Source organism: Phytophthora cinnamomi (genome assembly GCF_018691715.1).
Source record: "Phytophthora cinnamomi strain GKB4 chromosome Unknown Contig28, whole genome shotgun sequence".
Lineage (NCBI taxonomy): Eukaryota > Oomycota > Peronosporomycetes > Peronosporales > Peronosporaceae > Phytophthora > Phytophthora cinnamomi.
The window spans coordinates 604514-852038 of NW_027150961.1; the positions used below are offsets into that span (position 1 = coordinate 604514).

At 55.3% G+C, this 247525-nt stretch overlaps 66 protein-coding genes across 68 annotated transcripts; 38 read left to right on the forward strand and 28 right to left on the reverse strand.

The window, feature by feature from the left end:
* Window positions 1–45421: 45421 nt before the first annotated feature.
* IUM83_14551 (n-alpha-acetyltransferase 40) lies at window positions 45422–46111 on the forward strand (the record flags this gene model as incomplete). The annotated part of the gene is made up of 1 exon (XM_067939306.1): window positions 45422–46111. The coding sequence occupies one exon, from the start codon at window positions 45422–45424 to the stop codon at window positions 46109–46111; it is 690 nt and encodes a 229-aa protein (XP_067793561.1).
* A 1658-nt stretch (window positions 46112–47769) lies between these two features.
* On the reverse strand, window positions 47770–49488 carry IUM83_14552 (LMBR1-like membrane protein; the record flags this gene model as incomplete). The annotated part of the gene is made up of 3 exons (XM_067939307.1): window positions 47770–48637; window positions 48801–49282; window positions 49354–49488. The coding sequence occupies 3 exons, from the start codon at window positions 49486–49488 to the stop codon at window positions 47770–47772; spliced, it is 1485 nt and encodes a 494-aa protein (XP_067793477.1).
* A 3743-nt stretch (window positions 49489–53231) lies between these two features.
* IUM83_14553 (WRKY transcription factor 19) lies at window positions 53232–54664 on the forward strand (the record flags this gene model as incomplete). Its single annotated transcript, XM_067939308.1, has 3 exons — window positions 53232–53897; window positions 54004–54245; window positions 54325–54664. 3 exons carry the CDS (start codon window positions 53232–53234, stop codon window positions 54662–54664), a joined length of 1248 nt encoding a protein of 415 aa, XP_067793562.1.
* A 906-nt stretch (window positions 54665–55570) lies between these two features.
* IUM83_14554 (formin-homology 2 domain-containing protein) lies at window positions 55571–57906 on the reverse strand (the record flags this gene model as incomplete). The annotated part of the gene is made up of 5 exons (XM_067939309.1): window positions 55571–56323; window positions 56386–56457; window positions 56625–56936; window positions 57029–57319; window positions 57388–57906. The coding sequence occupies 5 exons, from the start codon at window positions 57904–57906 to the stop codon at window positions 55571–55573; spliced, it is 1947 nt and encodes a 648-aa protein (XP_067793588.1).
* Window positions 57907–58102: 196 nt separating this feature from the next.
* On the reverse strand, window positions 58103–58807 carry IUM83_14555 (formin-homology 2 domain-containing protein; the record flags this gene model as incomplete). The annotated part of the gene is made up of 1 exon (XM_067939310.1): window positions 58103–58807. The coding sequence occupies one exon, from the start codon at window positions 58805–58807 to the stop codon at window positions 58103–58105; it is 705 nt and encodes a 234-aa protein (XP_067793478.1).
* A 1717-nt stretch (window positions 58808–60524) lies between these two features.
* Window positions 60525–62112, reverse strand: IUM83_14556 (uncharacterized protein; the record flags this gene model as incomplete). Its single annotated transcript, XM_067939311.1, has 6 exons — window positions 60525–60606; window positions 60718–60800; window positions 60878–61027; window positions 61200–61371; window positions 61455–61634; window positions 61745–62112. 6 exons carry the CDS (start codon window positions 62110–62112, stop codon window positions 60525–60527), a joined length of 1035 nt encoding a protein of 344 aa, XP_067793565.1.
* Window positions 62113–96474: 34362 nt separating this feature from the next.
* IUM83_14557 lies at window positions 96475–97749 on the forward strand (the record flags this gene model as incomplete). 2 transcript variants are annotated; one of them, XM_067939312.1, is made up of 1 exon in its annotated part: window positions 96475–97749. In XM_067939312.1, the coding sequence occupies one exon, from the start codon at window positions 96475–96477 to the stop codon at window positions 97747–97749; it is 1275 nt and encodes a 424-aa protein (XP_067793564.1). The 2 variants fall into 2 exon arrangements, with proteins under 2 accessions (XP_067793564.1, XP_067793563.1); XM_067939313.1 differs by having other exon boundaries at window positions 96520–97749.
* Window positions 97750–100105: 2356 nt separating this feature from the next.
* On the reverse strand, window positions 100106–100780 carry IUM83_14558 (thioredoxin-like protein; the record flags this gene model as incomplete). Its single annotated transcript, XM_067939314.1, has 1 exon — window positions 100106–100780. The coding sequence occupies one exon, from the start codon at window positions 100778–100780 to the stop codon at window positions 100106–100108; it is 675 nt and encodes a 224-aa protein (XP_067793596.1).
* Window positions 100781–101004: 224 nt separating this feature from the next.
* Window positions 101005–101772, forward strand: IUM83_14559 (Ribosomal protein L15; the record flags this gene model as incomplete). The annotated part of the gene is made up of 1 exon (XM_067939315.1): window positions 101005–101772. The coding sequence occupies one exon, from the start codon at window positions 101005–101007 to the stop codon at window positions 101770–101772; it is 768 nt and encodes a 255-aa protein (XP_067793560.1).
* Window positions 101773–101937: 165 nt separating this feature from the next.
* On the reverse strand, window positions 101938–103018 carry IUM83_14560 (putative 3-ketodihydrosphingosine reductase; the record flags this gene model as incomplete). The annotated part of the gene is made up of 2 exons (XM_067939316.1): window positions 101938–102903; window positions 102971–103018. The coding sequence occupies 2 exons, from the start codon at window positions 103016–103018 to the stop codon at window positions 101938–101940; spliced, it is 1014 nt and encodes a 337-aa protein (XP_067793635.1).
* Window positions 103019–103260: 242 nt separating this feature from the next.
* IUM83_14561 (uncharacterized protein) lies at window positions 103261–103900 on the forward strand (the record flags this gene model as incomplete). Its single annotated transcript, XM_067939317.1, has 3 exons — window positions 103261–103500; window positions 103565–103738; window positions 103817–103900. 3 exons carry the CDS (start codon window positions 103261–103263, stop codon window positions 103898–103900), a joined length of 498 nt encoding a protein of 165 aa, XP_067793636.1.
* Window positions 103901–104113: 213 nt separating this feature from the next.
* Window positions 104114–104422, forward strand: IUM83_14562 (uncharacterized protein; the record flags this gene model as incomplete). Its single annotated transcript, XM_067939318.1, has 1 exon — window positions 104114–104422. One exon carries the CDS (start codon window positions 104114–104116, stop codon window positions 104420–104422), a length of 309 nt encoding a protein of 102 aa, XP_067793637.1.
* Window positions 104423–104848: 426 nt separating this feature from the next.
* On the forward strand, window positions 104849–105585 carry IUM83_14563 (uncharacterized protein; the record flags this gene model as incomplete). Its single annotated transcript, XM_067939319.1, has 3 exons — window positions 104849–105028; window positions 105094–105378; window positions 105457–105585. 3 exons carry the CDS (start codon window positions 104849–104851, stop codon window positions 105583–105585), a joined length of 594 nt encoding a protein of 197 aa, XP_067793638.1.
* A 35-nt stretch (window positions 105586–105620) lies between these two features.
* On the reverse strand, window positions 105621–106245 carry IUM83_14564 (uncharacterized protein; the record flags this gene model as incomplete). The annotated part of the gene is made up of 2 exons (XM_067939320.1): window positions 105621–105712; window positions 105786–106245. The coding sequence occupies 2 exons, from the start codon at window positions 106243–106245 to the stop codon at window positions 105621–105623; spliced, it is 552 nt and encodes a 183-aa protein (XP_067793501.1).
* Window positions 106246–106404: 159 nt separating this feature from the next.
* On the reverse strand, window positions 106405–107346 carry IUM83_14565 (putative PAP2-like protein; the record flags this gene model as incomplete). The annotated part of the gene is made up of 1 exon (XM_067939321.1): window positions 106405–107346. One exon carries the CDS (start codon window positions 107344–107346, stop codon window positions 106405–106407), a length of 942 nt encoding a protein of 313 aa, XP_067793632.1.
* Window positions 107347–109047: 1701 nt separating this feature from the next.
* Window positions 109048–109510, reverse strand: IUM83_14566 (ars binding protein 1; the record flags this gene model as incomplete). Its single annotated transcript, XM_067939322.1, has 2 exons — window positions 109048–109356; window positions 109436–109510. The coding sequence occupies 2 exons, from the start codon at window positions 109508–109510 to the stop codon at window positions 109048–109050; spliced, it is 384 nt and encodes a 127-aa protein (XP_067793633.1).
* Window positions 109511–111920: 2410 nt separating this feature from the next.
* Window positions 111921–112802, reverse strand: IUM83_14567 (putative PAP2-like protein; the record flags this gene model as incomplete). The annotated part of the gene is made up of 1 exon (XM_067939323.1): window positions 111921–112802. One exon carries the CDS (start codon window positions 112800–112802, stop codon window positions 111921–111923), a length of 882 nt encoding a protein of 293 aa, XP_067793634.1.
* A 431-nt stretch (window positions 112803–113233) lies between these two features.
* Window positions 113234–113656, forward strand: IUM83_14568 (nek protein kinase; the record flags this gene model as incomplete). The annotated part of the gene is made up of 3 exons (XM_067939324.1): window positions 113234–113308; window positions 113397–113471; window positions 113564–113656. 3 exons carry the CDS (start codon window positions 113234–113236, stop codon window positions 113654–113656), a joined length of 243 nt encoding a protein of 80 aa, XP_067793639.1.
* A 643-nt stretch (window positions 113657–114299) lies between these two features.
* IUM83_14569 (NEK protein kinase) lies at window positions 114300–115330 on the forward strand (the record flags this gene model as incomplete). The annotated part of the gene is made up of 2 exons (XM_067939325.1): window positions 114300–114605; window positions 114683–115330. The coding sequence occupies 2 exons, from the start codon at window positions 114300–114302 to the stop codon at window positions 115328–115330; spliced, it is 954 nt and encodes a 317-aa protein (XP_067793640.1).
* A 737-nt stretch (window positions 115331–116067) lies between these two features.
* On the forward strand, window positions 116068–116517 carry IUM83_14570 (nek protein kinase; the record flags this gene model as incomplete). Its single annotated transcript, XM_067939326.1, has 2 exons — window positions 116068–116428; window positions 116513–116517. 2 exons carry the CDS (start codon window positions 116068–116070, stop codon window positions 116515–116517), a joined length of 366 nt encoding a protein of 121 aa, XP_067793557.1.
* Window positions 116518–116674: 157 nt separating this feature from the next.
* Window positions 116675–118204, reverse strand: IUM83_14571 (Mannose-6-phosphate isomerase, class I; the record flags this gene model as incomplete). Its single annotated transcript, XM_067939327.1, has 5 exons — window positions 116675–117399; window positions 117472–117551; window positions 117627–117902; window positions 117977–118032; window positions 118127–118204. The coding sequence occupies 5 exons, from the start codon at window positions 118202–118204 to the stop codon at window positions 116675–116677; spliced, it is 1215 nt and encodes a 404-aa protein (XP_067793556.1).
* Window positions 118205–118568: 364 nt separating this feature from the next.
* On the forward strand, window positions 118569–119084 carry IUM83_14572 (putative MYND Zn-finger protein/hormone receptor interactor; the record flags this gene model as incomplete). The annotated part of the gene is made up of 2 exons (XM_067939328.1): window positions 118569–118883; window positions 118977–119084. The coding sequence occupies 2 exons, from the start codon at window positions 118569–118571 to the stop codon at window positions 119082–119084; spliced, it is 423 nt and encodes a 140-aa protein (XP_067793555.1).
* Window positions 119085–119597: 513 nt separating this feature from the next.
* Window positions 119598–120425, forward strand: IUM83_14573 (ATP-dependent Clp endopeptidase, proteolytic subunit ClpP; the record flags this gene model as incomplete). Its single annotated transcript, XM_067939329.1, has 3 exons — window positions 119598–120023; window positions 120102–120190; window positions 120263–120425. The coding sequence occupies 3 exons, from the start codon at window positions 119598–119600 to the stop codon at window positions 120423–120425; spliced, it is 678 nt and encodes a 225-aa protein (XP_067793554.1).
* A 371-nt stretch (window positions 120426–120796) lies between these two features.
* Window positions 120797–121278, reverse strand: IUM83_14574 (uncharacterized protein; the record flags this gene model as incomplete). The annotated part of the gene is made up of 2 exons (XM_067939330.1): window positions 120797–120877; window positions 120958–121278. The coding sequence occupies 2 exons, from the start codon at window positions 121276–121278 to the stop codon at window positions 120797–120799; spliced, it is 402 nt and encodes a 133-aa protein (XP_067793553.1).
* A 179-nt stretch (window positions 121279–121457) lies between these two features.
* On the forward strand, window positions 121458–121871 carry IUM83_14575 (Complex 1 LYR protein; the record flags this gene model as incomplete). Its single annotated transcript, XM_067939331.1, has 1 exon — window positions 121458–121871. One exon carries the CDS (start codon window positions 121458–121460, stop codon window positions 121869–121871), a length of 414 nt encoding a protein of 137 aa, XP_067793552.1.
* A 219-nt stretch (window positions 121872–122090) lies between these two features.
* On the reverse strand, window positions 122091–122670 carry IUM83_14576 (signal peptidase I; the record flags this gene model as incomplete). Its single annotated transcript, XM_067939332.1, has 3 exons — window positions 122091–122096; window positions 122163–122333; window positions 122413–122670. 3 exons carry the CDS (start codon window positions 122668–122670, stop codon window positions 122091–122093), a joined length of 435 nt encoding a protein of 144 aa, XP_067793551.1.
* A 728-nt stretch (window positions 122671–123398) lies between these two features.
* Window positions 123399–124183, reverse strand: IUM83_14577 (uncharacterized protein; the record flags this gene model as incomplete). The annotated part of the gene is made up of 2 exons (XM_067939333.1): window positions 123399–123408; window positions 123483–124183. 2 exons carry the CDS (start codon window positions 124181–124183, stop codon window positions 123399–123401), a joined length of 711 nt encoding a protein of 236 aa, XP_067793550.1.
* Window positions 124184–124445: 262 nt separating this feature from the next.
* On the reverse strand, window positions 124446–125420 carry IUM83_14578 (Membrane protein; the record flags this gene model as incomplete). The annotated part of the gene is made up of 1 exon (XM_067939334.1): window positions 124446–125420. The coding sequence occupies one exon, from the start codon at window positions 125418–125420 to the stop codon at window positions 124446–124448; it is 975 nt and encodes a 324-aa protein (XP_067793559.1).
* Window positions 125421–126427: 1007 nt separating this feature from the next.
* Window positions 126428–127090, reverse strand: IUM83_14579 (signal peptidase I; the record flags this gene model as incomplete). The annotated part of the gene is made up of 2 exons (XM_067939335.1): window positions 126428–126496; window positions 126593–127090. 2 exons carry the CDS (start codon window positions 127088–127090, stop codon window positions 126428–126430), a joined length of 567 nt encoding a protein of 188 aa, XP_067793558.1.
* Window positions 127091–127239: 149 nt separating this feature from the next.
* IUM83_14580 (ELMO domain-containing protein 3) lies at window positions 127240–130758 on the forward strand (the record flags this gene model as incomplete). Its single annotated transcript, XM_067939336.1, has 8 exons — window positions 127240–127279; window positions 127354–127401; window positions 127481–127525; window positions 127586–127648; window positions 127729–127806; window positions 127881–129053; window positions 129147–130417; window positions 130495–130758. 8 exons carry the CDS (start codon window positions 127240–127242, stop codon window positions 130756–130758), a joined length of 2982 nt encoding a protein of 993 aa, XP_067793579.1.
* Window positions 130759–130890: 132 nt separating this feature from the next.
* On the reverse strand, window positions 130891–137245 carry IUM83_14581 (Targeting complex (TRAPP) subunit; the record flags this gene model as incomplete). The annotated part of the gene is made up of 10 exons (XM_067939337.1): window positions 130891–130904; window positions 131024–131076; window positions 131155–131225; window positions 131308–131436; window positions 131504–131611; window positions 131678–132055; window positions 132114–132185; window positions 132247–132368; window positions 132751–134611; window positions 135893–137245. 10 exons carry the CDS (start codon window positions 137243–137245, stop codon window positions 130891–130893), a joined length of 4161 nt encoding a protein of 1386 aa, XP_067793484.1.
* Window positions 137246–137534: 289 nt separating this feature from the next.
* Window positions 137535–139487, forward strand: IUM83_14582 (DEAD/DEAH box RNA helicase; the record flags this gene model as incomplete). Its single annotated transcript, XM_067939338.1, has 1 exon — window positions 137535–139487. One exon carries the CDS (start codon window positions 137535–137537, stop codon window positions 139485–139487), a length of 1953 nt encoding a protein of 650 aa, XP_067793480.1.
* A 204-nt stretch (window positions 139488–139691) lies between these two features.
* Window positions 139692–140378, forward strand: IUM83_14583 (adp-ribosylation factor 6; the record flags this gene model as incomplete). The annotated part of the gene is made up of 3 exons (XM_067939339.1): window positions 139692–139889; window positions 139966–140025; window positions 140085–140378. The coding sequence occupies 3 exons, from the start codon at window positions 139692–139694 to the stop codon at window positions 140376–140378; spliced, it is 552 nt and encodes a 183-aa protein (XP_067793578.1).
* Window positions 140379–140672: 294 nt separating this feature from the next.
* IUM83_14584 (Soluble calcium-activated nucleotidase) lies at window positions 140673–142064 on the reverse strand (the record flags this gene model as incomplete). The annotated part of the gene is made up of 1 exon (XM_067939340.1): window positions 140673–142064. The coding sequence occupies one exon, from the start codon at window positions 142062–142064 to the stop codon at window positions 140673–140675; it is 1392 nt and encodes a 463-aa protein (XP_067793485.1).
* A 218-nt stretch (window positions 142065–142282) lies between these two features.
* Window positions 142283–142604, forward strand: IUM83_14585 (ribosomal protein; the record flags this gene model as incomplete). Its single annotated transcript, XM_067939341.1, has 2 exons — window positions 142283–142406; window positions 142477–142604. The coding sequence occupies 2 exons, from the start codon at window positions 142283–142285 to the stop codon at window positions 142602–142604; spliced, it is 252 nt and encodes an 83-aa protein (XP_067793486.1).
* Window positions 142605–142916: 312 nt separating this feature from the next.
* Window positions 142917–144198, forward strand: IUM83_14586 (ribosomal protein; the record flags this gene model as incomplete). The annotated part of the gene is made up of 5 exons (XM_067939342.1): window positions 142917–142994; window positions 143063–143104; window positions 143170–143259; window positions 143368–143961; window positions 144040–144198. The coding sequence occupies 5 exons, from the start codon at window positions 142917–142919 to the stop codon at window positions 144196–144198; spliced, it is 963 nt and encodes a 320-aa protein (XP_067793481.1).
* Window positions 144199–144397: 199 nt separating this feature from the next.
* Window positions 144398–144929, forward strand: IUM83_14587 (ribosomal protein; the record flags this gene model as incomplete). Its single annotated transcript, XM_067939343.1, has 2 exons — window positions 144398–144490; window positions 144594–144929. The coding sequence occupies 2 exons, from the start codon at window positions 144398–144400 to the stop codon at window positions 144927–144929; spliced, it is 429 nt and encodes a 142-aa protein (XP_067793482.1).
* Window positions 144930–145249: 320 nt separating this feature from the next.
* Window positions 145250–145949, reverse strand: IUM83_14588 (Tail-anchored protein insertion receptor WRB; the record flags this gene model as incomplete). The annotated part of the gene is made up of 3 exons (XM_067939344.1): window positions 145250–145429; window positions 145534–145595; window positions 145673–145949. 3 exons carry the CDS (start codon window positions 145947–145949, stop codon window positions 145250–145252), a joined length of 519 nt encoding a protein of 172 aa, XP_067793479.1.
* Window positions 145950–146064: 115 nt separating this feature from the next.
* IUM83_14589 (Tubulin-specific chaperone B) lies at window positions 146065–146955 on the forward strand (the record flags this gene model as incomplete). The annotated part of the gene is made up of 2 exons (XM_067939345.1): window positions 146065–146476; window positions 146549–146955. The coding sequence occupies 2 exons, from the start codon at window positions 146065–146067 to the stop codon at window positions 146953–146955; spliced, it is 819 nt and encodes a 272-aa protein (XP_067793607.1).
* A 292-nt stretch (window positions 146956–147247) lies between these two features.
* On the reverse strand, window positions 147248–147490 carry IUM83_14590 (30S ribosomal protein S17; the record flags this gene model as incomplete). Its single annotated transcript, XM_067939346.1, has 1 exon — window positions 147248–147490. The coding sequence occupies one exon, from the start codon at window positions 147488–147490 to the stop codon at window positions 147248–147250; it is 243 nt and encodes an 80-aa protein (XP_067793572.1).
* Window positions 147491–147714: 224 nt separating this feature from the next.
* On the forward strand, window positions 147715–148581 carry IUM83_14591 (HSP20-like chaperone; the record flags this gene model as incomplete). Its single annotated transcript, XM_067939347.1, has 3 exons — window positions 147715–148145; window positions 148219–148273; window positions 148345–148581. The coding sequence occupies 3 exons, from the start codon at window positions 147715–147717 to the stop codon at window positions 148579–148581; spliced, it is 723 nt and encodes a 240-aa protein (XP_067793571.1).
* Window positions 148582–148773: 192 nt separating this feature from the next.
* On the reverse strand, window positions 148774–150042 carry IUM83_14592 (WD repeat-containing protein 54; the record flags this gene model as incomplete). 2 transcript variants are annotated; one of them, XM_067939348.1, is made up of 5 exons in its annotated part: window positions 148774–149363; window positions 149431–149493; window positions 149575–149647; window positions 149743–149880; window positions 149947–150042. In XM_067939348.1, 5 exons carry the CDS (start codon window positions 150040–150042, stop codon window positions 148774–148776), a joined length of 960 nt encoding a protein of 319 aa, XP_067793574.1. The 2 variants fall into 2 exon arrangements, with proteins under 2 accessions (XP_067793574.1, XP_067793575.1); XM_067939349.1 differs by lacking the exon at window positions 149575–149647 and having other exon boundaries at window positions 149431–149473; window positions 149719–149880.
* A 183-nt stretch (window positions 150043–150225) lies between these two features.
* Window positions 150226–151630, reverse strand: IUM83_14593 (uncharacterized protein; the record flags this gene model as incomplete). The annotated part of the gene is made up of 4 exons (XM_067939350.1): window positions 150226–150705; window positions 150773–151206; window positions 151298–151373; window positions 151451–151630. The coding sequence occupies 4 exons, from the start codon at window positions 151628–151630 to the stop codon at window positions 150226–150228; spliced, it is 1170 nt and encodes a 389-aa protein (XP_067793573.1).
* Window positions 151631–151810: 180 nt separating this feature from the next.
* IUM83_14594 (Hsp90 co-chaperone CNS1 (contains TPR repeats)) lies at window positions 151811–153067 on the forward strand (the record flags this gene model as incomplete). The annotated part of the gene is made up of 1 exon (XM_067939351.1): window positions 151811–153067. The coding sequence occupies one exon, from the start codon at window positions 151811–151813 to the stop codon at window positions 153065–153067; it is 1257 nt and encodes a 418-aa protein (XP_067793567.1).
* A 141-nt stretch (window positions 153068–153208) lies between these two features.
* IUM83_14595 (putative small nuclear ribonucleoprotein F) lies at window positions 153209–153656 on the forward strand (the record flags this gene model as incomplete). Its single annotated transcript, XM_067939352.1, has 2 exons — window positions 153209–153211; window positions 153363–153656. 2 exons carry the CDS (start codon window positions 153209–153211, stop codon window positions 153654–153656), a joined length of 297 nt encoding a protein of 98 aa, XP_067793566.1.
* A 374-nt stretch (window positions 153657–154030) lies between these two features.
* IUM83_14596 (uncharacterized protein) lies at window positions 154031–156036 on the reverse strand (the record flags this gene model as incomplete). Its single annotated transcript, XM_067939353.1, has 4 exons — window positions 154031–154194; window positions 155173–155449; window positions 155532–155569; window positions 155652–156036. 4 exons carry the CDS (start codon window positions 156034–156036, stop codon window positions 154031–154033), a joined length of 864 nt encoding a protein of 287 aa, XP_067793570.1.
* Window positions 156037–168304: 12268 nt separating this feature from the next.
* IUM83_14597 (uncharacterized protein) lies at window positions 168305–177049 on the forward strand (the record flags this gene model as incomplete). Its single annotated transcript, XM_067939354.1, has 2 exons — window positions 168305–168907; window positions 176558–177049. 2 exons carry the CDS (start codon window positions 168305–168307, stop codon window positions 177047–177049), a joined length of 1095 nt encoding a protein of 364 aa, XP_067793569.1.
* A 162-nt stretch (window positions 177050–177211) lies between these two features.
* On the forward strand, window positions 177212–178621 carry IUM83_14598 (uncharacterized protein; the record flags this gene model as incomplete). The annotated part of the gene is made up of 1 exon (XM_067939355.1): window positions 177212–178621. The coding sequence occupies one exon, from the start codon at window positions 177212–177214 to the stop codon at window positions 178619–178621; it is 1410 nt and encodes a 469-aa protein (XP_067793577.1).
* Window positions 178622–179180: 559 nt separating this feature from the next.
* Window positions 179181–179432, forward strand: IUM83_14599 (uncharacterized protein; the record flags this gene model as incomplete). The annotated part of the gene is made up of 1 exon (XM_067939356.1): window positions 179181–179432. The coding sequence occupies one exon, from the start codon at window positions 179181–179183 to the stop codon at window positions 179430–179432; it is 252 nt and encodes an 83-aa protein (XP_067793576.1).
* A 70-nt stretch (window positions 179433–179502) lies between these two features.
* On the reverse strand, window positions 179503–180976 carry IUM83_14600 (Copia protein; the record flags this gene model as incomplete). The annotated part of the gene is made up of 3 exons (XM_067939357.1): window positions 179503–179555; window positions 179630–180096; window positions 180168–180976. The coding sequence occupies 3 exons, from the start codon at window positions 180974–180976 to the stop codon at window positions 179503–179505; spliced, it is 1329 nt and encodes a 442-aa protein (XP_067793491.1).
* A 442-nt stretch (window positions 180977–181418) lies between these two features.
* IUM83_14601 (Integrase catalytic core protein) lies at window positions 181419–182156 on the forward strand (the record flags this gene model as incomplete). The annotated part of the gene is made up of 1 exon (XM_067939358.1): window positions 181419–182156. The coding sequence occupies one exon, from the start codon at window positions 181419–181421 to the stop codon at window positions 182154–182156; it is 738 nt and encodes a 245-aa protein (XP_067793487.1).
* A 330-nt stretch (window positions 182157–182486) lies between these two features.
* IUM83_14602 (retrovirus-related pol polyprotein) lies at window positions 182487–182807 on the forward strand (the record flags this gene model as incomplete). The annotated part of the gene is made up of 1 exon (XM_067939359.1): window positions 182487–182807. One exon carries the CDS (start codon window positions 182487–182489, stop codon window positions 182805–182807), a length of 321 nt encoding a protein of 106 aa, XP_067793489.1.
* Window positions 182808–182824: 17 nt separating this feature from the next.
* IUM83_14603 (Copia protein) lies at window positions 182825–183828 on the forward strand (the record flags this gene model as incomplete). Its single annotated transcript, XM_067939360.1, has 2 exons — window positions 182825–183271; window positions 183346–183828. The coding sequence occupies 2 exons, from the start codon at window positions 182825–182827 to the stop codon at window positions 183826–183828; spliced, it is 930 nt and encodes a 309-aa protein (XP_067793488.1).
* A 65-nt stretch (window positions 183829–183893) lies between these two features.
* On the forward strand, window positions 183894–184397 carry IUM83_14604 (putative integrase; the record flags this gene model as incomplete). The annotated part of the gene is made up of 1 exon (XM_067939361.1): window positions 183894–184397. The coding sequence occupies one exon, from the start codon at window positions 183894–183896 to the stop codon at window positions 184395–184397; it is 504 nt and encodes a 167-aa protein (XP_067793490.1).
* A 327-nt stretch (window positions 184398–184724) lies between these two features.
* On the forward strand, window positions 184725–186067 carry IUM83_14605 (Copia protein; the record flags this gene model as incomplete). The annotated part of the gene is made up of 2 exons (XM_067939362.1): window positions 184725–185533; window positions 185605–186067. The coding sequence occupies 2 exons, from the start codon at window positions 184725–184727 to the stop codon at window positions 186065–186067; spliced, it is 1272 nt and encodes a 423-aa protein (XP_067793589.1).
* A 65-nt stretch (window positions 186068–186132) lies between these two features.
* On the forward strand, window positions 186133–186633 carry IUM83_14606 (putative integrase; the record flags this gene model as incomplete). Its single annotated transcript, XM_067939363.1, has 1 exon — window positions 186133–186633. The coding sequence occupies one exon, from the start codon at window positions 186133–186135 to the stop codon at window positions 186631–186633; it is 501 nt and encodes a 166-aa protein (XP_067793492.1).
* A 355-nt stretch (window positions 186634–186988) lies between these two features.
* IUM83_14607 (Copia protein) lies at window positions 186989–188331 on the forward strand (the record flags this gene model as incomplete). The annotated part of the gene is made up of 2 exons (XM_067939364.1): window positions 186989–187797; window positions 187869–188331. 2 exons carry the CDS (start codon window positions 186989–186991, stop codon window positions 188329–188331), a joined length of 1272 nt encoding a protein of 423 aa, XP_067793500.1.
* A 65-nt stretch (window positions 188332–188396) lies between these two features.
* IUM83_14608 (putative integrase) lies at window positions 188397–188900 on the forward strand (the record flags this gene model as incomplete). The annotated part of the gene is made up of 1 exon (XM_067939365.1): window positions 188397–188900. One exon carries the CDS (start codon window positions 188397–188399, stop codon window positions 188898–188900), a length of 504 nt encoding a protein of 167 aa, XP_067793497.1.
* Window positions 188901–191602: 2702 nt separating this feature from the next.
* On the forward strand, window positions 191603–194194 carry IUM83_14609 (reverse transcriptase; the record flags this gene model as incomplete). The annotated part of the gene is made up of 1 exon (XM_067939366.1): window positions 191603–194194. The coding sequence occupies one exon, from the start codon at window positions 191603–191605 to the stop codon at window positions 194192–194194; it is 2592 nt and encodes an 863-aa protein (XP_067793618.1).
* Window positions 194195–194944: 750 nt separating this feature from the next.
* IUM83_14610 (uncharacterized protein) lies at window positions 194945–195394 on the reverse strand (the record flags this gene model as incomplete). The annotated part of the gene is made up of 1 exon (XM_067939367.1): window positions 194945–195394. The coding sequence occupies one exon, from the start codon at window positions 195392–195394 to the stop codon at window positions 194945–194947; it is 450 nt and encodes a 149-aa protein (XP_067793585.1).
* A 2261-nt stretch (window positions 195395–197655) lies between these two features.
* On the reverse strand, window positions 197656–200738 carry IUM83_14611 (Eukaryotic/viral aspartic protease; the record flags this gene model as incomplete). The annotated part of the gene is made up of 2 exons (XM_067939368.1): window positions 197656–197973; window positions 199782–200738. 2 exons carry the CDS (start codon window positions 200736–200738, stop codon window positions 197656–197658), a joined length of 1275 nt encoding a protein of 424 aa, XP_067793586.1.
* A 24090-nt stretch (window positions 200739–224828) lies between these two features.
* On the forward strand, window positions 224829–227429 carry IUM83_14612 (gag-pol polyprotein; the record flags this gene model as incomplete). The annotated part of the gene is made up of 1 exon (XM_067939369.1): window positions 224829–227429. One exon carries the CDS (start codon window positions 224829–224831, stop codon window positions 227427–227429), a length of 2601 nt encoding a protein of 866 aa, XP_067793583.1.
* A 327-nt stretch (window positions 227430–227756) lies between these two features.
* IUM83_14613 (Copia protein) lies at window positions 227757–230460 on the forward strand (the record flags this gene model as incomplete). Its single annotated transcript, XM_067939370.1, has 2 exons — window positions 227757–229905; window positions 230051–230460. 2 exons carry the CDS (start codon window positions 227757–227759, stop codon window positions 230458–230460), a joined length of 2559 nt encoding a protein of 852 aa, XP_067793584.1.
* Window positions 230461–230799: 339 nt separating this feature from the next.
* On the forward strand, window positions 230800–232544 carry IUM83_14614 (Copia proteinlike; the record flags this gene model as incomplete). The annotated part of the gene is made up of 3 exons (XM_067939371.1): window positions 230800–231050; window positions 231384–232006; window positions 232072–232544. The coding sequence occupies 3 exons, from the start codon at window positions 230800–230802 to the stop codon at window positions 232542–232544; spliced, it is 1347 nt and encodes a 448-aa protein (XP_067793587.1).
* A 1345-nt stretch (window positions 232545–233889) lies between these two features.
* Window positions 233890–235288, reverse strand: IUM83_14615 (Retrovirus-related Pol polyprotein from transposon TNT 1-94; the record flags this gene model as incomplete). The annotated part of the gene is made up of 3 exons (XM_067939372.1): window positions 233890–234773; window positions 234829–234991; window positions 235064–235288. 3 exons carry the CDS (start codon window positions 235286–235288, stop codon window positions 233890–233892), a joined length of 1272 nt encoding a protein of 423 aa, XP_067793499.1.
* Window positions 235289–236195: 907 nt separating this feature from the next.
* On the reverse strand, window positions 236196–236555 carry IUM83_14616 (Copia proteinlike; the record flags this gene model as incomplete). The annotated part of the gene is made up of 1 exon (XM_067939373.1): window positions 236196–236555. The coding sequence occupies one exon, from the start codon at window positions 236553–236555 to the stop codon at window positions 236196–236198; it is 360 nt and encodes a 119-aa protein (XP_067793498.1).
* Window positions 236556–247525: the final 10970 nt, after the last annotated feature.

The following is a 247525-nucleotide window of genomic DNA, read 5'->3' on the forward strand; positions in this document are numbered from 1 at the left end:
ATCGTGGCGAGGCGGCGCACGGCGGGTTTTATTTCCTGTACGGCGCGTACTACCGACTACTCTGGCGGGCTGCTACTGTTGGGGAGGTTTTGCTGCCCGTCGATCCTGTCAGCCTGTCGTCCTCCCGCTGTTCATTACGTGCATGCGTGGGGGCTTTGGTGGGACCCACCTTGATTCCTTCCTGGGTCCCGTGTAAGACTCTACCTCCTCGGTTTGGTGGGATCGCGCTCGGCGTTTTGGCGCTGACTTGGCGTAGGCCTGTTGTGCGCGGGGCAAATGGCTGAGAGCCTCGCGTCTATGTGTTTGTGTGTTGACGCCGCTTTCATGAGCAAGCGGTCTGCGTGCTTGTGTCGGCTGGGCTTGAGTCACCTCTATAAATTGATATCACGAAATTGTGAATAATAGGATGTAGAGAACGAACCAGAGTTTCGCAACAGAACGAGTGGACGCAGATGTAAACGGCGGAAGGTGTGCGTGCTGTGTGTGCGTGGGAGTGTGTGGGTGGTTGTTTTGGGTAGTAAACGCGACATGTGTTTTGTTTGAGGCTAGGTTAGCGGCCTAGTGGTCTAGTGGTATGATTCTCGCTTTGGGTGCGAGAGGTCCCGGTTTCGATCACCGGCTGGGCCCGTGTTTTGCATCGGACCACCCAAAGCCAGGTCAACCGCGCCCATCGTGGCGAGTATATGCACGGCGGGTTTTATTTCCTGTACGGCGCGTACTACCGACTACTCTGGCGGGCTGCTACTGTTGGGGAGGTTTTGCTGCCCGTCGATCCTGTCAGCCTGTCGTCCTCCCGCTGTTCATTACGTGCATGCGTGGGGCTTTGGTGGGACCCACCTTGATTCCTTCCTGGGTCCCGTGTAAGACTCTACCTCCTCGGTTTGGTGGGATCGCGCTCGGCGTTTTGGCGCTGACTTGGCGTAGGCCTGTTGTGCGCGGGGCAAATGGCTGAGAGCCTCGCGTCTATGTGTTTGTGTGTTGACGCCGCTTTCATGAGCAAGCGGTCTGCGTGCTTGTGTCGGCTGGGCTTGAGTCACCTCTATAAATTGATATCACGAAATTGTGAATAATAGGATGTAGAGAACGAACCAGAGTTTCGCAACAGAACGAGTGGACGCAGATGTAAACGGCGGAAGGTGTGTGCGTGCTGTGTGTGCGTGGGAGTGTGTGGGTGGTTGTTTTGGGTAGTAAACGCGACATGTGTTTTGTTTGAGGCTAGGTTAGCGGCCTAGTGGTCTAGTGGTATGATTCTCGCTTTGGGTGCGAGAGGTCCCGGTTTCGATCACCGGCTGGGCCCGTGTTTTGCATCGGACCACCCAAAGCCAGGTCAACCGCGCCCATCGTGGCGAGGGCGCACGGCGGGTTTTATTTCCTGTACGGCGCGTACTACCGACTACTCTGGCGGGCTGCTACTGTTGGGGAGGTTTTGCTGCCCGTCGATCCTGTCAGCCTGTCGTCCTCCCGCTGTTCATTACGTGCATGCGTGGGGGCTTTGGTGGGACCCACCTTGATTCCTTCCTGGGTCCCGTGTAAGACTCTACCTCCTCGGTTTGGTGGGATCGCGCTCGGCGTTTTGGCGCTGACTTGGCGTAGGCCTGTTGTGCGCGGGGCAAATGGCTGAGAGCCTCGCGTCTATGTGTTTGTGTGTTGACGCCGCTTTCATGAGCAAGCGGTCTGCGTGCTTGTGTCGGCTGGGCTTGAGTCACCTCTATAAATTGATATCACGAAATTGTGAATAATAGGATGTAGAGAACGAACCAGAGTTTCGCAACAGAACGAGTGGACGCAGATGTAAACGGCGGAAGGTGTGTGCGTGCTGTGTGTGCGTGGGAGTGTGTGGGTGGTTGTTTTGGGTAGTAAACGCGACATGTGTTTTGTTTGAGGCTAGGTTAGCGGCCTAGTGGTCTAGTGGTATGATTCTCGCTTTGGGTGCGAGAGGTCCCGGTTTCGATCACCGGCTGGGCCCGTGTTTTGCATCGGACCACCCAAAGCCAGGTCAACCGCGCCCATCGTGGCGAGGCGGCGCACGGCGGGTTTTATTTCCTGTACGGCGCGTACTACCGACTACTCTGGCGGGCTGCTACTGTTGGGGAGGTTTTGCTGCCCGTCGATCCTGTCAGCCTGTCGTCCTCCCGCTGTTCATTACGTGCATGCGTGGGGCTTTGGTGGGACCCACCTTGATTCCTTCCTGGGTCCCGTGTAAGACTCTACCTCCTCGGTTTGGTGGGATCGCGCTCGGCGTTTTGGCGCTGACTTGGCGTAGGCCTGTTGTGCGCGGGGCAAATGGCTGAGAGCCTCGCGTCTATGTGTTTGTGTGTTGACGCCGCTTTCATGAGCAAGCGGTCTGCGTGCTTGTGTCGGCTGGGCTTGAGTCACCTCTATAAATTGATATCACGAAATTGTGAATAATAGGATGTAGAGAACGAACCAGAGTTTCGCAACAGAACGAGTGGACGCAGATGTAAACGGCGGAAGGTGTGTGCGTGCTGTGTGTGCGTGGGAGTGTGTGGGTGGTTGTTTTGGGTAGTAAACGCGACATGTGTTTTGTTTGAGGCTAGGTTAGCGGCCTAGTGGTCTAGTGGTATGATTCTCGCTTTGGGTGCGAGAGGTCCCGGTTTCGATCACCGGCTGGGCCCGTGTTTTGCATCGGACCACCCAAAGCCAGGTCAACCGCGCCCATCGTGGCGAGGCGGCGCACGGCGGGTTTTATTTCCTGTACGGCGCGTACTACCGACTACTCTGGCGGGCTGCTACTGTTGGGGAGGTTTTGCTGCCCGTCGATCCTGTCAGCCTGTCGTCCTCCCGCTGTTCATTACGTGCATGCGTGGGGCTTTGGTGGGACCCACCTTGATTCCTTCCTGGGTCCCGTGTAAGACTCTACCTCCTCGGTTTGGTGGGATCGCGCTCGGCGTTTTGGCGCTGACTTGGCGTAGGCCTGTTGTGCGCGGGGCAAATGGCTGAGAGCCTCGCGTCTATGTGTTTGTGTGTTGACGCCGCTTTCATGAGCAAGCGGTCTGCGTGCTTGTGTCGGCTGGGCTTGAGTCACCTCTATAAATTGATATCACGAAATTGTGAATAATAGGATGTAGAGAACGAACCAGAGTTTCGCAACAGAACGAGTGGACGCAGATGTAAACGGCGGAAGGTGTGTGCGTGCTGTGTGTGCGTGGGAGTGTGTGGGTGGTTGTTTTGGGTAGTAAACGCGACATGTGTTTTGTTTGAGGCTAGGTTAGCGGCCTAGTGGTCTAGTGGTATGATTCTCGCTTTGGGTGCGAGAGGTCCCGGTTTCGATCACCGGCTGGGCCCGTGTTTTGCATCGGACCACCCAAAGCCAGGTCAACCGCGCCCATCGTGGCGAGGCGGCGCACGGCGGGTTTTATTTCCTGTACGGCGCGTACTACCGACTACTCTGGCGGGCTGCTACTGTTGGGGAGGTTTTGCTGCCCGTCGATCCTGTCAGCCTGTCGTCCTCCCGCTGTTCATTACGTGCATGCGTGGGGGCTTTGGTGGGACCCACCTTGATTCCTTCCTGGGTCCCGTGTAAGACTCTACCTCCTCGGTTTGGTGGGATCGCGCTCGGCGTTTTGGCGCTGACTTGGCGTAGGCCTGTTGTGCGCGGGGCAAATGGCTGAGAGCCTCGCGTCTATGTGTTTGTGTGTTGACGCCGCTTTCATGAGCAAGCGGTCTGCGTGCTTGTGTCGGCTGGGCTTGAGTCACCTCTATAAATTGATATCACGAAATTGTGAATAATAGGATGTAGAGAACGAACCAGAGTTTCGCAACAGAACGAGTGGACGCAGATGTAAACGGCGGAAGGTGTGTGCGTGCTGTGTGTGCGTGGGAGTGTGTGGGTGGTTGTTTTGGGTAGTAAACGCGACATGTGTTTTGTTTGAGGCTAGGTTAGCGGCCTAGTGGTCTAGTGGTATGATTCTCGCTTTGGGTGCGAGAGGTCCCGGTTTCGATCACCGGCTGGGCCCGTGTTTTGCATCGGACCACCCAAAGCCAGGTCAACCGCGCCCATCGTGGCGAGGCGGCGCACGGCGGGTTTTATTTCCTGTACGGCGCGTACTACCGACTACTCTGGCGGGCTGCTACTGTTGGGGAGGTTTTGCTGCCCGTCGATCCTGTCAGCCTGTCGTCCTCCCGCTGTTCATTACGTGCATGCGTGGGGGCTTTGGTGGGACCCACCTTGATTCCTTCCTGGGTCCCGTGTAAGACTCTACCTCCTCGGTTTGGTGGGATCGCGCTCGGCGTTTTGGCGCTGACTTGGCGTAGGCCTTGTTAAAGGGTGATGCGTGCGCGTGGCTTCACACTTGGCGCGCCATTGTGTGTGCGTGCGTGTGCGTGTGCGTGCGTGTGCGTGCGTGTGTGTGTGCGCGTGTGCGAGGCTTTGTGGCGGCGTCCAATGCTCAAGATGAGACGCGCAGGCTGCGTGTGCATGAGGACGAGCGCGTGGGAGCGCGTCTGGATGTTCAAGCTGCGTGGATGCGCGGGTGGGTGCATAGTATTTGCATATGTAGGAGTAGGGTGTCCATGACTTTGCACAAGTCTGTATTGCTTAGTGGGTTAGTACCGGGTCTTTGACTCAAAGGTCGTGGGTTCGATTCCCACAGATGTTTGCTTTTCTTTTTGCCAACAAGAGAGCATAGTAGGCAGGCTAGAAGCTAAAACTCACTCAATCAATCTTACTTTTGGTTTTGCAATCTCGGCCCGAAGCCGTCTTTAACTGTTTCAAGCTCTACAGCTCGTAGTCCAACTTCCTTTTGGTTATGAGCCCAAATACCGACACCAAGTTCAAAGTCGAGCCTTTCGACGGCTCGAACTACTCGCTGTGGAGCTACAAGATGAAGATGTACCTGATGTCCAAGGGATTGTGGGATGCGGTCAGCGGAGAAGCCGGGGTGGCCTCGGCGAAGGAGCAGCAAGCGCACGCGGCGATTGTGCTCAACCTCAACGACTCGCAGTTGATGCACGTGGTGACGTCCAAGACTGCGAAGGAAGCGTGGGACACATTGAAAACGTTCCACAAGACTCAAGACATGGCGAACCGACTGTGGCTCAAGGAGAAGTTCTCGGCGTTCAAGTTTACAGCATCCTCCGTCAGCGATCACGTAACGGAGTTAGAGAAGCTCGTGATGGATATGAAGAACGCGGGGTGTGAACCGAGCGAAGAAGACGTCTGTGCGACGATGTTGCGGAGTCTACCATCGAGCTACGAGAGCCTGGTTCAAGCATTTCGCATGTCAGTGAGCGATTTCAAGCTTGCAGACCTCGTGAGCAAGCTGATTGCGGAAGAGGTGCGTCAAAAGGACTCGACGCGCGTCGAAGAGGCGACCGCGCTTCTTGCCGGTAAGGGCAATGGAAAGCAGCAACAGAAGAAGAAGAACACACGCGGGGGACGCAAGAAGGGATTCTCCGGAGCGTGTTTCAACTGTGGCAAGATGGGCCATTACGCGAGGGATTGCCGTTCTAGGGCAAGTCCCGATGATAGTATCCAAGACCAGTCAAACGTTGCGTTTAACGCGACCGACGCTTTGCGAGCGAGAGCTGGGTGATGGATAGTGGTGCTTCGGCACACATGTGCAAGACACGCGACGCCTTTCACGAGTACTCGGCTATAAAGACTGCGCGCAGCATATTGAGCGCAAAGAACAGTGCGAACTTGACGATTCTCGGCTTTGGAACAGTTGTTTTGCGTGTCTGGACTGGAAGTTCGTGGATAAACGCGCGGCTGGAAAACACGTTGCATGTTGAAGACTTAAACAAGAACCTGTTCTCTCTGACGGCTGCAACAGCACGCGGTATGACCGTGACTATGGACAGCGAGCGGTGCGTTGTGAAACGCGGCAGCCAAGTTGTGGCGACGGGTAGGAAGCAAGGCAAGCTGATGTACCTCAACACTGATGGTGGTGAGGAGTGTCATGTGGCTGAAAACGACGTTGGTCTGTGGCATCGGCGACTCGGTCACGTGTCTTTCAGCACGTTGAACTCCATGGTTAAGGACGGAAAACTCAGTGGTGCGCAAGTTGCACCTGGAACCGTGTGTGGTGTATGCGCGACTGCGAAACAAGCACGCAAGCCATTCAGTTCAACCGAGAAGGAGCTCGAAGCCAGGAGAGTGCACGCAATGACACCACCGTGTGCTCTGATGTGTTGGGGCCTGTCACCCCGCATCCAAGTCGGGCTACAAGTATATTGTGAGCTTTATTTTGATGAAAAGCCGTTTTGTGACGATCTATCCACTGCGCAAGAAGAGCGAAGTGTGTGAGGCGTTCAAGAAATTTCTCAAAGAGGCAGAAACAAGCGCGGGCATCAAGGTTAAGGTGTTACGCAGTGATAATGGTGGTGAGTATTGCAACGCAGCAATGGAGACTCTTTGCGACGACAAGATGGTCAAGCAGGAGTTTACGGTACCATACAACCCGCAGCAAAACGGTATGGCAGAGCGAATGAACCGTACTCTGGTCGAAATGACACGCTGCATGCTGAAAGAGAGCGGGATTGTCAAGTCGTACTGGTGTGAGGCTATGATGACTGCAGCAGACATTCGGAACGTGTTGCCTAACACTTCAAACCCACACTCAAGTCCGTTCCAACTGGTTTACAAAAGGGAGCCACGTCTGGAGCACATGCGCGTTTTTGGGACCGAGTGCTATGCCCATGTGACCAAGCAAAAACGCAAAAAGCTGGATGACTCGGGTATCAAGTGCGTTTTCCTCGGCTACGCCAAACAGCACAAAGCATATCGACTGCTGGACCCAACAAACGGATCAATCGTGATTTCAAGGAGTGTGACGTTTGCTGAAGCCCCACTCGCTACGGCGCGTAAGGAAGGCAGCCAGGAGGTGATCGATATCATCGGCAACGACGAAGAAGAGGAGCGCACGGAAGAACCCAGCGTTGAGGAAGGTTTCCGCACGCCCCCAACTCACCCACGCCGGGAACCTGATAACCACAGCGGGCCGACTGACTCTGTGCCGACGCGTGGCTCTAGCACTCCGGGGAGAGATGGCGAAGAGGAGTGGATGGTGCGTCCGGCACGCAAAAGGCGTGGAGTTGTGCGCTACCAGGACGAGTACCCCGGGACTCGACGTGGTGAGTTCAACTTGGACGATTTTGAGGGTGAGTTCGATTCCCTCTACTGTCTACTTACTGAAGACGACGACGGCGAGCGTGCTGTTTCATACGACGAAGTTATGCGCAGCAAGTACAAGGACGAGTGGCTGCGTGCCATGGAAAGCGAGATGAAGTCGCTTGAGGATCACCGCACCTGGACTTTGGTGGATATGCCATCAGACAAAAAGGCAATCGGGTGCAAGTGGGTTTTCCGCATCAAGCGAGACCCGAGCGGGAAAATTATCAAGTTCAAGGCTCGTTTGGTGGCAAAGGGCTTCACACAACGCCCAGGAGTTGACTACACGGAGACGTTCGCTCCTGTAGCACGCAAGGAGTCCATCAACATGGTTGTGGCAATTGCTGCAGAGGAAGACATGGAGGCTGAAAACGTGGATGTTGACACCGCGTTTCTATACGGTGACGTGGACGAGGAACTCTATATGGACCAGCCAGATGGTTTCGAGGACCAAAGCAACCCGACTAAGAAGTGTTTGCTGATGCAAGCACTTTACGGCACGAAGCAAGCGGCGCGTCAATGGAACAGCAAGCTGAATAAGCACTTGGAAAGCCAAGGCTTTTGTCGATCGGCGGCGGATCCGTGTGTGTACGTTCGGCGTTCTGGCTCAAAGTTCAGCATTATTGTCGTCTATGTGGACGACCTCATGATCTTCAGCAAGACGAAAGCAGATATTACTGGGATCAAGGAGGCGCTGAAGCGTGAGTTCAGCATTAAGGAGCTCGGTGAGCTAAAGTACTGTCTCGGCATCGAGATCCACCGCGACCGTGAGAGCAAGGTCATTATCATGAACCAACGAGCGTATATTCAGCGACTCGCAGAAAAGTTCGGTGTAGAAAACTGCAAGGCAGTGCACACACCAGCGGATAGCAACTCGAAACTGGTGAAACCCTCGGAGAACGAAGTTTTCGCGCCTAAGTACCCGTACCGCGAGTTGGTGGGGGCTTTAATGTACCTCGCAACTTGCACCCGTCCGGACATTGCTCAAGCTGTGGGTGAAGTGGCCAAGTTTTGCGAGTACTACAACAAGTCTCATTGGGTGGCCGCAAAAAGGATTTTAAAGTATTTGAAGACGACTCAAGACTTGGGGCTTGTGTTCAACGGCCGGACCAAGGGAGAGTTGTTCGGCTACGCGGATGCGAACTGGGCAGGCGATCTGGACACTCGGCGCTCGACTACAGGCTACGTGTTTTTCCTGAATGGGAGTGCGATTTCGTGGAAGTCGAAGCGGCAACCGACAGTGGCAACATCGAGCACGGAGGCAGAGTATATGGCCTTATACAATGCCACCCAAGAGGCAGTATGGCTGCGTCAGCTACTAAAGGACGTGGGGGCTGAGTGTGTGGGTGCTACTACAATATTCCAGGACAACCAAGGATGCATTGCGCTGGCCAAGAACCCAGCTTACCACTCACGTACGAAGCACATCCACCTGAAGTATCACTTCTTGCGCGAGAAGGTGGAAGACAAGATCATCGTGCTTGAGTACAAGCCGACAGACGAGATGGTCGCGGACGGGTTTACCAAGGCGCTGGCACGACCCAAGCACCGCCAGTTTATCGTTGGACTCGGCATGGACGACTAAGACGCCAGGCACAGCGCATCAAGGGAGAGTGTTAAAGGGTGATGCGTGCGCGTGGCTTCACACTTGGCGCGCCATTGTGTGTGCGTGCGTGTGTGTGTGCGCGTGTGCGAGGCTTTGTGGCGGCGTCCAATGCTCAAGATGAGACGCGCAGGCTGCGTGTGCATGAGGACGAGCGCGTGGGAGCGCGTCTGGATGTTCAAGCTGCGTGGATGCGCGGGTGGGTGCATAGTATTTGCATATGTAGGAGTAGGGTGTCCATGACTTTGCACAAGTCTGTATTGCTTAGTGGGTTAGTACCGGGTCTTTGACTCAAAGGTCGTGGGTTCGATTCCCACAGATGTTTGCTTTTCTTTTTGCCAACAAGAGAGCATAGTAGGCAGGCTAGAAGCTAAAACTCACTCAATCAATCTTACTTTTGGTTTTGCAATCTCGGCCCGAAGCCGTCTTTAACTGTTTCAAGCTCTACAGCTCGTAGTCCAACTTCCTTTTGGCCTGTTGTGCGCGGGGCAAATGGCTGAGAGCCTCGCGTCTATGTGTTTGTGTGTTGACGCCGCTTTCATGAGCAAGCGGTCTGCGTGCTTGTGTCGGCTGGGCTTGAGTCACCTCTATAAATTGATATCATGAAATTGTCAATAATAGGATGTAGAGAACGAACCAGAGTTTCGCAACAGAAGGAGTGGACGCAGATGTAAACAGCGGAAGGTGTGTGCGTGCTGTGTGTGCGTGGGAGTGTGTGGGTGGTTGTTTTGGGTAGTAAACGCGACATGTGTTTTGTTTGAGGCTAGGTTAGCGGCCTAGTGGTCTAGTGGTATGATTCTCGCTGTGGGTGTGATAGCAGCGTTGTCGGATTATTGATTTTTGGTTTATGATGGTTTCACAAAAAGCTGTTATAAAATCGGGTGGAAAAACGTGGACAACCACAATAACTTGGTCGTAGTTGATCGGTTAGTGGGGCGCGAAATTACGATTGCGATCGTTCAGAGAGGCTGAAAAACGCACAACATTTGGTTGAAGGTGAGCGGCAGCGGCCAATGCGCGAATCGAAACGATGTGGCTGCCCCATGCGATTAAAGATATGCGCTGTTTCTTAGTCGTCCGTGGATGGCCCTTGGAAAGTTGTACACGCAAACAATAACAGCGAAGTACACAACCACCCGGAGGTTGAAGATGTTCGTGTACACGCGGCTCACAGGCAACGTGCAGCTACCAGTATGTCGACGACCCATCAAAGTATGGGAGAATGATTGTTAGTCAGACAACAGCGGGCATTCCAGTTGCCAAGATACAAGCATCTATCCTCAACAGCACACCAAATTCTCTGGTGACATCAGAAACATGAAAATGAAGGCCAGAAGACAGGCTATGGCAACTCAGACGCCATTAGAGGCACTTTTCACCCTCTTGGAGCACCATAACTTTTTCTTTCGCTATGAGGTTAATCCAGACGTAAATAAGCTATTATACTTGTTGTGGGCTCATCCGGCTACAATACGTCTGTACAAGATGCATTGTGACGCATTGATCATGGATGCTACGTTCAAGACGAACAAGTACGACCTCCCCCTGGCGGGATCATCGCCATGACAGGAATGAACACCGCTCTGCCCGTTGCCCAGTGTTCAACGGGATAGCGATTTCACGTGGTTTCTGGAGCGGTCCCGAGAGTTGATGGATGAAAAAACAATCTAACTCCCATCTGTAAATTTCACCGACCGAGAGTTGGTAGTGATGAACACTGTTTTTCCTACTGTCCCTTCGCTGATATGTAGGTGGCATCTGAATCAGAACGTGTTGGCCAAGGTTAGGAGTGTTCTCGGCCAGGCCCAAGTCAAAAATCCTCTTCCAGGTCAAGGTAAGTGAGAGAATACCTGGTAGACCGAGGTCTTTATGACGTATTTTTACAGGGCCATAGAGTCAACCACCGAATACAAGTATGAATTGCAGTGTGTAATTTTGAAGGACCTCTTGCCAGGTTTAGCTGCCTACTTGGAGGCACATTGGTGGAAGTACAAGAGAAAAATCGTCCGGTGTTGGACAAACAAGTACACACATTTTGCGTATCGTGATACGTCAGCAGTGGAGGTTACACATACCCAGTGTAAACGATGGTTACAGGACAGCAATGGTGACTTGTACTGTTCTCAACCGCCCTTTGCCGTGGTGGCTTTCGTCTGCAAACACCGTGAGTTTTCGTGTAGCTCGCGACGTGACGATTCTTCAATACCTCTATCAGAAGGACCGCTACACTCAAGTGGGTCGGATTATCACCGTTTGGGCTCTACGCGCTACAGATGAGCTCTGGAAAGCGGCTATTCGAATGTTGACTAGATCTATCCCATTCCGTGCATGCACAGGTGTATTCAGAACAGTGAATAGAAGACCCTGCATGAACCAGTTTCAATCATCCGGCCCAGCGGACGATTGAAGCTCCTGACGACAATGTTTGACCCTCACTGGTGGATATATCGTGACAGGATGGAGATATGACATCCTCGCATCTTAGAACCCGCTAGGTTTCGTACAAATCATACCAAGGTCGCTCTCACCGAGCTAACCGTGGCGTGAGTGACACAGCTCGTGATCCTACATTTGCCGAAAGAATTGATCGAAACTACCCTGCATCGGACCCACTGTATATCCAAGGAAGATACAGTGGTGTTCTCACCAGTCCTCAGCTGGATCCAATACACAGGGAACCAACCGGCAGTTCAAGTCAGGATATGATAATTCTACAGGATGATCGAGCTGTGATCCCGACTAGACTCTCAATCGCCAAGGGCCACACCACCGGAGATCAATCCGATCGTCCACCAGCATCGCCAATTCCAACAGCCTTGCCATCAACCATATATTCCGCCTCGCTATTGAGGGTACGCAGGTAAACATCCATTCTAGAGGCTCCCAGACACAGCCTTAATTTGAGTAATACCCTGATTTGGTAATGGGAGTGTTCGATTTATTATGCACAGCCATGAAGTGCTTATCTTGGATTCTTGAATTATGTTACCGAATCCTTGAATTCAGTTACTGAATCCATGATTTCTCATACCTGATCCACGAATTACCGTACCTGGTCCATGAAATCTCATGTTGAATATATAATTATCCATGAATTATGGTGGGTGATCCATGAGTTTACGTACCGGATCCATGAAATCTCAAGACGGATCCATGAATTTTGTTGCATGATGCATGAGTTCTAGTTCTAGGTTCATTAGTAATTGCACGTGATCTAAAAATTGTATTATCCATGAGTTTTGATACGAATCGCCGAGTCATGAGGTGTGTCCATGAAATGAACAACTTCAATTCGAGAATAGCCACAGTTTTCGATGAATCTTGGTATCCACATCCGTAAGCGACGAATTACAATGTCTGTACGATAGTCCCGTCATGTATCCATAAATTACTTTATTTATCTATGAGTCATCTATGTAGGTCTATGATTTGGTTCTGGTATCCATGACTTAATCAACAGTATCAATGTTTGTCAGAATCTATCTATGAGTTTACCAAAGAGGATATCTAAATTTCAAAATGAATACATGAGTTTATCAAAGAGGATACGTGAATGAGTTCATCAATTTAAGTGTTTTTAAAGGTGGATATAGAAATTACTATTTGTATCTTTAAATTTGGTATCCTGGATCCAATGTTATCTGTATACATACCTCTAGTGAATCAAATATTCTGGTATTTACGATTCCCATAGAACGGTACACATTTCTAAATTAGGGCGTTTGAATAAAAACAAACTATTACTGAAATTGTATAGTTGATGATCACTGTGCTTTTCATTACGCGAATTGGCCTGAAGCATCAAAGCCATCTACATCTCAGCCATGTCATGCGTCGCCACCACGGCCTCCGCACTTGTGCACATTGTACGTGTTTTTCTTGCCGAAGTGGCGCTGGCACTTCTTGCAGAACGCCCCCTTGTCATTGTTCGCCTTGCGTTTTCTAGCGATGGCCGCCTTGTTGGGGTTGGAGTCGCAGTAGCGCTCATGGTTAGAGAGGAGTCTCATCGCGTGAAACAAAAGCGGCAGCGGTAAAACCCCCACGCCACACGCTCCACAGTGCTGTCATGCATTACATTATCCACATCGCAGAGTGCCTCGGAGTCGAACGTCGCGCGACTCTGTACGGAGATCGGCATGCAGAAGGTCACTGCGGAAAATGAGAAGATCCCCCTCATGTCAATGAGGTAGGCGTCGGAGCGAATGGCGCACCGGTTGAACGCCTCCAGGACCGTGATGACCTTTGGTCCGTCCGTTAGAGCGATCAACACCGACGCCTGTACCCGTTCGTGGGCCTCGATCGCCGATTCCGTCTCTGTCGAAGCGAAGTCGCGGTGTAGGCGCTGGGGTGGACAGCCAGGTGAAAGCTCGATGGCCCCCCACTTCGTCGCCACTGACCAGGAATGATGCAGCCTCGACGCGAATTCGATCATGCGCTCGTGCGCCATGCAAAACACGAGGGCGCTTGCGTTGATGTTGTCGGTCAGGTTGAGGGGGGGGGCTTGATGGCGATGATTGCTCCCAGTTTCGCGGAACCACTTGGACTCTGACAGGCCGTCCACTGCGCGTAGCGCTGTACTAACCTCATCTTGATTTAGGTAGCACTTAACGACGTGATAACCGTCGTTCCAAATCCCGCTGATTATGGTAACCACGGCGGGGGTGGGGGACGTGGCGTTGGAGTTCATGGTCGTAGCCAGTGGCTTGCGTGCGAGGGGACGGCTTGAATGAGATCCACACGGGGGATCATGAATGGCGGTCGTCCGCCATTAGTACCAAAATTAAAATTGAGCACTGAGCTACCCATTTTGCTACGTTAGCTAGCATCATCTGCTTACCCAAATTGCCCCTCTGTATCGAGGGCCCTCCTTAGCGATTCCCCAAACACTCCTTTCACAGGAGCCTGTGGACGGCGAGCTTTGTTGTGAGGTGCGATATGACTGCACACTGTGCGACGCCACGCCTCCGCACGCAACGGAAGTCGGGCACGCGGCGAAGCCGACGATTGGCCATCTGTCAAACGATGAACGTAAGTAGTTCATCAACCTGAACATCGACTGCGGAAACAACCGCACACGACACGTGTGTAGCCACTGCTGTAACGGGGTTACACATACAAGTGGCTGCAAGCCACTTGTGAATTTAACAGGTAGGTTATCTGTTAAACGTTTTGGATACTTCCTCACATTGGTGTAAGACACACCAATGGATACATTGAAGTGGACCACCACAAGTGAGTGGTCCACACATACCCAAAGATCCTATTGGTAGAAAGCAGCATCTTTCTACCAATCAGAGTCATGCATATTAGCGGGGCTCTGACAGCCAGCCGCTGTCAACCCTTTCATAGATGATAAACAGTTTTAGCAGATTTCAGAGGAAGATCAATTTACAAGCAATACAGTTCTCATTTTACCTTAAACTAGCTGCTTGGAGTCTTGTCTAAGTTAACTTATATTTGTGTATTCAAATATAATTAACCTAAGTAATTACTAAGTACTTACGCTTCCTCATACACGTTGCGCAACGTGTAAGCTAAAGTAGTGAGTCAAGTTAGACCCACTACACCTGGTAGCACTTTGTAGTCCGTCCAACGACCGACTGCTTGACGTTCGTACGCGGTGTACGAACGCGGAGCCGAGAACCACATGAGCACGGAGGTGCCCATGGAGAGCTTCAACACGCCTGCAACGCATGTTGCACGCGCTGACTGCCCCCACCTGTCTGACCCAGAGTGGGAAGCCCTCCAACGACTGTCAATAGTCATTGGAGAAGCGGCGATAGCTACAATGCTGCGTACGCTATCGCCGACGGAGCAACATGGTGTTGCTCTGGGGTTCATCATGAGGAGCAGCGTGACGCTGCTTCCATTAGTGACGGCGTCGTCAGGGACGACACCGCGTGCTCAATCATTAAAATTGAGCGTGAGCAATTACGTGGGAAGAGAGGGCGAGCCTCTCCTCCGGTGGCTTGTCGAGCTCGACACAGCCATAGCGGCTCGACGCATCGTCGACCCGCTGTCGAAGGTCGCGTTCGCCATGTCCTGCCTTGGCGGACGCGCAAGGAGTTGGGCGTATGGACGCCGACTCTCCGATCCTACGTGCTTCAGCACGTACGAAGTGTTCAAAGAGGAGCTCAAACAAGCGTTTGAGCCCCCGCAAAACGAGTTCCGGTCGAGGGCGGAGTTCCTCGACCTTCAGCAGGGTAAGCATGACGTCCATGCTTACGCGCAGCGCGCACGATATTTGGTATCAAATATCGTGACTAACCCGATTGACGAGGCGACCAAGGTCGTCACGTTCATGAAGGGGCTTAGAGATGGGCCTGTGAAGACCTATCTCTTCCGAGAGTACCCGGGTACTCTCGAAGCTGCGATTACTCTTGCCATACAAGAAGAGTTTAGCCTGCGGCAGGCTAAACTGCATGTGAACGTGCCGAGGCCGCAACCGCGCCCGGTAGCGAGGCCGGGAGGTCCAGAACCAATGGACCTCTCGAATGCAACAACTGCTGGTTACCAGCAGCAGGGAGGCAGTGTGAGATGCTTCCGTTGCGGAAGGATCGGTCACTCTGCACGGGAGTGCACAGCCCCCATGCCCCCTGGAGGTGGCCGTCGTGGCGATGCTAGGCATCGCCGCGGACCAACAAAAAACGCGAACATCCAGTAGGCGCGGGGCGCCCTACTGGTAATGCAGTCGCGCGTGCCGACATCGGGCACGCGACACTGAGGACTGCAGCCCCCAGTGAGACCAGCTCTCACTGCAAGAAACAAGATGACAGGCCGAACCTAGTCATCTTGAAGGTTTACTCGAAGAGAGCGAGTGACTCTCTTCGAGCTTTGGTAAATTCAGGCGCGTCGAACAACTTTGTTCGACTACGAAGCCTGTCGAGACTTGACTTCGAGGAGGTAGATACACCTCGAAGTCTTCTGGAGGTACGACTGGCAACATGTGCCATCGTGAAGACTGAGAAGCGCGTCGTGAACGTGCGCTTCTCGTACAAACAACGAGTGTTTGTCGAACACTTTATCGTCCTGGACCTGGACGATAAGTTCGACGTAGTAATGGGCATGCCGTGGCTTGCACGGCATGATCCGGTAATAGACTGGAAGAAGCGCACGCTCGTGCGCTTCGGACGCGACAGCGGAACAGAGAGCGATGGCCCTGTTACCGCAGCGCGCGCACCAATAGGTGCGCGCGGCTCACCAGTCGAGACAGCGCTTTATGCTGCTGTCCCGGAGTGCCCAAGAAGTGCGCGAGGGCGCGCACAAGTGAGACCCACGTCGGCAATGCTGCCGACGTCGGAAGAAAAAGATGTGTTGGTTCCGGGAACCAACACCCACGTTCAAGCGTGTAAGGGACAGTCCCTGACCCGAAGCGGTCAGGTCGACAACGACGCGTCGGCTCCGGGAGCCGACGCACCCTCGGTCATGAGGGGCTCCGCCAATGAATGGCGTCGAGGTGACGAAGGCGTGTCAACTCCGGGAGTTGACGCTGCAAACAGTGCGGACGGTTGCAAACGTACCGCACTGACGCAATTTGCATACTGTCGAGCAGCCGGGCTGCACGACGAAGCGCTATGCGATCAAGCCGGGCTTGATATCGCGCGCCCACAGACAGGGTCTGCCGGCGAAGGGACACATTACCGTGCAGCCGGGCTGCACGAAGGAAAATGCGGTCAAGCCGGGCTTGATACCGCGCGCCCGCGGACAGGGTCCGCCGGCGAACAACTGTCCACGGCCGGGCCTGGACCAGAAGAACAACTGTGCGGAGCCGGACTCCGCACAACAAGAAGACGGCGCAAGCAAAAAACGCTGCGCAAGTCTCGGTCCGGGACCGAGACGCAACAAGAGCAGTCTGCTGGGCAGACTGCGGCGGTGACGCCGAATGTCAAGACGCTAAGCGTCTTGACGCGCACCGATACTGGATTCCAGTATCGCGAGATGGAACTCGCTAGTCCTCCGACGACGGCGTCGGAGTTGACTTCGCTTCCAGCCATGAGTTGGAAGCGCTTCACACGCGACTTGCACGATGGACGCATCGAGCAGGTCTGTGTTCTTTCGAACAGGGAAAGAACGGAGAGCGAGAGCGAAGAACTGAGGCAGCTCTTCATGGGAAGTACCACTGAGAGTGAAGACACGCTCAGTGCGAAGACGAAGCGAGAGCGCTTCGAGGAACAAGGTTGGGACTCGCTGAAGTCGAGTCCCTATTACGAATTGTTGAGGGAGTACAAAGACGTACTCCCGGAAGACATTCCTGCGGAACTTCCGCAGGATAAGGGCATTCAGCACGAGATTGATCTCGTGCCGGGCACGAAGTACTGTGTCACGCGGCAGTGGCCACTGCCGCGAGAGCAAGTGAAAGCGATCGACGACTTCTTTGAAAGTCGTCGTAAAGCAGGACAAGTGCGGGAATCAAAGTCCCCGCACAGCGCTCCGACGTTCTGTGTCAAGAAGCCACAGGGCGGATGGCGCATCGTTCATGCCTACAACAAGCTGAACGATGCGACGGTACCGGCGCAGACGCCGATACCGCGAAAAGATGTTATCATCGATTCGATGGCCGGGAGCACCGTTTACAGTGCTCTCGACTTGCGAGATGGATTTTATCAAATCCTAATGCGTGAGAGCGATATCCCTCTCACGGCAGTGAGCACGCCAAGCGGCATGCTCTGGGAGTGGCTGGTAATGCCGCAGGGGCTCACGAACGCCCCTGCGACTTTCAACAGGTGCGTGACGCACTTGTTGCGCTCGGTGCGCGACTTCGCACCGAGCTACTTCGATGATGTATTCATCCACAGCCGGGCTGTGGACGGAAGATTGACGTAGAGATGCACAGGGTGCATCTCCGGAAGCTACTTGAGCTTATGAGAACACATAAGCTCTACGCGAACCTGAATAAGTGTATCTTCGGGGCGAGCGAGATACCCGTCCTCGGGTGTCTCGTAGGGAAAAATGGTGTTCGCCCTGACCCGGAAAAGGTCAGAGTGATCAATGAATGGCCAACGCCTTCAAGTGTCAAGGAACTGAGACAGTTCCTTGGCTTGGCCACGTACTTGTGCAAGTACGTGGAGGACTATGCGGGCAAGATCCACCCGCTGTCACAGCTTCTTAAGAAAGAAGCTGTGTGGAATTGGACACCCGATTGCCAAAAGCAGAGTTTCGATGCAGTCAAGCGGGGCTTGACTGAGGCGCCGATCTTGGCAGTGGCTGACCAAGATCGCCCATTTCACGTAGTGTGTGACGCATCCGATTTCGCGATCGGATGCGCGTTAATGCAGCACGATCACGAGGGCCGTAATCGTGTCGTCTACTACCAATCGCGTCAGCTGAAGCCAGCTGAGCGCAACTATCCGGTGCATGGCAAGGAACTCCTTGCCATGAAGTATGCACTCGCAAAGTTCCGAGTGTACTTGCTTGGGAGTAGACCATTTGTGGTCTACACCGACCATGCTTCACTGCGTACCGCAGTGAAGTCGCCACACATTTCACAAAGAATGGCGAGATGGCTCTCATTCTTTGCGGAGTATAACTTCCGGGTCGAATACAAACCCGGAAGATTGAACGTGGTGGCCGACGCGTTATCACGTCGGCCGGACTATGCAGAAGCTGTTGACGTCAATGCCATTGACGCCATGCGATCGAGCAAACCCACATCATCTCTGTTGGATGATGTGAAGGCCGCGTACGCGCACGACGCGGACGCGAAGCTCTTGCTGGCCTATGGCACAGCGCCTTCTGACAAGTCCCGTCAGAAGCTGCCCAAGCACCTTCGAGCGCGTGCACACCGCTTTCGTGTGCACGACGGACTACTGCTATACAATGCAGTCGACGACAACGCGGATCGCGTTGTCGTGCCAAATGACCATGACCTGCGACTCAGGATCATGTACGAGTATCACGATGCCCCGACTGCGGGACATCTCGGACGTGAGAAGACTTACGTCCTTCTCACGCGCGACTTCTACTGGCACCACCAGTATAAGTGGGTGCGCAAGTACATCCGTGCTTGCGAGGTATGTCAACGCGTAAAGCCTGCGCCGTTTGCGCAGGCTCCATTACAATCACTACCGACTCCGTCGGAGTGTTGGAAGTCCATGTCATTGGACTTCATCTTTGGTCTTCCCCCGGACAGCGGAGGGAATACCGGTGTTGTGGTCTTCGTCGACCGTTTCAGCAAGATGGTACATCTTGCTGCGGTGCCGGCAGAGGCGACCGCGAAGCAGACGGCCCGTCTGTTCGTCGACATGGTGTTCAAACACCATGGCATGCCGACCGACATCGTGTCGGACAGAGACCCGCGCTTCACAGCGCACCTGTGGCAAGAAGTGTTTACACTTCTTGGGAGCCAGCTTTCCATGTCGACTGCGGATCATCCGCAGACGGACGGTCAAACCGAGCGCGTGAATCGCGTGCTCGTCGATATGTTGAAGAGCTACGCTCACTCGTTCCAATACTGGAGCGAGTGCTTATCGATGGCAGAGTTTGCCATCAACAACTCAGTGCATGCCTCGACCGGGCATACACCGTTTTGTGTGAATGCCATGCGGCATCCACGCCTACCGAGTTTACTCGGAGTGATGGCTCCCACTTTAAGTGGGGGAGGATCTACGACTGCAATACAGCAGCCGCAGAAAACCGCTGACACTTGCACAGTGTCATCTGCAACAATGGACAAACCACATGAGTATGCGCAGGGCACAGACTCCCCCAACAACAAGGCCAACGACCACGGGTCTGCGCAGGGCGCAGACACCGCAAAGAACCACGCAGAGGCCGGGCCTCTAGCGGAGAGCGAGCTGAATGACTTCAGCTCGGATGCAATCAGTTTCATCACCAAAAGACAAGCCGTGATTCGGTTTGTCCAAGACACAATAGCAGCTTCTGTTGATTAACAGAAGCTGAACGCAGACAATGCGGGCAGAGGCAACACAAATGAATTTAAAGTTGGTTCATTAGTTTTGTTAGCTACACAAAACCTGCCTAGACATGCAGTTTCGGATTTCGGAGCAAGCAAGCTTGCTCCGCGCTTCATCGGGCCGTTCACTGTGTTGGCACGGCACGGCAACGCATACACGCTAGACATACCGTCTAGCATGCGCCTCCATCCGACCTTTTACGTCGGACGGCTGAAGCCATACCTGCAGCACGAGCCATCTAGCTCTGCTGACCCGAAGTCTCGGCAGGAGCCGAGGCAGAAGCGGAGGACCTGGCCTCGGCGACGAGCAGCCTCCCCTCCAGCGCGCGGACGCGCTGGAGCAACCCCTTCATCTGGGTCCCCAGCTCGGCCTGGATATTCGAGGCGGTCTGCGAGACCGCCGCGACTTGGGCCTTCTGGTTCGCCAGCTCCTGTTTCAGGGCGGCGAACTCAGCGCTCCTGCAGACGCTCCACGGCGGTCACCCGGTCGTGGAGAGGCGCATACTGATCAGCCCGGGGCTGATCATACCCGGGGCGTGTTCCCACCCCCGCCACCGCCGATCCGTGACGCCCGCGGCTCAACCCGCTGGATTGTTGAGCGGATTGTTGACCATAGTATCCCGAAAACGAACCCTCAAGGGGCTCGTTTTCGTATTCGTTGGAGAGGATTTCCTCCCCATCGAGATACATGGGAGCCGCGGAACGTCTTGCTGGAGGACGTTCCGGAAATGGTGAGGGCGTACGAAGAGCAGTACGCGCTGGCGCAGCGGAGTAACACGAGCGCTGCGATCATCGCTAGCGCCCGAACCCTCACGTGCTAAGAACTTAGCACGGAGCTCTTTGAGACTCTCGGGCACACGGAACGACGTGTACCCGTTCAGGTCGCGGTCGCTCAAGCGGACCGCGCCTGAAGCACTTCGTGCACTGAAAGCCCTCGGGCACAGCGCACGGCACATTTGCCTCCTCAGCAGCAACATGAAGTTGCTCCAGCTTTCCACGCTTCGAGTACGTCTCGAAGCGATCACGCGCTTGCTTAATCCGATCACGGTAAGCACTCGGCCTCTTGTTGAAGTTTTCAACAAAGGCGTTCCAGCTTTGACAAAGTGCCTGTCATTCGGGCACTTTGCTGCGAGAAGAGGTCTTCTTGCTTTGAAACCATCGGAGCTCATGAAAGAGTCCGATGTAGTAATCGCGCCTTTGATGCGTTTCCGCATCAAAGTGCAGCTCGGCAGCCACAGCGTCATCTTTGATGGCGCTGCATACGTACAGCGGCACCTCATTCGGAGGTACCGAGTTCCCATACCGGTCCGCGATCTCGGACGCGGACGGCATCCATGGATCGCGCGCTGCAGATGCAGCGCGCGGAGAGCCTTGAGCTTTGACATCACGCGCTGCAGCAGCAGCGCGCGGAGTACTGAGAGCCCCAGCGGAAGCGAGTGGGGTATCGCTCTCAGTACGCGAACGCTTCGAACTCGAAGCGTCCGATTCGTCCCCTTCACGCGGGCGAACGTTCTTGGCGTGAGGGTCGAGCGATTCGCTCGACACTGAGTCTTTACGCTTGGAGGGCGAGTCCTCCTCGCCCTCCATATCTTCATCGTCGTCGTCGAAGTCGACGACGTCGCCGTACTTCGCCTTCTGGCGTTCGAAGTAGTCGTCGATGGAGAGATGACTCCCACCGACTTTGTGGACTTCTTCTGAGGCGCGCTCATCGTTGAATGAGCGCGGATTTCTTCTCCAAACGCGGAGAATTGACGAGTGGTCAATTCCGAAGATTGACGTGCGGAGACCCCGCGCGTCTAACCTTAAGGGGGGATGGTGTAACGGGGTTACACGCACAAGTGGCTGCAAGCCACTTGTGAATTTAACAAATAGGTTATCTGTTAAAAGGTTTGGATGCTTCCTCACCTTGGTGTAAGACACACCAATGGATACATTAAAGTGGACCACCACAAGTGAGTGGTCCACACATACCCAAAGATCCTATTGGTAGAAAGCAGCATCTTTCTACCAATCAGAGTCATGCATATTAGCGGGGCTCTGACAGCCAGCCGCTGCCAACCCTTTCATAGATGATAAACAGTTTTTAGCAGATTTCAGAGGAAGATCAATTTACAAGCAATACAGTTCTCATTTTACCTTAAACTAGCTACTTGGAGTCTTGTCTAAGTTAACTTATATTTGTGTATTCAAATATAATTAACCTAAGTAATTACTAAGTACTTACGCTTCCTCATACACGTTGCGCAACGTGTAAGCTAAAGTAGTGAGTCAAGTTAGACCCACTACAACTGCGATCAAGCTTACATGGCATCTGAGCAGAGCGACGGATCATCAGAGCCTAAGCGCATCAAGGGAGGGTAGAAATTTTCCAAAGTCACCTCAAGCGATGCAACGTCTACCTAGCCAACATTCGTGATGCTGTTTGAAAAGGGAGAAGCTCGTGTCTACCTCGAGATCGCAGATGACAATTGAAGATTCCTTTGTTGTGTCCTCACAGAATGACGCGCGCAATGCCTTTGTCCGCGTTCTTCTTGAATCTAGGCCGTCATAAACCTTCCAGGTAGTTTTTTTGAGCGGCCATCTACTTGCCACCTGCTGGATATAGCACATCAATGAAATCGATGTAGCTCCTATGCCAAAGCGGAAGCCGCTGGGCGGGCATATTTGGGCGGGTGTGTTTTGGCTTGTGATGGTCAAAGTTGCTCTAATTTGCGGTAGTGTCTAGCTAAAACAGGAGGGTGGGTGATATTTTGCTCTGACGGCTGGCAAAATATTGCCAAGGAGCATATGTTTGACCGTGCTTAAGCTCGTTTCCATGCATCGACAACTTACTGCTACTTTTGCTAACTTTTGAGACTGGATCACGTCATGATGGGCTCACGATTGTAGCGCAAATGGAGGGTGCGATGACAAAAGTCCGCTGAGCCGACTCCGACACCAGATCCGCATCCATTTCCAAACTACAACGACATGCGATTTACACAGGAGAAAGCACTCCCACCTTTGCGCGGTCTGAGAATTTCAGGGACGTCTGGTGCACAGTTGAGCCAGGTACGACAACTCGAACTCTGAATTCGTGAGTGCGATACTAACGTGGATGTTCTTGCTGTCGTCTATTCGACAGTATGGCACTTCGCAACCACAGGACTGTTTCAACGTCGAGATGAAGCGGAAACATACTGAGGCTTTGAGAGTTATGCGACCGGAACCGACATACCACGCTGTGACGATCTCCAAAGACCGTCGCGGCGAGCGTCTTGTGTCCCACTACCACACGATGCACGTCTCAGCGCTAGCACCAGACGGTGGTGGAGGTGTCGGGCGTGATGCAGGGGTCGGAGGCGAGCAGCGATCGGTCGTGGGGACGCAGGGCGTGAGTTTGCATATGAAGAGGCTGGCGCGTCAGCAGCAGCTTGGTGTCGTTGTTGCGCTCGTGCTTCTGCTGCTTCGATGTCGGCAGCGTAATTATCTCTGACAACTTGGGCAGCGGCTTCAAGCTGGGTGTCGCCGGGAGCAACCGACGCGGACATCACGGAGGCAAGTATCGCACCAGGGGCTCATAAGAACTAGATGCGAAGCAACAAAGTTGTGTCAGCTCTGGTAACCCTTCCGGTACTAAAGCTTGATAAGGAAGCATGTGGCATTTTTCACGTGCTTGATAACCAAGTATGTGAAAATGTTCATAAACCGCCAAATTGGTCCACAGTGCACAGCGCTTGGGGTTCCAACTGTAGAAAGAAAGTAGAAAGAAAGTTCGATGTATCCACTACGGTTCAGGGCCAGTACACACGTTCGATGATTTTTACTGGTGAGAGCTCATTCGAGAATCGGCCACCTGAAGGAAGAATACCGCCCCGCCGTGTGACGAGAAAAGAGGCAGAGGCGTTCCTGCGGCATTTGGAAGGAAGATAAAGTACTGAGCAGGAGCGTCTCGCCCGCGAGCATCGCGAGTATATTGAAGGCACCAGGGACTATGACGCCAATTTTGGCGGCGACGATGAAACCGCTATCGCGCCGCTGGCATCGCAGCCCCCCCCCCCCCCCCCCCCGCGCGCCTCTGTCAGGCGATCCCGAGCGACAGTTTATGCTCGCAATACGTCGACATCAAGCTACCAGAAGAAAGGAGCTCTATCTGAATTCTAAAATACGCTAGCGAAGACGCCACAGCTGTTAGTTAAAGCGCCAGTGGCAGCCCTCGATGCTGAGGAACTGGAGGATAAAGTTGCAGCAGCTGAGTCGGAGGCGGACGACGAAGATGATGGCTACGTCGATGAAGAAGAGGACATTCCGGACAACGACATTGAGTACGAGAAAACGACCACACCACCCGCTGCGCCCCGGAGCAAACCGTCTACGAGGAAAGAAAGCTAAGATTTTAATGCGAATTGCTGCTGCGTTTGAAGTCTTAATAACCTGTCCCCGTTGCGTCAGCGAAAAGCGCAAATAGCAGTGCTACCGCTCGAGATAGGTTGAGGTTAACGGGATTTGGAAGCGACGGTAGCGGAAGTGCAAGGTGTGGACTATCCGCAAAGCTGTCAGCACCGAGCGTCAGGTAACACGCTTTTACTGTCCGAAGTACAGCAAAGGCTCCAAGCGGAATTTGCATCACGGTTGATATCAAGCATGTAAACGATTGACCCATGCTCGATATCATGCTATTCTGTATTTGTGTGGTAGGGAGCGTAGCGACCAGTATCCAAACAACAACTTGACTTGCTTTGCAATCTGGCACCAGCTTTGGCGAAACGGGAGCGAGCGACCGCAGCCCCGCTGTGGTCGTGGCCACCAAATGAGAGCTCCTGGGGGAGAAGCTGTCAAGTGCTGGCGAAGCCGACGCCGTAGACGAAGAGAGGCGACAGTACCCCAACAAAATAAAGGAGCCACCTACTACCGATGGAGACGCGCAGGCGGGCGAGGATGGTGTGGCTGCCAATGAAGGCGACGAAGCTCATAGGTAGTCGTTAGGCAGGCTCTAAGTGACAACAATGTACCGCACTGAAAAATGAAAAAAGAAACGAGTACCGTGTATTAGACTCATAGTAACGTGGGTAAATCCTCAATAGTAACGGGTTATAACGTACTTGGTATAAAACTCAGATTCCTACTGTATACAAGTTGAAGTGCGTAGGCGAGCGTCGTGTTACCCCCCCCCCCCTCCCCCCACTCTTAATCGTTGTATTTAACAACATTAGTGGCACACGCCAATTTCGGACCGTTTCTAACATTTTGTATATACTACCTGTTAAAGACATTGAAAATGCACGCGGTTAGGTACCACATTTGCAGCAAACGAACACTTTTCTTTCATAGACCAAACACGATTTTCAAAACCAAGACACAAAACAAATCAGTGACGATTGCTCATTCGTGACCAGATTGTTGGGTGCGAGCTGTCCACTCCTTCAGTTACCCCCCCTTACACACACCACGGAATGGCTGCGCGGCGCGAAACTCGTCGAGACCACAACGCATTCATATCGCGACTCGAGGGCAAGATTGCTGAACGCGGAGCACCGCGCATACCTGAGTGGTGAGCGGGACACGGACGCTGATTTCGGTACGAGCTCGGAGACCGCGGAAGCTCCGACACCACCAGCCCCCGCCAACCTTCATCACTTCGCCCGCGCGCCATTCCTGCCCCGCCACGGGGGAAGGAAGCTAGCTGCTTGGCTAAGGCTAGACGACTCATGGGGACCCGTTTAGCCACAGAGGCTGAAGAATACAACACGGCGTCGGGCGTGAAGTAGATAAGCAAGCGTCAAGAGGCGGCGAGTCTGCGAGAGGAAAAGATCGCAAAGGAGGCGAGAGCGATAGAGCGAGCTGCGGCTGCAGCTGAAGCGTGCTCCCGAACGAAAGAGAAGCATCGTGAAAGCGTGGCAGCGGAGGAAGAGCGTGGGAGTGGAGCTCGGCAATCCGCTTTATCACAGCTTCAGCAGAACAAGGCGGATGCATCAAAAGCGACAGCTAAGCGTAAGGCTATGGAGAAGCTGAGTGTGGAAGGTAAGAAAAAGCAGAAGACGAGCCCCCGTGTTGCAGAGCGTGAGTATGAGAGTGCTGCATCTTCCGTCGAAGTTGTCCGGTACGGAATCCTCCTCGTGATGTATATACAACATGTACTGATTATCTTATGTTGTATACTACGTGCTGATATTTTTCAGGGAGCTGTCAGCAAGAGAATCCTCTGACGCTGATGAAACCTCACCAAATCCACCACCGCTGACTGCCAGGTATGTATATGAAAGCAGGGTGTATATACCACAGCTTTATTTGTGTTATTGTTGTATACTAACTCATTCTACGTGGACGTTTGTAGGTGACTTTCTGTGGATACAGTGGACAGCGAAGTGAACGTGGAAGCCGGAGACCCCAGTGATGCTGCTCCAACCTCTCCGCTCGGACAGGGAGCGCTGAGTTCTGATGTAGTAGGCGACGCCAAGTCAGATAAGTGGTACACTGAAGTGGTAATTGCGGATTTGGATTGTGGAAAAGTTGTCGAAGACTCCGTCGAGTTACCAGCACCAACCCACCACACTGCCAACGATATTACAGCGATGCATTGGACAACAATGCGCTTCTTCAGCGCGAAAAGAATCAAGCCAAGCGGCATCCTGCATTGAATCCGCTCAAGACACTGGATCAAGACCAAATGATCCCCCAACACCATGATCTCGTGCACCAAGAACTCCACTGACAAAGAATAACGGTTTAACAGGCTGAGTGGTGGCATCCCGGATTGTGGCATACTGAATTACTAAGTGTCGCGCCGAATCGAGTTAACCCCCGGATGACCACACTGAATGGAGTCGAGTGATGACCCAACCAATACAAGCTACCCGTAATTATATTGTGGAGCCTGTCCCCAGTCTGAATGGGGCCAAAGCTCACCTGTCGACACTGAATAAGCCGCACGTCGGATGCCAGAGGCCAGTTCGACGGCGAAGGATCGATGTACCCAGATACCGCTGTCATCAAGGGATGAGTGATGCCGTGAAGAAGGCCGACGTCAACAAGTCGAAGTATAGTCAAGTCAAGTCAAACATACTGAAAGCTTTATTAACGGTCAACAGAGTGATAGAAGATAGCTACAACTGCCCGGAATATTGCCCGGGGGCCCAAAATGACGGCCGTTTGAGGCATCCCCGACGTTGCGAGCGTTGGGTGAGTGGCTTCTTCATTTTTTCAAGCCGAAGCGGGCAAGGACTGGGGTATCGCACCCTAGAATGATCTGCTGTGGCTTCATTTCCAAATTGCCACGTCCATTTCATATTTCCCTACTGTTGATTCAGGTGATTGTTAGCGGTTACCCCTGGGACTGAATTGATTTACTGCAGTGTGATAGGACTGTATTTTGTATTGTCTTATATTTCCCTTACTCAGTAAGGATGGTGCGCGAACGCTGAGTGCGCATCCAGTGCTGACTAGTGTGCTGGGTGAAGACTCGATTGTTGACCGGCGTATAGACCTCTACTCAAGGGTCTCAAAGAATAAGTGGTGGCTGGATATTGATTGACGTTTAGCTTGGCATTGTATGTGTTTATTCTGAGTTACGGTCTGACTGTGACTCCTACCTTTCAGTCTGATCATTACTCCATTCAGTGCAGTTCGGAACAACTTACATTTCTGTATACTCAATTGCGTATTACTAACAACTTCAGGTGGCAGATCCGGTCCCCCAAAGATAAACGTACCGACAGGGGTTGACACAAGGATACACGCCAATACTGGATCCTCGATCCAGTAGTCCTGTTTCGTTCCAGCTCCAAGTCATTCCGTGTATTGGTGACTGGATCGTGGCGACAGATACCAAAGGTACTCCGTACCTGGGAAAAGGGTTTTGTTCTTCTCTCCAAATCCACGGCATTTCGCACTATACACCTGGACGATAAAAGATGTTCACTCGCCTCACCTCACGAACAGTGGACTCCTGAGGGGGTGCGCTGTTTTTAGTGTGTGGCTAAGTTATGCATGTTGTATTTTGACGCGTGCGATATTTGCTAATGTTGTTTATACTGCATGCTAGGATTGAGATCTTTTATTGATTCGTTTGACAATTGTTGGCCAATCGACGTATCTCGCGACGCCCGATCGAATGGTGGTCGCCATTTTAAGGCGACCAAGAATTGACGGAGCTGTCAAAAATAACGCCTCACAAGGGTACAAGGATGATGGCGTATATTGCGTTTTCAATGGGGTTCTAGTCGTTGATTAAGCGTGGTTAGTACTGAGTTTGCTTGCCCGTATCCTTTAGAATAGTGGCACACTGATGCGGCATTGAGTTGAGCAGTGGGTCGAGGTACGGCTGGTCGATTTTGTCCCATGCTGCTAGTACTTCACGAGTTAATTCCTCCATGCTCTGGTACTGCTTGCCCTCCGTTGTAAACGAGTCTAGCTAGCTCCCCCATATATTCTTAATGGGGTTTAAATCTGGTGACAGCGCTGGCCACGGTACAACAGCAAAATCTTGATCATCTCACCACGCATTGGTGTATTTTGACACGTGGATCGATTGCTGGAGGAAGCAAGCGTGGGTGTGCTTCGCCTTCACAAACGGCAATAAATACTGCTCTAGTGTCTCCACGTGCTTGACGCTGTATTGCGTACTTCAAAGGATAGACAGCTTCGACTTACCCTCTCATTTGAAAACGCACCCCATACCATGACTGACTCTGTCGGCTGGAATAGAGCTGTTCATCGGTGCGGAAGTCATGCCAATGGTATCGACATCCATCTGGACCATCCAGATTGAAGTTCTTTTCGTCAATGAAGTCTACAACCTGCCATGTTTCCGTCCATCTAGCCCGAGGAAAAGCCCATTCCACATGTGCAATCTTTTGGAGGTGTTTCAACGCCGGTAACTTCTTTCGTTTCTTGTGCTTCAGTGCAGTCATGTCATGGGGGATTCCGCGAACCCGGCACGCCTTAATAGGTAGTGTATATCGCTAGTGAACTGCGACGAGCTAAATTTCTCAGAATGAGCGGCTTGCAGAAGACGGCGGGTATCTTTAACCGATAGTTTGGACGATCTTCCTTGGAGCTTTGTGGTGTTGTAGGCCCCTGTTATTTTCAGACACTGATACACACCAGTCTTGGAACACCCAAGACGCTGTGCTATCGAATCCAGGCTCATGTCGCTGTCTCGAAAAGCTCGGATCTGACCTTGCTCGAGTTACGAGAAGATTGGGCGTCTTAGGATCGCGCTAGGCCTTTGAAGAAATCGTAACTCCGCTTCACAGACGTACTACTCGCGTAACACATACAAACCGAAGCAGCAATGTTAAATAACGCCTAGAACCCCATTAAAAACGCAATATATGCCTTCGTCCTTATGCGTTTTGCCACCCTGGCGAGGCATTATTTTTGACAGCGCATCAATTCTTGGTCGATGTCAAAATGGCGACCACCATTCGATCGGGCGTCGCGAGGTACGCCGATTGGCCAATTGTCAACCGAATTGGGGCATTTTACAGCTTGAAATATTCGAAAATATACATTTCGTATATTTTTATCAGCACTGTAAGGCTGGAAGAATATTAAACCGGTATTTGCGGGTCTGTTTCGATATCAGGTCGGGTATGTGTATCTGGTTGGTTTGGGGCTGGTCAGGTAGACCCGCACCAGACCTGAAAAGTAGAACGCTGAGTAATATAGTGTATAGACTATTTAGACGATTAATATTTCTTGACAGTACTCTGGATGATATCACAAGGTAACAAGTGGTCATTTTCGCAATACATTATAATAGGTAAGCGTCGTAGTTGCCTTTCGTGGCAAGTATCCCGACTGGGTTTTGGAGCCGCAACTTCTGCCCTAACTCGTGGTTTGCATGCATTGAAAGACCAAGAATGAAGAACATACTGCAAGTGCGATGACCGACGTAGTCGTTGGCTAGCTAGCCGTCACCAATTAATGTGGATGGGCCGTATACGGTGGAGCTTAACAATCTAGAAAACAGTGATCGTACATTCAAACATGAGCGACGTCCAATAACGCTGCCCCTACACGACAACCGTACACCGGGAAGGCTACGCCTATACGAAGACGTACTGTTCGGGTCGCAAGACATCATTTCGCTGCAGCTACTATCGCAGTACCAAGCGCAAGGCCCGTGCCGACGTCATGGCAGATGGCACCTACCAGAATGACATTCTCCACACTTGTGGTAAAACAACCAACGCGAATACGGCGGAAGACAGCCTCGTTGACACTATTGAAGACGTCGTCGACAACATGAAGGCTGAGGGGGATGAGCTCGCTTTGAAGAACGTTATGTTGGTGCCAAGCAATATTTGAGAGTTGGTGAGAGAGGAATTCACCACGTCGAAGGTGATCCGCAGCCTCAACCGTGAGCAAGTTACACGCAACCTCCAGTTTGGCTCCATCTACGGGCGTGTCAGTGTACCGCCGATCTCAATGACCAAGGACGGTGATTAGCATTCTTCCAGTTCCGCTACACGTATGTGGGCAGTGGCGAAGTCCAGCAAATACTTGGTTGGTGACACCCTGCGTTGATCCGACTAGTGTCCTATAACCAGACGGTCATCTACACTGATGAAACATTCCACTGCTTGCCTAGTCTTTTTTACCAGTGCATGATCGTGATGGTTCACGATCGTGGCTTCAAGTGTTTCGTGCCCTCTACTAATGAATAAGAGCGAGTGGACGTATTGGCTTAGGCTCCACTGTGTTCAATCTACGACGAGGATTACCGTGGACGTGGGCACCATCTCGTGCGACTTCGAGCGTGGCCTCATCAATGCGACTTAGAGATCAGTGCTTAAGCCGACATCGTGGGGTGTCTGGTTCATTTCAAGCAAGCCGCTCGACGCAAGATAAGCAAGCTTCAGATTCCGAACAGATATCCGGCATGATGCAGCGCGGTATTCTCTACGCGGTGACCGTGCTCCCTCACGACTATATCGATCCCCGCGGGATCGACTTCGTCATCGCCAAGCTCAAGCAGCATCTTGGCGAGAAAGAAGTCAAACACTCAGCGTCGAAATGGGTCGGCATCTGGTCGTAATTTCGCAAGACGTGTCTCGAGATGTTTCCTCCACATTGTGGAACATTCACGGCCTTCGGTGCGCGGTGGTCAACCGCACTAACCATCACCTCGAGAGGTACAACCGTGAGATAAACGGTGCGTTCCCGATTCCCAACCCCAATCTTCCTACCATCATTGATACCTGCATCTCGCTATGTTGCCCTACTGGAAGACACTGCGCGTAAGCGTGCTCGCGCGCCTCCTCACGGAACGTACACCGTGCCCAAAGCGTTCGTGGTGTAGACACTACGTGTATAGCCAGGGCGACTTTCTCTTTGCTCTTCTCGCATTTCTCCTCTTTCCTTTCTAGATTTTCTTCTTTTACCAGTTTCCAGTTTTTTTTGCTTTTATTTTTTTGATGCGCCTCGACGGCGAGTACAACAATAAAGCCCTCATTCAATCTTCACATATATGCAAGCTTATCAAAACCCATTACGTATTGTGAAGATAGAGATGGCCTCATGTTATGTTCGGTTAGTCGATACTAGCTACAGTCGCTTACGCCTCGTTGTCCCTTGGCATGCAAGGTAGGACCTTGTTCTTATGCATGCGGTATCCTCCTGCAGTAAACACGCTCTCACACCTGGGGCACTTGCGGTCAGGTTCCTTGGTTCGGTTTCGGCGGTCATGAACACGAACCCAAGCTCATTCGCGGTCTTGGAGTTGCCATTGTAGTAGAAACGGTGTTGGAAAATAGTTTCAGAGTTGACATCGATGTAATCGAAAAATTTCTCATTCCAGTTCTTATTCTGCAGCAATATCTGGGACAAACTCCACTCCGGCAATCGTAACGTAGCAGTGCAGCCTGTAGTTCAGGCATTCATAGCTCACATCGCAATGAATAAGATCTTCACGAAACAGAACACACACGACAGGGTAAAAATCCACCAACAAAGCCCTCGACGACGGGTCCACATTCGTAAGCCAGCTGTCCAAAACCTTCAGAGACGTTCCTGACTCAAACGCAACAATCAAGCTGCACGGAATAGTCTACGGGTATTTCTCCATCACTTTTGCAATCGTGTGTCGCGTGTAGGCTTGATGCGGAGCTTGCTCGCGTCCATTTGACAACGATTTCATAAACGAGTAGACAGTCGGTACGAAGTTCTTTTCCTGGGAGCGGACCAAGTAGCTAAGCTGCTGGTGTAGAATTTTCATGGCGTCTGAAAACGATTTCGGGTCCCTTGGAACGCGAGACTGCGATAGAAGTTCATCTCCATCGTTACCACCAACTTTCTTTGAAGACGAACGTAGTTGCGAGCCTTTGCTTCCTAGTAACGCAGCTACAGTCCCAATAGAAAACTTGGGGCGAAAGCGTTGCCACCCGTGTGATGGACGTGCATGGTACTCGCTTGTCGTCTTGGGGGACGTTCCTAAAATGCAGAGATGCAGCCCAAAATGGTCTGGGGTGTGGCTCAAACAGACGGTAATAATCCAGCGTAGTAGTTGGCCCGTAGTAGTTCTATTAATACAGCTGTTCTCAACTGGATATATTAGTACAGTAGTTAAACGAGTGCTGGTTACGGTTTCCCAGGCTGCTAATGGCTATTTGGTGGGTCTGGGTCTGGGGCGGGCACTGTAGTATATTCGTGGGTTTGGTGCTGGTAGAGTTGACCAGGAACCGTATCAGGCCCGCAGTAGACCTGTTTAAAAGCTAACCGGTAGGTCTGCAACAAAAGTTACAATATCCGTTAGTATAGCTGCTGTTGTAGTATGACAATAGTACCTGCGAGGCCGACCTTCTCGTGTTGGATGGGGCATTAACCATTGTTAAGGTGACAGGATACCCAGCTCCCCGTCCCGTCAATTCGCTTCGCGGTCAATCTAACACTGACTTCGCTAAGCAAACTGCGGCAAGTATAGCTCCGTTAAGCTATTCGTTTTCCTTTGACTCGCTGTTCAGTAACCAGCTGCATCCTATTTTTTGGATGGCATTTTTCTCTCAGGTACGGCCATTCGATTTCGATGCGGCTGGGTGTGAATTATGAGTTCTGTTATGCGATAACAGGGAGTTGGTGCACTCATATTAGGTAGCCAATTTGGCAAATGTGAGGCTGGAGGCGGCTTAGTGTTCAAGTACCGTAGAAGGTGGGCAGGGTAAAAGGGAGAGAACGTAGACGAATGCAGGATAACACGGAGAGAGATTTTATTGGCAAAACACTAGTACCTTCCATTTTCCGGAGGTGGGGAGTATATTGGCCCCCTCCAACGACCCAGGAACGCTAAGTTGCGTAAGTAAAAGGCACTAGAGCCCCGGATAGCTTGGCCGGGCTGTACACTTCTCTGCACTACTGAATATCCCACCACAGGGAAACGGCCAACCAAGAAAATGACTCAAGGAACATCAGAACACATCCAATGGACAACACCCAGTAGATCGCGTATATGACCTAAACCTTAACGACTACTACATAAGCATAGCCTCTCCTATGTGCCGTCCACACCAGATCCGAAGATCAAGCCAGATATCTTCCCGAGTCGCCTCGGAAGAGTATAGCCTCCCACACCGACAGGTACAGACAACGACGAGAAAAACCGCCACAAGTGATATTACTTCACACGACATAGTAGGGCGCAACAATCAAATACGACTAAATACGATGATCAGATTGGCCAAGACCAATTTTATGTAACGTGTTAGGCTATTGTTTTGGAACAGAAAATAGTTTGTTTTGCAAAACCGAAGCAGTGTATTGTCGTTAACCTTCAACTACTGGGTAACTTGGAATGGCCTTTTCAAAGCTAGAGGCTACACACTCAGTGGTAATAATCCCCCACGCTCTAATGGTGCACTTAATAGAAATCAAGCGCTTTTCGCTTGGAGGAATCTTGCCTTAGCGAAAGTGGGTAAGCCACAGTGCGCGCAGTGTCTTTTTTAGCGGCCCCATGACACCAACGTCAAGGAGCTGACAAACCACCGCGCTTGCTAGCAGGGAGCGCGCACACTGTGGCCTTTGTCCCCCTAGCGATAACCTTCTAGCCCTCTTCCAACACATGGCAGTGACAAAAGGGGAGTTGATTTCGAACTTCAAAAGCTCTTTAGCATAAATCTCCCACACTCTACTATCCATCCTGCACACAGCACACGTGGCCTTGACCTTGTGGGTACGTGGGAAGCCCCGTCGTTTCAATAGACCTCCCGGGGACGCCTTTAGGATGAAGAGGATGGAGCACTAGTTTCCTACCAACATAAATAAACGTCAGTTAGAATAACTATAAAACCATATTTGGCAAAAAAAGGAAGAAATTGACAGTTGGACAGTGGCTCTGAAGGACAAGCGTCACATGTGATTCTGACGACCTCAAGAGGGTGCTCGATGTCACTAGGACAATATTCACTCCTTTGCTTGATGTCGCTAGGACAAGATTGCTCTTGAGCATCGTTGAAGTCAGGTAGACCGACTGCGCAATGCCTCCTGCACACATGAAAGGAGCCTGTCTAGCTAGCGTATGACTTTTTCGACGACTCTTATATATCTCACTTTGCGATTTGCACTCTTCTCACCAAGCACTTCTTCGCTTCACCCAACTGGTTAACAGCCGCAACCGCTCCATGTCGACTCGTCGCACCAACCGTAATCAAGGCGCTTCAGGAGCAGCTGGAACCGTTTTTGCTGTTCCCGCCGCGACGCCGTTGCCGTCAGTGGCAGCCCAAGATGCCCTTGCTGCGCAGATCCCAATTTAGCAGACTGCCATGCCTGCAACAACTAGTGGTGCACTCGAGCCTGACGATGAGCCGAACCCCGCGACGACTGTAGCGAGAGAAAGTGATGGCGACGCTGGAAAGCGAGCTGAGAAGGTTGACCTGGAAAACGTGAAAACGGAGCAATTTTCCGGTGTCATTTCCCCGGGCGCTTACGACACAGGTGTCCGTGAATGGTGGGAACAACTTGCCGACCAGCTTGAAGACGCTCAAGTTCTTGCTGGACAGGAATGATCTGACAGCATCAAGAAATCAGCGCTGTTTTTCTGAGAGATTCAGCACGCCGCTGGCTCAATACCTACCGTAATGGACACCCTAACGCGACTTTCGACGCATCAGGTGACGCTCTAGTTGCCAAGTTTCACCCGACACTAACCGACCAAGTGATTACGGCCAGGATCTACTCGGAGGGGAAGCTCGCGTCGGAAACGTATCAAGAGTATGCGGACCGACTGTTACAGATGGCTGACGGGATCACAGGAGGAGTGGACAACATGGCCAACGTGAATCACGCTTTTGGCACGTTCCTTCGCCTGGCGTGGCCCCAACGGAAGGATATCGTTCAAGCTCACGTTCGAGGGAAACAAGGGTCACCAACCGACTTGATGAGCGAAGCAATCCAGTTTCTGAGTGAATTTTCACAGTCTGACGGCCTGGATGACTACAAGCGACGCAAGATAGCAGGCGGGTCGAGAGCTCAGCGAGTGGACGCCAAGCCAAAGGCGATCAAAACAGCTGGACCTAAGCTAAATGCGCCTGCCACCAAAGCTAACTCGGCTATAATTGAGAGGAACCGGAAGCCCACGAAGGTCCCTAGGCGCGGTGCTATCGTCTGCTATATCTGCGGAGAAGTGGGGCACACGGCTAAGTACCACCGACAGCAGCTCGGTGATACAAAGGACGGAACTGATGGAGAAAAAGCTCAAGGAAACGCAGTCAAGGCGGAGGAGTCCCGCGGACGATTCAGCTTGAAGCTTGGGCGTCAGGTGCGGTCCGATTCTTGTGGACTCGGGCGCGTCACACCACCTGACAGGCCACCAAAAAGGTTTTGAAGTGACTGACGACAAGGTGACTCTAGCCATCCGTGTAGCTGACGGCAGAGCGGCCGTCACGCAAGCAAAAGGTAGACTGCATATTCAGGCGCTCGTTCAGGATGCTGCGGGACGAGAGGTCGAGAGAGATTTTGTCGTCGACAACGTGTATTTGGTGCCAGAACTACCGCATACTCTGCTCTCTATATCAGCGCTTTGGCGCAACGGACATGCAGTGAACATCGGACCATCATGCTTCACCATCACGACTAGATCTCGACGAGGGACAGGGTGCATTGCGCGTTTGGATAGTAGCGTGTATTCAACGGCGACTGCATGGGGCAACGATACTGCCCAGGACGTGGCAAGCGGACTATCAGCTGCGGCTTTAGGGAAGACCTTGGAGGTGTGGCATCGTCGTCTTGGACACGTGAACTACGACACACTAAACAAATGGCGAGGGGTGGCTCGGTTCGGGGGCTACGGATTGCTCCTGGGGTCATGCCTGCAATGTGCACAGTGTGCGCCCTCACTAAGTCGACTCGACAGCCCGTATCACGCGTGAGGTCAAGTCCCGACGAAGTCGCTGATGGGATTTGTCATGTGGACTTGACAGGCCCGATTGCCACTTCAGTAAATGGATACAGGTACTTCATGGTGGTGGTTTGGCGTGATTTCGTGCAAACATATCCGCTAAAGCGCAAAAATGAAGCCGCTGCAACGATCAAGCGATTCCTAACATGGTCGAGAGGCAAGCGGAAGTATCGGCTACATCGATTAAGTTCTACGTACTGACGGCGGAACAGAATTTCCGAACAAGGCCTCCAGGAAACTTGCTCGAGATAACGGCATCCTGATGCAACACACGACCCCATACAAGTCGTTCCAAAATGGTGTAGCTGAGCGCAGCATCCGAACGGTGACAGAGACTGCTGCAGCAATGCTCGTAGACTCAGGTTTACCGCATAGACTGTGGGAATATTCTCTTCAGCACGCCACCTTTATCCGAAACAGGATTCCTCGGCGCGGCGCTGAAATTACTCCATTTGAGCGCATATTTGGGCAACGACCAGACGTGAGCAACATACCAATCTTTGGACAGGCGGTGGTGGCTCGCGTGCCAGATCAACTTCGCCGCTAGAAAAAAAGATTTTCAACACCAGAGGACAATTTGGTGCATTCATCGGCTGTGCAGAAGATATAAAGGGGTTTTATGTGTACACAAAGCGCTCAAATCGCTCGATTTTTACTGCCCGAGATGTGACGGTGGTGGACAGAATGCTGTTCGAAGTGGATCCAGACGCTCAGGATGATGATGAACATGGCGACGACGGAGAAGATGAACCAAATAGCGACCCAGATCGGGATCAGGAGGGACGTGAAGGTGCTTTCCCGTCAGAACTGGCCGCTGTACGACGATCACAGCGCATAACTCGGCGTACATTAACTTAGGCACATGCATTTGCAGTATTGGGGGATGTCACCAAAGAACCATTAAGCCTCGCTGAGGCTAAGCGATCACCACAATGGATACAACGGAAAGAATCTATTGACGACGAAGTCAAATCGTTGTTCGCTAACGGGACTTTCAAATGGGTAGACCCTCCAGCAGGCGCACGAGTCCTCGATCACACTCTGCAGTTCCGGTTGGAACAGGTGGCGATGGGAAGCTGGAACACTTTAAAGATCGATCATGTGCTCGCGGTGACAGACAAATCTGGATCGTACACTTCATCGAAACTTACGCGCCCGTGGCAGGCCTCGTCACAGTCCGAATTTTTCTCGTGATTGTCGTGCGGTACAAGATACACATGCGCCAAGGAGACGTACCCGCCGCGTACGTGAAAGCAGATCTTCTCGAAGAAATTTACATGAAACCTGTACTAGGGTACGCAAAAGCAGGCGACGAAGACAAGGTAGGGCCCTTCGCAAAGCCTTGTACGGCTTGCGACAAGCTGACCGCGAGTGAAACCGAAAACTCAATGCTTTCCTGATTGAGTACGGCTTGACGCCAACTAAAGGTGACCTTTGTCTGTATTTTGCGTACGTGGACGGCTCTCTTTTGCTTGTGTGCATATACGTGGACGACCTACTCGTGGCGCACAAGCACGAAGAGCAGTGCCTGCGGGTCATGGTAGCTCTTAGCCAGCGGTGCCAAGTCAAGGACATGGACACGCCTGATCAATTTCTCGGGATGAAGGTGGACCGTGCCGCAGACGACTTGATTCTTCTGAGCCAGACTGCGTACATGGATGAAATGCTACATAGGTTCGCAATGGATGAAACGCGACCATCACACCTGCCCATGGTTGCCAACCATATACAAGGCTGAACTTCACTGATGGAGGGCCACAGATGACGAACGGTCAATGATGACTAAAGTGCCGTATCGGCGAGTAGTGGGCGCTCTATTTTATTTGGCTAGAGTATCGAGGCCTGACATCATGTTTTCAGCCGGACAGTTGACAAGACACACAGCTACTCCGCGAAAAGTAGCGTGAGATGCAGTGAAGTACCTGCTGAGGTACTTAGGTGCCACGAAGAATTTGCGGTTGAAGTTCCAGCCGACCAGCGAGGATATCGTGTCACCACGGACGCCGACTGGACAAATGATCGCGTGGACCGAAAGAGCGTGTCTGGTTACTTGTTTGGGTGTCCCGTGGCCTGGATGAACAAGAAGCAGACCATCGTGTCCAGATCAAGCACGGCGGCAGACGTGTCTGCAGACGTCGGAACCGAAGAAGCCCTCATGGTCCAAATGATAGCAAACGAGGTTCTGCAGATGAAGCTTCCTCTCCGACTGACCATGGATAGCCAACCTGCCATGCAACGACTGCCGCGTAATGGTCTGAGCGAGACCCAGAAAACTATCGACGTGAAATATAACGCGGTCGAGGACTTGATCCACAAGGGCAAACTGACGGTCGAGCATATCCCAACGGGACACATGCCAGCCGATCTTCTCGCCAAGGCTCTCGTGTGGACTCAGTTTCAGCGGAAACGAAGCCTCTGTGGGCTGGTAGAAGCCGTCAACTAGGCTGCAAAACACCATGCACCGCTTGTGTGTGTGTGTGGGGGGGGGGAGTTGGACAGTGGCTCTGAAGGACAAGCGTCGCATGTGATTCTGACGACATCGGGAGGATGCTCGATGTCGCTAGGACAATAATCACTCCTTTGCTTGATGTCGCTAGGACAAGATTGCTCTTGAGCATCGTTGAAGTCAGGTAGACCGACTGCGCAATGCCTCCTGCACACATGTAAGGAGCCTGTCTAGCTAGCGTATTACTTTTTCGACGACTCGCATTAATCTCACTTTGCGACTTGCACTCTTCTCAACAAGGACTTCGCTTCGCTCAGCTTTGACGTACCACCCGTTCATACAGTCATCACCGCTGTTAGTCTCGCTGAATGCTTCTCCATATACTTGACTTTGGCAGATCCCCTTCGACCACGTTCCGCCAAGATGTACACTTGGGTGGAGTGTCGAAATAAATTGCCGTTTCGTCGACATTGTAGATAGCGGACAGGTCGTGGCTGTGCTCGTACTCTTTCCAAAACCTAATCGCGGATTTCACGTGAGTTTCTTGCAGATCCGCAGCCGTTTTTTTCGTGTGTTGAGCTACTTGCACAGTAAAACCATCGCTGATAAGAACAAAGCAGTTAGTAAAACAATTAGTAACCCATGACAACAATATCAGTTTAGCACCGCCAAAAACATCTTACCGTTTGGAGAAGCGCTGGAGCAAACGCATGATAGCATTATCAGCAGAGACAATACTTTTCTTGCCAGCAACAGAGCTATTAAACCAATGTCTGTGGTTCCTCTTGATATACTCAAACATCATAGTAGTAAAATAATGTTGGTTAGTAATACGCGTACATGATACAAGCAAGATACAGTAAGCAACGAACCTCTTCGTCGCGCCTCATGTCGTTCATGAAGGTGACGAGCTCGTTTGCGAACGGGATCATCTCCTTCCGACTTTGTCCTTTCAACGTCTTGCTTGTATGATACCCCTTAAAGGCGGAAATGGCGTGGGATTGAACCTCCCACCCCCGTACGGTGCGCCGAGGATAGCCGAGGTGGTCAGCCGCGCCGTCGACGTCGAGGTCCGGTGCTAGCTAGAGGGCATAGCGCTTCTCTTGGATCATATAAGTGCGTTGTTTGGTTGACTTGTTGGCCGTGAGCATGGAGCTGCGGTTCCAAACGAAAAGTGAGTGCGGCAATAGCGCGGCAGCCTTCGCGCAGTTGGCGCCAAAGTTGTTGATTGCAAACCAGTCAATAAGATTGTACTACGATTGGATAATACTTTTGAAATATTGACAGCCGATTGGATATTATATTTTGACTTGGTAATGTTTAGTATATATTTTAAAGCGTGTGATTACATTGGTTTTCTTTTAGTAACGGGGTTTATCCGTCGTTGTCTGTACACAAGGCAAACAAGATCTTTAGGCTTTTCACTGCAAGGCGAGGAGCGTGGTCATGGCGGTGAGCGAGTACACGCGCGGTAACGGCACGCGTGGCGCCTGGGAAATGGTCGCTGCGCAAGTCCAGTCGCTTCGTGAAGCATCTCGTGGAGCAGACTCTCGTGCTCGAGTGGAGCTGCCCCCCCCCCCCCCGTGTAGGCTACGACAACAGCACCGGAGACTGTAACAAGACAGCTAACAGGGTTGAAGCTTCTATCGAAGCCTTTACGATCGTCTATCGGCGTACCAGTCAGTCATGAGCTTACGGCCTGAACATATTTGGCCGTAATTGATCCTGGGAGAGAATTGGGCGTCGAACGTCGTGATCACCCTAGTTCCAGCAGGGACGGGAGCGTGGAGGAAGGTCAAGCACCTCGGTCTAATTGCCACAGTACGGTTATACCATTCTCGAAACAGCGTACAAGGTGAGTTTGCTACAGTTGGAACATATTTAACAAAATATTTAACCTTCCCCGTATAGGTGTGAATTGGTTTTGAGTTGCTGCAGAAAACATCTTCGTAGAAGTAGCAGTATACTCTGTGCCGACAGCCGTCGACATCAAGCGCACGCACCGAACGCGATTTACTGCATCATCAACCTGAGATTTGTAGTGCGCGCAGGAATGTCAACATCCGTTGGTAGCATGCACTACATAGAACGGGAATGGGAAAACGTTCGATCGAGCAATGCTGCAATGAGATTGTTACGGACGGCTACTCCTGCAAATATATATAATTAATGCTCGATTTCTGAGTAATGAACACTAGGTCGCGAACCATTGAAGGGGTAAGAGAGCAACGCTTTGCAGTCAAGATGTTTCCACTCGTAGAGAAAGCACGCTCCGAAGGAACACTTGTTGCGATAGCCCCCAGCCACTTCATTGCGAGGTGACCCAAATTAGAGTATTTGGAACCGTTTTTACACGCCACCACAGGAAAGGGTCATCCTTGCTTCTCACGTTCTTGATATCGCTTAGATAGAGGGTGAGCTCATTTGAAATGCACTTTCCAATTTTGGTTCCGGTTGGGGGATCTCATCGGGCCCGAACATGTGATCAACCATGAATGTGCGCGCTTCTAGCAATGCTTGCACTGGCGTTTGACTGCTACTAGCACCACGGCTACTTTCACTACGAGATGGATCGAATTCGTTGGCCAATTCCCACACTGTCGCGACAAGTGCACCACATGCGCTCTGTTTGTATGCGAGGCTCAAGTGTGACATGCGCTTCCCTACCCGAGGATCCAATTAGACGATCCACATCAAATCACTGCGTTTTAGACCCGCGAAGCGAATGTCAAATAGTTTAAGGATAATTTTGCGGCACTCGTTCATCATAACGGATGTTTCATCAACGTATTCTTCCTCACCCGCCGCCGCTCTGAGTGGACAAACAAGTTGGCTCATACCAAATGCTTTCTAATGCCAGAAGTGCTGGAAGGACCGACAGTAGTGTCGGATACTTCTGACCGCCTAGAGCTTCGGTTGCGACAGTAATTGGAGATAGTAGGTCCGTAAAACACTTTACAGACAACGACGCAGAAATCCGATCGACATAAAAATCCGGCATTGTACAGTGGTACTCATCTGATCTGATAGTAAAGCAAAATATATTATTATCCAATCAAATGTCACAGCAACGAGATATTGGGCCAATCGCTAGCAAAAAATAACGACTGGTTGGGACCCAAAATCACACTGCATGCCCGCTAAATCTACACACTATTCTGCGTCATGAGGCGCATCGAGCGGAGCTACTCCATTAAGAAGAAGCGCGAGGCGCTGGCAGTGATTGACCAAGTCGGCAAAAAGGATGCCTCACGTAGCCTAAATATCGCCCGTGGCACCCTCCACGACTGGACTAAACAAGCCGAAGCGATTCGTGGCTGTACGGGTAACGCTACGTCGAAGACGCTAAAAGGTCAGGGGCACAAGGAAATATTTCCTTGCGTCTCTGAGGTTTTGACGTACATGAAGGACGTGCGGCGGCTTGAGCAAGTACGTCAACAATGATGTTAATTGCTACGGACTGTATATTTTAAAGGTTAAGTCTATTATGCAGGTTCTGTCTACCGCTGGAATCATAGCGTTCATGTGGAAGATTCAGCCGGAGTGGATGACCTCCTACTTGAATGAGAAGGAGACGGGTACGCTCGCGCTCGAGCGCATGGTCCAGTGACTTGCTAATCGGTAATATACTATGATATTTGTTATATTGTTCTGTGTATTGATGTATTTAAATTTGTCTTGTAATTTATGGTTTGACAGCAACGGATACTCGTTACAGAAGCCCCAATTTGCTAAACAAAATCGTACGAGGAGCTTGAAGAAACATGTGCTGAATTTGCTCTCTCGTTTTGGGCAAAATACGAGGCCTTCGGAGGCGGCGGTGTGCTCAACGTGGACGAAACGGCGATTCTATTCGACATGCCGCCGATAAAGTCGTGGGCTGGCAAAGGAAGGAGAGATTCGGCGCGTATTTTGGGCGCTAACAAACACGCAGGCCGTATGACGGCAGTTTTGACCGTGCGGGATGACGGTAAGTTTTCTCTATCTGTTATCATATATGCTATTGTGTATTAATGTTGTATATTCACTGTTAATTTGTACTGTTAGGAATAAAGTTGCCAATTCTCTTCATTATCCGTGGAGTTCCCGGTGGACGGCTCGAACAGGGCGAGCTCGAAGAATACCCAGAGGGACACACCGTTCAAGAAAAAGATTGGATAGACAGCTCCGTGTGGAGATTCTATGTAGAAAAACTATTAAAGTTTGAAATAGATGCACCCGCTGTCCTTCTTCTTGACAACTTTGAATGCCACGTCTCGGAAGAAGGACAGCGGATCGTGGCTGAGGAAGCCAACGCTACGGTGGTCCCATTACCACCCAATAGCACCGCACTGTGTCAGCCGCTTGATGTGGGGGGCAATGGGGCCTCTAAAATCAGCGATTAGAAACAGTAGTAGTAGATGCACTGGCGGTACTGCTAGAGAAAAGCGTATTCGTGCGATTAACTCAACTATGCTGCATGGGAGTCTATTACAGCAAGAACTGTAATCCGTAGCTTCGAAAAGGCTATTCCGAGGTATCCGGAAGTAACCATTTGAAATTGAATACCTTTTCTTGAAATTCATATGCATTTATGAACGGTCTTTGTACAATTGACCCACGTTTTGACCAATGACATTTCCAGCCGGATTTTTTTGTCGGACACAGTGTTCGTCTATTACTATGGAGGATGGCATTAAGTGATGCCGGATTTCAGCGTCGTTGTCTGTATTAGCCCGAGGAGTCTGGTCGTCGCAGCTTCGCTGACATGTCCTTAAACTAAACGCGGCCCTCGGGGGATTTCAAATATGCAAAGAAGCTGATGAAGCTTTGCTCAAGAACGATGAGCCACTACAGCATATCCCAGCAGCTATTCCATCTCGTCGGAGGGTCCACTCGTAAACAAAGTGCCTCGCTTGGCGAAACACGTCGCAATTTCACTTGAAACGCGACGAGCTGATTCTGTCCCTTAGGCGACTTCCTAAAGCAGACTGCCAACGTTTCAAAACGCTGAACAACATCTCTGGAACAGCGTTCAGGTCATTACGCTCGAGACTAAAAATGGTTTCGTCGAGAATACATGTCCATTTCATCGACAGCGAGATCGCGAACACTCTCCATATTCAAGCGATCTTCTTCAGAGAGCAGTTCGTCTTTGTCGTACTCTTTTATGAGTTCGCTCTCCCTCCCATGCTGGTTTTGCCGGCGCCTTATCATTTTCTTTGTCTTAATCATCGCTCCAGCAACTACGAGATGGAGAGAGTGTGCGATGCGTGCCATATTGCTCACCCGCATTCTGGAAGCTGCATTGACCATGTTTGACCCATCACCCCTTAGCTGTTTAGAGTAATAGGACTTGAGCAGATTCCATTCACCCATGATCAGATTCAACGCAGTGGCGATAACAACCCGTCATGAATCCCAGGGAGTTCACAAACCTCCAGTGTCCAATTCTTGGCCTCAAACGTGTCGGTTACGTAGTGAATAGTGAGAGATAGAGGTAGCATCGGCCGTCCCCTCCAGTCCAAATATCGCTTGTCAGCGAGTAATAGACGAAATACTGTTCAATGTTGTCTTGTGAAAATACACCGCAAGAGCAATGATGTCGTTTCGGAGCTGCGTGCGCTTGGGGATAACCAAGTGCACGCGCTCTAAGTCACGCGTGATGAAGTCAGCAAACTCCACAAAGCGTTCATCTTCTACTATAATAATCGGGTGAAAGTGAAGAGAAATCCACCTGGCAATTAATCAGTTGATCTGCTGCGTTTCCTTTGTAGTGCGGATAGGAATCGTTTTATCGGGTTCCGCTGCATCCGTTAGGGTGTAGGCCAGACGACGTACAACGCGCTGCATTTTTAGGCAGAGTGTTCCTTCGTTAGATCGGCGTGATGACACGTGCTCCGCCATATAATGTTTTCCGACACGAACGTTCTGGATAGCCTTGCACAACAAGTAGATCACCTTGCCTCCATGATCGTTCGTGAGATCACCGCCCACGACGTACCAGAGCACGTCCTTCGGAATCAAACGCGCAAATGCCAAATCTCCTTTCGCTTTTGCCTGTTCACGGCGTATAGCCGCAAGTCAGTTTCACGCTTCACTTGTGCCTCTAACGCTTGGATGTCAACTGAGCGCGCGCGCGGGTCAGAAGATCACCATGTGCAATCTGCACACCGAGCATCGTGTTACTCCCGAGACTGTGAAGAACTGCTGGGTCCATTTGGGCATCATACCGCGATCGAACTCGGCACCTTCGATGTGTGTCATTCTTTGCCAGTAAACGAGTAATTCAGTACATTTGCATCTTTATCCACTACTTTGCAAGCTTTGCTACCTCGCAGTTTCTATCGGTCCCACCTTTCCAGATTTGCCGGGGAAGACTGTAGCTTCGAAGCCGAGCGGCTAAGACCGCGTCTAAATAGGGGTATCCAATTATAAATAAGGAAGCGACCGAAATAAATAAGGGTTTCAGTCTTTTAAATAAGGCACTAAATCAGCCGATTTACTCCAGCATCCCCCCCCCCCCCCCCCCTGCTCGTTGCGGATGTACTTAGTAGGGGGATTAATCGTTGTGCTCGCTTGATCGGCGATAGCTGGCAAGTTGAGTTTTTTTGGGCCTCTGCTCGTGAGCGCCGCTCGGAGCGCGCTCTGCTCTATTTTAACTGATCCTGGTCCAGAAATTTATTTTTATCCAATAAGTAATGCTATGCGTCGAGCAGGGGATTGGCGCTCCCCTGTCGAATCGAATTCATTGGGAGCGCTCAAATCCCGACAAGCGCGCTCGCAGGCTTTCTTCTGCTCGTGGGATGCTTGGATTTACTATCCGATAAGACATCGCGAGTGCTTTTCACAATATTCTTTTTTCAATTGCAATTATTTTCATCAGACAACATGTAAAGGTCAAAAACACATTTAACTTTTAACGTTTAAAAACACAGTCTTCACGTTTTAGAAATAACGGCACCTAGCATTTTAGCCACATGCCCAAGAAGTCGAAGGGTAAGAAGTCCAAGCAGACGAAGCAGCAGACCGCTGCCTCATCGGTGCCTGCCCATGCTCCGGACCACCCAGCTCTGGTCGCCGCCAACGCCGTCGCAGACGTGATGGTCGACTTCCAGGCTTTCGCGCGCTACGCTCGCAACGGGGCCGATGTTTCCATCCGAGGCTCCCAAGCCATAGACCTGTCGGAGTCCACGCGAGAAGGCGTCGTCGCTCTCTTCGAAAGCAACATGAAGGCGTTGTACCAGGCTTCGGACTGGGGGTACGACCCGGTCGCTAAGCGCAAAGAGCTGTTCGAGGACGAAGCACGCTACCTCTTCGTGCACGACGAAAGCGTGGCCTCCACAGCTTCCGCGCCACTCGTGGGCTTCGCGCACTTCCGCTTCGTAGAGGATGACGGGGCTCTTGTGCTGTACCTGTACGAGGTCCAATTGGCCTCGACGACGCAACGCCACGGACTCGGCAAGTTTCTCATGCAGCTGTTGCTGCTGGTGGCGAGGAAGCACGGCATGGAGCTCATGGTGCTCACGGTGTTCAAGAGCAATACTGGTGCTATGAAGTTCTATAGAGAGCGGTTGGGCTTTGAGATCGACGAGACCTCGCCTAGTGCGTGCGGAGACAACTCACAGGACTACGAAATTCTCAGCAAAAGTGTCGAACCAACCAAGTAAAGATGGAAGGCAAGAATAGCAGGGAGCCAACATCGACGCGGAGCAGCTTGGGCTCGTATAAATAACCTGGAACAATCGAGATGCCAGCTGCTGCATCAAGCGCAGCATTTTCAAGTATATCACTTCTCTGACTACATCTTGAAATGGGCTCTCCTCGACGCAGCAGCACGGATTACCGTCTCGCAACGTTAGGCCCGCAGCTTCTTCTAAAGAAAAACATATTCCAAGGTCTGGTGATTCCAGCGCCTCCTCTCCAACAGCAGCAAAATGTTCATGCTCTCGTATCGGAAGCTTTGGCGAAGCAACCTCGGCTACGGAAGTTCCAGGAGTTTCCTCGAGCGTCTCGTATTCGCGTAGCAGCAACCACAGACTGCAGCCCAAGCGGCGTAGACATCGTTGAGGAGTGCGACGACAATACATTAATAGGAGTTGGAGAGCGATTGCTGTATCTGCTGCAGCGTTGGCAAGTGACGAATGTGGTGGTGGTGGTAGCACACCACGACTCCAGCCTCAGTGGGCGGCTGCTGGGCGGCGCTGAGCTTTACAAGCTCTCAACTGAAGCTGCGAAACTGGTTCTGGAACAACACTATCTGGATTCTGTAGCCGAAGCTGCCAAATTCTCAGCGGAAGTTGTTGCAGCTGAAGAAGCTGCTTCGTCAACGACGGAAAAGATTCAAGAGCGACTGCAGCAAGTCATTCCGGCAACGTGCGTTATGTCTACTGCCACGGTCCCAAGTTGGCCAAAACACCACCAACCCACAAGCGATGGTGGAGGTCGTAAGGGTGTCAAGCAAGGCCGCATCAACCACTTTCGCCATCGGGAGATTACCGCCGCAGCACGAAACCAAGAAGCGGAACAAGCCGAAGAGATCGCAAATGAAGGTATTACCAATGTACTCAGTGCAAAGAGTACTGGAAGTTTGGAGTGGCTGGGTATTTCGCGCGAGGAGTGGCGAAAGTTGCGCAGTATTCGAGTGCCTGTCCGAGAGCTCCACTATCTCTTCATGTGTTTGGTAGTGCTTTTGGAACCTCCTATCGAGCAGCGTGATGCAAGAAAAAGCAAACCGACGCCGAAGCAACTAGAACAGTTTGTGCCGTCCGATTTTTCGTGGGCTCACTGTCGCCAAGTGTTACACAAGTCGTCGGAGTGGAGCCACCGGCTGCGTGCTGTGCGTGGCAATTCGCTAGCTCCTTCTCAAGCTACAGCTTTGCGAGCAATATTCCAGGAGCCTACCTTCACTGAAAGCGCTTTCGTCCGAATTGCAGCGGGTGCAGGCACCAAGATTTTCGTTTGGCTCCAGAAACTTCTCGACGAGTACGATGAGAGAGATCTCGGTCTCCTTCGCATTGACGTAGTAGCATCCGATTCCGCAATTCAAGCAGCAGCAGCGCCAACTCCTCTCGATATGAAAGAAGAAAAGGAGGAGAATCACCACACGTTGATCAGGTGCAAGCCGAGGGACAAACTTCACCGGTCCTCCGAGCACTTCAAAACGTGGCCAAAAGTCCAAGGTCTCCGAATCACAAGTCCCTAAAGATCGTTGATCCTGGTCGTCTGTTTGGACGCAACCACGCAACTGAATAAAATGTTCTTGCTTTCAAATGCTTACGAGCTTACTTTGTCGGTGTAAATGCAAGTGAAAAGATCCACCGGTAGCCTACACCGAGTTGGCTGCAGCTGTTTCACGAACCTGGCGCTCGATTCTCTTACGGATACCGTCAACGGGGGAGGCACGGTCTCGAGGTTTCGCCATCAGAATGCCTGCTGTGATAAAGCTGATAATGATGATAGCATAGATAAAGATGTTGTAGTCCCAGATCGTGCGCATGCCTTTCAAGTAGTGGATCTGAACACCCAGAAGCGTCCGCAAAGCCGTCAGGCGGTCGTAGTCTGCGAAAGCTTGGTCACAGAACTGCACCGACGGAATTGCACAAAGCAGCACCAAACCGAGGTTGAATACAAGCGAGTTCATGTACGTCGCGTGCAGCTTCATGGGGTGCAACGCAATGCAGAAGCATCGCATGCCAAACTTGAAACAGCCCTTGACCGCACAAGCAAGCAGGTAGGAGCTGAAGATGCCGACAGAGATCGTGCCGAAAAGCGGGAACCAGCGATCGAACCACATGAAGTAGGTGTTGAGGAACGGGAGTAGCGGCGTGTTGGGCAGCATATAGAGGGCGATGTGGAAGAACCACATGCAGCTAATGATGCTCGCAATGCAGCCCATTAACAGCTTGAAAATCGGCTTCAATGGATTGAAGTTCCGATATTCCTCGTGACAAAGCTTGAGGTCAACGACATCGCCTTCGAGCAAGTAGACCGACTGCTTGAACTTGTTGAGCGTCACAAAGTCCAGCCGTCGCTGCTTCTTGCGTTCCCAGGAGCTCTGTCCGTGGCCAGGGCGGTCCATACCCTGCTTGATCGACCGACCGATTTCTAGAAGCTCCGTTGAACGGCGCTGAAGAATCAGCTTCTGAATCGCATACACGTCGGCACTAATAAACTTCGGGCGGTGGAAGAAAGCGCTGTTGAAGTATTACAAAAGCATCGTCAGTAAATAGGTATGCGCATGAAGTCTGACAGCGGGACGCCTTACAGAATCAAGTCAAGGGCAGCGCGACAAGGCCGATACCGCAGAAAATCGAGAAGCCAAACCATCCAACAAAGCTCGTGAGACCCGTAACGTACACCGGTAGCGAGACGTCCACAGTAAGAGTAATGTGCTGCACTGTAACATTGCTTGCTGCAGTCACGACTGCAGAGGACAACGTCGTGCCGTCGACGTAAGCTTGAAAACCCGCAGTGGCAGACCTCGAATTCACCTCCAGCGCGCGCATAGGCACGCTGCTTTTGGCGCTTGTGATGTAGAGTACAGTGATCAACGCCGCGGCAACGATCACGGTGCCGAGTTCCATCTTGATCGCCTCGCCCCATTGACTCTTCTTCGGGTTGTCCTCACCGTCATCGGCCTCGTAGTAGTAAATCGCGAACGGCAGCAGCACCACCAGAAAGATCACGATGGACAAGAACACCATCAGCCAAAGCAGATCCATATTGATGTTGCCGCAGGCTGTGTTCCAGCCTTCAGCGCAGCCGACGGCTGTCGAGTTGTTGGCCACATCCAGCGGCAACAGCAGCACCGTCGCCTCTGCGAAGAATAGCCCGAAGACCTGCGAGTGAAACAAACGCTCAGCCCTGTGCACTACGACCAATATGAGTAAGAAAACAGACGCTGACGTACCACGAGCGCTTTCGGAAAGTAGGCGGTGTTCTTGTCGTCGTCGTGCTGGAAGTAGACGAGGATGTAGACGTTGCAGATGAGCAGCGCCACCACGATGATGACCACCACCGCCACCAGGAACAGATCCACTCCCATGGCGGCTACAGCGACGACAGATGCCCTGTTGCAAGCCCGCCACTCTTTGCTCCAGTGTTTGACTACGTTGCCTTTCTCCTCGACACTTGCAGGCTGCAAACCACAGCAGCGTAACGGACAGCTGAAGAAGGCGAAACGGACGAGCCCGAGTGCATTTATAAACCAAACAGTTCTGCTCCAGCTGCACAGTGGTGCAATTTATGCTACAGTTCTTCCTGCGAGTGCGCTGAGCCTACAAATGGACTACTACACTAACAATGGTTGGGACCGTGGGCCTCAGAAGGTTCTTTTGACGCATTGCGACGGCGGTCGTAACCCCGCCACTCATGCAGTAATTGGACATAGTGTTGTGATCATCACCGGCTCCACCACGACGAGTTTCTACGTGCAGCAAGTGCGCAGACTATCTACGGCCAAAAGTGGCTTGCTCTCGAGCGAGGCAAAAAGCTGAATGACCTGGGCTCTTCTTGTCCAACCACCTGGCGGTGTGGTGAACACATAATGGTGTGTCCAACACAAAACGGTGTGAAGTACACAACATGCGACGGACCGATTCGGTACACTGTACCCCTGTGAGTAATGTCGCTCGGAGACCACTTGGATGCTTGTCAGTCAGTCTCCAGCCACGTTGCTCTCGACTGCTACCATGACGGCTCCGTGCTCGCTGGAGCACCGAGCAGTTCACCCATACGCCAGCAGCGAGCGGCGAGAGCCGGCATGACCAGCCCTGCTGGTGGGCGCCGCACCTCTGATAAAAAATTTTCTCGTCGCCGAAGTTTGACGCGAGGTGGAGGAAGGATCACCTCGGACCCCAGCTGGAAATGCAGACGGCGGGACGAAGCCTCACTGCGGCTTCACTGCAGCTTCATACAGTATTCGTCGGCTGAGCCCAGACCTGATCGGTTGGCTTCAACTGATCCGAGGGCGCTGCAAGTTGCAACGGTTGACGCGCAGCCCATCAAAAGGCAGAAGGGTGCAAGTAATTGAACACACGACCGCCTTCCCGGGACTTTCACGCCGAAATGGGCTGCAGCTCCTCGCGTGGTGATTACGAGGAACCTTTCATGGTGAGAACGGCTCGCGCCGGATACTTGAGCTCAAGTATTTGGCGCAAGCTTTGTCAGTGATGGCAGCGCTCCGGCTTCGGTGACCGACAGATGCCTAAGCGCAGCGACGACGTCGCTGGCAGGCACGCTTTCCGTCTGCACGCTTGCTCGGGTGTTCGCGCGCAGATTTGCCTTCCACCGCTCGATCGAACCGCTACCGCTTGAAGACCCGAAGGGATCTCACAGCTTGGTCGCCTGACTGTTGCATGGGGCCCTGCCGAAGCTCTCCTCTGGCTCGGCTCTCGCTGCAGACGCCTGCATCGGGTGGTGGCGCTGTCGCCGAGCTTGAAGGCGCTGACAACAGCAGGTCCGTGCGTGTGTGAGGCGCCATTTTACGCAAGACTCACCTTCGTTCGGTGTGGCCGAGCCGGCTGGCTGGCAGTCAGCCAGTCCGTTCTCGGCGCCAGGCCGTCGTCGCGTTGAGAAAGCGATGACGTGAGACTTGTGCTCGATTTACATCTGCGTGCTCCCCGACCAGGGCTGGGTTCACAGCGATACATGTACACCGGGGTGAGCGTGTGTACAGTACCCGTCTCGGTGGAAGGCAAGATCGGAATCCCGATTCGGGTCGCGCGGGCGGTGCTGTTCGAAAGCGCAGGCTCGACGACGGCAGCAATTTGCACCATGAGCGCTCACGATTTGTACATGTACTGTAACATGCCCAACAAACCAGCGACCTTGCAGTTCCCGCTTTCATGTGTAATGTGTGCTCGGCGAGCGAAAACTTTCGCGCCGCGGTAACAACAGCCCCGCTTCTCGCGACCCTCTTGAGTCAAGAGTCTTGACGCATGGTGTACATGTATCCTGCACGTGACAGCGCGAGGCCTTCGTTTAGAAAAAAAAAAAAACATTGTTTTCGTGACGCCTGGTGTGCAGTTTATCGTGAGAAGGAGTTGGATTCGGTCAGACTCAAAAGTCCAGCTTTTGTCAGTTAGGCATTCCCCGAAATCAGCGTCAGCTATAGCGACAAGGATGACCACATAAATGACACGTTGCTGGTTGTTGCTGGCGCAGCGAGCTGAGAGCGACTACACGGCGAGAGGTCGAGGTGCCGCCCATCGGGCTGCGGCCGAGCGAGCAAGGGTGGCTACAGAACATCCGATGATCCCCACGGGCGTCAACAGAATGAACACCGCAAATCGTGCGTGCCCTCGAAGTTGCGGCGAGTAGAGAGAGAATTCGCGTTGTAATGGCCAGCGACACGCTGGAAGGGCGCTGCCCTTCGAGGAAGTCGTTCCCGTGTTGTTGTTGATACTTTGATAGTCGCTCCGAGAGCACCATCATGCGGCCGCAGCATGGTGCGCGATTCCACGACCGCGACGCTAATTCTTGAAGTCAAGGAGAATGAAATCGAGCTGGGCAGCCACGCCCCTCTGCAAGCAGCGCGTGCGATACTCGCCTCACCGCGGCGCCGGGAGCCACGAGCTCCATCGAGACATGCCTCGCAGGAGCGTCTCGGCCTGCAGGCGGTGACGACTCGCTGCGACAAAAGACATGAACGGCATTTTGGTGGATAAGGGCAGTCGGCGAAGCAGGTGCATGTCTAAGTGGCGGCACTGACAAGGCCGCCGGAAAACCAACGAGTGGATCGAGCAAGCGACCGCATTGCAGTACAGTAGCGCAGCTGTAGTACAGTAAGCCTAGCTCCCTCGTCACGGGAGCGCGCAGCTCGGCAATTGCATTTCATAGCGACAGCATTGCGTTGAATGCGCGCGCCCCCGAGGACGCATCTCCAACGCAGCGTTGTCAGCAACGGCGCGGCTTGAGCCTCGCTGATGGGAGGCCGCTTGTCAAGGCGCTGCTGCCATAGCTCATGACGCCGCGCTGGCGGGTGAGTATCCGCGCGCAGACAGCGGCACGGCTCTCGCCTGCCATGTTGGTCGCGTGTAGCGGGAGAGCGGACCTTGGTGTTGTGTGTGTCCCGGGTGGACGTCAACAGCTGCCGGGGTCGCCTCCACCAGATGCCGCGGCGCGAGTTCCCGGGCCGAGGTGACTTGGTGTTTGTATGCTGCTGACTACTTGCGGCGAGTCAGTTCGGGTTAGAGGAAGTCGGACCACACCCCATCCTCCCTCGAGCGAGCTCGCCCGGTCACGACAGCACCAACGAGGGGCGTGCGCCGCGCAGGCATCCGTCGCCAGCGGCTGGCGCGTTGTCTGCTGGCAGCGCGGCGGCGGTGGCCGTAACCTTGCGGAGCCCTGGGCACGGCGGCCCGCTCTCACTCTTCTATTTGCGCCGGCCCCGAGCGAAGCACCTCGCTGCTCGGATCAGCCAGACTCCCCCGCCGATCCCAAAGCGCGTTCTTGCCTTTCCAAGGCTCGCCGTCGGCCGCTCTCACTGCCCTCCCTCCGATCCTCGGCTCGACAATCGCTTGCATTCGATTTCGAAGCAAAGCGAATCTCGTGCATCCGCTCCACATCCCGAGGAGCGTCGCCCCATCCGAGCGCGCGCTCTCCTGGTTCTGGGCCACGAGACCTGTTCAAGCCGTGCAGCAGCAGGGCCGCGCCGTTAGCTACGGCGCTCAGCGAGTGAATCCAGCCGCCCAGGTCGACGACGCCCCGAGACGAGCGAGCGCCTCAGTTGAGAAATCGAGCCGCGCAGGACAATCAAAGGAAAGAGCCTTGCCGACCGCCACCAGAATGTCCATTGAGAGCGTGCAAGACAGCGAGACCGGCCAGCAGCGGCCGGGCAGCAGCAGCGGCATGGCCCACAAGACCGTGCGCACGCTGCAGCCGCCCGTCGCCATGGCGGCGCCGCACAGCCAGTACTCGGACATGCTGCTCGGAGACATGGGCATGATGGGCTGCGACGTCGACGCCTGGTCGCGCCCGCAGCAGCACCAGCAGCAGTATGCCCCACAGCCGCAGCAGTACGGCTTCGCCTGCCCCCCGGCGGTGCTCACGCGCCACACCTCCATGCCCGTGGCCATGCCGCGGCAGCAAATGGCTCCCGTCCACTTCCAGCAGCAGCAGCAGCCGGCAACGTCCTTCGCCATGGGCATGCCCCCGACGCTTTCACGGCATCACAGCCACGGATACGTGTCGGTCATGCAGCAGCAACAGCAGGGATTCCAGACCTCCATGAACGTGCCCATGCCGCCGCGCCAGGTGCACGTGAACGAGATGCAGCACCTCCTGGAGATCAGCATGGGCCAGCAGCAGCCCCTGCAGTACCAGCCCCAGCAGCGCATGATGAAGCCGGAGCCTATTACCTCCTCTGCTATGAACGTCGAGCCGATTGCCTTTACCCCCGCCGACAACAACACCAAGATGCCCATGGACGACTTGGACCCGCTCGCATACGCCGTGTTCGGAAACGCCCCAAGCCGGCGCTCCCGGGCATGCCTCAGGACATTCAGCAGATTGAGTCCGCCTTTGACTCCTGGACCGCCTGCTCCCCGAGATCGAGCAGGAGATGCTGTTCCGTTCGCCTGAGCTGGACCAGTTCGCCCATGCCACGGTGGCCGCCAACATGAAGCCTACGACCAAGTCTCCCAAGAGCATGGCCACTTGCAAGGTTGCTGGCTGCGAGCGCCGCGTGCGCTCCAAGGGCTTTTGCAAGACCCACGGCGGTGGCCGCAAGTGCAGCATCGAGGGCTGCAAGAAGTCCAGCCAGAACGGCGACTTCTGCATCGGTCACGGTGGCGGCAAGAAGTGCAAGGAAGAGGGCTGCGCCAAGGCGGCTCAGTCGCACGGCTTGTGCAAGGCTCACGGCGGCGGTGCTCGCTGCAAGTTCCCCAACTGCAACAAAGCTCGCAGGAGGCGGTCTCTGCCGTGCTCACGGTGGCGGCAAGCGCTGCCAGGCTGCTGGGTGCCCCAAGGGCGCCCAGCGCGGCAACTTCTGCGCCACGCACGGCGGCTTCCGCAACTGCAAGATCGAGGGCTGCGTGCGCACGGACCGTGGTGGAGGTTTCTGTGAGGTGCACCGTCGTGGTCGCCTCTGTAAGATTGAGGGCTGCAAGAAGCTGTCCCGCAACCAGGGCATGTGCACCATGCACATTCGCGAGGAGAAGCAGGACATCAACCCCAGCGCCTCTGTGAAGGCTGAGCCCGCCGCTGCTCTCGCTGTCTGAAGGTCGTGATGGTCTTTAGCTCTCCCATTTCCAAGTCGACTCGCTCAAACTCCGTTCTTCTCTCTCTCAACAACCGCGCGAACGCCATCCCTCATTCAAAGGAAGATGAGGAGGGGAAGGATCTGGACAAGGAGTCGATGTCGGACAACTCGAGCCGCCGTCTATCGCTCGGGTGTATGTGTTCTATGTCTCTAGCTCGTATTCATCGGCGTCGTGCCATCCAGTCTAGTCTACGTGAACAGCTCTGTATCTGTGAAGTCAAGTATTTAAGTCGTACGATGGATCAATGAAGCAAATGTATGAAGCTCATGCCGTTGTTTGCAGTGGCTTGCCATCGACTTGCTCTACTATCATGCAGCACCGCGATAAGCTTCTCCGCCCAAAGTTGACGCGGACGCTCCACGTAGCCAGCGGCATGACTCTCTATCCCCTTACGTGCCTGTGCGGTGTTGATGACAGGCGGCCAGGTCAACGATGTCGTGGCTGGGATTCCCAGTGGGAACGGCGCAGCGAGCGTTGAGATGACCACGCGGATTTGTGGTCATCGTGATGTTGGAAAGCCTGTCGACCGCTTCAAGCATCGTCGCCAGAGCTCTCCCACGTTGCCAAAGAAGCGCTCGAGCGCACTGTCCTACCCGGCTGTTGTTGTGTGACCAAGGTGGCTTGGCTGCGATCAAAATGCCTGCCGATCACGATCCTGCGCTGCAACTTGCAGCCTGCAAGCAAGAGAGCCTCGCCAGCCGATATCCGATAGTGCTGGAATAGAGCATGACGTCAATCGCACAAAGTGTCTGGGCACAAAGTCTCATATCATAATACTTGCATTTGGTTTGTGTGATAATGATTGGTGTCTGACGACGGTATTTACATTGCTCGACGGAGATGACGGCACGCGACTCGAACAGCTTAGGGTGAGTCTCCAGACAGGACGGCACTGGTCTTGGGCGACATCGACGCCGTGGACGAGACCTCGTCCATATCGTCGTCTTGCGGGATCTCCAGATGAAGCACCCGCGCGTGGTGGATCTGACGCAGCGGCTGAGGGTGGTCGATCTGCGGCGGCATCGCGGTCCGGTGCGGGTGCGCGGCCTTGCCATGGTTACGATGGCCATGCTGGCCCTGCGGCAGCTTGGCGCCGTGGTGCATCTTGCCGTGAGGCGCCTTGGGCTCCTGCTTGGGTTCCACCGCCTTGACCGGGTTTTTGGCCGGCGAGAACTTCGAGTACAGACCGATCATCTCCTTCTTCATCTTGGCCTGGTACTTACTGTGCTCGCGCTGGTACTCGGTCGTAAAGTTGGCAATATGCGTAAGCAGCACGTCTAGCTCCTCCTCGGTGTCCTCTTCCTCGAAGTACTCCAGGAAGTGTGCCTTCGCTGCGTTCAGCTTACCCAGCAGTTCTTCAAGAGCGTACAGCTCCGTTTTCACGTCTTTGCAGAACTTCATCAATGTGATGTTGTACGTCATCATGGCCTCATTGTCAACATCGCGTGCGGTATCCGGCGGGATTGAGGCCTCGGCCTCGCGCAAAAGCTTCTGCAAACCAGCCTCCAGTCCATTCTTCTCTGACGCGAGAGAAGCGTACGCCACCTTGCTGCACTTGGAAATGAGGTCGATGTCATTGTAGAAGTGAGCGAGGTGGGGCACGTCGCGCTCGATCGACTGCACCACATACTGCAAAAGGTGATGCCACCCACAAATGCCTTGGTTTGCGAAAACTTGACAAGGGAACCCAGCGAGAAGGCGTCGACGCCTTGCTGTTCGTCGTCGCCGCCGAAGTTGAGCAGATTGCCGATCTGCAAAATATAAATAAATAGTTGGCGTAGTTCTGCGCTAGAGCACACCTGGTACACACCTCGGGTCACAGGTCCAACGACTCGCGCAGCTCGTGCACACGCGAGGGAAACTCCTGTTTGAATACTAGACATCCAAGTTTCTCGTGGAAGCGAGGCACGCTGCGCACTTCCATCAGAAACTGTTCGGCAGTGCCGATTGTCGCCATGTCGCCGTTGAAGGCGTTGATGGCCTCCATCTCCTTACGGTCAGGCCACATGTCCATGAGGGACCGCACTTGAGACGGCGAAAGCACGGACGGGTTCATCGCCAGAATCTCGCGCTTCAGCTCCGGGAACGTCAGCTTCACGCGCGCCAGAGTAATGGCGATGTTTTGCGACTTCTTCATATCGATGAGCTGGACCATCGCCTTCTTCTTCTTGGCGACGGCGGCATCATCCGACTTCGCGGAGGCATTGCGCTTCTTGCTCTCTGTAAGATCCTTCACAAACAACTTCTCTAGCATCGCGCGACTCTCCTCCGAAATCTGGACCGCCTCCTTCGCCTCTTCCACGGCGTCCCCACCCCACAGACTATCGCGACGCGTCCTGTGCCTCTTTCCTCCCAGTGCAGCTTCTTGCGGATAGAGTCCTTGCGTTTCAGCGTCTTCTTTGGCTCCTGGGCAGGGGTCGCGGCCTGACGAGGTCCATTCAGCTCTGCTGGATCGAGTCCAGCCATCCGCATCTTTTGCTCAACAGCACCGCGCGGCAAGCCCATACGAAGCATCTGGAAGTACTTGTGGTATTTCTTGCGGTGAGCAGCTCTCTCCTCCTCGGTGATTTCGGATGCAGCTGCAGGCTTCGGCTCCGGCCTCTTGGGCGGTCCCTGCAACCAGGCCGGATCCACACCGTCCATGCGCATCTTGTGCTCCACCACGGCTGGGGCAAACCCACCTTCACCATTTGCAAGTACTTGCCGTGCTTAGCCTCGTACTCCTTCAGCTGCGCCTGGTACGCCGCCTCGGCTTCTTCGTCGAGAGCGGGTGCTGGCGCCTCGGGCAGGGGCTTGTTCGGGTCCATGTCCAGGACGGCCGGATCCACGTTCTCACTCTGCATCTTGTGCTTCACAACGGGGGGAGGAAGACCCACCTTCAGCATCTTGAAGTACTTCTGGTACGTCGGGTGGTCCTTCAGCGGGGTCTGATCCTTCTCGGCGTTGTTGCCATCCGCTGCTGGGGCAGGTGGCTGAGACGCGACATCAGCTGTTGCTGCTACAGGTGTCTGCGGGGCCGCTTGGCGCTGCTTCAACATCGCAGCCAAAGGATGCGCGGCCCCGCTCGATTCCTCCTGTGCAGCCGCCGGTGGAGGTGACGGCGCAGTTCTCCTCGCAAGCATAGCCTCCAACGGATTGACCGTCTTGGGCGTCTCCGTGCTCGGTGACTCCGGCGGCGGGGACGACCGTTTTGCCAGCATTGCCTCGAGTGCGTTCGTCTTTTCACCGGGGCCTCCGTCGGGCTGCTCGTTTCCGTTGGCGGGGCAGCTCGCTTCGCAAGCATCTCGGCCAGCATGTTACTTCTGCCCATGGCAGGGCTCTTTGGAGGGGTTGTCGTACGCTGTTCTCAGGGGTGCTCCGAGGGTTCTCTGGGGCCTTGACCCTGGTGTTTCCTCTTCATCGGAATCCTCGGCGGCTTGGTTCGGAGGGGAGCACGCGGTTGGCGAGCATGTCCGCTACACTAGCGTGTCTGTCCACACCCGCAGGCATATGTCGCTGCGAGAGCATCTCGAGCAGGCCCCGCCGAAAAGTCCTCGCTGTTGTTTCTGGAGCGCGCGGGGAGGAGTACATGGAGTCCAGGTCGTCATTCTCGTCTTCGATCCGCACGTCGGCCATGATGTCGAACGAGTCGTATCTCCTCCGCTCCTTCTTCCGCCTCTGCGGGGTCCTGTCGACGGGCTCGTCGTCCTGCTGCTCCTCGGCCTGCTGCCTCGCCAGCAGGTCCTCCAGCGCGCTCTGTAATCGTCCGCGGCCTCTTACTGCGCCGCGCATGTCCTCCTGCTGCTGGTTGTCCTCGGAGGACGTGGACGACGTCGCGGACGAGCCTCGGCTCTCCGCGGCGGTCCTGGACACGAGTTCCCGGACGTCGATGGCTTTGTCGTCGTTCTGCGCGGCCTTCTCGTCCTCGGTGGCGCTGTCGCTATCGCTGTTCCTATCGGATGTTTGGTCGTCGCCATTGGCGCCGCTGTCGGGGCCGAGCGAGCTGGTTGTATGTCGGAAGAAGTCCTGGACCTTTTGCCGGTCATTCCAATGTGCGTGCGGCTGTGTTGGTGCGGTCTGTGGCTGGCCGAAGGGCGTGCGCTGGAAGGTGCCCACGGGCAAGCCAAACTGTAGGCCTCGGCACGCGCCGAGCGGCCGCGCACCAGCTGCGGCAGCTGGGCATTGGCCGCAGCGCCGGTGCCGGCGGCGGCAGCAGCCGAGCCGACGCCGCCCCGCTTGTCGGCGGCGTTGTGTGTCATGAGCATGGAGATGAAGGACGGCGCCATTTTCGCAAAAGCAAGCGGCCGAGAACGCCTGAGAGACTGCGGAGGGGCCGCGGCGCAGAGTCGAGTCGAGCCGAGCCCGCGCGAGACTAGTCTGCAAATCAAGCGGCCAGACGACGGGAGCAATTTTGCAGCGCCTCGTGCAGACAAGACGTTGGCTTTTGCCGAGTGGGCCTGGATAATCCTGAGGCCGAGCTCGGCGGTGAGGTGCGTTTCTACGTGTGTATGTTGCAGGGTGCTACTCTTTGAAGGGCAGCTGTGGTGATGGGCGCTCCTGGAGCGCGCGAATAAGTGCGCGTCCCACTCCGCTGGGGATGCCATCTCGCAGGTTCGCATGCACCGCAAAGTGTATGCTGAGACACTGCCGATGACGATCGGCTAGCGCGGGTATCGGATAAGCCATTGCGCACTTCTTGCAGTGCGCGCCCGCGTCAACTGGCAAAATTGAGTTAAGCATACTGGAGCCAAGTCACGCGGAAACGGCCACTGACTGGCGCTCAGTATGTTGAGCTTTCCACGAATTTCCGCTTTGCGCTGGGTTTCTTGCACGTCTAGGGCTCGGAGCGCCCAGATAAGCCCGGTCGCGAATCATTGCCTCGCTTGACTGTTTTAGCGACACACCCCGGTTGCTAATTGCCGTGACCGGCGGCGGTCGATGTCTGCGGAACCTTTGCGCGGCGGCGCTCGTCGTCGACCAGCTAGCCGCCACTTTTTTTCTTTTTGACACGCCAGCGCTCCGCCCAGCCGCCTTGCCAGCGCAGCGACGACCGACAACATCTTAGCCTTGCGCCACCACGCCAGCGCCGAGGAACTCGCCGAGCGCTAGCCTCGGCACTACGAGCGCACACCAAGATACTTTTCCTCGATGTGACTCACTCGGGAAATGTATGCGCTGGATTGCGCGCACTTGTGCTACACCCTCTGTCCACCTGCGAGAGCGCATGCACTGTTGAGAACAAAACCAAGTTAAAGCGCACTGCCAGACACGATGCCCCGGAATCTTCGGCGCGGAGAATCCGATGCAAAGGGCACGGTTTCTGCATGGTCCGGCATGGTCCAACCTTGCGTTCCTTAGGTTGAAGCAAGAGAGGACCGCCTCGTCTGAATTATTCAGACCGTACCATATTCATATTCAGACCAAAACCTCCCTCCCGGCATGCGAAGCCTGCGCAACGGCAAGTCCGCGGCCAGCTGCTCGTCATGCCCTTCCACTGCAGCCGCTGCGACTCGCAGAGCGAGTGCCCGTGACCCGCTCACGGAGAGGCATTTGCTCGCTGCCCCTAGCAAGAGAGCACGCCGCCGTCGCCGGCGCCGCGCCGATCGGGGCCCCACACAGGCACGACAGGACCACGACAGCGGCGGGAAGGACGAGAAAAGATCGACCCAGCCATCGTATATGGCGGAGCCACTTGACACGGCGCGATTTGCGCAACAAGATACGCCAACTTCAACCGTGTTCGTCGACGACGCCCGAGTGATGGCTACGTGGCCACCTTGAAGCTGGCGCGCGATCCTGCGGCTTATCCGGGCCGGGTTGTCGAAACGCCGTCCGGCGTTCAGTCGGCAGCGACGGCGTAGTCGCGGTAGAACGGGTCCAGCTCGAGCTGCGCCGCCGGCACGAGGTGGTCGCGCGCCCTCCTGGACGCGCCGCCCTGTTCACGGCGGAAGAAGGATGAGCGCGCAGATGCGCGTTAGACACCGGAGTTCATCACAGAGCGGCCAACGACTGAAACCAGTGCAAGAACGAACCATTCGTCGTGCAGGCCGTCGCTGTTGACGGTCGGCAGCACCTTCAGCGGCCGGTGGATCCCGTAGCAGAACGAGCGGTGTGGCTGGCGCAGCGCATGACACAGGCAAGTGACTCACATTAGAACCGCGAGCCACCACCAACGCCTCGTTCCAGCCAAACCAACCTTCGGTACGAGTTCTGGTGCTGCACGCTCGCGGACGAGGTGCGGCAGCGGTACTGACAGTACTGGAACACGGTGATCTCGGCCGGGTCGCTGTAGACCGGATGGTTCGGGTCAGCGTGCGTCAAGTAGTCTCGCCGGATACCAGTCTGACAGACCTCGCCACAAGGTGAAAAAACAGTTCAAGGTCAGCTGGGGACCTTCAAGTGTGTGTGTGTGCGTGGGGGCTCAACCGGGCCTACACCAAATGTCCGCCAAGTAGCTCTACGCAGCCTGCAGGCGCAACTGCTCAACCGGCCATAGCAGCAACACAAAACGTACGTTGAGAGGTGCATGCAGCAGGACACGCAGTGCTCGAATACGTCGCAGCAGTGCGGCGGGTTCGTATCGCACCGATCGCACGTGAACTGCTTTATCCGCGGGAGGCTCGCGTCGGTCTCGTTGCAGCAGCCAGTCTTCACCTTGTCCAGCTGCGATCGCGTGCACACATAGCCTGGCAGTGTATTATAATCGACAACAACCACACTCAATATTCCAGCCCATCCAGCAGCAAGTGCAGGGTCAAATGCCTCGTACCCATAGCATCCGTGAGCAGCCTCACGCCTTGGACAGTATTCTCGCATTGTAGCGCCGTGTCGTCCAACTTCAGCCCGTCGCCTCCTTCTCGCAGGAACATTTGACGACGGCCCGGCACGAGCGTCCACGCGGTCCACAATAATGAGCGACCGGATTTTCTCGTCGTCCAGCTCGTCCGCGCTGACCACGCCGGCAATAGGTACACAGAAACCGTTAGCCTTTCAGCAGACCTTACGCTAGCAGTCTAGCCACCGCGCGCACTCACTTTGGCCCCTCGGCCCGCTGGAAACCGCATGCGACCGATGGTGAACACGATATACGGCAGCGCGAACGCCACGCCCAGCGCCAGCAGCAGGCGCAGCGTGCTCATCTTCTTCCTGGGGTGCACCGACACGCGGATCGACTGCACCAGCCACCGGTCCACGAACGCGACGTAGCGCGGCACGCTGCGCTGCAGACACCGCAGGCCACGCCGCCCCAGCTCCACGAACACCTGGCTCAGGAACATGACGGCCGCCATGAACTGCCGCCAGCGCGACTCACGCGCGTCTCCCCCCTGCCGCGCGCTGCTCGGACGCCAGCCGGCTTCCTCGCGCATCAGCTCAGCCAAAATCTCGTCGTCCGTCTCGTCGTCCGCTCGGTTCACGCCGCGCAGCATTCCGGCCGCGCAGGCATGCGAACGTTCGGGAATGCCGAAAGGCGTAGTAATAATTTTCAGTAGATACTTCCCGAAACCAGTATACTTTAATCTCAATACCCAGTACAATAGACCTCAAAATTAGTACCGTATAGAACTTGTTTATTCCGACATTAAGTTTTGACCACCAGGTTTAATCATATAGAAAAAGCCAAGCTAATATATTGATTCCGACAACTCCCCAGAGCCGCGTCAATCCGAGCGCATGCGTCCACTGGCCTGCCCTGCATTTAGATTAAAGCCTATTTGGCAAGATGCCTCGGGGCGATAGCCGCTAACCCTTCTAACCCCACGGCATATTCTGTATCCCAGGATAACCGAACATCTTGGCTAAAGCATACATCAAAACCTCTGAGAACTATGCTGGTGTAAGTCTTTCGCCCACTGGAGCGAGTGAAAAACGTGCACATTGTGCACAAAACTACTGCAAAACTGTACATAAACCCAATAAATGTATCCAACATTTGTGAGAATGGTGATTCTTATTGGTCTCGTGGAGGTGCAGAAGAAGGCGTAAACCCCGTAAACGCGTCAACCCTGTAAATGGCACGTGCTGTGGCGCCAACCACCATCCTTGTGCCTGCTTATTGCAAGGCGAGGAGGGAATCGCCCAGTTCCTAACTAACGGATTAGTGAGGAGGACCTGGGCGATTTATTCCTCTGCAAGCATGTACGCGTATTCTAAATGTGCAACCTACGAACTCGTTCTTCGTCCACTTATTCCTCACGTTCATGGTCTCGTTTCCGCTTACGGAAGCGGATTCTCTTCTTTAGGCTTGGCGGGATGCTCTTGCCGTCGCTCCAAGTCTCGTACCAGACTTGCGGAGCACGTGGAGTGTGTTACGTTTCAACACGGCGAACGTTTCCTGACAAGGTGCCCTCCGAATGCGTCATGCATTGGGGCAGTAGTAGCTGGTCTCAAACGACTTGGTCTTGGTGTCGGCGAAGGCCGAGCACACTTTACACAGGCACTATCTGCGTTTGTTCTGGGGGCCCTTCGAGTAGTAGTCCACCGTGTTCACTAACGAGTGCCAGTTGGCGAGGTGGGCACTGACACGAGGTCCAGCATCTGGCGTGGTCTCCAAAGTTGATGTTCCGTTGGGCCAGTAGCTGCCCGTGCAAGTGACGAAGGTAATCTGCGTGTGTCAGCGGTGCTTCTCCTCTCTTCTTCAGCGTGTGGCGATGTACAATGTAGTCAATTCCAACTTCTTCTTGGTGAACGAACCCGGCCCTATCTTGGTAAGCTATTAACTACCGCCATGTCCACTATGCACAGGAACAATTGCTTGTAGTACTTGCGAAGAGAAATGCACTTTTGAATGCTGTAGCGGTGTAATCCCCGCAGCTGGTCGTGGATATCAACGCCCCCCATGCCGAGGCCATAATCCACAACCAGCTGCGACACGGTACCGCTGCGCGTGTTCCGTCCTTCCTTTTCGCTGTACGCTGTCTATGTGCGAGTACTGGGGTGGCCCGTCGCCAGCGCATGGTCACGGGCTTAAAATCCATCCAGAATCCCAATGCAATCATCTCCGGGTGATTGCGAGCTTGCATGATGCGGTAGGCTCCACGTGGCATTCGCCGTGGTCTTTGTTTGTGGAAGTGCAAAGGGTGAATTCACCCGAGGCGATCGGACCTGAGTCATCCTTTACATGATAGTGATCCATGCCTAGCAGCTTTAGGATCAACGCTGTAGAGGAATAAAATTATTCGTCATAATCAGCCGCTTCATGACCGCCCACTCAATGCTTTTTTTGAGATGTTCCTGACGACAGCTTTTCCCGCTGGCGCCCAGTGTGTCGCCCAAGCCTTTCTTTTTTTTCTTTCTTCTTTTGCATTTGTCAGCACCCCGCAGCAAACTTCAACTCTAATAGCAGATACAGAATACCATACAGATTAGTTCGCTATTCTGTACGATCCGGAATTGCATATTCGTAGGACAGAGTTACCTAGAGTAGTGTGCTGTTTCAGCACAGCACGTCATGAAAGAATTTGGTTCCGTATTTGCTGGGCTTGTCCGGCATGAATACTCTCATGGGCTGTACTTGCTGCGGTTCGGCGTCATACACTCAATCAAAGGATACGACTCCTGCTGCCGATACCCTCGGCGAAAAGTCTTCGACCACTTGTAGGATTGGCCGAACTGGCGCTTTGCTTCCCGTCCAAGGCCACCTTCCTTCATTGCTGCTGAAACGTAGAAACTTCATGATCTCTTCGAACCTAGCTTTTTCATGAAAACGCGAAAAACGTCCCACGTGGTATGGCGCTCTTCCTCCGTCGACCAATGCTAGCAAGACCATCACGGATTGGAGCACGGCCCTCGCAAAGAAAAAGTGCTAAATACATGCAGAATCTCGTGCTGGATCCGTTTGAACTTTCTCAGTCGGTTTCCTGGATCTCTCCAAATTGGGGACACCCACCTGCGGATCTCGCGGTTCGACGGCAAGCAACTTCTGACGCCGAGATGCCGCGACAGCACAAATGCTCTGCTCGCCTGTACATGGTCCGTCTCTGGTCGGCAAATGCGGATCTGGCAACTCCTTCCGGCAGAAAATAAAAGAATAAACCCAGCGGTGTTCGCGTAGACTGTTGCAGATTGAGTCACGCCAAGGTCCGCTTGTAGTAGTCCGAAGCCGCTTTAGCTGAGCTGCCCTTCAGGTAATCAAAAGCAATAATATACAGATTAAGCTTAGGAATCGCAACGCTAACTCTGTATCATCCTTGACTTTACCACTCTGTGCGCTTCATTGTACACAATCCAGCCAGTATTTCCCAACGCTCTGAGCTCCATCGTCCATCATGTTAAAAGACCCATCCGGGGCCGCTTCATTCAGTTCCCCATCGCGCCCGCTAATCTCTACATGACTGGGCCGGAATCATTATTCCATGACGTCTTCATCGTCTTCGTATCAGAATCATCATCGCTCAAATTAGCGGGTTTTCCAGCGATGTTGATGGGTCGGCAGCGATTTGGCCAGCTTCATTTCCCTGCAGCCCATCCATAAAGTGCTCCCGCCAGTCGAAAAAACTTCGAGAGGTGCCGCTTCACTCACGTCCGTGCCATTTGTTTCTGCTCGTCGATTCTTCACCTTCATGAGGGTGTAATTCCGGTATCATCTGATTGGTGCCCGACTCGTCACCAGCTTGCTCTCATCATCCAGAGTTGGCTGGCCTCACCATTGCGCTCTTGTAGCTTCTACAGTAGGGGTGACCACTGCAGACCCAGCTCTGTAGCGCAGACAATCTGAACGTTGTGGTCGTTCATCTACAGTACCCAGAGCATTCTGCACGTCCACGCTGTCTGTTCTGTCATCACAAATAATAGCATTCAGCACTGCCCCTCTGTAGCAGCCAGAATAGTAACATACCTTTGCTCTGGAGCATACCCTCCAACGGTATTGTGTGTATCCACCGACGTGTCGGCTGCCCTGAACGACAGGAGGCCGAGGCTTATCGGGAAACAACGCACGCGCTGTCGCGACCATTGTCCGACCGCACCGCCAACGTCCACCAGCTTCCATTCCGTTCAATACTACTATAAGCATCACGCGTTCGCCTGTTCAGTAACCTTTACGCAAGTATTAATCGATATAATACACGCAGATTCTTACCCACCCTCGAAAAGTCGATGTTGCGTTTTCTCTTGTAGGCGCCTTGATCCCCGGCTTCACATAGCGATGGTTCCTTTAGCTATGGGCCTGTAGGTTTGCAAGGCCTTCCACCCTGTTACAGGTCGCGCCATAGCCGTTTTAGCTGTCTTTCACTTGGACCGTTCCATTTTGAGAATGGAGGAGGAGGGCTGACACGCGGCGCGGTGGGCTTTTTATCATTTTCAAACCTGGTTATTTTATATTGTCTTTCTATTAACACAGAAGTATTCTGTCTATCTGGCAATTCCCTCGCACATCAAACGGGAAAGCTCTAAATAGATCGGGCACTATACAAACTTTATATGCGAAGATAGAGGCGTGAAACAAAAGTTTGCTGCATACTTTGTCCCATAAACTTCTTATTCTATAGGATATAATATGGGGCTAGAAGGGTTAATAATGGACGGTACGTAACACTGCGCCAGCACAAGAACACTTGGGTGACCCACGAGTTTCAGTCCTCGCCGTCGTCACCTCCTACTGTTGCTGGGTACCAAGACACATCGACTCTGTTCTTCTTCCTGAGCCAGAGGGACGGCCTCGACACCAAGCGCAAGAGCTGCTCCAATTCTAAATACGAAGAAGGACCAAAACACCATCGCCATGTGTAACTGTGGTGGCAGAAGCTGAGTCGTGGCGTCCGCCAGCTCGGGATCGGCACATCGCTGACTGCAGACGCCGATCAAGACTCTAGTTCGATGGGGAACGACTACCGCGACGAAGCTGCCCCAGTTTCGTCGAAGATTCTTCGGCCGCACGCACTGCGAGCGGCCCGAGGTGTACCCGCGGCTTTGAGGCTAGCTAATAACTCCTGGCAAGACAGATTCTGCATCACCACCACTTTAGTTTTCGAGCCAGATTTTGCCCAAGCGATACATTGTGAAATAGCAGCTAGCTTCCGTTCTGACGTGTTGGGCTTTGCGATGGATGAACTCGAGTGGACGTTATTATCTTACCACGCTGACGGAAAACACCTTAATCTTCTTTGAGTACATTCCTACCTCTCGAACATCCAGAAGAATGACGACAAGACGGTATGCATCCGTTCTAGTGGGCGCGACAAGGAGCAGTCTTACCTTTTTTTGTTTCGAGTTCGTCGCGACGAAAAAATGCTGTCCATCATGCTCAAGACCAAGCTCTTCTAAGAAGCCAGCGACGGCTGTGATCAACACGTTGTAATGCCAGCGGAGTCTATGAGCGTCTGTGAAGGCCATCACAGCTTAAGCAGATCTTAGCGTAGATCTACGGCAACAGCACACAGGTTGGTACCATGATCTCTGCGACGTTTCTACGCCAATAATTTGATGAGACGGATACGACGAACCCGTGCTGCCGCTGGACAACGTTTCGGCCCACAATAACGAGGTTATTCGTCTGTTTTCAAGGAGCTCACCATTGAGCTTCGATGCTAGTTCCAGCGCGTTATACCCAGGTCTGCCAGCCAGCAGATGTCTGCCGGAACAGTTTCACCGAAGCCAACGGATCCGCAGCTTGTAAGTAGCTGACCACAATATCAGCTGGATCAGGCCGACGGACGCGCCCTTCCGCTGACACAGCCCGCCAGAAAGTGGTAACCGCGGATCGCGGACGGGTGGGAGGACATGTCGGCAACACCCCGTAGCGCATGGCTTAACTGCGTGGAGGCGGATAGTGGTTTGATCCAAAGTTAGCCGAGAAGCATGACAACTTAGCAGAGAAGCTTTTGGCAGAGTTAGGTTTGCTAACGGTTGCATTGACAAGTACGAACAGGATATTGTTGACTCAATACCTGCTGCAATACAGTCTTACTACGGTCGCTGCACCCGCGTACGAACGAGCACACCCCGCTCTGGCATTTCCAGTCGAAGGACCTAGATCGATTTGGCCCCGCGTTGGGAGAGTGGTTTAGTGGCGTCGGATTCACGTCCCAGATCGCTTGTACCAAAACATATGGCACATCGTGCGGATTAAGAGACATATTGATAGACGATGCGTATTTTGCACCCTACCCTACTCAAACATCAATGTCGCAATACGGTACAAAACAACCCGAATCTGCCAGATTGTGCCTTCAAGACAATTATATATTATCGCTATTAAGCCTTCCGACTGCATTTCATATTACAACAACAACGCGCTGTATTCCATTCGCTATTGCCAACGCGAAGCTACGTTATTTGACTTCGATTTCGCGTCGGATCCATATGGCTTTGTACACCTCGTTCGATTCGTCACCACGCGCTTGGGATCACTGCCCAGCCGGTAGCTGACATCGTCTTACCATCTCTCGCACCTTTGATTGAATGCCAATGCCAGCGTAGACGCGCTTCAGCACTGATCGTCAGCACCTTCTTCCGTAAAGAAGAGATCGAATACGCGTATGTTACCAGGCAAGCGCGAGGCACGCAAAAAAAAGTTAGAAGTCATATGGGCCCCGTCCGCGCTAATTCTATCGGCACTGACGCCTCACAACAACTTCATCCTACCGAAGCGAATTCACGACGACGCGATCGCGCGAGATCCTGTCGTTGTCGCGGACTTCTCCAACGTCAACGGATTCAATTGATCTGGCGTTTCCGCGGATCAAATTCGGGAAGACGCTACTGAATCCCTCTGATAACCTTTGTCGGTTAGGAACAGCTCAGTCACGCGTACCCTCCGCAAAAGGTCGTCATCCATTACGCCCCAGTCCGTCCGCGCTTCTTCAGCGCGTTCGCCATCGGCGGCGCGAGCTACTAGCCTTATGTTTTTTTTCTGTCCAACCGGAACAGCGTAGAGGCGTAATGGACCTCGGCCAGGTCGGCTCGCGGACCGTGCGCGTTTGGTTTCGTTCGGGGGCGGCACGTATCGCTGCGTACCCGTAAATGAGTCGGGAATAATGTGCTTTAACGTCGTTGTGCACTTGTACTCGGAAGGATATGTAGTCACGGGGCCTTAGCTTTACGGCCATGTTCTGATTTGTGCATCTGGCTATCGCCACTCCGCTAACTCTCTAATACCAGCAACCTTTGGTATACTAAACTGCAACGATTCCAGGATGTTGCCGAGATACCAGCCAAGAGATCTAGTACTTGCACTTTACGGTGACCACAACATAATCTCTAACTTCAACTTCTATAGTCTAAACGTCTGCGCCGCCTGATCTAAAATAGTTTAACTGGTAAACATTTGCTCGAAGGTGGTGGTGTGCACGTTGAAGTGACGCTTGAAAGTGGAGGACTATATAAGGCATCGAACCTCACAGCGCGAAGCAGATACGATAATTTCGCGGAGCTGGTCTCAAAACGTGTCTGCGACCGTTTATGTCGAGACATGAAACAACCTGAGTTTATTCTCAACTGCCGACACCAACCCAGATGAAGAACAGAAACGCCTACTTGAATGTTCATTGCAAGATTTTCTGAATTAAGAATACCCAACGCTGTCTAACGCATGCTTGCATTATTTTATTTGTGTCGGCTGGCTGGTATATCAAGATCCCGCTGCGCCCAACGAATTAAGGAGCGGAAGAATGTGCGACATTGCCGAAAAAACTTTATGATCTACGCTTTACATATCGCGACCGCACTGGCAGCCTTCTGGAGCAGAGCGAAAATGGAACGCGGTCTTGGATGTGTTTGAGCACCACCACGAACAGAAAAGTAGAAAACACATATCGTACGGGCTGATAGTCAGCAGTAGTACGTCTGCAATGAGTTGGCGTCATAGTGCGTACGATGTACAGCTTTGGGTACCCAGATACGCTCTACAAGCTACATTTTGGTATATACCAGCAAAGTGTGGCGCGCTACCAGCGATTAAAACCATACTGTTTGTGGCGGATGGCATTGGGGATTGAGCTGTAATGGATTCGTTGTACGTGTGGTGAAGTGAGGACAAAACAAGAATTGTTCTATGGTGACAATACAGTTCGATCGCGAACTGCGACTCCGTAACCGACTCAAGATCCGGAACGGTAGTCCCAATATAAGCCCAGCGAATCCGCGACCGAATCAGATGATGTCGTATAGTCAGACAGCAGGAGACGACCGACAAGGAGCTGTAAGTATCGAGGTGTCGCTATGATCGAATCTTAGAGGTGTTTCACGACACCGACAGCGGACAAGAATGGGAAACACCTTGAAGCACAATTGATCAAGAATTCAGCTGGTGACCAGAGCTGAGATGGTCTGCTGTAGGAGCACAACAGACTAAACATAAATCAGCGTGGAAATTGTATCACAGAGCACATGTGCCCCCAAGTCTTCAGATCTCGGGGAACTGCAATGACCTCACAAAGTCACGAGTGGACCGGATGTTTAGCTAAGTTTGGTTTCGGATACATTGACTAACTCTCAGTGATCTAGCCTGGTCACCCAGCTGGGGTCCTATTGTTCGGGCTACGCCGATAACTGGCAGGCGCAAGTTCCCGATACAGACACTTGCTACTGGCATGATATACGGCTGCGTGGACGGGCAGCGTCCTTCCGGCGGGTATGAACTATGTCTGATAAGCAGTACGAATGCACGCGTCTACTGAAGTGTGCCTCCGCTGTACTTTGAGCCGATGGAGTGCCAGGAGTTATTCATCACTAAACCCGTCGAGCCATCTCTGGGTCCATTGTTGAGCTTGTGCCTCCTCCTCCGGGCGAAACCATGGGTATCATCTCCACGCCCCCCATTTCCAGCGCCAGAGCTCCTGCAAACATTGAATTTTGGTAACGTGAACGGTCCAGTCCACTGGTACCGGCGTGCAGCTGCGCTCCAAACAACGGCTATGTACCACCCAGCGTATTCCCCAGCGGGCCCGGGAGTGGCTCCGGTAAATTCCCATCGTTATGTCTTGTTTGCAGCCTCCGCTATCTTGGTGAGATTAAGTTGACAGCGAGCAAGTCAACATTGCGTTCGACGTCCTGGCTACCGGACCCGACTACTGAGCTCAGGAAAGTAGATTGCGAACTGAGAAAGCGTATTCGATACGAAGCCATGCGCTGATGTCGCCTTAGCCCAGCATTACTAGTGCTAATTTGTGGCGGTCGATCATCTGTCCTCCTCGTCGCTTCTCCTGTTTTGTAGACATGGTGAACCGCTGGACGTGTCGACCTCTGCAGTCCAGCTTAACAATCTAACCCAGCGCCTTGAACTGCGAGTTCACGATGCGGCTCTGGCGCTCGCTGGCGCTAGAACACACGTCACTACACTCCGGCTGTCCCAACTAGGCGCGCACCGTGCATTCAGCTTCAGACCCCGAGCGCAGACTCTGGATCAGATGGCGAACTCCAGATGATCCGGTTCAGAAACGGGTTCCACGTCGAATCTATCTCGCGTTGGCTAACTGTCGGCTCCTGCCGCCGGAGATGTAACAAAAGGGACGGATCTGCCTTTGAACCACACCTCCCAGTCGGTCGCGCTTATCTCGACGTCACCGAGTTCTTCCTATCCTATGGAGGATTGCGGGCGACCTAAAACGCTTGCAGCGCTGGTCGAAGCGCTAAATGTCTTCTAAACATATGATGGATGGTGTCCCAGTGGCGGCCACATCGGCAATTACAGTGAGGGTTGAGGCAATCTCTGCAGAGCCTTCAACATAGATTTCCTTTGTACTTTGTCGAAAAGATTACGAACTTGAGCATCAGACTCCTTTCATGTTTGCGATGGAATGCCCGTGCTGTCGTTTTGTGGCGAAAGGCTGCCTGATATGCCGGTTCAGTTGCTTCAAAAGGGCGCGCTATACTCACTAAATTAAACTTAAGGCAGTTGCCAAATCAAAGGGTGCGCGACCCTTCGCCCACCAGACGTAGATATTATCGTCTGAATAAATATTAGCTTTCTAGACTTCGTTGGCGCGCGGTTACGATATATCTGGCAGACGTCCATTGTGAGCCGACGGGATGGCAATCTGATTGATGCCGTTGATAACTTGTATGAAGGTAAAAAAAAAAAGCGGAGTTCCTTGTCCTCGATACGACCGCAACTTGACACTCAATCCAATCCACGAGCTCGCGCCAAAGGCTATCTCTTCATCAACCGGTGGGACCATCTTAGAACGTTTTGTTGGTGCCAGAAACGCAGCACCGAAGTCTTCTTCTCCTGAGAAGCGATTGCATCATACATCCGCTTTGCAGCAGAGTTACGAGGCATTGTTTCTCGATCTTTATTTACACATCAGGGTGCCTTTCCTCAAATGCTTTCTAATATCAGCACTGCTTCCGTTTCTCGCGAAAACGTAACTTTGCACTCGGGCTCGCATAGTGCCGTTATAAACCATAGGCGCACGATTATTTCTTTGGATTGTGCTCAACAACAAAAAAAAACGTTGATAAGCACGAAACACCCCCAGTAATTGCTTCAACGATATTTAAACGACCTGTAGCCATTTTCAATCGTGTGTCTATTGCAGCCGACGACCAAAATAGACATTTTCGGTGGTGTTCTACCCATAGGCGCACTTGGTAATTCTGTTCAACTGTGCGGTTCCGGGAAATAATGCTTTATTGACTGGAAATGGCAAGTATGACGTTACCAAATTTCGTTTGCCTCCATCACTCACTCTGTTCTATCTTCGGTCTTCAAGATGCCAAGAGGCACGTTGATTTCTACGAGGAGAGATGTTGGGCTATAGCGCAACATTGGGACGGCAACAATCGCTGGATTGCACGCGAACTTGGCGCAACGAGCGTATGTGCGGAACATTTTGAGCCTGCAGAAGACTAATTTACCCAGGTGCAAGCCAAGAAGGTCTAAAGTCACCAAGCGTATGGCAAGTCAAAAGGTTCGTCTGGCTGCAGCGAATTCCTCTTCCAAACGAATTTCGGAGGCCGTCGAACAATGTTCTACGCCCGCGCCATCTGAAATCTTCTCTGTTAACTTCACAAATGGCCAAGTGGGATTAAGAGGAAATTTTACGCAAGCCATTGCCTTCGTCGCCAGAGCAGCCTTTGATGCAAAAAAAAAATGGCTTAGCAAAACCGCGCAATTTTCATAGGGATGAAAAGAAATTTATTGATGGTCTGACGGGGATACCTGTAGTTCAATCAGCGACGTCAGGTTTATCTAAGAGTTTTTTTTTTTTCTAAGCGAGCCAGTGGAGGAAGAATAATGGTAAATGGCATGGTTTTGCTGTATGGAAAAAACTGAGTACATCGAGGGAACATAGAACCTTCGAGCGCTAAGCATCAAAACGCTGTGACAAATATCCTTCGCCCTTTTCTCGAAATATTCGTGGAATACGCGGCATTTGCCATATTCCGTAAGATAGTGCTTTATTCACGAATCAATGATTTATCAAGGCTCACATTGATACCTAGAAAGTCGGAAGCCTGCGACCTCTCCGTGCCCCACTGTCCCCATCAAAAAAATGTTTGGGGCAATTGGCGTGGTCAGTATACGAAGGAGTGACGTCGATTTGTCACAAAAGACGAATTGAAGGCTCAGGGTTGGCCTGTTGAAGACCATCACAAAAACTACATACAACATTTTGCCAATGGTATATCAACTCGTATGGTTATGGTCTTCAAGAATGTCGGTCCGATAGAAAATAGGCTGTGATACTGCAATGTTTTCTAATGCGCCTATATAGATTTGAACACCCCGAAAATGTCGATTTTGGTCGTCTGACTGCAATAGGCATGACTGACTGAATGCCTGTGCTTTTCTGTTGTTTCTTGCCGAACACTATTCAAAACAATCTTGTGCGCCTAGTTTATAGCAGCACTCTTAGTACGCATCAGACGATGCCCACTTAGTTTTCCAGATGTAGATTTGCAGTAGAGGTCCAAGCTTGACGAACAGCCAGTATAAGTCGCCTTTGTGAAGGCCCAACATATTAAGTAGAGGCAGTCGTGGTGGTGAAGCTCGCCGAGGGTTGTCGGTCATGGTAATATTCTGCTTTATTGAACACGACTTGAGACGAGGCGGGTGGACGTTTGAATCTTCCAGGTATACAGTGCGACCCAGAGGAGCAAACCCGCTGATCTTTCGAGAGCCTTGTGGGGTCAGTCTCCAAAAGAAACACCAGGTGCTCCAATGAGGAGTTGTCGACCTTGTGTAACCCCGGACCAATCAGGGATAAGTTGTCTACATACAATCCACCAGAAATACAGGTGCGACGTCCACGTTACTTCAAACGCAGTCAACTGGCGGGGTCAGACTATGAGTAAAGTCGCCTCATTGGCAACCAATAATACAAAACCGAGAGTTGTACACAATATGGCCAGTTCTTATTCTTTCGACCCTTTGAGCAGTGGGTCACCCACCAGTTCCACGAGCCGCCGTTCGGAATACTTCCAGACACACACTTACACTCTTCTCAATTACCAACTCGCACCACTTTCGGAGATCACTACAGATACAACCTGAAAGCATAACATATCGCTCCAAAGCAAAAACCACAATCCCTATCACACAGTAGCTCGATCAAATGATTCCAGGGTGACCACTAACTACCTCCCAAAACCAACTTACGAAAAAAAATAGTTATCGTATGAAACAACACCTCTAACTGGAATATGAAATGGGCCGATCGCTCCGTGGCGCGGGTCGCCGCGGTCCCGTCCAACTTGCATTGATCTAGGAGAATTCCACGGCGGTCCTTCGCGGCTCCTGCTGCGTCCTTAGCGTGTTTCCCCTTCTCCGTCCTATTCTGCGAGGCTTCGTCTGCCCACCCGTCACTTCTGGCAAGGCAAAACAAATTCTTATTAAATGGTTCGCACTGGGCGCTCTCAACTACTGGTCTGGTACATCTATTTGCAATTTGGTTCCATAGGTGCTTATGTGAACAGCTTGCACATCCGTCGATCGCGCGCCCGGTTCAACCGGCTCTTGGTGCAAAACCGATCAGGTCGGTCGTCTTGGTCGGTCGTTACAGGCGCACTGGAGCATACTGGACCTGGAAGGTCCTTTGTAGGGCACAGATCACGCCTGATTCTGGTTCATCTTGCACCATCGTCGGGTTTCTGCGGAGTTAACGTTCTAAGCGATCTTTGGAGGTCCGGTCTAGTATTTTTGGGAGTTCACATACCAGAGAACTCAGGAATAGCCATGACTTCGAAACGCCATTTTCCCTGGCCAGTTTCTGGGTGTCCTTTGCCCCAGGCCACATTCCCCGATCCACCTTAGGCGCTTCTTCGCACTCCGTCACTCCCCAAATCGCAGCTATCCATCCTCCGGGCTTAGCCTTTGAAGTTCATCATCAGTCGGACACCAACCGCCGTCCCAGAGAATGATATTTTGGCTGACTTCCTGTATGTATCCCAGGATTGGGCCATATTACCATCCAATCAATAGCCAGATAGACGGCCAAGGGTCGGGATGGCGTATGAATGAACTTTCGCAAAGCCTCCTGCGCTCGACCACCCCACACCACCAATGCAACTTTGCAGAATCGTGGATGTTCAGGACGCGCTACTATAGCAACTACAGCGCCGGTGTTGAGCCTAGACAGTGTCGCAAGCGGAGCAGTGGGCTGAGCACGGACAATGGCTGTAAATCTGCCAGGGGCAGCTCCTCGATTCACATTCGATCGTAGACAGCACGGGCTTGGTCAACGGCACAAACCGGGTCACGGCACGGCGCAAGGCACAAACTCAAACTTGGGTACATACATCGAGCAACTGCTTAACCCTGACTCTGATGGAGCTTTCATATGTATTGCGCTTCGGCAAGTTTGGCGAGGACGCACCGTTTTGTGAATCGCCCAATACAAACTCAAGTCATTTGTTCAATCGCCCTGCCTACGTCAAGCTTTGAACGGAGTAGAGGAGGCAGAAGCCATAGTCACCGCAAGTGACTCGGGATGATCGGGTTAACCAACCGCCCCTGACCAGTTTGGAGAAGAACTCACAAGTACTCGGGTTTAGGACAGCGTAAGTCGAGGGCGTGGCGCAGGCGGTAGCTGGACTCCGCACCAAAAGTGGCAGCCCTGACTCGGAGACGTACAGCCGCATGTGCAAGGGCACGTTGCCAAAGCCGACTCCGGGAGACGGCCTCGAAACTCCGAGGCAGCGTGTACAGTGCATGTGTTTTCATGGCATCGTAAATTTACGTTAACTTTTAATTCCCCAGGCGTTCCCGTCGTTTACGTTCCATCACAAATCCAACAACTCTTCACGTCTTCCACTGCATTACTTCCCACCTTGCTCACAACGGGTTCGTTTTAAGCTTTCGATTATGTATCGGCGATAGATCGACAAAACCATCAGCTAAAGGAGCAATCACCGATTTCTTCAATACAAAGTTACAAGAATAACTAGAGGGGGGGGGGGCAATGGTCGTCTCTTCTGCATAATGAAAAGCTTTCATGGGCTTCGTCACTCCGTAGCCAGAGACATATGCCACAGGTAGTGTTCATGTGTGGTTCTTTGTCGTTTCATACGACAAAACCATCTTTCCTTTGCGCACTGCGGTGGTGTATCTTCCAGATCACCAACATTCCTGTACTTTGGTAATAATGATTTTATTAATTCGCATCGTAAAAGCGACGCCCGTCCTGGTGTGATCACCAACGTCCGACTGCAGGAATTAAATTGACCTTGTGGAAAATTAAAGAGCAGCACCATTGACGCCGGCCTTGATTGTCCGAACGCTTCCTCGGACAACAGAACCGGAGCATTCCGCCATCCCCGTCGTGACCCCAATCTCCCGAAATGACGTTGTATGTAATTACCCCCCACTGCGCCAACGCTATAGATATTGTCCGTTTCCTTCCTTTTGTCAGTCTAATAGGTGAGTTTAGGATGAGTGTAATGGAGCGGTTAGGGCTACATTAATCAACACACCCAGCTTCCAGTTAATCAAGGCACTCATACCCACCACTCAGTAACATGAATAGGTCCCCTTAAGAAACATCATCCCGTTTACGCGTATCCTGAATTGTCGGTCGTCACGTAGTATGTTCCGTTCCACCATCCCAAGCGTCAGAACCGGTCCGCCTCGGCCGCAACCTGCACCACCATCCCGCCCATGACCTTCCGGCCGTTACATGACCAGCATTTCTGATCACCAATGCTGCCGCATCCACCCATTGTTCCATGGTTGCGCCCTATATTTATGACAGCGAACCGTAGCCTCGCCGCCCAGCGCACGTTCACGTTCGAACCCAGCTGCAACGAGCATGGTTAAGACAGAGCATTCGTTACAAAGGAACGCCTGCGCTGAAATGACGGTCCGGGATGTCTACATCATTCCCGCAAAAGATCGTCGAAAGTCATTCCGGAGGCCAGGATCACGATAGTTTCCGTACTTCCTTCAACGCATGGTGTAACAATCGGTTGCGACGCAGTGGGCAGGTTGGATCGTGCTCTTGACATCTTTAAAGGCGTAGAAAAGCTGTATGAACGCCAGAACTAATTTCTGGCGCGAAACGGAAAAACACTGTGCAGCAAGTTCTTCCATGTGTTCGCTAAGAAGCGCTAGACAGCTTAACATCGCATTTCCGGTCCGGCTACTCTACGCTATAATTACAAATCCACTCCTGGTCAGGCTAACATGCTACCAGACGGTTAAGAAGCGCTGCGCGCGTACAAATAACACGACGTTCCGACAATTTCAGCACATCGCCAGGTTGGAACAAGATCCGCACGTAAGGAACAAGCTTGATTTTGTTCCCGTCCACGTCATGATCAACGATTCATTTGCGGCGCTGCTGCTTACGCGGGTTCAAGATTAATCGATTCGCACCGACGCCTACCAAAACCTAATCATCACTCCGTTACATTCAGTATACGGTTCTTATTTCCGATAATACCGCTTATTGCACCAGATCCACCATAAAATGCATTTTAGGAGCAGCTGTGGTCGGTCTATTTTAGTCGCCTTTTAGCATTGATACGATACATTTGCCCATGCATACACGGGATTATCGTTTTGTGGTGGACACAACATGCGCAATCCTTCCAGATTTCTCCCCTACTCTGATGTCTGCCTCTTTGAAGCCTGCCATTTCAATTTCGGGAGCGGTGCTACGAACCAAGACAAGCCAAGATGAGTGACGACACCTAATGACTTACCGGGCGTACCTGCAGCACAACGACAAGCCGCACGAGGTTTGCCGCGATGTTCACCTGGTATTTGTGGAGGCGGCGTGGCGCATTCCTAGCGCAATATCGACACCACGGACTTAGTACCATACCGCGAGGCTGCGTGGATGTATCTTTGTACAGCAGCGGGCTACGATCGCAACTTCCTGAACGCTACCAGTCTGACGTGAGAGGTAATGTTGCACCGTCATGCTGCTGTGCAATGACGCCGCAACCAACATTAATGCGTAAAATGCAGAGTGCTCTTCCACCAACACCTCGATCGATCGGCTGCCTTATTACATCGCAACGCCTTCGTCGAAGGACACCCGCCTGCTACGCTACCATTCGTATTCTTTCGGCCTCCATTCTGGTGCTTTATGGGGATCCATGGCGAACAAAGCACGCCAGCATGCTGTTCGAGTCACCGGAGCACCCTGTCTAGAACGTTACGCAGAGTTGAGGAAGAGCCCTGCTTCGACGACTACGCGCTGGTTGCATCGCGTGGCTGCCCCTACGCCACAGGCGGAGCTGGCCAAGTTGGTCGAGGCCCGCGAGTCGCTTTTGAAGCACACTTTCGGCTTCATAGATGGGAAATGTAGTGGGTCTAACTTGACTCACTACTTTAGCTTACACGTTGCGCAACGTGTATGAGGAAGCGTAAGTACTTAGTAATTACTTAGGTTAATTATATTTGAGTACACAAATATAAGTTAACAGACAAGACTCAAGTAGCTAGTTTAAGGTAAAATGAGAACTGTATTGTTTGTAAATTGATCTTCCTCAAACTGCCAAAACTGTTTATCATCTATGAAAGGGTTGGCAGCGGCTGGCTGTCAGAGCCCCGCTAATATGCATGTTCTGATTGGTAGAAAGATGCTGCTTTCACCAATAGATCTTTGGTATGTGTGGACCACTCACTGTGGTGGTCCACTTCAATGTATCCATCGGTGTGTCTTACACCAATGTGAGGAAGTATCCAAAACGTTTAACAGATAACCTATCTGTTAATTCACAAGTGGCTTGCAGCCACTTGTACGTAACCGTTACACCATCCCCCTTAAGGTTAGACGCGGGGTCCCGCACGTCAATCTTTGGAATTGACCATTCGTCAATTCTCCGCGTTTGAGAACCGCGCTCATTCAACGATGAGCGCCTCAGAAGAAGTCCGCAAAGTCGATGGGAGTCATCTCCATCGACGACTACTGAACGCCAGAAGGCGAAGTATGCGACGTCGTCGACTTCGACGACGACGATGAAGACATGGAGGGCGAGAGACTCGCCCTCAAAGCGTAAGACCAGTGTCGAGCGAATCGCTCGACCTCACGCCAAGAACGTTCGCCCGCGTGAAGGGGACGAATCGGACGCTTCGAGTTCAAGCGTTCGCGTACTGAGAGTGATACCCCACTCGCTTCAGCTGGGGCTCTCATCTGCGCGCTGCTGCTGCAGCGCGTGATAAAGCTCAAGGTTTCCGCGCGCTGCGCCTGCAGCGCGATCCATGGATGCCGTCCGCGTCCGAGATCGCGGACCGGTTTGGGAACTCGGTACCTCCGAATGAGGTGCCGTATGCAGCGCCATCAAAGATGACGCTGTGGTTGCCGCTGCACTTTGATGCGGAAACGCATCAAAGGCGTGATACTACATCGGACTCTTTCATGAGCTCCGATGGTTTCAAAGCAAGAAGACTCTTCGCAGCAAAGTGCCCGAATGGCAGGCACTTTGTCAGCTGGAACGCCTTTGTTGAACTTCAACAAGAGGCCGAGTGCTTACCGTGATCGGATTAAGCAGCGTGATCGCTTCGAGACGTACTCGAAGCGTGGAAAGCTGGAGCAACTTCATGTTGCTGCTGAGAGGCAATGTGCCGTGCGCTGTGCCCGAGGGCTTTCAGTGCAGTGCTTCAGGCGCGGTCCGCTTGAGCGACTGCGACGAACGGGTACACGTCGTTCCGTGCCCGAGAGTCTCAAGAGCTCCGTGCTAAGTTCTTAGCACGTGAGGGTTCGGGCGCTGGCGATGATCGCAGCGCTCGCTCTACTCCGCTGTGCCAGCGTACTGCTCTTCGTACGCCCTCACCATTTCCGGAACGTCCTCCAGCAAGACGTTCCGCGGCTCCCATGTATCTCGATGGGGAGGAAATCCTCCATAATACGAAAACGAGCCCCTTGAGGGTTCGTTTTCGGGATACTATGGTCAACAATCCGCTCAACAATCCAGCGGGTTGAGCCGCGGGCGTCACGGATCGGCGGTGGCGGGGTGGGAACACGGCATGATCAGCCCCGGGCTGTGCCTCCACGACCGGGTGACCGCGTCACAGGAGCTGGCGAACCAGAAGGTTCAAGTCGGCGGTCTCGCAGACCGCCTCGAATATCCAGGTCGAGCTGGGGACCCAGATGAGAAGGTTCAGCGTCCGCGCGCTGGAGAGAGGTTGCTCGTCGCCGAGGCCAAGTCCTCCGCTTCTGCCTCGGCTCCCGGGCTTCGGGTCAGCCGAGCTAGATGGCTCGTGCTGCCGGTATGGCTTCAGCCGTCCGACGTAAAGGTCGGATGGAGGCGCATGCTAGACGGTATGTCTAGCGGTGCGTTGCCGTGCCGTGCCAACACAGTGAACGGCCCGATAGCGCGGAGCAAGCTTGCTTGCTCCGAAATCCGAAACTGCATGTCTAGGCAGGTTTTGTGTAGCTAACAAAACCAATGAACCAACTTTAAATTCATTTGTGTTGCCTCTGCCCGCATTGTGCGTTCAGCTTCGTTGATCAACAGAAGCTGCTATTGTGTCTTGGACAAACCGAATCACGGCTTGTCTTTTGGTGATGAAACTGATTGCATCCGAGCTGAAGTCATTCGCTCGCTCTCCGCTAGAGGCCCGGCCTCTGCGTGGTTCTGCGGTGTCTGCGCCCTGCGCAGACCCGTGGTCGTTGGCCATGTTAGAGTTGCGCCCTGCGCAGACTCATGTGGTTTGTCCATTGTTGCAGCTGACACTGTGCAAGTGTCAGCGGTTTCTGCGGCTGCTGTATTGCAGTCGTAGATCCTCCCCACTTAAAGTGGAGCCATCACCCGAGTAAACTCGAGCGTGGATGCCGCATGGCATTCACGTAGAACGGTGTATGCCCGGTCGAGGCATGCACTGAGTTATTGATGGCAAACTCATCGATAAGCACTCGCTCCAGTATTGGAACGAGTGAGCGTAGCTCTTCAACATATCGACGAGCACGCGATTCACGCGCTCGGTTTGACGTCCGTCTGCGGATGATCCGCAGTCGACATGGAAAGCTATTCCCAAGAAGTGTAAACACTTGCCACAGATGCGCTGTGAAGCGCGGGTCTCGTCCGACACGATGTCGGACGGCATGCCATGGTGTTTGAACACCATGTCGACGAGCAGACGGGCCGTTCGCTTCGCGGTCACCTCTGTTGGCACCGCAGCAAGATGTACCATCTTGCTGAAACGGTCTACAAAGACCACAACACCGGTGTTCCCTCCGCTGTCCGGGGAAGACCAAAGATGAAGTCCAAAGACATGGACTTCAACACTCCGACGGAGTCGGTAGTGATTGTGGAGCCTGCGCGAATGGCGCAGCTTCACGCGTTATACCTCGCAAGCACGGATGTACTTGCGCACCCACTTATACTGGTGGTGCCAGTAGAAGTCGCGCGTGAGAAGGACGTAAGTCTTCACGTCCGAGATGTCCCGCAGTCGGGGCATCATGATACTCGTATGATCCTGAGTCGCAGGTCATGGTTTGGCACGACAACGCGATCCGCGTTGTCGTCGACGTTGTAGTAGCAGTCCGTCGTGCACACGAAAGCGGTGCACGCGCTCGAAGGTGCTTGGGCAGCTTCTGACGGGACTTGTCAGAAGGCGCTGTGCCATAGGCCAGCAGAGCTTCGCGTCCGCGTCGTGCGCGTATGGCCTTCACATCATCCAACAGATGATGTGGGTTTGCTCGATCGCATGGCGTCAATGGCATTGACGTCAACAGCTTCTGCATAGTCCGGCCGACGTGATAACGCGTCGGCCACCACGTTCAATCTTCCGGGTTTGTATTCGACCCGGAAGTTATACTCCGCAAAGAATGAGAGCCATCTCGCCATTCTTTGTGAAATGTGGCGACTTCACTGCGGTGCGCAGTGAAGCATGGTCGTGTAGACCACAAATGGTCTACCAAGCAAATACACTCGGAACTTTGCGAGTGCATACTTCATGGCAAGCAGTTCCTTGTCATGCACCGGCTAGTTGCGCTCAGCTGGCTTCAGCTGACGCGATTGGTAGACGACACGATCACGGCCCTCGTGATCGTGCTGTTAACGCGCATCCGATCGCGAAATCGGATGCGTCACACGTGAATGGGCGATCTTGGTCAGCCACTGCCAAGATCGGCGCCTCAGTCAAGCCCCGCTTGACTGTATCGAATGCCTTTGGCAATCGGGTGTCCATTCACAGCTTCTTCTAGCGGATCTTGCCCGCATAGTCCTCCACGTACTTGCACAAGTACGTGGCTGCCAAGGAACTGCCTCAGTTCCTTGACACTTGAAGGCGTTGGCCATTCGTTAATCACTCTGACCTTTCGGGTCAGGGCGGACACCATTCTTCCCTACGAGACACCCGAGGACGGGTATCTCGCTCGCCCGAAGATACACTTCTTCAGGTTCGCGTAGAGCTTATGCTTCGCATAAGCTCGAAGTTCCGGAGATGCACCCTGTGCATCTCTACGTCGTCTTCCGTCCACAGCCCGGCTGTGGATGAATACATCATCGAAGTAGCTCGGTGCGAAGTCGCGCACGAGCGCAACAAGTCGCACCTGTTGAAAGTCGCAGGGCATTTTAAGCCCCTGTGGCATTACTAGCCATTCCCAGAGCATGCCGCTTGGCGTGCTCACTGCCGTGAGAGGGATATCGCTCTCACGCATTAGGATTTGATAAAATCCATCTCGCAAGTCGAGAGCACTGTAAACGGTGCTCCCGGCCATCGAATCGATGATAACATCTTTCGTGGTATCGGCGTCTGCGCTGGTACCGTCGCATCGTTCAGCTTGTTGTAGGCATGAACGATGCGCCATCCGCCCTGTGGCTTCTTGACACAGAACGTCGGAGCACTGTGCGGGGACTTTGATTCCCGCACTTGTCCTGCTTTACGACGACTTTCAAAGAAGTCGTCGATCGCTTGCTCTCGCGGCAGTGGCCACTGCCGCGTGACACAGTACTGTGCCCGGCACGAGATCAATCTCGTGCTGAATGCCCTTATCCTGCGGAAGCTCCGCAGGATGTCTTCCGGAGTACGTCTTTGTACTCCTCAACACACGTAATAGGGACTCGACTTCAGCGAGTCCCAACCTGTTCCTCGAAGCGCTCGCTTGTCTTCGCACTGAGAGTGTCTTCACTCTCAGTGGTACTTCCATGAAGAGCTGCCTCAGCTCTTCGCTCGCTCGTCGTTCTTTCGTTCGAAGAACGCAGACTTGCTCGATGCGTCCATCGTGCAAGTCGCGTGAAGCGCTTCCAGCTCATGGCTGGAAGCGAAGTCAACTCCGACGCCGTCGTCGGAGGACTAGCGAGTTCCATGTCACGATACTGGAATCCAGTATCGGTGCGCGTCAAGACGCTTAGCGTCTTGACATTCGGCGTCACCGCCGCAGTCTGCCCAGCAGACTGTTTGTTGCGTCTCGGTCCCGGACCGAGACTTGCGCAGCGTTTTCCGCTTGCGCCGTCTTCTTGTTGTGCGGAGCCCGGCTCCGCACAGTTCTTCTTGTCCAGGCCCGGACAGTCGTTCGCCGGCGGACCCTGTCCGCGGGCGCGCGGTATCAAGCCCGGCTTGACCGCATTTCCTTCGTGCAGCCCGGCTGCACGGTAATGTGTCCTTCGCCGGCAGACCCTGTCTGCGGGCGCGCGATATCAAGCCCGGCTTGCATAGGCTTCGTCGCAGCCCGGCTGCACGACAGCATGTAATTGCGTCAGTGCGGTACGTTTGCAACCGTCCGCACTGTTTGCAGCGTCAACTCCCGGAGTTGACACGCCTTCGTCACCTCGACGCCAATCATTGGCGGAGCCTCATGACCGAGGGTGCGTCGGCTCCCGGAGCCGACGCGTTGTCGACCTGACCGCTTCGGGTCAGGGACTGTCCCTACACGCTTGAACGTGGGTGTTGGTTCCCGGAACCAACACATCGCGCGCCTCGCGCACTTCCTGGCACTCCGGGACAGCAGCATGAAGCGCTGTCTCGACTGAGAGCCGCGCGCACCTGGTGCGCGCGCTGCGGTAACAGGGCCATCGCTCTCTGTTCCGCTGTCGCCGAAGCGCACGAGTGTGCGCTTCTTCCAGTCTAACACCGGATCATGCCGTGCAAGCCACGGCACGCCCATTACCACGTCGAACTTATCGTCCAGGTTCAGGACGATAAAGTGTTCGACAAACACTCGTTGTTTGTGAGAAGCGCACGTTCACGACGCGCTTCTCGGTCTTCACGATGGCACCTGTTGCCAGTCGTACCTCAGAAGACTTCGAGGTGTATCTACCTCCTCGAAGTCAAGTCTTGACAGGCTTCGTAGTCGAACAAAGTTGTTCGACGCGCCTGAGTTCACAAAGCTCGAAGAGAGTCACTCGCTCTCTTCGAGTAAACCTTCAAGATGTTAGGTTCGGCCTGTCATCTTGTTTCCTGCAGTGAGAGCTGGTCTCACTGGGGGCTGCAGTCTCAGTGTCGCGTGCCCGATGTCGGCACGCGCGACTGCATTACCAGTAGGGCGCCCCGCGCCTACTGGATGTTCGCGTTTTGTTGGTCCGCGGCGATGCCTAGCATCGCCACGACGGCCACCTCCAGGGGCATGGGCACTCCCGTGCAAAGTGACCGATCCTTCCGCAACGGAAGCATCGCACGTTACCTCCCTGCTGCTGGTAACCAGCAGTTGTTGCGCTCGAGAGGTCCATTGGTTCTGGACCTCCCGTCCGTTGCGGCCTCGGCACGTTCACATGCAGTTTCAGCCTGCCGCAGGCTAAACTCTTCTGCATGGCAAGAGTGATTGCAGCTTCGAGAGTACTCGGGTACTCTCGGAAGAGATAGGTCTTCACAGGCCCATCTCTAAGTCCTTTCATGAACGTGACGACCCTATCGTGCGCGCTGCGCGTACTGAAGGTCGAGGAACTCCGCCCTCGACCGGAATTCGTTTACGGGGGCTCAAACGCTTGTTTGAGCTCCTCTTGAATACTTCGTACGTGCTGAAGCACGTAGGATCGGAGAGTCGGCGTCCATACGCCCAATTCTGCGCGTCCGCCAAGGCAGGACATGGCGAACGCGACCTTCGACAGCGGGTCGACGATGCGTGAGCCGCTATGGCTGTGTCGAGTTCGACAAGCCATCGGAGAGAGGCTCGCCCTCTTCCCACGTACTGCTTACGCTCAACTTTAATGGTTGAGCACGCGGTGTCGTCCCTGACGACGCCGTCACTGAGGCCATAGCGTACGCAGCATTGTAGCTATCGCCGCTTCTCCAATGACTGCTGAGGTTGAGGGCCTACCTGGGTCAGACAGGTGGGGCAGTCAGCGCGTGCAACATGCGTTGCAGGCGTGTTGGAGCTTCCATGGGCACCTCCGTGCTCATGTGGTTCTCGGCTCCGCGTTCGTACACCGCGTACGAACGTCAAGCAGTCGGTCGTTGGACGGACTACAAAGTGCTACCAGGTGTAGTGGGTCTAACTTGACTCACTACTTTAGCTTACACGCGCAACGTGTATGAGGAAGCGTAAGTACTTAGTAATTACTTAGGTTAATTATATTTGAGTACACAAATATAAGTTAACTTTAGACAAGACTCAAGTAGCTAGTTTAAGGTAAAATGAGAACTGTATTGTTTGTAAATTGATCTTCCTCTAAAATCTGCTAAAACTGTTTATCATCTATGAAAGGGTTGGCGGCTGGCTGTCAGAGCCCCGCTAATATGCAGCTCTGATTGCAGAAAGATGCTGCTTTCTACCAATAGGATCTTTTGGTGTGTGTGGACCACCGTGGTGGTCCACTTCAATGTATCCATCGGTGTGTCTTACACCAATGTGAGGAAGTATCCAAAACGTTTAACAGATAACCCATCTGTTGCCTCCACAGCGGTTGCAGCCACTTGTACGTGTAACCGTTACAGACACTGTGCAAGTGTCAGCGGTTTCTGCGGCTGCTGTATTGCAGGCGTAGATCCTCCCCTGGCCCCAGTCCGCCAGCAAGTATACCGAAGGCACGCACTGATATTGATGGCAAACTCTGCCATCGATAAGCACTCGCTCCAGTATTGGAACGAGTCAGCGTAGCTCTTCAACATATCGACGAGCACGCGATTCACGCGCTCGGTTTGACCGTCCGTCTGCGGATGATCCGCAGTCGACATGGAAAGCTATTCCCAAGAAGTGTAAACACTTCTTGCCACAGATGCGCTGTGAAGCGCGGGTCTCTGTCCGACACAATGTCGGTCGGCATGCCATGGTGTTTGAACACCATGTCGACGAGCAGACGGGCTGTCTGCTTCGCGGTCACCTCTGCTGGCACCGCAGCAAGATGTACCATCTTGCTGAAACGGTCTACAAAGACCACAACACCGGTGTTCCTCCGCTATCCGGGAAGACCAAAGATGAAGTCCAAAGACATGGACTTCCAACACTCCGACGGAGTCGGTAGTGATTACAGTGGAGCCTGCGCGAATGGCGCAGGCTTCACGCGTTGGCATACCTCGCAAGCACGGATGTACTTGCGCACCCACTATACTGGTGGTGCCAGTAGAAGTCGCGCGTGAGAAGGACGTAAGTCTTCTCACGTCCGAGATGTCCCGCAGTCGGGGCATCATGATACTCGTACATGATCCTGAGTCGCAGGTCATGGTCATTTGGCACGACAACGCGATCCGCGTTGTCGTCGACTGCATTGTAAAGCAGTAGTCGTCGTGCACACGAAAGCGGTGTGCACGCGCTCGAAGATGCTTGGGCAGCTTCTGACGGGACTTGTCAGAAGGCGCTGTGCCATAGGCCAGCAAGAGCTTCGCGTCCGCGTCGTGCGCGTACGCGGCCTTCACATCATCCAACAGAGATGATGTGGGTTTGCTCGATCGCATGGCGTCAATGGCATTGACGTCAACAGCTTCTGCATAGTCCGGCCGACGTGATAACGCGTCGGCCACCACGTTCAATCTTCCGGGTTTGTATTCGACCCGGAAGTTATACTCCGCAAAGAATGAGAGCCATCTCGCCATTCTTTGTGAAATGTGGCGACTTCACTGCGGTGCGCAGTGAAGCATGGTCGGTGTAGACCACAAATGGTCTACTCCCAAGCAAGTACACTCGGAACTTTGCGAGTGCATACTTCATGGCAAGGAGTTCCTTGTCATGCACCGGATAGTTGCGCTCAGCTGGCTTCCAGCTGACGTGATTGGTAGACGACACGATCACGGCCCTCGTGATCGTGCCATTAACGCGCATCCGATCGCGAAATCGGATGCGTCACACACTACGTGAAATGGGCGATCTTGGTCAGCCACTGACAAGATCGGCGCCTCAGTCAAGCCCCGCTTGACTGCATCGAATGCCTTTGGCAATCGGTTGTCCAATCCCACACAGCTTCCTTCTTAAGAAGCTGTGACAGCGGGGCGGATCTTGCCCACGTACTTGCACAAGCATGTACGCTTCAAGGAACTGCCTCAGTTCCTTGACACTTGAAGGCGTTGGCCATTCATTGATCACTCTGACCTTTTCCGGGTCAGGGCGAACACCATTCTTCCCTACGAGACACCCGAGGACGGGTATCTCGCTCGCCCCGAAGATACACTTCTTCAGGTTCGCGTAGAGCTTATGCTTTCGCATAAGCTCTGCGAAGCTTCCGGAGATGCACCCTGTGCATCTCTACGTCGTCTTCCGTCCACAGCCCGGCTGTGGATGAATACATCATCGAAGTAGCTCGGTGCGAAGTCGCGCACCGAGCGCAACAAGTGCGTCACGCACCTGTTGAAAGTCGCAGGGGCATTTTTAAGCCCCTGTGGCATTACTAGCCATTCCCAGAGCATGCCGCTTGGCGTGCTCACTGCCGTGAGAGGGATATCGCTCTCACGCATTAGGATTTGATAAAATCCATCTCGCAAGTCGAGAGCACTGTAAACGGTGCTCCCGGCCATCGAATCGATGATAACATCTTCTCGCGGTACCGTCGCATCGTTCAGCTTGTTGTAGGCATGAACGATGCGCCATCCGCCCTGTGGCTTCTTGACACAGAACGTCGGAGCACTGCGGGACTTTGATTCCCGCACTTGTCCGCTTTTACGACGACTTTCAAAGAAGTCGTCGATCGCTTTCACTTGCTCTCGCGGCAGTGGCCACTGCCGCGTGACACAGTATTTCGTGCCCGGCACGAGATCAATCTCGTGCTGAATGCCCCTATCCTGCGGAAGCTCCGCAGGAATGTCTTCCGGGAGTACGTCTTTGTACTCCCTCAGTAATTCGTAATAGGGACTCGACTTTAGCGAGTCCCAACCTTATTCCTCGAAGCGCTCTCGAGTGTCTTCGCACTGAGAGTGTCTCCACTCTCAGTGGTACTTCCCATGAAGAGCTGTCTCAGCTCTTCGCTCTCGCTCGTCGTTCTTTCGCTGTCCGAAGAACGCAGACTTGCTCGATGCGTCCATCGTGCAAGTCGCGCGTGAAGCGCTTCCAGCTCATGGCTGGAAGCGAAGTCAACTCCGACGCCGTCGTCGGAGGACTAGCGAGTTCCATGTCACGATACTGGATTCCAGTATCGGTGCGCGTCAAGACGCTTAGCGTCTTGACATTCGGCGTCACCGCCGCAGTCTGCCCAGCAGACTGTTTTGTTGCGTCTCGGTCCCGGACCGAGACTTGCGCAGCGTTTTCCGCTTGCGCCGTCTTTCTTGTTGTGCGGAGCCCGGCTCCGCACAGTTGTTCTTCTTGTCCAGGCCCGGCCGTGGACAGTCGTTCGCCGGCGGACCCTGTCCGCGGGCGCGCGGTATCAAGCCCGCATTTTCCTTCGTGCAGCCCGGCTGCACGGTAATGTGTCCCTTCTCGCCGGCAGACCCTGTCTGCGGGCGTGCGATATCAAGCCCGGCTTGATCGCATAGCGCTTCGTCGTGCAGCCCGGCTGCACGACAGCATGTAATTGCGTCAGTGCGGTACGTTTGCAACCGTCCGCACTGTTTGCAGCGTCAACTCCCGGAGTTGACACGCCTTCGTCACCTCGACGCCATTCATTGGCGGAGCCCCTCATGAGGGTGCGTCGGCTCCCGGAGCCGACGCGTCGTTGTCGACCTGACCGCTTCGGGTCAGGGACTGTCCCTACACGCTTGAACGTGGGTGTTGGTTCCCGGAACCAACACATCTTTTCTTCCGACGTCGGCAGCATTGCCGACGTGGGTCTCACTTGTGCGCGCCCTCGCGCACTTCCTGGGCACTCCGGGACAGCAGCATGAAGCGCTGTCTCGACTGGTGAGCCGCGCGCACCTGCTGGTGCGTGCGCTGCGGTAACAGGGCCATCGCTCTCTGTTCCGCTATCGCGCCCGAAGCGCACGAGCGTGCGCTTCTTCCAGTCTATCACCGGATCATGCCGTGCAAGCCACGGCATGCCCATTACCACGTCGAACTTATCGTCCAGGTCCAGGACGATAAAGTGTTCGACAAACACTCGTTGTTTGTACGAGAAGCGCACGTTCACGACGCGCTTCTCGGTCTTCACGATGGCACCTGTTGCCAGTCGTACCTCCAGAAGACTTCGAGGTGTATCTACCTCCTCGAAGTCAAGTCTTGACAGGCTTCGTAGTCGAACAAAGTTGTTCGACGCGCCTGAGTTCATACCAATGCTCGAAGAGAGTCACTCGCTCTCTTCGAGTAAACCTTCAAGATGACTAGGTTTGGCCTGTCATCTTGTTTCTTGCAGTGAGAGCTGGTCTCACTGGGGCTGCAGTCTCAGTGTCGCGTGCCCGATGTCGGCACGCGCGACTGCATTACCAGTAGGGCGCCCCGCGCCTACTGGGTGTTCGCGTTTTTGTTGGTCCGCGGCGATGCCTAGCATCGCCACGACGGCCACCTCCAGGGGGCATGGGAGCTGTGCACTCCCGTGCAAAGTGACCGATCCTTCCGCAGCGGAAGCATCGCACGTTAGCTCCCTGCTGCTGGTAACCAGCAGTTGTTGCGCTCGAGAGGTCCATTGGCTCCGGACCTCCCGTCCTCGCTACCGGGCGCGGTTGCGGCCTCGGTACGTTTACATGGAGTTTAGCCTGCCGCAGGCTAAACTCTTCTTGCATGGCAAGAGTGATTGCAGCTTCGAGAGTACTCGGGTACTCTCGGAAGAGATAGGTCTTCACAGGCCCATCTCTAAGCCCCTTCATGAACGTGACGACCTTGGTCGCCTCGTCAATCGGTTAGTCACGATATTTGATACCAAATATCGTGCGCGCTGCGCGTAAGCATGGACGTCATGCTTACCCTGCTGAAGGTCGAGGAACTCCGCCCTCGACCGGAACTCTTTTTGCGGGGGCTCAAACGCTTGTTTGAGCTCCTCTTTGAACACTTCGTACGTGCTGAAGCACGTAGGATCGGAGAGTCGGCGTCCATACGCCCAACTCCTTGCGCGTCCGCCAAGGCAGGACATGGCGAACGCGACCTTCGACAGCGGGTCGACGATGCGTCGGGCCGCTATGGCTGTGTCGAGTTCGACAAGCCATCGGAGGAGAGGCTCGCCCTCTCTTCCCACATAATTGCTTACGCTCAACTTTAATGGTTGAGCACGCGGTGTCGTCCCTGACGACGCCGTCACTGAGGAAGCAGCATCACGCTGCTCCTTCATGATGAAGCCCAGAGCAACACCATGTTGCTCCGTCGGCGATAGCGTACGCAGCATTGTAGCTATCGCCGCTTCTCCAATGACTGTTGACAGTCGTTGGAGGGCCTCCCACTCTGGGTCAGACAGGTGGGGGCAGTCAGCGCGTGCAACATGCGTTGCAGGCGTATTGGAGCTCTCCATGGGCACCTCCGTGCTCATGTGGTTCTCGGCTCCGCGTTCGTACGCCGCGTACGAACGTCAAGCAGTCGGTCGTTGGACGAACTACAAAGTGCTACCAGGTGTAGTGGGTCTAACTTGACTCACTACTTTAGCTTACACGTTGCGCAACGTGTATGAGGAAGCGTAAGTACTTAGTAATTACTTAGGTTAATTATATTTGAATACACAAATATAAGTTAAGTAACAAAAGGATTCCAAGTGACTTAGATTAGGTAAAATGAGAACTGTATTGTTTGTAAATTGATCTTCCTCTAAAATCTGCTAAAAACTGTTTATCATCTATGAAAGGGTTGGCAGCGGCTGGCTGTCAGAGCCCCGCTAATATGCATGTCTCTGATTGGTAGAAAGATGCTGCTTTCTACCAATAGGATCTTTTAGTGTGTGGACCACTCACTGTGGTGGTCCACTTCAATGTATCCATCGGTGTGTCTTACACCAATGTGAGGAAGTATCCAAAACGTTTAACAGATAACCTATCTGTTAAATTCACAAGTGGCTTGCAGCCACTTGTACGTGTAACCCCGTTACAGCATGCGTCCGCCTCGGTTGAGAACCGGCCTAACTGCGCGAATAAGTGGTGGTTCTCTGAGGAGACACATCTTTCTCGAGACAGCAAGCATGTAATGTAATGTAATGTAATGTATTACGTTATCGCGTAGCCACATTACGCCTGCGCTAGGCTCAGCTTTGCTAGTCGGCGGCATAGAGTGGTGTCCGCATACGTCGGGTCTCCTTTCGCCGGCAGCGCGTCGACGATAGCCCTTTCCAGGACTTTCCACTGAGATCTTGCGGTTGCAAGCTGTCGTAGTTGCTCCAAGTCTGCGCTATTGCGAAGACGGAAGGCGTATCCGCTAGATACGAGATCAGCATCAAGAACGGTTGGCAGCGTGGAGCGTGGGCGTCCGCGCCATGTCCCGGCTGTCGAGCTGTTGAGGTAGTCTGCCATCTGAACGTACGCGGGGATGTCCGGCCGGCGGAGAACTTGGCCGAACAAGCGCCATCGAGCCGCTGTGACCCGGTGCCGCATTGGGCGTTCCTGACAAATTTCGTAGAGGACAGAGTTAGACATGCGCTGCGGGAAGCGGATGTGGAGCACTCGGCGAAGCTGTTGGCGATGAAATCGTTCCAGGCTGTTGCGCTCGGTTGGTGTGAGTGCCCAGGTCCCGCAATTGTAGAGCAGTATTGGTAGGACGTAGCAGTTGTAGAGGCGGAGTCGGGTGCTGTCACAAATATAGTGAGGTCGTAGCCAGATAGTCCATAGACGACGGAGCGCTGAAGCCGCTAGGGCTTTGCGTCGCGTGAGTTCTTCTGAGTCACCGAGGAGGGTACCGAGTTTCCTGGTAGATCGCCATTTCTCTTCAGCTGCGCGGGCGTGGCGGGTGGAACCCGACGGGCCGACGAAGCGTTGGAGTATTGTTAGTTCTGTCTTGGACTCGTTCATTGTGAGGGACCAGCGCTGGAGCACCGCAGGGGCTTCTTGTTGGATCCGTTCGGCTAGCTTGGGGTCACGACATATGAAGTCTGCATCGTCCGCGTAGACAACCATTTGTTCGAGCAGGTTCCTGGGGACGGCGAGGTGGCTTGCTAAGTCTCGCAACGCTGCTTCTAGATAAATCACAAAGAGAACAGGTGAGAGTGAGTCGCCTTGTGGCGTCCCGATGTTGCTGCAAAACGGCTGCAGCGTCTTGGATCCGGTTCGTAGTGAAAGAGTCGTGTCCGCTAGGAGGAGCTTGATCAGGCGAATTTCGTCTTCTTGTAGAAATGTCGCGAGGACGTCCAGGAGCTTTTCCCTGTCGATGGTGTCAAACGCGCGCGAGAGATCAATGCCGAGTATATGAATCGTTTCACGGTAGCGTTGTACGCGGGCACAGAGCCACTTGTGGGCCCAGACAGCGTCAGCAGTGCTTCGGTGCTTGCGAAATCCGCTTTGGTGAGGGACAAATACTTGTCCACTGCAGGGGATATCCGTGAAAGTACGATGAGCGACAGTGCCTTACGGATGCTGTTGAGAAGTACAATCGGGCGAAGACTTGAGCACTTTCCTCTTGGCTTGTTGGGCTTTGGAAGACACAGTAGCGTGCCCTCACCGAGCTTGAGGGGCTGACCTTGTGTAAGGCTGTCGTTGATAATCTCAGCGAAGTGGGGGGTTAGCACAGAGGATCCATATTTGAGTAACTCCGCTGGTATGTCGTCAGGGCCAGAGGCCCTTCCGTTGTTGAGGCGACGGAAGGCTGCGTCAACCTCATCTACTCTGATCGGGGAAGTGAGCGGTCGTGGATCACAGTCCGGGGTGATTGCGCGTCGCTGCGAGCTGTGGAACTGGTTTTTGAAATGGGCTTTGACAAGTGTGTTAGCTGTGCCTTTATGCAGGATGTACTTACCTTCTGCATCCGTTAACAGTAGGGGCTGGTGCCCTCGACGAGCAATTTCTCGAACGGCTGCGTACATCCGTGTTGAGTCGCTCATGTTTTCGATGTGGGAGACCTTTTCATCGAGGATTCGGTTGGCAAGGTCGCGACATCGCTCGCGGATTTGGTGAAGGACCTTGTTTCGAGCAGTGCGTAGATCTTGTACGTTAGCCGTGCGGTCATTGTAGATGCGCAGTCGGAGGTCCCGCTGTATCTCTGAGAGGTGTTGTAGGTCTTGGTCCGGGTATCGCTGTCGCTGGGTAGTTTTGCAGGAGAGTCCAATGGTCACTTCGGCAGCCATATGAATTGTTTGAAATGTGGCTTCCCAGCGTTGTAGGATAGTGCTTCCCGGGGGAACGGCCGTGTTTGATAGTGTCTTCTGGAGTGCTTCTGCGTATTGATCTCGGACAAGCTCGTCGTGAATAAGGCGGTCCCTTGATAGCCGGAGTGGAAGATCTCGTTGTCGTTGGGCGTTGATACGGAACCGTTTTCTGTGAGTCGAGGCGTCGAGGACGAAGTCGGCTGTGACTAGCTTGTGGTCTGATGCTGTTAGGGTCCCGCCCCAGGACCGAGCGTCCGTGCAAAGGCGGCGGCAGTTCTGAGGGCACAGGATGTAGTCGATCTGGTTATAGATGCAGTGGTCTGTCCGCCGCTGTGTCCAAGTGGTTCTGTGGCGGGCTGGCTTCCTGAAACCTGTATTTGTAGCAAAGAGATGGTGAGTGGAACAGAAGTCAGCTAGGGCGTGCCCATTCCGATTTCGGGTGCCGCGTCCATATGTGCCCATGTAGGCGTCTCCTGCGTCGCGCTGTCCAAGTTTGGCGTTGAAGTCGCCGGTCACGAACGTGATGTCGCGTTTGGGCAGCTTATTGAGCAGAGTATCGAGGTCATGATAGAAGTGATCGACATCCGTGAGGGGGCGGCCGCTGTGTGGGGAGTACGCCGTGACAATGTGTACAGTCCCCGCATGCGGAAGCTTGAGTCGAAGAACACCAATGCGGTCGCTGTGTGCCCAAAATCGGTCGAGATAGGGGCGAATCCGGGGGGAGATGGCAAATCCAACTCCATGTCGCTCTTGGGTGGCCGGCAGCGTAAGGAGGGTGAAGTCTCCAATGCGTCGCTGGTCAAGGGTGTAGATCTTGGTTTCTTGGAGTCCGAGGACATCGATGCGGTAGCGTCGGAGGTCCTGCGGGAGCGTGTCCTGTTGCTTGTGTAACGAACCTAATGACTGGACGTTAAACGTGCCAAGTCTGAATCGGTTAGTGTCGCGCAATCGTCGTGGGGGGAGGGAGGAGAGGGTGTTAGTAGGTGGTGGTGGCTGGGGGGAGAAGTGGAGACCCGCTAGGGACGAGCAGGCCCCCTGGAGGGCCTGCCAGAAGCGCGCAGCAGTAATCCGCTAGCCACGAGTTCCCGAGGGAGGGCGTCACCCCAACCCCAACCAAAAAACAGCAAGCATATCGTGATTAAATCGATCTCCCAGCAAATCACGGTTTTTTCAGCGTGTAGCTGTGTGTTCTGCCGATTTACGTAGACTTTTCCATGCCCACATACAAGACAAAGTCAAAATACCAGTGTAAGTGTGTCCAGTGCTGCCTGCACACTGACGAACCCCAGTTAATGATCTCGACCGGTACGCTGGTGACTGGACAGATGCCGAGATGTGTCCTCGCATGCTAGCGGGTTCATATTCGCACCAATTCAATACCATGTCTGTGCATTACCACACCGAGCAAGCAGTATGCCCCCTCATACTTCGCTCAGAACCCGCGCCTCTACGTGTTGATCTCGCTCCCGATCGAACCAGTGCATGCTCGAGTCGATGCACTTGGATAAGATCGAAGGGTAGCGAGCGTAAGCGCGTTACAGTTGGCACGGGAGTGCTCAAGTGCAGGAGTTCGAGAAAAGCGTGATATTCAAATAGTTACATTGCCTCTCTTGAGCGATTGATTTGCACACGAAAAACCATAGATTATCCCGAATTACCTAGTCTTTTGTAGGTTAATAGGTCGCTCGTGCGATTTGGCATGGTCTCGGGAGGATCTATACTTTATCACCAAAGATGCGATATTTGCCGAGGTGGTGACCAACTCCCTAGATGACCTAATGGTTCGCGTTAACCATAAGGTGGAATGTGCAACGCGATTTGACCTTCGCAAGAGTGAAGACCTAGCGCTCTGGAGATTGTTAATCCATGCAAATATATGTACAGAATGGCTCAACATAGCACGTTGTGCCATTCTGTACTTCTTGAGCATACTATATACTGTAAATTGAGTGGTACATGCACTTAGTTTATCCAAACTGACATTAGTTTCTTGATGAGGACGCGAAAACATCCATGCAACATACAAGAATCGCGTAAATAAACGTGATAGAGAGAGTGAACTATTGTACATGTACAGTATCTGAGAGACGACTTCATCGCCAAATCGGATTGAGCAATGCCGTAGTCTTTATCACGACAACTTTATCGTCGATGCCGTACATAGTCTTTATCACGACATTCTTCATGTATTAAAATACGTATGTACTGTTCTGTACCGAAGTCATTTTACTGAGTAGAGCCGGAAATGGTAAGAACGAGGTTGAAAGTGGTGAATGTCCAGCCGATTCCGTCGAAGAAGCAACTTGGGGGCTATGCCGCACTGCGCACACTTGCGAACCTTCTGCCATGGCTCTGCTCTTCAAATCTAACTGCAAACAGCGACTACCGCATTTTGCGTTTGTGGATTTCCTGTCGAGGCGTTGTCGATTGTTATGACGGCCCGCCATTGAACGCCAGCCCATCGTGGGCGTCGTAGCAGAGCGTACAGTAGAGAGTTCGATATGTAAACCTCACATGACGAGCCCGTCGTGATGAGGTTCATGCTACTGTACACGAATCGATTCCAAAACTTGAGGGTCAAGTTTTCAGCAGACACTTGAGCCATTTGTCACGGCAACTATTAATATAAGCACATGCGGTGTTTAGATGTTTGAGCAGTGGCTGGCACCTGAGCGTTTGCTTGTCACCTCGGTGCCGCGATCCCAGCAGGTGCGGCCACGTAAATGTAACGTTGCGCCCCGTATCAAGTCCCTACCATTTGGTCTCGTTGACCTGTCACGCGCTCACTTGCTCAGTGCTTTGCCCGCCACTCCCTCTGTCAGTCAGCTCGTCGCGCGACGTCAAGGAGTTCCGTCCTTGGACGCGCCGGCACCTGCCTCAGCTTGACCTCCAGTAGGCACTCGCTGCCCATTGTCAATTTTGCTTCGCACAGCGCAAGTCTCCAACGCCCAGCAACAGCAATGCAGATTATTCGCCTCGTTATCGTCGCCATTGCTGCGTTCGCCATGCAAAATGCGCAGGCCGGGTCCAGCACGACAGCGCTGCAAGACTCGCCGGTCGCCCAAACGTCTACGAAGCAAGGTATTTCCACGAAGACCAGCATCTCCACGGGCTCCGCGCCGGGCCTCGCTGCAGGCACCACCGGCGGTGGCAACATTGCCCCCGTGTACCCCGCCTCGCTGAGCGACCTGCGGAACTACCTCATGGACTCGCAGCCGCGCGTTATTGTCCTCACCAAGACCTTTGACTTCCGCGGCTCGGAGGGCACAAAAACCGAGACCGGTTGCCGTCCTAAGAGCCACCGCGACTGCCTTGCCAAGAACAACGGCTACAAGGGCCAGGATGTCATCCTGCAGAGCGGTGGCTTTGCTAACACTGGCGGGTGCGTGCAAGGAACTTCCGTCAAGATCACGTACGACATCGCGGCCACCAAGAACCCTCTCATCGTCTCGAGCAACAAGACCCTCCGCGGCCTCGGCACGAGCGGAGTGATCAAGGGCAAGGGCCTGTGGATCCGTGGCAACAACGTCATCATCCAGAACATCCACATCACGCAGCTCAACGCGCACCTCATCTGGGGTGGTGACGCTATCTACATCCAGGGTCTCAACGACGGCAAGACGCCGATGGAGCGTGTGTGGATCGACCACGTCAAGATCTCCAACCTTGGTCGTCAGATGATCGCCACCGGCTCGGCCAGTGTCAAGAGCATGACCATCAGCAACTGCGAGTTCGACGGCGCCACTCAGTACTCGGCCACGTGCGACGGCAACCACTACTGGACGTTCCTCTTCCTGGGCACGCAGACACAGGTGACCCTCGTCAACAACTTCGTGCACAACACGTCGGGCCGCTCACCCAAGGTCGCCGAGAACTCGGTCATTCACGCCGTCAACAACTACTGGGCCAACAACACGGGCTTTTCGTTCGACGTCCTCCAAAACGGCAACGTGCTGCTGGAGGGCACCTTCTTCGAGAACACGGCCATCCCGAACAAGCACGACACGGAAACTGTGGGCGCCATCATCGCACCGTCTTCGACCATGCAGTCGGCGTGCAAGTCCGCGCTCGGACGCAGCTGCGTGGAGAACGTGGTGTCCAACTGCGGTACGCTGACGGGCTACCGCGAATCGGCGGCGCTGTCCAACTCGAAGAAGGTGGCCAGCTACTACAGCCCCAAGTCTGCGAAGAAGTTTGGCCTCTGCAGCCAGAACTTTGGCGTGGGCCAGCTGTAAATCGTTTGAAAGCGATATTGTCGCGCTACCGATGAGAAGGTAGACAGGTGTCCACCCAAAGCCGACAAATGGCCGTGTGGGATAGTATAGCGTTTAAGGCACCGATAGAGAGGATGCCGGCAGGATGATGTAGGCAACCAAGTCGATTGTTGCGTTTCAATATTAGTCGTTGGTCGAAGCAGACAGAAGCTTTCATGTAGATCTCAAGTTTTGTTTGGATTCCAAACTGTGCATCGAATCTCGTGTTTTAGTGAACACGACCCAAGTCACCGAACGTTTATGATGAAAAATCTACAATGCAAGGGATTTGTGAAAGTCGAACTAAGTAGAGGCTGCTGAACGCGCTGCGACTGCGCTGCAATCGCTTACCGGTTATCTTTACCGGATCTCCAGCTATTTTGTTTCTCCATCACCTCACCGCATCATCGCATGAGGTACAGTCGCAATTGCCTCACCACCTCTTTCTCTGGCATTTGCAGACACGACACCGCGCGATTGAGGTCATGGTGCTTCAGTTGTTCGTGAATGGCCCACCAGGATCAGGCAAGACGACGCTCGCCAAGCTCCTATGCGAGGAGTTCAACCTAGAGCTCGTCGCCACCGGCGACTTGCTGCGCGAGAATATAAAGGCGCAGACCACCGCCGGTCGTAGAGCCCAGCGGTGCATTGCCGCAAAGAAGCTTGTCCCCGATCGCGTTGTGCTCGACATGGTGGAGGCCAAGGTAGCGACCTGCCTGGTGCGAGGCCGAGCTGGTTGGGTGCTCGACAGTTTTCCGCGAACGACGGATCAAGCCGAAACATTGATGGCCAAACCAGACCTCTGTCCTGCTGTCGTGGTTTTGCTCGATTTACCGGAAGCAGACTGCATCGCTCGAATTTGCGGACGGCGCTTCGATCCCGTAACAGGGTCCATATTCCACTCGCCAACTCACCTCCCACGTGATCCGGTTGTTCGTGCAAGGTTAACACGACGCCGCGATGATACGAGCGACCGACTTTCACCACGATTCGAGGCATATCGAACCTTTGGAGAAGGTACAAACGAACTATTTGCTAGAGCGCAGGGTGTTGTGCATCGAGTTGACGCTTCCAAATCTCCAACGGTGATTTTAGAAGACGTGTCAGCTTTGCTTCATTCTCTGGTAGCCAAACCCCGCCAGATCCACTTGCACAACAGTAACAACCAGGACCAACAAATGGAGAATGCCGCTGTGAAGGCAAATTTCCGCCAGCGACCGGAGACCATTCTAGAAACATCGGAGGAGAACGAAGACGACGACATGCAGCAGTACCAGTACGACTGGGAGGACGACGAAACTTCTATCAGCGACAGGCGACGTGCGAGTCCGCAGAAGCAGCAACAGCAACAACACAACGAGAAAACACCGCATAGCGCTGAGCAAGGGAAGAACAACCAACTACCATCGTCTCTGATGGCTGCTCTACCCCTTCCAGTTCTCCCTCTCCGAAGCGAAAACGCAAACAACAACGACGCAGTTCCTCCACCTCCAGCACCAATGCTCCGACCTTTACCGACACCAACGGGCAAATTCAGAGGGCTCAGCGGACCCACTGAGGTTACGAAATCGTCAATCCAGTCGGTAGTGGTGCGTGATACCGTCAGTGTCAGAAGCAGTAGCAGCAGTAGTGTTCGGAGCAACAGCAGCACGACGAGCTTGGAGACAGCGGCAGCTTCGGTGGATATGGAGACCTTCAGGGAACTGTTGTTAGATGGGTTCGAGGCCGTCAAGCATGGGCGCCGTGGCCGACCACATCCCCGACTCATATTCACTGACCTGGACTTTAAGCGAGTATTCTGGCAAAAGGCTATGGGTGCGGCGGATCGAGTGGGCAAAGGCAAGCACGCGCGACTAGAGCAGAGTGTCATTCTCGGTGACGTGATTCAGGTTGCGCGAGGCATGAAGACTGCCGTACTCAAACGGTCTGGGAACGTGGCGCGCTATGAGTGCTACGTTTCTCTCGTCACACCCACGCGCACGCTGGACTTGGAGTTGCCGAATGCCCAACTCGCAGACTTTTTGCAGCGAGGTTTCGACCAGCTTTTACACAACTAAAGACAGAGATATTTGACATCACTAATGACGCTTTTCGTACTCAAGACTGAACCGTGTTTTCCTCGCTACTGCTATCGTGCGGTTGAAAGCTTTATACAAAATCGTACTTCGAAGCACATTCCCCGGGCTTGCCGAACGCGCAAATAGTGCCATTGTCTACTCGAACCGCTATGCCATCTTTGCGATACAACTAATGTTCAAGCTCCAAGGCATTCTATCGTTCACCACTTTTAGTGTTTTCCCCGGGATTACTTGAGCCCGCAAGTATGCTTTGAAGCCTCCTAATACTGATTTGTGAAGCGCAGATAGTCTTTGTCCGAAGGCAAGTCCTCCACTTGCATGTCCGGAAACCTCTCCACCGCTTCCTCTGGCGAAATCTGCGGATTAATACAAACACCTTCTCCTTGCTTCCAGTTCACTGGCGTCGCCAGATTTTTGTCGTCAGTAAGCTGCAGCGAATCCAGCACTCGCAGCACCTCCACAAAGTTGCGACCCGTACTGGCCGGGTACGTCAGCATCAGCCGAACTCGCGCCTGCGGGTCCAGCACAAATAGAGTGCGAACGGTGAGTGGCATGCCCTCCTTGTCCAGGTCGTCTTGTGATAGCATTCCGAGCTGCGCCGCGATGCGGCGGCTGGGGTCCGCCACAATGGGGTAGTTCACTTTGGCGCCCGAGTACTTCTCGATGTCGACGATCCAGCGCTTGTGACTCGCCACATCGTTGCACGACAGGGCCAGCAGCTTTACTCCGCGCCCACTGAACTCTCCGGCGTTCTCCAGTCGCGCTACCTCGCCCAGTTCAGAGGTGCAGATGGGCGTGAAGTCGTCCGGGTGTGAGAACAGTAGCCCCCACGACCCGAGGAAGTACTCGCGCAGCGAGCTGGAGCGTCCGTCGCTGGCGTCGAAGCGGAGGTCGGGCAGCTCGTCCAGCAGCGCGATGCCCACGACGTTGCGCATGGCTGAAGGCGCAAGTGAGAGTGAGAGTAGAGAGAGTTGAGCTCAATTCAACGGGATCGTCATCAGCTTGACGTGCATTTGCCTTTTCTGTACCGGTATACCGGTAAGTAGCACTTCAACTATTGTGTGCGTTTGGTGTGTGTCGATCGCCCTAAGAAAAGTACGACTGAGCTTGGTCCACACGTTCCTACGGGCATTGTAGCCTCCCTCGCTAAGTAGTCGGAATGTGGAGTCTCAAGGCGCTGGAGCGGGCTCTACCCGTCGCTCGCAGCGCGCGCGTGGCGTTCGCCAGCTCTGCGGCTGCGGCCGCTGTGCCCGCCTTCGAGGGCGTGCGCCTCAACAACCTGCGCGACAACGACGGCGCGCACAAGCGCGGCAAGCGCCTTGGCCGCGGTATCGGCTCGGGCAAGGGCAAGACCTCGGGCCGCGGACACAAGGGACAGAAGGCGCGCTCGGGCGGCGGCGCCGGCCGCGGCCCCGGCTTCGAGGGCGGCCAGACGCCGCTGTACCAGCGCGTGCCCAAGCGCGGCTTCAACAACAAGTTCGCGACGCCCATGGAGACGCTCAACCTGGACAAGCTGCAGCTGTTCGTGGACATGGGTCGCCTGGATGCCAGCAAGACAATCACCATGAAGGACCTCGTGGACTCGGGCATCGTCACGTGCTCGCGCGTCAAGCACGGCGTCAAGTTGTTGGGCAACGGCAGCCAGCACCTCACGGCTAAGCTGGACATCGAGGTCTCGCAGGCCTCCGAGTCGGCCATCAAGGCCGTGGAGGCGGCCGGCGGCAGTATCGTGTCGGTCTACCACAACCGCCTGGCGCTGCGCGCGCTGCTCAAGCCGCACAAGTTCGAGACGATCCCGCAGTCGGCGCGCCCGACCCCCAAGAAGCTCACGTACTACACCAACTATGAGAAGCGCGGCTACCTGTCGCCGGAGATTCAGGTCCAAAAGGCGCTGGCCAGCGCCAGTGGCGACAGCAACTCGCAATAGACGATATGTGGGAGTAGGAATGGAGAGACGAGAGAAAAACATCGGAGGAGAGGCTGCAAGGACGCTGTGTGAATGGAGTGACGCGCCTCTCTTTTGAGCCGAACTGCTTGGGTCGCTTCTCTTGGTATTCATGATGCTTTTAGAGCCTGTGGCGTGGACTAGCAGCTACTGATCTTTCTTCTCGCTCTTGTGTTGCTTGGCTCGCTTCCAACGCGAATACTGCACAACTCCGTCCATGAAGTAGAGGAAGGCCACTTGGATAACGATGATCACCGGCAGTGCCACAGCCTCCAGCACCGTGTTGTGCATCGGCGTCACTCCGTTCGACAGAATGCGAAGCAGGTACACGAGCGGGTCTGTCGTAATGCTGAAGTGGCCGTTTGCGATGCCATTCACGAGCGTTTGCGCCGCCTCCTCGGGTGCGAGTGGGGTGCTCACTCCCTCGATTGTCTTGGTCTCCGGGGGCGTGAGTGCCATTTCGTGTTCAAGCATGGGCGTGTCGACGTTGCCAGGGTAGAACGCGCTCACTCGGATGTCGTACAGCTTGAGCTCGTTGCGCAGCGACTCGGCCAGGCCCCGAACCGCGTACTTGGAGGACGAGTACTGTGTAGTACCAATGCAGGCCATTAGCGAGAAGGCCGAACCCACCAGCACAATCTGCCCTCCCTCCTTGCCGCCCTCGCTGTCGTGCTGCTTGATCATGCCAGGCAACGCTGCGTGGACAACGTGAAGGCACCCGAAGTAGTTGATGTCCATTGAGCGCTTGAACCCAGCCACGTCCTGCTCCATGAAGTAGCCAGGTTCGACCGTGCCAGCGCTGCAGACAACGTGGTCCGTTGCTCGCTTGTGGAACGCATTCGCAGCCTCAATGGCCTTCTTCACCGCCTCAGGGTCGACCACGTCGCAAGACTGGGCGAACACTGGAGCATCGGCGTGCTTGCTCACGGCCTCAATCTCCCGCTTGGCCTCCTCCAGCTTCTTGGTGTCTCGAGCGATGATGGAGACCTTGGCGCCAGCTGCCGCGTATTTCTTGGCGGTGGCCAGTCCGATGCCGGAGCTGCCGCCAGTGATAAAGACGTGCTTGCCGTCCACGCGGAAGCCCGGCGCGCGCGCCTTGGTCACCAGGAATGACTACAGTCAAAGCACAGGACACGGTGAGACTTCCCAACGTCACTGCCGGCTACAAGTCCACACCTACCAGCAGCGAGCATCCCGCCACCGCGTACAGCACAGTCCACACGTCCATCTTGCCGTCCGTCGAGCGAGTCCAGCAATGCAGTGAGGTGATCCCCACGATGTGCTCCGCCCCTGCTCACCTCAACTAAGCTCGCGTCAAGCTGATATGCCAAGTGTAGCCATTTCCCATTCCAGCCAATCGCCGCCCGCGTCCTTTGGGCTTCAACTGCCGCGCGGATCTTGTGCCAGCGGTCGTGGGGCGGTCGAGCGTCCGCGGATCGAGCGGATCCCATTGAGAGATTGCCGACGACGATGGTGGAGAAGAAGCGAGGCAGCACGCGCGGCACGGCCACCGCGCCGCACACGCTCGAGTTCGCGCCCGCGTGCAAGCAGCTGTCGCTGGTGGTGCTGGCCATCTTCGTCATCAGCTTCACGGTGACATGGTACAAGGTCTGGTGGGACACGCTCATCGGCATCGGCGTCATGACCTATGGCTACTGGGCGCTGCGCGACACCAACCCGGCCAACCTCGACGCGAGTCGCGTTCGAAACGTGCGTGCTGCTCTGCACTGACCGTGGTTGTCCAAGAAGATACTGACGTTGTTTGTGCGCGCAGTTCCACTACGGCACCATCCTGAGCCTGGTTTGCCACGTGATCGCGATGGGCGAAGTCACCTACTTCATCATCAAGATCTACCTGCTGGACAAGATCGTCAACGTTGAGTCCGGCCCGGGCATCCCGCTCTTCGTGTTCCTTTACTTGTTCCTGCTGTTCGAGATCGGCGTCACGGTACGATGTTGCAGCGCCTGAAGTATCATAGTCACAGTTGATGATACTTACTATTCCTTGTGGTGCCTGGGTTTGCAGTCGTTCGGAGTAGAGCGGACGTACAACCTCTGCCAGGAGATTTCGCGGAACGAGTACTTCCTGCAGAGCGAGGCGCGGGTGTGATCGACCAACAGCCAGTCCAGTAATGTGCGGTAGCGTTGCATACATCTGGTGAGCACTACCGCTGCGCTCATCCGGAGTGCAGTCCAGCAGCAATTATATATACCCTCGCTTTGCCTTCTTCCCCTTCGTTGAAGTGTACCCATCGATACTAAATGGACTAAAATGTGGACCATTCAGAAATTAGCTTGTACATAGTAAATCACAAATTCGAATATGGAGTCGCTGATGGAGGAAGGAGCACGGCCGTCGACGATCGCGGGCGTCAGCGAGGCGGGAACGCCCCAGGACGCGGGGCGGGGCCTGTCCGCGCAGCAGGAGGAGCGCGAGCGCGGCCGCGAAGAGTACCTAGCGGGGGTGCAGCGCCGCGTCGAGTCGTACGAGAACTGCGTGGCGGCCATCACCGCGGCGACGACGTCTCTGCAGGAGCTCAGCAAACACTTAGAAGCCATGCAGCAGGCCACACAGCAGCTGAACGCCTTCACCGGCGGCTGGTTGGCAGTGTGGAAGCGGCCGTCGGACTAATTGGCTCGGTTCAAAACCACGTCATGCAGTATTTAAGGAGCAGGTGCAAGAAGCGATGACGACTGCGGAAGATGGCCTAGAGACAGTAATAAATTACTACACGCCAAAGCCGGCCAATGTGTCTGTGCAGGAAGAAACCTATGGTCTTTAAAGGCAGCAGCTTTAGATCGAGCGACTGTTCATTCCGGGATTGCTGTATCTCTTGCAGCGATGCAGACAGACCAGGAGAGTGCGGCGGCAAGAGACGAACGCCCGAAGCGCACGTGGAACTCGTCTACAAAGCTAGCCCAACCGCGACGAACCGGGGGATCAGTGACGAGAGCTGGAGAGAGACCTGTTAATGGATCTCGCGAACACGGGCGACCACAGCGAGCGGCGTCTGCAGGACCAACTCGGATCCCTCCTCAGCATAATAAGAGTAACGCCCTGCGTGGAGAGGAGCATGCAGATGCGACAGAGCAGCAATCGCTGACGCGAGAGCTACTTGAGCGTGCAGTGTCTACGGCATTCGGTGGTTTACTACAGGAGTCGACGCTAGATGCGACGGCCTTCCCGGACCACGCATCGGAATCGAGCGGGCTGTCCAGCGTTCGCGAGAAGGAGAATGTGCGAGTAGAAATGTCTTCATGCTATTGAAGTTGGATATTCATGTTGTGCTGCCTGGTCCACAGACACCGCCGATTAATAGCCCGACTGCACGCATTGAAACAAATCTACGCAAGACTCTGGAGGCGAGCACCTTGCTCTCGGCGAACCATCGTCAGCGCAGGCGCGAGCATGCTGAAGCGTTGCAACAGGTAGCAACAGACACGCCCGCGACTAGAGAGTTCCAACGAAGAATGAAGCACGCCGCGTTCGAGCACCGCGAACGGAAGATGGCTGTGCAGGCACTACAAGCGCGTATCCAGCGAGAGATTCAATTTCTGACTGCCACTGCTGCGGATCTAGAGAAGCGGGTAATGTCTGCTCACGGTGAACTACGAGATAGGGAGCTGAGGACTAATTGCATATTGCCTGCGTTCATCTGATACTAGGAGTTTCTTCTTGATGACGCGTTTGAGAGCTACGAGCGCGCGTTGCGTCTGGAGCTCGGTCTAGTTGACAGCGTGAGTTCTTCAAGCAGGGAGAAGCAGGTCGGAGCAAGTCCTGGGCGCCCTTACTAACTTACTGGAAAGCGCGATAACACCGCGCTACTTGTTCAAAATGAGTTGCCTCGCAACCACCGAATGCCGCGCAGTCCATTGCCGGTTGCAACGTTGTTCTCGAGCCCGTTGATGATGTATCCCGCCGCTACACAAGCAGATCCCAGCCAGGTCAATCCTAGTGTCATAGATTTATCCACAAGCAGCAACGATCACGATACCTGCGTTGGTTTCTCCTTGGTGGTGCAGCACAACCGTCGGTGCCTTGTTTGGGTCGTAGTCTGGGGTCTGCATCAGCAACGAGTCCTTGTGCAGCATTTCTCGCTGTTGCGCTGTCAGCTCCTTCTTCATCGGGGCCTCTCGTGATCGACTGGGGTCCAACAGCCGCAACTCGCTGGCCGAGACTTCGCCCTCTCGATTCATATCCTCGTCGTACTCGACTTCATAGCAGTCGCTGTCCAGTTCTGCGTCGGTGATGGTGCCTGGAAACCACAGTCCATCCAGCTCCCGCTCAACGCGCGAGCCCACGCGGAAAACCGTAGGTCTCCGGCGCTTGTCCTCCTCGTCATCGGCCTCCGCTCGCTCAGCTTCCTCGAACTTGAGGTTCTCCACGTTTCCGTCGGCGCTGCGGTCGAGATGGCCGTCGTCGCTGGAGCTGTATGCACTCGTGGCTGTCTTCATGCTCCCCGTGTTGAACCTGCCGCCACCATCGACACTAGGACGGCACTTTTAGACCGACGATAATAGTGACCGGTCCCTAAATAGGCTTGAGTATGAAAGTTGTTGCTGTGTGTTGTGTTATCTACTGGTCTATTGAGTTGTTGCTGATGTGGTCGCCCTCTACGCCTGAACGTAGGGCGTCTGAATCTCCTTTTCAGCAGCGTGCGCGCCGTTGGCACCGGCGTTCTCGCTCTCGCTGCTGTCGTCCGCGATGGTCGCGTCGTCTCCTGAAGCCGCCACCGTCTGGCTAGGGGTCAGGTAGAAGTCGTCCTTGATCTCGAACTTGATGAAGCGCGCCACGAAGCGCGCGAGGGCGTCGACGGCGCGGTGCATGCCCTCCCACCGGATGAAGAAGAAGTAGGCGACGCCCAGCACGAGGCCGTCGGCCGCTCCGACTGAGACCTGCAGCGCCGTGTGGTCGCCGAGGAAGTAGCGGCTGTAGGGCACGGGCGTCAAGACGAGCGTCGCGAAGAAGACGACGACCGCCTTGCGAGCCGGGGACCACCGACGCACGCGCTGACCGACGCCCACGATGGCCTCCAGCACGATCCAGATCCAGAGGCCGATGGCGTTGGTGGCGTGGCCCGACGGCAGCCCGTTGCTGACGAGACACGAGCCGCGCGGGCGCGGACAGTCGTCGCAGTCGCCCAGCACCTTGACCAGGATGACGGTGTTGAGCACCGTGAGGATGATCGGCAGCAGGATGGCGAACACGCGCGTGTAGCAGCGCGAGCGCAGCAGCGCCTCGACAATGATGGTGATGAGCACCAGGTACGGCACCATGCTGTAGACCGTGCACACGACCTCCCAGAACGTGACGCTGTAGAGCGGCATGCTGAGCGAGAAGAACTTGCGCATGATCCACGTGCCCGTGCACGGCCCGCGCTCGCAGCGCTTCGAGTCCTCCCCCCACATCTCGCAGCACTGCGCGAAGGTCGTGCAGCGCACGTACTCGACGCTGTCGTCGTCGCTGTCGGAGCTGGCCAGCGCTGGGGCGGCGGCAAACGTCGCGGCCGCGCTGAGCAGCAGCAGAAATCGCGCGGCGAGCGGGGACGGCGCCATCTTGCTGTGGAGAACGGAATTGGGTGCGAGGGCAATTGTAAAGTGGCCGCCAGCAGTCAGAACAGCTTGATCGGCGATATTGGGTCTATTATCTTGATTACGTGGGCCCATTCGGACACGAGAAAGGCCACCGACATCTGAATGAGGGCCCATTTTTCGTCTGCACGAACGCAGCGTATGAAACACATTTGCGGTGTGAGCTCAGTAATCGTCTAAAGATCAATCTTAAATATTAAAGGTGGGAAGCCGTCAGCACTTTGCTTTAATTGCAACATCACAGCCAGCGATGGCGAAGTACAGCATCATATCTGGCTTGTGTCGATTTCACGGGGTGAAGCCATTGTGTTGGGAGAACTGACGGCTCAACACGAGAGCTTGTTTGGCTGGACCAAAACTTCGGGGCAGTAAGCGTTGGGCTTACTACTGTCAGTAAAACGATCAAACAGTCTAATGACAGACTTCGAGCATACCCAGTTAAAATGCAAACATGCTATGATACACAGGTAGCAGTAACCAGACGCGCGACTTGCAGTATGTTCGATTGGCGCCACCACGCGTAAGTACACAAGGTTAAGTTAGTACCGACAGCATGCATATAAGCACAATGTTTGGTTTCCTTGTGCATTCATCTCAGGACCTCTGACTAAAGCTGGCCCCCGTTCACAGTGCCGAGATTGCTAGCGCGTACGCCTGGTACCCCTCTGTTTTAGTCGATCGAGTCGACTAAGCAGTTGACCTGCGGTAGCATTCAAACTTGCTCAAACCGCAGCAATTTTACACCGAGCGCCCCATTTTCAAGAACTCAAGAACATGCGTGGTGATACTTGTTGGTATGCATAGTGTCAGCGTGTGTTGTGCATGTACATGTATTAATACTAGGCCGACCAGTTTGCAACAGTCGAGGGTGCCCATTTGCGGACCCAAAATGGGTTCTTTATTTTCGATTACGCCGGCCGTGTCGCATGGGCGAGCACTATTTCCCTGGCGTGAACACTGACGCAGGTTTGCTCCACCTTCACGAGCTGCAAGTCCTGGTTGGAGCTGCAAGTGCTGCGCTCCTCGCGGAACTTACAGTAGCAGGCTCATGACGTGCTCGTCGAAGTGCTGCCCGCGGTCGCTAAGGCGCCGTGACGGTCTCCGCTCCGGACCAGCTCCCTCGGGGCGGTTTGAATCGACCTTTGCTTGATTATGAGCCAGGGGCTGCGAGATGGCGACAAGCTTCTGGGACCATGAAAATTGTAACGCGTCTGCGCGTGGCGGCCGTCATGCAGCGGTGGACGGTCGTCCGCTGCTTGGATAGCCTGCCCGTAGAAACCTTGCACCCTCGAAGCCGCTTGCGGGGCGCATCGAGGGCCGATGCGCCACCGCCTTAGTCGAGTTGAGCAGTGAGGCAACATGTACTACTCTGATATCTGCATCCCATGCACGGATGCAGATATCAGAGTAGTATATTTATACGTAGTGATATTTCAAAACATGCTACAGTCTGCCCTCCCAAATCTGAACCCCCCTCAATCGATATGATATGATAAGTGATCAGATTTTTCATTTTTGTCGTCCCCCGATTGTTGTAATAGGAGTTTCCGATACTAAAGCAAAGCACTCGATATTCCCTCTCAGTACTGATAAGTGATAAGTTCTGGGACCAAATATCATCTATATTAGACAGGTTTAAAGTGGTGCGTGATTGTTTGCTGCTTTCTAGACGCGACTAAGACCCTGGAAATCATGACGGCTCTTGAACGTGGCCAGCCAGCCGTTTGAGAACTTGGGGGGCTCCGCCGAGCTCTCGATTAGCCCTCCCCGCTGCATATCGACGAAGAGGCTCCGGGCTTTGGTTTGGATGAGATCGTCGGAAATGGGGACCCGGTTGCCCTGCTGCGCGAGTACCCAGAGCTTTAGGGCCTCGTCGAGGCCAGGGTAGCTGACGACATGATTCGTTTTGCGGTCGTCGCTCACCACGGCATCAAGGATCTCGGTGGAACGTTTGAGAATACTGGAGATTGTTGCCTGTGCGGGGCCTTGGACAATTGAAGTGAACGCGACACCACTCTCTCAGCTCGTTTTGCGTGAGCTTTGGCTCGCGCACGTGCTTTTCGATCAGCTGCCGCTTCTCCTTTTGAGTAAGGTTTCCTGTGCAGAGCGTGGTTGTCTTGGATGGCATGATCGCGAGCTGGGGTGCGAAGAATGGGTGTGGGTGTGGCGAACAGGGAGGGATTCTTGAGTGAGAGGCTCTCACTGAGAGCCAATCATGCTCCCTTCTGAATATGATAATTTGCCAAATATGATAACTGATTGAGCTGGCCTGTTCTCCCGTGATAATCATCTGTGGGAGGGCAGACTGTATACGATATTAAATATATTAGGACTAAAACATATTAAGAATAATATATTAATAAGAGGAATAATTTCCGTACAATTATTGTGCTTTGCACGAACTTTGGCATGCGATTAAGGGCTCTAAACCAATGAGCAAATCCTTCGCGATGATCATATATCGCAGCCTAACTCTAAGTTAAAAATAAGCTAATCAACCGCCAGTCCCAAGTACAACGCAGAACAAGAATAGACCGGTTGCCACTGCAAGAATAGAGCGGTTGTCGCCGCAAGAATGGCTGCAAGAATAGAACTTCTTGTAGTAAGCATCGATTTCGGCGGGGACACTTTCTCTCGCTCTCTTCGTTAGGACATTGCGCGTTAAACCAAGGTCGAATTTCAGCGCACGACATATAGTAGCAGTAGAAATGTTTTGTAGTTCAGAAAACGCTGGCTTTAAAGCTGATTGCAGCTCCTCGATATAAAAACAGGGATGTTCTTCGACGAAGCCCTTCACAAACTTGATAGTCTCTGGAGGCCAGCGCGTCTTCCGTTCGATTCGAGCGTTTGGAATGACGTTACCACGCCGACGGAACAGATAGCCCCAGCGAGAGATGGACCGCGTTGACACTCCCATCACTGAAGCCACAACCGTTATATCAATATCGTAGAGGCGGGTTAGTACGATAGATTGCCAGCGCATGTTAATCGATATCATGATCGACTGAAAGCAATCAGACGAAGCGAGCGAGTTAGAATGTCAGGACCGTAGTATTGTCGGATTTATTCCAGCCATTCAACGAAAGTAGGCATAACTCAACGTTAATTCGTTGTCTTAGCAGCTATTCTATCTTAACCCTTTGACTACCAGCCAGTTGGAGTGATTTATAGGTCCATAGGGACCCATGAGAGGTCTAATCGCAAGATGCGATTGGCCAAAACTAAAAGCTACGAGACGACGGCAAAGCACTGTACAACCTAACAGGTCTCCATGGACCTGTAAAATGCATTACCGCACGAGCCACAAACAGTTCGTGTGACCTGCCATAATTGTTTTCTCGTCTAGCTAGCAGCCCCGCCTCCCCTTCGTGGACAAAAGAACTTCGATGCGTTGTTCAATGTAGCCGACGACGACACGTGAGACTGGGAGACCGACACGGACCCTGGCCTGGAAGGGTGCGGAGCAGGTTCTAATGTATACGAGCTAATATTCAAATTCATACATCAGGCAACGCTACAGAATCCTAACCAAACTAGATAAGCTTACAGTGATAGCGTTATAGCAAGCCAATGTGAATGTTACGCAGGATTGCATGTGCAGGAGTGCGAGCGGTTGGCGGATGTAGATTGGAAACTGCTACTACATGGGGTGCTCGGCTAAGCACGCATACTTGGGATAATGCTATAACGAAATGACGCTGAGTCGAGAGCGCGCGGGCTCCAACGCCACCGCTCGGAGGTCAGCATCCTCAGTGGGCTCGCCGTGATGTCCACCCCAAACGGCTCCTACTTCCGTAGACCATTGCCGTTGTAGCGACACTGACCAGGGCGCGACGGCATGTAGCTCGACCTCTCAAACTTTTGATTGGGAGTACCGTGAAGTAAACCACCGTCGCCACGTGTAAAAATTGGTGTTTTTGATTGGTCGTTTTTTTCCCTGTGCGTTGAATTGATTTGCTGGAGCCATAGGTCCAAGGAGACCCGTAAGAAATCTCTGGTAGTGAAAGGGTTAAGGCGACGAGTCAGCCTCCTAACTCAATGACGGGCTTATCGCCATGATTTGCTAAAACAACGAATTACGGCACAATAAGTACAATTGTAACAATTCGAACTGGCGACTTGGTCAACACTTATATATACGAAGTGAGACCGCTATACTAACCGCTAACGCCGCTGCCCTCCGTTGTCAAGGGTGTCATCTATTAGGTGCATCATCGTTGATTTCTCTAGAGTGTCCAGTACTTTTAGTAATAAGCACATCTGTAGGAGCAACTAGGTATAACCAACTGCTTTCAGTGTCGAACATATTACATTGGTTCATATATTACTATCATAATATTATAAGTGCAAATCTATCGATAATATTTTACTACTTGCATTTTGTTGATTTTATAATCATTATTAGTATTATATTACTATTGTTAATAGATATTGCCGTTACTACGAACCCCTTGTCACGTGGTGCAGCTTCAATTCGGCCAAGGCCGACGGGTTTGCAAGCTTATCAATGTTAAAATAATTCCTACTGTTCGCTACGCCTACTGCTTCACCGTTGGTGCGCCTAGCGACTCGGCGCGCGCATAGGGATGCTGCGGCTGCGACTCGGCGGTCATGAGTGGTGCCAGCGGCGTGGGGTGGTCCTCGCCCACGAGGTAAAAGTCGTTGGTCATGTTCAGGAACTGGAGGCGGCCCTGCTTCATGCGCTCCGTGGCGCCGGGCAGCCGCCTGCCCACCACGTAGCGCAGCACGAAAAAGTAGACGAGGCCGAGCACGACGCCGTCGGCGCTGCCGATGCCGACCTGCAGCCCCGTGTGGTCGCCCAGGTACATGCGGCTGTACGGCACAGGAACGAAGAGTAGCACCAGCGCGGCGCACGCCGCCGCCTTCCTGCCGGCGCTCCACGGTTTGCCGACGCCCAGCAGCGTCTCGAGGATCAGCCACAGACACAGGCCGATGGCGTTGGTGGCGTGGCCCGAGGGCATGCCGTTGCTGGAGACGCAGCTGCCGCACGGGCGCGCGCACTCGCTGCAGTCACCCAGACTCTTGACCAGGATCACGGCGTTGATGATGGCGACGATGGGGATGAAGAGGAAGGCGAAGAGCCGCGTCCAGCTGCGGCGGTGCAGGATGAACTCGAGCGCGAGCGCGATCGGCACGAGATACGGCACCATGCCGTAGAAGGAGAAGACGACGTCCCAGAAGCCCACGTCGTCCGAGGGCACGCTGATGCTGAAGAAGGTGCGCGTGACCATGTTCATGCTGCACGGGCCGCGCACGCAGCGCTCCGAGTCGTCGCCGCAGAGCGAGCAGCACTCCTCTGGCGACGAGCAAGGCGCGTCCTTGGCCACGGCGTCGGCGGCCAGCAGCAGCAGCGCGAGCAGCGCCACGAGTGAGGCGCGGGACGGGCGTCGGGGCTGCATTGTGGCAGGACGGAGAAGGGCTGGAGCGGAGACGGTGGGGCCTTCCTTGGCGCGCGGTGAATCCACTTATGCGTCTCTGCACCGCGCCATGCTCCACACGGGCGGACAATCGAGGGCAACTTGCCCCTTGGCAATCACAGCGCGACAAACCGAGTGCGGCGCGTAATCGGACGGGTGGCCTGCATTGGTTGAAATGAGACTGTAAAATCGGGGATTGGCTGGAAAAAATTCTGAAGACTGATAATTACGCATTCAGAAACAAAGCTTTTATGACTGTTCCCGGATGCCTCTGTCATCGCATAAATGGCGTAAGCCGTCGTTCTAACGTATCGGTTTGCGCGGGCTAAACCGGTTTTGAGGGTGCGGGCTTGGAGCCGCTATAGCCGCCCAATCTGCGGAGCCAGCCCCCCGAGGAACACCACCACAGCAGCATGTCGTCGGGCTTCGGATTCAAGGGCCGCGAGGGCCGGTGCTACCAGTTCTGGAAGGACGTGGAGCAGTGCAGCGTACGTGCCGCGCTCCGCTGCTGTTGCTGTTGCTGTTGTTGACTGTGGACTAACCGTCGTTTGCGGGCCGCACGTTCGCTCGGAACAGAAGGACACAGAGTACTCTGGCCAGTGCGGCAAGCAGGTCGAGGACTACATCGAGTGCCTGCACCACAGGAAGGAGGTGCGTCGCGCTGCTGACTGCTGCGCCCTAGTGTTGGATGGTTGGCCCACTCACCGCTGCGGATGTTTGTCGTTGTCGTCGTGCCCGAACAGTTGACGCGCATGAACGTGGTGATCACCCAGAAGGAGAAGGAAGAGGCTGCTGCTCGCAACGGCAGCGACCACGGACACGGCGGCGGGCATTAATTAAGGGCCGCAGCCGCGCTCGGCCGCCGACGGACCGCAACAGGAACAGACGTGACCGGGCAGCCCACGACCTTCCCTGACATCATCAAAGCAGTGAAACAGAGAGAGAGAGAGAGAGAGAGAGAGAGGAAAGCAGCAGCAGCTCGCGATCAATACAGAGATGCCGTGTGGAACATGTACAGCTACTCCATCTGCCTTCGTCAACTGGCGGGCGAATTCAAACGGCTAGATACCGAGATGGCAGGTTCGACTCGAAGAGACCCCACTCGACCCGCCCGCCAGCCAGCCTTCAGCCTGCATGTCACCGTTGCCTTGCCATGGTTGGTCTGCCCATGACAGCACCCAGACCGACTAACCTTTGCTGCCAGCAGAGAGCAGGAATCCACTTTGAAGTCGCATCGAGTTTCCATCGACCCAGATTCCGTGTGTGCCACACCCGCCCGACCTTCCGCGAAACGGCCAGCGCTCGGCCACTTCTCGTCTTGCGCGCAGCGGCCGCAGCTGCAGAGGCGGCAGCTCTCTCTCTCTCTCTTCTCTTGCTCTCTGCAGGCGCCCGCTCAGTCGACTCGTCTCCTAGCGAGTCCCGAGGTGCTCCCAGGCGATCAATCTTGAGGAGCCGCTCGCGACGGCCTCAGCCCAACGGATGCACCGCTTCGAGGAGCTCAAGTGCATCGGGCGCGGCAGCTACGGCTCCGCGCACCTGGTGCGGGAGCGCGCCGGTCTGCAGAGCCGCTACGTGGTCAAGAAGATCCCGATGGAGCTGCTCTCGGCCAAGGAGAAGGACCAGTCCTTCCGCGAGGTGGAGCTGCTGGCCAAGCTCAAGCACCCCAACGTGGTCGAGTACAAGGAGAACTTCGTGCTGGACAACGTGCTGCACATCGTCATGGCCTACTGTGACGGCGGAGACCTGGCCGGCAAGATCAAGGAGCAACAGAAGACACGGGAGCAGGTTGTCGGCCCGGACTGCAACCCTTCCGACCCGAGGGGTACTTCTCCATCAGCCAGGTGCTGGACTGGTTCGTGCAGATGGCCATGGCCATCAAGTATCTGCACGGCCAGCGGGTGCTGCACCGAGACTTGAAGACCAGCAACGTCTTCCTGACGATGGAAAACGTGGTCAAGCTCGGCGACTTCGGCATCGCCAAGACGCTGGATTCGACCTTGGATCAGGCCAAGACTGTGGTGGGTACCCCTTACTACATGAGCCCCGAGGTCTGCGAGAGCAAGCCGTACTCGTACGCGAGCGATGTGTGGTCGCTCGGTTGCGTGCTGTACGAGATGCTCGCACTGCGCCACGCCTTCGACGCGCCGAATATACTCACGCTCATCCTCAAGATTGTGCAGCAAGACTTCGCCCCGGTGCCGCCGCATTACGACAAGGAAGTTTCTAACTTGCTGCGCATGCTGCTGGACAAGGACCCAGCGCGGAGGCCCAGTATGGAGGAGATTTTTGCCATGCCTTTCATCCGCCACCACATGCAGGGACTTATGGCTTCAGGCGGCTCGCTCAAGGTGAAGGTGATCAACCCGATTGCGCGGAGGCCGCAACACGGCTCCGCTTCTGCAGTTGGTAGACGTCGACTGCACCCGAAAACGTGTCCGCACGGCGATCGTCCGGTGAGAAGCGGAAACTGCGACTGTCGACCCCAACTTCGTCCCAAGCAGCACCAGTAGCCCCAATGCAGTGGATGCCGATCAAGTCCTTCAATGAAGACGAAGACGATGCAGATGTTCGAAATGAACTCGAACTGCTGGACGCAAGCATACTAGAGGAGTCACAATTGAGCTTCCGTCTACCAGAGCGAAGCACCACGCCTGAACCACTGGTGCTTGCTACAGAGAAGCCGCACCCATCTCACAATCGGGAACGGGGGATGCATACTGAGGAAATCCATGAAGAACTATCAAACACCATGACGTCACCGATACGGCCACAACCTCGCTTAGCTTCGAGAGACAGCAAGCCCCTCGCGTGGGGACAGCGTGAGCACAATGATAAAGTGCTCAAAAACGGCGGTACATGTTCCACTATAAAATACGACGACGATGATGACGATGATTCACGTTTTCATGCCGAGGCTGAGGAGCTCATGAACCCGAATTTTCAGAGTGAGTACAGCGAGGAGTGCATCGACAGCTTGCAAATTTACTACGGCTCCAAGGAAGCTAAGGACTCCTCTAATCCAACAATTCGAGCAGTACGACAGCCTGATACCTTCCGGCTACGAGGGGCTGGGCGACCTAGAACACCGCTTAGTGCTCTTGAACCCCGCCGACCAAACTCCGCTGCAGTGCCGCCTCCTCAAATAGCAGACTTGCAAGACAGTGGAGACATACTTGAGCTATCCACCTTGTCACTAGATGATGCTGGATCAGAAGGTACGGGGGCACCTTCGCTCAGCGAAAGCTCTATGATGCGCGAATTGGAGCTTGACGCGGATAGTGCCGATGATGGTGAATCCGCCGATACATCGTCGAGTGAATACGAAGCTGAAGAAAATTTTTACAGTGATGACTCGTCCGACTTCTTCGACCAAAGCGGGACACAGTACAGCGATGACTTTGAAGACCCAGACGCAGAAATTATCGAGTACGAGGATGACGAGTTTGTGAGCGAAGATGAACAGGGAACCGAGGTGCCAACATCACTCAACAGGGAAGATGAAGAAGGCGCTACCGATCTGGATAACTTCCACAGTCTGCCTCCATTTGCTCCCTACAGACCAGCAGGGGATGACAACGGTCGTTTCGCGCGTGTACCGAAACTCGAAGGTCCGGCAGAAGTACAATGGGTCATGCGAAACGTAGCGCAGAGCCTGATGCTGACTAGAGATGATCTGCACCCCCGTTATGCAGCGTAGGGTCGGACGCAAAATGGTGCCAAGCACGGTTGGTATGATATTTCCTTTATCCTATGCTTGCATGTATAACATGTAAAAAAAAACTCCGTTGTACCTTGGGGTCACTGCTGCTTTTCCAGTTATCCAGGATGTTCCGAGTAAGTCACATCAGGTCCAATTAAGCATTGCGCGACTCCAAGCTTTCGTTAGGAGACGCACGGAATGCTGAAATACCATCCTCTCCGCCTTGGATTTCCAGGATCTCTCCCTTTGGCAGGAAGAACACCTGGCCCTTGGACATACGTCTACCGTCAGCAGTCCCTGAAGGCTCTACGGTCGAGCCGCTGCCTGAAATGACAAGCACAATGGAGTCGCCCTCTCTTGCTGGCAACGAATAACGCTGGCGAGGCTTAAGCTCGATTGCTTCTACCTCGAATTCCGGCACCGGAGAGCTATACAACCGCGCAACACCATCGCTCTGGACATCGCCCGTGTACACGCTCGGTTTGCCCGTGTGGTACGTCAGCATCGAGTGCAGTGTCTCCTTATCAATAAACTTCGGCGTGAGTCCCGCTCGAACAACGTTGTCGGAACATGCCATGCATTCCACACAGTCACCCGACAGGTACGCATGGGGTTCATTGGCGTCGAGGAACATTGCCTCACCAGGTTCCAGCGTGATGTAGTTGAGCAGGAACGGGCAGAAGCAGCCGATATCGCCCGGGTACTCATTGTCCAGACGAATCACCAGCTTCTCAAGAGCACTTAAACTCGATGCACCCTCCAGTCGTGCACGCAAGGTTCGAAGCTGAGCGACAACATTCTCCGCCTCAGCGTAGACAAAGCAGCGAAAAAAATCGCGCAGAGCTGCTTCGTTCTGCTGAGTCACCAGCCGCTGCGCCACTGTAGCATCAACGCAAATTCGTATCAGAACCTTTCCCGCCCGCCTACACCCTTGCATTTAATCGTGCATACCTTCAGCACCAACAAGTGCACGGAGCTCGGGGACTGTCTGGAGATGACCAGCAATCTCATTCATCTCGCGAAATTGGCACCTGTCGATAGAAACGTCACACTCGGTCAGAGACACGTCAGCGCGGCGGCCAAGCCAATCAGGGCATTTAACGCACAGAGCCTCGAAGCGCGTGAGTGCGATCGTCATCTCCGGCTTGTGGTTCGGGTCCTTGTACATCTGCGGGAACTTGGCGTGCAGCTCGCGGGCCAGCTTGATGTCCGGGTGCGCCTGAATGGACAGCGCCTTGCGCACGGACAGCACCTTGAACAGGTAGGGCAGGTCTCCCGTCTCGTTGGCTCGCAGCGCCCGGATCCAGTCGCTCAGCAGGGGTGACTCGCCCTCTTCATCTTCACGCACTACGCGCGACGGGCCGTTGGGGTGCGTTCCCATCCTGTTGTTGCAACGAAGCCAGTTAGAGCGCGCATGCGTGTCAAACGTATCCGTCGGTGCAAGTGTGCCCCCTACCAGAGCTCCGCGTATTGCGTGGACGCGTCCGCCTTGAAGGACTCGTCCGCGGCCTCCTGTAGTCAACAGCAGCAGTAAATGCAGCGAGAAATTAGCGCGAGTCCATTGCAACTGAAGCGCGTGTCAATCTCGGAGTTGTGACACACGCACCTTGAGCTGCGCGACGGAACTCTCGAGCCCGGACTTGCCCCACGCGTAGGTCTGCGCCACGCACTTGAGCTCCTGCATCTTGGTCGGCACTGGCGGGCGTGGCGAGGACGAAGTGAATGCCGTTATGGCGATAGCAAGAGAGCACTCGGCGTCCTATGCAACGGCCGGGTGGAATCGAATAACGGACTCCCCATGCGAAAAAAACTAGCACGCGAATCTAATTGACGAGTTCCGAATATTTGAAAAATAGTCATCGTCTCACTTGCGATTTGTATGCAATAATTAATAACAAAACCAACTAAAACCGATTTCTATGGTCTGCTTGGGTTTGAAGTTTTGAAAATTCGCCTTGTAGCCATTCTTGTTTTGACGCGCGACAGACGCTTGGCTCCGATTGCTCGCACTGTTTGTTGCCTTGCGCTGCTGCTGCTGGAGACGAGCGATGGTGCAGCTGTGCGCCGTGTGCGAGACGGCCGAGGCCAAGTACAAGTGTCCGACATGCCGCGCGCCCTACTGCAGCCTCGTGTGCTGCAAGAAGCACAAGGAGACGCCATGCGAGTCGGCGCCGGTGCCCGAGAAGCCGCAGGAGTCGCCGACGCCGGCGTCCGCGCCAGCCTCAGCCACTGCGATGGACGTGGAAGAGGAGGACGCAAACCTCGCCGAGAATCTCACGGACGAGCAGTTGGGCGTGCTCAGGACGTCGGCGGGCGTGAAGGAGATGCTGGCTAACCCAGCCATCACGCAGGCGTTGACGCAGGTGCGACTGCTGGAATGGACAAGAGTGGATTTGGATGGGTGCATTGGTGCTAACTTATCGAGCTATGTATTGCTGCTGGTGGTGGTCATGCAGATTGATAGTAGTCAGGACAAGATGAAGACGCTGGAAAAGGCGCTGCTGGACCCCACCTTCGCCAAGTTCATGTACCAAGCACTGGACGAGGTTGTGCCAGCCAAGTAGACGGGGTGGAATACATTACACAGGGATATTTTCTGTATGGATGTCGCGATGCAAGCTGGCTTTGTTGTTGTTTGTTGCTCCGTATAATCTCTCTCTTGGCAGTCCAGGACGGCAACCAAGCGTTGAAGCCCAGTAATGTATGAATACATCATTGCCACTTCAGCCAGCATGCACTCCTTTTCACGTCTTGAAGCAAAAGCGTGCACGAAGATTAGATTGCGATGGCGATCATGTCTTGCTTCTGCCTCTTTCATTTAACTACTGATACTTTGGTCTGGGTATCCTCACGCAGCTAGCATTGCCCAGGCATTTGACACTATGCTGTGCAGTACTGCTACGGCTATCTCGTACGAATCGCGCCACCTCCACGAATGCGAGGGATCGATTCGATGCATGCATTCGTCAGCAAGTTGAAGTGGTCCAGTAAGAGTGTGCCGTCCCAAAAATACTGATACATATTTGACCGCAGATACCGGCTCCACACTTGAAGCAGAGACCGAGACCGCAGACCCGATGCTAACTCGGACGAGCAAGACGCTGCTGCAGACGCCCGGCGCGCGCCGCGGCTTCCACTCCATCGTGAGCTCGCTGGTGCCCATGGTGCTGGAGCAGTCCCCGCGGGGCGAGCGCGTGTTCGACATCTACTCGCGCCTGCTCAAGGAGCGCATCGTGTTCGTGCACGGGCCCGTGAACGACGACATGGCGTCGCTCGTGACGGCGCAGCTGCTGTTCCTCGAGTCGGAGAACCCGGAGAAGGACGTGTACATGTACATCAACAGCCCCGGGGGCATCGTGAGCTCCGGCCTGGCCATCTACGACACCATGCAGTACATCCAGCCCAAGGTCAACACGCTGTGCATGGGCCAGGCCGCCTCCATGGGCTCTCTGCTGCTCGCAGGAGGCGCCCCGGGCTGTCGGTCGGCGCTGCCCAACGCCCGCGTGAGTGTCTTGAGTGCGGGTGCAATGCTGCTCGACTGTTCGTGGGAGGTGCTGATCTGAGCGTCGTGGTTGCTGCAGATCATGATTCACCAGCCGTCGGGAGGAGCGCAGGGCATGGCGAGCGACATCGCCATCCAGGCCGAGGAGATCATCAAGCTCCGAGCGAGGTAACGGGCTGTAGTTGGTGAGCTGTGCACTGAAGCTACAGTAGATGTTGACGAGGCGGCTGCGTGTTGCAGGTTGAACGGGCTGTATGCGTCGCACACAGGCAAGCCCCTCAAGGTAATTGAGCAGGCGATGGATCGCGATCTCTTCATGGACCCGCGGGAGGCACAGGAATTCGGCATCATCGACTCTATCATTGCCAACCGGAAGCCCACGACGCCTTCAGGCGAGCAGTAGGGCTATATCCTGCGTCGAAGGGAAAACACTACGACCTATAGCACCAAATGCAGCATCATTATTGCCGCGTCCTCATCTTGTTCTGGTACAACACCAAGTTTTCCTGCCTGTAAAACCTGGTAGAATGTAGTGGTAAACACTGATCCGCCTCAGCAGAGCAGGCCTCGACTACGGAATCCTACAACCACTCCGAACGCGGCGCCTTGTGTTGAAATTCTCTGTTATTTGTGCGCTGTTGTTACGCGAGCTCGATGGCCTCCAACTACCAGCAGGCTGGCAGCCGGGCACGCAGATCGCAGCACTCGCTGCCTCCATCCACTGCACTGCGCCTGCTTCCCACCGCATCCAGCCAGCCAGCACCTGTCTCCACCTTACTCGTCCATCTCTCCTGCGGGCTCGTCCGCCTCGCCCAGCTCCCACTTGAGGTCGGGCAGGTGGTTGCCGCGCTTCGACTGCAACACAACAACAGCGGCACAACACCATCATCAGTACACAGCGATCGAAGTCTCGGATCCTCCTCCTCCAGACGCACCGCCTGCCGCCACGAGTCCGGGTTGTAGAGCGTCACGACGCCCATGAGCGAGGCGAAGGCGCCCAGGCCGTACAGCCAGTGTCGCAGCGCCTGGTACTTGGGGATGTGCGGCGCGTCGAAGTCGATGAGCGTCTCGGGCGCCACGCCGTCGTTCCAGACCAGCTCCGCCTCCTCGTGCAGCGGCTGCGCCGGCGTCTTGATGCGCGCGAACGGCGGCGGGGGCGGGCGGTGCGCGTGGCCGCCGCGCGTGGCCAGCGCCTGGCGACGCACGTTGACGCTGAGGCCGCCGCGGAGGGCGTGGCTGAGCGTGCGGGAGCTCATCGCTAGTGGTTCTCTGCTTCCCCTCAAGACGGGCGGCTCTGGCTGCGTCTGGACTACCGGAATGTGCGGTCGGCTGTGATTGGCTGAATATCCACTTTCAGCCAATCAGAGGTCGAATATTGTTTTTACAGACCGAATGAAATGCGGCCACAATTAATTTTGCCCGCCTTTGGAGAAACATGTCATCGAAGCTGAGGCGGTCGGTGCTGCAGCTGTACGCGCAGTGCCTGCGCTCGGCGCGCCGGTGCCCGCAGTGGGAGCAGCGCCAGATGATGACGGCCTACGTGCAGATGAAGTTCCGCGACGAGACGAGGACGCAGGACCCGGATCGCGTGCGGGCGCTGCTGGCGGACGGCAGGGAGGAGCTGGAGCGCATGAACTACTACCACTCCGTCTACGAGGCCAAGCAGAGGGAGCAGCAAGCAGCGGCGAGCGGTGGATCCGCTGCTGCTGTGGAGAGTGGAAAGAGACGGCCGGCCAGTTGCCCGCAGTGCCAGGCGGTCTACCCGACAGAGCAGGCCAACTTCTGCGCCAATTGCGGGACAAAGAGACCCGACAGTCATGACATGATCGTCTGCGGGGGAAATCAATAGAAAAATAGCTGAAGGGGGTTACTGTGAGAGAAGGAAGTCGATCGTGGAATGGTTGGGCAGTGTGTAGACAACTGGTCGAACAGAGTAGAATGCTGAAATACATATCCCTCGGTGCAGTTTGTGCGCGTACATCTGCTTGTCAGTGTTTTGCTGCTCACACAGTGTGAGCCAAAGTGTATAATCCACCTCCTTGAACTCTTTCACTTGTTCTTGCGTGCATTAGATCTGTGGACAACAACACTCACCAGTTAGCCTTTTCCACCCCAAACAGCTTCTGCACTACAAACTTACAATCAAAAACGGTCTTCCGACCAGTAGGGCAATGGGCACCGCGCCAAAATGCCTTGAGTCCACGGAGCACGTGGGGTTGTCTCCTTCCACCCACACGTGGCCCTTGGGGACCGTGATCTTGCCCTTGCGTTCTTGATCGAAGCGCGGCTGCAGCTCCACCACGTCCCCCTCCTGTATAAAGTCGAGTACATCGTCGTTAACCAGACTGCGTCTTATCGCCCGCTATGATTCCGCCGAAGTGCCACATTACCAGTGCCAAGATTCGCTTGGTGATAGTCTCGCCTTGGCGTCGCGTGGGCGAGCGGAGCTGCACCAGGTCCCCGCGATCCCAGCTACGCCACCGTCGCGACAGTCGCTCCACGAAGATGAAGGAGCCGTCAGGGATCGTGGGGCTCATGGACACGCCGATGCCGTAGCTGACGTCGAAGAGATACTCCTTGGTCATGGCCGCCCAGCCCACAATGAGCACGCCGTTGCGCGCTAGCTCCGCCAGCTGCACCAACTTCATCGCCGTCGTGTGTGCAATTATTTGCAAACAATTTTTGTTTTATAAGAAATAATTGTCGTGAATCGCTTAGTAAACAATTAATGTATTGAAGTATTGAACGGAAAACAATAATTGTTGTTGAACAGTGCTAGCTTGCTTAGCCAAAACCCTACACGTTCTCCAACATGCCACCTCAGCGAACTCAGTCGATCGATCCGTCTGAGACTATCAAGAGTCTATGTCTGAGCCACGCTGAAAAGGCCGCAAACGTTCGGTCTTGGCTCTCGAAGCGCTCACAGAACTCCAGCAATGCCCTGTAGCGCTCACTTGGATCTGCGCCGGTGGCATGCAGAATCTTGGAGAGATCTACAGGGCAGAGGTATGGCGGCTGACGTGCGTCCTCACTCAAACCAGCCGATCCCTGCATGGAGCAGGCGTAGTAGACGCAGTGATCTATCCCAAAGCAATGTCCGAGCTCGTGTGACGCGGTTCGGCAAAAGCGAGCTAACCACAACGCACTATCGGATTGAGCCGATGCAGGAACAGACGCAAACGCTCTAACAGCAGCCTGCATCGCTGAGGGCGAGATCGGAATTGCTGTCTCCTTCTTCGCTGCCGTTTTGACTTTCTTCCTGGATGGCGCTCCACTGTCGTCGGCATTTCGAACACACGTATCAACGTACCCCTGGCAGTGTGACGCCGGCCAGGCGTGCTTCACTTCAACTTCTTGGAGAGCATCTAATGCAGGATTATACCGAGCTGACGAGACAACCGCCACGCGGCTCCCACCGTACGCACGTCCGCAACAGAAATCGTTATCCTCCTCTTCGTACAAGTCATGGTCGACAAGAAGCAGCAGCGCATAAGCATCCGGCGGGAGCAGAGCAATAGCGGCATCTAGTACGTCCTCCAGGTTGAGTTGACCACCAAATCTCCCGTCACTAGATGGACGCGCGCTGATGCGAATAGCTTCGGTGCCGATGGAGAGCGCGACGTACGAAACTTTCGACCGCTTCTTGGCAGGTCGGTCGTCGTCCCACGACGTGAACTGGAGCTTGGGCTTGGACAGCAACTTTACAAGAAGGTTGGTATAGAACGCCGCAAGATACTTTACCAGCTCTTTCACATCCGGTCTAGGAATCGGATTTTTCTTCGCGTCAGCAAAGCGAGTCGGGAATTTGGGTTGAACCCACTCCTTCATGTATTTGACCATAGCAGTAATTGATGGAACAGGCACGACATACAGCGTCTTCCTCTCGTCCGTGACTGAGTTCCTCTCCGATTCTTGCAACCAAGACTTGAGGCTCTGGGCGTCGTACTTCGGATCGCACGACAAGTCGTCGCCCGGTAGCACTAGTGGAGCAGGGAACGTTGAGGCGTCGGGGACTGCACTGTCCAGCGATTTAGACTTGGGCGCCCGACCGGAAGGACGCGTCGCTGCTACTAGCTGCCGATGGATCCGACGCACGTAGCCTGCTGCTTGCGCGTGGCTCGATGAGGTCAGGCAAAGCTGGTCATGGGTGCACTGCGCCATAAGGATGCCGTAGTGGCCTGGTCTGCGGTATTTTTGCTAACTGCCAAAAACTCAACATCCCCATCAGCCAATGGGAACCGTCTGTGACGTGTGTCATGATCGACTTCAATTCGCGCATGAAAATTACATGGTAAAAAATTTCAAGATGAAATGCATTAGCGGCACTACTGTACTGTTGTCCATAGCTCCATCGCCAGGAGCTATCTACTGGCTCGTCCATAAGGTTTGACTGCGAAGTACAACGTAGAAAAGCGTTGCAACCTTAGCGGCGAGCGTTGTCGGGTAGCATTGCAAATTCGTGCTGGACTGAAGCTGTGGATGTCGGCTCCGCGTGTTCGCCCTTTTCAATATCCGCATGCACGGGCTCCACCTTGAGCGTGTCTTTCTTTGTGATTGTCAAAAAGATCACCAACACGGCGATGAGACCGAGGAAGATCATGCTCGTGACCGTCGTGCCGAGGTTGAGCCCTGCCTTCCAGCCCGAAGGAAGGTCCTGGACAGCAGCAGAACCTGCCGTCGACGCTGAAGCCGAAGACGAAAGCGATGACGACCCTGAGCTGGATCCTGAGCCCGTGTTCACAGAGTCGGCTGGGTTTTGTGACATCAAGTCTCCGAGCGAAGCCCCCAGCGGCCGAGTGAGCACGTACACCGCCCAGAAACCGAAGACACCGTTGACCACCTTGAACCACCACAGCAGCGCGACGAAGACGATGCAGCCCGCAAAGAGCACCAGCGAGTTACCGTAGCCCACGTTAAGCTGCTCCGCGATAAGGTCTCCCGCTGAAGTGCCCAGCGCGAACGTAACCAGCACAGCCAGCCAGTACCAAGCTTCACGGCGACGCGTGAAAATGCTGTGGATCGACAGGTTCCTCTCAACGCGGTACCATGAGCAAAAGACGATCACCAGCAGCGCCAAGAAGATAGGGGTCGTCACCGATAGCGGGACATTGAGATTGTCAGTGAGGTTATCGCTGAGCAGCGTGCCGACGGTACTGATTGCGACAATGACAAACCAGTAGAGCGGCGCGAAGTAGAAGTCGAGCTTCATCTGCGCTGCGAGAGAGGCCAAAAGGATGACGAGCATGACGCCGGAGGTCCCGCCAAGACCGAGACCGACATTGCCGTTGAGGAAGTCGGCGAACGTCTCCCCGACGGTGGTGGCCAGCACCTTGATGATCCAGAAGTAGATGGTCACTTGCGGCACCTTGACGCCCACTTGTTCATTGAAGAAACCCATGCTGGGTAGACGGAAGCTTTCTGCTTGTTGTGGAGCTTGTCGCGGAGTTGGCAAATGCAAATGTGTTGTAGTGGTGGTGGGTGGGGCGCGGCCAGAATAGACGGGATTGTTTGGAAAGCTGGGATCAAGCGACTTTATTTGGCCACGATTGAGCCGGACTGAAGACGGAAAGGCACTCGCCATGCGACCAACCAGGAGCACAGGTCTGTCCGGTGGTAAGTTTGCAGCTGTAACGTGAAGCAAGCTTACCAGGATTGATGAGGCGGGCGCGGTAAACTATCGAACGTTTGGACGACAGAGCGCTGGACACGTTATACCGTGCAGCAGAACACGCAAGCTGTCTGGCGTGGCGAACCGTAGTAGTTGAAGTCAGGCACCACCTCTTGGGAAGTTTTCACCCACTTGTACGAGGTATACTACGGTGAGAACTAGCAAGAGAGCAACGCATACAAACCCGCGAGCGTCAATACCCTCAAAGGTGTACGCCATTGCAAATTTGTAGCAGTTTGGTTTGGATCCTTGACCTCACTATTACGTGGTTGTAGGTAGGTAGGTAACCAGGTACCGCATAAACGATCGTAGGCTGTGGCAACAGTTGTTGGGCGTTTGTGGCCCAACGGCGTTCACGTTGCTAGTGTCCAACACCGCTCTCATCCCGAGAAAACACGGGCAGCGTCACGCTGTTCGCGTTTGGTGCGATCGTAACTGCAGTCACGCTGCTGCAAAACACCCACACCATCCTTGGTTCCGAGCGATGCCATTATCTCGACCGTTTTAAAGTCTAGAAAGCGGCTACGCTAAAACGCCGATGCTTTGACCCTGCCGATCAACCTACCAAACGAACCCGACCAGCACGCATTGCGCGCTGGAACTACATGTCAGCACGAAACACTGCTAGAGCCTGGTAACCAACTCGAAATTGTGCGCATACGCATCGACGATACCGACTCGCGGCGAGTGTATCGGCCGAGCCAATTTTAAAGCGAGCCCTTACACGCATCATCTACCTATCTCTCTCGGAACGCCTGCGGTGAGACCTCCTTCTTCATCCATTTGCATTGGTTGAGCGGCCAGATCTGTCAGCAGCACACGGCACAAGTCGAAACGTTAGCACCTCCCTCCCCCGCAGTTGCAGCCGCAGCCACAGCCTGCCAGCTAGCCAGTCAGCTCACCCTCATGACCACGCGGCCCTGCAGCATCGAGTACGGCACGGGGCCGTAGTAGCGCGAGTCGTGCGAGTCGTGCTTGTTGTCGCCCTCGAGCCACACGTGGCCCTTGGGGATCTTGTGGAACTCGACCTCGGACGACGAGTAGCGCGGCTTGACGCACACCGTGTCGCCCTCCTGCGCCACGATGCGCTTGCACACGGTCTGGCGCGGGTTGGACACGGACCTGGCGATCACCACCTCGCCCGGCCGCAGCCGCCAGAGCCTGGGCGAGAGCTTGTCCAGCAGCACAATGTCCCCGTCGCGGTTGAGCGTGGGCAGCATGGACGGGCCCACGCACTTGATGGTGTCGGCCGCCTGCATGAGGCAGAAGGCCGCGCCGCCGAAGCGCACGAAGCACGAGAGCACCACGCCCGCCTCCTGCAGCGCCAGCGCCGCCTTGGCCCGCATAATAACTCGAAGTGCTGCCATTGGTGGAAACACGGAACTGCGAGCGGACGCCATTGGTCCAAAATTGGCGGCGCTTGAAGCGGTGCAGGCAGGCCGTTGCAGTTTTCGCGGAGACCTTGGGCCGAGCAATTGAGAGCAAGGCGCCCAGGACAGGAGCGAGAAAGGGAGCAGACTTTTCATACCAGGAAGCAACAGCTAGAGCGATGGCCGCTGGCGCTCCGTCGGACGTGGATGTGCTGGATGGTGAGAGAGACGGTTATGGGGCACGTTGAAGTGCAGGTGGACGCTGGGTGACCCATTTTTGCTGCGTGCTGTAGACCTGCTGCACGACGTGGACGGAGTGGGCGACGGGGACACGTTCGAAGGTTTGGGCCCATTTGTCTGCGAGTTACTGGGCGTTCTCTAGGTGCTGAGGACTCGCTGTTGCTGCTGCTGCTGCTGCAGACGCAGAGGCGTTCTTCGACGCGGACCCGGAGCACGACGGGGAAGGTGCGAGTTGCTGCGGTCTGTCCGTTGCATCGAGGCCTTAATACGAAATTGCATCGACAGGCTTGGGGGATATGACCACGGACAACATACTGAGCCAGCTGGACGCTGTGACGGATCTCGAAGGTTGGAAAAGCGGCAGAAGGTTTCGCTTGCAAGATACTGACGACTTCGTGTGTTTTTGGTGTTCAAATTCAAATATGAAGATGATGATGCGCTAGGTGACAACGTAGACGAGTTTCACGACACAGCATCGACATCTTCGCCGCAGCTCTCCGGGGCTGGTGCGTTGTGCTGTGATTGTTCAGGCTAGTCCTCTTTTTATGAGCTGATGGCGATACGACTGTGTGAACTTTAGACGAGCGCACAGTTGCGGAAATCGTTCCCACGATTCATTCGGAGGAAAATATCGCCGAAGAAGACAGTGAACCGGTTTCCCAAGAGCCAACTCTCGCAGAGCAAACCTCACCAATTTCCGGTGAAGATGTGGTCCAAGCTGTCCTCGACCTCGCAACAGACGCAGAAGACGAGATTGGTGATGAAGAGGAAGACCAGGAACACCTATCGCAAAATATGGAAGAGAACGAAGCAGTACTTCCGACACAAGACCAGACAGCACTTCCACATACCACCGCAGAGGAGGAAGACGACGGTATATCGGGTGCTGTAGCTGAGGCTGAGCCTTCGACAGAAGCTACTATCCAAAGCAACGAAGGAGAAGAGGCTGCTCTGGTGACTGAAACAGTTGATGCTGCAATGCTCGATCCAACATCGGATGCATCAGAGCAAGTTGAAGATGCTAAGGAAGATGATACCAACGAGGCTGTCGTGGTGACCCACATACTTGATGCTGTGGTTGCCTCTCCAAGTTCGGATGAAACGGGACAAAACGCGGATGATGGCACTGACGCTACAATTGAAGCAGAGGAAAATATACCGCCCGCTCTTCCAGTTCGCGAAGCTGTCAGCGAAGTTGGGGAGGCGTATTCAGACCCTCCCGTTGTACCTCCGCCAGCACCCACAGCTATCCCTGTCATCGTTGGTTCCATGAATCCCGTGGAAGACGAAAATGATGATTCAGATGACTCCCACGGCGAAGAAGATGACGAGAGTGCACCTTTGCCACCTCCGCTGCAGTTGAATGATCCAGATGAGGACGACGAAGATGTCCTGGAGGTTGATGCAGCCGTGGTTAGCACTCTTGAAATTGAGGAGAAACAGCGGATGGAGAAACGCGCACTTTCAGTTGAGCCAACACTTAAAGCGGCTGCCGCCGCAGTTGAGGAGGAAAACACACTTTTGAAGGCACTACCCAGCATCAACAACGATACTAGCGCCATCGATCTTTCTTTTGGAGAGGAGGTTCGAGTTGCGCGTGTCACGACGCTGGAGCCTAGTAGCCCCTTCTCCGATATCCATAAAATGGCGGGTGGAGCCAATGCAGGTAAACTCAGCGCCGACGCTACTTTTGGTATTTCGTACCAGAGTATGCGCAAGAAAGCCGACGAGCCTCACGCGACCGCGGATGAAGGTGGCTACTCACTACCTAGTGGTCCAGCCTTCCCTGATGAACGCGAGTTCGAAAACGAGATGGAACTGACAAACGATCTGTCGTTTTCGGTAGCAGCTGCAGCTAGCACTAGTCCTACTAAGCATGGTGATATCGCTACTAGTGCGGATGAAGACGAATTCGCATTTGACATCAAGCCTGCTGCAGAATTGGATGCGTTATCGGAAGATGAACTCAGAGCATGGAGAGAGTCGCTAGAGGCTCAGAAGCGGAAGGAGGAGGAGGAACTCCTGAAAGAACTCAAACGTGCTACTGATGAAGAAAAAAGACTCATTGAAAGCAACAAAGCAATGGAGGCTGCTAACGCCGACTCGACAACAGGACGATCGGCTGAAGCTGCCGTAGAACCCGACGCGCTATCGTTGACGGAGTTGCACAGCATTTACAAACGAGGTCTGGGAGATCAAGAAGTTTTGATGGATGAGAACGAGAACATTGATGCTGTGAAAAAGACGGAAGCTCCAGAAATCGGTCGGTCAATGTCCGTTATGGGGCGTATCTTCAGCCAAACCCAAGGAGCAACAGAAACTATAGCAGAGGAAGCTGATGGTGATGATGATGATGATACCGAGGATAATCGCGGAAGTTCTGACAACGTCAACGTTGTTGACGACAACGCTGAAGACGTGAATACAATAACTGAGAAAAGCGATGCTGATGAGGCATCCGAGTGGAGAGAGATTAAACTGGTACAGCATCGACAAACCCAAGAAACGTCGGGGTCAGGATCGACAGTTAAGACCAACAACAGTCCGGAGACAACAGTGTCGGTTTCACAGATATCATACGCTGAGGCAGCGGGCTACTATGCGGAGACACCCGATGTCATGCAGCACCGAGACATTATTGTATCTGAGGATTTCCCGCGTGGATCATGCTTGACTTGTTTGTCACGCCCTCGGCTTACATTTGCTGGAGCAATTGAGGAGCGCGATCGCGTGTTTTGCATCGCTGCTACTGCATTCGACGCTCACAACGATGTGGTGGTAGGGATACTGCAGACTATCTACAGGAAGATCACGAAAAGCCCTCGCGATGTTCTTCTCATCGGCAGACATTGGGAAGATATTGGTTTCCAGGGCACGGACCCCTCCACGGACTTGCGCGGGTGCGGAGTGCTCTCGCTGCTTCAAATCCTATACTTGGTGGACACCTACCCAGATCTGGCGCATCGCTTCCACGGACTGTCACAGCACCCGACACGTCACTTTCCTTTTGCTTGTGTGCTCATCAACATCACGCTACAGTGCGTTGTGGCGCTACGAAATGGGGTCCTTTATCCGGAATGCAACAAGCATGCAAGCGTGTTATCTGGCATGAATCGGGTAAGTCTTCTTTTTTTATTGCAAGCATTTGGTCCTTACTAATCACAGCGTATGTATGTATGTTCTCTTCATCGTAGTTGTATGTCGCGCTGACCTCACACCTCCACGACGCGATCCAATCTCGATTTGATGACATCCCGCTGATCATGAAGGAGGTTCTGGACCGTGGCCGATCCAACCCAGCAAAATTTATTGACGAGGCTTTCGACGGACCGACGCTGCGTCCTTCTCGACCAGCAGTTGCTTTATCGGCATCGAAGTTGAAAGGAGCCGATCGCAAGGAAGCTGACAACAATCTGGAATTCACTGAGATTGGGCTTCACTCTGTCGACGAAGAGTGACAGTTCGCATGTACAACAAAAAGCACAAGTTGCCTCGAAGAGATAGCCACACTTACGACGCAGAACAATTTAATATAAACGCCTGGACAGCATGCTATTGTTCTTCACGACTTGTATTACGATAAATAAGGTTCATCTCGAGACTCCTGTACAAGGTGTCGAATTTTGAGCACTCTTGTTGTTGATCCAGTCCGCGATAAGGACGAGGAAGATGAGGAACTGATAGAAGCAAGGCCTGGGCGACGTGATGGTGCTGGTGAATCACCTCGTGACTGAGGTGCAGAAGACGGAGGCTCCATAGGAGGCACCGGCATGAAGCTACACAAAACAAAATCGTTTCGATGAGGTTACCACTCCATGATTAGCTGAACAGTGCCATGGATCTTGTGAGCGTACATTCGACTCCGAACAAACGAGCTGGGTTTGGTAGCTTTGCTCAGTATACTCTCCATTTGCCCGACTGCCTCCTACAATGTCAAAGTGTACAAGCAAAACGCGTTAATTCACGTGCTACCTAATCGCGTCAGCACAAGCGACAGCTAGCTGTACCTGGTCCTCTAGCGTTTTCTCCAGTGTTTTGCGGAGATCGTGCAGATCGCTCAACGATGGAGGAGGCTTCACTGCTGTAACCTTCCTCCGGTCATCATCGATGAGATCTTTTTCCATTTCCAGGCAACCCTGTTGTTCGGGTCATAATTTGTTAGATGGTGATTTTAGGCTATTCTCCCACGACAAAAGCCAGTACCTGAATGAAATCAATGTCTTCAAGTAGCAGCTGGTGTTCGTCGTTTAGTGCTTCACGTAGATCCTCTTTAATCGCGTCAATCTCGTCAAGGTTTAGACGATGATGTACCTGCATACATGTAATGCAAATGAGAAGACAGCAACTAAATAAGTAGCACCAAAATGTTATTCCAACCTCAGGGCTGTCAAGCACGGCTGCAATCGAGGAGACGGAAATTGTCGACCCCCTAGATACCGGTCGCTGAGAACCTGACGTCGTTGGACGCCATCCGGTTGCTGTGCCTGGTCGAAGGGCAACACCATCTACCGGGTCGTTTGAGATCGATCGAGGCGACACACCCTCCATCTTGGGTGTCATTGGCGCCTGGTAGCTGCTCGGGTTAAAGGTATCCGATGTTGACAAAACATAGTCCAAGACCTCAGAATCCTTGGCAGACCGAATTGCGACCTGGCGAGACGGTCCGTGCATATCGGCTGCCAAAAGCTTGAGTTTCTCTATGAGCAAAGGTCGCCCTGGGGGCTCCGGAATGTGTGGCCGCCTTGCCAAAGCATCCTGCAGCCACATTGTCAGCCCACTTCAGCCCCACGCCGCATGCGGGGAAACTACCCACCCGAATATCGTCATTCTGTTGCTGGAACTCCGTCAGAATTTCGACCAGCACCGCCAATTCCTGTCGCAAGTCCTGCAACGACATCAAACTTTAGTTTTACGTCATAAGACAATCCAGGACAATGGCAACTAACCTCATTTCCTTCGATAAGGTGGCTTCCAATAGCGCTTCGCAACTCGCCTTCTTCTGACGCGCGCACGTTGAGCTTGAGTTCGTCCCAGAGCAACTTGCGGATCTGGAAGTACTCGCTCGTGACTGCCTCGTTGCGCACCATATCGCTTCACAAGCAACGCACTCTTCACTTCCCTGGAGTTCCCCCACTCAAAGAACTCCACAAATACCAGTACACACATAACGCACGTTCCAACGCTAAAATTGTTATCGCGTGAAGTTGAAGTTGGATCGTCACTCTGGAAGAATGACGATCTCACTTCAACTTGCACAAAGCGCATGAGTGGGTTTTATTTACACTCTTAAATAGTTTTCGCGGTCCTCTCCGCGATGATCGCGTCTTCCGATCGGACACAAACGTGCATTGGTTGGTGGCTCCAAACCGCACCACCCACACTCCTTTTATCTGCGTCAAGCAACCGTCCACACACCATGACTCGGAAATTACCCTCTGACAAAAACATACACTGGACTTCGTGATTCTTTACAGCCTCCTCCGTAGGACCGCTCCAGGTGACTTGAGTCTTGAGCAAGCCCACAACGACCACGTGTTCACTCACCTCAAAGACTCTTTCATTGCCCTCCTCGGTGATTACCACCTCCAATTCAACTCCTGAAACTTGCTGTTCCCCATCACCAGTATTGAACGTCCGTTGAATTGTAACATCAATCGGGACATATTGAAACAGCGCAGCGTGAAGCGTTCGGGACTCGGCACGCAAGTGAGTCGCCTGGAAGAAGTTCAGCGGGTGGAGTGCTACTGTACCATGCCTTCCTTGTTTCATCTCGATAATATCTCCATTCTGGGGTTTACCGCCCACAAGCGACGTGGGAGCTTCAATGGGTGAATGGATCTGAAAGCTCACTGGAGGCAATACCAATTCTCGCTGCATTTCATCCTGTTCGGCAATTGGTCCGAGGTGGTATTCTTCGCAGCGCAGACGCCCTTGAGTCCCAAAGTACGTATCCCACTCCATCTCCAATAAATCATTCAGCATATCTGTCAGTTTAGTTGGTCCTTGCTCTTCATCTAAAGCTGGGAAGCGCGGGACTTCCACCACAAAGCGACGAGAGCATTGCCGACCGATTTCCGCCTCGCAGATGGCCTCTCCACTGCCATCCATGTCGCGGTGCAGCCGGAAGCGAAATGTCGTTTCTGTCGGGTTGACGATGTGGACCATGATAGCGCAGTACAAATGATCTGTAGTGGATAGTGCATCACTATCACACAACGTCCTGTCGATCTTCTCAGCTGGAATCTGTTCCACGCTGCATGGTAGCAATGCCACCGATCGAAGCATCAGAGATGGAAGCGAAATGAGCTCCAGTGACAGCTTGCTTTCTCGATAGTAAACTTCACCTGAGCAACTTTCGTCGGCGTATACAAAACTCCACTCTATTTGGATATCGTCCTCCAGTGGCTCCCCCGGGTCCTTCTTTCCTCGTAGGAATACTTCAAAAGGAATGCTAACGAAGTCGCCGCTACATAGAGGGAGCGGCGATGATACAATTTTGCTGCAGCGCAAGGATAAAGCCTGCGTTTCAACTTGTCCGGAGCTAGTTTTTGGATTGGCCGGGGTATGAACGGTGGCACTAACCGTGTCAGCGGATGCTGGTGGCAAGTTGTTGAAGATCACGCACGTCTTTTTCGCTGCACGCCGATGTTGAACATTCACTGCGAGCCTGTAATGAGTGATCTGCTGGTTTCCAGTGCTCCTCACTCGAACCATGCACCGCTTCGTCTCTGTGGCAAACATCACGATGCGCATATTGGAAGCGGGTGAGAGTTTAGTTGCTACAGCTTTCTCTCCTTCTGAAAGTGCCATGGAGCCGTGCTCACGAAGAGAAAGTGAAACCATCGGCAGCTCGCCAACGACGCGGATGGTGACGGGATCTTTCAACGTGAATGATGTCGTGATGTTGAACGCCTTGATAAAACAACCGCGAACATGGAAAGTCCCCACTCTTAACGGTTGAACTCCCAGCATCACCGTTTTGCGCTTCTCATACGGACCTAGAGTGAGAAAGCTGGGGTAGCTTTCCACAGCGTCATCTCTTAAGAGCGCATTGGTGTCCATGGCATCCGCTCCACTCTCCTCCTCCACAAAAGTCACCCACGCTTTCACCTGCTGGAGTTTAACGGCCGCGCCAGTTGGATTGGACAACGTCAACTGTAGCTCAATTCTCTCGTGAACAGGAAACCCCCGTTCATACATGGCAGGCGCATCGTCAACCGCGTCCTCTTCATTACCGCCACGTTGTGCAGCCTTCCGCATCATCTTCTGTTTCTCGAAAGGCGAGTAAAAGAAGTCCGACTTCAGTGCTTGCTGGTTAGAAGCGGATTGCACACCGAACATGCCCAAAGCCGTTGCTCGAGAGAGAAATGGATGTTGCAAATTGCAACTTGAGCGTAACTTTAGCTTGTCGACCCGAAGAAACGTGGGTAACTGCACCTGTTCACTTGCTCGCAGCGCTGTGCAGTCTGACTCCAGCAGATTGAGAAGCTTTCGTTCAATCTTGGCAATCTCCGTCTTCGAACGCAAGTTCCACACAGCAATCGTTTCGGTCTGCACGCCAATATGAAGTCTGCCATCGCTATCACTGTCATAACCACCCAAAGTTCGGGAGGTCTTGAGCCCACCAGCATCTCCATTCACTCCTGCACTACCAAATTCCCTCCCATCGGTCATGTTTGCTACCACCCGTAAAGCAGGCGCGTGTTCTTCACCGCCACCTGCGCGGTTCGTCATATTCCCATTGTGGGAGAATGATGTAAACGCTGGCGATGCCTTCGTAGAAATTGCGTTCACAGCGGCGGAAAATTGTTGCCGAGGTGTGGCTAAAATCCGAGGTGTGTTGGTCAGCGTCGACGATAGGGATGCTGCCGCGTTTGACATGGTAGCAGAAGGAGAGTTGATAAAGTTCCGCCTGATCCTTGTATCAATGCCCGGTGGTGGAGAAAAATATACGCCGCCTTTAGCATGGAGCCCCGTGGTCGTACGATCTGTTGGCGCATGGGTAACGCGAAGTGAAGTAGCAGGCTGTTGGAGATGGTCCACAAGTAAAGTTGAGAGTGCGGTGCCCGACTTTCTCATAGCAGGTGACGAGGTATCCACCACTTGCTCTGCGATTGAATCGCACCACACTAGCATCTCCAGTAGCTGAAGACAGTACGTTCCGACGAGGAACGCATCTCCGAGCATCCTTGCAATTGTCAGGAGCTGCCTTAAAACGTGAAAACGAATGATCAACCACGAGTTGTCCGGAACGCCAGCAAATGCATCATCGGAGCCTGCTGCCTTCTTTCTCCTGTTTCTCCGATATTGTGTTGTGACTTCCCACGGCAAGGCATCTTTCCTAGCATTTTTTCCCTGGATGCCCAGACTTTCTGCTGCCACGCGTTCGATTAAAAGAGCTGCTTCCAAGTCTCTTTGCCGTTGAGATCCTTTCGTCACGCTGGAAGGCGACAACACTAACCTCAATTGAGAATCCACAGAAGGCGCGTTTCGTGCCAGCAGAAGGGAAGCAGCTTCATGCAGGAAGAGTGCCACACGCCGACGATGGCCCACAGTCTCTAGCATTCGACTCGTTTGAACCAGGAACTCTACCTGGCGCTGCGACTGGAGCTCCGGGAACAGCACGAGTCCTCGTTCCAGTACATCCCAAAGCAAGCGTTTAGTCCAAAGGCTCTCCAGGACTTTAGCTTCCCCTGCCATCGACGAGCGCCTTAATGTCGCGGTGGACACGGCCGCATAATACCACCCGAGGTTTTCGATAAGCAGACTCTCGAGCTCCACTGTGCCCGCTTTCGCGTACAACGCGACCGCCTCAGAAGCCTTCTCCACGAGCTCGGTCGAGAACTTGTCCTGCGCCTCGGAATACAAACAAAACACGTGCCCTTCCAGCGCGGCTGCGAGCCACAAGGCGTCGCCCGGCGCGCCGCCGCTGCGCCGCTCTTCCTCTCGCAGCATCTCGACTGCAACCGTGTAGTGGTCCATGGCGTCCGATATGCAGCTCACCAGCACGCTGTAATCCCCCAGCAGCTTCTCCCTGCGCGCCAACTGCCGCTTCCGCCGCCGATTGCGCGGGTCCAGCGCGGCGACTCCAGCCGCCAGCGGCGACGGGATGGACGTGAACGACGGGCCTGTGGCCCCGGACGAGCGCAACGTCGGGCTTGCAGCGGAGCCGAACGTCGCGGCGTCGCGCGAAAGCAGCACGGGCGACGACACCGACTGCTGCTGCTGCTGCATGGCGTGCGTCTGCTGCGGCTCCACGTTGACGTCCAGCAGGACGCTGGCCAGGTCTCCTCCGCTCGCGGCCCTGGGCGTGGCGGCGGCGGCGCTGGACGTGGCGGAGCGGATGGCGCTCTCCAGCGCCATGAGCGCGTTGACGGCCAGCGTGTCCATGACGACCTGCAGGTGGAGGCTCACGGTGGACTCGCCCGTGCCCTGCAGCTCGTGGTGCACGGGGAACATGACGAGGTCGCCGAGTCCCTCGCACTCGGCGGCCGTGGCGTCCTCGAAGGCGTGCTCGAAGGCGAAGAGCTTGTGCAGCAGCAGCCCCGGGAAGCGCCGCACCGACGCCTCGAACTGCGCGTGCGCCGCGCGCAGCCCGCCGCTGAGCGTGAGCGACGGGCTGTGGCACACGCCCAGCACGCCCGCCACGCGGCGGCTCGCGTGCGCGTCCTCTCCGTCGCAGGCGTCCACGCGCTCGGCCGTGGACACGAAGCGGAAGCGCAGCGCGCCCGCGCCCGCCCAGTCCAGCCCGCGGAACGGAGACAGCTCGGCCGCGTAGCCCCCGGGCCGCGTCAGGCTGCGCAGCGGCAGCTCGCCGCCGTGGCGCTGCAGCAGCCCCGCGTAGCCCGCGAACACGTCCGGCGGGATGCCGCCCACCGGCACCAGGTACACCAGGAACTGCGCCGGCCGCGTCCATCGCGGCGGCGCTGGCGAGCTCCGTCGCATGCTCACCCAAGTCACGCCCGAAACCCTCTCAAACGTGGCAATGCGAGGAGTATTTCGTAATACCCAAATCGAATAATTGCAGCAGCGGCGAATATTTTTCCAGAATCGAGTTGTTAATATTGCTGGAATCCTCGTGCTAAACTCCATCTAAATAGAGGAGTTTTCAGATTTATACGAGTAAATTTCTCTTTTGTTCTTGTGGTGTCCGGTTAACTGCGAATTTGGATTGATCAAACTTTAACTAAAATAAATGGATAAATAACATTTGTTCGCTGTGGTCTCAATTGAAATGAAGTCGCCGCCGCCGCAGGAGGAGGAGGAGCGGCTGTACGTGCCGCTCAAGGTCCGCCGCCAGCGCGAGCAGGAGCGGCTGCAGCGCCGCCGCAAGCAGCTGCAGGAGCGCATCCAGCACGAGCGCAGCGACAGCGACTCGGACGGCGAGCGGCCGCCCAGCAGCAAGCGCCAGAAGCAGCAAGATCAAAGGGCCGAGAACGCGTCGCCGTCGCCGTCCGCCGCCAATGGCTCACGCTCACGCTCGCGCTCGCCGTCGCCGGCCCCGCAGCAGCCGCAGCGCTCGACCGTGAGCCTGCTGGACCAGGCCTACGAGCTGCGCAAGCGCCTGGAGGAGCAGGGCGTGAACCAGCAGAAGGCGCAGCAGGACGCGCAGGAGGTCAACATGCTCAAGGAGGCCAGCTACGTGCAGAAGGCGGCGCTCGTGTCGGCCCACGAGCGCGCCGAGGGCATCCACTACAAGGAGGCCATGCGCACCACGTGGCGGCCGCCGCGCAGCATCGCCGCCATGACGCCGGACGAGTGCGACGCCGTGCGCAAGAAGTGGCACATCCTCGTGGAGGGCGAGGACGTGCCGCCGCCAATCAAGTCGTTCGAGTACATGCGCTTCCCGCCGGCCATTCTGGACGCGCTCAAGGCCAAGAACATCATGCGCCCCACGCCCATCCAGGTGCAGGCCATCCCGTGCATCCTCGCGGGGCGCGACATCATCGGCATCGCCTTCACGGGCTCCGGCAAGACCGTGACCTTCACGCTGCCGCTAGTCATGTTGGCGCTGGAAGAGGAGAAGAAGATGCCCATCATTGGGCACGAAGGCCCCTTTGGACTCATTGTGGGCCCGTCGCGAGAGCTCATGCGGCAGACGTTCGACGTCGTCAAGCATTTTACGAACCATCTGTTCAAGGCAGGGTACCCGGAGCTCCGGAGTCTGCTGTGCATCGGTGGAGAAGACAAGCGGCAGCAGTCCGACCTGATTGCCAGTCGCGGCGTGCACATCGTGGTAGCAACTCCTGGTCGGCTAAACCACTTCCTGAAGCTGAAGGAGATGAATCTGCGTCTGTGCAAATACATTTGCTTGGACGAAGGCGACCGCATGCTGGATTTGGGCTTCGACGAGGAAGTGGCCACGACCTTCAACCACTTCACGAGTCAGCGACAGACGCTGCTGTTCTCGGCTACGATGCCGCAGAAGTTCCAGGACTTCGCCAAGGACGTGCTGGTCAAGCCCGTTCTGGTGAACGTCGGTCGTGCCGGTGCTGCCAACCTTGATGTGATTCAGGAAGTGGAGTATGTGAAACAGGACGCCAAAATCGTGTACCTGCTCGAGTGTTTGCAGAAGACGAGCCCTCCTGTTGTCATTTTCTGCGAACGCAAAGGCGACGTCGACGATATCTACGAATATCTCATTCTGAAGGGCGTTGAAGCCGCTTCGATTCACGGTGGCAAGGACCAGGAGGAGCGTAATGAGGCTATCGATTTGTTCAAGAATGGTCAAAAAGATGTTCTGGTAGCAACGGATGTGGCCGCCAAGGGTCTCGACTTCCCAGATATCAAGCACGTCATCAACTTCGACATGCCTGCAGAGATCGAGAACTACGTGCATCGAATCGGTCGTACTGGTCGTTGCGGTAAGACCGGTGTTGCTACGACATTCATCAACAAGAGTGTTCCCGAGAGTGCACTGCTGGATCTTAAGCATCTGCTTGTTGAGGCCAAGCAAACGGTGCCACCCGTACTCAAGGCACTGGAGGACCCGTACGAAGAATTGGAGCGCAGTGGAGATGGTCTTTCCAATGCCACAGGCACCAAGGGCTGTGCTTTCTGTGGCGGTCTGGGTCACCGTATTACCGATTGTCCGAAGGTGGACTCGCAAGTGCGGAAGATTGGCGCTGGCAAGCGCGACTTCCTCGCTGGAAAGAGCGAAGGCTACGGTGGAGATTCACTCGGTTAGGTGGAATAGCAAGCATTCGCATAGCACGGCAATATATCCTACAACTATTCACTCTCCTCGTTTCCCTGCATGTCGGTCGTTACGAGGTTGAAGGAAACATGGCTGCGCTTAAAAATACTGCTATCAAGAAAGGTTTCTAAACCGAGCACGTGCTGCATCTACGTCGAACGCGTCCACATTTTCCGCCTAGGAGCGGCTGATGCCATGGGCACCTCGCTGTCTAGGAGCTTCTCGCGCTTTTGGAATCGCAATGACCGGCGACTGCTTCTCGTGGGGCTAGATGGTGCTGGCAAGACGACGATCCTGTATCATTTGCGCTTAGGCAAGGCTATCGCCAGTATTCCCACTGTCGGCTTCAACGTGGAGACTATCAAGTATGATGGCTATAAACTCAACATTTGGGTAAGCCAGCTTGATGCTAGTGCTGGTGTGAGTACATGTGTATTCATTTTTTGCTCTCTTTATGTGCGAAACTCAGGATGTCGGGGGACAAGACACACTGAGGCCATATTGGAGGCATCACTTCACTGGGACACAGGTGCGGGTAAATAAAATAATGCCATGCGAGATGTGGGCCTAACCTGAGTGCATGCTCAGGGAATCATTTTCGTTCTTGACAGCGCGGACGAACAGCGGCTGGAGCTCGCAAAGGCCGAACTCAACGGCATGCTCGTAGATACCCAGCTCCAGGACGCGTGCCTACTAATTATTCTCAACAAGCGTGACCTGCCGGACGCTCGAGATGTCCAGGTGCTGACGGATGCACTGGGATTTCAAGAAAGCTGTTCCCAGAGTAATCGTCACGTCAAGGTGCAGCCTGCAGTGGCCACGACAGGCGAGGGCTTAAATGACGGCATTTCGTGGCTTTGTGAGAACATGACTGCGCTTTGAGCGCTGACGCATAAGGCTGCAGATAAATAGACATCTTCATAGTTGAAAGCGGCTGAAAAAGAAATACAGTCTTCTTCTTGATCTGTATGCTTGAAAGGGGGGGGGGTGCGTGCAAGGACCACCTCACTTGTCCACTAGTCCACCGGTAGGAAGCTTGTTCGGAACATTCAATGCCCGGAGATGGATCTGTAATCTACACCTACCTTGCTTGCACTAGTCGCTGCTCTATCTTGGAGGTAAGCGTGCGGAGTCCCAACTCCTGGGAGCAGATCATGACAGCAGCACCAATCTCACCTAAGACCAGTCGTGCGCGAAGGCCACACCCTCGTACTTCTTGGCACCAGGGATTTCGGTCTCGTCCATAAGAATGTTTCCGTCCACGTCGAACACCGTGATAAAGGAGGTCTGCCTCTGTTCATCCTCCACCTCGACACTCTTGATGGCCACAATGACCGAGTCGTCGGACCGCGGAACAAACTTGAAGGACGAGAAACCGCGCAGTGGCGTGATCTTACCAATTTCGCGCACCTCAATGCTGCTGAAGTCCTCGCTAGCAATAACGACCTTGTTGGAGCCGCGCTTTTCGTCCTCCATGTCGTTGTACGGCTCTGTACTGATGCGCCGCGGCAGGATGAACCATTGACGGCGGACGGGGCTCCACTCGATGGCTTCGTGCACCACGTATCCAGGCCATTCGCAGCCCAGCGCCTTGCGCACAGCCGCGAAGTGCGCCGTCCAGTCCTCGTGGCGCACGTCGCCAGCACGGTCCATGACAGCGACCCACAGATTGCCATCGCTGATGACGTTGCCGCTGTTGTCCGTGAATTCCTTGCCCACGCTTCCCATGTAAAGCTCGCCGTCCTTGACCGTGGCCCACTCGTGCTTCTGCCCCTTGCCGGCCACGCCGTCTCCCTCCATGACGATGTGCTCCGGAATGCCCTGCAGGGGCTTCGTGGCGCTGGGGGACTCGAAGTTCTTGAGACGGAAGACGATGCCCGTGCGGTCGTCGAACGCAAGCAGCTTGCCGTTAAACCAGGCCAGCTCGCTGAGCTCGAAGCCGCGGCCGGCCTCGTTCATGCTCGTGGTGAACTTGGTCTCCTCCCCGAACGTGACCGAGTACGCGTCGCGCTTCTGCTGCGCGCTGGCGCTGCCGGGCGTGACTTTGAGCGTGGCGTGCATGATGTACGACATGAACTGGGGCTTCTTGCTGCTCTCGTCCTTGGACTTCTTGTCCAGGTCCGCCACAATGACGATGCCGAAGGAGTCGGGCTTGGGCGGCGGCGCCAGCGTCGGCTCCTGGCGTATGTGGTGCCGGGCCGCGTCCTGCGTCGACGGCAGCAGCAGCTGCGGCTTGTCGTTGCCCCAGTTCTGAGGCGTGCGCAGCTCCGCCCCGTTGCTGACGTCGGAGTTGCCGCTGCTGCCGCGGCCGCCGCCGATGGACGAGCTGGACAGCGACACGTACGTGAAGATGGCGAAGGCGATCACCAGCACCAGCACGCGGCCGTGGCGGCGCATGGCCGCGAGCGCCGCGGCGGGCGGCGGCTGCGCGCGAGACGAGGACACGGCCGCGCCGCCGCCGGGCAGGGGCGTTCCGCGCGCGTCCGACCACATGCTGCTGCTGCTTCCGTCCTCCAGAGTGCTGAGCTTGCGCTTCTTCTTCTTGGCGTCCACGCACAGCTCGAGCATGCACGGCGGGGAGGTCGGCCGGGGAGTGAACACGTCGGTTACGATGGCGCTAATGCCCGAATGTTGCCGGAAGGTCGCAGCAAGGACCGCTGAACTGACTATGCACGATTTCAGCCAATGGACGGGGACCGCAGTCGACCAATCACCAGTCGCCGCCTGGGGCTGTGACGTGGTTCATGCCTCCAGCTAAGTGCGAGTGTGAGGCGCCACTTTGGACGATGGCGAGCAGCAAGAACGAAGAGGTGGCGGCACTCGAGGCGCTGCGCGACTCGTCCGCGGAGCTGGTGCGCTACCTGGACAGCATGAACGAGAAGCTGCAGCAGATGAACCAGCAGAATGAGAGTGCGTGGCCGCGCTGACGGACGGACGGACGGACGCTAGTTATGAGACTAAATGCCTTTTTTTTTTTCAGTGTCGCTGCGCGTGCTGGAGAACTGGTCCAGCGTCATCGCCATCTCCAAGGTCAGCGCGGCATCCGCAGCGGCGACGGCGGCCGGGAAGCCACATGCGGAGAAGGAACTCGTGCGGACCTCTCCCTAACGATCGTTCCCAATCTGAGAGACGTCCAGACTGAGCTGCCTGCAAGCAAGGACCAAGGCTGGTGTCTGACTGCCTGCCTGCAGCTATGTTGCAGCGCAGAATAGACGGAGTATTTATACTGGGAATGAAGACGAGGAAACCTGGTCGTCCTGTGTGTGTATTTTTCTTGGTGAGGTCTGAGTGCTTACCCGAAATAGCCGAGCGTATGGCGACGTCGGCGTTGGTGACCACGACGCGAGGAAGTGGTGGCAGATAATCAACAGTAGTGTTGGTCCGAGCCCAGTCGTCGGCTTCGAGGAGTGATAGACCGGCATGCGCACCAACGGGTTCGAGAAGCCCTTCTCGCGAGACCAAGCGACGAGCTGGATCATTCAACTGTCCCTCATCGGAGTACGCTACGGTTCCTTGTTCGGCATTGGCGTCACTGCGTGTGGTCTTGACTATTGAATTATTGGCAGAGCTTCATCACCTTCGTGTCAACGCTTCTAAGCTGGGAGAAGGTGTGCTATCATGCAATATGATGCTGAACATAGCGAACGCAAGTTAACACTCGTCGTGTGCTTAGTGTCTGGCTATCCTCCTCCCAAATGCCGTTCTGGTGATTGTCGTTGTGGCAGCGTGGTGCATCTGCGAATCGAGAGACCCTGCAAAGCCCGTGAGCACTTCTTCTTCTACCACGTCGAGGTCCAGAACTAATGTTTTTTTCTTACAGAAACCCACGTCGACGTTCTTCCCGTCCGTCCTACGAGTTCCCCATAAAGAGTCACGGTATTGCGGCTTGTGCTACAAGAACAGCCCCGGTCTCGACCACCATTGCACGTGGCTGAACACGTGCATCGCAGAAAGCAACTACGAGGCGTTTTACTGTCTTGTGGTCTCGGCAACGTGCCAGACACTGCTGCAGACTGTTATAGGTATCCTCATGTGCACTTTGTGGCAGTCCGAGGTGAAGGCCAACGCGGCTGACGGCTGGGACAAAGCAGTGATTGCACTACTCTGGATCCACAACGCAGCCTGCATATCACTGGCAAACTCGTTCGTTCTCCTGGCTGGCTTTCACACCTACTTGCTGTGCGTGGGCATGGGCACGTACGATTTCATTTTGGCGAACGGGTCCGATGGTCTGTGCACTCGCATGCTGAAGTGCAACTGCCTCCGCCGCAAGAAGACGAGAAATCGGAAGCGCAGCCATGTCCAACATGGCGACGTCGACGAAACTAAGAGCACCAAGAGTAGTGCGACGAGGTCTAGAAGAGGGTCGCCTCCTGCTGCCATCACCCCGGCGAGTCTGTCCGCTCCTTCGTCGCTTCGGTCGCAGACGTCTCTCGAGCAAGCGGCGGCGGCGGCAGCTCTCGAGGTGAGCCGAAACAGCGAGCGAGCCACTACTAGCCGAGATCAATCCAAGTCAAGCCGAGCAAGTGTTAATCGCACGGAGGCTGCAAGCAGCGCTGCGTCCTCCACGCTGCCAGACATGGTGCTCAGCGTGGGCGTCAACGAGAGCGAGGGTATCTTCGAGGATGTCGATCTGAGCAGCCCGCCGAAGCCGAAGAAGTCGTCCGGGGCAGTGGTGGCGCCCGCCACAATGGTGTCGTAGCAACCAGGGGGTGTAGCGATAAAGCTAGATGCAATACACAGCAGCGGTGCGTGCATGTTGAAGCGATTTGATTCCCTGTGACGTGTGCTAAAGCCTTGCAAATACGGTAGTGAGATCGAGGGGATCGGTCATTTGATTGGCGAGGACCCGTTTGACTTGCGCTTTGTATGGTCCGCGGAGTGATTGGCTACCGCTGGCCTTGCAGGTGGGTCCCAGGAAGGCCGCAGAGCATAGTAGCGTTGGAGACGTCGTCGGGTATTTGCCAGCAAAACCTCTTTTCACCTTAAACAAGGTGCGTCCCGCAGCTGCCGCGGTGGCGAAATGTTGCTGCGCTCTTGAACCCAAATGGACCACCATACTAACGGCCTATTGCGTGCTGCCTGCCCTCTCCACAGATGCGTCACGTTGCTGCTTTGCTGTTGTGTGTGCTCGGCGGAAACGCCACCCCCTCCGTGGCTGACCTCGAGAAGGTCGTGACCTCGTTCGGCGGCGAGTTCAACCAGGAGCAGGCCGAGAAGCTCGTCAAGGAGCTCGAGGGCAAGAACATCGAGGAGGTGGTCGCTGCCGGCAAGGCTAAGCTCGCCACCGTGTCGGTGGGCGCTGCCCCCGCTGCTGGCGCCGCCGCTGGCGGTGCTGCCCCGGCCAAGGAGGAGGAGAAGGTCGTCGAGGAGGAGGAAGAGGTCGACATGGGCGGCGGCATGGACATGTTCGGCGGAGACGAGGACTACTAGACGTCGTCGCGCCTCACGATGCGATGTGCCACGCGACCTGCCGCTCTCAGCGCGTCGGGTCACGTAGTAACTTCAGCTTAATCGAACGCGCATGCCTGCCATGCATGTGACGCCATTCGCACACAGCACACTTGGGTGTCTACTGCTGCTTGGACTTCATCCAGCAGGTGTTCCGCTTCCCGTGGAGGTTTGTTCGTCACTGCTCGTCAGATGATTTCATTGCTGTTAACAGGTTGCAGGGACTGCACTATTAGCTATATCTCGCCTAGTTACGGTGTCTACTCTCGGGCGCTCGACAGGTAGTGTCATATTCAGGTCATCTAGCCGATAAGTTTGGCGCTCACGCGGCGACAGATTCCAGCCCAGCCCACAGCGGATATAGCGCCTAGCGGGAAGCCTGGGAACGCCATCAACCGCTCCACCGGCAGCATGTAGCCCTGCGGTAGCACGACCAGAGGCTCGTTCCAGTAGTAGAGCATAGCAAGCCCCATCAACACCGGCTGCAATCGTCAGACGTTCATCACAGAGAACTCAATGTTAGGTCTTTCCCTTGTCGAAGTGGTGTAGGCAAAAAGCGTAGCGACACTCAGCGCTGCAGACTCACCGTTCGGATGCGGTCGAACTGCTTCTGGAGCTCCGATGGCGCGCTTGCAGCCAGCCGCTCCACTTGCAGGGACACATAGCACATATCAAGCTCATCAGCCTTGTAGCGAACAGGCAAAAGAACTCATGGGCCAACGCACCTGCGAGCTCCTGCATCTCCTTCTTGAGCGCGTTCATCGTGCGCGTGGCCTTGGCCTGCTCCACGAACGTCTCGACCGAGTTGAGGCGGTTCACGAGTCGCACTTGTGCGTTGTACTCGCCCAGCAGCTTCTGCTCCGCCGGCGACAGCTGCGCGCCGCGGCCGCTCCACAGCTTCATGGCCAGGTCCACGGCGAACACGACCGCCGCGATCAGCAGCACGTCGTACACCTTGAGCGCCGAGATCGCCGGCAGTTCCATCGCCATCGTCATCGTCATCGTCACTCGATTCGATTCGACTTGTACCCGGGTCAATCGGGATGCAATTCGCACTTAGTAGAGAACATAGTGAGCTCAAGTCGCTCCAATCGACACGACAAAGGATCGGGACGCCATGGCGCAGGACATGCGCGCGCTGCGCGAGTACGTGACGGCCATGGACGGCCGGCAGTACGAGAACGTGCCCGAGGGCGTCGTGTGCCTGCTCATCACGCACAGCAACCTCAAGCTGCAGATGGTGGACATCCGGCTGGACCTGCACGGCACCGTGGGCGAGCTGCGCCACAAGGTCTACCAGCACACGGGCACCAAGCCCGACGCCATGGAGCTGCTGGTCATGCGCGGCGACGGGTCGGTCTTCGCGCGGCTGGACGACGACCGGCGGATGCTGGGCTTCTACAGCGTGGAGAACGGCATGCGGCTGCACGTCGTGGACAAGGACCCGTTCTCGCTGTCCAGGGGTGGCGGCCTCGAGGACGTCTCGCTCGTCGAGAAGTACGAGATGTCCGAGGAGGACTACAACAAGCGTACGTGACATGACGGCTCTCCTGCAAAGCTCCTTGTGTAATGTGGTGCACTAACGGCTGATGCGATGACAGGTGAGAAGACTGTGCGCGCCTACAAGCGAGAGCAACTCGCCAAGGACCCGAACTGGAAGCCCAAGACCATGATGAACGCCGCTCGCCCTGCTACCGACGCTGCTACTGTGTCCGGACCAGAGAGTGTGGCGAGCATGAAGGTGGGCGACCGCTGCGAGGTGCAGCCCGGAGGCCGGCGCGGACAGGTGCAATACGTGGGCGAGATCCCGGAGATCGCCCCGGGCTACTGGGTGGGCGTGCAGTTCGACGAACCCGTGGGCAAAGGCAACGGCTCCGTCAAGGACACGACCTACTTCAAGTGCGAACAGAAGTTCGGCGGCTTCGTGCGTCCGCACAACGTGGCTGTTGGCGATTTCCCTGTGCTAGACCCATTCGCAGACCTATCAGACGACGACGACGAGCTGTAGACTGAGTTCGTGCGCAGATCCATCTGAAGCTGGTAGCACAGCAGCGCTCGGAGCTGCAACCATAAACGACAGAACGGAGCGCGACGCCAGACTGGGAAATCAACTCTAACTTACTTTCCACAGTGTTTCTGCTCAGCTAATACATGCGCTACGTCGTCTCCCCCGGCCCCTTCGGCCACCTGCATCTGCCTTCTCTGCGCGAGTGCATCGACGGCAGCACCAGCAGTCTATGCAGCGGCAGCGACCGAACGGGGCTTCACCTGTCGACGCAGTGCCTCCGCCCAGCTCCTTCTTACACCTCGGCCTTGCGCGTGATCTCCTCGACGTTCCAGCGCTTGCGCTTGGACAGCGGGCGCGTGGCCGACAGACGCACGAAGTCGCCGATGTTGCACACGTTCTCCTCGTCGTGGGCCATGAACTTCTTGGTCTTCTTGTAGTACTTGCCGTACTTGGGGTCCTTCACGATGCGGGCCACCTCCACCAGCACCGACTTCTGCATCTTGTTGGACACGATCTTCCCGAACAGCGGCTTCATGGCGGCGGCGACACTCACGGCCAGCGGCTTAGGCAGTCGGCGGCGATATTTGTCTGGCCAGAGAGCTCCACAGCCGCAGATCAAACGGCGATCCGATTTGGCGGGGGATTGGTCAATGCCCTGCCATTCGCTGAAAATATCTATTTATTTTGACCAATGAAAGACGGTTTGGGTAGTCGCCACGTCACAGAGAATCCATTGCAGCAATTGAATTGGAGATCGCTATGGGCGAGGGCTTCTTCGTGCCGTACCTGTATGTGCCCAGCGCCGAGGCGACGTACGTGAAGCTGGTGACGCCTTGGGGCAGCGTGCACATGGACAAGGGATTCCTGGAGCAACTGGCCGTCAGCGTGGGCGTGGTCGTGCTCACCGTGATGCTCTGGCGGTGCTCCGCGAGACTCAACGCGAGACTCAAGAAGAAAAAAGACGCCAACAAGACCGACGGGGACGAGGGAGAGGAGGTCGACAACGAGGAGGATGATGACGAGGAGGAGGATGACGAGCCCAGGTCTGCGCTGGACGAGAGCATGGTCAAGAAGGGAGAAAACAGCTACTACTACGCCCACCAGCACCGAGAAGCCAAGGACGACGACGAGTCCGTTCGAAAGAGCGTGGTCTCGTCCTACGGTTGGAGCGACAGCAAGAGGACCGTCAGGTGAGGACGACGCGGTGGTTGCTCACAGTGAAAAGGTGCACGAGAGCTAACCGGTGGAGTTGTGTGCGGACAGCATTTACCTGACCGACAACTTGGTCAAGAACATGAAAGACGAGCAACTGGTTTTGGTGAGGAGCAAGCACTTGGACTGAGTAGAAGTGGGATACAGCATTTGCTAATTTCTTGGTTGATGTGGTAGAAATGGACCAAAACGTCGCTGTCAATGGACCTGCTGAACGCGCCTGGAGGCGACCAGGCCAAGAGCCTGGTGATCTCTGCACTGTTCCAAGAAATCACAGACGTCACGTGGAAGGCGAAGAAGGACACGCTCACAATTACGCTGACGAAAGCACAGGAGCTCCCGTGGAAGTCGTTGAACGGAGCTGCCAAGAATATGGAGGATCACATCGAGTATGATGAGTCACTTTACGACTAAGAACTGCAGACAACGAAATAGACACAGCGCGTGTGGCGGTTGTTTCAGCGGCATACCATTACAGGTGCAAGTGAGGACTGCACTCAAGGTCTGTGCTTGGATTCAATATATTGTAGATGAGAATTAACCCGCCTCAAGTTGCTCGTTGTGCTCGAGTGTGAAGTCGTTGGCAGAATCTTATTGATGTGCTGCTTATTCCGGGCTCCAAAACTTGAGATGCGCAGTGTCGTACGTGGCCGTGAAGAGGTTGTTCATCGACGCGAACACCACGCCGGTCAGTAGATCGTTCGGTACCGCTTGTGAGCTCACAAGCTTTACGCGCGGCCCCGCCCCAGGTTTACTCGAAGATATCTCCCAGACATTCATAAAGGTGTCCTCGCTCACAGACACAGCGAATTCGTTGTGCGCGTCTAACGCCGTGATTGCGCGTGTATGGGCAGCAACTTCGGCGTGCACGCGAAAGGTTTCGGGATTATACAATCGCAGGTACCCCGTTAGGAATCCTGCCACCAGCCAGTTTTCAGCCATAAACGTCATTGATGTCGCTGGGTAGCCTTTGCTCACGATCCGGTGCGTGATCTCGAAGCCGTCGATGGGGTTATGGATCAAGATAGCTCCACTCATGTCGCTGCTCGCCAGCAAATTACCGTCAAGAGAGCTCTCCACGCAGCAAATAGGCTCGTCGTGGCCCGTCAAAGTCTTGCACACTTCGAAGCCAGAACCCTCTCCAGCCTTGGCATCTTCTTCCTTCCCAATGACAAGCAGCTTCCCGATCGAGGTGCCTGTTGCATTCGGGAGCAAATTGTTAGACACACAAATGTATCAACTGCATGGAATCACTTCGCTTACCCACGACAAGACGTGGTTCTTTCATGTGGACCGAGGAAATGCCCTGACAATAAAGAGAGTCACCTTGCACCAAATTGGTGAGATTCAAACACAACAACACGGCCAGAGTTCAAGTGACCAACATGTAAGTTGATAGATAGATACCTTCAGCATCGTTTCCCACGATGTCTTTGAGCGCGATCTCAGACAGACTTTCTTCGCCCGTGGCATCATAGATCTAATAGCATGAAAATCATCGTAAGACTCATCGTTGCTATTGCGCCAAGCTTCCAGGGGACGAGGTGATACCTGGATACCGTTGTCCGAGGCGACCACGATCACCACCAGCTCCTTCAGCGTGCAGAAGCGCACTTGGTGCACCGCCGATTTCTCCGCGCACGGCAGCTTGTGGGTCAAGAACGGCGTATGCGTGGTGTCCACGTACACGACATCATCGACGCTCGCGTACGCCTGCACGTTCAAAGAGGAGATTAGGATCGGTCCTCCGACCACGCTTCATACACTGCAACGCGGCACCATCATGTCGCCATGCTTGGACAGGTTGTTGCACACGTAGGACGCCGTGTAGGTCGTCGGCTTGAGCTCCGGGTCCACGAACCACGAGGTCGCCATCGCTCCGCTCGCGCTGTCTTGCTCGCGCCCAACGCCCGTCAAGCAGTTTCCAGTCTGCCGAAAAGTCGTCAAGATCCGCAAATCGCCACGCGCCAAGCTGAACGGCGCGAGACGCACACGTGGACTTCAAGGTGGGTTGTGGGATCTATCATGCAGACTTTATTGATTGAGTATTGGTGTAGTCTAGTGGGCGGTGACTTCGAGCTCCTCGATCAGCACACTTTTCGGCTGTGGTGGGGCCTCAACTTCTTCACTTTCGTCGTCCGAGATGGAAAATAGTTTGGCTGTGGCACCCGTGGCTTCACTCGTCAGCAGCTCTGAAGACGTATCGTCACTTGAGGATTCCTCTTCTTCCATCTCCATTGGTTCAGGCTCGGACGTTGTCAATGCCTGTTCATCTGCAGTCGTCTCCGACGAAATGGTTTCAATCACGTCGTGCGCGACGGGGTACTGACCGGCGTCGTCAACCAGTGCAACCGTGATCACAGGGAACTCTACAACCGCCTTTCGCTTCAAGTTGCTCTCGAGGCTTTGGTTACCATCCAACCGATAGTACTGTGGCTGTGATGCTGGGGTGAACTCTTTTCGCAAGAGCAGCAAGATGTGCTTCTCCCAATCGGCCACAGCATACTTTTTCAGCTTTCCGCGGATAGCAACATTCTCCTGCACACGCAATGGTAAATTAACGCCGGCAGCATGACGTATACCTTCGCAAGCAATACCAACGTACCTGGCAAGGGGTAAAATACTTGCTGAGCAGCGCGAAGAGCGTGTCCTTCTCACTTGCGCGCTCCTCCGAATGGCTAACTGGTACTTCAGCACTCGGAAATGCCCACTCGACCCGCCAAAGTAGCGTGTTTTTCTTCATATCCATGTATGATGAGTTGCGAGCCCGTTTGCTCATGCCAGGGGCAAGCAGTGTCAACGCCACGGCGCGCTTGGCCGAGTGCTCAGCAAACAGCTGCACCGCGACGGGGAAACGCGCTAACCAGTCTGCAGGGATGTCAGGATTGATCGCGCCAGACGAGCCTCCGGTATTACTCTGCTCCGTTGCCACTTTTCGCTTCTTGTTGCTAGTGTAGCGCCGCGCGTTCGCGTTCAGCGTGCTTCGAGACCGCGCTGCGCTGTTCGTCGAGCGAGAGATCTCCTCCAAGAAGAAAAAATCTGCAGCACAGGCACAGAAGACACATATAGTGAGTATCGCACTCTACAGGTGCTATTAAGTCAAGACGAACGGAGGCCATGCGCGCCTTACCGCTGGAGAGATCTGCGTCCGTGAACTTCTTGAGCCCCACGAACTTGGTGCGGTCGCGCTTGCCGTTGCAGTCGAACTGTCGTCAGCAACACATCGCCAGAGTGTTAGCACGTCACACAAAGAATCATCGGCAGCATCGCCCACGGCACTCGCCTGCTTCTTGTGTCCCACGCAGCACTGCAGTGAGCACGTGATGCGCTCGCAGCGCGGGCAACGGTACTTGACGTCGCTCTTGCCGCAGCCGACGCACACGGGCGCCGTGACCGTTGTCGTCGCCAGCTCGGGCTGCGGCTCGGTGTGTTCCAGCGCGCGCTTGCAGCCTGCGTCCACCATCGCTGCGGTCGGTTCCAGCGGATTGATGGAGTGAGCTTGGGCTGACATCCATCCCATGACGGCTTTTGGCTGCAGCCACCGATTGTGCCTGCTGTCACTAAACCCGTACAATCTACGCACCCGACCGCCGAATGACTGGAATGCCAGTCATTTCGACTTGAGCAGCAGACTGGAGACGTGATGGTGGGCGTGGACCTGGAGATCGATGAGAGCAAGCTGTGGGACCCGGCCAAGCGCCAGGCCTACATGGACGCGCTGCCGGACATGACGCTGTTCGAGGACCACGTGGTGGAGGGTGACGAGATGGTTGCGGCCATCCAGGCGCTGATCGAGGACGGCGAGACGGCGGAGAGCCTGGCGCTGCATTGGAAGAACCAGGGCAACGACATGTTCTCGGACGCCAAGAAGGCGCACAGAGGCTACTTCGCGAACGCCATGAAGTACTACAACGACGCGCTGGCCTACGCCTACAAGGCGCTGGCGCTGCCCGAGGACGAGCGAGACCTGTCCTATGACATGCACGAGCTGACGTCGCAGATCCTGTGCAACCGCGCGGCCGTGCAGCTGGAGCTCCGGAACTACGGTAGCTGCCGCTCGGACGCCGCCAAGGCCATCAACTTCGACCCGTCCAACGTCAAGGCGTACTACCGCGGCGCCAAGGCCTCGCGGATGCTGCGCAAGCCGGCCGACACGCTGCGCTACTGCGAGGAAGGACTGAAACGCGACCCGGAGAACAAGCTGCTGTTGAAGCTGCAGGTGGAGGGCCGCAGGCTCGTGGAGGAGCTGCGTGTCGAGAAGCTCAAGCGCGAGCGGGAACGCATGAAGCGCCGCGCCGCCACGGACAAGTACCGCAGGCTGTGCGCCTCTCGCGGCGTGCGCGTTGGTCGGGCTCTGGTGGACGACGAGCGTGTACGCCAGTACGAGGGCAAGGCCGATGTGGACCCCGAGAGCGGCAACATGTACTGGCCCGTGCTCTTCCTCTACGACCAGCACGGCACGTCGGACTTCGTGCAGTTCTTCGGCGAGCAGGACTCGGTGATCGAGCACCTGGCCAACATGTTCCCGGAGGACGGCCCGTACGCCGAGTGGGACACGAACCACGAGTTCGTGGCCTCCAAGCTGGTGGTGTACGCTGCGGCAGACATGGTACTGCCGTACTCGTCGCCCAAGGAGTGGCACGTGGGGCTCAGCGGCGAGAAGGAGGAGGAGGACGAGGAGGTAAAACGCATCCGCCTGGAGGAGAAGCACGAGGCCAAGACGCAGTTCTGGCTCGAGGTGTCGCCCTTCTGCACGCTTCAGCAGCTGCTGACCCACGAGAAGTATGTGGTGCCCGGCATCCCCGTGTTCAACATCTTCGTGCGCGGCTCGGAAGCGCTCAGCAATTTCCTGACGCGCATCGAGCGCAAGGTCATCACGCTCGACGCGCCGCAGCGGTAAGATGGCTTCACGCTGCGCGTCCATGATTGGCCAAATATACCTGATTTTATCCCATTGGTTGGAATTGAAATACACGCCTATTACTGGCTGAAAGATCCGCTCGCTTACAGCAGCAGTCCCCGATCTCCGCAGCCGAGCAACATGGTGCGTAGCGGAACCGCGCTCTGCGTGTGTGTGTGTGTGTGTGTGGAGCGGTGATTCAGCCCCAGATGATGCTGGCGCGTGACAGAGCAGACCGTGCTGACCTTCAGTTCGTTGTGCTTGTGCTTGTGCTCGTGCTCCCGACGCCCTGCAGTCCGGCCTGATCCTCAACCCCAAGCCGTTCCTGACCAACCTCACGGGCAAGCCCGTGGTGGCGCGACTCAAGTGGGGCATGGAGTACAAGGGCGTGCTGCTGTCCGTGGACTCGTACATGAACCTGCAGCTGGCCAACACGGAGGAGTACATCAACGGAGAGCTCACGGGCAACCTGGGCGAGACGCTCGTGCGCTGCAACAACGTGCTCTTCATCCGCGGCCTGCTGGACGACGAGAAGCCGCCCACCGAGTCGCGCGCGGACGGAGCGGAGCCCATGACGGATGCCCAGTAGACGCAGATACAGGAGTGAGGCCGCCACGGTGAGGAGAGGGGGGCGAACGGGTATTATTAAGGAAGTCGCGCCGCTGTACTGGCGAGGGTGGCAGCCCCAGAATCGACCAGGCCCACAGGCTGCGGCACTACGCGGAGAAAAAGCGCGCGATAAGGAACAACAGCCCCTGCGTCAACGCGTCAGTCAAAACGGTTCTTAGGGACTCATACATTTGCTACTTCCACACGGTACAAATTACTAGTACTAGCCTTCTGCGCTGCCTTTTCCAAACTCGCCACACTGTTCTTATCGGCGCCCCACGTGATATCAACACTCATTTCATTGTTACCACACGTGCATGCACTACGCCAACCCAAGCGAGATCACAGCGCTTCTTATGACTTCAGGAAACCAAACAGATCATCATCATCCAGCTCCACGTTCAGATCGATACGATCCCAACGGTAGAGATCCATCCCATCGTCTTCAGTCTTGCTATCCGTTGCCATTCCTGCTGCACTGCTTTCCGTAGCGGATGGCCCGCTGGGCTGGCCGTCACCTGTCGACGCAGATACCACCATAGCTTCGCTGGTTGGTGGGGCCGCAGTGATCGCATCAGTTGATGCACCGGTTGTTTGCGTAGCTGGACTTGAGGCGGATGGTGATGGCCGGGACAGTAGATTGATGTGCTGCTGGAAATGTTCCTGCTGCTGCTGATGATATTGCTGTTGCTGGAGCTGCTGTGAACTGTTCCACGACTCGTTGAACCCCCTCTGAGTAACTTGAGGGTTACCTCTGCTGCTGGTGCTTGAAGGAACAGTGCTGGCATCAATATTTCCCATACTGTTGTGGCGAGCAAGATGCTGCGCCACTTCTACCTTGCGAGTGAGCATTTGCCGGTGAAGGTTCATCTGGGCTTGCATGGCGAGATGCATTTGCATCTGCAGGTCGGTTGGCTCCTCGTGAAGCATAAATCCCTCTGCGCCTCGGGCTACCACCTCGCTCGTCGAGACTTGTGGCGCGTGCGAAAACATACCGCCCTCACCTACTGGCCCCGCCATACCAGCAAGCTGCGGCGACATCAGTGAGTTTATAATGCTCCATTGGGGATCAGAAAGCTCTGGCATGCCTGCAACTCCTGTTCCGACAGGTAGCTGTCCCAACGGATAGCGGTACGCAGCCACAGCAGCTGCTGCCGCCGCCATATTTCGATCGTGCTCGGAACTCTTCCGGGCGTGAGCTGTAGTGTACGCCGGTGGTAAATGCTGCGGGGCTATGGGGATCAAACCCGTGGAAACTGGTGGCGGAACAACGCTCATTATGCGCTCGTCTGGGATATGAGGCTGTGGACGCAGGTGACTGTTTCGATCGATCGTTGGCTGTTGCTGTGTGCTTTGCATGAGCTGCGAGTAGCTCAGGCCACGTGCATGAGTCTCTGGGGCAGTTGCTGAAGGAGAACTGCGTCGTGCCTGTGGCGTTCCGTGGCCTTTTGCATCCACTTCCATCCTGCTGTCGTTGTTATTGCTGTCGCCAGTACCCGAGTCGCTATCATCGCTGTCGCTATCGCTGGCATGACCCCGCCGGCGCTTCGAGTTGCTGATTGGGAACACAAACATGGTATTGGCCTCGCCACCTGCTCCGCTTGCTCGGTGCTGAGCCTGGCGACGGCGACGCTTAAGGTTGCGCTTGGCGCTGCGGTCGTAGTACTCGAGAAATTCCATGCGAGAGCGTTCGTAGTTGAGTCGATACTTCTGCAGGTGAGACTTGAGGTGCTCTGTCGTGAGTCCTGAGTTCGGTCCAGCCGCCTCCATCAACTGCAGTTGGCATGCAAGCAGGAAATCAGCAAAGTAGTTAGTTATGCTCTGGAGTTACTCGGGCAGAAAGCGCAAAACGTACAGCTAGTAGCGCCTTCGGAGATGCGTTCTTGAGGCCAACTGTGGCATGCAGCACCCAAAGCACAAGAGTGTCAGTGTCGGCATCAACCGTGTGGAGAGAGAGGGAGATCTGCGAGCGCACCATCGAAGATGGCGGCCACGAAGAGTCGGTGGAGGTCGTCGGGCCAGATGAAGCGCTTGGTCTTGCGCTCGTACTTGCGCTGCTTGGGGGCCGGCTTGTCGTCGCCTGCTGCCGCCGTGACCGAGTCGGCCTTTCTCCGTCGGGAGCTCGAAGAGGAGGAGGGAGTGGTGGTCGGCGTCGCTGCAGCTGCTGTGGGGGCGCCGTTGCTGCTGCCGTTGCGGTCCTTGGCGTCGCTACTCGCGGGTGAGCGCGCCGGGTTCATGGAGGGCGACGTGGAGGTGTCCGTGCGTGCCTCGTCGCTGCTGTCCAACGCCGTCGTCGGGGGCCGCTGGACGGAGAGCTGCGTGCGAGTCACTGGTGGGGGAGCGGGGGCCAAATGTACCATTCAGCTCCGAGCGTCGCAGTCCACCACAGCGCTCGCGTCTCGAGCGCCGAGGATGGGGAGCAGAAGCGCGAATGAATGCCTGCTGCTCCGTCTGGTGGTCAAATCTCCGGCAACTCGTAGTCAGAGAAAGAGCGCGCGCGGACGGAGCTCGAGATGCTTGCCAGCGCGCCGCCGCTGCTGTTCTGTCGGTGTCCTTGGCGAGCTGAGCCCCTGACGCGCTTTGGGCTTGTGCGGCGGTCTCGACGCGGGCGTCGGCCGGAGATCCAGGCCGATAGCACAAACAAGAGCGCGGAATCTCGGCGGGATCCGCGTGTTGCAAAAGGTACCCAATTTATTGGTTTTATTTAACGCGCAACACGCAGCAGCTCACCACGAACTGAAGGCGCCTTCGTGCCGACAGACCCACAACCGCGACGAAGGGGTCTTGCAGGCGCACCGCTGCCGCAGCAGTGCTGGCTCGGCTCGGATTTCTCACTCGCCTGCTTTGCACCGAGACGAGTGCGAGCGGGCGCTGCAGCCGGCGCCATTACAGCCCCTCTTCGCCAGCCTGCAACGAGGGACAGAGCCGCCGACACAGCTGATTCGCGTCCGCGGCTAGCATACTGCCGGCGACACGAACCCAGCAGGGGAATCTCGGGAGGTTGCGGCAGCAACGCGAACTTCAGCCGCCAAAACTGCACTCGGACTTGCTTGGTTGCAAGTTGCACGCGGCTGGCATTGAGCGCAACACGGTGTGCTGCGACCTGGATACCAGTGGCGATTGACAGTATTATACCACGAAAGGACCCCACTTACATTATCTTGACAATAGTTCGCCGTCGCCGTGTGCACCGATAATGCTGACATCACTCGAGTGCTGTGCTCGAATCATTAAGGCGGCAATAGCCACAGCGTCGTTGGCGCGGTACTGATGCGAATTTCGCCATCGCTAGCAAACCTCATTTTCTGACCTTCGCCTAATGCACTCTCGGACCAATTCGGAGCAGGTTATTAAAATCTTGTTGCCAAGTATCTTTTCCGTCGAAGTGTCCACTGTGTCTACTGCCGTCTTGACTCAGCGCCGTCGGGCCGAGTTTCCGGTGCCAGCACCAGTTGTTGCAATCCGGAAGAGTAATGGCCAGCAATTTACACCCTAGCGAAGAACTCTAACCGAGTTGATCATCACACTAACAGAATTTAAGTACACAAGCACCTCCAAGCATCCTTCCTTCTCCAAGACTTCTTCTTTTGGTACCTTCACGCTGCCCTCAGCTGTTCATCATGTATTCCTCTGCTATTCCTTCCTCGAACATGTACGATCCAAAACCCTTAACAGGCCATGCGCCCGACGCTATCAAGAGGATCCGCGCGAAGCTACCACGTGTCAAGCAAGCCAAGGACCAAGTATACTCGACGACTGGCACGTGTCATGGCACTTTCGCCACGAGGTCATGCTGCCCCACGAGGCCATGCTCGTAACAGATGTAAGATCGTATTCGTTGTGTTTACACTACCGATTTATGACCTTACAGCAGAACAGCGATACTTACAGTTGAAGAGCACCGTACGATGAAAGAACATGTTTACTCTTAATAGTCAAGCTCAGAATAAACATTGCCCTCGACAGACCACGGCAGTGATTGTAGGTAGCGGCGAGGTGTGACAAACATCACTTTTCATTTTCTTATCCATTACATAGTTGCACTTGCGTCCAAGCCCAAGATCCCGCATCCACAGCCTTCGTGCTTTCAATTGCCGTCGCGTACACCAAGTTTCCGATCGAACTGTCAAGCCCACCGTCGCCGTCGTGTTGTTTCCCGCCTTCGAATCCTCGTAACGTCGAAGACCCTTGTGTCCATCGAGCACATCGTCTAATTAGTGCAAGCCCAGCAAGAGAGCTTTGCCGCGCAAATGGCGGAGGCAACAAGGCGCATGGAGAAACACTTAAAGAAATACCCCACTAAGCGCAGGTGTGACGAGGTCCGAGCCAATTCTTGGCCAGGACCCATCAGTCAGAAGCCCAAAACCTACCACGTACCGGCCACATGTCACTTGAAACGTGGATATTTCTTGACCCAAGTCTGGTTTTTGTACATACTTCAAGTTGTGCTGGCTACATCTGGAAACTGAGTTCTGCGAACGTCGAGTTGCGGCGACCCCAGATCCCCAGGTCTGAGATTTGAATTCGGTCTGTAGTCTGAGGTCTGAGAATCGCTCTAGAGGCCACAGATCTGAGGTTCCAGGCCTTGAATCGGACTCTGGGCGAAGAGCTGAGCCCTGGCCTTCTGGGTTTGTGATTTGAAGTCCCATGGTTGCTTAAGTCTCAGACCCCAGGTCTCAGATTGGTGACCTCACAGTTTGGAATGCCCGGAGTTCTGAGACCTGAGAATGATGGCAAAAGTCTGAGACTTGGTGATTTGGAGTTCGGTCTGAGGTTTGCCTGTGGACCAGACCCTGAGATGTGCAGTTTGGGGTCTGGGAAGAGGGCGTGGCGTGCGGCGTCTGATTTCATCTCGGCTTTGGGGTGCCACAACTGAGATATGGAGTCAACATCGTAATTTTGTCCCCAGCTCAGATTCCCAGACTCAGAGTCCCAGAAGTTGAACCAAAACTGAGACTCGTCAAATTGCTTGGACAGCCGGGGTATGGAATCAACATCGTAATTTTGCCCCCAGCTCAGATTCCCGGCCTCAGAGTCCCAGAATTCGAGCCAGAATTGAGACATGTCAAATCGGTTGGACAGCCGGGGTATGGAATCAACATCGTATTTTTGCCCCCAGCTCAGGTTTTCAGCTCGGCAGTCCCTCAACTTGTGCCAAAACTGAGACACAGTGATTGCGGGCGCAAGTTGGTGTCAAGATGCACGATGTTCGTGAGGATAAGTGGCAACTGGTGAAAGACAGCTGACGCTCCGAGCCTAGGATGTGACTAAAAGCCTACGGCGTGCCTGCAGGGCCTGAAGTGCGGCTTCGTGGTCTCACATATGAAGTGGGTACACAAGCGATGGCTACATTGCCGGTCTGGGAGCTGCGGTAGTTGCTATTTCAAGTTGGCGGTTGCCGCTTGGAAGGTCGCTCTGAAGGGTCGCCCCGTTGTGGCTTTTCGGCCCCTGGTGTCGGGCACACAAGATTTGGCCTGACCAGTCGCCTATGGATTTGGGCCAACGGGAGCCGCAGAATCTTGGCGTCATCCTGATTACACCTGATTTGTACCCAGAGTAATCAGTGTAATCAGGTGATGACAGACCAAGTCCGCCCAATCCCGGCCACAAGATCCTGGCGTAATCAGGATATCACTGATTTGCACCCAGGTGTAATCAGTGTAATCAAGTGATGACTGACCCAGACAGGCCAATGGAAGGGCGCCAAGACAGCGACGCGCATTCACGGGCGCCGCCAAGCCAGTAGCTTAGTGGGAGTCTCACCCTTGTTCAAGGTGTACCCAGGAGATGTTTGCACCCTTACTTGATAGGCCCTTTGTATGTGTATGTGCATGATAATAATCAGAGTTTGTTTTGCCCCGAAGACCGCAAGCTGCGGAGTTCGTCTTGCGCCAACGGGCGTGTTGCTTCACAGGGACCAAGTCCCTGCCCCCGGCGGCGCGCGCAAGGTCAAGTGGAGTCGCTACGAGTGTTCTACGGTCAAGCTCAGCTAACTCCAAATAAATTCAAGTTCAACAACCAAGCCTTTTCGTGTTTCGGCCCGGTTTGCCTTCGTTGTTGTATTTCCACACGCGGGACATTGGTTTTGCTGGGTTTTTGTGCTGGTTGGCTGGTTTCCTGTTGGTGCTTCATATTTTCGGGCGGAAGGTGCTCCGCTCTGAGGTTTCGGCAGAGCAACACCTGGGATAGTGGTTTCTGGGGTTGCTGGTGGTATCCGTGTGGCGCGAATAGTCTGGGATAGTGGTTCCCAGCTTCGCTGTGTCGCCTACATCAAGGCGTGGTGCGCGGAAGTCCCAGGGTGCAGAGCGAGAACCCTGGATCAAGGCAGGCTCAGACCGAGCCAACTCTCGGGGCCACTCTGGTCTGAGGGGCGAGTGAAGACCGTTGTGCGGCTCTCAGTCTGAGCCGCCGGAGGAAGTGTCGTGACTGGAAGCGACTCGAAGCCGGAGTCGCTGAGCAAGGAGGAGGCTGTTAAGGCCCAGAGTCCAAGGGCCTGAGAAGAGAAGTGGACTAAGTGTGTGTGGAGTGAACGTGTTTATATTCAAGAAAACGGGGCACAGCGGACTCAGCACGTGCGTACAAGGGCCTTCCAAGCGAGGAGCAAGCTTCGTCTGGGGGCATCTGGGAACTGTCGAGTTCGGAGGCAGCTGGTGTGGCCGACGCAAGTCTGGGCCCACAGCGTAGCCTTAGGAAGAACCAAGTCAAGGGATTGCAAGAGTGAGGAACACACGCCTCACCCACCTTGGGATCTGAGATCTAATCTCAGATTCTGAGTTGAGTGGTCTGAGATCGAGGTCTTGCCGCGAGGCTATTCCCTGATTTTGGAGCCCGCATCGCCACAGCTGGTGCGCGTACCCGGATCAGGAAACGACTTTGGTGACGGACGTGTGCAAGTCATGTCGACTGCTCCCGACTCGAAAGTTTCCAAGACAAGTGGTGAGATGCCTGAGTCTTCGTGTAGTGGGTCTAACTTGACTCACTACTTTAGCTTACACGTTGCGCAACGTGTATGAGGAAGCGTAAGTACTTAGTAATTACTTAGGTTAATTATATTTGAATACACAAATATAAGTTAACTTAGACAAGACTCCAAGTAGCTAGTTTAAGGTAAATTGAGAACTGTATTGCTTGTAAATTGATCTTCCTCTAAAATCTGCTAAAACTGTTTATCACCTATGAAAGGGTTGACAGCGGCTGGCTGTCAGAGCCCCGCTAATATGCATGACTCTGATTGGTAGAAAGATGCTGCTTTCTACCAATAGGATCTTTGGGTATGTGTGGACCACTCACTGTGGTGGTCCACTTCAATGTATCCATCGGTGTGTCTTACACCAAGGTGAGGAAGTATCTAAAACGTTTAACAGATAACCTATCTGTTAAATTCACAAGTGGCTTGCAGCCACTTGTACGTGTAACCCCGTTACACTTCGCTTCGGCGAAGTCTCAGAGTTGCTGGTTTGCCGGCTGAAGTGATGATGGAGAATGCTGGGACGCCCAGGTCCAGGAAGTCGGAAAGGATCCCAGGTACAAGTGGCTTGCAGCCACTTGTACGTGTAACCCCGTTACACCATCCCCCCCTTAAGGTTAGACGCGCGGGGTCTCCGCACGTCAATCTTCGGACTTGACCATTCGTCAATTCTCCGCGTTTGGAGAAGAAACCCGCGCTCATTCAACGATGAGCGCGCCACAGAAGAAGACCTTGAAGTCGGTGGGGAGTCATCTCTCCATCGACGACTACTTCGAGCGTCAGAAGGCGAAGTACGGCGACGTCGTCGACTTCGACGACGACGATGAAGACATGGAGGGCGAGGAGGACTCGCCCTCAAAGCGTAAAGACTCAGTGTCGAGCGAATCGCTCGACCCTCACGCCAAGAACGTTCGCCCGCGTGAAGGGGACGAATCAGACGCTTCGAGTTCGAAGCGTTCGCGTACTGAGAGCGATACCCCACTCGCTTCCGCTGGGGCTCTCAGTACTCCGCGCGCTGCTGCAGCGCGTGATGTTAAAGCTCAAGGCTCTCCGCGGGCTGCGCCTGCAGCGCGCGATCCATGGATGTCGTCCGCGTCCGAGATCGCGGACCGGTATGGGAACTCGGTACCTCCGAATGAGGTGCCGCTGTACGTATGCAGCGCCATCAAAGATGACGCTGTGGCTGCCGAGCTGCACTTTGATGCGGAAACGCATCACAGGCGCGATTACTACATCGGACTCTTTCATGAGCTCCGATGGTTTCAAAGCAAGAAGACCTCTTCTCGCAGCAAAGTGCCCGAATGGCAGGCACTTTGTCAAAGCTGGAACGCCTTTGTTGAAAACTTCAACAAGAGGCCGAGTGCTTACCGTGATCGGATTAAGCAAGCGCGTGATCGCTTCGAGACGTACTCGAAGCGTGGAAAGCTGGAGCAACTTCATGTTGCTGCTGAGGAGGCAAATGTGCCGTGCGCTGTGCCCGAGGGCTTTCAGTGCACGAAGTGCTTCCCAGGCGCGGTCCGCTTGAGCGACCGCGACCTGAACGGGTACACGTCGTTCCGTGTGCCCGAGAGTCTCAAAGAGCTCCGTGCTAAGTTCTTAGCACGTGAGGGTTCGGGCGCTGGCGATGATCGCAGCGCTCGTGTTACTTCCGCTGTGCCAGCGCGTACTGCTCTTCGTACGCCCTCACCATTTCCGGAACGTCCTCCACCAAGACGTTCCGTGGCTTCCATGTATCTTGATGGGGAGGAAATCCTCTCCAACGAATACGAAAACGAGCCCCTTGAGGGTTCGTTTTCGGGATACTATGGTCAACAATCCGCTCAACAATCCAGCGGGTTGAGCCGCGGGCGTCACGGATCGGCGGTGGCGGGGGTGGGAACACGCCCCGGGTATGATCAGCCCCGGGCTGATCAGTATGCGCCTCTCCACGACCGGGTGACCGCCGTGGAGCGTCTGCAGGGCGCTGAGTTCGCCGCCCTGAAACAGGAGCTGGCGAACCAGAAGGCCCAAGTCGCGGCGGTCTCGCAGACCGCCTCGAACATCCAGGTCGAGCTGGGGACCCAGATGAAGGGGTTGCTCCAGCGCGTCCGCGCGCTGGAGGAGAGGTTGCTCGTTGCCGAGGCCAAGTCCTCCGCTTCTGCCTCGGCTCCTGCCGAGGCTTCGGGTCAGCCGAGCTAGATGGCTCGTGCTGCAGGTATGGCTTCAGCCGTCCGACGTAAAAGGTCGGATGGAGGCGCATGCTAGACGGTATGTCTAGCGTGTTTGCGTTGCCGTGCCAACACAGTGAACGGCCCGATGAAGCGCGGAGCAAGCTTGCTTGCTCCGAAATCCGAAACTGCATGTCTAGGCAGGTTTTGTGTAGCTAACAAAACTAATGAACCAACTTTAAATTCATTTGTGTTGCCTCTGCCCGCATTGTCTGCGTTCAGCTTCTGTTGATCAACAGAAGCTGCTATTGTGTCTTGGACAAACCGAATCACGGCTTGTCTTTTGGTGATGAAACTGATTGCATCCGAGCTGAAGTCATTCAGCTCGCTCTCCGCTAGAGGCCCGGCCTCTGCGTGGTTCTTTGCGGTGTCTGCGCCCTGCGCAGACCCGTGGTCGTTGGCCATGTTGTTGGGGGAGTCTGCGCCCTGCGCAGACTCATGTGGTTTGTTCATTGTTGCAGCTGACACTGTGCAAGTGTCAGCGGTTTTCTGCGGCTGCTGTATTGCAGTCGTAGATCCTCCCCCACTTAAAGTGGGAGCCATCACTCCGAGTAAACTCGGTAGGCGTGGATGCCGCATGGCATTCACGTAGAACGGTGTATACCCGGTCGAGGCATGCACTGAGTTGTTGATGGCAAACTCTGCCATCGATAAGCACTCGCTCCAGTATTAGAACGAGTGAGCGTAGCTCTTCAACATATCGACGAGCACGCGATTCACGCGCTCGGTTTGACCGTCCGTCTGCGGATGATCCGCAGTCGACATGGAAAGCTGGCTCCCAAGAATTGTAAACACTTCTTGCCACAGGTGCGCTGTGAAGCGCGGGTCTCTGTCCGACACGATGTCGGACGGCATGCCATGGTGTTTGAACACCATGTCGACGAGCAGACGGGCCGTCTGCTTCGCGGTCACCTCTGCTGGCACCGCAGCAAGATGTACCATCTTGCTGAAACGGTCTACAAAGACCACAACACCGGTGTTCCCTCCGCTATCCGGGGAAGACCAAAGATGAAGTCCAAAGACATGGACTTCCAACACTCCGACGGAGTCGGTAGTGATTACAGTGGAGCCTGCGCGAATGGCGCAGGCTTCACGCGTTAGCATACCTCGCAAGCACGGATGTACTTGCGCACCCACTCTATACTGGTGGTGCCAGTAGAAGTCGCGCGTGAGAAGGACGTAAGTCTTCTCACGTCCGAGATGTCCCGCAGTCGGGGCATCATGATACTCGTACATGATCCTGAGTCGCAGGTCATGGTCATTTGGCACGACAACGCGATCCGCGTTGTCGTCGACTGCATTGTAAAGCAGTAGTCCGTCGTGCACACGAAAGCGGTGTGCACGCGCTCGGAGGTGCTTGGGCAGCTTCTGACGGGACTTGTCAGAAGGCGTGCCATAGGCCAGCAAGAGCTTCGCGTCCGCGTCGTGCGCGTACGCGGCCTTCACATCATCCAACAGAGATGATGTGGGTTTGCTCGATCGCATGGCGTCAATGGCATTGACGTCAACAGCTTCTGCATAGTCCGGCCGACGTGATAACGCGTCGGCCACCACGTTCAATCTTCCGGGTTTGTATTCGACCCGGAAGTTATACTCCGCAAAGAATGAGAGCCATCTCGCCATTCTTTGTGAAATGTGTGGTGACTTCACTGCGGTACGCAGTGAAGCATGGTCGGTGTAGACCACAAATGGTCTACTCCCAAGTAAATACACTCGGAACTTTGCGAGTGCATACTTCATGGCAAGGAGTTCCTTGTCATGCACCGGATAATTACGCTCAGCTGCTTTCAGCTGACGCGACTGGTAATAGACGACACGATCACGGCCCTCGTGATCGTGCTGCATCAACGCGCATCCGATCGCGAAATCGGATGCGTCACACACTACGTGAAATGGGCGATCTTGGTCAGCCACTGCCAAGATCGGCGCCTCAGTCAAGCCCCGCTTGACTGCATCGAATGCCTTTTGGCAATCGGGTGTCCAATTCCACACAGCTTCTTTCTTAAGAAGCTGTGACAGCGGGCGGATCTTGCCCGCATAATCCTCCACGTACTTGCACAAGTACGTGGCCAAGGAACTGCCTCCGTTCCTTGACACTTGAAGGCGTTGGCCATTCGTTAACCACTCTGACCTTTTCTGGGTCAGGGCGAACACCATTCTTCCCTACGAGACACCCGAGGACGGGTATCTCGCTCGCCCCGAAGATACACTTCTTCAGGTTCGCGTAGAGCTTATGCTTTCGCATAAGCTCAAGTAGCTTCCGGAGATGCACCCTGTGCATCTCTACGTCGGTTTTCCCGTCCACAGCCCGGCTGTGGATGAACACATCATCGAAGTAGCTCGGTGCGAAGTCGCGCACCGAGCGCAACAAGTGCGTCACGCACCTGTTGAAAGTCGCAGGGGCATTCTTAAGCCCCTGTGGCATTACTAGCCATTCCCAGAGCATGCCGCTTGGCGTGCTCACTGCCGTGAGAGGGATATCGCTCTCACGCATTAGGATTTGATAAAATCCATCTCGCAAGTCGAGAGCACTGTAAACGGTGCTCCCGGCCATCGAATCGATGATAACATCTTTTCGCGGTATCGGCGTCTGCGCCGGTACCGTCGCATCGTTCAGCTTGTTGTAGGCATGAACGATGCGCCACCCGCCCTGTGGCTTCTTGACACAGAACGTCGGAGCACTGTGCGGGGACTTTGATTCCCGCACTTGTCCTGCTTTACGACGACTTTCAAAGAAGTCGTCGATCGCCTTGACTTGCTCTCGCGGCAGTGGCCACTGCCGCGTGACACAGTACTTCCTGCCCGGCACGAGATCAATCTCGTGCTGAATGCCCTTATCCTGCGGAAGCTCCGCAGGAATGTCTTCCGGGAGTACGTCTTTGTACTCCCTCAACAATTCGTAATAGGGACTCGACTTCAGCGAGTCCCAACCTTGTTTGTAGTGGGTCTAACTTGACTCACTACTTTAGCTTACACGTTGCGCAACGTGTATGAGGAAGCGTAAGTACTTAGTAATTACTTAGGTTAATTATATTTGAATACGCAAATATAAGTTAACTTAGACAAGACTCCAAGTAGCTAGTTTAAGGTAAATTGAGAACTGTATTGCTTGTAAATTGATCTTCCTCTAAAATCTGCTAAAAACTGTTTATCATCTATGAAAGGGTTGACAGCGGCTGGCTGTCAGAGCCCCGCTAATATGCATGACTCTGATTGGTAGAAAGATGCTGCTTTCTACCAATAGGATCTTTGGGTATGTGTGGACCACTCATTGTGGTGGCCCACTTCAATGTATCCATTGGTGTGACTTACACCAAGGTGAGGAAGTATCTAAAACTTTTAACAGATATCTTATCTGTTAAATTCACAAGTGGCTTGTAGCCACTTGTACGTTACACTCACGACTCTTCGGCGCTTTCTCTGCGACGTGGAGGTGTTACCGACGACTCAAACGGCCGCTGAAACGCCACCGACGACTGGGGACAGGCACCGACGACTCTTAAGTTTGGATCTTGCCAGTAGGTTCGCACCGTACTTAGCGAGCTGCAACCGCCCGCGCTTGACTTGGGACCGTCGACGAGTCATCGTCACCGGCCTATTTAGGCCAATCAGCGATCGGGGAGTTTGGTCCAATGACTGGCGATGGGTTGTGACTTGCCAGTCGGCGCCGGCGCCTCGAGTCTTCTACGCACCCTGTCTCGGCTGCATTTCTCGACACCACACACACTAGGCTCACTCGAGTCTGAAATCCAGGCGCCTAGATCGCCTGAATACTCGCCAATACGCCCACCATCCTCAATTAAGAGGGAAAAATACAATCACTATCAGTTACCCTTCCCGTCACACGCAGCAGTCAATGCAATATCCTGGAGGCGACTACTTAGCACTCCAGAACACAATCGGGAACATGAAATGGGCTACCACGAGCACAGCAAGTGACCCAACTAGGATATGAAATAGATGGATCACCCCAGGAAGCACAAGACGTCTCTGGTCACCACCTAACTGGACTTAGAGTAGGTGGAGCTCACACAAACGACTCGTCCTTGTAGTCGATGTGCCCTTAATGTCCCGCGGTCGTAGTCTCGGGTCCTCCGGATTTCCGTCGGCAGGCTTGGCCGAGGTCACTTGCGCGTTACAGGGAAAATTGAACTCTGTTTTGGTTATCGACTACACTATCACTTCTCTCTTCTGCACTCTTCTTCGGGCAAATGTCTTCGGTTCATTATGCTTCGGGTCGAATATCTTGGCTTCAATATACCTTGGGTTCAGAGGTCCTGACTTGTGACGACTTGGTCGTCGCACCTTCGTCGTGGGTTAACAAATGACTTGGTTTCACCATGCAGCGAGTCCGTTGTCTTGGTTACAGTATAGTGTGAGCACTCTCCTTCTTCTCTTCGAAAAAGACGAGTCGACAGGTCTTAGTGGATTCTCGACTGTTCTTCAAGCCACACATCACTTGATTGCAAACTGGCCTCAAACTGGCTCCAAACTTGCTTCGCATTCACACTCAGGATTCCACTTGGTATCTTAGGTGATTCTTGGAATCTTGGCGTAACTGGGTGAATCTTGGATGTCGGCTTGGGAGATACTTGGTTTTAGTATAGGGTGTCTGGATTCACGGTCCAATCCCAGGATTCCATCTTGAAATCCTGGGGCACTTGTCTTCACACAAGTGAATCTTGGGTTTCCGTGATGCACTCTTGGTGCAAACTCTTCTTCATCACAGACTAGCGTGTATCTCCACAAACATCAACTTGTACGGCTTCCAGCGCGTGATCGTGGTGGTGGTAGTGGGTGTTTCTTGGTACTTGATCCATCTTGTCGCTCTGGACCACAGCAAGACGAGGTGTACTCTGGGATACGTTCTCCAGAGACACTTTCCGACAGCCTTTAGGCACTCGTCGTAAGGGAAAGTCCGGTGGCTGGACTGAATGCACTTGTTGAATCCTGGGTGTGCACGCCCAGGATTTCACACTTCCAGCCGGTTGGGCCCATCTGCGGCCAGGCGTAGGATTCCTTCCACAAGAACACGCCCCATCCCTGTCGCCACTCATGTCACACGGGTACGGCCGCGCCGCATCCTCTCTCTCCACCAATCACAACTCAATATAGACTCCAAGTCAAACCAGTGACGGTTCGTCGTCAGCGAAAATCTGGGGCCGCTATGTGTCAACCGCCCCTCCTGGTCCAAGTCCATCATAGAGGAAAATACTCCGAACTGGTGAACCATGGCCAGGCCACTATCACGCAAGGCGCGCCGCAGCATAGAGCTCGACACGGCCGTTGCACTCTGTCGCCTTCCAGGATTTCAATCACTTCTGCACCCTGACTCCCCAACGGTTGGTTGTCAGAACACATCTTCAAGGTATTTTTCCCGAAAGCACAAAATCACTCGCGCGATGCGAGGTCACATCGCCATTTCACAGCTCGTCAACATGACGGAAAGCGCCCCTGCAGCGACGCCAGCGCCCGGCGTGGCGCCTTCGGCTGACGCAGCAGCGCGAGGGCAACGCATCTGCGGCCATCTCCAGCACTCCAGCAGTCGACGGCAACACTCCAGCGGGCAACATGGCTCCCGGCAACACTTCAAAGGGTGCTTCGGCGCCCAGCGATACCTCGGCGCGCGCTCCACCGGCGCAGCAGCCGACTTCTTTGGATGGCCAAGGCGCGCAGCCCCATCGCGAGGCTGGCAAAGGCGATTCGGCGGGCGCTGGCAGCGCGAGCCCCGCTCAAGGACGTCCAGACGCCAGCGCGCAAGAAACGACCGAGGAGGTGGTGGCTGATATTCGCGCGATAATCGCACGGGCGCCCGCGTACAACGTCCCGCGCCACGCGACCATCGACGACATTCACCGGCTCCTCTACAGCGGTCTGCTCAAATACGAGGAGGTCCACCAGCCCGCGTTCCTGCGACCTGAGCTGCCACCCCATTGGAAACTCCCCTCGCCTCCAGATCCAGAAGGTCACGCGTATCTCGTGGGTGTACCGGCTTCCATCAGCGACGTTCGGAATGGAGCTTACACCATGGACGGCTATGGCGGAACCACGACTCTGGTTGGCTTCGAGGATTTCTCGGATGACGATCTCGTGGAATTGAAACAACTCCGCGGCGCGGACTGTAACGGGGTTACACACACAAGTGACAACAGTCACTTGTGCACGATAACGGTCACAAGTAACAACTGTCACTTGTGCATGACATTTGTCACTTATGGTTTAACAGATAAATATCTGTTAAAGGTTTTGGATACTTCCTCACATTGGTGTAAGACACACCGATGGATACATTGAAGTGGACCACCACAGTGAGTGGTCCACACATACCCAAAGATCCTATTGGTAGAAAGCAGCATCTTTCTACCAATCAGAGACATGCATATTAGCGGGGCTCTGACAGCCAGCCGCTGCCAACCCTTTCATAGATGATAAACAGTTTTTAGCAGATTTTAGAGGAAGATCAATTTACAAACAATACAGTTCTCATTTTACCTTAAACTACCTACTCGGTGTTTTATTTGATTTATATTATACTTGTGGACTCAAGTATAATTAATTCAAATTATTAATAAACTCCTACGCTTCCTCATACACGTAGCGCAACGTGTAAGCTAAAGTAGTGAGCCAAAGTAGGCCCACTACACCTGGTAGCACTTTGTAGTCCGTCCAACGACCGACTACTTGACGTTCGTACGAGGTGTACGAACGCGGAGCCGAGAACCACATGAGCACGGAGGTGCCCATGGAGAGCTCCAACACGCCTGCAACTCATGTTGCACGCGCGGACTGCCCCCACCTGTCGGATCCAGAGTGGGAAGCCCTCCAACGACTGTCAACAGTCATTGGGGAGGCGGCGATAGCCGCAATGTTGCGTACGCTATCGCCGACAGAGCAACATGGTGTTGCTCTGGGATTCATCATGAAGGAGCAGCGTGATGCTGCTTCCTCAGCGACGGCGTCGTCGGGGACGACTCCGCGTGCTCAATCATTAAAGTTGAGCGTAAGCAATTACGTGGGAAGAGAGGGCGAGCCTCTCCTCCGATGGCTTGTCGAGCTCGACACATCCATAGCGGCTCGACGCATCGTCGACCCGCTGTCGAAGGTCGCGTTCGCCATGTCCTGCCTTGGCGGACGCGCAAGGAGTTGGGCGTATGGACGCCGACTCTCCGATCCTACGTGCTTCAGCACGTACGAAGTGTTCAAAGAGGAGCTCAAACAAGCGTTTGAGCCCCCGCAAAACGAGTTCCGGTCGAGGGCGGAGTTCCTCGACCTTCAGCAGGGTAAGCATGACGTCCATGCTTACGCGCAGCGCGCACGATATTTGGTATCAAATATCGTGACTAACCCGATTGACGAGGCGACCAAGGTCGTCACGTTCATGAAGGGGCTTAGAGATGGGCCTGTGAAGACCTATCTCTTCCGAGAGTACCCGAGTACTCTCGAAGCTGCGATTACTCTTGCCATGCAAGAAGAGTTTAGCCTGCGGCAGGCTAAACTGCATGTGAACGTGCCGAGGCCGCAACCGCGCCCAGTAGCGAGGCCGGAAGGTCCAGAACCAATGGACCTATCGAGTGCAACAACTGCTGGTCACCAGCAGCAGGGAGGTAACGTGCGATGCTTCCGCTGCGGAAGGATCGGTCACTTTGCACGGGAGTGCACAGCTCCCATGCCCCCTGGAAGTGGCCGTCGTGGCGATGCTAGGCATCGCCGCGGACCAACAAAAAACGCGAACATCCAGTAGGCGCGGGGCGCCCTACTGGTAATGCAGTCGCGCGTGCCGATATCGGGCACGCAACACTGAGGACTGCAGCCCCCAGTGAGACCAGCTCTCACTGCAAGAAACAAGATGACAGGCCAAACCTAGTCATCTTGAAGGTTTACTCGAAGAGAGCGAGTGACTCTCTTCGAGCTTTGGTAGATTCAGGCGCGTCGAACAACTTTGTTCGACTACGAAGCCTGCCGAGACTTGACTTCGAGGAGGTAGATACACCTCGAAGTCTTCTGGAGGTACGACTGGCAACAGGTGCCATCGTGAAGACCGAGAAGCGCGTCGTGAACGTGCGCTTCTCGTACAAACAACGAGTGTTTGTCGAACACTTTATCGTCCTGGACCTAGACGATAAGTTCGACGTAGTAATGGGCATGCCGTGGCTTGCACAGCATGATCCGGTGATAGACTGGAAGAAGCGCACGCTCGTGCGCTTCGGACGCAACAGCGGAACAGAGAGCGATGGCCCTGTTACCGCAGCGCGCGCACCTGCTGGTGCGCGCGGCTCACCAGTCGAGACAGCGCTTTATGCTGCTGTCCCGGAGTGCCCAAGAAGTGCGCGAGGGCGCGCACAAGTGAGACCCACGTCGGCAATGCTGCCGACGTCGGAAGAAAAAGATGTGTTGGTTCCGGGAACCAACACCCACGTTCAAGCGTGTAAGGGACAGTCCCTGACCCGAAGCGGTCAGGTCGACAACGACGCGTCGGCTCCGGGAGCCGACGCACCCTCGGTCATGAGGGGCTCCGCCAATGAATGGCGTCGAGGTGACGAAGGCGTGTCAACTCCGGGAGTTGACGCTGCAAACAGTGCGGACGGTTGCAAACGTACCGCACTGACGCAATTTGCATGCTGTCGTGCAGCCAGGCTGCACGAAGGAAAATGCAGTCAAGCCGGGCTTGATATCGCGCGCCCGCAGACAGGGTCTGCCGGCGAACGACAGTCCACGGCCGGGCCTGGACCAGAAGAACAACTGTGCGGAGCCCGGCTCCGCACAACAAGAAGACGGCGCAAGCGGAAAACGCTGCGCAAGTCTCGGTCCGGGACCGAGACGCAACAAGAGCAGTCTGCTGGGCAGACTGCGGCGGTGACGCCGAATGTCAAGACGCTAAGCGTCTTGACGCGCACCGATACTGGATTCCAGTATCGTGACATGGAACTCGCTAGTCCTCCGACGACGGCGTCGGAGTTGACTTCGCTTCCAGCCATGAGCTGGAATCGCTTCACGCGCGACTTGCACGATGGACGCATCGAGCAAGTCTGCGTTCTTTCGGACAGCGAAAGAACGGCGAGCGAGAGCGAAGAGCTGAGGCAGCTCTTCATGGGAAGTACCACTGAGAGTGAAGACACTCTCAGTGCGAAGACGAAGCGAGAGCGCTTCGAGGAACAAGGTTGGGACTCGCTGAAGTCGAGTCCCTATTACGAATTGTTGAGGGAGTACAAAGACGTACTCCCGGAAGAGATTCCTGCGGAGCTTCCGCAGGATAAGGGCATTCAGCACGAGATTGATCTCGTGCCGGGCACGAAGTACTGTGTCACGCGGCAGTGGCCACTGCCGCGAGAGCAAGTGAAAGCGATCGACAACTTCTTTGAAAGTCGTCGTAAAGCAGGACAAGTGCGGGAATCAAAGTCCCCGCACAGTGCTCCGACGTTCTGTGTCAAGAAGCCACAGGGCGGATGGCGCATCGTTCATGCCTACAACAAGCTGAACGATGCGACGGTACCGGCGCAGACGCCGATACCGCGAAAAGATGTTATCATCGATTCGATGGCCGGGAGCACCGTTTACAGTGCTCTCGACTTGCGAGATGGATTTTATCAAATCCTAATGCGTGAGAGCGATATCCCTCTCACGGCAGTGAGCACGCCAAGCGGCATGCTCTGGGAATGGCTAGTAATGCCACAGGGGCTTAAGAATGCCCCTGCGACTTTCAACAGGTGCGTGACGCACTTGTTGCGCTCGGTGCGCGACTTCGCACCGAGCTACTTCGATGATGTATTCATCCACAGCCGGGCTGTGGACGGGAAGACCGACGTAGAGATGCACAGGGTGCATCTCCGGAAGCTACTTGAGCTTATGAGAACACATAAGCTCTACGCGAACCTGAAGAAGTGTATCTTCGGGGCGAGCGAGATACCCGTCCTCGGGTGTCTCGTAGGGAAGAATGGTGTTCGCCCTGACCCGGAAAAGGTCAGAGTGATCAATGAATGGCCAACGCCTTCAAGTGTCAAGGAATTGAGGCAGTTCCTTGGCTTGACCACGTACTTGTGCAAGTACGTGGAGGATTATGCGGGCAAGATCCGCCCGCTGTCACAGCTTCTTAAGAAAGAAGCTGTGTGGAATTGGACACCCGATTGCCAAAAGGCATTCGATGCAGTCAAGCGGGGCTTGACTGAGGCGCCGATCTTGGCAGTGGCTGACCAAGATCGCCCATTTCACGTAGTGTGTGACGCATCCGATTTCGCGATCGGATGCGCGTTGATGCAGCACGATCACGAGGGCCGTGATCGTGTCGTCTATTACCAGTCGCGTCAGCTGAAAGCAGCTGAGCGTAATTATCCGGTGCATGACAAGGAACTCCTTGCCATGAAGTATGCACTCGCAAAGTTCCGAGTGTATTTACTTGGGAGTAGACCATTTGTGGTCTACACCGACCATGCTTCACTGCGTACCGCAGTGAAGTCACCACACACACATTTCACAAAGAATGGCGAGATGGCTCTCATTCTTTGCGGAGTATAACTTCCGGGTCGAATACAAACCCGGAAGATTGAACGTGGTGGCCGACGCGTTATCACGTCGGCCGGACTATGCAGAAGCTGTTGACGTCAATGCCATTGACGCCATGCGATCGAGCAAACCCACATCATCTCTGTTGGATGATGTGAAGGCCGCGTACGCGCACGACGCGGACGCGAAGCTCTTGCTGGCCTATGGCACGCCTTCTGACAAGTCCCGTCAGAAGCTGCCCAAGCACCTCCGAGCGCGTGCACACCGCTTTCGTGTGCACGACGGACTACTGCTTTACAATGCAGTCGACGACAACGCGGATCGCGTTGTCGTGCCAAATGACCATGACCTGCGACTCAGGATCATGTACGAGTATCATGATGCCCCGACTGCGGGACATCTCGGACGTGAGAAGACTTACGTCCTTCTCACGCGCGACTTCTACTGGCACCACCAGTATAAGTGGGTGCGCAAGTACATCCGTGCTTGCGAGGTATGCCAACGCGTGAAGCCTGCGCCATTCGCGCAGGCTCCACTGCAATCACTACCGACTCCGTCGGAGTGTTGGAAGTCCATGTCTTTGGACTTCATCTTTGGTCTTCCCCCGGATAGCGGAGGGAACACCGGTGTTGTGGTCTTTGTAGACCGTTTCAGCAAGATGGTACATCTTGCTGCGGTGCCAGCAGAGGTGACCGCGAAGCAGACGGCCCGTCTGCTCGTCGACATGGTGTTCAAACACCATGGCATGCCGTCCGACATCGTGTCGGACAGAGACCCGCGCTTCACAGCGCATCTGTGGCAAGAAGTGTTTACACTTCTTGGGAGCCAGCTTTCCATGTCGACTGCGGATCATCCGCAGACGGACGGTCAAACCGAGCGCGTGAATCGCGTGCTCGTGGACATGTTGAAGAGCTACGCTCACTCGTTCCAATACTGGAGCGAGTGTTTATCGATGGCAGAGTTTGCCATCAATAACTCAGTGCATGCCTCGACCGGGCATACACCGTTCTACGTGAATGCCATGCGGCATCCACGCCTACCGAGTTTACTCGGAGTGATGGCTCCCACTTTAAGTGGGGGAGGATCTACGACTGCAATACAGCAGCCGCAGAAAACCGCTGACACTTGCACAGTGTCAGCTGCAACAATGGACAAACCACATGAGTCTGCGCAGGGCGCAGACTCCCCCAACAACAAGGCTAACGACCACGGGTCTGCGCAGGGCGCAAACACCGCAAAGAACCACGCAGAGGCCGGGCCTCTAGCGGAGAGCGAGCTGAATGACTTCAGCTCGGATGCAATCAGTTTCATCACCAAAAGACAAGCCGTGATTCGGTTTGTCCAAGACACTATAGCAGCTTCTGTTGATCAACAGAAGCTGAACGCAGACAATGCGGGCAGAGGCAACACAAATGAATTTAAAGTTGGTTCATTAGTTTTGTTAGCTACACAAAACCTGCCTAGACATGCAGTTTCGGATTTCGGAGCAAGCAAGCTTGCTCCGCGCTTCATCGGGCCGTTCACTGTGTTGGCACGGCACGGCAACGCATACACGCTAGACATACCGTCTAGCATGCGCCTCCATCCGACCTTCTACGTCGGACGGCTGAAGCCATACCTGCAGCACGAGCCATCTAGCTCGACTGACCCGAAACCTCGGCAGGAGCCGAGGCAGAAGCGAAGGACTTGGCCTCGGCGACGAGCAACCTCTCCTCCAGCGCGCGGACGCGCTGGAGCAACCCCTTCATCTGGGTCCCCAACTCGACCTGGATGTTCGAGGCGGTCTGCGAGACCGCCGCGACTTGGGCCTTCTGGTTCGCCAGCTCCTGTTTCAGGGCGGCGAACTCAGCGCCCTGCAGACGCTCCACGGCGGTCACCCGGTCGTGGAGAGGCGCATACTGATCAGCCCGGGGCTGATCATACCCGGGGCGTGTTCCCACCCCCGCCACCGCCGATCCGTGACGCCCACGGCTCAACCCGCTGGATCGTCCATCGAATTGTTGATCATAGGAAAACAATCCGAGGTCCGGATTGTTTTCGCATTCGCTGGAGAGGTTTCCCTCCCCAACACGACACGTGGGAACCACGGAACGTCCTTATGGAAGACGTTCCGGACATGGTGAAGGAGTACGAAACCCAACACGCACTACCAGCAAGATGGTAGTGCGAGCGCTGTAGTAATCTACAACGCCTGACGACTCGCGTGCTAGATAATTAGCACGGAGATCATTGAAGCTCTCAGGTATACATATAGTATACCTGTTGTGGTCGCGGTTGCTAATATGCACCGCCACCTGGACGGACAGTGCGCACGGCGCACGGACACCAGCCTCCACCGCAACAGCGTGGAGTTGCTAATACTTGCCACTTCGAGAAGGACTCGAAGTGCTTTGGCGCTTGCTTACCCGATCACGGTAAGCAACAGAAATTCGCTTAGAGATGTCGACACACAGACGCGGTCGACATCGAAGAATCGTACACAGACATTGTGTTGTCTGTCCCAGTGGTAGCGGCGCATCTCGCGCTACCGCGCATGGTACTCAGCAACAGAGAGTTTACACTCTGTTGCAATGGTGGTCTTCAGCTTGATCGTGCTCATTGCGGATGAGCACGGAAACCCCAGCACAAACAATTGACAAGCAGTCAATATTAATTGACGTGTCGAGACCGACACGTCTAAGCTTAACGGGGGGATGGTGTAACGGGGTTACACACACAAGTGACAACAGTCACTTGTGCACGATAACGGTCACAAGTAACAACTGTCACTTGTGCATGACATTTGTCACTTATGGTTTAACAGATAAATATCTGTTAAAGGTTTTGGATACTTCCTCACATTGGTGTAAGACACACCGATGGATACATTGAAGTGGACCACCACAGTGAGTGGTCCACGCATACCCAAAGATCCTATTGGTAGAAAGCAGCATCTTTCTACCAATCAGAGACATGAATATTAGCGGGGCTCTGACAGCCAGCCGCTGCCAACCCTTTCATAGATGATAAACAGTTTTTAGCAGATTTTAGAGGAAGATCAATTTACAAACAATACAGTTCTCATTTTACCTTAAACTACCTACTCGGTGTTTTATTTGATTTATATTATACTTGTGGACTCAAGTATAATTAATTCAAATTATTAATAAACTCCTACGCTTCCTCATACACGTAGCGCAACGTGTAAGCTAAAGTAGTGAGCCAAAGTAGGCCCACTACACGGACACTAGCAATGGCGTGCTGCGTGCGCGGCGTGTGGCGCTTTCTGCGTACGAACTGGACGGAGTCCTGAATTCCATCGGTTCTCGTCGTGAATTCGCTTCCATTCTGAGGCACTTCAATAGCTCGCGGCTGGCCGAGCGCGTGTTCAAGACAACTGGATTCCTTCGTCGTGTGCTGGGCAGCCATCGCCGCCTCCGCAAGCAAGTCGAAGACCAAGGGTCGTCTGCCATCCAGGATGCCATCGCTGCTCGCGGCAAGTGCGAGGGACTCAAGCGCGAGTGGAAGTTCACGTGTGACTACTGGCACCGCGAGCTTGAGGAGGCTCTGAGTAAGACGACGGACCTTGAAACCCAGTTCCAGATAGAACTCCAGACTCAGAAGGCCAAATACCAAGACGAGATTGATGCCCTGGAAACTGAGCGAGCTTCGCTGAAGGCCCGGCTCGAGGACGCAGAAACGCAAGCGCGAATCCTGAAATAATGGCTCGAAAATGCTACTCTGGACCCCTGGAAATTTTCCGACTTCCTGCAAGAACACACAGACTTCTCGGGAAATTGGGAGCGTCTCCACGATTTGTTCAAGCTCTGCATCAAGGACTCCAAGCCTCCTGCATCCTGGGACACAGTCATCAGCGTCACCGCGATGGACAAACGCAAGGCTCCAGTACCTCCGTATCCAGAACAAAGCAAACGACTGCCCCCGTCTGCTGGGCCAGGGACACCGAAGCGCCCAGACATCCTGGATCTTACCGGTTCCGAAAGCAAGCCCAAAGGGAAAGCGAATTCCATCAGCAATGCGAATTCTGGAAGCAAAACACTAAAATCCAAGAAACGGCAAAGCTCCAGGAAATCACAAGCACCGGAGTCGTCCCAGAATCCCAATCGTCACAAGGTTCAGCGTCGCCCCACGGATCACCAGCCTGGCCTCGAGTCAGTTCGACGTGCCGGCGAGAAAACCACCATCTTCAAGGAGGCTGCGCGCACGATGCTTCCTGAGGGCGTCGTCTGGAAAGAGGTTCGTCCTGACGTTCGCCAAACCATGCTCGCAGGGATCAAGTACGACGCAGCCATGGATTGGGTCGGCAGCGATCGCGCTGCATATGGGCATTTTCGGCAGCCACAACTGGTCAACATGCTGGTGAGCATGATGTACTGGCGGCGTCTGGATTCGACACCCTGGGCCAAGTACGTGCCTGAGGCATACTACGCAATGGTTGACGAGCGCTTGGACCGCCATCTACAACGGAACGAAGTCCCATCATCCTGGGGGCGGCTCGATGATCACATCAAGTACGACGACGAAGATGCAGATTCCTCGGAAGATGACCTCGAGAATGACCCTGACTACCAGCCTCCAGCGGACAGCCCAGGTGGCAGTCCGCTCAGCAGCAGCAGCTCCGAGGAAGATGGCGAAGGCGGGGAAGAACAAGGCGACTCAGAGGGTGAGTCGAATATGGATGACGAACCGCCGGTTCCAAAACCCATGTCTCCGGTCAAGCGCACTCGTTCCGCCGACGACAACTCCACTGCTGTTCCCAACAAGCCCGCGAAACGCCAGCGCCAGAATGCCTCCTCAGGGCGTCAGGATTCTAGTGAACCTCGTGGAACTCAGGATACGCCCGCGAAGCCTCGCTCCAGAAATCCTTCGGTGTTAGCGAGCAAGGCATATGACGATTTGACGGTCGAAGAGCTGACGTCAGTGGAAGTTCCTGGTGACGGCGATTCTTCTTGGCGCATTCACGGTGTCTTAGTGCAGTATGCAAGCTCTTCCAAGAACTCCTCGTGTCAGACTCCTGGATTCCCAGAGTATGAGATCCACAAGTATGCTTACGACCTTGTCCGCGCGCGTTGGGATCGAGACGCGTATCAGAAAATCCTGGATTCCAAGCCCTGGGAGACTATGTTCGACGGCCGCATCCACGTCCTCTATTTTCACGAGTGGAATGATCTTGATGCTGGAGCTCACAAGTTGCTGAACAAGTTCGTGGGATACATGCGCAAGCATGCCGGAGCGTTTTGGGAGCGGGGGCACTGTGTAGTGGGTCTAACTTGACTCACTACTTTAGCTTACACGTTGCGAAACGTGTATGAGGAAGCGTAAGTACTTAGTAATTACTTAGGTTAATTATATTTGAATACACAAATATAAGTTAAATCAGATAAGATTCCAAGTGACTTAGATTAGGTAAAATGAGAACTGTATTGTTTGTGAATTGATCTTCCTCGTAGAACTGCTAAAACTGTTTATCATCTATAAAAGGGATTGGCAGCGGCTGGCTGTCAGAGCCGCGCTAATATGCACGTCTCTAATTGGTAGCAAGATGCTGTTTTCTACCAATAGGATCTTTGGGTAGGTGTGGACCACTCATACTGGTGGCCCAGTTCAATGTATCCATCGGTGTGACTTACACCAAGGTGAGGAAGTATCTAAAACGTTTAACAGATATCCTATCTGCTAAATTCACAAGTGGCTTGTAGCCACTTGTACGTGTAACCCCGTTACACCATCCCCCCCTTAAGGTTAGACGCGCGGGGTCTCCGCACGTCAATCTTCGGAATTGACCACTCGTCAATTCTCCGCGTTTGGAGAAGAAATCCGCGCTCATTCAACGATGAGCGCGCCTCAAGAGAAGAAGACCCCGAAGTCGGTGGAGAGTCATCTCTCCATCGATGACTACTTCGAACGCCAGAAGGCGATGTATGGCGACGTCGTCGACTTCGACGATGAAGATATGGCGGGCGAGGAGGACTCGCCCTCAAAGCGCAAAGACTCGGTGTCGAGCGAATCGCTCGACCCTCATGCCAAGAACATTCGCCCGCGTCAAGGGGACGAATCGCACGCTTCGAGTTCGAAGCGTTCGTGAACTGAGAGCGATACCCCACTCGCTTCCGCTGGGGCTCTCAGTACTCCGCGCGCTGCTGCAGCGCGTGATGTCAAAGCTCAAGGCTCTCCGCGCGCTGCGCCTGTTCGGGTTGCTTGGGAAGGGCTTTTGCACCATTTTCCCTTGTTGGCACCCACGACATTGGCTTGACTTCTTGGATGATGTCGGCATTTTCGCACCCGTCACCATGCCACTTGAGACCATCTTCCGAAGGACGTCGTTCGGCGCGTGGCCCAAACGCGCATGAAGATCCACCGCGTTGACTGACGCCTTGGACACCGAATTCGCAGCGCAGCTTGGGACTCGGAGCCAGTAGAGCCCGTCGATCAGGTCCGCGGAAGCCACGATTTTCTTCGACTTCTTCTGTGCGATGTGCATTTCAGCACCATCAAACACCACCTTGAACTGTCCGCTTCGGTTGATCTGCGGCACTGAGAGCAGGTTCTTGTTCATGCTTGGGACATACAGTGCATCTTGAATGCGGATGTCGCACTCCTTGCCGTTGGCCAAAGTGACCCGCTGCATGACCGTCCCGACTCCCATGATCTTGGCCGTGTTGCCGTTGGCGACCGTGAGTTCACCTTCGTCGCACACCTTGATGTCGACAAACTTGGTCTTGTCGTTGCAGATGTGGTGCGTGGCACCACTGTCGATCGCCCGGCACCACTGTCGATCGCCCATGAGCCTTGAAACTTGTTGGTCCTGGAGACTCCACACTCCATAGAGACCGCGAACGCGACGCAGTCGTCATCGCTGTCGTCACGCCACTGGACGTTGTTCGCACCGCGACCAGACCGGCCACGTCGTGCACCTCGATTCTCCTCCTTCTGCTTGGTCCAGCACTTTTCCATGACGTGCCCCGATTTTCCGCAGTACGTGCAGTGGCGACTTTCACGCTCGGCATTGAAGGCCCTCGCAGCGTCTTCAATCTTCACCTGAGCCGTCTTCTCGCCCTGCCGCTTGATATGCTCATTCGTGAGCACCTTGATCACATCTTGAGTGCGCAGCTCTGCGTTGCTCATCTCCAAGTTGAGAACGACGTTCTCGAAACTCTTGGGCAGACTCCTGAGCAAGCAGATCGCCACGTCTTCATCCTCCATCTTGGCGCCGATGTTGCTGAGCTTGGCGCTGATGTTGAGGACTTCATTGCAATGATGAAGCACATTGCCGCCTTCTGCCATCTCCATGCTGAAGAGCTGGCGCTTCAGGTAGATGCGTCCAGCCTTCTGCGACCCCCCGTAGAGCGAACGCAGTCGCGTCCAGGCCACCCACGCTTCCTCGCAGTCGTCGACCACATGATGATAGTCAGCATCCATGTGGAGCAACATCAGGCCGAACGCGATGTTGCTCGACTTGACGTAGTCGTCCTTGGCCCTCGTGTCCGCGAAGCTTGGTTTCGTCTCGCGGTTCACGACGCTCCACACCGACTTGGTCAGGAACACGCCACGCATGTAGCGGTTCCACGTGGCGTAGTTGTCGCCGTTGAACTTGTCGATGGAGATCTTGGTGTCTTGGACAGAGGACATGGTGCTTGGGCTCATAACCTGAAGCAGGTCGTAGCTGGGTCTTGCACTTGGAGACTTGGTCGTAGACACCGCCGAGGCTTGGGGCGAGGCGAGGAAGGTCACTTGGGGGTTGAATCGAAATTCAGAAGTGATTGGATTGTTGGAGCTTACACCCTAGGCTAGTGCTAAAGACACGCGGCCATGCGTCCTATCAACTAGTGCGTCTAATCAACCATCATTCTACAGTGCTCGTCCAATCAACCTACTCGTCTAATCAACGTGTGGTCGTATTGGACCGGTTCGGTTAACCGGTTCGGGTACCTCGGAGCTGGTACAGTGTACCAAGGTTCAGTACCCTGCAAGAGCACCTGGACGCTCGGAAGATGAAGACCAACGTCAATCTACGGCGGCACAACAAGAAGAAAAGTCGGAAGAAGACGATGAAGATGGCTCGACTCCGCCCATGTTCTGGCGCGCAAGTGCGAATGCTGTGGAAGCAAGTGACAGCGCGGAGCCGAAGACGTTTCAAGAAGCTGTGAACGGACCAGACCAAGTCCAGTGGCACAAGGCAATTCGCGCCGAACTCAAGTCGATGCGGCTGCGAGGTGTTTTCTGCGCCGCCAAACTGCCCAACAACCAGCGCGCAGTCGGTACCAAGTGGGTGTTCAAGATCAAGCGTAACGCGGACGGATCGATCGAGAAGTTCAAGGCTCGGCTCGTCGCGAAAGGCTTCGTGAAGAAGTATGGCATCGACTACACCGAGACGTTTTCGCCCGTGGTCAAGTACGTCACGCTGCGAATGATCATTGCGGTTGCCAAGTACTTCGGATGGCTGATGGACCAGCTCGACGTGGTGACTGCGTCCCTGTACGGCTTGATGAAGGAGAAGGTGTTCTGCAGCGTGCCTGAAGGCGTGGAACTGGACGACGGTTTCGACTGTGTGGAACTGCTCAAAGCGATTTACGGGCTCAAGCAAGCTTCGCGAGTGTGGAACGAGACCTTCGACGAGTATGTGCGCTCCATCGGTTTTCGCGTATCAAGCTACGCCCCATGCCTCTACATCAAGGTCGTCGATGGCGAATGCGTTCTGCTGCTGGTTTACGTGGACGACGTCTTGGTGACCGGAAGCTCAGCAGAAATGATCGCGGAAGTCAAGCGCCAACTCAAGTCGCGGTTCGAGATGACCGATGTTGCTGGGTAGTGAACCTTGGTACACTGTACCAGCTCCGAGGTACCCGAACCGGTTAACCGAACCGGTCCAATACGACCACACGTTGATTAGACGAGTAGGTTGATTGGACGAGCACTGTAGAATGATGGTTGATTAGACGCACTAGTTGATAGGACGCATGGCCGCGTGTCTTTAGCACTAGCCTAGGGTGTAAGCTCCAACAATCCAATCACTTCTGAATTTCGATTCAACCCCCAAGTGACCTTCCTCGCCTCGCCCCAAGCCTCGGCGGTGTCTACGACCAAGTCAACCAGTGCAAGATCCCAGTACGACCTTCTTCAGGTTATGAGCCCAAGCACCATGTCCTCTGTCCAAGACACCAAGATCTCCATCGACAAGTTCAACGGCGACAACTACGCCACGTGGAACTGCTACATGCGTGGCGTGTTCCTGACCAAGTCGGTGTGGAGCGTCGTGAACCGCGAGACGAAACCAAGCTTCGCGGACACGAGGGCCAAGGACGACTACGTCAAGTCGAGCAACATCGCGTTCGGCCTGATGTTGCTCCACATGGATGCTGACTATCATCATGTGGTCGACGACTGCGAGGAAGCGTGGGTGGCCTGGACGCGACTGCGTTCGCTCTACGGGGGTCGCAGAAGGCTGGACGCATCTACCTGAAGCGCCAGCTCTTCAGCATGGAGATGGCAGAAGGCGGCAATGTGCTTCATCATTGCAATGAAGTCCTCAACATCAGCGCCAAGCTCAGCAACATCGGCGCCAAGATGGAGGATGAAGACGTGGCGATCTGCTTGCTCAGGAGTCTGCCCAAGAGTTTCGAGAACGTCGTTCTCAACTTGGAGATGAGCAACGCAGAGCTGCGCACTCAAGATGTGATCAAGGTGCTCACGAATGAGCATATCAAGCGGCAGGGCGAGAAGACGGCTCAGGTGAAGATTGAAGACGCTGCGAGGGCCTTCAATGCCGAGCGTGAAAGTCGCCACTGCACGTACTGCGGAAAATCGGGGCACGTCATGGAAAAGTGCTGGACCAAGCAGAAGGAGGAGAATCGAGGTGCACGACGTGGCCGGTCTGGTCGCGGTGCGAACAACGTCCAGTGGCGTGACGACAGCGATGACGACTGCGTCGCGTTCGCGGTCTCTATGGAGTGTGGAGTCTCCAGGACCAACAAGTTTCAAGGCTCATGGGCGATCGACAGTGGTGCCGGGCGATCGACAGTGGTGCCACGCACCACATCTGCAACGACAAGACCAAGTTTGTCGACATCAAGGTGTGCGACGAAGGTGAACTCACGGTCGCCAACGGCAATACGGCCAAGATCATGGGAGTCGGGACGGTCATGCAGCGGGTCACTTTGGCCAACGGCAAGGAGTGCGACATCCGCATTCAAGATGCACTGTATGTCCCAAGCATGAACAAGAACCTGCTCTCAGTGCCGCAGATCAACCGAAGCGGACAGTTCAAGGTGGTGTTTGATGGTGCTGAAATGCACATCGCACAGAAGAAGTCGAAGAAAATCGTGGCTTCCGCGGACCTGATCGACGGGCTCTACTGGCTCCGAGTCCCAAGCTGCGCTGCGAATTCGGTGTCCAAGCGTCGGTCAACGCGGTGGATCTTCATGCGCGTTTGGGTCACGCGCCGAATGACGTTCTTCGGAAGATGGTCTCGAGTGGCATGGTGACGGGTGCGAAAATGCCGACATCGTCGAAGAAGTCAAGCCAATGTCGTGGGTGCCAACAAGGGAAAATGGTGCAAAAGCCCTTCCCAAGCAACCCGAACAAGCGCAAGTACAAGCCGTTCGAGTTCCTCCACTTCGACATCTGCGGACCCATGGAGGAAGAGTCGCTGGGTGGCAGCCGCTACTTGCTGCTCATCACGGACGAAGCCAGCGGCTGCATGTCGGGATTCTGTCTGCGAGCCAGATCGGAGAGCGAAGGCTGCTTGCGCCGATTCATCACCAAGGTGGAGAAGCAATTCGATGCGAGGGTGAAGTTCGTGCGCCATGACGGGGCCAAGGAGTTCGCGACCAATTCGCTCTTAGCGTACTACGAAGACCACGGCATCGAAGTGCAGCCCACGGTTCGGTATGCGCACCAAACAAACGCGACGGCTGAACGTGCCAACCGAACCATTGTGACCATCGGCCGCAGCATGCTTCACTACGCCGGGTTGGACAATACGTTCTGGGCGGAAGCAGCGATGACAGCGATTTACATCAAGAATCGTCTGCCGTCTGTTGCAGGGTACTGAACCTTGGTACACTGTACCAGCTCCGAGGTACCCGAACCGGTTAACCGAACCGGTCCAATACGACCACACGTTGATTAGACGAGTAGGTTGATTGGACGAGCACTGTAGAATGATGGTTGATTAGACGCACTAGTTGATAGGACGCATGGCCGCGTGTCTTTAGCACTAGCCTAGGGTGTAAGCTCCAACAATCCAATCACTTCTGAATTTCGATTCAACCCCCAAGTGACCTTCCTCGCCTCGCCCCAAGCCTCGGCGGTGTCTACGACCAAGTCAACCAGTGCAAGATCCCAGTACGACCTGCTTCAGGTTATGAGCCCAAGCACCATGTCCTCTGTCCAAGACACCAAGATCTCCATCGACAAGTTCAACGGCGACAACTACGCCACGTGGAACCGCTACATGCGTGGCGTGTTCCTGACCAAGTCGGTGTGGAGCGTCGTGAACCGCGAGACGAAACCAAGCTTCGCGGACACGAGGGCCAAGGACGACTACGTCAAGTCGAGCAACATCGCGTTCGGCCTGATGTTGCTCCACATGGATGCTGACTATCATCATGTGGTCGACGACTGCGAGGAAGCGTGGGTGGCCTGGACGCGACTGCGTTCGCTCTACGGGGGGTCGCAGAAGGCTGGACGCATCTACCTGAAGCGCCAGCTCTTCAGCATGGAGATGGCAGAAGGCGGCAATGTGCTTCATCATTGCAATGAAGTCCTCAACATCAGCGCCAAGCTCAGCAACATCGGCGCCAAGATGGAGGATGAAGACGTGGCGATCTGCTTGCTCAGGAGTCTGCCCAAGAGTTTCGAGAACGTCGTTCTCAACTTGGAGATGAGCAACGCAGAGCTGCGCACTCAAGATGTGATCAAGGTGCTCACGAATGAGCACATCAAGCGGCAGGGCGAGAAGACGGCTCAGGTGAAGATTGAAGACGCTGCGAGGGCCTTCAATGCCGAGCGTGAAAGTCGCCACTGCACGTACTGCGGAAAATCGGGGCACGTCATGGAAAAGTGCTGGACCAAGCAGAAGGAGGAGAATCGAGGTGCACGACGTGGCCGGTCTGGTCGCGGTGCGAACAACGTCCAGTGGCGTGACGACAGCGATGACGACTGCGTCGCGTTCGCGGTCTCTATGGAGTGTGGAGTCTCCAGGACCAACAAGTTTCAAGGCTCATGGGCGATCGACAGTGGTGCCGGGCGATCGACAGTGGTGCCACGCACCACATCTGCAACGACAAGACCAAGTTTGTCGACATCAAGGTGTGCGACGAAGGTGAACTCACGGTCGCCAACGGCAATACGGCCAAGATCATGGGAGTCGGGACGGTCATGCAGCGGGTCACTTTGGCCAACGGCAAGGAGTGCGACATCCGCATTCAAGATGCACTGTATGTCCCAAGCATGAACAAGAACCTGCTCTCAGTGCCGCAGATCAACCGAAGCGGACAGTTCAAGGTGGTGTTTGATGGTGCTGAAATGCACATCGCACAGAAGAAGTCGAAGAAAATCGTGGCTTCCGCGGACCTGATCGACGGGCTCTACTGGCTCCGAGTCCCAAGCTGCGCTGCGAATTCGGTGTCCAAGCGTCGGTCAACGCGGTGGATCTTCATGCGCGTTTGGGTCACGCGCCGAATGACGTTCTTCGGAAGATGGTCTCGAGTGGCATGGTGACGGGTGCGAAAATGCCGACATCGTCGAAGAAGTCAAGCCAATGTCGTGGGTGCCAACAAGGGAAAATGGTGCAAAAGCCCTTCCCAAGCAACCCGAACAAGCGCAAGTACAAGCCGTTCGAGTTCCTCCACTTCGACATTTGCGGGCCCATGGAGGAAGAGTCGCTGGGTGGCAGCCGCTACTTGCTGCTCATCACGGACGAAGCCAGCGGCTGCATGTCGGGATTCTGTCTGCGAGCCAGATCGGAGAGCGAAGGCTGCTTGCGCCGATTCATCACCAAGGTGGAGAAGCAATTCGATGCGAGGGTGAAGTTCGTGCGCCATGACGGGGCCAAGGAGTTCGCGACCAATTCGCTCTTGGCGTACTACGAAGACCACGGCATCGAAGTGCAGCCCACGATTCGGTATACGAACCAAACGAACGCGATGGCTGAACGCGCCAACCGAACCATCGTGACCATCGGCCGCAGCATGCTTCACTACGCCGGGTTGGACAAGACGTTCTGGGCGGAAGCAGCGATGACGGCGATTTACATCAAGAATCGTCTGCCTGTTGCAGGGTACTGAACCTTGGTACACTGTACCAGCTCCGAGGTACCCGAACCGGTTAACCGAACCGGTCCAATACGACCACACGTTGATTAGACGAGTAGGTTGATTGGACGAGCACTGTAGAATGATGGTTGATTAGACGCACTAGTTGATAGGACGCATGGCCGCGTGTCTTTAGCACTAGCCTAGGGTGTAAGCTCCAACAATCCAATCACTTCTGAATTTCGATTCAACCCCCCAAGTGACCTTCCTCGCCTCGCCCCAAGCCTCGGCGGTGTCAACGACTAAGACCAACAAGTGCAAGACCCAACCACGACCTTCTTCAGCAAGACCCAACCACGACCGTCTTCAGGTTATGAGCCCAAGCACCATGTCCTCTGTCCAAGACACCAAGATCTCCATCGACAAGTTCAACGGCGACAACTACGCCACGTGGAACCGCTACATGCGTGGCGTGTTCCTGACCAAGTCGGTGTGGAGCGTCGTGAACCGCGAGACGAAACCAAGCTTCGCGGACACGAGGGCCAAGGACGACTACGTCAAGTCGAGCAACATCGCGTTCGGCCTGATGTTGCTCCACATGGATGCTGACTATCATCATGTGGTCGACGACTGCGAGGAAGCGTGGGTGGCCTGGACGCGACTGCGTTCGCTCTACGGGGGGTCGCAGAAGGCTGGACGCATCTACCTGAAGCGCCAGCTCTTCAGCATGGAGATGGCAGAAGGCGGCAATGTGCTTCATCATTGCAATGAAGTCCTCAACATCAGCGCCAAGCTCAGCAACATCGGCGCCAAGATGGAGGATGAAGACGTGGCGATCTGCTTGCTCAGGAGTCTGCCCAAGAGTTTCGAGAACGTCGTTCTCAACTTGGAGATGAGCAACGCAGAGCTGCGCACTCAAGATGTGATCAAGGTGCTCACGAATGAGCATATCAAGCGGCAGGGCGAGAAGACGGCTCAGGTGAAGATTGAAGACGCTGCGAGGGCCTTCAATGCCGAGCGTGAAAGTCGCCACTGCACGTACTGCGGAAAATCGGGGCACGTCATGGAAAAGTGCTGGACCAAGCAGAAGGAGGAGAATCGAGGTGCACGACGTGGCCGGTCTGGTCGCGGTGCGAACAACGTCCAGTGGCGTGACGACAGCGATGACGACTGCGTCGCGTTCGCGGTCTCTATGGAGTGTGGAGTCTCCAGGACCAACAAGTTTCAAGGCTCATGGGCGATCGACAGTGGTGCCGGGCGATCGACAGTGGTGCCACGCACCACATCTGCAACGACAAGACCAAGTTTGTCGACATCAAGGTGTGCGACGAAGGTGAACTCACGGTCGCCAACGGCAATACGGCCAAGATCATGGGAGTCGGGACGGTCATGCAGCGGGTCACTTTGGCCAACGGCAAGGAGTGCGACATCCGCATTCAAGATGCACTGTATGTCCCAAGCATGAACAAGAACCTGCTCTCAGTGCCGCAGATCAACCGAAGCGGACTGTTCAAGGTGGTGTTTGATGGTGCTGAAATGCACATCGCACAGAAGAAGTCGAAGAAAATCGTGGCTTCCGCGGACCTGATCGACGGCCTCTACTGGCTCCGAGTCCCAAGCTGCGCTGCGAATTCGGTGTCCAAGGCGTCGGTCAACGCGGTGGACTTCATGCGCGTTTGGGTCACGCGCCGAATGACGTTCTTCGGAAGATGGTCTCAAGTGGCATGGTGACGGGTGCGAAAATGCCGACATCGTCGAAGAAGTCAAGCCAGTGTCGTGGGTGCCAACAAGGGAAAATGGTGCAAAAGCCCTTCCCAAGCAACCCGAACAAGCGCAAGTACAAGCCGTTCGAGTTCCTCCACTTCGACATTTGCGGGCCCATGGAGGAAGAGTCGCTGGGTGGCAGCCGCTACTTGCTGCTCATCACGGACGAAGCCAGCGGCTGCATGTCGGGATTCTGTCTGCGAGCCAGATCGGAGAGCGAAGGCTGCTTGCGCCGATTCATCACCAAGGTGGAGAAGCAATTCGATGCGAGGGTGAAGTTCGTGCGCCATGACGGGGCCAAGGAGTTCGCGACCAATTCGCTCTTGGCGTACTACGAAGACCACGGCATCGAAGTGCAGCCCACGGTTCGGTATGCGCACCAAACAAACGCGACGGCTGAACGTGCCAACCGAACCATTGTGACCATCGGCCGCAGCATGCTTCACTACGCCGGGTTGGACAATACGTTCTGGGCGGAAGCAGCGATGACGGCGATTTACATCAAGAATCGTCTGCCGTCTGTTGCAGGGTACTGAACCTTGGTACAATGTACCAGTTCCGAGGTACCCGAACCGGTTAACCGAACCGGTCCAATACGACCACACGTTGATTAGACGTGTAACGGGGTTACACGTACAAGTGGCTGCAAGCCACTTGTGAATTTTAATAGATAAGGTTATCTGTTAAAAGTTTTGGATACTTCCTCACCTTGGTGTAAGACACACCAATGGATACATTGAAGTGGGCCACTACAATTAGTGGTCCACACATACCCAAAAGATCCTATTGGTAGAAAGCAGCATCTTTCTACCAATCAGAGACATGCATATTGGCGGGGCTCTGACAGCCAGCTGCTGTCAACCCTTTCATAGATGATAAACAGTTTTTAGCAGATTTTAGAGGAAGGTCAATTTACAAACAATACAGTTCTCATTTTACCTAATCTACGTCACTTGGAATCCTATCTTACTTAACTTATTTTTGTGTATTTAAATATAATTAACCTACGTAATTACTAAGTCCTTACGCTTCCTCATACACGTTGCGCAACGTGTAAGCTAAAGTAGTGAGTCAAGTTAGACCCACTACACCTGGTAGCACTTTGTAGTCCGTCCAACGACCGACTGCTTGACGTTCGTACGCGGTGTACGAACGCGGAGCCGAGAACCACATGAGCACGGAGGTGCCCATGGAGAGCTCCAACACGCCTGCAACGCATGTTGCACGCGCTGACTGCCGCCACCTGTCTGACCCAGAGTGGGAAGCCCTCCAACGACTGTCAACAGTCTTTGGAGAAGCGGCGATAGCCGCAATGTTGCGTACGCTATCGCCGACAGAGCAACATGGTGTTGCTCTGGGATTCATCATGAAGGAGCAGCGTGATGCTGCTTCCTCAGTGACGGCGTCGTCAGGGACAACACCGCGTGCTCAACCATTAAAGTTGAGCGTAAGCAATTACGTGGGAAGAGAGGGCGAGCCTCTCTTCCGATGGCTTGTCGAGCTCGACACATCCATAGCGGCTCGACGCATCGTCGACCCGCTGTCGAAGGTCGCGTTCGCCATGTCCTGCCTTGGCGGACGCGCAAGGAGTTGGGCGTGTGGACGCCAACTCTCCCATCCTACGTGCTTCAGCACGTATGAAGTGTTCAAAGAGGAGCTCAAACAAGCGTTTGAGCCCCCGCAAAACGAGTTCCGGTCGAGGGCGGAGTTCCTCGACCTTCAGCAGGGTAAGTATGACGTCCATGCTTACGCGCAGCGCGCACGATATTTGGTATCAAATATCGTGACTAACCCGATTGACGAGGCGACCAAGGTCGTCACGTTCATGAAGGGGCTTAGAGATGGGCCTGTGAAGACCTATCTCTTCCGAGAGTACCCGAGCACTCTCGAAGCTGCGATCACTCTTGCCATGCAAGAAGAGTTTAGCCTGCGACAGGCTAAACTGCATGTGAACGTGCCGAGGCCGCAACCGCGCCCGGTAGCGAGGCCGGGAGGTCCAGAACCAATGGACCTCTCGAATGCAACAACTGCTGGTTACCAGCAGCAGAGAGGTAACGTGCGATGCTTCCGTTGCGGAAGGATCGGTCACTTTGCACGGGAGTGCACAGCTCCCATGCCCCCTGGAGGTGGCCGTCGTGGCGATGCTAGGCATCGCCGCGGACCAACAAAAAACGCGAACATCCAGTAGGCGCGGGGCGCCCTACTGGTAATGCAGTCGCGCGTGCCGACATCGGGCACGCGACACTGAGGACTGCAGCCCCCAGTGAGACCAGCTCTCACTGCAAGAAACAAGATGACAGGCCAAACCTAGTCATCTTGAAGGTTTACTCGAAGAGAGCGAGTGACTCTCTTCGAGCTTTGGTAGATTCAGGCGCGTCGAACAACTTTGTTCGACTACGAAGCCTGCCGAGACTTGACTTCGAGGAGGTAGATACACCTCGAAGTCTTCTGGAGGTACGACTGGCAACAGGTGCCATCGTGAAGACCGAGAAGCGCGTCGTGAACGTGCGCTTCTCGTACAAACAACGAGTGTTTGTCGAACACTTTATCGTCCTGGACCTAGACGATAAGTTCGACGTAGTAATGGGCATGCCGTGGCTTGCACAGCATGATCCGGTGATAGACTGGAAGAAGCGCACGCTCGTGCGCTTCGGACGCAACAGCGGAACAGAGAGCGATGGCCCTGTTACCGCAGCGCGCGCACCTGCTGGTGCGCGCGGCTCACCAGTCGAGACAGCGCTTTATGCTGCTGTCCCGGAGTGCCCAAGAAGTGCGCGAGGGCGCGCACAAAGTGAGACCCACGTCGGCAATGCTGCCGACGTCGGAAGAAAAAGATGTGTTGGTTCCGGGAACCAACACCCACGTTCAAGCGTGTAAGGGACAGTCCCTGACCCGAAGCGGTCAGGTCGACAACGACGCGTCGGCTTCGGGAGCCGACGCACCCTCGGTCATGAGGGGCTCCGCCAATGAATGGCGTCGAGGTGACGAAGGCGTGTCAACTCCGGGAGTTGACGCTGCAAACAGTGCGGACGGTTGCAAACGTACCGCACTGACGCAATTTGCATGCTGTCGTGCAGCCAGGCTGCACGAAGGAAAATGCAGTCAAGCCGGGCTTGATATCGCGCGCCCGTAGACAGGGTCTGCCGGCGAACGACAGTCCACGGCCGGGCCTGGACCAGAAGAACAACTGTGCGGAGCCCGGCTCCGCACAACAAGAAGACGGCGCAAGCGGAGAACGCTGCGCAAGTCTCGGTCCGTGACCGAGACGCAACAAGAACAGTCTGCTGGGCAGGCTGCGGCGGTGACGCCGGACGTCGAGACGCTAAGCGTCTTGACGCGCACCGATACTGGATTCCAGTATCGCGAGATGGAACTCGCTAGTCCTCCGACGTCGGCGTCGGAGTTGACTTCGCTTCCAGCCATGAGCTGGAAGCGCTTCACGCGCGACTTGCACGATGGACGCATCGAGCAAGTCTGCGTTCTTTCGGACAGCGAAAGAACGGAGAGCGAGAGCGAAGAGCTGAGGCAGCTCTTCATGGGAAGTACCACTGAGAGTGAAGACACTCTCAGTGCGAAGACGAAGCGAGAGCGCTTCGAGGAACAAGGTTGGGACTCGCTGAAGTCGAGTCCCTATTACGAATTGCTGAGGGAGTACAAAGACGTACTCCCGGAAGAGATTCCTGCGGAGCTTCCGCAGGATAAGGGCATTCAGCACGAGATTGATCTCGTGCCGGGCACGAAGTACTGTGTCACGCGGCAGTGGCCACTGCCGCGAGAGCAAGTGAAAACGATCGACGACTTCTTTGAAAGTCGTCGTAAAGCAGGACAAGTGCGGGAATCAAAGTCCCCGCACAGTGCTCCGACGTTCTGTGTCAAGAAGCCACAGGGCGGATGGCGCATCGTTCATGCCTACAACAAGCTGAACGATGCGACGGTACCGGCGCAGACGCCGATACCGCGAAAAGATGTTATCATCGATTCGATGGCCGGGAGCACCGTTTACAGTGCTCTCGACTTGCGAGACAGATTCTATCAAATCCTAATGCGTGAGAGCGATATCCCTCTCACGGCAGTGAGCACGCCAAGCGGCATGCTCTGGGAATGGCTAGTAATGCCACAGGGGCTTAAGAACGCCCCTGCGACTTTCAACAGGTGCGTGACGCACTTGTTGCGCTCGGTGCGCGACTTCGCACCGAGCTACTTCGATGATGTGTTCATCCACAGCCGGGCTGTGGACGGGAAAACCGACGTAGAGATGCACAGGGTGCATCTCCGGAAGCTACTTGAGCTTATGCGAAAGCATAAGCTCTACGCGAACCTGAAGAAGTGTATCTTCGGGGCGAGCGAGATACCCGTCCTCGGGTGTCTCGTAGGGAAGAATGGTGTTCGCCCTGACCCAGAAAAGGTCAGAGTGGTTAACGAATGGCCAACGCCTTCAAGTGTCAAGGAACGGAGGCAGTTCCTTGGCTTGGCCACGTACTTGTGCAAGTACGTGGAGGATTATGCGGGCAAGATCCGCCCGCTGTCACAGCTTCTTAAGAAAGAAGCTGTGTGGAATTGGACACCCGATTGCCAAAAGGCATTCGATGCAGTCAAGCGGGGCTTGACTGAGGCGCCGATCTTGGCAGTGGCTGACCAAGATCGCCCATTTCACGTAGTGTGTGACGCATCCGATTTCGCGATCGGATGCGCGTTAATGCAGCACGATCACGAGGGCCGTGATCGTGTCGTCTACTACCAATCGCGTCAGCTGAAGCCAGCTGAGCGCAACTATCCGGTGCATGACAAGGAACTCCTTGCCATGAAGTATGCACTCGCAAAGTTCCGAGTGTATTTGCTTGGAAGTAGACCATTTGTGGTCTACACCGCCGACCATGCTTCACTGCGCACCGCTGTGAAGTCGCCACACATTTCACAAAGAATGGCGAGATGGCTCTCATTCTTTGCGGAGTATAACTTCCGGGTCGAATACAAACCCGGAAGATTGAACGTGGTGGCCGACGCGTTATCACGTCGGCCGGACTACGCAGAAGCTGCTGACGTCAATGCCATTGACGTCATGCGATCGAGCAAACCCACATCGTCTCTGTTGGACGATGGGAAGGCCGCGTACGCGCACGACGCGGACGCGAAACTCTTGCTGGCCTATGGCACAACACCTTCTGACAAGGCTCGTCAGAAGTTGCCCAAGCACCTTCGAGCGCGTGCACACCGCTTTCGTGTGCACGACGGACTACTGCTTTACAATGCAGTCGACGACAACGCGGATCGCGTTGTCGTACCGAACGATCATGACCTGCGACTCAGGATCATGTACGAGTATCATGATGCCCCGACTGCGGGTCATCTCGGACGTGAGAAGACTTACGTCCTTCTCACGCGCGACTTCTACTGGCACCACCAGTATAAGTGGGTGCGCAAGTACATCCGTGCTTGCGAGGTATGCCAACGCGTGAAGCCTGCGCCATTCGCGCAGGCTCCACTGCAATCACTACCGACTCCGTCGGAGTGTTGGAAGTCCATGTCTTTGGACTTCATCTTTGGTCTTCCCCCGGATAGCGGAGGGAACACCAGTGTTGTGGTCTTTGTAGACCGTTTCAGCAAGATGGTACATCTTGCTGCGGTGCCGGCAGAAGTGACCGCGAAGCAGACGACCCGTCTGTTCGTCGACATGGTGTTCCAACACCATGGCATCCGATCGACATCGTGTCGGACAGAGACCCACGCTTCACAGCGCACCTGTGGCAAGAAGTGTTTACACTTCTTGGGAGCCAGCTTTCCATGTCAACTGCGGATCATCCGCAGACGGATGGCCAAACCGAGCGCGTGAATCGCGTGCTCGTCGATATGTTGAAGAGCTACGCTCACTCGTTCCAATACTGGAGCGAGTGCTTATCGATGGCAGAGTTTGCCATCAATAACTCAGTGCATGCCTCGACCGGGCATACACCGTTTTACGTGAATGCCATGCGGCATCCACGCCTCCCGAGTTTACTCGGAGTGATGGCTCCCACTTTAAGTGGGGGAGGATCTACGACTGCAATACAGCAGCCGCAGAAAACCGCTGACACTTGCACAGTGTCAGCTGCAACAATGGACAAACCACATGAGTCTGCGCCCTGCGCAGACTCCCCCAACAACATGGCCAACGACCACGGGTCTGCGCAGGGCGCAGACACCGCAAAGAACCACGCAGAGGCCGGGCCTCTAGCGGAGAGCGAGCTGAATGACTTCAGCTCGGATGCAATCAGTTTCATCACCAAAAGACAAGCCGTGATTCGGTTTGTCGAAGACACTATAGCAGCTTCTGTTGATCAACAGAAGCTGAACGCAGACAATGCGGGCAGAGGCAACACAAATGAATTTAAAGTTGGTTCATTAGTTTTGTTAGCTACACAAAACCTGCCTAGACATGCAGTTTCGGATTTCGGAGCAAGCAAGCTTGCTCCGCGCTTCATCGGGCCGTTCACTGTGTTGACACGGCTCGGCAACGCATACACACTAGACATACCGTCTAGCATGCGCCTCCATCCGACCTTTTACGTCGGACGGCTGAAGCCATACCTGCAGCACGAGCCATCTAGCTCGGCTGACCCGAAGCCTCAGCAGGAGCCGAGGCAGAAGGGGAGGACTTGGCTTCGGCGACGAGCAGCCTCTCCTCCAGCGCGCGGACGCGCTGGAGCAACCCCTTCATCTGGGTCCCCAACTCGACCTGGATATTCGAGGCGGTCTGCGAGACCGCCGCGACTTGGGCCTTCTGGTTCGCCAGCTCCTGTTTCAGGGCGGCGAACTCAGCGCCCTGCAGACGCTCCACGGCGGTCACGCGGTCGTGGAGAGGCGCAAACTGGTCAGCCCGGGGCTGATCATACCCGGGGCGTGTTCCCACCCCCGCCACCGCCGATCCGTGACGCCCGCGGCTCAACCCGCTGGATTGTTGAGCGGATTGTTGACCATAGTATCCCGAAAACGAACCCTCAAGGGGCTCGTTTTCGTATTCGTTGGAGAGGATTTCCTCCCCATCAAGATACATGGAAGCCGCGGAAGGTCTTGCTGGAGGACGTTCCGGAAATGGTGAGGGCGTACGAGGAGCAGTACGCGCTGGCGCAGCGGAAGTAGCACGAGCGCTGCGATTATCGCTAGCGCCCGAACCTTCACGTGCTAAGAACTTAGCACGGAGCTCCTTGAGACTCTCGGGCACACGGAACGACGTGTACCCGTTCAGGTCGCGGTCGCTTAAGCGGACCGCGCCAGGGAAGCACTTCGTGCACTGAAAGCCCTCGGGCACAGCGCACGGCACATTTGCCTCCTCCGCAGTGTGGAGTAGCGCCCTCGCAGAAATCTGCAAAGTCGTCCTCGCACAAACCCGTCGCGTCCGCTGTCGGTGGGCGCGTCGGGTATTTCCCCGGGACTTGAGTAGCGTATCTCAGGACAGGGTAACGAGTAGCTCGAGCTTGGAGCGTGAAGTCTTCCTTACTGGTACGGTCTTGTCCTTGATCCGTCTTTTCTCCTTTCTTGCCCTTGAACACGTGCAGTTATCGGTGCGTCGCGTCCTTGGGGTGCGTGGCGTTATCGGGGCCGACGCGGTTTTTGTGCGGCGTTATCAGGGCCGGCACGGGTCTTCGCCTTCAGCGACGCGTTATCGGGCGTGCTTGAGCGGTATCGTTTAACGTGTCCCTCCTGTTGGACACGGGTCTGAGGGTGAGTACACCGACGACCGAGGGACGGGGGGCGCGTTATCGGGGCGGCTCTGCTTGCCGGCACTCGGAAGCCTTGGACCGCAAGGGAGAAATCCACTTGAGCGGCACAAAGAAGATTCGGGACTGAGCCTTACACCTATCCTATGCTACCGACTGACTACTTGAAGATTGCTAAGCCACAGTTCCATGCCTAACCCTACTTCGATGACGCATGCCCTGATTTATGATGCTGGATCTCTGAGACGGGGTCCTCCAGACCGCGTCTCAGGGGTTCCTAGGACGGGGCCGTCCCAGACCTGAGACGGGGTCATTCAAGCGGGGTGTCACTAAAGTGAGGCCGTCCTAGAGCCTTGAATGACGGCTCCGACTCAGACTTGGCGTCTGGGACGTTCTTCACCCCTTTCCGCAGAAGATTCCGTACCGATCGCGTTCCTTCACTCTGGGCAACGGTCCTCAGGCGCGCCTTGCTCGTCACTTCTCGTCTCGCGGTCCGCTTCACCACAGCCGTCCCGCTGGTGCACGCGCGCACTCTCCAGGTGGGTGCGTTGCAGCAGAACCCGTATGCCTCCTTCTTTCCCTGCTCATCTGCTTCATGTGTTGCCTGGCAGGCTTCCCGCACACACCCTCCGTACTCACGTGGGTTTTCGCCATGCCGTCCAGCCTCGATAGCGAGAGCAGTGACTCCACGGTTGAAGTCGACCCCGAAGACGTCGATTCTAGCAGTTGTAACGTCTGCGCGTTGGGTACGCGCCATCCTCCGGTCCCGCAAGCGTCCTCCGTCCAGCTACCATCGATTGAAGACCCCGATATATCGGTGGCGTCACTCCTGATCGACGCCACCGGTTTGGAGCACGAGGTCGCTAGGCTGCGCGAGTACTGCGAGCTGGCCACGGCTTACAACGCCGGTCTGGCCGCGCACGCGTCAACGCTATATGACAGCAATCGGGTGCTGTGGCAGCGAGCCCGGGAAGGTTTTGCTCTGGACGCGGCGACTGTGAACGAGTTGCACGAGAGGCTTGAGAGCTTGCAGCGCGAGAACGGTCGGCTGGAAGACGTCGCCGCCCACCTTCGCGACCGTGCGGATCACGCCGACAGTTACGAGACTCGTTACCGCGTCCTCGAGCAGTCGTCTCTGGAATACGAGTATGGTTTGCAGGCCGAGCTCCAGGTCGTGTTGCAGAGTTGGAGGCTCGCTTCGCGCTCGTCACTCCCCCCGCCGACTGTTCCCAGTGTATCGTCCACTCCGTTGCCCGTCGCTGAAGCGCCTCCTGGTCGCGGGATGGCCACCGTTCAGGCCGACCTCGCAAGCACGCGGGCGACCCTGTCCGTCGTAAACGCGCAGCTTGCGACGGTAATGGCTGAGCGTGACCAGGCTTTGAGTGAATCTGTCGAGCACGGTCGTCAGCGTGACGCCGTGGTCGAAGAGCTCCGCGACGCGCGAGACCAGATCGTGCGAAGCCAGCGCGAAACCCAGTCGGCGCGTCAATTGAACACACCCTTGGAAGCCGATGTCCGTCGCGTGAACGTGTTGCTGGTCGCTCACGCGGAGGAGCGCCAGCGCGACTTGGCCCGGATCCGCGACCTTGAAGCTTCGCTATCCTCCTCCGAAGCAGCGCGCATCGCCGCCCAAGCTGACCTGACTCGCGCCCAGGCGGAGGAGCTTCGCGCATCTTCTCGGGCAGACCGCTTCCGCGACGGTCTTAGTGAGGCGCGCGATCAAGCCGCGCGGCAGCAAACGACGGGTGCCGCGCGCGTTCATCGTCTCAGCACCCGGGTGGTTGGGCTCGAGGAGGAGCTCGCGCGGACGCTCCGTGATCGTGACGAACGAGCAGCTGTTTGGCGGCGCTTGTTGCGCGAGGCGCGTCTGGGACGCGAACGAGCTCGGCGCGTATGCGACTTGTTGTCCGGCCCGCTGGCGTCCGTAATCACGTCCGTCGGGGGGTCCATGAACACAGCGGACTTGATCCGTAGCCTCGAGGCGCAGATTGAGGCCGAGGCTAGGCGCGCCGCCCTCTCCCTCCAGATGATGTTGCCTTGGGGGGTTGAAGGTGCGCGATCTCCGGTCGGTCTACATGCCACCTCGCGATTGGTTGTTCTCTCGGCCCCTGCGTCGCCGCCGCAGACCTGGAACGAGTCCTTGGTGACACGGGCCAACGTCGACGCGTTGTACGCGACGCGTCCCTGGGCCTACCTGACCCAACTCACGGAGGCGTTGACCTTCGCGGCCGGGGTCGCGTCCTTCCAGGCTCTGCTGACCCGGTATCGGTGGCATTTGGACCATTGGGCCCAAGCCTACTGGGAGGGCACCCACGAGTTGCTCATCCCTGCTACCGCGACCTGGGTTTCTTGGCGCCGTCGACGCAACTCTCGCCGATCTCACGCGGGGGATCACTGGGCTCGGGTCGTCCAGTCCGTCTTGGAGCTATTTGGGCGAGGGCTCGCGGACTTGGACCTCTTGCTGGGCCCGCTGTTCTTGCAGTTCCCACCGTCTAGGTCGACCGTCGGGCGGTGGTATCCGGGCATGGAGCACGCGACTTTGCAGGCGGCTCTGGACGCCATCGACTCAAACGAGCCATGGCGTCGCTTCTTCCGTGGCTAGCCCGACGCGCCCGGAAATTGCGCGGTGGGGCGTGCTCACCCAGCGTACGCCCTTGCTCGACTTCGCGGCAAGTTCATCCAAGAGATCTAGGCGTTCCTCATTCAGTAGGCCACCGTAGCCCCCTAACTTCAATATATCGTCGTTACAATTCTTCCGCGTTTGGTTTCTTCCCCGTTGTTTCTCTCCACTCTTTTCTTATGAAAGGACCCTCCGTCGTCCCATCTTCGGCCAACGGGCCGGTCCTCCAGACTTCCCATCTACCCATCGTCCTCGCCCTGGCCACTCCCAGAGGCGGGGGTTCCACCCTTCCTCCTGTCGACGGCCTTCCCGTCGACTTCCACCACACCACTCAGGCCATCCCCCCATCGGGAACAGGCCCGTCCACCACACTCTCGTGCGACTGCGTCGCCTCGAACCGATTACGTCCCGTACGTTGCCGGAGAAAATCGTACAACTGGCCTTCGCTGTCACAACTTTCTCGCCCCGTGTCGTAGCCGTCTGTCGCGGCATGGATCGCGTGCACCGCTCGCGGGGGTGGCGCCGGCGAGACCGGTGCCTTCTGTCGGAACTTGTTTGATCCGAAGAGTGCCTCCTTCTGATGAGCGAGCCCTCGTTGTCGAGCGCGCAGTTTCTTCTCCAGGGCATCCGCGTCTGGGACTTCCATGAGCGTGAGACGGGATGCCAACTCTTGTTCCTGGGACCCAAGGGTGTTGATGAATAGCTCCACGTGCTCCCGTTTCTCCTCGGCTGTTCCGTCCGCATAGGGGATTTCGGCCCGCACGCCCGCCACGATGAGCCTGTACAAGTACTCCAGCGGAGTTTCGTCGGGGTGCTTCGATGCATGGTAGTAGCGACTTGCCATGGACACGCCTTTGCCGCAGTACTGGATCCTGAACTGTTCCGTGAGGTCAGTTCATGACTTCCGGACGTTCTTGGGTAGCTGCAAGTACCACTGGCGGGCGGGGCCTGCCATCAGGTCTCCGAACAGCGCACACACTACTTCTCCCGTCATTCCGTCGCGACGCGACGCGGACTTCACCCGGTTGAACCATGATCGAGCTTTCTTCGCTGGCGTCTCGGCCGTGGAATTCCTTGGGTTCAGAAAACGCGGAGAGGCGTACTCGGGTGAGACTCGTTCCGGCCGTCGCAGTTGAGACCGTGGCCGTGGTCCCCGGCGTCCCGGTTTCCAGATCGAACAAGTCTTCCGGATCCTCGTCTTGATCGCGCGCCTGGCGCTTGGACCTGGGCGTCGATCGTGAACTCACGGACTCCATGGCAACGTCCGCCGGTTCTCGCGGGGTCGTCGCTTGTGGCGTCGTCCTGACAGTCGGTGCCGGCTCGGTGCGAGTTGGCACACTCATGGTGCGCATCATCGTCGACCGCATCAGTCGGATGATCGCTTCTTCCAATGCTTTAGGGATCACGTTCTCTTTAGGGGGCGGGGTCTCCGTCCGCGTCGGTGCGGCTATCAGTTGCATGATTCGCGGCGAACGACCTGGCATCGGCATTCGCTTTGGGGACTCGATGCTGCTGTCCGAGCCCACACTCGACTGGTATTGGGGTCGTGGGAGAGGCGGTGGAACCACCCCCGGATCGCCGCGGGGCGGTTTGGCCTCGCGTTTGACCATCCCGACTAACCCAGCCAAGGGGCCCATCATAGTTTTGATCGAGTCCTTCCAGGACGCCAGCTCCCAGTCGAACACTCTCTCCATTTCGAACGCACCCAGAACGAAGCCCGACTCACGAAGCATACCGAAGAGCGCGTGCACTGCCATCCGCACGTCCGTGATGCTCTCCCAGTCCGGTTCTTGGATCGGTCCGGTGAGCTCGTTGATCAGCTTGGGACGGACGAAGCTCAGAATCGGGTCGCGTTCGAGCAGGCGAGCTAACTGTGTCTTACTTAAGACATAGTCCAGTTCCTCCTCCGTGTATTGGCGTCCCGCGTTCTTGCCTCCCGTCTTGGGCAGCTTCTCGTCGGCGGATTCCGGCGCGCACAGCTTCTTCTTCTTCTTGGGCTTGCGCTTGGCGGCGGCCTTGGTGGTGGGTGGGTTTTGGTCTTCCGCCTTCTCAGGCTTCAGACCGGTCGGACCTCGGCGTGAACCGAGGTCCGGGGTGGCTCCTTGGGGAGCCACATCGGGAACGGCAAACTGTTCATCGTCTCTCGGGCACACGGAACGACGTGTACCAGTTCAGGTCGCGGTCGCTTAAGCGGACCGCGCCTGGGAAGCACTTCGTGCACTGAAAGCCCTCAGGCACAGCGCACGGCACATTTGCCTCCTCCGCAGTGTGGAGTAGCGCCCTCGCAGAAATCTGCAAAGTCGTCCTCGCACAAACCCGTCGCGTCCGCTGTCGGTGGGCGCGTCGGGTATTTCCCCGGGACTTGAGTAGCGTATCTCAGGATAGGGTAACGAGTAGCTCGAGCTTGGAGCGTGAAGTCTTCCTTACTGGTACGGTCTTGTCCTTGATCCGTCTTTTCTCCTTTCTTGCCCTTGAACACGTGCAGTTATCGGTGCGTCGCGTCCTTGGGGTGCGTGGCGTTATCGGGGCCGACGCGGTTTTTGTGCGGCGTTATCAGGGCCGGCACGGGTCTTCGCCTTCAGCGACGCGTTATCGGGCGTGCTTGAGCGGTATCGTTTAACGTGTCCCTCCTGTTGGACACGGGTCTGAGGGTGAGTACACCGACGACCGAGGGACGGGGGGCCGCGTTATCGGGGCGGCTCTGCTTGCCGGCACTCGGAAGCCTTGGACCGCAAGGGAGAAATCCACTTGAGCGGCACAAAGAAGATTCGGGACTGAGCCTTACACCTATCCTATGCTACCGACTGACTACTTGAAGATTGCTAAGCCACAGTTCCATGCCTAACCCTACTTCGATGACGCATGCCCTGATTTATGATGCTGGATCTCTGAGACGGGGTCCTCCAGACCGCGTCTCAGGGGTTCCTAGGACGGGGCCGTCCCAGACCTGAGACGGGGTCATTCAAGCGGGGTGTCACTAAAGTGAGGCCGTCCTAGAGCCTTGAATGACGGCTCCGACTCAGACTTGGCGTCTGGGACGTTCTTCACCCCTTTCCGCAGAAGATTCCGTACCGATCGCGTTCCTTCACTCTGGGCAACGGTCCTCAGGCGCGCCTTGCTCGTCACTTCTCGTCTCGCGGTCCGCTTCACCACAGCCGTCCCGCTGGTGCACGCGCGCACTCTCCAGGTGGGTGCGTTGCAGCAGAACCCGTATGCCTCCTTCTTTCCCTGCTCATCTGCTTCATGTGTTGCCTGGCAGGCTTCCCGCACACACCCTCCGTACTCACGTGGGTTTTCGCCATGCCGTCCAGCCTCGATAGCGAGAGCAGTGACTCCACGGTTGAAGTCGACCCCGAAGACGTCGATTCTAGCAGTTGTAACGTCTGCGCGTTGGGTACGCGCCATCCTCCGGTCCCGCAAGCGTCCTCCGTCCAGCTACCATCGATTGAAGACCCCGATATATCGGTGGCGTCACTCCTGATCGACGCCACCGGTTTGGAGCACGAGGTCGCTAGGCTGCGCGAGTACTGCGAGCTGGCCACGGCTTACAACGCCGGTCTGGCCGCGCACGCGTCAACGCTATATGACAGCAATCGGGTGCTGTGGCAGCGAGCCCGGGAAGGTTTTGCTCTGGACGCGGCGACTGTGAACGAGTTGCACGAGAGGCTTGAGAGCTTGCAGCGCGAGAACGGTCGGCTGGAAGACGTCGCCGCCCACCTTCGCGACCGTGCGGATCACGCCGACAGTTACGAGAGTCGTTACCGCGTCCTCGAGCAGTCGTCTCTGGAATACGAGTATGGTTTGCAGGCCGAGCTCCAGGTCGTGTTGCAGAGTTGGAGGCTCGCTTCGCGCTCGTCACTCCCCCGCCGACTGTTCCCAGTGTATCGTCCACTCCGTTGCCCGTCGCTGAAGCGCCTCCTGGTCGCGGGATGGCCACCGTTCAGGCCGACCTCGCAAGCACGCGGGCGACCCTGTCCGTCGTAAACGCGCAGCTTGCGACGGTAATGGCTGAGCGTGACCAGGCTTTGAGTGAATCTGTCGAGCACGGTCGTCAGCGTGACGCCGTGGTCGAAGAGCTCCGCGACGCGCGAGACCAGATCGTGCGAAGCCAGCGCGAAACCCAGTCGGCGCGTCAATTGAACACACCCTTGGAAGCCGATGTCCGTCGCGTGAACGTGTTGCTGGTCGCTCACGCGGAGGAGCGCCAGCGCGACTTGGCCCGGATCCGCGACCTTGAAGCTTCGCTATCCTCCTCCGAAGCAGCGCGCATCGCCGCCCAAGCTGACCTGACTCGCGCCCAGGCGGAGGAGCTTCGCGCATCTTCTCGGGCAGACCGCTTCCGCGACGGTCTTAGTGAGGCGCGCGATCAAGCCGCGCGGCAGCAAACGACGGGTGCCGCGCGCGTTCATCGTCTCAGCACCCGGGTGGTTGGGCTCGAGGAGGAGCTCGCGCGGACGCTCCGTGATCGTGACGAACGAGCAGCTGTTTGGCGGCGCTTGTTGCGCGAGGCGCGTCTGGGACGCGAACGAGCTCGGCGCGTATGCGACTTGTTGTCCGGCCCGCTGGCGTCCGTAATCACGTCCGTCGGGGGGTCCATGAACACAGCGGACTTGATCCGTAGCCTCGAGGCGCAGATTGAGGCCGAGGCTAGGCGCGCCGCCCCTCTCCCTCCAGATGATGTTGCCTTGGGGGGGTTGAAGGTGCGCGATCTCCGGTCGGTCTACATGCCACCTCGCGATTGGTTGTTCTCCTCGGCCCCTGCGTCGCCGCCGCAGACCTGGAACGAGTCCTTGGTGACACGGGCCAACGTCGACGCGTTGTACGCGACGCGTCCCTGGGCCTACCTGACCCAACTCACGGAGGCGTTGACCTTCGCGGCCGGGGTCGCGTCCTTCCAGGCTCTGCTGACCCGGTATCGGTGGCATTTGGACCATTGGGCCCAAGCCTACTGGGAGGGCACCCACGAGTTGCTCATCCCTGCTACCGCGACCTGGGTTTCTTGGCGCCGTCGACGCAACTCTCGCCGATCTCACGCGGGGGATCACTGGGCTCGGGTCGTCCAGTCCGTCTTGGAGCTATTTGGGCGAGGGCTCGCGGACTTGGACCTCTTGCTGGGCCCGCTGTTCTTGCAGTTCCCACCGTCTAGGTCGACCGTCGGGCGGTGGTATCCGGGCATGGAGCACGCGACTTTGCAGGCGGCTCTGGACGCCATCGACTCAAACGAGCCATGGCGTCGCTTCTTCCGTGGCTAGCCCGACGCGCCCGGAAATTGCGCGGTGGGGCGTGCTCACCCAGCGTACGCCCTTGCTCGACTTCGCGGCAAGTTCATCCAAGAGATCTAGGCGTTCCTCATTCAGTAGGCCACCGTAGCCCCCTAACTTCAATATATCGTCGTTACAATTCTTCCGCGTTTGGTTTCTTCCCCGTTGTTTCTCTCCACTCTTTTCTTATGAAAGGACCCTCCGTCGTCCCATCTTCGGCCAACGGGCCGGTCCTCCAGACTTCCCATCTACCCATCGTCCTCGCCCTGGCCACTCCCAGAGGCGGGGGTTCCACCCTTCCTCCTGTCGACGGCCTTCCCGTCGACTTCCACCACACCACTCAGGCCATCCCCCCATCGGGAACATGACACATAGCGGCCCCAAATTTTCGCTGACGACGAACCGTCACTGGTTTGACTTGGAGTCTATATTGAGTTGTGATTGGTGGAGAGAAAGGATGCGGCACGGCCGTACCCGTGTGACATGAGTGGCGACAGGGATGAGGCGTGTTCTTGTGGAAGGAATCCCGCGCCTGACCGCAGATGGGCCCAACCGGCTGGAAGTGTGAAATCCTGGGCGTGCACACCCAGCATTCAACAAGTGCATTCAGTCCAGCCACCGGACTTTCCCTTACGACGAGTGCCTAAAGGCTGGCGGAAAGTGTCTCTGGAGAACGTATCCCAGAGTACACCTCGTCTTGCTGCGGTCCAGAGCGACAAGATGGATCAAGTACCAAGAAACACCCACTACCACCACCATGATCACGCGCTGGAAGCCGTACAAGTTGATGTTTGTGGAGATACACGCTAGTCTGTGATGAAGAAGAGTTTGCACCCAGAGTGCACCACGGAAACCCAAGATTCACTTGTGTGAAGACAAGTGCCCAGGATTTCAAGATGGAATCCTGGGATTGGACCGTGAATCCAGACGCCCTATACTAAAACCAAGTATCTCCCAAGCCGACATCCAAGATTCACCAAGTTACGCCAAGATTCACCAAGTTACGCCAAGATTCCAAGAATCACCCAAGATACCAAGTGGAATCCTGAGTGTGAATGCGAAGCAAGTTTGGAGCCAGTTTGAGGCCAGTTTGCAATCAAGTGATGTGTGGCTTGAAGAACAGTCGAGAATCCACTAAGACCTGTCGACTCGACTTTTTCGAAGAGAAGAAGGAGAGTGCTCACACTATACTGTAACCAAGACAACGGACTCGCTGCATGGTGAAACCAAGTCATTTGTTAACCCACGACGAAGGTGCGACGACCAAGTCGTCACAAGTCAGGACCTCTGAACCCAAGGTATATTGAAGCCAAGATATTCGACCCGAAGCATAATGAACCGAAGACATTTGCCCGTAGAAGAGTGCAAAGAGAGAAGTGATAGTGTAGTCGATAACCAAAACAGAGTTCAATTTTCCCTGTAACGCGCAAGTGACTTCGGCCAAGCCTGCCGACGGAAATCCGGAGGACCCGAGACTACGACCGCGGGACATTAAGGGCACATCGACTACAAGGACGAGTCGTCTGTGTGAGCTCCACCTACTCTAAGTCCAGTTAGGTGGTGACCAGAGACGACTTGTGCTTCCTGGGGTGATCCATCTATTTCATATCCTAGTTGGGTCACTTGCTGTGCTCGTGGTAGCCCATTTCATGTTCCCGATTGTGTTCTGGAGTGCTAGGTAGTCGCCTCCAGGATATTGTATTGACTGCTGCGTGTGACGGGAAGGTTAACTGATAGTGATTGTATTTTCCCTCTTAATTGAGGGTGGTGCGCGTATTGGCGAGTATTCAGGCGAGCTAGGCGCCTGGATTTCAGACTCGAGTGAGCCTAGTGTGTGAGTGACCCACCGTCCGAGGGTCCAAAAGAATAAGTGACGGCTAGTTGTAGTGTTGTATACTCTGTATTTGTTGGTTATCGGGCTAGAGAGCACTTGGGTAAGGTGCCTTCTGAGTTCCAAGCTTCACCCAGAGTGGAAGTGAATCCTGGATCCTGAATTCGTGATATTCTGGGTTCGGGTGATCTGAAATTCTGGGTTGCCTTCAGCATCGAGGACGCGTTCTGGATCAGACGTGCACCTCAGCGCTTCTTCAAAGGCTACATTTACAACTCCGGTGAAGTGCCGTTCCGTCGAAGATAAACGAGCCGACAGGGATTACGCAAGGTACTCACGCCAAACAAGGGAGGGTGAAATTCAGGGTTTGCTTTGCGGCACTCTGGGTTTTATTCTTCTTCTGTTGACTCCCAGTATTTTCCTGGGCTACGCTATACAAAACACCCCTGGGCGATCAAGGTTTCATCGGCCTCGCCTCAGCTGGTGCGCGTGCCCGGATTCGATTGTCGAGGATTTCACCGAGTTCAAGTGTTGAAGATCCGCTGAGTGCCCGTCAACTTCAAGTGTCGAAGATGCCTGGAGGACGAGGGGCGAAGAAGGCTGGACGTGATGACGGGGGACGCGGTAGTGCGGCGCGTCAGTCACGTCGTGTTCAAGGTTTGGAGCCTGAGGAGCACAAGGACCTGGAAACAGTCGTCCGCGATGCTCGGAAGGCGAGGAAAGCTGCTCGTGAGAGCGACGCAGCGCAAGGTGGGGACGTCGAGGCGTCTTCGATTCAAGATCAGCCGGCTAACGAGCCGTCGACCCAGGATGACCAAGCTTCGTCCAAGGTTCAAGGCTCGTCGGAGGTGAATCCTGGGTCGCAGAATCCTGACGTCCCGGAGGAGCACGCCCGCGAGGGTGGTGCTCAGGCGTCTGAGGGAGGCGCCAATGCGGTTGAGCCCCCGGAGGTGACGGACTTGGTTTCTGAGTCTTCATCTTCGGACGAGTCTGTGGTGGAAGTGAAGTCGGAGCCCGTGCGTGTGAAAGAGGAGGCGAAAACCCAGGGTTCACTTGTGAAGTCTGGGTCCGCACCACCTGAACCCAGGATTCCGGCCCCAAGTTCACAAGTTGCGCCAAGGACGACACCGGAAGGCAACGTCCAGGATGCCGCTGAGGCTGCTCCAGAATCGGGAGCACCGGTGCTGGATGGAGAGCGTACGGTAATGTACGCGCGACGCGAGGTCCGACGCTGGGAAGACGCGAAACCTGGAAAGGTGACGCCCCCAAGTGTCGACTACGAGTGGCCAACTCCAAATCCGGACGCTAATGCGTATTTCGCTGCGGCCTACGCGACCGGCGACTACCTCAAGTGGCGGTCAGCTCTGACGAGTCAGGATGATGCCTGGATCTCTGAGTTTCACCTCGCCCGGTGGGGCGTTGGTGGGGCCCAGGATCTCACGGCTACTCAGATTCCTCCGAACGTCATGACGCCACGCGAGTGTGTCGCCATCCTCCAGACTCTGTTCTTTGAGGCAGGATTCGAGTTCGTCAACTTGATTCCGGAATGGTCCACGACACGTGCATCCAGGATTCCAGACGGCGTGGTGCGCTCTGTCATGGAGGAGATTCAGAATTTCCTCACAGCGGAGCTTGTCGAATGGAGATTTGTGGTGGCCGGAGTGCCTTTCAAGGTGAACGCTGCGCCTGAAGATCAACCTGCGCCAGAAGTACCGCCAAGACTGGATTACCACACGGAAGATGAAGACGGTGATTTATTGATGACGGATTACGACGCGGACCTACTCGGGCGACAGTTCGTCCTGAAGTTCAGGGTGACTGGACTCAGGATTTCACGGAGCCCGCGAGGGTCGAGTGACAGCGAGCCGCAGTCCAAGCGCACTCAGCTTGGACCACCTCGGCCGCAAGTCCCGACGACCCCATCCGCGTTGTCCATGCCATCGCTGTCTTCACTGCCGGCGTACAAGTCTTCGGCTGGTACCTCGCGTCAGGATTCCAACTTCGGCACATCGCGAGCTTCAGACGAGAGCACCGCCTCAGGCGCGCAAGTGTCTCGCGGCAGCTCTTCATCCTCGTCGATGATGTCGCTTGGTCAAAGGGTCGGAGCCTTGGCGCTGGTTGCCCAGAATTCTGGCGGTGTCGCGGTCGCTGGTGATCTTGGATTCCAAGTCACCCGGACATTCATCCCTCCGCGGCTTGTGCCGGTCGACCAGGATGACGTCGAGACGGCGCCGTCCGTGCACTCTGACGCCGACGTCAGGATTCCAAAGCACGATGCACCCAGGATTCCAGCTTCCTCCGAGCCCGTCGACACTGGCGACGTCAGCGGCGATGAGCGGAGTCAACACCGAAGCTCTATGAGCGAGGTGCGCGCTCGACGCTCGGCGAAATCCAGGATGTCGGCCGCCTCCAGTCGCTCGGGTGAATCCAGGCGTCTTGGGTCAGCTTCTTCCGTGTCCGCGAGGTCTGGGCCTGCCCAAATCGAGCTGAATGTCTTGCGACAACAGCAAGAGTGGCAGGCCCGTATGGAGCAGGAGCAGCGCGAGTTTCTGGCCCGGGAGCGTCTGGATGCCTTGGAGCGTGAACGCCTGAGGGAGCAGCGCGACTTGGAAGCGCGGCACCAGATCCAGGAGCTCACCGACCGATTGGTCCAAGCGGAGATCGCTCGAGGTGAAGCCGAACGGCGCGCGCAGAGCTTAGAGGTCCGCCAAGCCCAGGATGCAACGCGCACCCAGGGTCCGGCCTGGAATTCAGCCGAAGCTGCGCGCCTGGACGCCGCCTACGCGGAGCGCTGGCAGAAGCGCGAGGCCGAAGCCGACGCAGAGCGCGCACGCTGGGCCTCGGAGATTCACGCGACCTGGAAGGAACAAGTGTCTGCCCTGGAGAAGAAAGTCCAGGATGTCGAGGCCGAACGAGACCGTGAGCGGGAAACTTCTCAGAATGTGCAACGGTTCCATGCCGGACAGTTGCGCGACCTTCGTGCAACATTGTCCCAAGTTCAAGCGTTTCGTGCAACGGCCGCCCCTGATTTGGCAACTCGAGTCAGTATTGGTGGAATTCAGTACCCTGAATTAGCAACTGTGAGTCCAGTATCCAGTGGTGTAATCAGTGATGACGCAAGTGTCGCACGTAAGAGACATGCGACAGCTGGCTTGAAGAACACCTCCGAAGTCGCCGCCGCTCACCTGCGAGCGACCGTCGTGCAGTCCACCGACACTTCGCGCCGCGCGAAGCACGTGAAGCAGGAGCATGGCGCGACGGAGACCAAGGCGACGACGGAGGTTGAGCCAGCGTCTGTGACCGTGGCGAAGACATCCGCATCCAGGAGGACAACGGACTCCGGTGTTCCGCAGGGCCGAGGCGAAGCCTCTAAACGCTCGCCGGCCAGGAGGCAGACATCCAAGAAGAAGGATCGCCACGATTCCGACCCGCCTTCAGACTCGGACCCAAGCTCTGAATCCAGCAACGACGACTCGTCGTCTGACAGTTCCGATGACAGCTCGAATGAGGCCCCCGGTGTGAACTTGACGACAGCAGCTACGACCAAGGGAGGCACTACGCTCTTGACGTTCCGACCATACATCAACTCGAACACTCTGAGTGAGTTCGATACCAAGGCCTCACTCAGGGAACGCGTACACTGGTGGGAGCGCTTCTCGAATATGGCGGCGCAAGGAGGATGGTCCACCAAGATGCGAATTCAGGAACTCAAGTTGAAACTCTCGGGAGCTGCGCGTGACTGGTTCAATCAGTTGCCGAAGCACACTCGGCGTGACTGGAAGGAATTGTCGGCGGCATTCAGGAAGAAGTTCTGCAAGGCACGCTCGTCATACTCTGAACGTTATTTCACGATGGAGATGAAGAACTCTGAGAGCGCCTTGGATTTCTTTTACCGGTTGAATTCTGCGGCTGGCAAGGCTGAAATCGATTTCCGCAAGTCATCGAAGCGCCTGGAGAAACATATCCGAAGATTCATCACGAAACTCAGGGACACGCGACTCAAGACGTCGTTGCAAGGCCAGAGATTCAGGAGTATCGCCGACTTAGAGTACGCCTTGGAGCAGGACGAAGATGTTTGGAGTCGGAGTGACCAGGATGCACCTACATCCAGGACACGGGACTTCAGAGCTGACAACATCCAGCAAGGACGCTTCAGGTCAAAGCGCCCAGGACGTGCCTTTGTGACCAGAGGCGATGACTCGGACTCTGATGTGAGCGAGGACTTTGAGGAACGTGGTCACTTCCAAGATAACAACGCCGATCTCAGGATCTCGACCCGGGATGCCAACGTGAATCCAGAATCGACCCGCGAAACTCGTGGAGATGACGTTGTCTCCTCTGGGAATGGAAACACTCCAGGTGTGAGCGGTGCTGAATGGACGCAGTCTGTGGCGAATGAAGTCTACCGTGTGATGGATAACATGGGTTGGCGTCCACCTGCCCAGGTATCTGGAGCGAATTCTGGTTACCGCTCGCTGCGCCGCGACAACCCGAATTGGGACAAGTACTGCGAGAAGTGTGGCAAGTGGGGGCATCCAGAGGACAGCTGCTGGAAGGACATGAAGTGTGACCGATGCTTGGACGTGGATCATCCGACACACATGTGTCGTGCCCAACCGTGTGGGAACTGTGGTAAATTACATCTTGGAAAAACGTGTGAAGACTGGAAGACGCTAGAAGCTGTGAAGAAACTCGCCCGCCAAGGTGCACTGAAGGACATGCCGAGCCAAATCCTGGATAAACTCCTCGATGGCGAAGCAAATTCTGGGAGGCCGTTAAACCAATAAGCCCGCTGGGTGGGGACCCAGTACGCGCCGGGCAGAAGAAGGCCCCAGAATTATGTGTTCTGGTGTACGTAGGCCCGGAGCTGAGAGCAAGGACCCAAGATAACCAACAATGCATGGCCACTTTGATTCAGGATTCAACTACGTGTTCAGAATTCCCGCTACCTGACGGACCGCACCCTGATGCAGCTAACTCTGATGAAATTGTGGAGTACAAGCTGAATCTTGGAGAGCGCTACGGGTGGTGGGAAGACCACAATCCTGACCCAAAGAAACGTGACGTTGCAATGGTGCACGGTGCAGTAAATGACTGTCGGACGAAAGTCCTCCTGGATACCGGTGCGACTGTGAATATTGTGAGTTTCGACTTAGCGCGTAAGTTGGGACTCAAACTCAAGTCGCACAAACGAACCAAGGTTTCCGGAATGGGAGGCGTCCCGACATACATTGGTGCAAGTGCTGAGGTGAAAATCATCCTCGGTCCGAGGGTGGTATATATCCTGAATGTCTGGGTTGCAAATATCGGCGAAGGGATCGATGTACTTCTGGGTATGAGTTTCATGTTTGCAGCTGGTTTGAGGATTAGCGTTCGCGAAGGTCTTGTGACACTGCCAGATGAAGAGACGATTGTAATGTGTGGATGGTCGCCTGGAGACCGCACAGGAGTTGACTTGCCGGTGAACCCCCAGCGCAGTCTGTATCTGCGACCAGGAGAAGATGCGGTGGTTCGAATTCAGTATGGCCAGACCAATCCCCAGCGTGAGCTGGTGTGGGCTGGGCGAGGAGATCGCTGGGTTACACAAATCATCTATGCAGCGAAATCCTGGCCAGTGGCTGTACGAGTGGTGAACATTTCGGATAAGAACGTCTGGATTGACACGCGGACCCCTGTCGCTAGAATTGTGGAATACGGGTTCTTCCCAAGTGCAGGTCGATTTGTGCGTCCAGGGTCTTCAGCCTATCGGGATTGGCAAGTATCTATCTTAGAGAATGTGCCGTCCCCTGAAGCCAAGATGCGTATGCGACGACTCGCCGAGCTCCAGGACTCCATGCCAGAACCGCGATGCACTCAGACGCCAGCGTATCAGTGGCCACTCAGAATTCTACCTCGACCTGAAGGCGGCCCTGACAGAGCGATGCTTGCCGCAGTGCTTCCAAGGCCAATCCTTCGGCGCGTGCGCTTTGCCCAAGATGCTGCGACTCAGACGGATGGAGGTGCCCGAGAAATTGTTGTCACTCCACAAGAAGCCGAAGCAAGGATACGTGAGGCGGATACCACTGGAGAGGACATTGTGGTGACAACTGGTAGTGAAGACGACCCTGAGTTCACCTCCCCGGATCTCGGTGTGTCTAGTGAAATCCTGGATGTACCCGATGATGACGTGGGATCTGGGAATCAGGTGGATCTGGATCTAGGGATCTGGTGATCTGGTGATCTGCGGATCTGAGGATCTGGCGGATCTGCGGATCTGGGGATCTGCGGATCTGGCGGATCTGGGACTCAGTGGGTGATCTGGCGGCTACAGCTCAACGGAGGGAACAAGCGACGATGCAGTGAAGGTAGAGGTGGTCCGTAGAGCCGGCAGGTACAGATGGGAAGATAGTTCGGATTGGGTGATAGGATTTTGGGATAGGATTGGACATAACCATAAATCAGAGTCGAATTTGCCTGGAAGTGCTCAAGTGGTCTACTCGCGGCGGGGAAACACATATTGGCCCCGCTCGACGTACGCTGTGGATATTGGATTTGGCTCCACACGCACCCCAAGACTACCAAGCGCCAGCAAGCGGCCCTCACCCCCCAAAGAGCCTAATTTGCCTTGGACAACGCAAGTGCCTTCGCCTTCGCCTGGAATCGGGATCGACATTGGCCCACCAAGAAGCGGCAAGGTACTGGGTAGCAGATCTAGTGTTGGTTGAATAATCTGGATAATATATTGGCCAGATCAACCTTCCTAGTGAACTCCCTACAAGTGCAGATCCCAGATCACCCGGAGTTAACTACTTGGCCGGGTGATCCAAGACTCTCAACTACCCTGATCCCGCTATAGGAAGCGGCAAGTACGACAAAGGGCGACCTACCAAGTCGCAACAAGGGCCTACAACACACCACAAGGCAACCACTCGGCCGGATCCAGATCCAGGCCGCCAGATCCAAGTCGGGAATCACTTGATCTGGACCAAGAACCGCGAGCAGAGTGAAGATTTCCGCGCTGCTCCACCGGATCCCCCCGTCTCGCCAAGACGTTCCTACTTCAACACTTGGACTCTTCAGAAGTTACCAGAGGAGCAAGATCCAGCCCTACCGACGGGTACACAAGGTGAGGAGTTCAGCACTGATCACGGATCATCGGAGTACCCCCTCCGTTAGTCGGTGTCCGGGCGCTGTTGGGAAGTTGGATCTAGCAATCTCGCAGATTTTGCTGATCCCGCTACACCACAATGGTGCGCGTGCCCGGATCTTCTGGTGACTCGGGATTTCACCGTGAGTCCCAAGAAGAAGTTCAAGTGAAGATGGAACAAGGGGACCAGGCGTCATCGGAGTTGGGATCGACGACGACGCAGCTGAATGAAGCAAGATCCACGGATCGACAGAGTGCTGGGAGGACCTCTGTCGACGGAAGAGAGGCAGATCCGGATCCGGATCTGGAAGACAAACCTCAACCTCCTCCCCAGGTCCCTTCGGGGACCCCGGTGGATCTAGACGTGAGGCTAGATCCACCAACAAAACAAACCAAGGCTGGCACAAATCGGTATACATTTGCTGATTCACCGGTTAAGCTCAAATGTGAGCAACTTCCCTACACCCCTCCACTGCCCAAGCCGCTCGATCACGACCAGTCGAAGACATCGGCGGCGCGGAGGAAGATGAAGGCCCCGGACCTGGACGAAGAAGACCCCAAGGATCCCGGATCGGGATGGTCGGAAGCCGCTCTGGAGTTCGCGTTCCGCCCTGCGGAGCTGCGTGACTTCATCGTCCAAGATCCAGTGATGCGGATCCTGGATCTGAAGCAGATCGGACACCTTCAAGGCCCCATCGCAGCTCCCGCGACGGCTGACAGCAAGCTGGTCGCGGCGAAGAACCTGATGCATCTGCTGAAGGAGACCGGACTTGTGGCGGGACAGTTTGATCCGAACGATCTCTTCGATCTGGATCTGGACCAGATCCAAGCCTCGACTCACGGCCTCTTCGACAAGCTGAGGGTCTTGGTGGGTGAGGTCCCGGCGACATCGTTGCCGATGGTCCCAGATCCCGGATCAGCATCCACCAAGGCCGACTCGACAAGCTGCCGGACGTCATCGCCCTTCGTGTCTGCCGCGGAAGCTGGATCCGACACTTCATCGGAACCACGACGTATGTCGCTCGGACCGTCTGGCGCATCGATGCTCCAAGCTCGATCCAAGGCCCAACGCCCAGATCACCCCCGATCTGGATCCAGGAAGCAGGCGGTCAAGCAGGCAGATCAAGCCACCACGGCGACCGGATCCGGCTCCGACGAATCGACTGGCAGGCTGGAGTCCTACTTCCAAGCCGCGATGAGCCGCTTCCTGAGGGAGCAACAGACGCCGGCACCCCAAGCGATCCAGAACCCTGGATCACAGGACGTCGACATGGAGTCCACCGAGTCGCCGGATCCAGATCACTCTCGTTGGGAGTACGATCCCGACGAACTCGACTTCCCGACACCGAGCCGCGCCGCTGTCGCCACAACCACAGCCGGATCCACCGGATCCACCATGATTCAATGCGTCCGGATCTCGGCAATCTCGGATCTCAAGGAGTTCTCTGGTAAAGACCAAGACGAAGATCGCGCGAGAGCTTGGGTCGGCAAGGTGAAGTCGGCGTTCCTACGCGACCAAGCATCCGACGGAGAAAAGTGCTTGACCTTCGCGGATCTGTTATCTGGATCAGCGAGGAACTGGTACCGGCAGCTACCCCGATCCACACGCAACAAGTGGTCGGAGCTGCTCCGCAGCTTCCAGATCCAGTACTGTGGGTTCGGGATCTCGGTAGCCCGCCAGTATTATCATGCTCGCAAGCGATCTGATGAGTCTGCGCTGGAGTACCTGCACCGGCTGAATGTCGCTGGACTACGTGCAAGACTCAAGATCAAGGATGGTGGACCCAAAGAGAAGCGCGAACATGTGGATCACTTCATTGAAACCTTGGGAGATCAGGATCTGGCCGATCGGCTGACGCTGCTACGACTTCCAGATGCAGATGAGCTCGAAGAAGTCCTGCGCGCGCTGGATCGAGCGAAGAACCGGATGAAGAAGTCTGCATTTGGATCCAGCAAATACCGGCAGAAGGCCTCAGCGACGCCTGCACCGGCAGTCCCAGCGAAACATGTGCGGGCGGTCCAGATCCAGGCCCCCGACTCCGGATCCGACTCAAGTTCAGACGGATCTGACTCGGACGGGGACGATTACCGCCGGATCTACATGGCTGGGGGCGGTGAACCACCTCCACAAGCCGAGGAAGTGCCGCACACCCTAGATCGGGGCCAACTGGAACGCCGCTCAGCAGATCAAGTGCCTCGTGACCACAGATCCAGAGTCCATGCCGACGGATCCGATCGCAGTCGCTGCTCGCACTGCGGATCCCGGAAGCACACGGAACTTGGATGGTGGAGGCGCTTGACTTGCCAGAAGTGCGGCAAGAGAGGCCACCCGGCAGATCACTGCCTCTTTGTGTGCCGCGGGTGCGGGGAACTCCACGACATGGGCAAGTGCCCAATGGAGGAGTTCTACAACTGGATCCGCCAGTGGTACAACCCGACCAAGCACGCGGGGATGCTACCAGAGAAAGCCGAGAAGATGTTAAACTAGGACGCTCGCCGGGTTGGAATCCGGTACGAGCCGAGCGTTCTAGGTATTGCATCTATGCATTTGTGAACAAGACATCGGTAGATCAAGTTAGCAAGCGACCAGATCTACAAGGTAATACACGTGATCTACATGGGAAACGTACTGCTGTGGTCTCAAGTCTCTATCAAGTCGACGACTTTGCCAGATCCGACGCGACGGTGACCGTGGATCTGGATCCGGAGGTGCCGCAGGGGTACTGGAAGCAACAGGATCCAGATCTGTGGTTCCGGCCCGCGGATGGAGAAGATACCACATCCCAGACGCCCAGATCCGGCCGCGTCGAGGCCTATCGACGATCCGGTGATCCGGAGTCGCCAGATCTCCTTCCAGGAGAGTCTCGGGGCTACTGGAAACAACATTCACCGGGTAAGTGGTTCCGACAAGCCAAGATCACCGGCAAGATCAACAATGAGAAGGCGATCTTACTCCTCGATACAGGTGCCGAGGTGTCCATCGTGGACACTGCCTTTGCTCGTAAGGTTGGGTGCTACATCGACAGGAGCCAGAGTCAAGAATGCGTTGGAATTGGTGACAATGTCTACACAACGGAAGGAAGAACTCGGATCAAGATTACCTTAGCAGGATCATTGGTGTATTTCTTCGACATCTGGGTAGGTGATCTATCTGGCCAAGAAGCTATCCTGGGCATGGACTTCATGGTCCCGGCCGGGATCCGGCTGGATCTGGCCGATGGATCACTCTGCCTGCGCGACGAGGTCCGGATCCAGCTCAGTGGAAGGCGACAGCTCTACAATGACAAGGCTAGGCTCGTGAGGCTGGATCAGCACCTGCAGCTGGGTGCCGGAGAGTCCGTCGAGCTTCCGCTGCGCCTGCAGATATCGGATCAAGACAAGCTGTGGGTTACACGCGGAGATCTGTGGGTGCCGACCGTGACTAAAGGACCAGGCAAGACACAGTACCTTCAGATCACCAACGTCGGTGAGAAGAAGTTGGTGCTGTGTCGCGACGAGCGGATCGGCATGTGGCTCGCGGGCGACCGGATCCCGCGGCTGCAGGGCTTCGTGACCGTCGGATCCCGCCGCTACTTGGAGTGGCAGAATCTCGCCCTGCAGGCCACCACTGAAGCCGGGCCCGCGAAGGCAGATCCCCCACGGACCCCGCCGCCGCCGATGGTTGAGCGTCCCAAGTACCCTGTGCCGCGCGCGATACTGCGGAGGCCGGATCTGCCACGGGCGCAGCCCGTTGAAACTAGATCGCGGGACCTGGAGAGCTGTCGGAACAAACCACAACCAGATCCACATGCGCAGGCGGTCCAGGGTGATGTGCCCCAGGTGACTGCTGAGACACTGTACCTCCAAGCCTTACAATCCGTGGAACCTTCAGATCCACAGTCGGCGAGGCTGCCCAAGACCTGCAAGAGCGCGAATCTCGACACCGAGGACGCGACGGGACCAGGCCAGGGTGATCCAGGCCTCGCCGTGGGCGACAAGACACAAGGAGTCCCAACCGCAGCGGCGTCCGGGTGCTCGACGCTCGCCATGCAGTGGGAGGTGGTCGCCGAGCCGTCGCGAGCCCAGATCACCCCAGTTGAAGCCAAATCACCCGGTGGTAGGTGTGGCCGGGGCGGTCTGGCGACAAGACGGCCAGATCCGAAGGTGGTGCCAGACAGTGTGTGCGAACCCCCCAGGATTTGGACGCTGAAGGCGACAACGACGTCAGATGACCGAGATCATGCGCTAGCGGACATGCCCAGGCCAGATCAGGACCCGCAGCAAGCCTCCGAGGACCTGCCATCCCCAGATCCATCGACGGGACCAGGCGAGGTGCCCACCGATCAAGGTCCGACGCTGTACGCGCAAGGTGCCGAAGACCCAGCTGGCGTGGGACAGGCGGATCAGCCCGTTGTCCTATCGGAGAGTAATCAGGGTGGTAATCACCCAGAGACAGGGGGCGGATCTGCAAATCTGACATATGGTGATAAGGGACAGGACGCAGATCCAGCTGGCACACACGCATCAAGTGATGACCGAGCAGGAAAGGGCAAGGATCTACACGGCGGAATGAGACAGGAGGCCAACCAAGCACCGGGCTCGACGGCCGCTACAAACCCGCTTAATGCAGATCAGGCTGGCTCGGATCCGGTCGAGGACGAGCAAGTCTGCATCCATGAGAGTGGCGATTTACATGCAGAAGACGTCGAAGCCGAGATGGCGGTGCTGCCTGAAGTCACGGTGGGGACGGCAGACGTGAAGATCGAGGACATACAAGTGGGCGATCCGGAGATCAACTCACCGGAGGAGATCGAGCGCCTACGCGGGTTGATCTGGAAGCGCCGACACCTGCTGATCGGCAAAGGCAATGCGTTGCCCCCCGCCGCCCGTGGCGTCGTTTGTGATATCGATGTGGGCGACGCGAGGCCCATTGCCCAGCGTGTGCGTAAGGTTGCGCCTCAGTTTCGCGAGAAGCTGTCAGATCTGATCAAAGGGTTGCTCGGAGCTCAGATCATCAAGGCCTCGATCTCGCCATGGGCCTCCCCAATTGTGGTGATCATCAAGAAAAACGGCGTAGATATACGTTTGTGCATTGATTATCGGCTGGTTAACAGTCTAACTAGGCTGATGATCTACCCAATGCCCCTGATCAACGACCTGCTCGAAGATCTGGACAAGGTACTTTGGTACTGTTCTCTTGACATGGCAAGCGGATTTTGGGTGGTGACCATGACAGATCGGGCTCGTGCGATCCCTGCCTTCATCACCCCGTTCGGTCTGTTCGAGTGGAATCGTATGCCGTTTGGCTTGAAGAACGCCCCCCAGATCTACCAGCGGATGCTCGATAATGCGCTATATGGGTTCACCCGGATCCCGCGATCTGACAAAAGCGGATCCGGATCCGACGACGATCGAGCAGATTTTGCCCCGGAGCATGGTGATCTGGACAGTACGACCCAGCATTTCCCCAGATCAAGTGGATCTAGGTCCGACGGACTTGGATCTGGTAAGCACGGATCCGGCCGATTCGGATCGGGTGATCCCAGATCGGGCCGGCCCGGATCTGATATGAGTAGATCCAGATCTAGCGAACATCGAGCTGATCTGCACCCGGCAAGTAGTGATCGGGAGAGTTCGATCAAGCCTTCGGTGTTGGGACGTAGATCTTATATCGACGACATCTTGGTGACCGCCAGATCGTGGGATCATTTGTGTGAACGGGTGGACGATCTGCTGGAGGCGTGTGACGAATGGAATATCTCGATTAGTGTGGTGAAGAGCTTCTGGGGCAAAGCCAAGGTGGAATATCTAGGCCATAAGGTATCCAACTCAGGCCTGGAGGCGAATCCCAAGGATCTATCTGCCTTGGTGTACTTGCCGTTCCCGGGATCACTCAGATCAATGCAGTCGTTCCTCGGAAGCTTAAATTATTACAGTCGGTTTATCGAGGATTATGCCATTTACGCTGCGATCTTGTATGAGCTGCGAGAGGTGAACTTCGCCGCGATGTCAAAGGCGGAAGCTCGGGCCCAGATCAAGGCACACCTGGATCAGCCCACCCCAGATCACATCGGATCACCGAGTCAGGATCTGGGATCTGGTGATCTTGGATCCACGATTGGTGAGACCTCACAACCAAGTGATCTGCACCCCAGCGGCGTTGCGTCGACTCCACATGGAGGCGAAGCCCCCAGATCAGCGCTGGAACTCCAAGCATCAGGATATCCTGATCCGGTGATACCGGATCTGGAAGCACATAATCCGGAGATACCAGATCTGAGCTCTCATAGTCTGAAGACAGGCGATCTGGGTGGACGAAATCGACCCCCGCTGGATCCGAGCTCACCGTGCGTTTGCTAAGCTGAAGAGCAAGGTTGCCTCGACTCCGATCCTGCGCCACTTCAACACTGGTCTACAACCAGTAGTGGTGGTGTATGCAAATGATTGGGCGATCTCGGCAGCCCTGATGCAGGAGCATGATGGGATCCACTATCCGGTTACCTTCGTAAGCCGCACGCTGAAGTCCAATGAACTCAATTATGGGATTGTCGAGAAGGAGGTGTTAGCGTTGCTGCGGATCCTGGATCTGGGTTATAATATGTTGGTGGGCCGCCCGATCAAAGTCCTGACCAGGTACTCCACACTGGCGTGGCTCTTCAGATCACCGGGGTTACAAGGACGCTTAGGACAGTGGACCGCCCTGCTCTCTCCGTGGACGCTAGAGATCGTCAAGTGTACCAAGGGCGAAGACGAGATCCTGGGGGCGATCGCCGCCAGCATCACACCCAGATCACAAGTGGATCAGGCCTTGATAGCGATTGCGCCGAAGAAGGAACCCAGGCGCCAGATCCAAGTACCGATCCCGACTGTACGGCTAGATGAAGAGCTTTTTTGTGGTCAGCTTCGACGGATCCGCCCGCGTCAAACGTGGTGGAGGCGCTTACAGCGCGATCCTATGGAAGCTGCCCGAGTGGAGTGTGGTAAAAGCTAGATCCGGCTATGCTGAAGGGTTGACTGTCAACGAAGCCGAGTACCACGGCCTCCTGCTGTGTATGGACCTACTCGAGGGAGAAGATCGGCGCAGGCTAGTGATCTGTGGCGACTCAAACCTGGTGATCCGCCAAGTGAGAGGTGAGATCGACTGCAAAGCACCAGGGCTCACACTGCTAAGGCAAAAAGCCCTAGATCGGCTGCAGATCTGGCCCGATCACGAGCTGGTACACGTCAAGCGCGATTGGAACGGTAGCGCTGATAGTCTAGCGAGCGCCGCACTCCAACGCCAAGGCGGGATCCTGGTCGACGATGAGACGGATCTGCAGGATCTGGTCACATTGAATCGACTGCACGAGATACTGGTGGTTAGGAAGGAGGAGGCCGACTCGGTCGCTCGAGTTTCGCCAGCAACCACCAGATCGAAGGCTAGATCCAGATCCACACCTACCGTCCTACAAGAAGAGGTAGTGAGAGAGCTGAGGATCGATCGGATCCGGCAAGCTCAGGACGAGGAGGCGTGGATCGCCGGGCTGAAGAAGTATTTGGTCGGGGCGGCGCAAGATCTGACGCAGGATGAGGCCAGATCCTATGGCAATATTAGCATGGATTACGAAGTGGATCTGAGTGATCTGTTGTTCTACTGCCACCCTACGAGGAGATCGGAGGCGGGTCGAGATGGACTGATGCGACTGGTAATTCCGGAGACACTCCAACAGGATGTTCTGCATCACTATCACGCGAGTCTGGAAGGTGGCCACCAAGGGATCGGACGCACGTATCAGAAGATCCGAGATCACTTCCACTGGAGAGGTCTCTATCGGAGCGTGCAGCAATATGTCGGAGAGTGCGTGGACTGCGAGACGGGCAAGGGACGACCCCGGATCCAGGGTGAGTCACCCGGTAACATCCAGGCAACCTACCCGTTCCAGATCATTGCCATGGATCACATCCCGTCGTTGCCCAAGTCCTACAAAGGTAACACGGAGCTGCTGATCTGGGTGGATCTGTTCACTGGGTATGTGATCGCCAAAGCTAGCGCCTCGAGAACGGCACAAACGATCGCGGAGTCATACAAGGAGTGCGTGTTCAGGCGATTCGGCGCCAGCGAAGTGATCCGACACGACCGTGAACCAGGGTTTATGTCCGACTTCTTCAGATCGTTCAACCGGATCTTAGGACAACGACAGCGTGCCACTATGGCTTACCGCCCCCAGGCCAACGGCACAGCCGAACGCATGGTGCAAACAGCGACCAGGGCACTCAAGATGTACGTGCAGGATCTGGACCAACGTGATTGGGATGATTACGCAGAACGGCTTACCTTCGCGATCAACACTGCTCAGGATCGGATCCGGGGGGAAACCCCGTTCTACCTGGTACATGGGTGGGATCCTAGATCCACCTTGGAGGCGACGATCCCGTTAGGCAGCACTCGACGTCAGGATCGAGATCCTCGGAGGTGGAGATACCAGATCCAGCGCTATTACCGACAAGCACGAGAGCAAGTCAATGAGAAGTTGCGAGAGGCGATCTCGGATCGGGCAGACCATCATAACGAAGGAGTGCACCCGCACCAGATCGAGGTCGGATCCCGTGTCTGGTTATACCTGGATCGCGTCAAAGAAGGGTATGCTCGGAAGTTGGCGCACCTGTGGCACGGCCCATTCCGTGTGGCGGAGAAGATCGGCGAATATGCAGCTCGGATCGAGTTGGCAGGTACAGAGTACCGCCTCTTCCCGGTGGTGCATGTCTCCAAGCTGAAGCTGGTGAAGACATTCCCAGATCGCCCCCAGATCCGGCTGACAGTCGAAGATACAGATCGTCTTGATTTCGATGAAGCCCTGCTGCCTGAAGATAGCTGGATCCAAGATCTGGACGAGGGCGAATACGAGGTGGAGAGGATTACAGACATGAGGACAGGAAAGCGAACTCGTTATGGCCGGATCTACAGGGAATTCTTGGTGCATTGGAGAGGGTACGACGAACCGACATGGACCGATGAGACAGACCTCAATTGCGGTGCGATACTCCACGATTTCTTGCGGGATCGGGCAAATCGGAACCGGTTTGGCGTGATGCAGTCTCACGAGGAGTAGTGAGACAGGGATCAGCTGGAGTGAGTTGGTCACTCCAGCGGTGTGTTGGAAGAAGGATCTGCAGGGTAGCTGCAGATTAATGGGATGGGTGATGTATATTGCATGTGGAGATCTGGCGTTGTGTGCGTCAGATATTGGCAAATTGAAGACTGGTACGGTGGTAATGCTCGCCTAAGGTCCCAGATCACTCAAGACAACTCAAAGCCGAGACGCCGAAGATCAAGTGGATCTGGCGCATATGGATCTCGGTCAAACGGATCTGGGATGAGTGGATCCGGATCAAGCTGATTCAGGTCTTTCGCTGCCCGTACTGCGTGGATCCGATGCAAGAAGGGATAGATCACGTGACCCCGGATCTGAAGTGGAGCTGGATCAGGTGGATCCGGATCCGAAGCGAATTGGAATATGTCGGAATGAGGTGGATCCGGATCTGAGGTGAGGACAATGTGAAGCAGTGCAAGCTGGGTAACCCAGACGACTTTCGGTCGGGGCCGGACATGGGGAACACTAGCGCACCAGTGGGCAGAAATCAAAGGTGCCCTCAGTGATGCCGTTGTGCGGCAACAACTACGCGCAGGAGGCGATTGTGGAGAAGCGAATTCCGGGAAAGGGGTGATTGGGAGCAATCGGCAAAGAGATGGATCTTGACGGAGTCACTATACCGCGGAAGTGACACCCGAGAAGCCAGATCGAGGGGATCCGGTGATGTGGGTGGATCGAGGCTGTCAGATGTGTGTGGCGTCAAAGGGAGACTACTGGAATACTACAAGATGACACAGAAGACGTCTACATACGGCAGAGGGCCAGATCCGTACTATCGGAAGTAGTTGGATCCAGATCACATGTACCCATTTGGATCCAGACCCGGGTCACCTGTACCCAGGCGGATCTGAGCTTCTGAGGGATGACTAGGATACGCTAAGCGGTGGATGGAGCTTACGCCAGCCGAAGGACCCCAGATCAAGACAAGTTAACCCAGATCAGGGACGGTGGGATCCGAATCACATGTACCGATGTGGATCCAGATCCAGATCACATGCACCCATGCGGATCTGGGCCTCTGAGCGGTGGCAATGGCAAGCGAAGTGGAGAAAAAAGTTTGTAACGACCCAAGGACTCAAGATCAGCGAGGATCAGCGTGAATCAAGCGGATTTGGGAGAGGTGGATCCAGATCACATGTACCCATGTGGATCTGGATCCGGATCCCGTACGCCCGGGCGGATCCAAGCCTCGGGTAGACGGCTAAGACGAGGAAAGTGAGGAAAGGAGGTCGCAACAGCACAGGGATCCCAGATCAACGCAGACCGACCCAGATCAAGGCACTTCGGAGATCAGCGGATCTGGATCTGGGAATCAGGTGGATCTGGATCTGGGGATCTGGTGATCTGGGGATCCGGCGGATCTGGGACTCAGTGGGTGATCTGGCGGCTACAGCTCAACGGAGGGAACAAGCGACGATGCAGTGAAGGTAGAGGTGGTCCGTAGAGCCGGCAGGTACAGATGGGAAGATAGTTCGGATTGGGTGATAGGATTTTGGGATAGGATTGGACATAACCATAAATCAGAGTCGAATTTGCCTGGAAGTGCTCAAGTGGTCTACTCGCGGCGGGGAAACACATATTGGCCCCGCTCGACGTACGCTGTGGATATTGGATTTGGCTCCACACGCACCCCAAGACTACCAAGCGCCAGCAAGCGGCCCTCACCCCCCAAAGAGTCTAATTTGCCTTGGACAACGCAAGTGCCTTCGCCTTCGCCTGGAATCGGGATCGACATTGGCCCACCAAGAAGCGGCAAGGTACTGGGTAGCAGATCTAGTGTTGGTTGAATAATCTGGATAATATATTGGCCAGATCAACCTTCCTAGTGAACTCCCTACAAGTGCAGATCCCAGATCACCCGGAGTTAACTGCTTGGCCGGGTGATCCAAGACTCTCAACTACCCTGATCCCGCTATAGGAAGCGGCAAGTACGACAAAGGGCGACCTACCAAGTCGCAACAAGGGCCTACAACACACCACAAGGCAACCACTCGGCCGGATCCAGATCCAGGCCGCCAGATCCAAGTCGGGAATCACTTGATCTGGACCAAGAACCGCGAGCAGAGTGAAGATTTCCGCGCTGCTCCACCGGATCCCCCCGTCTCGCCAAGACGTTCCTACTTCAACACTTGGACTCTTCAGAAGTTACCAGAGGAGCAAGATCCAGCCCTACCGACGGGTACACAAGGTGAGGAGTTCAGCACTGATCACGGATCATCGGAGTACCCCCTCCGTTAGTCGGTGTCCGGGCGCTCTTGGGAAGTTGGATCTAGCAATCTCGCAGATTTTGCTGATCCCGCTACACCACATCGGTCAGCATGTCCTTCGTCGAGCAGTACTCCAACACCACCTAACCGTCTTCCACCTTCTCACGCACGAAGTGATAGCGAATGTCGATGTGCTTGGTGTTGTCAAGGGATCGCCTCGACCAGCTGCGGTGTACCAGTAAGGTACCAGTGTGACCTTCACTCAGTGGTTCCGCCATCATTCGTGTGATGATGGGACGAGGATTACGGGACGCTGATGATGGGACGAGGATTACGGGACGCTGATGATGGGACGCGTGGGTACAGGATTGTGGGTACAGGATGGGCATCTACGTGGCACTCGCTGATTGGCTGAAGACCTTCTATCCAGTTAGGAATCCAGTAGAGTGTATCCAGCAGGAATATCCAGTAGGCTTAGAGGTAGCAAGCAGTTCGCGAACTAAGGACCTAAATCAATCACTTTGCATTCTGACATCTAGTGCTCAAACGACCTTTCTTTTGGTTATGAACCCAAGCCCCGTTTTCCCTGCTGAAGACTCCGACTACGCTTTCGCCATGGACGCCGCCTCGACCACGACCTCTCGCATCAACAAGTTCGACGGAACCAACTTCCACACGTGGAAGTTCAAGATGGCGATGGTGCTCGAGGAACGAGACCTGTGGGAAGTGACAAGTGGAGAGATCAAGCTGGAGCACTGCGCCACTACGCTGGACCAAACGACGTTCAAGAGGAAGTCTCGCAAGGCGCTGGCGATCATCTGTCTCGCGATGGAAGATTCGCAGCTGCCGCTGGTCCGGTCGGCGAAGGATGCGTACGATGCATGGTCAAAACTGGAAGGACACTTCGAGAAGAAGAGTTTGGCCAACAAGCTCTTCCTTCGTCGACGTTTCTTCACGACGATGATGGCGGAAGGTGATGATGTGCTGGAGCACATCAACAAGATCAAGACTCTGGCGGAGCAGCTCGACGCAGTGGGCGCTCCGGTCAGCGAGGATGACTTGGTGATCACGCTTCTTGGGAGTCTCAGCGAGTCGTACCAGTTCCTCATCACGGCGTTGGAGTCGAGAGCCGACTCGCTGTCGTGGGAACTCGTGACGGCTCGGCTGCTGCATGAGGACATGAAGCGCAAGGAGCAAGGTGGCGGCGTCGACGGAGCCGCGCCCGGTCAAGGCCAAGCGTTCATGACAAGCGACAACGGCAAGCGCAAGGGACGGCAGGCGACCGCCAACAAGGCCAGCGCCTGCCATTACTGTGGGGAGCAAGGACATTGGATCGCCAAGTGTCCTGTGCGAATCCGCGAGAACGCGGAGCGGCAGAGGCCGCAGCGAGCGAACGTCGCGCAGAGTGAGGACGACTCTGGCGACTTCCTCTTCTCGGTTGGTGGTGGGAGCAACACCACCAAGTCGAATGAGGTGTGGCTGGTCGACTCGGGTGCGACGCAGCACATGACCAGTTCCAAGAAGTTCATGAGGAGCTACAAGAAGATCTCGCCGGTGGACGTGCATCTCGCGGACGACGGTGTGGTGCAAGCGATCGGGAGAGGCGACATCGTGATGAAGATGCAGACCCCGCGCGGCGTCAAGAAGGGTGTGCTCACGAATGTGTGGCACATTCCCAAGTTGTCGCGCAACCTGTTCTCCGTCGGCAGATTCACCAAGGACGTCGGGCCTGTGACGTTCGAGAGCGACGGGTGCTTCACGGAGACGAAGGGTCTCAAGTGGAAGCTCGGCGCTCGCGAAGGCAAAGGGCTGTTCAAGCTGAGCATGACACCGGTGATGCCTGACGAGGCCAATGTGGCAAGCTCGAAGGATCGCAAAGGGGACACCACGTCGTACCTCTGGCACCTTCGACTTGGTCACATTGGCCATGGCGGTCTAGACGCCATCGTCAAGAAGGGCTACGGCTCTGGTATCGACATGACGTCAGTGAAGCAGTGGGAGCTGTGCGACAGATGCTCACTCGGCAAGCAAACGCGAGTGAGCTACATGAAGGCGTCTCCAAACCGTGCGAAGCAAGTGCTGGAAGTGGTTCACAGCGATGTGTGCGGCCCCATGCAGACGTCTACGTTTGGTGGCAAGCGCTACTTCGTCACGTTCATCGACGACAAGTCGCACTTCTGTGTGGTGTACTTGATGCGGAACAAGTCGGAGGTGACCGCCAAGTTCGCTGAGTTCGTTGCGTTGGCTGAAACGCAGACCGGCAAGCGTGTGAAAACGCTCCGGAGCGACAACGGTGGCGAGTACACTTCGCGCGAGATGGCCAAGTTCTGCAGCGACCGTGGTATCGTGCAGAAGTTCACGCCGCCATACACGCCACAGCTGAACGGCGTGGCGGAACGGATGAACCGGACGTTGGTGGAGTGTGCGCGCTGCATGTTGGAGCATGCCGGGTTGTCGAAGGGTTACTGGGGTGAAGCGGTGGTGACAGCCACGTTCCTCCGGAACCGGTGTCCGACACGCGCCATTAGCCACGACAAGTCGCCGCAGCAAGTTTGGACGGGAAAGAAGCCCCTGCTGGCGAACCTCAATGTGTTTGGTTGCCACGCGTACGTGCTGGTCCCGAAGGCGAAGCGGTCCAAGTTTGACGCCCGGTCGGTGCGTTGCCGGTTCCTGGGGTACTCGGAGCACGAGAAAGCGTATCGGTTTGAAGAGATCGAGAGCGGTCGCGTGTTGGTGAGCCGCGACGCGCAGTTCATGGAAGACGTCTTCGACGGTGGGAGACGCAAGTATGCTACGAAGGAGGTGGTGATTGGTCTTCCAGATGAAGACGATGAAGAAGCCACGGATGAAGAGACTCCGTCCGAATCGGATGAGGACGGCAGTGAGGATGAGGCTGCGCGGGATGAAGACTTCGAACCCGGCAGCAAGCGACACCCGCGGACGCAGTCACTAGAAGAAGCCGTGGAGGTGCCGAGGGCCAAGCGATATGCGCCGCAGAATGGACGTTCGACGCTGGATGAGATGTCTGCGGCGGCCCAAGAGAGTCAAGATTTAGAGGCTGCGTACGTCGTGGATTCAGTGGGAGAGATGCCGACTACGTTCAAGTCGGCGATGGAATCCAGCGACGCAGCCAAGTGGAAGGAAGCATGCGACTCGGAGTACGACTCGCTGCTCAAGAACAAGACGTGGGAAGTGGTGCCTGTTGCAGGGTACTGAACCTTGGTACACTGTACCAGTTCCGAGATACCCGAACCGGTTAACCGAACCGGTCCAATACGACCACACGTTGATTAGACGAGTAGGTTGATTGGACGAGTAGTGTAGAATGATGGTTGATTAGACGCACTAGTTGATAGGACGCACGGCCGCGTGTCTTTAGCACTAGCCTAGGGTGTAAGCTCCAACAATCCAATCACTTCTGAATTTCGATTCAACCCCCAAGTGACCTTCCTCGCCTCGCCCCAAGCCTCGGCGGTGTCTACGACCAAGTCAACCAGTGCAAGATCCCAGTACGACCTGCTTCAGGTTATGAGCCCAAGCACCATGTCCTCTGTCCAAGACACCAAGATCTCCATCGACAAGTTCAACGGCGATAACTACGCCACGTGGAACCGCTACATGCGTGGCGTGTTCCTGACCAAGTCGGTGTGGAGCGTCGTGAACCGCGAGACGAAACCAAGCTTCGCGGACACGAGGGCCAAGGACGACTACGTCAAGTCGAGCAACATCGCGTTCGGCCTGATGTTGCTCCACATGGATGCTGACTATCATCATGTGGTCGACGACTGCGAGGAAGCGTGGGTGGCCTGGACGCGACTGCGTTCGCTCTACGGGGGGTCGCAGAAGGCTGGACGCATCTACCTGAAGCGCCAGCTCTTCAGCATGGAGATGGCAGAAGGCGGCAATGTGCTTCATCATTGCAATGAAGTCCTCAACATCAGCGCCAAGCTCAGCAACATCGGCGCCAAGATGGAGGATGAAGACGTGGCGATCTGCCTGCTCAGGAGTCTGCCCAAGAGTTTCGAGAACGTCGTTCTCAACTTGGAGATGAGCAACGCAGAGCTGCGCACTCAAGATGTGATCAATGTGCTCACGAATGAGCACATCAAGCGGCAGGGCGAGAAGACGGCTCAGGTGAAGATTGAAGACGCTGCGAGGGCCTTCAATGCCGAGCGTGAAAGTCGCCACTGCACGTACTGCGGAAAATCGGGGCACGTCGTGGAAAAGTGCTGGACCAAGCAGAAGGAAGAGAATCGAGGTGCACGACGTGGCCGGTCTGGTCGCGGTGCGAACAACGTCCAGTGGCGTGACGACAGCGATGACGACTGCGTCGCGTTCGCGGTCTCTATGGAGTGTGGAGTCTCCAGGACCAACAAGTTTCAAGGCTCATGGGCGATCGACAGTGGTGCCACGCACCACATCTGCAACGACAAGACCAAGTTTGTCGACATCAAGGTGTGCGACGAAGGTGAACTCACGGTCGCCAACGGCAACACGGCCAAGATCATGGGAGTCGGGACGGTCATGCAGCGGGTCACTTTGCCCAACGGCAAGGAGCGCGACATCCGCATTCAAGATGCACTTTACGTGCCAAGCATGAACAAGAACCTGCTCTCGGTGCCGCAGATCAACCGAAGCGGACTGTTCAAGGTGGTGTTTGATGGTGCTGAAATGCACATCGCACAGAAGACGTCGAAGAAAATCGTGGCTTCCGCGGACCTTATCGACGGGCTCTACTGGCTCCGAGTCCCAAGCTGCGCTGCGAATTCGGTGTCCAAGGCGTCGGTCAACGCGGTGGATCTTCATGCGCGTTTGGGTCACGCGCCGAATGACGTTCTTCGGAAGATGGTCTCAAGTGGCATGGTGACGGGTGCGAAAATGCCGACATCGTCGAAGAAGTCAAGCCAGTGTCGTGGGTGCCAACAAGGGAAAATGGTGCAAAAGCCCTTCCCAAGCAACCCGAACAAGCGCAAGTACAAGCCGTTCGAGTTCCTCCACTTCGACACCTGCGGGCCCATGGAAGAAGAGTCGCTGGGTGGCAGCCGCTACTTGCTGCTCATCACGGACGAAGCCAGCGGCTGCATGTCGGGATTCTGTCTGCGAGCCAGGTCGGAGAGCGAAGGCTGCTTGCGCCGATTCATCACCAAGGTGGAGAAGCAATTCGATGCCAGGGTGAAGTTCGTGCGCCATGACGGAGCCAAGGAGTTCGCGACCAATTCGCTCTTGGCGTACTACGAAGACTACGGCATCGAAGTGCAGCCCACGGTTCGGTATGCGCACCAAACCAACGCGACGGCTGAACGCGCCAACCGAACCATCGTAACCATCGGTCGCAGCATGCTTCACTACGCCGGGTTGGACAAGACGTTCTGGGCGGAAGCAGCGATGACGGCGATTTACATCAAGAATCGTCTGCCGTCACCCAAGTCGCCCGACAAAACTCCGTTCGAGATCGTCTACAAGTCCAAGCCCAACGTCAAGCACATGCGGATCTTCGGGTGCAAGGCCTACGTTTTGACGCCGAAGGAGAAGCGACTCAAGTGGGACCCGAAAGCTCGTGAAGGAATTTTCATGGGTTACGAGGAGCGTTCCAAGGCGTATCGAGTTTATGACATCGAGGCGGGGCAGGTGGTCATCTCTCGCGATGTCACATTCGATGAGTCAAGCTTCGACGACTCCAAGGCTGCCGATGGTGAAGAAGTCAACCGACTTACCGACGTTTTCGACGACATGCAAGTCTCCGAGGACTCCGGCACAAGGGTGTTCACGCAGGCGGGGAAGCGCAAATCGCGTCCGGACAACCAAGATCGCGACAATGTTCGGCGTCCTCGTCGCAGTGCTGGACTCGAAGAAGCAAGTGCGCCTGGACGCTCGGAAGATGAAGACCAACGTGAATCTACGGCGGCGCAAGAAGAAAAATCTGAAGAAGACGATTCAAGAAGGCAAGTGGGTGCACAAGCTGCTGTGCGAGATCCTGGTTGCTGCAGGCGGAGTCACGCCCGAGTTGAAGATTTTCGAAGACAACCAGTCGTGCATCAAGATGACCAAGAACCCCGTGAACCATGGCCGCGCCAAGCACATCGGCATCAAGTACCATCACATCCGCGACGAAGTCAAGCGCGGCGAAGTGATCGTCGAGTACTGCGAGACTGCCACCATGCTGGCCGACATCATGACCAAGGGACTTGCCGGACCACGCCACAAGGACTTGACGGCTGCGCTCGGCGTTCACGCGTGTTCGCATTGAGGGGGCGTGTTGCAGGGTACTGAACCTTGGTACACTGTACCAGTTCCGAGGTACCCGAACCGGTTAACCGAACCGGTCCAATACGACCACACGTTGATTAGACGAGTAGGTTGATTGGACGAGTAGTGTAGAATGATGGTTGATTAGACGCACTAGTTGATAGGACGCACGGCCGCGTGTCTTTAGCACTAGCCTAGGGTGTAAGCTCCAACAATCCAATCACTTCCGAATTTCGATTCAACCCCCCAAGTGACCTTCCTCGCCTCGCCCCAAGCCTCGGCGGTGTCAACGACCAAGACCAACAAGTGCAAGATCCCAGTACGACCTTCTTCAGTGCCACTGCCGAAGGGACGCAAGGCCATCGGCAACAGATGGGTGTTTCGTGTGAAGGAGAACCAGGCTGGAGAGGTCGAACGGTTCAAGGCGCGTCTGGTGGCCAAGGGGTTCTCGCAGAAGTACGGCATCGACTACGACGAGACCTTCGCTCCAGTGGCCAAGTTCACGTCGATCCGGGCCGTGCTGAGTTTGGCCGCCAAGTATGGTCTCTGTTGTCAAGGGATCGCCTCGACCAGCTGCGGTGTACCAGTAAGGTACCGGTGTGACCTTCACTCAGTGGCGCCGCCATCATTCGTGTGATGATGGGACGAGGATCACGGGACGCTGATGATGGGACGAGGATTACGGGACTCTGATGATGAGACGCGTGGGTACAAGATTGTGGGTACAGGATGGGCATCTACGTGGCACTCGCTGATTGGCTGAAGGACCTTCTATCCAGTTAGGAATCCAGTAGAGTGTATCCAGCAGGAATATCCAGTAGGCTTAGAGGTAGCAAGCAGTTCGCGAACTAAGGACCTAAATCAATCACTTTGCATTCTGACATCTAGTGCTCAAACGACCTTTCTTTTGGTTATGAGCCCAAGCCCCGTTTTCCCTGCTGAAGACTCCGACTACGCTTTCGCCATGGACGCCGCCTCGACCACGACCTCTCGCATCAACAAGTTCGACGGAACCAACTTCCACACGTGGAAGTTCAAGATGGCGATGGTGCTCGAGGAACGAGACCTGTGGGAAGTGACAAGTGGAGAGATCAAGCTGGAGCACTGCGCCACTACGCTGGACCAAACGACGTTCAAGAGGAAGTCTCGCAAGGCGCTGGCGATCATCTGTCTCGCGATGGAAGATTCGCAGCTGCCGCTGGTCCGGTCGGCGAAGGATGCGTACGATGCATGGTCAAAACTGGAAGGACACTTCGAGAAGAAGAGTTTGGCCAACAAGCTCTTCCTTCGTCGACGTTTCTTCACGACGATGATGGCGGAAGGTGATGATGTGCTGGAGCACATCAACAAGATCAAGACTCTGGCGGAGCAGCTCGACGCAGTGGGCGCTCCGGTCAGCGAGGATGACTTGGTGATCACGCTTCTTGGGAGTCTCAGCGAGTCGTACCAGTTCCTCATCACGGCGTTGGAGTCGAGAGCCGACTCGCTGTCGTGGGAACTCGTGACGGCTCGGCTGCTGCATGAGGACATGAAGCGCAAGGAGCAAGGTGGCGGCGTCGACGGAGCCGCGCACGGTCAAGGCCAAGCGTTCATGACAAGCGACAACGGCAAGCGCAGAAGGGACGGCAGGCGACCGCCAACAAGGCCAGCGCCTGCCACTACTGTGGGGAGCAAGGACATTGGATCGCCAAGTGTCCTGTGCGAATCCGCGAGAACGCGGAGCGGCAGAGGCCGCAGCGAGCGAACGTCGCGCAGAGTGAGGACGACTCTGGCGACTTCCTCTTTTCGGTTGGTGGTGGGAGCAACACCACCAAGTCGAATGAGGTGTGGCTGGTCGACTCGGGTGCGACGCAGCACATGACCAGTTCCAAGAAGTTCGCGAGGAGCTACAAGAAGATCTCGCCGGTGGACGTGCATCTCGCGGACGACGGTGTGGTGCAAGCGATCGGGAGAGGCGACATCGTGATGAAGATGCAGACCCCGCGCGGCGTCAAGAAGGGTGTGCTCACGAATGTGTGGCACATTCCCAAGTTGTCGCGCAACCTGTTCTCCGTCGGCAGATTCACCAAGGACGTCGGCCTGTGACGTTCGAGAGCGACGGGTGCTTCACGGAGACGAAGGGTCTCGGGCGGGAAGCTCGGCGCTCGCGAAGGCATCCTGGCCAGCATCGACGACGAGCTGATGGAGTCCGACCAAGCGCGCACTCAGCAAACGGTTCGAATGACAGACCTCGGCGAGCCTCACACTTCCTCGCGAGATCAAGAACGACTTGAGTCCGGCGAGGTGACGATGCGACAGACCAAGTTTCTCAAGTCGATCCTGAGTGAAGTTCGGCATGCAGGACAGCAAACCCGTGAAGACGCCGCAGGATCCAGGACTTAAGTTGACCAAGAACATGTGCGAGGGTGGCTGCAAGCATGAAGACACGATGAAGAACGTGCCGTATCGGAGTGCTGTCGGCGCGTTGATGTACCTGATGGTGGCGACGCGTCCGGACCTGGTGCTGCAATAGGCGTGCTGAGCTCGTTGCCGGACCCGTGTCCTCACACACTGGCAACCCTCAAGCGTGTACTCGGTATCTGCAAGCCACGCCTACGCATGGCATCGAGTTCTCGAAGGTGACGGCTGCGGAGTTGTGTGTGGCTACTCGGACGCAGACTGGGCTGGTGACATCGAACTGAGAAGAAGTACAAGCGGCTACGCGTTCATGATGAACGGCGGGTGCATCAGCTGGAGGAGCAAGAAGCAGCGGACGGTGGCGCTTCATCTACAGAGGCGGAGCAGTATCGCTGCTCAGAGGCGACGCAGGAGGCGGTGTGGCTCAAGGTGTTTCTGCGCGAGCTCGGCGAAATGGCAAGCGATGAAGCAATCAAGATCTACGAGGACAACCAAGGCTCCATCGCGTTGGCCAAGAACCCGAGTTCCACAAGCGCACCAAGCACATCGACATTCGCTACCACTCGTGCGTGAAAGGTGGAAGACGGTCAGGTGGTGTTGAGTACTGCTCGACGGACATGCTGGCGACATCATGACGAAGGCAATCACTTCTGCGTAGTTCGAAGCTGCGACACAAGCTGGGATCAAGGTGCAGCCGACGTCGAGTCGCGTGGGAATGTTGTCAAGGATCGCCTCGACCAGCTGCGGTGTACCAGTAAGGTACCGGTGTGACCTTCACTCAGCTCGCCATCATTCGTGTGATGATGGGACGAGGATTACGGACGCTGATGATGGGACGACTGATTACAGGACTCTGATGATGGGACGCGTGGGTACAGGATGGGCATCTACGTGGCACTCGCTGATTGGCTGAAGGACCTTCTATCCAGTTAGGAATCCAGTAGAGTGTATCCAGCAGGAATATCCAGTAGGCTTAGAGGTAGCAAGCAGTTCGCGAACTAAGGACCTAAATCAATCACTTTGCATTCTGACATCAAGTGCTCAAACGACCTTCCTTTTTGTTCCACATGCGCGGCGACTGCTTCAACCCGTACAATGACTGCTTCAGCTTGCACACGTAGTCCGGGTGGTCTTCATCGACGTAGCCGTCCGGTTGCACCATGTAGATCTCTTCGTTCAAGCCGCCATTCAGGAACGCCGTCTTCACATCCATCTGATGCAGCTTGAGACCATACTTGGCGGCAAACTCAGCACGGCCGGATCGACGTGAACTTGGCCACTGGAGCGAAGGTCTCGTCGTAGTCGATGCCGTAATTCTGCGAGAACCCCTGGGCACCAGACGCGCCTTGAACCGTTCGACCTCTCCAGCCTGGTTCTCCTTCACGCGAAACACTCCATCTGTTGCCGATGGCCTTGCGTCCTTCGGCAGTGGCACCACTTCCACGTCTTGTTCTTGAGCAGCGAGTCGTACCCGAGTCGCACGCTTCCTTCCACTTGGCTGCGTCGCTGGATTCCATCGCCGACTTGAACGTAGTCGGCATCTCTCCCACTGAATCCACGACGTACGCAGCCTCAAAATCTTGACTTCTTGGGCCGCCGCAGACATCTCATCCAGCGTCGAACGTCCATTCTGCGGCGCATATCGCTTGGCCCTCGGCACCTCCACGGCTTCTTCTAGTGACTGCGTCCGCGGGTGTCGCTTGCTGCCGGGTTCGAAGTCTTCATCCCGCGCAGCCTCATCCTCACTGCCGTCCTCATCCGATTCGGACGGAGTCTCTTCATCCGTGGCATTTTCATTATCTTCATCTGGAAGACCAATCACCACCTCCTTCGTAGCATATTTTTGTCTCCCACCGTCGAAGACGTCTTCCATGAACTGCGCGTCGCGGCTCACCAACACGCGACCGCTCTCGATCTCTTCAAAACCGATACGCTTTCTCGTGCTCCGAGTACCCAGGAACCGGCAACGCACCGACCGGCGTCAAACTTGACCGCTTCGCCTTCGGGACCAGCACGTACGCGTGGCAACCAAACACATTGAGGTTCGCCAGCAGGGGCTTTTCCCGTCCAAACTTGCTGCGGCGACTTAGTCGTGGCGTAATGGCGCGTGTCGGACACCGGTTCGAGGAACGTGGCTGTCACCACCGCTTCACCCCAGTAACCCTTCGACAACCCGGCATGCTCCAACATGCAGCGGCAAACTCCACCAACGTCCAGTTCATCCGTTCCGCCACGCCGTTCAGCTGTGGCGTGTAAGGCGGGCGTCGAACTTCTGCATCGATACCACGGTCGCTGCAGAACTTGGGCATCTCGCGCGAAGTGTACTCGCCACCGTTGTCGCTCCGGAGCGTTTTCACACGCTTGCCGGTCTGCGTTTCAGCCAACGCAACGAACTCAGCGAACTTGGCGGTCACCTCCGACTTGTTCCGCATCAAGATTACACCACACAGAAGTGCGACTTGTCGTCGATGAACGTGACAAAGTAGCGCTTGCCACCAAACGTAGACGTCTGCATGGCCGCAATCGCTGTGAACCACTTCCAGCACTCTGTTCGCACGGTTTGAGACGCCTTCATGTAGCTACTCGCGTTTGTTGCCGAGTGAGCATCTGTCGCACAGCTCCCTGCTTTACGACGTCATGTCGATGCCAGAGCCGTAGCTTCTTGACGATGGCGTCTAGACCGCCATGGCCAATGTGACCAAGTCGAAGGTGCCAGAGGTACGACGTGGTGTCCCCTTTGCGATCCTTCGAACTTGCCACATTGGCCTCGTCGGCATCACCGGTGTCATGCTCAGCTTGAACAGCCCTTTTCGCGAGCGCCGAGCTTCCACTTGAGACCCTTCGTCTCCGTGAAGCACCCGCTCTCGAACGTCACAGCCCGACGTCCTTGGTGAATCTGCGACGGAGAACAGGTTGCGCGACAACTTGGGAATGTGCCACATTCGTGAGCACACCCTTCTTGACGCCGCGCGGGTCTGCATCTTCATCACGATGTCGCTCTCCCGATCGTTGCACCACACCGTCGTCCGCGAGATGCACGTCCACCGGCGAGATCTTCTTGTAGTTCCTCATGAACTTGAACTGGTCATGGCTGCGTCGCACCCGAGTCGACCAGCCAACTCATTCGACTTGGTGGTGTTGCTCCACCACCAACCGAGAAGAGGAAGTCGCCAGAGTCGTCCTCACTCTGCGCGACGTTCGCTCTGCGCCTCTGCCGCTCTGTCTCGCGGATTCGCACAGGACACTTGGCGATCCAATGTCCTTGCTCACAGTAATGGCAGGCGCTGGCCTTGTTGGCGGTCGCCTGCCGTCCCTTGCGCTTTCTGCTGCTGTCGCTTTTCATGAACGCTTGGCCTTGACCGGCGCGGCTCCGTCGACGCCGCCACCTTGCTCCTTGCGCTTCATGTCCTCATGCAGCAGCCGAGCCGTCACGAGTTCCCACGACAGCGAGTCGGCTCTCGACTCCAACGCCGTGATGAGGAACTGGTACGACTCGCTGAGACTCCCAAGAAGCGTGATCACCAAGTCATCCTCGCTGACCGGAGCGCCACTGCGTCGAGCGCTTCCGCCAGAGTTCATCTTGTTGATGTGCTCCAGCACATCATCACCTTCCGCCATCATCGTCGTGAAGAAACGTCGACGAAGGAAGAGCTTGTTGGCCAAACTCTTCTTCTCGAAGTGTCCTTCCAGTTTGACCATGCATCGTACGCATCCTTCGCCGACGACCAGCGGCAGCTGCAATCTTCATCGCGAGACAGATGATCGCCAGCGCCTTGCGAGACTTCCTCTTGAACGTCGTTTGGTCCAGCGTAGTGGCGCAGTGCTCCAGCTTGATCTTCCTTGTCACTTCCCACAGGTCTCGTTTCGAGCACATCGTATCGAACTTCCACGTGTGAAGTTGGTTCCGTCGAACTTGTTGATGCGAGAGGTCGTGGTCGAGCGGCGTCCATGGCGAAAGCGTAGTCGGAGTCTTCAGCAGGGAAAACGGGGCTTGGGCTCATAACCAAAGGAAGGTCGTTTGAGCACTTGATGTCAGAATGCAAGTGATTGATTTGGTCCTAGTTCGCGAAACTGCTTACCTTAAGCCTACTGGATATTCCTGCTGGATATATCTACTGGATTCTAACTGGATAGAAGGTCCTTCAGCCAATCAGCGAGTGCCACGTAGATGCCCATCCTTACCCACAATCCTGTACCACGCGTCCGTCATCAGCGTCCCGTAATCCTCGTCCCATCATCAGCGTCCGTAATCCTCGTCCCATCATCACACGAATGATGGCGGCACCACTGAGTGAAGGTCACCGGTACCTTACTGATGCACCGCAGCTGGTCGAGGCGATCCTTGACAACATTCCCACGCGACTCGACGTCGGCGCTGATCCCCAGCTTGTGTCGCAGAACTTCGAACTGCACAGAAGTGATTGCCTTCGTCATGATGTCGGCCAGCATGTCCTTCGTCGAGCAGTCTCAACACACCTGACCGTCTTCACTTCTCACGCACGAAGTGTAGCGAATCGATGTTTGGTGCGCTTTGGAACTCCGTTCTGGCCAACCGATAGCCTTGGTTGTCCTCGAGATCTTGATTGTTCATCGCTTGCCATTTCGCCGAGCTCGCGCAGAAACACCGAGCCAACCGCCTCCTGCGTCGCCCTGACAGCGCCATGTCTCCGCCTCTGTAGATGACAGCGCCACGTCCGCTGCTTCTTGCTCCTCAGCTGATGCACCGCCGTTCATCATGAACGCGTAGCCGCTTGTATCTTCTCGATCGATGTCACCAGCCCAGTCTGCGTCCGAGTAGCCACACAACTCCGCAGCGTCACCCTCGAGAACTCGATGTATGCGTGGGCGTGGCTTGCAGATACCGGAGCCACGTTGAGGGCTGCCAGTGTGTGGACACGGGTCCGCGAACTGACTCCACGCCTACGCAGCCATCGGACGCGTCGCCACACATCGGTACATCAACGCGCTGACAGCACTCCGATACGGCACGTTCTTCATCGTGTCTTCTAGTGCAGCCACCTCGCACATGGTCTTGGTCACTTAGTCCTGGATCCTGGGTACGTCTTCACGGGTTTGCGCCTGCATGCCGAACTTGTCAGATCGCAGAAACTTGGTCGCCGCATCGTCACCTGTCGGACTCAATCGTTCTTGATTCCATCAGGGAAGTATCTATATCGCCGAGGTCTGTCATTTCGAACCGTTTCTGAGTGCGCGCTTGGTCGACTCCATCAGCTCGTCGTCGATGCTGGCCAGGATCAGGTCGTCCACGTAGATGACCACGAAGATCATGCTGTGTCGTCGCGTTTCACGTAGACGCAATGGTCGGACTCGCACTTGGTGAACCCAGCTTCAGCATGAACTCGTCGATGGTCTTGTTCACATGCGCGGCGACTGCTTCAACCCGACAATGACTGCTTCGCTTGCAAGTAGTCCGGGTGGCTTATGACGTAGCCGTCGGTTGCACCATGTAGATCTTCGTCCGCCGCCATTCAGGAACGCCGTCTTCACATCCATCTGATGCAGCTTGAGACCATACTGGCGGCCAAACTCAGCACGGCCGGATCGACGTGAACTTGGCCACTGGAGCGGTCTCGTCGTGTCGATGCCGTACTCTGCGAGAACCCTTGGCCACCAGGCGCGCCTTGAACCGTTCGACCTCTCCAGCCTGGTTCTCCTTCACGCGAAACACCTATCTGTTGCCGATGGCCTTGCGTCCCTTCGGCAGTGGCACCACTTCCCACGTCTTGTTCTTGAGCAGCGAGTCACCTGAGTCGCATGCTTCCTTCCACTTGGCTGCGTCGCTGGATTCCATCGCCGACTTGAACGTAGTCGGCATCTCTCCCACTGAACCAGACGTACGCAGCCTCAAAATCTTGACTCTCTTGGGCCGCCGCAGACATCTCATCCAGCGTCGAACGTCCATTCTGCGGCGCATATCGTTTGCCCTCGGCACCTCCACGGCTTCTTCTAGTGACTGCGTCCGCGGGTGTCGCTTGCTGCCGGGTTCGACAGTCTTCATCCCGCGCAGCCTCATCCTCACTGCCGTCCTCATCCGATTCGGACGGAGTCTCTTCATCCGTGGCATTTTCATTATCTTCATCTGGAAGACCAATCACCACCTCCTTCGTAGCATATTTTTGTCTCCCACCGTCGAAGACGTCTTCCATGAACTGCGCGTCGCGGCTCACCAACACGCGACCGCTCTCGATCTCTTCAGACCGATACGCTTTCTCGTGCCCGAGTTCCCCAGGAACCGGCAACGCACCGACCGGGCGTCAAACTGGACCGCTTCGCCTTCGGACCAGCACGTACGCGTGGCAACCAAACACCATTGAGGTTCCAGCAGGGCTTTTTCCCGTCCAAACTTGCTGCGGCGACTTGTCGCTAATGGCGCGTGTCGGACACCGGTTCCGGAGGAACGTGGCTGCTACCACCGCTTCACCCCAGTAACCCTTCGACAACCCGGCATGCTCCAACATGCAGCGCGCGCACACTCCACCAACGTCCGGTTCATCCGTTCCGCCACGCCGTTCAGCTGTGGCGTGTATGGCGGCGTGAACTTCTGCACGATACCACGGTCGCTGCAGAACTTGGCCATCTCGCGCGAAGTGTACTCGCCACCGTTGTCGCTCCGGAGCGTTTTCACACGCTTGCCGGTCTGCGTTTCAGCCAACGCAACGAACTCAGCGAACTTGGCGGTCACCTCCGACTTGTTCCGCATCAAGCACAAACAGAAGTGCGACTTGTCGTCGATGAACGTGACGAAGTAGCGCTGCCACCAAACGTAGACGTCTGCATGGGGCCGCACACATCGCTGTGAACCACTTCCAGCACTTGCTTCGCACGGTTTGGAGACGCCTTCATGTAGCTCACTCGCGTTTGCTTGCTGAGTGAGCATCTGTCGCACAGCTCCCACTGCTTTACCGACGTCATGTCGATGCCAGAGCCAGCCCTTCTTGACGATGGTGCTCGACCGCCATGGCCAAGTGACCAAGTCGAAGGTGCCAGAGGTGACGTGGTGTCCCTTTGCGATCCTTCGAGCTTGCCACATTGGCCTCGTCAGGCATCACCGGTGTCATGCTCAGCTTGAACAGCTCCTTGCCTTCGCGAGCCGAGCTTCCACTTGAGACCCTTCGTCTCCGTGAAGCACCCGTCGCTCTGAACGTCACAGGCCCGACGTCCTTGGTGAATCTGCCGACGGAGAACAGGTTGCGCGACAACTGGGAATGTGCCACACATTCGTGAGCACACCCTTCTTGACGCCGCGCGGGGTCTGCATCTTCATCACGATGTCGCCTCTCCCGATCGTTTACCACACCGTCGTCCGCGAGATGCACGTCCACCGGCGAGATCTTCGTTCTTCATGAACTTCTTGGAACTGGTCATGTGCTGCGTCGCACCCGAGTCGACCAGCCACACCTCATTCGAATTGGTGGGTTGTTCCCACCACCAACCGAGAAGAGGAAGTCGCCAGAGTCGTCCTCACTCTGCGCGACGTTCGCTCGCTGCGGCCTCTGCCCTCGCGTTTCCGCGGATTCGCACAGGACAATTGGCGATCCAATGTCCTTGTCCCCACAGTAGTGGCAGGCGCTGGCCTTGTTGGCGGTCGCCTCGTCCCTTGCGCTTGCCGTTGTCGCTTGTCATGAACGCTTGGTTGACCGTGCGCGGCTCCGTCGACGCCGCCACTTCTTGCGCTTCATGTCCTCATGCAGCAGCCGAGCCGTCACGAGTTCCCACGACAGCGAGTCGGCTCTCGACTCCAACGCCGTGATGAGGAACTGGTACGACTCTGCTGAGACTCAAGAAGCGCGGATCACCAGTCATCTCGCTGACCGGAGCGCCCACTGCGTCGAGCTGCTCCGCCAGAGTCTTGATCTTGTTGATGTGCTCCAGCACATCATCACCTTCCGCCATCATCGTCGTGAAGAAACGTCGACGAAGGAAGAGCTTGGCAAACTCTTCTCTCGAAGTGTCCTTCCAGTTTTGACCATGCACGTACGCATCCTTCGCCGACCGGACCAGCGGCAGCTGCGAATCTTCCATCGCAGACAGATGATCGCCAGCGCCTTGCGAGACTTCCTCTTGAACGTCGTTTGGTCCAGCGTAGTGGCGCAGTGCTCCAGCTTGATCTCCACCTTGTCACTTCCCACAGGTCTGTTCCTCGAGCACCATCGCCATCTTGAACTTCCACGTGTGGAAATGTTCCATCGAACTTGTTGATGCGAGAGGTCGTGGTCGAGGCGGCGTCCATGGCGAAAGCGTAGTCGGAGTCTTCAGCAGGGAAAACGGGGCTTGGGCTCATAACCAAAAGGAAGGTCGTTTGAGCACTTGATGTCAGAATGCAAAGTGATTGATTTAGGTCCTTAGTTCGCGAAATGCTTGCTACCTCTAAGCCTACTGGATATTCCTGCTGGATACACTCTACTGGATTCCTAACTGGATGAAGGTCCTTCAGCCAATCAGCGAGGCCACGTAGATGCCCATCCTGTACCCACAATCTTGTACCCACGCGTCCCATCATCAGAGTCCCGTAATCCCGTCCCCATCATCAGCGTCCCGTGATCCTCGTCCCATCATCACACGAATGATGGCGGCGCCACTGAGTGAAGGTCACACCGGTACCTTACTGATGCACCGCAGCTGGTCGAGGCGATCCCTTGACAACAGCATCAACAAGTTCGACGGAACCAACTTCCACACGTGGAAGTTCAAGATGGCGATGGTGCTCGAGGAACGAGACCTGTGGGAAGTGACAAGTGGAGAGATCAAGCTGGAGCACTGCGCCACTACGCTGGACCAAACGACGTTCAAGAGGAAGTTCCGCAAGGCGCTGGCGATCATCTGTCTTGCGATGGAAGATCTGCAGCTGCCGCTGGTCCGGTCGGCGAAGGATGCGTACGATGCATGGTCAAAACTGGAAGGACACTTCGAAGAAGAGTTTGGCCAACAAGCTCTTCCTTCGTCGACGTTTCTTCACGACGATGATGGCGGAAGGTGATGATGTTGAGCACATCAACAAGATCAAGACTCTGGCGGAGCAGCTCGACGCAGTGGCGCTCCGGTCAGCGAGGAGATGACTTGCGATCACGCTTCTTGGGAGTCTCTCAGCGAGTCGTACCAGTTCCTCATCACGGCGTTGAGTCGAGAGCCGACTCGCTGTCGTGGGAACTCGTGACGGCTCGGCTGCTGCATGAGGACATGAAGCGCAAGGAGCAAGGTGGCGGCGTCGACGGAGCCGCGCCGGTCAAGGCCAGCGTTCATGACAAGCGACAACGGCAAGCGAGGGACGGCAGGCGACCGCCAACAAGGCCAGCGCCTGTCACTACTGTGGGGAGCAAGGACATTGGATCGCCAAGTCCTGTGCGAATCCGCGAGAACGCGGAGCGGCAGAGGCCGGAGCGAGCGAACGTCGCGCAGAGTGAGGACGACTCTGGCGACTTCCTCTTCTCGGTTGGTGGTGGAGCAACAACACCAAGTCGAATGAGTGTGGCTGGTCGACTCGGTGCGACGCAGCACATGACCAGTTCCAAGAAGTTCATGAGGGAGAAGATCTCGCCGGTGGACGCATCCTGCGGACGACGGTGGTGCAAGCGATCGGGAGAGGCGACATCGTGATGAAGATGCAGACCCCGCGCGGCGTCAAGAAGGGTGCTCACGAATGGTGGCACATCTCAGTTGTCGCGCAACCTGTTCTCCGTCGGCAGATTCACCAAGGACGTCGGCCTGTGACGTTCGAGAGCGACGGGTGCTTCACGGAGACGAAAGGTTCTGCGGAAGCTCGGCGCTCGCGAAGGCAAAGGGCTGTCTGCTCGAGCATGACACCGGTGATGCCTGACGAGGCCAATGTGGCAAGTTCGAAGGATCGCAAAGGGGACACCACGTCGACCTCTGGCACCTTCGACTTGGTCACATTGGCCATGGCGGTCGACGCCATCGTCAAGAAGGGCTACGGCTCTGGCATCGACATGACGTCGATAAAGCAGTGGAGCTGTGGAGATCACTCGGCAAACAAACGCGAGTGAGCTACATGAAGGCGTCTCCAAACCGTGCGAAGCAAGTGCTGGAAGTGGTTTCACAGCGATGTGTGCGGCCCCATGCAGACGTCTACGTTTTGGCAAGCGCTACTCGTCACGTTCATCGACGACAAGTCGCACTTCTGTGTGGTGATTTGATGCGGAACAAGTCGGAGGTGGCCGCCGTTCGCTGAGTTGTTGCGTTGGTCTGAAACGCAGACCGGCAAGCGTGTGAAAATACCCGGAGCGACAACGGTGGCGAGTACACTTCGAGATGGCCAAGTTCTGCAGCGCCGTGGTATCGTGCAGAAGTTCACGCCGCCATACACGCCACAGCTGAACGGCGTGGCGGAACGGATGAACCGGACGTTGGGGAGGCGCGCTGCATGTTGGAGCATGCCGGTGTCGAAGGGTTACTGTGAAGCGGTGGTGTAGCCACGTTCCTCCGGAACCGGTGTCCGACACGCGCCATTAGCCACGACAAGTCGCCGCAAGTTTGGACGGGAAAAGAAGCCCTGCTGGCGAACCTCAAGGTTTTTGCCACGCGTACGTGCTGGTCCCGAAGGCGAAGGTCCGTTTGACGCCCGGTCGGTGCGTTGCCGGTTCCTGGGTACTCGGGCACGAGAAAGCGTATCGGTTTGAAGAGATCGAGAGCGGTCGCGTGTTGGTGAGCCGCGACGCGCAGTTCATGGAAGACGTCTTCGACGGTGGGAGACAAAAATATGCTACGAAGGAGGTGGTGATTGGTCTTCCAGATGAAGATAATGAAAATGCCACGATGAAGAGACTCCGTCCGAATCGGATGAGGACGGCAGTGAGGATGAGGCTGCGCGGGATGAAGACTTCGAACCCGGCAGCAAGCAAGCGACACCCGCGGACGCAGTCACCAGAAGGCCGTGGAGGTGCGAGGGCCAGCGATATGCGCCGCAGAATGGATGTCTGACGCTGGATGAGATGTCTGCGGCGGCCCAAGAGAGTCAAGATTTTGAGGCTGCGTACGTCGTGGATTCAGTGGGAGATGCCGACTACGTTCAAGTCGGCGATGGAATCCAGCGACGCAGCCAAGTGGAAGGAAGCATGCGACTCGGAGTACGACTCGCTGCTCAAGAACAAGACGTGGGAAGTGGTGCCACTGCCGAAGGGACGCAAGGCCATCGGCAACAGATGGGTGTTTCGCGTGAAGGAGAACCAGGCTGAGAGGTCGAACGGTTCAAGGCGCGTCTGGTGGCCAAAGCTTCGCAGAACGGCATCGACTACGACGAGACCTTCGCCCAGTGGCCAAGTTCACGTCGATCCGGGCCGTGCTGAGTTTGGCCGCCAAGTATGGTCTCAAGCTGCATCAGATGGATGTGAAGACGGCGTTCCTAAATGGCGGCTTGGACGAAGAGATCTAAGGCAACCGGACGGCTTACCGATGAAGACCACCCGGACTACGTGTGCAAGCTGAAGCAGTCGCCGCGCATGTGGAACAAGACCATCGACGAGTTCATGCTGAAGCTGGGGTTCACCAAGTGCGAGTCCGACCATTGCGTCTACGTGAAACGCGACGGACACAGCATGATCTTCGTGGCACTACGTGGACGACCTGATCCTGGCCAGCAGACGACGAGCTGACGGAGTCGACCAAGCGCACCAGCAAACGGTTCGAAATGAAAGACCCGGCGAGCCTACGACTTCCTCGGCATGGAGATCAAGAACGACTTGAATCCGGCGAGGTGGACGATGCGACAGACCAAGTTTTCAAGTCGATCCTGAGCAGTTCGCATGCAGGACAGCAAACCCGTGAAGCAGCAGGATCCAGGACTTAAGTTGACCAAGAACATGTGCGAGGGTGGCTGCAAGCATGAAGACACGATGAAGAACGTGCCGTATCGGAGGCTGTCGCGTTGATGTACCTGATGGTGGCGGACGCGTCCGGACCTGGCTGCTGCAGTAGGCGTGTGAGTCAGTTCGCCGACCCGTGTCCACACACTGCGCCCTCGCGTGCGTTCCGTATCTGCGCCACGCCCACGCATGGCATCGAGTTTCCGAAGGGTGACTGCGGAGGTGTGGCTACTCGGACGCAGACTGGGCTGGTGACATCGAATCGAGAAGAAGTACAAGCGCTACGTTCAGATGAACGGCGGTGCATCAGCTGAGGAGCAAGAAGCAGCGGACGGTGGCGCTGTCATCTACAGAGGGCGGAGTCATTGCGCTGTCAGAGGCGACGCAGGAGGCGGTGTGGCTCAGTGTTCTGCGCGAGCTCGGCGAAATGGCAAGCGATGAAGCAACAAGATCTACGAGGACAACCAAGGCTCCATCGCGTGGCCAAGAACCCGAGTTCCACAACGCACCAGCACATCGACATTCGCTACCACTTCGTGCGTGAGAAGGTGGAAGATGGTCAGGTGGTGTTGATAATTGCTCGACGAAGCGACATGCTGGCCGACATCATGACGAAGGCAATCACTTCTGCGCAGTTCGAAGTTCTGCGACACAGGGGATCCAAGGTGCAGCCGACGTCGAGTCGCGGGAATGTTGTCAAGGGATCGCCTCGACCAGCTGCGGTGCATCAGTAAGGTACCGTGTGACCTTCACTAGTGGCGCCGCCATCATTCGTGTGATGATGGACGAGGATCACGGACGCTGATGATGGGACGAGGATTGAGGACGCTGATGATGGGACGAGGATTACGGACGCTGATGACGGGACGCGTGGGTACAAGATAGTGGGTACAGGGATGGCATCTACGTGGCACTTCGCTGATTGGCTGAAGGACCTTCATCCAGTTAGGAATCCAGAGAGTGTATCCAGCAGGAATATCCAGTAGGCTTAGAGGTAGCGAAGCAGTTCGCGAACCTAGGACCTAAATCAATCACTTTGCATCTGACATCATCAAGTGCCGTAAACGACTTCCTTTTGTTCCAATGCGCGGCGACTGCTTCAACCTGTACAATGACTGCTTCAGCTTGACACGTAGTCCGGGTGGTCTTCATCGACGTAGCGTCCGGTTGCACCATGTAGATCTCTTCGTCCAGCCGCCATTTAGAACGCCGTCTTCACATCCATCTGATGCAGTCTTTGAGACCATACTTGCGGCTCAAACTCAGCACGGCCCGATCGACGTGAATCTTTATCCACTGGAGTGAAGGTCTCGTCGTAGTCGATGCCGTACTTCTGCGAGAACCCTTGGCCACCAGACGCGCCTTGAACCGTTCGACCTCTCCAGCCTGGTTCTCCTTCACGCTGAAACACTCCATCTGTTGCCGATGGCCTTGCGTCCCTTCGGCAGTGGCACCACTTCCCACGTCTTGTTCTTGAGCAGCGAGTCGCTTCGAGTCGCATGCTTCTCCACTTGGCTGCGTCGCTGGATTCATCGCCGACTTGAACGTAGTCGGCATCTCTCCCACTGAATCACGACGTAGCGCAGCCTCAAAATCTTTACTCTCTTGGGCCGCCGCAGACATCTCATCCAGCGTCGAACGTCCATTCTGCGGCGCATATCGCTTGGCCCTCGGCACCTCCACGGCTTCTTCTAGTGACTGCGTCCGCGGGTGTCGCTTGCTGCCGGGTTCGCAGTCTTCATCCCGCGCAGCCTCATCCTCACTGCCGTCCTCATCCGATTCGACGGAGTCTCTTCATCCTGGATTTCTATTATCTTCATCTGGAAGCTAATCACCACCTCCTTCGTAGCATATTTGCGTCCCCACCGTCGAAGACGTCTTCCATGAACTGCGCGTCGCGAGCTCATAACACGCGACTCGCCTCGATCTCTTCGGACCGATACGCTTTCTCGTGCTGCCAGGTACCCAGGAACCGGCAACGCACCGACCGAGACGTCAAACTTTGACCGACTTCGCCTTCGGACCAGACTTTACGTACGCGTGGCAACCAAACACCTTGAGGTTCGAGTAGCAGGGGCTTCTTTCCGCGTCCAAACTTGCTGCGGCGACTTGTCGTGGCTAATGGCGCGTCGGACACCGGTTCCGGAGGAACGTGGCTGTCACTACCGCTTCACCCCAGGTAACCCTTCGACAACCCGGCATGCTCCAACTGCAGCGCGCGCACTCCACCAATCGTCCGGTTCATCCGTTCCGCCACGCCGTTCGCTGTGGCGTGTATGGCCGTGAACTTCGCACGATACCACGGTCGCTGCAGAACTTGGCCATCTCGCGCGAAGTGTACTCGCCACCGTTGTCGCTCGAGCGTTTTCATTCACGCTTGCCGGTCTGCGTTTCAGCCAACGCAACGAACTCAGCGAACTTGGCGGTCAATCTCCGACTTGTTCCGCATCAGTATACCATCACAGAAGTGCGCGACTTGTCGTCGATGAACGTGACAGTAGCGCTTGCCACCAAACGTGACGTCTGCATAGGCCGCACACATCGCTGCTGAACCACTTCCAGCACTTGCTTCGCACGGTTTGGAGACGCCTTCATGTAGCTCACCGCGTTTGCTTGCCGAGTGAGCATCTGTCGTACGACTCCCACTGCTTTACCGACGCATGTCGTGCCAGAGCCGTAGCTTCTTGACGATGGCGTCTAGATCCGCCATGGACCAATGCACCAAGTCGAAGGTGCCAGAGGTACGACGTGGTGTCCCTCTTGTCGATCCTTCGAGCTTGCCACATTGGCCGTCGGCATCACCGGTGTCATGTTCAGCGAACAGCTCCTTTG